This window comes from Hylobates moloch, unplaced genomic scaffold (genome assembly GCF_009828535.3).
Source record: "Hylobates moloch isolate HMO894 unplaced genomic scaffold, HMol_V3 SCAFFOLD_14, whole genome shotgun sequence".
Taxonomy (NCBI): domain Eukaryota; kingdom Metazoa; phylum Chordata; class Mammalia; order Primates; family Hylobatidae; genus Hylobates; species Hylobates moloch.
In genome coordinates this window covers 94,621,815-94,897,185 of record NW_026652289.1, presented here as the reverse complement: position 1 = coordinate 94,897,185, position 275,371 = coordinate 94,621,815, and the positions used below count along the sequence as shown (strand labels likewise).

At 40.3% G+C, this 275,371-nt stretch overlaps 3 protein-coding genes and 3 pseudogenes across 10 annotated transcripts; 3 read left to right on the top strand and 3 right to left on the bottom strand.

Annotated features, from left to right (window-relative positions):
• Positions 1–1,750: 1,750 nt before the first annotated feature.
• Positions 1,751–132,118, top strand: TRPM7 (transient receptor potential cation channel subfamily M member 7). 6 transcript variants are annotated; one of them, XM_058427145.1, is made up of 40 exons: positions 1,751–1,866; positions 26,272–26,351; positions 31,523–31,561; positions 40,063–40,261; positions 45,689–45,902; positions 49,715–49,839; positions 51,326–51,497; positions 54,622–54,796; positions 56,183–56,306; positions 57,696–57,768; positions 60,943–61,043; positions 64,886–65,020; positions 69,402–69,455; positions 75,168–75,308; positions 75,588–75,722; positions 76,593–76,873; positions 78,395–78,623; positions 79,759–79,914; positions 79,992–80,135; positions 82,378–82,506; positions 84,571–84,849; positions 91,624–91,798; positions 94,519–94,645; positions 96,581–96,765; positions 97,446–97,578; positions 98,560–99,275; positions 101,512–101,579; positions 103,209–103,268; positions 104,981–105,077; positions 108,140–108,207; positions 110,774–110,808; positions 113,022–113,047; positions 115,781–115,831; positions 115,911–115,976; positions 116,565–116,848; positions 116,981–117,063; positions 117,219–117,424; positions 121,517–121,568; positions 121,688–121,794; positions 130,610–132,118. In XM_058427145.1, exons 1-40 carry the CDS (start codon positions 1,864–1,866, stop codon positions 130,738–130,740), a joined length of 5,658 nt encoding a protein of 1,885 aa, XP_058283128.1. In that variant the 5' UTR covers positions 1,751–1,863; the 3' UTR covers positions 130,741–132,118. The 6 variants fall into 6 exon arrangements, with proteins under 6 accessions (XP_058283128.1, XP_058283127.1, XP_032029985.1 ...); XM_058427144.1 differs by having other exon boundaries at positions 108,137–108,207; XM_032174094.2 differs by lacking the exon at positions 103,209–103,268.
• Positions 127,613–130,600, top strand: LOC116481438 (protein FAM210B, mitochondrial-like; annotated as a pseudogene).
• Positions 132,119–146,457: 14,339 nt separating the features above from the next.
• Positions 146,458–189,942, top strand: USP50 (ubiquitin specific peptidase 50). The gene is made up of 7 exons (XM_058427208.1): positions 146,458–146,510; positions 148,209–148,403; positions 149,182–149,377; positions 157,376–157,436; positions 157,902–157,992; positions 159,524–159,656; positions 189,532–189,942. The coding sequence occupies exons 1-7, from the start codon at positions 146,458–146,460 to the stop codon at positions 189,715–189,717; spliced, it is 915 nt and encodes a 304-aa protein (XP_058283191.1). The 3' UTR covers positions 189,718–189,942.
• A 657-nt stretch (positions 189,943–190,599) lies between these two features.
• USP8 (ubiquitin specific peptidase 8) lies at positions 190,600–265,385 on the bottom strand. Of its 3 annotated transcripts, XM_032174091.2 has the most exons (21): positions 265,272–265,385; positions 257,284–257,445; positions 250,313–250,481; positions 248,018–248,162; positions 240,062–240,147; positions 230,761–230,923; positions 227,352–227,394; positions 224,484–224,628; positions 218,312–218,474; positions 213,152–213,296; positions 212,648–212,868; positions 208,094–208,678; positions 205,794–205,880; positions 200,313–200,393; positions 199,673–199,935; positions 197,301–197,513; positions 195,939–196,149; positions 194,289–194,525; positions 193,154–193,296; positions 191,648–191,780; positions 190,600–191,468 (listed from the first exon to the last, which is right to left on the bottom strand). In XM_032174091.2, exons 3-21 carry the CDS (start codon positions 250,414–250,416, stop codon positions 191,283–191,285), a joined length of 3,354 nt encoding a protein of 1,117 aa, XP_032029982.1. In that variant the 5' UTR covers positions 250,417–250,481; positions 257,284–257,445; positions 265,272–265,385; the 3' UTR covers positions 190,600–191,282. The 3 variants fall into 3 exon arrangements, with proteins under 3 accessions (XP_032029982.1, XP_032029981.1, XP_032029983.1); XM_032174090.2 differs by lacking the exon at positions 257,284–257,445; XM_032174092.2 differs by lacking the exons at positions 205,794–205,880; positions 257,284–257,445.
• LOC116482370 (small ribosomal subunit protein uS10-like) lies at positions 222,155–223,041 on the bottom strand (annotated as a pseudogene).
• Positions 265,386–271,109: 5,724 nt separating the features above from the next.
• On the bottom strand, positions 271,110–272,412 carry LOC116482331 (adenosylhomocysteinase-like; annotated as a pseudogene).
• Positions 272,413–275,371: the final 2,959 nt, after the last annotated feature.

Genomic DNA, 275,371 nt, shown 5'->3' with positions numbered 1-275,371 from the left:
TGTGCTCCAAGACACCCTATACTTTTTTTTTTTTTTTTTTTTTTTTTGGAGACAGAATCTGGCTCTGTCCCCCAGGCTGGAGTGCAGTGGCACCATCTCGGCTCACTGCAAGCTCCGCCTCCCGGGTTCACGCCATTCTCTTGCCTCAGCCTCCCGAGTAGCTGGGACTACAGGCGCCCGCCGCTAATTTTTTTTGTATTTTTAGTAGAGGCAGGGTTTCACTATGTTGGCCAGGATGGTCTCGAACTCCTGACGTCGTGATCCGCCCACCTCGGCCTCCCAAAGTGCTAGGATTACAGGCTTGAGCCACCGCGCCCGGCCAAAACAAGACAAGTCTTGGTTCTGCTGGACCTGCCAGATGGGGAAGAAATACACAATACCTGAAGATTGTTCACAAGCTGGGAGAACCAGTGGGTGGATTAGTTTTTTTATGAGAGAAGATCCTACTTCAGTGAATTGTGGGTCATAATGTTTGAGAGGCAATAATTATGCTGAATGAAAGAAGTTAGACCGAAAAAAAGGTGCGTGCTGTATGATTCCCGTATATAAAACTTTAGCATGTGCAAACTTATCTGTACTGAAAGTAGATCTGTAGCTGATAAGGGATGTGATGGAGAGGGACGAGACGAAGGGATTATGAAAGGGGGGAGGAAACTTAGACGTGAATATGTTCATTTGATTTTGGTGATTTCATGGGTGCATAGGTATGTCAAAACTTGTCAAATTGGACATTTAAATACGTGCAGTTTGTCATGTCAATTATTTTAAAATAAAGTCGTTTTTAAAAAAGAGGTAAGATAGAGTCAGATCCCTGAGGGTCAGATTGAGGAACTCTCGAAGTCTTCAGGAGCAGAAAGATGTTAAAGCAGTTTTAAGAAAATTAAACTGATTGTGGTCTTCCCAGTAGACAAGGAATAACATTTAGTAAACCGTTGCTAATAGCCAAACCTTGGCATGTGTGACAGCAAAATAAATGGAAAGGTGGATAGGTACACATTACATCCAGGGAACAACCCAGTTTTTGGTCCAGAAGGTGTGGCGTATGCGTGTATGTGGGTATCTCTGCACAGAAAAAGACAGTCCCATAGTTAAACCAAGAAGAATATTTACCGGCAGCAACAGGAGAGGATAGAGAAAGAACATGATTGGGGTAAGAAGATGATTTTGCATTTTGGACGAGGAGAGAGTAACATTTAAAGCCTCTACTCGCTCTGAAGCAGAGTGTGTTGCGACACTCGAGTTTGCTGGAGCGGGTCGGCACAGGCCAGGCCTAGTTAGCGGAATGAGCCCACACAGCAACTCCAGACTGGATCCCGAAGCCTGGAACCTTAACCCTCAACCTCTGATTCCCCAAGTTCCACTCTCGTAGCTGAGGCTGAAGTTTGTCTAAGTCCCGCCTAGGTATCCAACGGAGATAAGGCGTGAGCACCCCACCACTTTCTGGGAACCCGGAGGCGGTCGGCGTGGGGGCGCGAACCCGCCGGGCGCGTGCGCGCGGCGCTCAGGGAGGGGGCCTGGAAGTGAGGGAGCGCGCGCCCTTCACGTGACCCGACCCGCGGGCGGCGACGCACGCGCCGCGCCGCGCCGCTCACGTGGTCCGTTCCCAGCCCCGTCGCCGGCGGAGGCGGGCGCGGGCGCGTGCCTGTGGCCAGTCACCCGGAGGAGTTGGTCGCACAATTATGAAAGACTCGGCTTCTGCTGCTAGCGCCGGAGCTGAGTTAGTTCTGAGAAGGTTTCCCTGGGCGTTCCTTGTCCGGCGGCCTCTGCTGCCGCCTCCGGAGACGCTTCCCGATAGATGGCTACAGGCCGCGGAGGAGGAGGAGGTGGAGTTGCTGCCCTTCCGGAGTCCGCCCCGTGAGGAGAATGGTACTGGACCCACGCAGGCCCGGGCGGGGAATGGTCCTGGGGTTGCGGGCGGTAAAGGAGAGACTTGGCAGGCAAGTGTGTGGGGAGCCGCGTTCCATGCGGCGAAGGACCCCCAAATTGCCTGGAGGCTTCCGGATTTGTCCTCGCGGGACGGGTGTGCAGTTCGTTCGGGGGTGAGGGGCGGGAGCAGGTAGCAAGTTCGACGCGACACCTCTTCGCGGGAATCCCGAGCCGAGACTCGGCTCCCAGCGAGGGCCTCTGGAGGCGGCAGAGGCGCCAGCCGGGGACTACCTGGCTGGGCTCAACTGAGCGGCCGCAGCGCGCCCGACGCAGGGCTCAGCCTTCAAACTCGGCATCTCCTGGGAGCACGGTCCTCCTGGCGCCAGTTGCTGGCAGATAAGGGAACCAAATGCTCTGCTCAAGTTCTACATGGAAAAAGGGAGGGAGGGAGGGCTGGAAGGGTGCAAAAAGGGGGCAGAGGACACGCGTTTGGAGCAGTGCCTTGTTTGCTGTGCAGCGGAGACTCTACAGGTACATTTCCTTTTTGGAACCAAAAGGGAGGGATTTGACGATATTGATGGTAGATCTTTTTTCTTTATCAAGAATTAAGGATTTGGGTGGGTGGGGGAAGGCTTCTGTGGGGACCAAGACGATGTACTGTCAGTCAGGATTTAAGTCGAACTACCTCATCCATTGCCCCAGAGAACAGCTGATCGTGTTTTAAACCAAAAGGTGTGGAATGGAGAGAGGGAGGCGGTGCATTGCAGCTTCCAATAGAGCTTTTTATTTTTGAATATCAGGAACCGATTTTGAAGATTTCTTAAAAAGAAAAGTCATTTACATCAGGGACATGAAAAGCAGAGTAGGTATTTTTGGTCAGTACTTGAATTTGATAGGCTTTATGCAAACAACTCTCCCTCTGCTCGAGTCTGGCAAGTTTGCTTTTCATTGGACGCTAATTCAAGTGCCATACAAAACTAAAATAAGAGTTTTACTTATACCACAAATGTAGTAATACTTTGAATAAATAATGTGTCTTCCACTATTTTCCACCTTATTCTTTTTTGTTTGTTTTGAGACAGGGTCTCACTCTGTCTGTCGCCCAGGCTGGAGTGAAGTGGCGCGATCTCCGCTCACTGCAACCTCCGTCTCCCGGGTTCAAGGGATTCTCCTGCCTCAGGCTCCCGAGTAGCTGGGACTGTAGCCACCATGCCCGGCTAATTTTTGCATTTTTAGTAGAGACGGGGTTTCACCACGTTTGGCAGGCTGGTCTCTTAATTCCTGACCTCAGGTGATCCGCCCTCCTCAGCCTCCCAAAGTGCTGGGATTACAGGCGTGAGCCACCGCGCCAGGCCAACATGGGAGATTTCAAACACGCAAAGATATATTGTAGAATGAACTACCATATACCCATTGGCCAGTTTCAACAGCTTCAACCATGTGAATTTTATTTCTTCTATCATTCCTCATGTTCTTCCTCAATGGGATAATTTTAAAGCAAATCCCAGACAAATGTCATTTATGGATACTTTATTATGTTTATGTCTAAAAAGACAAGGACTTTTTAACATAACCACAATATTATTATCACACCTAAAAATTAATAATTGCTTAATATCATTAAATATTCAGCATATTTCCCTGATTGTCTCATATTTTAGTCAGTTGATTTGTTAGAATCAGGTTACAAAGAATTCTGCACATAGCATTTGGTTGGTAACTCAGTCGCTAGTACCTTCTTTTCTTGGGGTGTGGGGGTGTCGTTTACCATTTATTTGTTGAAAAAAACCCATCATTTGCGTTGTAGAATTTCCATCAGTTTGGATTTTGTTGAATGCATCCCTGTAGTGTCATGTAACATGTTTCTTTCTCCTCTGTATTTTTTTCTTTTTTCTTTTTGTTTGAGACGGATCTCGCTCTGTTGCCCAGGCTGAGTGCAGTGTAGTGAGCTCGGCTGATGTAGCCTCCGCCTCCTGGGTTCAAGTGATTCTCCTGCCTCAGCCTCCCAAGTAGCTGGGACTACAAGTGTGAGCCACCACACCCGGCTAATTTTTGTGTTTTTAGTGGAAACGGGGTTTCGCCATACTGGCCAGGGTGGTTTTGAACTCCTGATGTCCAGTGATCTGCCTGTCTCACCTCCCAAAGTGTTGGGATTACAGGCATGCCCCACTTTGCCCAGCCTCTACTCTTTATTTCCTGTCAACTAGTTAGTAGTTAATCTAAAGGCTTGATCAGTAGTCGGGAGTGATGGGGCTCGCCTGTAATCCCAGCTACTCGGGAGGCTAAGGCAGGAGAATCGCTTGAACCTGGGAGGCGGAGGTTGCAGTGAGCGGAGATCGTGCCACTGCACTCCAGCCTGGGCGACAGAGTGAGACTCCTTGATCAGGTGGGGCACAGTAATCCCCGCACTTTGGGAGGCGGTGACAGACTGATCCCAGATCACTTGAGGTCAGGAGTTCAAAACTAGCCTGGCCAACATGGTGAAACCCCGTCTCTACTAAAAATACAAAAGTTAGCTGGGCATCGTGATGGGCACCTGTAATCCCAGCTACTCGTGAGGCTGAGGCGGAGAATCGCTTGAACTTGGAGGGGGAGGTTGCAGTGAGCCAAGATGGCACCATCCACTCCAGCCTGGGTGAGAGTCTGTCTCAAAAAAAAAAGAGACTTGATCAGATTCTAGTTTCATACTTTGACAATACTCATAGATAGTACTATGTACTTTCTGTTGCATTACATTAAGAGGGACATACTGTCTTTGTTTTTTGAGAAGGAGTCTTGCACTTGTTTTTTTTGTTGTTGTTGTTTTATTTTGTTTTTTGGGGGGGACAGAGTCTTGCTCTTGTTGCCCAGGCTGGAGTGCCTGGCTTACTGCAACCTCTGCCTCCCTAGTTCAAGCGATTCTGCTGCCCCAGCCTCCCGAAGCTGGGATTACAGGCGTCCGCCGCCACGCCCGACTAATTTTTGTATTTTTAGTAGAGACAGGGTTTGCCATGTTGGCCAGGCTGGTCTCAAACTCCTGACCCCAGGTGATCCACCCGCCTCGGCCTCCCAAAGTGTTGGGATTACAGGCATGAGCCACTGCGCCCGACTTCTTCTTCTTTTTTTTTTTTTAATGTTAAGATTGTCCAGTGGATTCGTGTTGTCTGATGCCTGATCTCTCAGTTGTGAAGTTCCCCATAAGTTATTCATGTAGTAGTTTTTGTAGTAACCATTTAGTTTTTGTCATTGATCTATTATTTCATTCTGTGTTTCCTTTTCTCCGTTCTTTTTGGGAAATCTTTCAACATATAAGTAAATTGCAGTTTTTTTTTTTTTGAGACGGAGTCTCGCTCTGTCGCCCAGGCTGGAGTGCAGTGGCGCAATCTCGGCTCACTGCAAGCTCCGCCTCCCGGGTTCACGCCATTCTCCTGCCTCAGCCTCTCCGAGTAGCTGGGACTACAGGCGCCCGCCACCACGCCCGGCTAATTTTTTGTATTTTTAGTAGAGACGGGGTTTCACCGTGGTCTCGATCTCCTGACCTCGTGATCCGCCCGCCTCGGCCTCCCAAAGTGCTGGGATTACAAGCGTGAGCCACCGCGCCCGGCCGCAGTTTTTTGTTTTTCTTTTTAAGTGACTGCCTGTTAAATGTCAAATGCTTTAAGTTTGGTACCTGGGTCAGGGTGCAGTGGCTCACGCTTGTAATCCTAGCACTTTGAGAGACTGAGGCGGGTGGATCCCTTGAGCCCAGGAGTACAAGACTAGCCTGGGCAAGATGGCGAAACCCAGTCTCTACCAAAAAAAATAAAAAAAGATTAGCTGGGCATGGTGATGCGCACCTGTGGTCCCAGCTACTTGGGAGGCTGAGGTGGGAGGATGGCTTGAGGTTGCAGTGAGCTGAGATCATGCCACTGCACTCCAGCCTGGGTAACAGAACCAGACCCTGTTTCAAAAAAAAAAAAAAAAAGTTTGGTACCGGGAAGCAAAATTCAGTGGTTGAGGTTAGTTTAGGACATAAGCATTGCTTGACTATGAGGATTTTAACAGAGTCATTTATGTGAATCAATAAAAAGAACTTAAGATGGGTATCACTTTCAGATGATGCTTTGCAATTATTAGATTAGTTGAATGTGAATGCAGTGTTTGACTTGGAGAATTGGACCTCTTGTACTTTATAAAAATATGATTAGTTCTAGTTTAAATTGTTCGTTCTTTTAGAGATTTTGTTGACTTTTTGGTACAGTTAATTTTGGATTTAGGAAATTGCCCTGGATTTTTTTTTTTTTTTTTTGAGACGGAGTTTCCATCTTGTCGCCCAGGCTGGAGTGCAATGGTACGATCTTGGCTCACTGCAACCTCCGCCTCCAGGGTTCAAGTGATTCTCCTGCCTCAGCCTCCCAAGTAGCTGAGATTACAGGCACGCGCCACAACGCCCATCTAATTTTTATATTTTTAGTAGAGATGGGGTTTCACCATGTGGGCCAGGCTGTTCTCGATCTCCTGACCTCATGCTCTGTATTTTTTTAACCTGTTTTTCTGGGAGTGTGTATTTAGTTTTCTGACCATGTAGAGGTTTTAGAACCCTGTTAAAGGAATTTTGGTGTGTGGAGGTAAGCAGTTTTTTGAAGTTGATAAGTCAAGACTTGACTCTTGACATATTTTTGCCAGGTCACAGTCTTTTTTTTGAGACTGAGTTTTGCTCTTTCGCCCAGGCTGGAGTGTGGTGGCGTGCTGTTGGCTCACTGCAATCTCTGCCTTCCAGTTTAAAGTGATTCTCCTGCCTCAGCCTCTCGAGTAGCTGGGATTACAGGTGCCTGCCACCATGCCCGACTAATTTTTGTACTTTTAGTAGAGACGGAGTTTCCAAGTGATCCATCCACCTCAGCCTCCCAAAGTGCTGGGATTACAGGCGTGAGCCACCTCGGAGTCTTTTATGAGCATCACTGTTATCTTCTCAATCTGTAAAAGGCAGATGATAATCTTTTCCCTACTTGACCTAAGGAGCAATATTAGGATTAAAGTCTGTGAAACACTATTTACCCCTCTTACCATCATATAAACATGTCAATAACATAACACCTTAACTATCCTTAACTATCCAATTGCCAGACTTCTGGAAATCTTAACTTTGGAAACCAAGCTCCTTGTGGAAAGTGAGTAAAAAGCTTTTGAGCTAAGTCATCAGTAATATAGCAACCTTGAGACAGAGTTCACTGATTGAAAAATGTGTGCAAAGTGAAATTTAACAGGCTTAGTTTTCTGCTTTCTGCTGGCAGTTTGGTAGTACACTGGAGATAACAGGAGGAAAGTTACCTGAGAAGCAGACTATTACTGTTAGGAGGACACTGGAGAAACATAATTAGATTAGAAAGATAGGGCTATACATTACACTTTACTATATGAACTGATAGTCTTCCTAGTCTAATTTATCATACCCAATACCCGAAAGATACTCTGGACTAAGAGAAGTACGTAATAGGCTTTAGGCCCTTTTTTGCATTAGCTAACGTGTCGGCATTTAGCTGTGGCCATTGCTCTGAATGCTGTGTGTGTGTGTGTGTGTGTGTGTGTGTGTATGTTTATTTTTGAGACGAAGTCTTGCTCGGTCACCCAGGCTGAAGTGCAGTGGCGTGATCTCAGCTCACTGCAACCGCTGTCTCCCGGTTTCAAGTGATTCTCCTGCCTCAGCCTCCTGAGTAGCTGGGATTACAGGCATGTGCCACTACACCTGGCTAATTTTTGTATTTTTAGTAGAGACGGAGTTTCACCATGTTGGTCAGGCTGGTCTCGAGCTCCTGAGCTTGTGATCTGCCTGCCTCGGCCTCCCAAAGTGCTGGGATTACAGGCATGAGCCACCTCGCCTGGCACTGTACATATATTAATCCTGCAGGAAAACTCTGTGAAGTCAATACTGTTTTTTCCATTATTTATGATAAAGAGCAGAGAATCAAAAATCACTTGCCAACGGTCACAAGGCTAATAAGTGGTAGAGTAGGTGTTGACCTGCCAAACTATAGAAACTTGGAGAAGGCTTTTGATATTCAGGGACATGTATATTTATAAGACCTCAGATGACAGGTGTTATGTCAAGTTAAAAAAGTTAAGGTTTTTTAAAAAAAAGTTATAACTTTAAAAGTTTGCTGTACTTGATTTTCTTCAAATGATAATGAAATCTAATAGAATTTCCTTTACTATCAAATTTCTGTGTATTAACCTTAGGACAGATAATTTACAACTCAGTTGTCTGGTTTTTTTTTTTTTTTTGAGACAAGTGTCTTGCTCTATCAATTAGGCTAGAGTTCAGTGGTGTGATCTTGGCTCACTGCAGCCTTCGCCTCCTGGGTTCAAGCCATTCTCCTGCTGCAGTTTCCCAAGTAGCTGAGGTTACAGGTTGTACTACCACATCGGGCTACTTTTTGTGTTTTTATTTTTATTTTTTAAAAATTTGTGTTTTTAGTGGAGACAGGGTTTTGGCATGTTGCTCAGGCTGGCCTTGAACTCCTGGTCTCAAGTGATCTACCTGCCTTGGCCTCCTAAAGTACTGGGATTACACGCATTAGTCTGTATGCATTTTGTTTCATTTTTATTTTTATATTTTTTGAGAAGGAGTCTTGCTCTGTCACCCATGCTGGAGTGCAGTGGCACAATCTCCGCTCCCTGTAGCCTCTGCCTCCCGGGTTCAAGTGATTCTCCTCTCTCAGCCTCCCAAGTAGCTAGCATTACAGGCACCCACCACCATGCCCAGCTAATATTTGTATTTTTAGCAGAGACAGGGTTTCACCATGTTGGCCAGGCTGGTCTCGAACTCCTGACCTCAAGTGATCCACCCACCTCGGCCTCCCAAAGTGCTAGGATTACAGACGTGAGCCACCGCCCGGTCGTGCATTTTATTTTGACAAGTGCAGAGACACATACTCTGGGGCAATCCTTAGTAGATTAGAAAAGTCATTAAGTAGATTTCTGGATGGGTGTAACTCTTTGTTAAAAGCAGCAGGAAAAGACTGGACATGGTGGCTCTTGTCTGTAATCCCAGTACTTTGGGAGGCTGAGGCGGGAGGATTGCTTGAAGCCAGGAGTTTGAGACCAGCCTGGCCAATGTGGATAACCCCATCTCTACTAAAAATATAAAAATCAGCTGGACGTGGTGGTGTGCGCCTGTAATCCCAGCTTATTGCGAGACTGAGGCATGAGAATTGGTTGAACCCAGGAGATGGAGGTTGCAGTGACTCCAGATTGCGCCACTGCACCCCAGCCTGGGTGACAAAACAAGAAAAAAAAAAAAATATATATATATATATATATATATATATATAAAAAATGAATGTATCAAGAAAAGTATCAACACACTACTCACTGATAGATAATGGGTTGATATGGCTTACTCGCAGTGTGAATGTCCAAGTTTTCTTTTTTTGGATAGTGTCTTGCTCTGTTGCCCATGTCAGAGTGCAGTGGCGTCATCATGGCTTACTGTATTCCCGACCTCCTAGGCTCAAGTGATCCTGCCACTTCAGCCTCCCAAGTACCTAAAATGGCAGGCCCATACCACCAACCTGGCTACTTAAAAATTTTTTTTGACTGGGTGCGGTGGTTAATACCTGTAATCCCAGCACTTTGGAAGGCTGAGGCAGGTGGATCACCAGGTCAGGAGATTGAGACCATCCTGGCCAACATGGTGAAACCCCATCTCTACTAAAAATACAAAAATTAGTTGGGCGTGGTGGCACGCACCTGTAGTCCCAGCTACTCGGGAGGCTGAGGCAGGAGAATCGCTTGAACCCAGGAGGTAGAGGTTGCAGTGAGCTGAGATCGTGCCGTTGCACTCCAGCCTGGGCGACAGAGCGAGACTTCATCTCAAAAAAAATTTTTTTTGTTTTTGCAAAGGTGGGTTTCTCACTCTGTTGCCCAGGTTGATCTTGAACTCTTGGGCTTAAGTGGTCCTCCTGCCTTGGCCTCCCAAAGTGTTGGGGTTACAGGCATAAACCACTGCACCTGGCCTTAAGTTTTTAAATAAATAGAACTTTTCTACCAATTGTTACAGAATTATAGATGCTTTTCAATAATATCTTTAAAACTCTCTCATAGGGTTTGCATCTAAAATGTCAGTAATATCTAATTACTGACATTAATATCTAATTATTAATTAGTTGAGTAGTTGTCAGCCAGTTTAGAGTAAGAGTGGAACTCTATGACATAATAAAATTATGTACATGTATATATATGTATGTATATATACGTATGTATATATATGTACTTAAAAAAAGTAGAACTTGAGAGTAGGGTCCGTAAGAGTGTCAGAAAGTCAAATGTATTGGACTCTGGTAGGGGAAGTCAGAGAGTGCCAGCTTATTTCAACATTTTGCTTTAGGCTAGTCTTATTTGTCATTGTCTGTGTCACCCTTGGCAGGCATGTTGACCCATGTACAAATTTATCACATAACTCTGAATTTCTAGGTTTTTTTTTTGAGACAGAGTCTCACTCTGTCGCCTAGACTGGAGTGCAGTGGCACATCTTGGCTCACTGCAAGCTCCGCCTCCTGGGTTCATGCCATTCTCCTGCCTCAGCCTCCCGAGTAGCTGGGACTACAGGCGCCCATCACCACGCCTGGCTGATTTTTTGTATTTTTTTAGTAGAGACGTGGTTTCACCATATTGATCAGACTGGTCTCAATCTCCTGACCTCGTGATCCGCCTGCCTCGGCCTCCCAAAATGCTGGGATTACAGGCATGAGCCACTGCGCCCAGCCAATTTCTAGGTCTTTAGTGTCATTTAACTTTCTTTTCTTGAGCACATGAACTTTATTAGTAGGCAATTTCTTTTAATTTGATTGCCATTCTTTTGAATATGGGTCACATTTTCCTGTCCATTACCATATCTAGTCATTTTGGAGTGTATATTGGGCATTGGGATTGTTACTTAGTAGAGGCTCTGGGTTATCTTTTTTTTTTTTTTTTTTTGGTACGGAGTCTTGTGTCACCCAGGCTGGAGTGCAATGGCGTGATCTCAGCTCACTGCAGGTTCAAGCAATTCTCCTGCCTCCTGCCTCAGCCTCCCAAGTAGCTGGGATTACAGGTGCGTGACACCACACCCAGCTAATTTTTGTGTTTTTGGTAGAGATGGGGTTTCACCGTGTTGGTCAGGCTGGTCTCAAACTTCTGACCTTGTGATCTGCCTGCCTTGGCCTCCCAAAGTGCTGGGATTACAGGTGTGAGCCACCGCGCCCAGCCTCTGGGTTCTCTTTTAATCCTGTGCTCTGTGTGTGTGTGTGTTGTTGTTGTTATGTACTGAATGTCTGTAATCTCCCTCGCTCCCCAAGAATTCGTATCTTGAAGCCCTAACCTCCAGTGTGATGGTATTTGGAGATGAGAACTTTGGGAGATGGAGGTAATCAGGGATAGATGAGGTCATGAAGGTGGGGCCCTGGGTCTGATAGGATTTATGTGCTTAGAAGAGATACTAGAGAGCTTATTCACTCCCTCTTCACTGTGTGAAGACACAGTGAGGAGGCAGCTGTCTGAGAGCCCTCATCAGACACTGGCCCTCCTGGAATCTTGATCCTGAACTTTCAGTCTCCAGAACTTTGAGAAAATTTATTTCAGTTGTTATCCCACCAAGTCTGTGTGGTATTTGTTGTGGCATCCCAAGCTGACTAAGACAGTTGTTGATTAACTTTATTGTACTCAAACTCCAAACTGTCTCTCCTTCAGTGGGCAGCAGGAATATCTGCTCAGTTATTTTATTTAGCTGGGCTGCCTGGAGGCTGCCCCATGTGTACAATCTTCGTGGGTCAGCGAGAGATTTGTGTAGAGTTAATATGAAGTATTTAGGATTCCTTTTCTCGACTCTTGTGGAAACTTTCCCATCACTTTCCAGCTGCTATTTTCACCTTGAACTGGGTATTCTGGTTCTATAAGTCAGTAAGACTGTGGGATTTCTATTGATATTTAGCTGTTCACTAGACATAGGATGGGGACCGTTTTCAGGCAAAAAGCCTTAAAAATCGGGAAACTCACTCAATACTGTTCCTATATTCTAAGTATAGACTCCGTCTAGTTCTGCTTGCTTTTGGTTGCTCTTCAGTGTCCTCAAGTCTTTTTTAATCTTTTTATTTAAAAAAATTTTTTTAATGATAGAGGTGAGGTCTCGCTGTGTTGACCAGGCTGGTCTCAAACCCCTGGCCTCAAGCAATCCTCCCATCTTGGCCTCCCAAAGTGCTAGGATTACAGGTGTGAGCCACTGTGCCTGGCGTCTTTTTTATCTTTTGTCCAGAATTTATGGTGGTTATCTGAGGGATGGTTAGCCTAATAAGACCTGCTTCTCCATAGCTAGAATTTTCTTTCTAATTTTAACATATATAATCATAGAATATATTTATTTGTTAAAAATTTTTTGATTTCCACATGTTACCTTAACAGCAGAATTTTTTAGGAATCTTTAATTTTTTCCCCAAATTTTTGCTAGCAGCATCTAGGCAGGAAGGATGTGCTGGTAGTGATTTGTTTAGAGAGTAAGATGTGCTTAGGTTTATTTGTAATACGTGTCCCTTATTGCTGGTAGACTGGTATAAGAATTTATAATTTAAGGAGTTTTGAAGTGATCACCATCATAGTTGAAATTTGACTATGTGCCATGCATTGTGCTAAAACAACTTACATGGATCATTTTTTTTAATCATCAGAGTAACATTGTGAGGTTAAGTACTGTTGTTATCCTATTTTACAGGTAAGGAAGCAAAAAGAGGTTCTGAAACTTGCACAAGGTTGCACACATAGTAAACAGCAGAGCTGGGATCCTAACTCAGATCAGTCTGATTCCAGAATCTGTGCTATTTAACCACTGAAGATCACCAACTGATATTTAAGATACCCTGCTTTACTAGCATTCTGTGGATATAGTTACTTTTTACATTACTTGGAACATACAAATTTAGGAATTTTCAGATTTGTGTTTGTAGCTTGCCACCTCTTGGTAAAATTTGGTAGTGCAACCTAGCAAAAGAAAAAAGCAAAGTGTATAAAACTAGGAATTTTTATATGTATTTATAACCAGGGCACATTTGATTGGGTAATTGATGGCAGAGCAGAAACTTAGAATTTCAAAAACTATAAAAACTTTTTTTTATCATTAGGTGATATTTACAACTTTCAGCTGGGGTATGTGAATGTTGGGTTTGTGAAGCCAATTCCTGTGTAACAAGTGAAGGCCGTAAATGATGAGAATGCTATATGTGGGAAGAATATATTTACATTTGGCTGTTACATAAACAGAATGAGAGGTAGTAAGTTTTTGAAATAAACAAAATTGGTGAGTGAGGTAGGGAAAGCTGTAGGAGATTTTCTTTTCTTTCTTTTTCTTTTTTTTGAAATGGAGTTTTGCTCTTGTCGCCTAGGCTGGAATGCAATGGCGTGATCTTGGCTCACTGCGATCTCTGTGTCCTGGGTTCAATCGATTTTCCTGCCTCAGCCTTCTGAGTAGCTGAGGTTACAGGTGCCCACCACCATGCCCAGCTAATTTTTATATTTTTAGTAGAGACTGGGTTTCACCATGTTGGCCAGGCTGGTCTCAAACTCCTGACCTCAGGTGATCCACCTGCCTCGGCTTCGCAAAGTGTTGGGCTTACAGGCATGAGCCACCATGCCCGCCCAGGAGATTTTCTTGAAACATGCTAATGTCATTATGTGTCCCTGTAGGCATAGAATTTAGTAAAAATCTGTGAGTATGGGAGTGACACAATTTAAGTGACTTTTAGCAAATTGTTTGCTAAAGTTTTGGGTGGATTTGCCAATGAGAAACAACTCTGGTTTCCAGCTCTTGGAAAAAACCCAAAACTATGGGATGTAGTAGAGGGGATGATATATTCGAAGTGTTGAAGAAAAAAAAAAACAAAAACAAACCCATCAGCCAAGAATACTGTACCTGGCATAGCTCTCCTTCAGAAATGAAGGAGAGAGGAAGATTTTCCCAGACAAAAGCTCAGAGACTAGACCTGTGTTACAAGAAATGCTAACAGAATTTCTTCAAGCTGAAAGACAAGGTTGCTAATTAGTAACAAAAAGAATATGAAAAGTATAAAACTTACTGGTAAATGTAAGTAGAGTTAATTTAGAATACTCTAATACCATAATGGTGTTATGCAAATCATTTGTATTTTTAGTATGAAGGTTAAAAGACAAAAACCATTAAAAATAATAATAGCAACAATAATTTGTTAAGGGATACATAGTACAAAAACATGTACATTGTGACATCAAAAATTTATTAGAAACCAGGCACTTCGGCTCACCCCTGTAATCCCAGCACTTTGGGAGGCTGAGGCGGGTGGATCACCTGAGATCAGGAGTTCAAGAAAAGCCTGACCAACATGGTGAAACCCCGTCTCTACTAAAAATACAAAAATTAGCTGGGCTTCTGGGCATGGTGGCTCACGCCTGTAATCCCGGCACTTTGGGAGGCTAAGGCGGGTGGATCACTTGAGGTCAGCGGTTTGAAACCAGCCTAGTCAACATGGTGAAACCCCATCTCTACTAAAAATACAAAAATTAGCCGGTCATAGTGGCAGGTGCCTGTTATCCCAGCTACTCGAGAGACTGAGGCAGGAGAATCGCTTGAACCTGGGAGGCAGAGGTTGCAGTGAGCCGAGATCGTGCCATTGCCCTCCAGCCTGGGCGACAGAGTAAAACTCCATCTCAAAAAACAAAACAGAAAACCACAATGCAATACCACCTTATTCCAGCAAGAATGGCCATAATAAAAAAAAATAATAATAATAATAGATGTTTATGTGGATGTGGTAAACAGGGAACACTTCTACACTGCTGGTAGGAATGTAAACTAGTACAACCACTATGGGAAACAATGTGGAGATTCCTTAGGATACCATTTGATACAGCAATCCCACTACTGGGTATCTACCAGAGGAAAATAAGTCATTATAAGAAAAAGATACTTGCATACGCATGTTTATAGCAGCATAATTCATAATTGCAAAAACGTGGAACCAACTCAAATGCCCATCAAGTCAACGAGTGGATAAAGAAACTGTGGTATATATATATACGATGGAATACTTCTCAGCCATAAAAAGGAATGACTTAATGGCATTCACAGTGACCTGGATGAGATTGGAGACTCTTAATTCTAAGTGAAGTAACTCAGGAATGGAAAACCAAACATCATATGTTCCCACTTGTAAGTGGGAGCTGAGCTATGAGGACGCAAAGGCATAAGAATAACACAATGGACTTTGGGGACTCAGGGAGACGGTGGGAAGGGGGTCAGGGATAAAAGACTACAAATAAGGTGCAGTGTGTACCGGTCAGGCAATGGGTGCACCATAATCTCACAAATCACCACTAAAGAACTTACTTATGTAAGTAAACACTACCTGTTTCCAATAACCTATGGAAATAAAAAAGTAAAAAGTAATAAAAATAAAAAATGGTATAGGTGTATAGGGCATTTACTTTGAATGGAGCTTGTGGACCTGGAAGTTGTTCTGGGCGAGTCAGTGAGTGAGTGGTGAGTGAATGTGAAGGCCTAGGGCATTACACTTATGTAGACTTGATAAACACTGTACACCTAGGCTACACTAAGTTTACAAAAAGTTTTTTTATTCATTAATAAATTAACCCTAGCTTACTATAACTTTTTAATTTAACAGACTTGTAAAAATTTTAAAACTTTTTGACTCTTTTGTAATAACACTTCGTATAAAACACATCGTACAGCTACACAAAAACATTTTCTTTATATCCTGATTCTGTAAGCTTTTTTTTTTTTTGAGACAGAGTCTCACTCTGTCACCTTGGCTAGAGTGCAGTGGCGCGATCTTGGCTCACTGCAACCTCTGCTTCCCTGGTTCAAGCGATTCTCCTGCCTCAGCCTCTTGAGTAGCTGGGATGACAGGCATCTGCCACCACACCTGGCTAATTTTTATATTTTTAGTAGAGACGGGGTTTCACCACATTAGTCAGACTGGTCTCGAACTCCTGACCTCAGAGGATCCGCCTGCCTCAGCCTCCCAAAGTGCTGGGGTTACAGGCGTGAGCCACCGCACCTGGCTACGTTTTTCTATTTCAGCATTTTAAAATTATTATTTTACTTTTTAAACTTTTTGTTCAAACCTAAGACACAAATATACAGGTTAGCCTAGGCATACACGGGGTCAGGATCATCAGTAGAATTGTCTTCCACCTCTCATCTTGTCTCACTGGAAGGTTTTGAGGGACAATAACATGCATGGAGTTGTCATTTTCTGTGATAATGTGATAACAATACCTTCTGGAATACTTCCTGAAGGATCTGCCTGAGGCTGTTTTACAGTTAACTTAAAAAAAAAATAGGTAGGAGTGGTCGGGCGAGGTGGCTCACGCCTGTAATCCTAGCACTTTGGGAGGCCGAGGTGGGCGGATCACGAGGTCAGGAGATCAAGACCATCCTGGCTAACACGGTGAAACCCAGTCTCTACTAAAAATACAAAAAATTAGCTGGGCGTGGTGGTGGTTGCCTGTAGTCCCAGCTGCTCAGGAGGCTGAGGCAGGAGAATGGCGTGAACCTGGGAGGTGAGCTTGCAGTGAGCCGAGACTGCGCCACTGCACTCCAGCCTGGGCAACAGAGCGAGACTCCGTCTCAAAAAAAAAAAAAAAACCAAAAACCTACCAAACAAACAAATAGGTAGGAGTACACTCTAACCATAAAAAGCGTAGTCTAGTAAATACATAAATCAGTAACATAGTAATTTATTATCATTACAAAGTATGTACTGTACACAATTGTATATGCTATGCTTCTATGCAACTGGCAGTGCAGGTTTGTTTACACCAGTATCAAAACAAATACCCAAGTAGTCCTGGTGCTATGAACTTATAATGGCTACGATGTTAGTAGGCCATAGGAATTTTTTTTTTTTTTCGAGACAAGTTCTCTCACCCAGAGGTGTGATCGTAGCTTACTTTAACCTCAAACTCCTGGGCGCAGATGAACCTTCCTCAAACTCCTGGGCTAAATGATCCTCCCACCTCAGCCTCCCAGGTAGCTGGGACTATAGGCCGGCACCAACATGCCTGGCTAATTAAAAAAAACTTTTTTGTAGAGACAGGATCTCATTATGCTGCCCAGGTTGGTCTTGAACTCCTGGCCTCAAGCAGTCCTCTCATCTCCTCCCACGGCAAGGTGCTGGGATTACAGGTGTGAGCCACTGCACCCAGCCTGCAATAGGAATTTTTCAGCTCCATTATAAACTTATGGGACCACTGTTAAATATGTGGTCCATCATTGACCTCAGTGTTGTTATGTGGCACATGACAGTATGCACAAAGGAATATCATTCAGTCTTAAAGAAAGAAATTCTGTTTTTCGTGACCTGAATGGGCCTGGAGGAGATGATGTTAAGTGAAATAAGCCAGGAACAGAAAGACATATACCACATGGTCTCACTTCTGTGTAGAATCTAAAAAATTGAACTGATAAAAGTTCAATTTCTGGGTGGAGAGTAGAATGGTGGTTATCAGGGACTTGAGGGGGGATTACTGGGGAAATGTTGTTCAAAGGATACAAAATTTCAGTTAGGAAGAATAATTTCAAGAAATCTTTTGTGCAACGTGGTGACTATAGTAAATAACAATGTATTGGCCGGGCGTGGTGGCTCAGGCTTGTAATCCCAGCACTTTGGGAGGCCGAGGCAGGCGGATCACGAGGTCAGGAGATCAAGACCACAGTGAAACCCCGTCTCTACTAAAAATACAAAAAATTAGCCGGGCGTGGGGGCGGGCGCCTGTAGTCCCAGCTACTCGGAGAGGCTGATGCGGGAGAATGGCGTGAACCTCGGAGGCGGAGCTTGCAGTGAGCCGAGACTGCACCACTGCACTCCAGCCTGGGCAACAGAGCCAGACTCCGTCTCAAAAAAAAAAAAAAAATTTTTTTGAAAAATACTAAGTATATTTTAAGTGGTCTCACCACAAAAAAATAGTATGTGAGGCAATGCATATGATAATTAGCCCCCTTTTATCTGGTCTCAAATTCCTGAGCTCCAGCAGACTGCCCCCATTGGCCTCCCAAACTGCTAAGATTACAGGCAAGAGCTATTGCACCTGGCCTACTTAATATGTTTTGACATGTTTTGGCACAGAGTTGTTGATAGTATCCTCTTACTATTTTCTTGCTTTTTTTTCCTTTTTTTTTTTTTTACAGTAAAGTGAAGGCAAGTTTGTTAGGAAAATAAATAAACAGAAGAGTGGTTACCCCATAGGTTGAGCAGTCCTGAGGGCTGCTGGTTGCCCACTTTTATGGTTATTTCCTGATTATATGCTAAGCAAGGAGTGGATTATTAATGAATTTTCTGGGAAAGGGGTGGGCAGTTCCCAGAACTGGGGGTTCCTCCTCTTTTTAGACTATATAGGGTAACTTCTGGATGTTGCCATGGCATCTGTAAACTGTCATGATGCTGGTTAGCGTGTCTTTTAGTATGGTGATACATTATAATTAGCATATAATGAGCAGTGAGGAAGAGGTCTACTCCGATGCCATCTTGGTTTTGGTGGGTTTTGGCTAGCTTTTTTACTGCAACCTGTTTTATCAGCAAAGTCTTTTTTTTTTTTGAGACGGAGTCTCGCTGTCGCCCAGGCTGGAGTGCAGTGGCACGATCTTGGCTCACTGCAGGCTCCGCTCCTGGGGTTCATGCCATTCTCCTGCCGCAGCCTCCTGAGTAGCTGGGACTACAGGCGCCCACCACCTCGCCCAGCTAATTTTTTGTATTTTTAGTAGAGACGGGGTTTCACTGTGTTAGCCAGGATGGTCTCGATCTTCTGACCTCGTGATCCGCCCGCCTCAGCCTCCCAAAGTGCTGGGATTACAGGTGTGAGCCACCGCGCCCGGCATCAGCAAAGTCTTTATGGCCTATATCTTATGTTGAACTCCCATCTCATCCTGTGACTTAGAATGCCTAACCTACTAGGAATGCAGCCCAGCGGGTCTCAGCCTTATTTTACTCAGCCCCTATTCACGATGGAGTCACTCTGGTTTAAACACCTCTGACGTTTCCCCCCTTCTTTTATAGGAGAATCCTTCATCCTAAGGGTTGTAGAGGGATGAAGATCCATGTTTTGTAACCTCTTCTTGCTGAATGGGGTGATGATATTCCTGCGTAACTATTAAGGTCTCTTGTGTCCGTGGTAGAGAGGCGCTCATTCAGAACACATCAGTTTGCTGAGGGCCATCCATAACTCTGAGTTCTGACAAAACATGATATCTGAAAGATTAATAAGTGTTTAATAAAACATTCAGTAAGCTTATCCTGCATTCCTATACAAAGAGTACAACAGCAATATATTCCATAACAGTAAAGCAAAATAAGTAAAACTGTCCCAAGTAAACTGAATTAGAAGGCTTTCCATGAACTGACAACTGTTGGAACCACGCTGATAAGGGATCACTGATTGCATTATGTGCCCAGAATTAGAATATTGATCCAGATTTTTTTTTCTTTTTTTTTTTTATTATACTTTAGGTTTTAGGGTACATGTGCACAATGTGCAGGCTTGTTACATATGTATCCATGTGCCATGTTGATTTCCTGCACCCATTAACTCGTCATTTAGCATTAGGTATATCTCCTAATGCTGTCCCTCCCCCCTCCCCCAACCCCACAACAGTCCCCGTGATCCAGATTTTTACATTAGCTATCCCTCTTTTTTTTCCTGCACTTCAGTCGGAGATCACTGGTTCATAGGAGAAAGTAAGGTCAGCCTAAATTGCAGGAAAAAAAACTCAAAAACAACTGATGAGACTAGAATCTACTGACAGGTATACCATAGTCCTTGAAACACAATTTTTTCTCACTCCAGTGTCCCATTTTTACTAAAGACAAATTATAGTATGACCGATTTGCTTTGTTCTACTTGGCCAGATTATTTGTATAAAGTGCAGCAAGAATAATTATATAGGCTTTTGAAATTGGCTTTGATGGAACTCTGTTCCATAAGGAATCTCCAGTAAGACTTTTAAAGCCGAGCCCAGCATGGATTTTTTTTTTTCCCTTTTCTTTTTGAGACAGAGTCTCACTCTGTTGGCCAGACTGGAGTGCACTGGCATGACCTCGGCTAACTGCAGCCTCCATCTCCTGAGTTCAAGTGGTTCTCCTGCCTCAGCTTCCTGTGTAGTTGGAATTACAGGCACACACCACCACGCCTGGATAATTTTTTGTATTTTTAGTAGAAATGAGGTGTTGGCCAGGCTGGTCTCGAACTCCAGATCTCAGGTGATCCACCCACCTCGACCTCCCAATGTGCTGTGATTACAGGTGTGAGCCACTGCGCCTGACCTCAGCTGTGGGTTTGTACCCTCAAATACCTTTATGTGTTGGGTAAATTTCTCTCTTCTTGAGGTCCCAAGATAACTTGGGGCCCCTGGGCTTGTCAAAAAGTGACATTCTTTACTTACCACAGGTCAGAAGCCCTGTACAGGGACTGCATAGACAAGATGTGAGGCCAGTTTTCCCAAGCGGCTTTTAATTGACTCCACAAGTCAAGTTTGATTCCTTTAAGGAGAGCACATCATTCCAGTCAAAGCCTTGGTAAAATAACCAGTTTCTCCAGTTGTGTCCTGTCACAAGAGAAAACCGATTCTTACTGCACTTATACAAGTATCTATTGTAGGCCAGGCATGGTGGCTCATGCCTGTAATCCCAGCACTTTGGGAGGCTGGGGCGGGTGGATCACTTGATGTCAGGAGTTTGAGACCAGCCTGGCCAACATAGTGAAACCCTGTCTCTACTAAAAATACAAAAAGTAGCTTGGTGTGGTGGGCACCTGTAATCCCAGCTAATTGGGAGGCTGAGGCAGGAGAATTACTTGGACCCAGGAGGCGGAGTTAGCAGTGAGCTGAGATCGTGCCACTGCCCTCCAGCCTGGGCAACAGAGCAAAACTCTGTCTCAAAAAACAAAAACAAAAACAAATCTATTGCCATAAGTTAAGAGTACTCATAAATAGTCTCCAAATTGAGAAATGGGGTAGAGAGAAACAAATATGCTCCAAATTTTGTCCACAGGAGTATACTTTACTCAATTGTTAATAGCTGTCAATAGCTCAAATCCTTGACTCTGAAAAACAAAGTAAAGGATCAGTCACGTTTTAAGCAAAAAAGTAAAAAAGATGAGTCTTACGTTAATTCAGTCCATGAAGTTAACTCCTGTTCTGTTTGATACACATGAACATTCCAGCCCTCCATGACAGTCCTGAATGTTTTCTTCTTTATTCTAATGTTAGAGTCTCCAAAGTTATCAGAAACCTGCATTTAAGAGCACTTGTGAAAGTCCTATAGCTGATTATAAACCACCTTTTGAAGAGGATCAAAACATGACAACAGTTGTATGTTGATGACAAAAAGTCTTAGGACAGCCATAGTCAAAGACACGATTGACAAAGAATTTTGGTTACCTTTGTGGCACATAATAACTTAATCATAATTATTGCTGATAAGTTACATTAAATCATATCAGAATTATAGGAGCTTTTCGTAATTTTGGAACACATACCAATAACATATTTATACAAATGCAACCCAAAGAAAGCCAAACACCAGTTCATATTTGGCAATGCTTCCTGTATGATTTTTATGTCAATAAGCCAAATTTCACTGTTGGATTAGTGCATTATTGATATGTGAAACTCAGTTCTTAATAAAACCTTATAGACAAATTGATCCAATTTTATTTTGTTACTCTTATTTAAATATTTTTTTTTGGAGAGGGACGGAGTCTCCTTCCGTTGCCCAGGCCGGGAGTGCAGTGGCACAATCTTGGCTCACTGTTACCTCCGCCTCCTGGGCTCAAGCGATTCTCCTGCCTCAGCTTCCCTAGCAGCTGGGATTACAGGTGCAAGGCACCACTCCCAGCTAATTTTTTGTATTTTTAGTAGAGGTAGGGTTTCACCATGTTGGCCAGGCTGGTCTCAAAACTCCTGGCCTCAAGTGATCCGCCCACCTTGGCCTCCCAAAGTGCTGGGATTACAGGCGTGAACCACTGTGCCCAGCCAAAAGCTCTTATTTTTAAACCAATTAATCAAAGCTCTTTCATATCACACACACACAACACATGCAAATACATAGACGAGAGATCCATCAGTTGTAAGGTCTTTCATTTGCCAATTTCTTAACTGGATTACTGGCTTCAAGGTAGAGCCCTTGGAGGAACAGGGCAAGGAAAGCGTTCAGTTTCTAGGGTCTAGTAATCAGGCACAGCTTCTAGGGGGCCAAGAGCATGTTTCTCTGATCCAGACATGCAGAGAGCTGTGTGTTTCCCCGTAACTGCCATTAGACACCCCCAGAGTCGGCCAGTCGGTGCTACAGTCTATTTCCTTTGGGTTGGGGGTCTCCTCAGTATCATCCCTTTATGGTTTGCCAGAAAGATGTTACCAGAAAGGGGTCCTGATCCAGACCCCAGGAAAGGGTTCCTGGATCTTGTGCAAGACAGAATTTGAGGCGAATCCGTACAGTAAAGTAAAAGCAAGTTTATTAGGAAAGTAAAGAAACAGAAGAATGGCTACTCCAGAGGCAGAACAGCCTGTTATTTTCTATTTTATCTTTAAATTACCTTGTATCTTTTCAGTCTTACTATTACTTGTGCTGCCACCTCCACTGCCTCTTTTTTTTTTTTTTTTTTTTTTTTTGAGACAGTTTCGCTCTTGTTGCCCAGGCTGGAGTGCAATGGCACGATCTCGGCTCACCATAACTTCTGCCTGCCAGGTTCAAGCAATTCTCCTGCCTCAGCCTTCCAAGAAGCTGGGATTACAGACAGGCATGCGCCACCATGCCTGGCTAATTTTGTATTTTTAGTAGAGACGGGGTTTCTCCATGTTGGTCAGGCTGGTCTCACTCCCAACATCAGGTGATCTGCCCGCCTCAGCCTCCCAAAGTGCTGGGATTACAGGTATAAGCCACTGCATCCGGCCTCTTCTTTTTCCTCTTCCTCTTCATTTTCTTCTTCCTCTTGTTCCTCTTCCTCTTCTTTTTCTTTCTCCCTTCTTCTGCCTTCTTCTCTCTCCCTTCTTGCTTCTCTCATTCTGTCACCCAGGCTGGAGTACAGTGGCATGATCACAGCTCGCTGCAGCCTCGAGCTCCCTGGGTTCAGATGATCCTCCGGCTTCAACCTCCTAAGCAGCTGGGTCTACAGGCACGTGCCATCACATGCCTGGCTAATTTTTTGTATTTTTTGTAGAGATGGGGTTTTGCCATGTTGCCCAGGCTGGTCTCTAACTCCTGGACTCAAGTGATCTGCCTGGCTTCTTGTTCAGTCTTGATAAAGGTTTAGCAATTTTGTTAACCCAAGAACCAACTTTTAACTTTTGCTTATCTTGCTGTTTTATTAAAAGCTGTTTTACTGATTTTTTTCGTTAATTTTATCTCTTTCCTTTGACTTTATTCTTTCAATATATTTTTAAAGTCCGAGAGTTAGCTCATTAATTTTCAGCCTTTTTAAAAAATTATTATTTTTTGAGAGAGAGTCTCGCTCTGTTGCCCAGGCTGGAGTGCAGTAGCACGATCTGGGCTCACTGCAAGCTCTGCCTTCCACGTTCAAGCGATTCTCCTGCCTCAGTCTCTCGAGTAGCTGGGATTACAGGTGCCCGCCACAACACTCTGCTAATTTTTGTGTTTTAGTAGAGACGGGTTTCACCATGCTGGTCAGGCTGATCCTCAAGCTCCTGACATCAAGTGATCTGCCCACCTTGGCTTCCCAAAGTGCTGGGATTACAGGCATGATCCACCGTGCCTGGCCCAGCCTTCATTTTCAAATGTAATCACTTAAGCCTATACATTTTCCTATACGTGCACCATTTAGACTGCATTGTACAGGTTTTCAAATGCACAGAATTTTCACTATTATTTACTTCTAAGAATTTAAAATTTTTAATTATGAATTTTTCTTGGATCCTCAAGTTATATAAAGTGTTGAATGTTGGTGGTTTGAAAATTTTATTTACATTACGTTAATTGCATTGTGATCAGTGAGTATAATCTGCCAGATACTCAGTGTCTGAAATTTGTTGAATCTTATTTTATGGTTAAGTACATGATCAATTTTTTTTTTTTTTTAAGCAGAGCTTTACTGTTTTTACCCAGGCTGGAGTGCAGTGGCGTGATCTTGGCTCACTGCAATCTCTGCCTCCCAGGTTCAAGCAGTTCTGCCTTAGTCACCTGAGTAGTTGGGATTACAGATGTGTGCCACCACACATGACTAATTTTGTACTTTTAGTAGAGACGGGTTTCACCATGTTGGTTAGGCTGGTCTCGAACTCCTGGCCTCAGGTGATCCATGAGGCCTCCCTAAGTACTGGTACTGCAGGTACGAGCCACTGTGCCTGGCCCATGATTAATTTTTATAAATGCCCCATGTATGCTTGAGAAGAATGAATGGATCTTCTGTTTCTAATATACAGAAACATGCATATATTTATTAAATGAAGCTTGTTAACATGTTGTTAAAATCTTCTAAATATTTCTGCTGATTATTTATTTATTTATTTTTAAGACAGGGTCTTGCTCTGTCAATGAGGCTGGATTGCAGTGGTGTCATCTTGGCTTACTACCGCCTTGACCTCCCAGGCTCAAGTGATCCTCTCACCTCAGCCCCCTCAGTAGCTGGGACTATAGGTGTGCACCACCACACCCGGCTGACTTTTTAATTTTTTTGTAGAGATGGAGTCTCACTGTGTTACCCAGCTGATCTTGAACTCACAGACTCAAGCCATCTTCCTGCCTCCCAAAGTGCTGGGATTACAGGCGTGAGCCACCATGCCTGGCTTCTACTGTTAGCTTTTGTTTGATTGATTTTTAATATTGAGGGAAATGTGTTAATCTTCTGTGAGCCTAGATTTGTCTAATGCTATTAATATTTTCCCTTTATGTATTTTGAAACTGTTTTATTTGGTTAATCATATTTAAGATTGTCATAGCAATCTGGCAGAATTAACGTTTATAATAACCAATTCTATCGCTATTGATGTGTTGCACCCATTTTTCTGACACGATCTTTCTTCTAATTAGAATTTGTTTTATGTCTTTTTATTCCTGTATCATTAGCCATTCCATGCCCTTATGCTTTAGGTGTTTATATTAGAAATGGAATGTAGCTGGGTTTTATTTTTTTATAAATCTATCACTTTTTTTTTTTTTTTTGAGACGGAGTCCTGCTCTGTTGCCAGGCTGGAGTGCAGTGGCGCGATCTCGGCTCACTGCAACCTCGGGCTCCCTGGTTCACTCCCTGGTTCAAGCGATTCTCCTGCCTTGGCCTCCAGAGTAGCTGGGATTACAGGCACACGCCACCACACCCAGCTAATTTTTGTATTTTCAGTAGAGACGGGGTTTTACCATGTTGGCCAGGATGGTCTCGGTCTCCTGACTTGTGATCCGCCCACCTCAGCCTCCCAAAGTGTTGGGATTATAGGTGTGCGCCACCGCACCCGGCCAAATCTGTCAATTCCAATTGTCTTTTTTTCAGTTTTTTTTGTTTTGTTTTTTGAGACGGTGTCTCTCAGTCTCTCACTCAGGCTGGAGTGCAGTGGCCTGATCATGGCTTACTGCATCCTCAGCCTCCTCGGCTTAGGTGATCCTCCTGCCTCAGACTTCCAAGTAGCTGAGACTACAGGAGCATGTCACCACACCTGGCTAATTTTTTAGCTTTTGGTAGAGATGGCATTTCACCATGTTTTCCAGGGTAGCCTTGAATTCTGTCTAAAAGGATCCTCTCACCTTGGCTCCCAAAATGTTGAGATTACAGGTGTGAGCTACTGTGCCCAGCTAGTTGTCTTTTAAATGGCTCATATCCCAGAATAATACCAGCCCCTTTTAAGGTTTTTGATTCATAGTGGGAATCTCAAACTTGGCTTCCCTCCTGTTTGACTATTTGAAGCAATAGTATCTACACAGTACTGTTGATTTAATAACCTCGGTCACTTGGGATTTAAATGGAATTATTCTGACGTTTTGGGGTGCCATCCTCAGACTATACTATGTAGTGAAAAGTAAATAAAAAATTATGTAGTATAGAAGTGTTTATGGGCCAGGCACAGTGGCTCACGCCTGTAATCCCAGCCCTTTGGGAGGCCGAGGCAGGCAGATCACCTGAGGTCGGGAGTTCAAGACTAGCCTGACCAACATGGAGAAACCCCATCTCTGCTAAAAAACTACAAAATTATCTGGTCATAGTGGCGCATGCCTGTAATCCCAGCTACCCAGGAGGCTGAGGCAGGAGAATCACTTGAACCTGGGAGGTGGAGGTTGTGGTGAGCCAAGATCACACCATTGTACTGCGGTCTGGGCAACAAGAGCAAAACTCTGTCTCAAAAAAAAAAAAAAAAAAAACTGTTTATCATGAAGTTGTTTTCTTCTTATTTAGTGGGTTAACTTATAAACAATTCTTTAAAACATTTTGTTTTAGTCCCAGAAATCCTGGATAGAAAGCACTTTGACCAAGAGGGAATGTGTGTATATTATACCAAGTTCCAAGGACCCTCACAGGTAAGCATACCTTTGTTACTTCTGGGGTCTTCTAGAAATTTTAGTGTAAATTATATTGTTATTTATTTATTGGAAACAAAAACTAAATAAATTATTTGTAGTTACTGTTACTTTTTATAGTTACTTTTAATTATTTAATTTGGGAGGGATTGGGAGGAGGAAACAGCATTGAAATCAGTATTTTGGAGTTCTTAATGCCATTTACAGCATACAGTCTCTTCCTTGAAGTGTTCCTCGATCTCTAAACTCCCTCAGATTATAGTGTAGTGTTTTACAAAGGTAAGGCAGTTAAGACTCTCTCTCTTTTTTTTTTTTAACGGATTCACTGATATTGGGAACTTAAATTTGTGTATCTACTGGGCATCTGCTGAGTATCCAACACTGTGGTTCATGTCGAAGAAAGCAATATGAACCTAATAGTTATTCTTTTTGTTTGCCAATATATAGATACAGATCATTATTTACTGGAAAATCTATTATCAGAGTCTATAGGTGTCTGTGTCTTTGGTCTCTAAAATGACGTTGATAATAGAAAAAAATTAAAGGATATTAACGTAGTAACTGAAGAAAAAGTTGAGCTCCTGAAATGTTTACTTAAACATTTTTGCCAAAATTATTCTTTTTACTTTTTTTGTTTGTTTGTTTTTGTTTTTGAAACAGAGTCTTGCTCTGTTGTCCAGGCTGGAGTGCAGTGGCTCATTCCCACTGCAAGCTCCGCCTCCTGGGTTCAGTCCATTCTCTTGCCTCAGCCTCCCGAGTAGCTGGGACTGCAGGCATGTGCCACCACACCTGGCTAATTTCTTGTATTTTTAGTAGAGATGGAGTTTCACCATGTTAGCCAGAATGGTTCAATCTCCTGACCTGGTGATCTGCCTGCCTCGGCCTCCCAAAGTGCTGGGATTACAGGTGTGAGCCACCACGCCCAGCCCTAGTTTTTGTATTTTTAGTAGAGACAGGGTTTTACTATGTTGGCCAGGCTGGTCTTGAACTCCCGACCTGAGGTCATCCACCTGCCTTGGCCTCTCAAAGTGCTGGGATTACAGGTGTGAGCCACTGCACCCAGCAAATTTTTCTTTTTTCTGAGGCCTAAAGATAGAAAAAAACTTAAACAAGGAAATCTAAGATACAGTTATTTCCTAACCTATAGAGCACTTTTCTTCATGGGCACTTAGAAAAAATGAAAATTAATTGACAAAAGTATTTGCAAGATTTTTGAATCTTCCTTCCTTTTCCGTCTCCTGTCACTCTATGTTCTCTACCCATTTACCTTCTCTGCAACTTTCATTTCTGTTAGATATATAGCTCTTAGAAAAACATAGCTAAATAGACAGTTTTTATTAACTGATACCTCTTTGTATTATAGAATATGTCACTATTCTTGTTTATAGTGGATACGTAGTAAATATTTGTTGAATAGCATTTCCAAAAATTTCTCTTTAACATTTAAAAAAATTCTTAACTTTGTACGGATCTCTCACATTTCCATTGAAAGTGTAATGTGCGTGATACATTTTAAAAACTTTTGAGAAACAGAAAGTTGGATCAATACTTAGAGTTTCAATACATTAAGACTGTCATTATTAATAACATTTGGTGGCTTTATTTTTAACTTTTTCTCAGTGTATTGCTTTTGTTTTAAAGTATTGTTACATTCAGTCTATATGCAAAATGTTGTACCTGCTTTTCATACTACAGATATTTTATAACAATGGTGGTTAATAGGCCTGATGCAGTGGCTGACACCTGTAATCCCAGCACTTTGGGAGGCCGAGGTGGGCGGATCATGAGGTCAGGAGTTTGAGACCAGCCTGGCCAACATGGTGAAACACGGTCTCTACTAAAAATACAAAAATTAGCCAAGCGTGATAGTGGGCACCTGTCATCCCAGCTACTTGGGAGGCTAAGGCAGCAGAATTGCTTGACACCGGAAGGCAGAGGTTGTAGTGAGCTGAGATCCACACTGCTGCACTCCAGCCTGGATAACAAGAGCGAAACTCCATCTCAAAAAAAAAAAAAAAAAAAAAGAATGGTAGTTAATATTCTGTTACTGTGTATACCACAATTTATATACCTATTCTACTATTAGTCAATTTAATTGTTTTCAGTTTTTAGCCATTTAAAATTTAATTAGGCCACAATGAAGATCTTTGTGGATAAAACCTTTTTGTATTTAAGATTTCCCCCCCTTAGGTTATGTAATGCCAAAATCTTTTTCAAAAGTATTAAATCAGTATAAATGATCACCTAGTAGTGAATGAGATTGTCTCCTTTACTGAGTAATGACTAGAGTAACATTTTCCATCACCATCAAGAAAACGTGATAAGTAAAAAATAGTATGTTAGAAATAAATATATTTTTAGGCTGGTCATGGTGGCTCATGCCTGTAATTTCAGCACTTTGGGAGACTGAGGTGAGCAAAGTCTGCCTTCTGGGTTCAAGCGATTCTCCTGCCTCAGCTACCTGAGTAGCTGGGACTATAGGCATGTGCTACCACGCCCACTTAATTTTTTTTATTTTTAGTAGAGACGTGGGTTTCACCATGTTGGTCAGGCTGGTCTCGAACTCCTGACCTCAGATAATCTGCCCGCCTCAGCCTCCCAAAGTGAGCCACTGTGCCTGGCATACATTTATTTATTTTTAGTTGACAGTAATTATAATAGTATATATTTTAAATTGGCATTTATTTATTATTGAGAAAATATTTTATGTTTTTTAAATACCCCTCAATTTTTTAGTAAATTCTGTAAATGTTTTTGATTAGTTCTTTTTGGATCATTAAAATAGATAACCTTAACATCTCTTCCAATCATTAGAGTCTATAATTCTGATTTCTTACTACTTATTAATGTTTTATTACAACATCATATCACATTTCTCAACAAGAGGATAAATGACATTTCCCAAGTCACATGGCTATTCATAAAGATGGGATTAGTATTTAAGCCTCCTTAGTTCAGTGTGCCAGTTCTAAAATAAAATACCATTTTTCTTCCAGATAAATTGTTGTTTTGCTTTATTAAAAAAGTAGATTTTGTTGGTCGGGTGCGGTGGCTCATGCCTGTAATCCCAGCACTTTGGGAGGCTGTGGGTGGATCACCTGAGGTCAGGAGTTCGAGACCAGCCTGGCCAACATGGTGAAACCCCGTCTCTACTAAAAATATAAAAAGTAGCTGGGCGTGGTGATGGGCGCCTGTAATCCCAGCTACTTGGGAGGCTGAGGCAAGAGAGTTGCTTGAACCCAGGAGACGGAGGTTGCAGTGAGCCGACAAGGTGCCACTGCACTCCAACCTCAGTGACAGAGTGAGACTCCGTCTCAAAAAAATAAATAAATAAATTTTATCATTAAGGAGTTTATTTTCTATAGTTTTATTAATTCCGCTTTGCAATAGAAATAATTAAAAGCACTCAAGGTATTAAAGAAATCCAAAGCTGTTACTAAGTATCCCCACCTTTAACCATTCATGAGAGACATAATTTACAAACAGCTGGTCACTTCTTTCTACACTAGTTGAACTCTTAATTTTATATGAATAGGTAATTCACACTTGGTTCATAACTTAAAATGTACCAAATGCTATAAGTGAAAATCTCCTTTCCAGTACTGTGCTTTAGCTATAAGTTTACCTTGCTAATAAAGAATCTGATGTTATCCATTCCTTGGAATGTCTTCCAGAAAGTTAGATATAGTCTTTGCATGTCCAAGCAGATGATTATCCCCCTTCCCCCTTTAAAATATGTAGTGTAACCCACTGTGACTGTAACTTATCTTGGCAATCACTAGTTTGTTCTTTTTTTTTTTTTGAGACGGAGTCTTGCTCTGTCGTCCAGGCTGGTGTGCAGTGGCATAGTCTCATTGCAAGCTCTGCCTCATGGGTTCAGGCCATTCTCTTGCCTCAGCCTCCCGAGTAGCTGGGATTACAGGCGTGTGCCACCACACCCGGCTAATTTTTTGTATTTTTAGGAGAGACGGGGTTTCACCGTGGTCTCGATCTCCTGACCTTGTGATCAGCCCACCTTGGCCTCCCAAAGTGCTGGGATTACAGTCATGAGCCACCGCGCCTGGCTACTAGTTTGTTCTTAATTGTTGCAGCCTATTTAATTATGTCTGAATTGTAATTTGTTTTAGTAATTCCTTATTGAACATTTTAGCTATTTTCACTTTTTCTTTTGGCTGTTAGGAAAAAAATTCTGCAGTCAGTAACCTTGTACAATTTTCATTTTATACGCATATTACAGATGTGTTTTAGCCTGTGCTTTTAGAACTGGAATTAGTGTGTGAGAGTCAGCGTTTTTTATTTTGATGGATATTGCCAAGTGGCCTTCCATAGGGATTATATAAATATATACTCTTACCCACAGATACGAGACTCTCTCTGTATTCTTGCCAAGATAATGTCTTCTTTTTTTTTTTTGAGACAGTTTCTCACTCTTTCGCCCAGGCTGGAGTGCGGTGGGGCATGATCATGGCTCACTTTAGCCTTGACCTCCCATGCTCAAGGAGTCCTCCCATGTCAGCCTCCCTAGTAGCTAGGACTATAGGCCTGTACCACTACCCCTAGCTAATTTTTTTTTTTGTAGAGACGGAGTTTCGCCTTGTTGCCCAGGCTGGTCTTAAACTCTTGGACTCAAGCAATTCACCTGCACCTCCCAGAGTGTTGCAATTATAGGTGTGGACTGTCTCCTGGGCGCAGTGGCTCACACCTGTAATCCTAGCACTTTGGGAGTCCGAGGCGGGTGGATCACAAGGTCAGGAGATCGAAACCATCCTGGCTAACACAGTGAAATCCCGTCTCTACTAAAAGTGCAAAAAAATTAGCTGGGCATGGTGGCGGGTGCCTGTAGTCCCAGCTACTCGGAGAGGCTGAGGCAGGAGAATGGCGTGAACCCAGGAGGCGGAGCTTGCAGTGAGCCGAGATCGCGCCACTGCACTCCAGCCTGGGTGACAGAGCGAGACTCCGTCTCAAAAAAAAAAAAAAAAAAAAAAATTGAAACTGTCAGTTAAAAAATAGTTATTTGAATTATAAAGCAAGGTATATGTGATCTATGATATCTACTGAAAAACTAGGTATATAATTTTTTTTGTTTTGTATTTTATGTATTTTATATACTTTAGTTTAAAATTAGAAAGTTTTTCCCCTGAAATAATTGATTCATTTTTTGTGTTCAATAGATGCCTTCCAGGATGTCAAATTTGTCAGCAACTCGTCAGGTAAGTTTAACATAACTGTACTGCACAAATTTCGAAAAATAAATAAAACTAATCTATTAGAAATATGAGTTAGAACACAGTGGCATGAAACTCACATGCTATTATATTTGATGGGTACTTTACCTACACTTGGGAGGTGAAGGGTCAGTCAAGGCTGTTTGAAACTCAGGTGAAGCTACTTAAGAGTTGTAAAGTTGTGTCCGTTGAGCAGAAGTTGAAGGACAGGAATTTTAGGCAGCGAGAGCAGTGTATGGGAAGGTCTGATAGTGAAAGACATCATGGTTCTGTCAGGAAACTGCAGAATGTAAGATGGAGATTTGAGAGATTTGGGCCTGGAAAAATGAGAGTTTCAGTTACTGTACAAGGCTTTTTGTTGCACATGCTTTTGATTTCATATTAAAAAGATATTGTACAGGCAATTAGTAACATGTTATATTAGTGTTATTATTATTTTGAGACGGAGTCTTGCTCTGTTACCCAGGCTGGAGTGCAGTGGCGCAATCTCAGCGCACTGCAACCTCCGCCTCATGGGTTCAAGCAATTCTCCTGCCTCAGCGTCCCGAGTAGCTGGGATTACAGGCATGCGCCACCATGCCCATCTAATTTTTGTATATTTAGTAGAGATGGGGTTTCACCATGTTGGCCAGGCTGGTCTTGAATTCCTGACCTCAGGTGATCCACCCGCCTCGGCCTCCCAAAGTGCCAGGATTACAGGTGTGAGCCGCCAGGCCCTGCTGATTTTATTTTTTGTAAGAGCAGTTTGCATTTTTAGATTGGATTGGAAGAAAATAGACCAGTTGCTAAAGTTTTAGAGTGATTCTGGCAAAAAGATGAGAACCTGAAGTAAGATGTTTTTGACAATGAAGAGAAGTAGGCATATTTGAAGGGATAAATGAGATAAATGTAATAGGATTTGGTGAATGTGAAGAAAAGGGAAGATTTGAGCATGGTAACTACATTTCCTTCTTAGGCAACTGAGTAAATTGTAATATGCTTTAGGGTCTGATGAGGAAGTATAAGAGGAAGAAGAGAAGGTCTCTGGGTGGTAGGCTAGGAATAAAAGTATATAGAATGGGTTTATTTTAGATATATTGAAGAGGTTTTCAAGGAAGTCTGTACAAACAAAAACAAAAAACCTGACAGGCTGGATGTGATGGTTCACGCCTGTAATCCCAGCACTTGGGGAGGTTGAGGCAGGAGGATGGTTTGAGCCTAGGAGTTTGAGACCAGCCCGGGTAGCATAGTGAGACCCTGTGTCTACAAAAAAAAAAAAACCACACACAAAAATCTTGGCATGGTAGCATGTACCTGTAGTCCTAGCTACTTAAGAGGCTGAAGCAGGAAGATCACTGGAGCCAGGAAGATCGTTTGGGCCTGGGAAGTTGAGGCTGCAGTAAGCCCTGATCACACCACTGCACTCCTGCCTGGGCAACAGAGCAAGACCCTGTCTCCAGAAAAAAAAATAAAAAAATAAAAAAAAAAGACCTGACAGTCTTTCATATTTGCTCCTGTACTTAACCATCTCCAGTCCTATTCATTTCTTCTCATTGATGGTGAGGTTCCATCTGGTGTCTCTTGTTTGACGAGGCCCAAAGAGTTTCTTTTATTTAGCATTTCATATAGTGCACCTACACTGAACGTGAATTTTCTCAGTTTGTTCTATCTGAAAATATGTTTCTTTTATTTTCATATTTCAAGAATGTTTTCACTGGATATAGAATTCTGGGTTGTGTTATTTTATTGCAGCAGGTGGGTTTTTTTGTTTTTGTTTTTGAGATGGAGTCTTGCCCTGTTGCCCAGGCTAGATGGCGTACAGTGGCACGATCTCAGCTCCCAGCAACCTCTGCCTCCTGGGTTCAAGTGATTCTCCTGCCTCAGCCTCCCCAGAAGCTGGGATTACAGGCACACACCACCATGCCTGGCTAATTTTTGTATTTTTAGTAGAGATGGGGTTTCACCTTGCTGGCCGGGCTGGTCTCCTGACCTTATGATCTGCCTGCCTTGGCCTCCCAAAGTGCTGGGATTCCAGGCGTGAGCTGTTGCACCCAGTCCATTGCAGCACTTTAAAGGTGTCATCATTTTATCTTGTAGCTTTTGTTTCTAATGAGAAGGCAGCTGTCATACAGTAGTTGTCTTCCTGTGTGGAATGGGTCTTTTTTTTCTCTAGCTACTTTAAATATTTTTTTTTTTCTGTTCCTTTGGTTTTCAGCAGCATGTCTATAATATGCTTGAGAGTGATTCTCTTTGTACTTATTCTGCTTGCGTAAATATTTGCATGTTCAAATTTTTTACCTGATTGAGAAGGTTTTTTTTTTTTTTTCCTTTGAGATGGAGTCTTGCTCTGTTGTCCAGGCTGGAGTGCAATGGTGCGATCTTGGCTCACTGCAACCTCTGCCTCCCAGGTTCAAGCAATTCTCCTGCCTCAGCCATCCGAGTAGCTGGGATTACAGGCGCATGCCACCATGCCCAGCTTATTTTGTATTATTAGTAGAGATGGGATTTTACCTTGATGGTCAGGGGTGGTCTCGAACTCCTGACCTCGTGATTCGCCCACCTCGGCCACCCAAAGTGCTGGGATTACAGGCATGAGCCACTGCGTTCGGCCAGGAAGGTTTTTTTTTTTTTTTAATTAGCTTTTTTTTCTTTAGCTGATGTATTGAATAATTTCTGTTGATCTCTTCAGGTTCACTCACTCTTATTTCTACAGTCTCCATTTTGCTGTTTTGTCCATCCAATGAATTTTCTTTCCTTTTTTTTTTTTTTTTTTTTTTTTGAGACGGAGTCTTACTCTGTCGCCCACCCTGGAGTGCAGTGGCACAATCTCAGCTCACTGCAATTTCTGCATCCTGGGTTTACGCCATTCTCCTGCCTCAGCCTCCCGAGTAGCTGGGACTAAAGGTGCCCGCTGCCACACCCGGGTAATTTTTTGTGTTTTTTTTAGGAGAGATGGGGTTTCACCATATTAGCCAGGATGGTCTTGATCTCCTGACCTCGTGATCTGCCCGCCTGTAATCCCAAGGTGCTGAGATTACAGGCGTGAGCCACCACGCCCAGCCCATCCAGTGAATTTTCATTTCACACATTACATTTTTCAGTGCTAGGATTGCTATTTGATTGTTTGTTATAGTTTCCATTTTACTGCTGAGATGCACCATGTGCACTCTCATTATGACTGTCTATTCCTGTATGTCCTTCAACATATTTATAACACCTGCATTAGAGTCTTTGTCTACTGATTCCAACATTTGCATCATTTAGGGTCTGTTTCTGGTGACTGCTTTTTTTCCTTCATCTTTTTTATATATCTAGTATTTTTTTTTTTTTTTGAGATGGTGTCTTGCTCTGTTGCCCAGGCTGGAGTGCAGTGCTGCGATCTCAGCTCACTGCACCCTCTGCCTCCCGGTTCAAGCAATTCTCCTGCCTTAGCCTCCCGAGTAGCTGGGATTACAAGCGTGCACCACCACGCCTGGCTAATTTTTTATATATTTAGTAGAGATGGAGTTTCACTATGTTGGCCAGACTGGTCTGGAACTCCTGACCTCAGGTGATCCGCCCACCTTGGCCTCCCAAAGTGCTGGGATGGTGTGAGCCACCACACCCGGCCAGTAATTTTTTATTATATATTGTTGTTCTGGAGTAAATAATTTTCCTGTAAGGAGTGTTTGGTTTCTTTCTGACAGGTGATTAAATTAATTATTGGTAGATTCTTTTGTCCATTCAGGTTTGATTTTCTTCTTTGTTAGGGCAGTTCTACTTCTATTTTGAACTTAGTCCTAGGATGTGGACCTTCCTCTTAAGGTATGGCTTTTTGTGGTCTCAATTGTGTGTTCAGGGGGTTCAGTGATGTCTTTTCACGCTGAACTAAAACTGCTATGTCTTCCAGACCTTTAAGACCCCGTTCTCAGACCAACACATGGCAAGTGATTGCTGCTAGGCATCACAGAATCTCTCACAGATACACCTTAGACTGTGGCCAAAGACCCATGGTGAATCCCCATGTGAGATTTTTTTCCTTCTTGTCTTTATAGCTCCCTTTTCTCTGGTACTCTGCTACAAATTCCAACTGTTTCAACAGCCTAGAATTCTGTTCTCTACTTCCTTGCTTGGCTCAGTGACTACCGTTTTCTGCCTAGGTGTCATCTCTATGATTGAGAAATTGCCCCCAAGCTGGTGCAATCATGGGGGTTTACCTCATGTATTTCCTTCATTTCAAGGATCACAGCTTCGTGTTTCTTCTTGTTTAATGCCTGAAACAGTTATCTCATATATTTTGTTCACGTTTATGTCAGGAATCTCCGAGACCACACCTTGATTCCATGATTAGCTAGAATGAATCACAAGACTTAGCATGTGGTACTCTTGATAAGATTTAATAAGTATTATGTTATCTCTGTTGAGGAAGTTTCCTCCTTTCCTAGTTTGCTGACAATGCTTATAATGAATAGACATTCAGTTTTGTCCAACGCTTGTTTTCCTTTTTGTGGAGAACGGGGTCTCGCTATATTGCTGAGGCAAGTTTTGAACTCCTCAGCTCAAGCTGTGTTCCCACTTAAGCCTCCTTAAGAGCTGGGATTGCAGGTGTGAGCCACCACGTCCGTTTCTTTTTTCTTTTTGGGGGGAGTGTGGAAACAGGGTCTCACTCTGTGGCCCAGACTGGAGTGCAGTGGCACAGTCACTGCAGACTTGACCTTCTGGGCTCAGGTGATCTTTTCCCTGTAGCTTCCCAAGTAGCTGTGACCACAGGTGCATGCCACCATGCCTGGCTAATTTTTGTAGAGAAGGAGTTTTGCCATGTTGTCAGGCTGGTCTTGACTCCTGAGCTCAAGTGATCCTCCCACCTTGGCCTCTCAAAGTGCTGGGATTACAGGCACGAGCCACTGTGCCTGGCCTAGTCTTCTCTTGTAATGCTAATGCGTTGCCTTTTTTTCTCTTTTTGAGATGGAGTTCCTTTTGTTACCCAAGCTGATCTAGAATTCTTGTTCTCAAGCAGTCTTCCCACCTCAGCCTTCTAAGTAGTTGGAATTACAGGCTGGTTTTATTTTGTTTTTGTTTTTTTCCAAAGCAGAATGAGTCTCACCTCATGAAATGAATTGGGAAATGTACCCACTTATGATTTTTTTGGAAGAATGTATGTAGAATTGATATTTCCTCCTAAATGTTTGATGAAATTCACCAGTGAAGGCATCTGGCCTCGAATTTTCTTTGTGGGAAGGTGTATTAATGATTTTTTTTTTGAGACAGAGTCTTGCTGTATTGTCCAGGCTGGAGTGTTAATTTATTTTCCTGTTCAGTTTTTCTCATTATTCTGACTTCAGTTTATCAATTTATCTTTTCAGTGACAAGCTTTTTGTTTTCTTGCTTTCCCTCACTGTTTTTTCTGTTTCATTGTGGTTTTTTTTTTTTTTTTTTTTGGAGATGGAATCTCGCTCTGTCAGCCAGGCTGCAGTGCAATGGCATGATCTTGGCTCACTGCAACCTCCGCCTCCCGGGTTCAGGCAATTTTCATGCCTCAGCCTCCTCAGAAGCTGGAATTACAGGCGCCCACCACCACACACAGTGAAGTTTTGTATTTTTAGTAGAGATAGGATTTCACCATGTTGGCCAGGCTGGTCTCGAACTCCTGACCTCAAGTGGTCCACCTGCCTTGGCCCCCTGAAGTGCTGGGATTACAGGCATGAGCCACCGCGCCCAGCCCATTCTGTTTTCTTTATCGTATCTTTTCTTCTGCTTACTTTGAGTTTAATTTGCTCTTATTTTTAGTTTTTAAGGTAGAAGTTTAGGTTATTTTTTAAATGAAATTTTTTAAAACTTTATTTAGAAAATTACTGTTTTATTTATTTATGTATTTATTTATTTTGAGAAGGAATCTTGCTCCGTCACCAGGCTGGATGTGCAGTGGCGCGATTTCAGCTCCCTGCAACCTCCACCTCCCAGGTTCAAGTAGTTCTGCCTCAGCCTCCCGAGTAGCTGGGATTACAGGCGCGTGCCACGACGCCTGGCTTATTTTTTATTTTTTATTTTTAGTAGAGACGGGGTTTCACCGTGGGTGGTCTCGATGTCCTGACCTCGTGATCCGCCCGCCTCGGTCTCCCAAAGTGCTGGGATTACAGGTGTGAGCCACCACACCCGGCGTCAAGCATGGTCTTAATAGTTGGAGCTCATTTATAATACTTGTTTTTGTGTCATTTTCTGATAATTCCATCATCTTGTTCTTTTCTGGTCTTCATTTAGTGATTTTATTTTATCGATAGCTTTCTGCTTCTTTGCATGCCTCGGTATTCTTTGAAATTTTTATTTATTAACTTTTTTGAGACAGGGTCTCTCTGTGTCACCCAGGTTGGAGTGCAGTGACACCATATCAGTTGACTGCAACCTCTGCCTCCTGGGCTCAAGCAATCCTCCTATCTCAGCTTCCCAAGTAGCTTGGACTACAGGCATGCATCACCACGCCCGACTAACGTTTCTATGTTTTATAGAGATGGGGTTCACCATGTTGCCCGGACTGGTCTAAACTCCTGGGCTCAAGCAAACTGCTGGTCTCCATTTCCAAAAGTACTAGGATTACATGTGTGAGCTACCACGCCCAGCCAATGTCTGGGAATTTTTCATGCATGCTGACAGTAGTGAATTTTATGTTTTTGGGTACTGGCATTTGCTGTATACCACTAGCGAGTTTTAGACTTACTATAGCATGCAATTAGATTACTTTGGATCAGTTGGATCCTTTCAGGTCTTGCTCTTAAACTTTGTCAGGGCATGGGCTGTCTAGGTCTGTTTTTTTTGTGTTTTTCTTTTGAGACCCAGTCTTGCTGTGTTGCCCAGCCTGGAGTGCAATGGCACGATCTCGGCTCACCGCAACCTCTGCCTCCCAGGTTCAAGCGATTCTCTTGCCTCAGCCTCCTGAGAAGCTGGGACTACAAGCACATGCCAACCATGCCTGGCTAATTTTTATATTTTTAGGAGAGACAGGGTTTCACCATATTGGTCAGGCTGGTCTAGAACTCCTGACTTCAGGTGATCCTTGGCTTCCCAAGGTGCTGGGATTACAGGCATGAGCCACCGTGCCTGGCCTGTCTAGGTCTAATTTAGTCTTTCTAATTTAATGATACTTTTTTTGAGGACCCCATCATAAGCCTTGTGTGTTATGAGATCTCTACTCTGGCTGGTAGGAACATAAACTGTTCCCTGCCCTTTATGAGCTTCAGAAATTGTTTCGGCTATTGCTGTCTAGTAGCTCTTAACTTTGCCTGGAGTGCAGTGGCCCAATCTCTGCTCACTGTGGTCTCCGCCTCCCAGGTTGAAGTGATTCTCCTGCCTCAGCCTCCTGAGTAGCTGGGATTACAGGCACGCGCCACCATGTCCAGCTAATTTTTTGTATTTTTAGTAGAGACAGGGTTTCACCATGTTGGCCAGGATGGTATCGAACTCCCGACCTCAAGTAATCTGCCTGTCTCGGCCTCCCAAAGTGCTGGGATTACAGGTGTGAGCCACTGTGCCTGGCCAAGTAGTTATTCTTCCACATGCTTAAGGAGACCCTTCTGTAGATATTTGGAACTTTCTCATTGTAGCTCCCTCCTATTTTTGTTTTCTACCTCACAAACTCTAGCTGCCTTGGCTTCCTCAAACTCTGATCTGATTTTAAGATTGTATCAAATCAGTGAGACTGCCCAGCTCCATTAGGTTCCTACTTATGGTGTTATAGTCCAGTATGTGCTTCTGGGTAAAATGCCATCTGTCTTTGTACCGCACCCTCAGACACCATTGATCACCCTTTTGTCACTATATAGATTAGTTCACGGTTTCTTGAATTTTGTATATGTGGAATCATACAAATATATAATCTTTGGTGTCTAGGTTCTTTCACTCAGTATGATGATTTTGAGATTTATCCATTCTGTAGTATCATTAGTGGTTCATTCATTTCTCTTTATTATTGGATAGTATTTCTTTTTCTTCCTTTTTTTTTTTTTTTTTTTTTTTTGAGTTGGGGTCTTGCTTGCTCTGTCATCCAGGATGGAGTACAGTGGTGTGACCAAGGCTAACTGCAGCCTTGCTGGGCTCAACCAAGTCTCCCACCTTAGTCTCCTGTGTAGCTGGGACTACAGGTGTATGCCACCACACTTGCCTAATTTTTTAAAATTTTTTGTCAAGTCACGGTCTTGCTGTGTTTCTTAGGATGGTCTTGAACTTTTGACCTTGAGGTCCTCCAGCCTTGGCCTCCCACAGTGTTGGGATTACCCGCATGAGCCACACCCGGTGTAAATACTATTTCTGTTATATGTCTATACCATGTTTTGTAGATGCCTCATGTTAAATTTAGATGATGAATTCATCTTAGACTAATTATACTATTTCAGTGCTATGATGAAGGTATTAATATATAGATATCCTAAAATCAAAAAGCTTATTTTTATACTATTTGTCAGTTCATTCACTTTTAATTCCATTTTTTCATTAACTAATTTTTTGAAGGGTCTTTTAATCTCACCTTTTTCTTTTAGGTGTTTTTGTGGTCGCTTGGTCAAGCAGCATGCTTGTTTTACTGCAAGTCTTGCCATGAAATACTCAGACGTGAAACTGGGTGACCATTTTAATCAGGCAATAGAAGAATGGTCTGTGGAAAAGCATACAGAACAGAGCCCAACGGATGCTTATGGAGTCATAAATTTTCAAGGGGGTTCTCATTCCTACAGAGCTAAGGTATGTCACATATTGGATTTTTCTTCATTTATGTTGTTATTTAAATAATAAACATCACAATTTGTGTAGCGACATTGACAAAAAGTTGGTCTCAGTAATTTATTTGTATATTTTAAAGTACAAAGGTGCATACACATATAGAATTGTATCTTTCTGGTGGATTGAACCTTTCATCATTATAAAATGTATTTTGTTATCAGTTTTCTTGACATGGTTTGCTTTTTCTGGAATCAGTGTAGTTAAGCCATCTTTCTTCCTTTTCGGTTTTAACCTTTTATGTTTAAGAGATATCTTTTAATTGTTTTTAAAAATGTTGTCTGCTGTGTATTTAAGTTTAAATTTACCATTATGTTATTAGTTATCTATTTGTCTCACTTTTTTCTTTGTTCTGTTTTTTTCTTATGTTATTTTGGATTAAATATTTTTTATTATTTTCTTACTCCTTTATTAGCATATTATTTATACAGTCATCCTTCAGGGGGCTTGGTTCCAGGACTTCTCTCAGATACCAAAGTCTACAGACATCATAGTATTTGGATGTAATCTATGCACACCCTCTTGTATACTTTAAATCATCTCTAGATTCCTTATAATATCTAATATAGGCCAGGGACAGTGGCTTACGCCTATAATCCCAACACTTTTGAGAGGGTGGAAGGATGGCTTGAGGCTAAGAGTTAGAGACCAGCCTGGGCAAAATAGTGAGACTCTGTCTCTACTTAAAATAAAAATATTAAAAAATGCCCGATACAATGTAAATAGTTGTTAAATTGCATTGTTAAGGAATAATGACAGGTGAATAAAGTCTACACATGTTTAGTATAGGCTCAATTTTTTTTCTTGAATATATTTGATTCACTGTTGGTTGAAACCATAAACGTGGATCCCACAGATACAAAAGGTCTACTATACGTTCTTTTTCTGTTCTTTTTTTTTTTTTTTTTGAGATGGTGTCTCTGTTCCCCAGGCTGGAGTGCGGTGGCGCAATCTCGGCTCACTGCAACCTCCGGCGTCCTGGGTTCAAGCAGTTCTCCTGCCTCAGCCTTCAGAGGAGCTGGGACTACAGGTGTGTGCCACCATGCCCAGCTAATTTTTTGTATTTTTAGTAGGGACGGGGTTTCATTGTGTTAGCCAGGATGGTCTCCATCTCCTGACCTCGTGATCCGCCCGCCTCGGCCTCCTAAAGTGCTGGGATTACAGGCCTGAGCCACCATGCCCAGCCTGTTTTTCTGTTCTTTAGAAAAAGAATATTATAGGTCAGGCACGGTGGCTCACGCCTGTAATCCCAGCACTTTGGGAAGCCAAGGCGGGTGGATCACCTGAGATCAGGAGTTCGAGATCAGCCTGGCCAACATAGTGAAACCCTGTCTCTACTAAAAATACAAAAATTAGTCGGGCGTGGTGGCACGAGCCTGTAGTCCCAGCTACTTGGGAGGCTGAAGCAGGATAATCACCTAAACTTGGGAGGTGAAGGTTGCAGTGAGCTGAGATTGCGCCACTGCACTCCAGCTTGGGCGACAGAGCGAGACTCTGTCTCAAAAAAAGAAACAAGAAAAAGAATACTATAATAAATGTGATAATGTGATAAAATGCATTTTTAACTTGTTATATGCAGTCATGCATCACTTAAAAATGGGGATATGTTCTCAGAGATGTGTTAGGCAATTTCATCATGCTAACACCATGGAGTGTATTCAGACCTAGATGGTATAGCCTATTGCTTTTAGGCTGTAAACTTCTATGGCATGTTATTGTACTAAATATGGTAGGCAGGTTTAACAGTGTAACACAGTGGGAAATATGTGTCTAAATATATCTAAACAAGAAAAAGGTACAGAAGTATGGTATTATAATATTAGGGAACCACCCTAATATTATATGCAGTTTGTCATTAATCAAAATGTGTGGCACATTACTGTAAATTAGTCGTTTACCACTTTTTCAACAGTGCAAGAACCTTTGGAATATTTGAAACTGCACTTATTTCTCTTAAGACTTACGTGCTCTTGTCAGCATAAATTTTAATTTTCTGTTATAAACCCCTAAAACATGGTTATTATTTATTTAGATTTGAACATTTTATTTTATTTATTTATTTTTTTTGGAGACAGTGTTTTGCTCTTGTTGCCCAGACTGGAGTGCAATGGCACAGTCTCGGCTCACTGCAGCCTCCACCTCCTAGGTTCAAGTGATTCTCCTGCCTCAGCCTGCGGAGTAGCTGGGATTACAGGCACGCACCACCACACCCGGCTAATTTTGTATTTTTAGTAGAGACCGGGTTTCTCCATGTTGGTCAGGCTGGTCTCGAACTCCTGACCTCAAGTCATCCGCCTGCCTCGGCCTCCCAAAGTGCTGGGATTACAGGCGTGAGCCACCGCACCGGGCCAGATTTGAACATTTTAACCTTGGCATGGTAGCTCATGCCTGTAATCTCAGCACTTTTGGAGGCCTAGGCAGGAGGATCACTTGAGTTCAGGAGTTTGAGACCAGCCTGGGCAACATAGTGAGACCTTGTCTGTACTAAAATTCAAAAATATTAGCTGGGCATGCTGATACACGCCTGTAGTCCCAGCTACTTGGGAGGCTGAAGCAGGAGGATCAGTTGAGCCTGAGAAGTTGAGGCTGCAGTGAGCCCTGGACCATGATGTCACCAAAGTCTAGCCTAGGCAACAGAGCCAGACCTTGCCTGAAAAACAAATAACGACAGCAAAAACCATTTTAACCTCTGCATTGTTCTGCCTGCCTCCGTGTTCTGATGAGGAAAACGTTGCCAAACAGTGAGCTCATCATCTCTCCAAGTTTTTCTTTTCTCCTGGATCCCGATCTTACAAATTCTCACTGCCTTTGTACCCTGCTAATGTCTTTTTTTCTTTTTGAGTCTCGCTCTGTTGCCCAGGCTGGAGTGCAGTGGCGCGATCTCAGCTCACTGCAACCTCCGCCTCCTGGGTTCAAGCAATTCTCCTGCTTCAGCCTCCCGAGTAGCTGGGATTACAGACAGGGTTTCACCGTGTTGGCCAGGCTGGTCTGGAACTCTTGACCTCAAGTGATCCACCTGTCACCGCCTCCGCCTCCCAAAGTGCTGGGATTACAGGCGTGAGCCACCATGCCCGGCCACCTGCTAATGTCTTCAAGCAGGTGTTACTGTTCTTCTTTCTAGTTTTTCTAGTTCCCAGGGGCAGAGTATGTCCAAACCAACCTAGCCCATCATTGTAGGAAGTGGAATTTCTCATTTATTTCTAATATAGTATTAAAAACATTAACTTTAGACTGCTTATCTAATACTACTTTATGTGCCCAAATATAATAATGAGTTAAACAAAACGGATACAGAAAGACTTATTATAGAACAAATCCGGCTGGGCGTGGTGGCTCATGCCTGTAATCCCAGAACTTTGGGAAGCCAAGGCAGATGGATCACCTGAGGTCAGGAGTTCAAGACCAGCCTGACCAACATGGCAAAACCCTGTCTCTACTAAAAATACAAAAAGTAGCTGGGCCTGGTGGTGCGTACCTATAATCCCAGCTACTCTGCTTAGGAGGCTGAGGCAGGAGAATCTCTTGAACCCGGGAGACATTCCAGCCTGGGCGACAGAGCGGGACTTTTCAGAAAAAAAAAAAAAAAGAAGAACAAATCCTATTTACAAAGCATTCTTGGTCTGGTGTGGTAGCTCATGCCTGTAATCCCAGCACTTTGGGAGGCTGAGGCAGGCAGATCACTTGAGCCCAGGAGTTCAAGACCAGCCTGGGCAACATGGTGAAACCTTGTATCTACAAAAAATACAAAAAAAATTAGCCATGCTGGGTGCCGTGTGTCTGTAATCCCAGCACTTTGGGAGGCTGAGGTGAGCAGAGCACTTGAGCCCAAGAGTTCAAGACCAGCCTGGGCAACATGATGAAACCTTGTGTCTACAAAAAATATTTAAAAAATTAGCTATGCAGGGTGCCGTGTGTCTGTAGTCCCAGCTGCTTGGGAGGCTGAGTTAGGGGGATGGCTTGAGCCTGGGAGGCAGAGGCTGCAGTGAGCCGAGGTGGTGCCACTGCACTCCAGCCTGGGCAACAGAGCCTGACCGTGGCTCAAAAAAACAAAACCAAAAACCAAAGTATTCTTAAGGGACTCCAGAGTCTTCTACTCAGTTTTACGGAATTCTGGGGTTTTTTTGGCTTCATTTCTTTTGCTTTTTTTTTTGTTTTGAGACACAGTTTCGCTCTTGTTGCCCAGGCTGGAGTGCAATGGCGCAGCCTCAGCTCCCTGGAACCTCTGCCTCCTGGGTTCAAGTGATTCTCTTGCCTCAGCCTCCCAAGTAGCTGGAATTACAAGCACTCACGCGTAGCTAATTTTTTTGTATTTAGTAGAGACGGGGTTTCACCATGTTGGTCAGGCTGGTCTCGAACGCTTGACCTCAGGTGATCCACCTGCCTCGGCCTCCCACAGTGCTGGGATTACAGGCATGAGCCACTGTGCCTGGCCTTTTGGCTTCATTTGTTTGTCAGTACTGAGATTTTCAGTGGTGTTTGATCTTTGTAAAGGAATGGGAAATACATCATTTTGCAAATAAGGTTTCTTAGAGATGATTTTTAAATGTCTCAATGTCTGAATATTTGAAGTTTCTTGTGAGCTACTTCATATATATGCTTTAGGCCAAGAGAATGAATTAATATGAGTATAGCAAGTAGTCTTATGATATCACTTAAACAGGAACTTAATTTTTAAAATCAAACCAGAAGAAGTTATTTCACACACGATAGCTTTTTTTTCTATTTTTCTATAGAAAGATGTTTTCAAAAATTAAACTGGAGAATCCATCCGAACACCATGAAATGTTGATTACAATTTTCTGATTATTTCTCAGTCTGATCAAATCCAGTTACTTACAGCGAAGAAAATAATCATCTATATTAAATATCTTTTTAAATTTTACTCCATAGTCACAATTCGTTTATAAATGGACTAGATCATTGCCAAACTTTCAAACAGATAATTCAGTATTTGCCTCTCTTCATAGCAAGAGCCTGAGAAGCATCCATTTTTTTCTCCCATAATTCCCTTTTTTTCCTTTTCCGATCCTCTTCAGCCAGTCTTAATGCTTCTAACTCACTGTGTAGTCATCGTTAAAGAAGGCAATAAATACTGCAGGTACCTTGGTAAATTGGGTCAATGGTAATTGAGTTTAAACAGAAAGAGTAACATTTGTGTCTAAATGTTTAAAAGTTAGTTTCGCTATTTCTGTAGATCTCACAGAATGATTTTTTCAACTTTAAAATCATTTGCTATTGCTTATTCCTTGGAGTATAAATATATTGAAAATAGCCTATGAAACTCTTTTTACATAATCTGATTCATATAAAATTTTCCAAAGTCATATAATGTCGCATTATGAAACCTGTGTACATGTTCAATTATTTTGTCCTTTTACAATCTTTTTCTAGTATGTGAGGCTATCATATGACACCAAACCTGAAGTCATTCTGCAACTTCTGCTTAAAGAATGGCAAATGGAATTACCCAAACTTGTTATCTCTGTACATGGGGGCATGCAGAAATTTGAGCTTCACCCACGAATCAAGCAGTTGCTTGGAAAAGGTCTTATTAAAGCTGCAGTTACGACCGGAGCCTGGATTTTAACTGGAGGAGTAAACACAGGTAATGTGATGATTATACCAATTTTATTTAGTGTGTTTTAATTTTTTTTTTTTTTTTTTTAGACGGACTCTCAATCTGTTGCCAGGCTGGCGTGCAGTGGCACAATCTTGGCTCACTGCAACCTCTGCCTCCCGGGCTCAAGCAGTTCTCCTGCCTCAGCCTCCTGAGTAGCTGGGATTACAGGCATGCGCCACCATGCCTGGCTAATTTTTGTATTTTTAGTAGAGATGGGGTTTCACCATGTTGGTCAGGCTGGTCTTGAACTCCTGACCTCGTGATCTGCCCACCTTGGCCTCCCAAAATGCTGGGATTACAGGCATTAGCCACCACGTCCGGCCCTTAAATTTTTTTATAATAGCAATTAGATATTTGAAATAAAGATCGACACTGAATATAGATATACTTAACTCTTGTTTAGTAATCTACAGTTTGAAGGTAAAAATGATAATCTAACCTTTTTGGTTATTATTTTGTCTTTTAAAAAAAAAACGCAACACTTTAGAGCAGGATTTGGCAAACTATAGCCTGTGTGCCAAATCCAGCCCAAACCTTGAATAAAGATTTACTGGAACACTGACTTATTTACTGTATTAGTCTGTTTTCATACTGCTATAAAGAATTGCCCGAGACTTGGTAATTTATAAAGGAAAGAGATTTAATTGACCCACAGTTCAGCATGACTGGGAAGCCTCAGGAAATTTATAATCATGGTGGAAAGTGAAGGGGAAGCAAGGTACCTTCTTAACACAAAGCGGCAGGAAGGAGAAGTGCCAAGCGAAAAGGGAAGAGCCCCTTATAAAACCATCAGATCTTGGGAGAACTCAGTCACTATCACCAGAACAGCACTGAGGAAACCGCCCCCATGATTCAGTTACTTCCACCTGGTCTCTCCCGTAAAACCCGGGGATTATGGGGATAACAATTCAAGATCAGATTTGAGTGGGGATGCAAAGCTTAACCATATCAGTTTATATATTGTCTATGGCTATTTTTGTGCTGTAACAGCAGAGGTGAATAGTTGTGACAGAGATGGTATACCCTATAAAGCTTACTATACTGTTTAGTCTTTTAGAAAAAGGTTTTTTGACCCCACTGTGGAGCAAAGCATTATTTCCATCACTTTCCGGCTAGTGGTAAATTGATACAATAATGGCAATCCATTGCCTCAGCAGCAGTAAGAAGTAGCTTTCAAAAATTAATTTGTAACATACTACTGCCTTTTACTCTATATCTTCCCTATCACATATACAGGTTGAATATAAAGAGGGCAGATTACTTTCAGTGTCTAAAATAAAACATTTAAGTCAGCTTGTAAACATCTAATTCATTATCAGCAACTTTTTTTTTTTTTTTTTTTTTTTGAGACAGGAGTCTTGCTGTCACCCAGGCTGGAGTGCAGTGGTGCCATCTCAGCTCACTGCAACCTCCACCTCCCAGATTCAAGTGATTCTCATGCGTCAGCCTCCCAAGTAGCTGGGATTACAGGTGCCCGTCACCACACGCGGCTAAGTTTTGTATTTTTACTAGAGATGTGGTTTCACTGTGTTGGTCAGGCTGGTCTTGAACTTCTGACCTCAGGTGATCCGCCCGCCTCGGCCTCCCAAAGTACTGGGATTACAGGTTTGAGCCACTGCACCCAGCCAGCGACTATTTTTTGAACCTCATTGTGTCAGACGTTTTTCAGGCTGCTAAGAATTTATTCCATAAACAGTAAAAATATCTACCTTCATGGAACTTCTAGTGGGGGAGATACAGATAAGAAACAGATAACTCAGTAATGTATAACATGTTAGATGCTGATAAGTGTTATGCAGACACATGAAGTCAAGAAGAGGGATAGTGAGGGATGATGGGAGGGCTGCTATTTTGTTACATGGTCAAGGAGAGCTGATAAGGTGACATTTGAGGAGAGAGGGAAATGAAGCAAGATATAAGAAAAACATAAGGCAAAGCATGTAAAGGGGAGGAGAGGGCTCATGTGTTGGAAGAATAGTAAGAACAGTCTAATATAGCTTGAGTGGAATAAGCAGAGAGTGCTAGGTGATGAAGTCAGAAGTTCGGTGTATGGTGGTAGAGAAGCATGGTGACTAGTAGAGGCAGTAGGCAGTTCATCACATGAGGCCTTGTGGACCATTATAAGCATTTTGGCTTCTGCTGTGAATGAGAAGAGGAGGTTTTAAGTAGAGAGTCAACAGTTGCAAAGATCACTCGGATGATGTTTTCAAAATGGAGTATAATGGCAAGGCAGCAGTTGAAAGATCTACAAAGATGCTATTTTCATAATTTGGGTGAGGGATGAGATCTGATGCATTATGGAGATCAAACTGAGTGATGCATTAGTTTGCCAGGGCTGCTGTAACCAAATATCACAGACTGGGTGGCTTAAAAACAGAAATTTATTTTCTCATAGTTTCGGAGATTAAAAGTCTAAGAGTAAGTGTCAGCAGATTTGGTTTATCTTGGGGCCTCTCTCTTTGGCTTGCACGTAGTCATCTTCATGCTGTGTCCTCCCTCTCATGGCCTCCTGTGTATAGGTATCCCTGGTGTTTCCTTTTGTATTCAAATTTCTGTATAAGAACACCAGTTGGATTCGGGGCCACTCCAAAGGCCTTATTTTAAATTAATCGTCACCTATTTAAAGGCCCTGCCTCCAAGTACAGTAATGTTTTAAGGTATTATCACATATATAAAGGCCCTGTCTCCAACTACATTCATATTTTGTGGTATTGGGAGTTAGGGGACACAATTCAGCCCATAAGAAGTAATAATGGTCCAGGCATGATGGTTCATGCCTGTAATCCCAGCACTTTGGGAGGCTGAGGTGGGAGGATCACTTGAGCCCAGGAGTTCAAAACTAGCCTGGGCAACATGGTAAGACACTTTCTACAAAAAAAAAAAGAAAAAGAAAAAGAAAAAAAAATTACCCTAGCATGGTGATATGTGCCTACTGTAGCTACTTGGGAGGCTGAGGTGGGAGGATCACTTGAGCCCGGCAGGTCAAGGCTGCAGTGAGCCAAGCCATGATCATACCACTGCACTCCAGCCTGGGCAATAGAGTGAGACCCTGACTCCCTCCCTCAAAAAAAATAAATGATAATGAGGAGTTATATGCTCTTTGGAACTGCCTTTTATACTTTTCTCTCTCATTTTTGACTGAAATAGACTTTTGTCATTATTTATTGTATGTGTGTTTGTTTTGCATATGGTCCTGTGCCACCGAGCTGTATTCTTAATTTTTTCTAAATGACGTGTAGAGCAATAATAAAAAACTACAGTTACTTAGAGGAGAAATGCAAAAACGGACTAGACCAAATAACATGGTAAAATTTAGTGTTATATGTGTTTCTGGCATTTGTAGTGATTTGATATTGTGGGGTTTAGTGGTTTTTGTTCCTTTTTGGTCCTTGTGTATTCTTCTGTAGGTTTGGCTATGACCTTGTTTTAAGTTTGTTATGACCTTGTTGCCTTATATCTTGTATGTGTAGAGAAATATATCACATGTTATAGTGTTACAGATTGAGCACAGCATTGTTCTGAACACAATAATGACTGTAATCCCAGAACTTTGGGAGGCTGAGGCATGAGCCCAAGAGTTCAAGACCCACCTGTCTCTACTAAAAAAAAAAAAAATTAGCCAGCTGTCTTAGCACCCACCTGTAGTCCCACCTACTGGGGAGGCTCACAAGGGAGGATCGCTTGAGTCCAGGAGTTTGAGGCTACAGTGAGCTGTCATTGCGCCACTGCTCTCTTTCCTGGATGACCCTGTCTTTAAGAAAATTTAAAAAAACAAAATAAACTTTTTTTATGAGCAGGTGTGGCAAAACATGTTGGAGACGCCCTCAAAGAACATGCTTCCAGATCGTCTCGAAAGATTTGCACTATCGGAATAGCTCCATGGGGAGTGATTGAAAACAGAAATGATCTTGTTGGGAGAGATGTAAGAATTATTTTTAAAATGTCTTATGTTTGAAATTATATATAAACAAAATTATAGTAAGAATAGTGCCAGTTTAAAATATTTATGATTATATTATACTTTTCAAATTAAGTTTAAAAGGTATTTTCCTGAGGTTTACTTCTCAATTTTTGGAAATGCATAAATAGAAATAATTCATAACTGTAAATAATTAAGTTCATAAATATAAATGCTGTTAATAGTGTTGGCACATTTTGCTTTCAGTCTTTTATGTATAAAATTATTTCCCATTTTCCATATAAGCTAGTCTTTGTAATTAAATTTTTGATGACTACATGACATGAGAATTTTATTCTAAGAATAGGGAATAGGAGTTAAATGCTAGTGTTTTGTTTGAATAGGTTAAAGACATGTGAATTGGTTATAGATATTTATCAACACTGTTAAAAAGAATTACTGGCTGGGCGCAGTGGCTCACGCCTGTAATCCCAGCACTTTGGAGGCCGAGGCGGGCTGATCACTGGAGATCAGGAGTTCAAGACCAGCCTGGCCAACATGGTGAAACCCCTTCTCTACTAAAAATACAAAAATTAACTAGGAGTAGTGGCCTGTGCCACCTAGCTACTTGGGAGGCTGAGGCGGGAGAATTGCTTGAAACCGGAAGGCAGAGGTTGCAGTGAGCCGAGATTGAGCCACTGCGTTCCAGCCTAGGTGACAAAGCAAAACTCCATCTCATACATACATACATACATACAATTACTGAATTATAATGATCACTTTCAAGTGTTATTAAATTTCTAATGTCAGTTTTAAAGAGTCTACTCGTGGCTGGAAAAATAGCAATATTACATTTTATCGTTTTTTACAGTGTCTTTTTTTTTTTGAGATGGAATTTCACTCTTGTTGCCCAGGCTGGAGTGCAGTAGTGCAATCTGGGTTCACTGCAACCACCACTTCCCAGGTTCAAGTGATTCTCCCGCCTCAGCCTCCTGAGTAGCTAGGATTACAGGCACCCACCACTACACCCATCTAATTTTTGTAATTTTAGTAGAGATGGGGTTTCACCACGTTGGCCAGGCTGGTCTTGAACTCCTGACCTCAGGTAATCCACCCGCGTCGGCCTCCCAAAGTGACGGGATCACAGTCATGAGCCACTGTGCCTGGCCACAATATCTTTTATATATTGTAGTTTATTCACTTAATAATCTGATAATAGTTTATTTGCACTATTTACTTATTTATTGCTTCTCTCTTTGCATGTGATGATGAAATATATAATTCCACAGTATGGGTCAAGATATAATCATGTGTTTCAACCCATTATTGATTAATCTTCAGCTGCTTAAAAGCTTATGCTTTTTGACACATTCTTTGTCATTTCGTATTTATTTCTGTATGTAAAATAGAATTTTACTTCTTACTTGTCTTTACGGATTATTTCAAAATTTATTTTACATCATATTGTATTTAATCCTGCTCACTAACTCTTTTGTTTGCTATTGTTTAGGTGGTTGCTCCTTATCAAACCTTATTGAACCCCCTGAGCAAATTGAATGTTTTGAATAATCTGCATTCCCATTTCATATTGGTGGATGATGGCACTGTTGGAAAGTATGGGGCAGAAGTCAGACTGAGAAGAGAACTTGAAAAAACTATTAATCAGCAAAGAATTCATGCTAGTAAGTGAATTCACAAATTTGTTATTGTTGAAATTGTCCTGGGCTGTACTAATAGCCAAATTCAAAGAAGGTAGAATGTTCTTTGAAGTGCTCTTTCTTACATAGCAAGATAACATAAGAAACAACCAACAGTAGTTGATCTTAGACAAAATGATAAGACCAAGGAAAAGAAGTGAAAATTGGGTACTCAGTTATCAAGGCTAAAACCAAAAAAAGTTCATTGGAAGTTCTGTTGTTATTGCAATTCCATTTCAGCCCAAGGAATTCATAAATATTCTTTTTTTTTTTCTTTGAGGTGGAGTCTCGCCCTGTCACCCAGGCTAGAGTGCAGTGGCATGATCTTGGCTCACTGCAAGCTCTGCCTCCCGGGTTCACACCGTTCTCCTGCCTCAGCCTCCTGAGTAGCTGGGACTACAGGTGCCCGCCACCATGCCCGGCTAATTTGTATTTTTAGTAGAGATGGGGTTTCACCATGTTAGCCAGGATGGTCTCAATCTCCTGACTTCATGATCCGCCCGTCTCGGCCTCCCAAAGGGCTGGGATTACAGGCGTCAGCCACTGTGCCTGGCCCATAAATATTCTTAATGTGTGATTTATTCCAATACATGGCTGTGAAATTCAAGATTAAAAACTAAAAAGGGAAGAAAATCACTGAAAGAAATAAATCAACTTAAAATTTATGAAATGAGTATCACTGTTTGGCTAAATGTGTCTTAAAAATTATATTCCTGGGACTGATTTTTCTTTCCAACCATGCCTGAATTTTCTGGTTCAACATCTAAATTTTTATTTCAAATAAAGGAAAATTTGTAACCTAAGGACCCAAGAAGTTGAGCTCTGTGATGAAGTGAAATAGAAATAAAAAAACTACAGAACAGTGTTTACAGATTATGGTGGAGTCAGAGCTTTTACTAAAAGTTAAGAATGTGCTGGGCGTGGTGGCTTACGCCTGTAATCGCAGCACTTTGGGATGCCGAGGTGGGTGGATCACCTGAGGTCAGGAATTCTAGACCAGACTGACCAGTATGGTGAAACCCTGTGTCTCCTAAAAATACAAAAATTAGCCGAGCATGCTGGCATGTGCTTGTTGTCCCAGCTTCTCGGGAGGCTGAGACAGAATTGTTTGAACCCAGGAGGCGGAGGCTGCAGTGAGCCGAGATCGCGTCACTGCCTTCCAGCCTGGGTGACAGAGCAAGACTCCATCACCAAAAAAAAAAAAAAAAAAAAAAAAAAAAAGTTTAGAATTGTTTGTAGTCCTACAGATACCTTTTTTTTTTTTTCCATTTTCTCAGTGCACCGGAAGTTATTGTAAAAGCAAAAATTCATATTCTTCACTAATTTTTTTCTGTTGCTTTTCTAGAGGTCTTGGAATTTTATTGATCAGTTCCAGTTATGTAATTCTGTCACCAATTTCTTCTTTAATTTTTAATTTTTTTTTCTTTTTTTGAGATGGAGTCTCACACTGTCGCCCTGGCTGTTGTGCAGTGGCCCGATCTCACCTCGCTGCAACCTCTGCCTCCTGGGTTCAAGCGATTCTCGTCCCTCAGCCTCCCGAGTAGCTGGGACTACAGGCACTCGCCACCACGTCCTGGTTAATTTTTTGTATTTTGGTAGAGAGGAGGTTTCACTATGTTGGCGAGGCTGCTTTTGATCTCCTGACCTCGTGAGCGCTGGCCTCGGCCTCCTGAAGTACTGCAATTACAGGCATGAGCCACTGCACCTAGCCGTCCTTTTTTTTTTTTTTTTTTGAGATGGAGTCTTTCTCTGTCTCCTAGGCTGGAGTGCAGTGGCGCGATCTCGGCTCACTGCAACCTCCACCTCCTGGGTTCACACCATTCTCCTGCCTCAGCCTCCCAAGTAGCTGGGACTACAGGCGCCCGCCAACACACCCGGCTAATTTTTTGTATTTTTAGTAGAGACGAGGTTTCACCGTGTTAGCCAGGATGGTCTCGATCTCCTGACCTCGTGATCCGCCCGCCTCGGCCTCCCAAAGTGCTGGGATTACAGGCTTGAGCCACCGCGCCCAGCTGAGACGGAATCTTGCTCTGTTGCCCAGGCTGGAGTGCAGTGGCACGATGTCGGCTCACTGCAACTTTTGCCTCCTGGGTTCAAGCAATTCTCCTGCCTCAGCCTCCTGAGTAGCTGGGACTACAGGCACATGCCACCATGCCCGGCTACTTTTTTGTATTTTTAGTAGAGACGGGGTTTCACTGTGTTAGCCAGGAAGGTCTCGATCTCCTGACCTTGTGATCTGCCCGACTTGACCTCCCAAAGTGCTGGGATTACGGGCGTGAGCCATTTCTTTTTTCTTCCTTCCATGTGGTGTTTGAGACATTCGTTCATTTTTTTTTTTTTTGTGTGTGTGTGTGTGTGTGTGTGTGTGTGAGTCTTGCTCTGTCACCAGGCTGGAGTGCAGTGGCATGATCTTGGCTCACTGCAACCTCTGCCTCCTGGGTTCAGGTGATTCTCCTGCCTCAGCCCTCCCGAGTAGCTGGGACTACAGGCGCATGCCACCACACCTGTTTAATTTTTTGTATTTTTAGTAGAAACAGGGTTTCACTGTGTTAGCCAGGATGGTCTTGATCTCCTGACCTTGTGATCCATCCATCTCAGCCTCCAAAAGTGCTGGGATTACAGGCATGAGCCACCGTGCCCATCCAAGACTGTCATTAATTTCTATTTTAATGTCTCATTTGGAATCAGAAATATATATTTTAAAAACGAATAAAAATCGATGTTAGAAGTTCAACTAATGTATTAAAAAGCAAACTAAAAAGTTAGTATCTTACATTTCACGTCAAGAGCTCAGTAAAATATGGAAAACATAGTGAATATATAAATTATTTGCTGTCTATTATATATTGGCTTTTCTAATTTTGTCACTTAGAGAACAGCCTTTAAGATAGTGACAAAGTATTCATTATTTAATTTACTTATGTGAACTGATATCAGGTGGAGTGCTTAAAGTCAAGTCAACATAGTCTTAGAAATTATGTTTTTACTTTTTAATTTTTTTTTTCAGTAAAATCTAAACTTAGAATACTGAATTTTGCCTAATTTTTTTTCTTGGAGAGAAACTTGCTTAGGATGAAATAATTTTTTAATTTAACTTTGCTCTTTTTAGGGATTGGCCAAGGTGTCCCTGTGGTGGCACTTATATTTGAGGGTGGGCCAAATGTTATCCTCACAGTTCTTGAATACCTTCAGGAAAGCCCCCCTGTTCCAGTAGTTGTATGTGAAGGAACAGGCAGAGCTGCAGATCTGCTAGCATATATTCATAAACAAACAGAAGAAGGAGGGTAAGTGTATGACAGCATTTTAATTAATTTTATTTATTTATTTATTTATTTTTGATACGGAGTCTTGCTCTGTCTCCCAGCCTGGATAGAGTGCAGTGGTGCAATCTTGGCTTACTACAACCTCCACCTCCCAGGTTCAAGCGATTTTCCTGCCTCAGCCTCCCAAGTAGCTGGGATTACATGCATGAGCCACCACGTCTGGCTAATTTTTGTATTTTTTTAGTAGAGATGGGGTTTCACTGTGTTGGCCCGGCTAGTCTTGAACTCCTGACCTCAAGTGATCCACCTACCTCGGCCTCCCAAAGTGCTGGGATTACAGGCATGAGCCACCGTGCCTGGCCCATTTTAATGAATTTATTAAAGTGGCTTGTGGTTTTTAGAACACAGTGTTGGATTCCTCCCTGTGTTTTATGAACATGAAAATTTTAAGTTTAATACAATACTTTGTTAAGGGTTGAGGAAATAGCCTGACTCACATGTTATGGGAACAAATTAAAATAAAACCATCTTCATGGAACACAGTTTTGTAAGATCTGTCAAACGTAGAGGCACTTATGTTTTAACGTAGTAGTTTCATTTCTGGGAATTGTTCCTACAGATGTACATCTGTGAAATAATATATGTTTAAAGCTACTCATTACAGGGTTCTTCATAAGCGTAAAAGATTGGAACAAAGTAAAACATGAGAAGACTAGATAAGTTATGGTGTATCTATACAAAGAAATGGTTTATAGCTGAGTAAGAATGGTTTTGAGAAGATTACCACAATATGTACATGCAAAAAGGAAGGTGTAGAGAAGCATATATATTGTGCCACTTTTTATATAGAATAAAAGGAGAGGGGATAGTTTGTATATGCAGAAAGACATCTTGGAAAGTTACGTAAGTAAATGATTCCTAAAAATAGTTGTGATAGAACTGGGCAGATGAAAGACAGTGGGAAGGAGACTTTCACTATTAATTTTAATATTTTAACATTTTATATTTTCTACTATTTTTGAGCCATGAAAATGTATTAAGTATTCAGAAAAGAAAAATATGAGTTCCTGTGTTTAAGAACATCGTGGTGAAATACTAGTTTATACCTCATAATATCTTCAAATTATTTTTATACAATATCTTATGTGAGTACTGATATTGCCACACACATACTGTTTGATGAAATTCACAAAGTAATTCAAAAAGAAAAATCACTCCATTTCATTTATTTTCCTTCTAACATTTGTGTTGGGAGTCTCATGAAGGAAGAAATAATCCCACCCAAGGTGAATTATGTAGTATTAATACATTATTTTCAAAGGTCTTACATGGATCTACCTGTACTTCATATTGATCCTACAAATAATGGAAGATGAAATCAGTGAATTATGTTTCCTTTTATTCCAGGAATCTTCCTGATGCAGCAGAGCCCGATATTATTTCCACTATCAAAAAAACATTTAACTTTGGCCAGAATGAAGCAGTTCATTTATTTCAAACACTGATGGAGTGCATGAAAAGAAAGGAGCTTGTAAGTAGATTTCAGCAGAAATTTAAAAAGCTGATAGGCCTTTTTTCTTTCATTCAAAACACATTCTAAATTGGTGAAATACTTTTGTTTTTATTTGGATTTTAAACTTTGAAATCTTTATTAACCATAAAAAATATGTCATTTATTGGTCTGTTCAAGTTGAGAGGTATCATAGAAGGAGGCCTGTAGTTTTTTATATGGTATTGAGACTGTGTATTTGTGCTTCTGTTTTAGGAAAAGTTTTATGAAAAGTAACTATGTCTGAACAGATAATGTTGAGTACCAAGAAAGAACTGTAAAGAGTTGTTAATGGTTTCTCTAATAAAATGTTTGGAAAAAAATTTTTACTGTACTTAAAGCCTATTAAATTAAAGATCAGTGCTGCTTTGTTTCAATCATGTAAATGTGGGCATAAGTTTTCAGAGATAAAATTTTTTAGCAAGCCTATAAATACATAACATGATTTGATTTGCTGTCTTTTTCATTGCAAGTTTTTGTAAACTATGAAATAAAGTTGCCCCAAAATTTTGTATTGGGGTTATAATAATGTTTCACATTCTTTTCTTTATTTTTATTTATTTATTTTTTTGGAGACAGAGTCTCGCTCCATTGCTCAAGCTGGAGTGCCGTGGTGCAATCTCAGCTCACTGCAACCTCTGTCTCCTGGGTGCAAGCGATTCTCCCACATCAGTCTCCTGACTACAGGCGTACGCCACCATGCCTGGCTAATTTTTGTATTTTCACTAGAGACGGTGTTTCACCGTGTTGGCCAGGCTGGTCTCGAACTCCTAACCTCACGTGATCCGCCCACCTTGGCCTCCCAAATTGCTGGGATTACAAGCATGAGCCATGGGCCTGGCCATCTTTCACTTTATGAAAAATGTTATTAAATTACAGTTTCTGAAATGGTGCTATGTTTCAAGTAATTTAAAGACATTTGCAATAAAAATATTGACCAAACATTTGTCTTTCAAGAATATATACATTATGTGAACATGTAAATGTTCATTCTGTGGAAGGAACTGTAGGATTTATTTACCCTGATAAGGAATCTATAGCCTCAGCCCCTAAATTTCTTACTCTTGTAAGGGACATAAGATAGGTCAAAATATGAATATAATATGAAACCAAATATTCTTAGTATATTTGCCATTTTATTTAGTAAATGATAGTTTTTTAAATTTTTTTGGTTTTTTGGTTGAAATAAAGTTACTGACTATATACATAAATATATTATGTGTACGTATGTTTATATATACATCATACATAGATTCCTAGATACATACATATATATTTTGCCCCCCATATAGTTTGAAATTACTGAGTTTTATGATGCCCCTTTGTTTTAAAAATATAAAGGCATAATGTTATGAATTTATCTTTAAATAGATCACTGTTTTCCATATTGGGTCAGATGAACATCAAGATATAGATGTAGCAATACTTACTGCACTGCTAAAAGGTAAGCCTCTAAGAACTTTTTTATTTGTAAGACCTTTTATTTTATATATGTATATGTGTGTGTATGTGTGTATATGTGTATGTATATAAAATATAGAACCTTTTAACATGGCTAAATGCTTGCAAAGTGAATTTTCAGTCATTTTTCTTTGTGAAAGACACAATGTTGGTTTCCTTGGCGGTAAGGTAACTTTTGATTTAATCTTGTAGAACTTAAAAAATAAAAGTTTTTAGCAAGATTTATGCCACCAAACCTATTTAATAGTCCTATTAAGAACGTCTAACATCCTGGGCCAGGCATGGTGGCTCACACCTGTAATCCCAACACTTTGGGAGCCAAAGCAGGAGGATCACTTGAGGCCAGGGGTTCAAGACCAGCCTGGACAAGATAGACCCATCTCTACAAAAAATTTAAAAATTACCTGGACATGGTGGCATGTGCCTGTAGTCTCAGCTACTTGGGAGGCTGAGGTGGAATCACTTGAGCCTGGAAGGTTGAGGCTGCAGTGAGCTGTGATCATACCGCTGTATTCCAGTTTGGGCAACAGAGCAAGACCCTATCTCACAACAGACAAAAATTAGCTGGGCATGGTGGTGTGCACTCTGTAGTCCCAGCTGTTCAGGAGGCTGAGGCAGGAGGATTGCTTGAGCCCAGGGTTTGAGCTTGCAGTGAGCCATTATCATACCGCTACACTCCAGCCTGGGTGACAGCAAGACCCTGTCTCTAAGAATAAATAAAAATGTGTCACTTTCTTAATCAGCTGAAAAATAAGTGTTTAAAGGTTATAAGGCATTAGTTGATAGAATTTAAAGATAGGATTTTAAAACATGTCATCTTCATTATGAAAGGGAAAATTTGAAAACTAGTGGTATCTTTTAGGACTAAAGGATTGAAGCACACACACACTGATCCTCTCATTATCTCCCCAAAGACATCCAACAGATATAACAACATTATAGCGAAAAATCTCTGTGAATAAACTATGACGGTATCCCATCCGTCTACCTGAAAGTTAGTGTAGAGTGATGTGCCAGGAGCCCAGCACATTAAGAGGATACTGTCCTTTTATTTACAAGAATTTTCTTGCATATTAGACCATAATAAATTGCCAATACATTAAGCATTTTTAAAATACTGTGATAAAATATATTTATATCATCTGGGATCATGGTATCAAGAGATCACAAGTGATAAGAAACCTAGAAACCAAAAAGGAAAAAAAATAAATGGGATTGCATAAAAATAAAAAATAAGGCTGTGTGCACTGGCCCACACCTGTAATCCCAGCAATTTGGGAGGCTGAGGCGGATGGATCACTTGAGGTCAGGAATTCAAGATCAGCCTGGCCAACATGGCGAAACCTCATCTCTACTAACAATACAAAAATTAGCTGGGGTTGGTGGTGGACGCCTGTAGTCTCTGTAGTCTCAGCTACTCTGGAGGCTGAGGCACAAGAATTGCCTGAACCTGGAAGGCAGAGGTTGCAGTGAGCCAGGATCACACCACTGCACTACAGCCTGGATGACAGAGTGAAACTGTCTCCCCCCCCCCCCCAAAAAAAAAAAAAAAGGTTAAAAAGAAAGTACCATATTCATGAATTATTTACCATGTACTTTTCTGTGTATTAACCACTGTGTTTAAGTGGTTTACATTATTATCTCATTTTATTCCTACGAGTCAGATTTCCTATGGTTTTACTCATTTTATAGATGAGGAAACTAAGGAATAGAAATGTTAAAGTGGAGGGATCAAAAAGAGCTGTTAAAAATTAATAAGAAAAAGATGACTACCTCGTGGAAGAATGGGTCAGAACTTATGTAATAGATAATTAGTGGAGGAATCCAAATGCTTAGAGAAAATATGGAAGGATGGCCAATGTTACAGTAATAAATTTTGGGAGGCTGAGGCAAGCAGATCGCTTGAGCCCAGGAGTTTGAGATCAGTCTGGGCAACCTGGCAAAACCCTGTCTCTACAAAAAATACAAAACTTATCCTGGTGTGGTGCCATGCACCAGTGGTCCCAGCTACTTGAGAGGCTGAGGTGGGAGGATCACTTGAGCCCAGGAGGCAGAGGTTGCAGTGAACCAAGACCACGCCACTGCACTCCAGCCTGGACAACAGCGAGAGACCTGGTCTCAGAAAAGAGAAGAAGGAAACTCCCCTCTCCTTGGCACATGGAGAAATGGTTATGGTTATACCCCTCCCCTGGTGGATGGTAGAAGCAATCTAAAGTATTGTGGAGTATATCAAAAACCTTAAAGTATATATCTTTGTACCTAGCAATTTGATTTCTAGAATGTCATCCTATTTGAATAATCAAGTGTGTGCACAAAAACATACTCAGCAAAAAATTCAAAATAACCTGAATATCTACCATTTGAAGTATTTGTTAAATAAATTGTGGCTCACCTAAGTATATATAATGGAGATTTATATATAATTTTAAGAAGAACCAAGGTACGATATCAAGGTACATAAAGCAAGCTACTGAACACTTTTGTAGTATGAACCCATTTTTGAATAAAAAATGGAAAGTATATGTATGAACTTGTATGTGCACAGAAAAGTACCTGACAGCTATTTTCAGAATCCTAATAGCACTATCTCTGATAGAAACAGTTCATCTTTGTTTTCTTCTCATTTCTCTGCATTTCTAAATGTTTGCAATGAATGGGAATATGTCATTTATAGTTGGAAAGGTAAAGTTCTTAACCCTGGGGCTAATCTTATCTCTCTGAGGCAGGCTACTTCTGAATGGTGGCTGACACCAGCTGTGTAAGTTAACTAAAGAATGGTGGGGAGATGTCATAAGTGTTCGTGCTGGGCACTGTGGCTCACACTTGTAATCCTAGCACACTGGGAGGCCGAAGTGGCAGGATCACTTGAGGCCGGGAGTTTGAGACCAGTCTGGTCAACAGAGTGAGACTCTGTCTCTACAAAAAAATTAAAAAATTAGCTGGGTGTGGTGGTGCTCATCTGTAGTCTCGGCTACTTGGAGGCTAAGGCGGGAGGTACACTTGAACCCAGGAATTCAAGGCTGCAGTGAGCCATGATCACCTTTGCACTTTAGCCTGAGCAACAGACCAAGACCCCATCTCTTAAAAAAAAAAAGTGTTCACCTTTTAATGGAGATAAATTAATTGAACCTGTCAACTATTTTCTTTATTCGATTAGGTACTAATGCATCTGCATTTGACCAGCTTATCCTTACATTGGCATGGGATAGAGTTGACATTGCCAAAAATCATGTATTTGTTTATGGACAGCAGTGGCTGGTATGTAAATAATCTACATACACAATACAATTAAATTACACTAAGTAATAAAGTATTTGCGGGAACTGTGACCTGACTTGACATTTTACCTTTCTGCCAATAGTTCAAAAATAGTTTAGCTAAGTATTTCTACACCATTCCGATCCAGTTTAGGATTTAACATATGCCTCTAGATAAAACCTTATTTTTTTATAGAGTGTATAGATCTCTAAGAATCTTAGAACTGAAAGAAGCTTTAGAACTCATGCTCTGTATACCAGAGAGTCCATTCTAGCATTCCCCCTGATGTTTAGACCTATTCCTTTTTTAATCTTCCTCATCCTAGTAAATGGGAACAACTTCTTCCTAGTTTCTAAGATGAGACTCTTTAGTGTTATCCTTTACTTTTCTCTTTCTCATGTATTCCAATCCAATTCCATCTGTAAATCTTGTCAGATCTAGTTTCAAAATACCTAATTTTATCATCCTGGTCTAGTCTGTCATCCTTCTTTTGTGTTATTTCGGTAGCATACTTTTTGGTTTCACTACTCTCATACTTGCTCTCCTTTTATGGACAGGAGATGAATCACATTCCATTTACTCAGAGCATAATCCAGAGCCTTACATGCTACTACTATCCTCTTTGCTCTTTTTTATCCAACTTTGTTGATGTTCTTGCCCTTCTTTGAACATATCAAGCATGCTCCTATCTCTAGGCTTTGTACTTGCCTGTCTCTCTATCTTAACATTCTTCCCTACATACCCATGTGGGCTTAATTCCTCCTATCTTTCTGGCCTCTAACCAAATTCCTCCTATCTTTCTGGCCTCTCTCCTCTTTGGACTTCCTCTGTCCATCCCATTTTAATAGCATCCCCCTAAACCAGCATTCTTCCCTGCTATTTTTTTCTAACTTTTGTCACCATCTGACAAACCATATAATGTAGCTATTATTTATTGTTTGTCTTTCTCCTAGAAAGTAAACTTTCTGAGGGCAAGAATATTTTTCAGTTTTGTTTACTACTGCATTGACAGCTTGGTAGGTAGTAATCACTTAAAATTTTGTTACATGTCTGAATCAATAGGAGGCTGGACAGATTAAATGTTCATCTGTACCTTGAAGTATTACCAGCCTTTACGGGGGACGAACTAGATCCTTTTTGTCCACATAGTAAATATAAACAGCAAATTGCAGAAAAGTATGCACAGTATGATCTTACTTGTGGCAAATTCTTATGAATGTACAAACATTCATGTATATCTACATGTACTGTGTAGTTAATAGTACCTTTCTAAAACTGTTAACATGGGATTCATCTTGGAGAGTTGGGGGCTGGAGGAAAGTTTTATTTTATACCATTTTGTAGTGTTTGATTTTTTTTTTTAAACCATGGGAATGTATTTCCTATATAGCAATAAAAAACAGTTTGTTTAGTCACTTCTCCTCTTGCAGGACTACAGAGGAAAAAAATTAATGTTAATCATCTATGGTGATGACTATAACCAACCTTATTTTTCCCTTGAATAATTTAACTGGATTTTGTTCTCCTCAGATGTAAAGGCTTGGATGAAGCATTTGTCTTCTGTGTATATGTGGTTTGTCTGATGGATTTCTTCTGCGTAATGTTACCTATTTGATTTTGTGCTTCTTGCTAAACTTAGAATTTGCAGGACAGTTGTTTTTCTTCTTTCTTCTTGCTTGCCAGGAGTTCAGTATGCATTGAGTGATTGAGGAAATGCTCCTTACAAAGCAGACACATTTTTTTTAAATGGTCTCTTTTTTCCCCTCAGATATGAAAATTAAGTTTTTGTTCTAGGGCAGTGGTTATAAACACAGATAGAATGTTCTTGTTTTAAAAACAATATTTTGTTATATCCCCTTTTATTCTACTAAAGTGAAATTTCATAAGTAATTACATAAATTAAGAATATATGTATAATGCCCTAATTGTAATAAGAAAAAATGATTTATAATAAAAAATAAATATTTCAGTATATAAATGTTCAAGAGTGGCAATATAAAACACATAATAAGTCAGATGCCTGCAGTTATAATAAGAATCAGTGTAAATGCTGCAGTTATACATACTAATACAAGTATGTTGTTGGTAACTTAAATATCCTGGGGAACAGATAAACACTCTTTGCAAGTGTAGGACAAAGAAAGACCAAGTGGGCACTAGAATAATGTTAGAATATTACTGTCAGAGTCAGTAATAACATCAGGATTATTTGTATGTGATAAGAGAAAAGGAAATAATCTGAAGTAAAATAGTAACATGCCATGATAAACTACAGCCTAATGTAGAGAAAACTAATAAGTATTATTTTCTTGGAAATCAGGCCTTATTTTTAAGCATGTGAAAATATTTTCCTTGTTGTGACAGAACTGAGTATTGAAAAATGTCACAGAAAACATACCTTTCATCTTTAAATTCCATCATGTAAAAGGCATACATTTCATCAGTATATACTTAAAATAGGCCTGGGTGTGGTGGCTCATGCCTCTAATTCCAGTACTGTGGGAGGCTGAGGTAGGAAGATCACTTGAGGCCAGGAGTTTGAGACCTGTCCCTATTTTAAAAAGAAAAAGAAAAAAAAGCAGGTACAGGCGTGCACACCTGTAGTTCTTAGCCACGTGGGAGGCTGAGATGGGAGCATCCCTTGAACCCCTGAGTTTGAGTCTGCAGTGAGCTATGATTGTGCCACTGGGTGACAGAATGAGACCCCGTCTCAAAAACAGAAAGTGTATGCTTAAAATATCATGAAAACTATATCCTTGCTAGGTGATGTAAATTGAAGATAGATTGGAGAAAGAAATGGTAATACAAGTTGCTCTAGAGAAGTTGTGTAGTTGTGTGTTAAATCTCTGAAGATAGAATAAGATTGAAAAATAATGGGTAAAAAAGCCAGTGGTTTTGTATTGATTTTTGCCACAAAGATGTTTTTAATAATGTGGTACTAAAATATTTAAAATACACAGAAATATACAAAATATTAAATATACAGACTATATTAAAACAACCTTTATTAATAAAACTCAGTGAAATACCTATATTTCATGTCTCTACTAATTTACCAATATTTGATTTCAAGTCTGTTGAAGTTTATAAAATAGGCTTTAATATATAAAGTACAGCTACAAATGCTGAATGATACAGATGTGTTATATTAAGCACAAAGGACATAAGTTGTATTGCTGTCAAGTGATTTCTTTTCCCTAATGATGAATTATTTCTTTTAAAGTTCTGAAGAAAACTAAGTACAATCTTGCCTGACTTACCTGGTGGTTGTATTTTTGGAAAATTCATTGTAGAACAAAAACTATGATGAAATACTTTGTGTTCATTTGTAAGGCAGAATTACTGGTTTTTCACTCAAGAACATCTAACAGGATAATAAAAAGTTGTGTGGGATGCAGGATAGTTTCTTTCTGAGTAGAATTCTCCAGCATATTGCATGATTTCTGATATCCCTTGACCCTACCCATTAAATGTTAGTAACAGCACTCAATTATTGAAATAATCCTTCCCACAAAACCTTCCCTAAACACTGAGAGCATTGCTTTAAGATATTCTTTCCCAAGATTTAATTGATGATGGATTCTGTTTTTTCCCCCATGTAACACTTATTCTACAGAAGTAGTGTTTGTGGAATATTCTTTAAGAAATGTTGTTCTAGAGAGGTCTTTTAATCTATTCCCCAAACACCTTAAGTCTTAGTTTTTTACTGTGTTGCATCTTTCTAATTTTGTTCTAAAACTGTTGGGAACAAATTAAATGTAAATCCTAAGGACTTAACATTTAAACGTGTTTGTATAATTAGAATATGTGAAATATGTATTTATTAAGTTTGATACTCCTAGGTTGGATCCTTGGAACAAGCTATGCTTGATGCTCTTGTAATGGATAGAGTTGCATTTGTAAAACTTCTTATTGAAAATGGAGTAAGCATGCATAAATTCCTAACCATTCCGAGACTGGAAGAACTTTACAACACTGTAAGTCTACATTAAAATTCTTTATTGACTACATTTTATCTTTTGGGAAATGTTACTTTACCTGAATATAGCCATTCCTATTGATAAAACCCTTAATGTCTTCCTTGGTTATATGAAAAAATTATAGCCAGTTTTAGTATGGATTGGTTGTATTACAGTCTGAAACCCTTTCCTTGTTTTTAGAACCCATTCCCTGTCACGATACCCCCATAGGGCTATTAAGCCTACTTCTCTTTCCTATGTCTCTCCCTTTCCCTCCCCTTACCAAAACTGTAGGATCAACTTCTTAATTATAGGGTGATTATGTTTCTTTTGACTCCGTTGTCTAATGGAGGAATTATGCATTGCTGTTTCCTCTTTTTTTTTTCTTTTTTTACATTCATTGTTTGACCTCATGGTATAGCCCTTTTAGCTTACATACTGTTTTCATTTTTTTTTGTAAAGGACTCCTGAAAACTTACTATTCTTGTCACAAAGACTTTCACATTTTATTCCAAATTTTTATTATATTAGCATTGAAGATATACTACCCTTCTTAGTGGTTTTCTGTGTTATGAGTATCAGTTTACTACCCAAATCCTTAACTTGATTTTCAAAGATCTTCATATATTGCCCCAGCTACTATTCTCACTTGGCCTTTTTATTGCCCCCCAAATGCTGGGCGGGGGGGGGTGGGGGGCAGCAATAAGGTGGCAAATGTCTACCTGCTATTTACTAAAAATACAAACTTTTTTCTTTTTTCTTTTTTTTTTTTTTTTAGACGGAGTCTCTCTCTGTCGCCAGGCTGGAGTGCAGTGGTGCCATCTTGGCTCACTGCAACCTCCCCCTCCCTGGTTGAAGTGATTCTCCTGCCTCAGCCTCCCAGGTAGCTGGACTACAGGCATGTGCCACCGCACCCAGCTAATTTTTGTGTTTTTAGTAGAGTTGGGGTTTCACCATGTTGGCCAGGATGGTCTTGATCTCTTGACCTCGTGATCTGCCCGCCTCAGCCTCCCAAAGCACTGGGATTACAGGCGTGAGCCACTGCACCCGGCCAAAAATGCAAACTTTTTTTAAAAAAGCATTTGCTATTTTACAGTGCTGGTCTGTTTTGCTCCCAACTAATAATCCATTTATTGAAATTTTATTCATTGCTTAGAACTTAGCTTAAATTCCATGCCACTGGTTCCATGAAGCTTGGTGGCATAGTTAAGTACAATTATTATGTCTTTCCCTTTGGATTGTAAATTTCTTTAGGTATTATATCTCATTTTCTCCGTTTTTTTTCTTTTTTTGAGACAGAATCTCACTCTGTCGCCCAAGGTGGAGCACAGTGGCACGATCTGGGCTCACTGCAACCTCTGCCTCCCGGGTTCAAGCGATTTTCCTGCCTCAGCCTCCTGAGTAGCTGGGATTACAGGTGCATGCCACCATGCCCAGCTAGTTTTTGTATTTTTAGTAGAGATGGGGTTTTGCCATGTTGGCCAGGCCGGTCTTGAACCCCCGACTTCAAATGATCCGCCTGCCTCAGCCTCCCAAAGTTCTGGGATTACAGGTGTGATCCACCGGGCCCAGCTTCCATTATTTTCTTTTAGTAGTGCACAGCACATTTGCATTGAACTTTGTTGGCATTTTACTGTCCTTGACAGATGTAAAAATTAAAAGGATTATTCATTATGCTGTAGTAAGGTTTATACCTGAACTATAAAGCAGTGTAAAACAATAAAAATAAAAATTGATCCCATTAGCAAGGCAAGTAATTTTTTAAATTGTATAACTCAAAGGTGTTAAGATAATACTGTAGTTACTTTCAGCATCAATTATTGATGAAGTTTTAAAACATTTAAGGGCTTGCAGCATGATAAAGCAGTGGTTCTCAAACTTCTTGATTTCAGGGTTCCTTTACATTAAAATTATTGAGAACTTCAAAGAGCTTTTCTAAAGAGGTTTTGTTTATGTATGTTGGTATTTTAGAATATAAAAATGAGAGTTTTAAAAAATGTTTTTATTAAAGTAGCAATTATATTTACTTAAAATTTCTAAACTTATCCCATGTTAACATAAATATTTGTTCTTATTTCTTTTTTCTTAAATTAGCACCCTTCTGCCTGATATGTTTTTATTTATTTTTATTTTTTTGAGACGGAGTTTTGCTCTTGTCATCCAGGCTGGAGAGCAGTGGAACAATCTCGGCTCACTGCAACCTCCACGTCCCAGGTTCAAGCGATTCTCCTGCCTCAGCCTCCCAAATAGCTGGGATTATAGATAACCACCATCACGCCCAGCTAATTTTTGTATTTTTAGTAGTGATGAGGTTTCACCATGTTGGCCAGGTTGGTCTTGAACTCCTGATCTAAGGTGATCCACCCACCTCAACCTCCCAAAGTGCTGGGATTACAGGCATGTGCCACCGCACCCAGCCTGCTATATTTTTATTTTTAAAGAAAACAGAAAAATTGGTGAGGAGAGGAAAACATTTTTGCAAATGTCTTCAAAGTCTAGCCTTATAAAAGCAGCTGGATTCTCATATTTGCTTCTGAATTTAATCTCACAATATCACACATCAGAAAGCCTCTGGAAAACTCCACCAAACACTGAGAGAATAAGAATGAAATAATACAAATACAATTTTAATATGATTAGGAAAAAAGTCTTGATCTTACGGAACTCCTGAAGGAATCATGGGGGCCTCAGGTGTCCCCAGGTCACACTTTGAGAATTACTATGTTAAAGTACATTTATTATTTATTAACAATTTATTTTTAATGGATAAACATTTAATAGAGTAGGATAAAATAGAATTTAAAAAATTTTAAGTGCCTTTCCATGTGATTATATACTGTTAGAGAAAAATGCAATGAAATTCCCCAATACCCCCAAAATATGAGATACTTCTTATTAACTTAGAAGAAACTTTTATTTTAAAAAGTTAACCTGTAGGGGAGAATTGGCAGAGAGAACTTAGCCCCTGAGTGGATTGACTAAATAAATATTGTTGGGTTTTTTTTGTTTTTTTTTTGAGTTTTTAAAAAATTTTTTTTTCTTTTGAGACGGAGTCTCGCTGTCGCCCAGGCTGGAGTGCAGTGGCGCGATCTTGGCTCACTGCAGGCTGCGCCCCCAGGGGTTCACACCATTCTCCTGCCTCAGCCTCCCGAGTAGCTGGGACTACAGGCGCCCGCCACCATGCCCGGCTAATTTTTTGTATTTTTAGTAGAGACGGGGTTTCACCGTGTTAGCCAGGATGGAATTTTTTTAATTTTTTATTTTTTGGGGGATGGAGTTTTGCTCTTGTTGCCCAGGCTGGAGTGCAATGACACGATCTCGGCTCACCGCAACCTCTGCCTCCCAGATTCAAGCGATTCTTCTGCCTCAGCCTCCCGAGTACCTGGAATTAAAGGCATGCGCCACCACACCAGGCTAATTTTGTGTTTTTTTAGTAGAGACGGGGTTTCTCCGTGTTGGTCAGGCTGGTCTCGAACTCCCGACCTCAGGTGAGCCGCCCGCCTCGGCCTCCCAAAGTGCTGGGATTACAGGCTTGAGCCACCTCACCCAGCCCTAAATAAATATTGTAAAAAGAAGACAGAGCAAAGTAAAGTAAAATATAATTCATATGCAATATCAATTGTAGTCATCTCAAATATTATATAGAATTTGAAAGCCAAGAATATCAAAGAAAATAACTTTTTCTCCAAAGAAATAATGGTAGGTGGCCGGGCATGGTGGCCCACTCTTAACAGTATATATAAAGAGAAGTAAGATAATGGCAAAATTATGGCATATATAAATGTTAAATCAGGGATGTCCAATCTTTTGGCTTTCCTGGGCCACATTGGAAGAAAAATTGTCTTGGGCCACACATAAAATGCACTAACATTAATGTTAGCTGATGAGCTAAAAAAAAAAAAAAAAAAGGAGAAAAACTCAATGTTTTAAGAAAGTTTACAAATTTGTGTTGGGCCACATTCAAAGCCATCTTGGGCTGCATGCAGCCCGTGGGCTACAGGTTGAACAAGCTTGTGTTAAAGCCTTATTACCCAAAATATTTAAAGTCTCAATATGACTTTATTAGTGACAGAAACAGAGGAACAGACATTTTAACAAGAAGAAAGGTATTGTACAGCGCCGTTATCAATGAAAGAAATGTAAATTTAAGATACATTTGTAAAGTTGCAGTGTTGACTTTTATGAAACAAAAACTTATGTATCATTTTAGTGATACTCTAAGATTATTTGGTTTTTGGCAGTAAATGTGAAAATCTTTGTTGTTCTACTTTATGAATAGAACTTAAGGAAATAAGTCCAAAACAATGTAATTTGTATAAGAAGGTTCATAAAAATCCTGTAAGGTTTAAATTATTTTAGAAGAAAAATAATAGTTTGCTGTAACTTTTTCTCCCTAAAGAAACAAGGTCCAACTAATCCAATGCTGTTTCATCTTGTTCGAGACGTCAAACAAGTAAGAGATTATTTTTTGCTTTTGAAAAATGTTATTTTAAAAAATCATTTATATTTCATCCCTTTTTTAAAAAAAGCATTTAAATACATTTTAGAAATACCAATAAAATTACAGTTTACAGAACAAGATAAAGTATGGGCTGAATTCGTGGTAAGAGAGGAGTAAAGAGCATAATGTATCAGAAAACAAGAAAAAAAGAGAGTTTATGAAATTAAGACCAAGGCTGGGCATGGGTGGCTGAAACCTGTAATCCCAGCATTTCGGCAGGTTGAGGCTGGCGGATTGCTTGAGCCCAGGAGTTCAAGACCAGCCTGGGCAGCATGCTGAAATCCCATCTCTGTGAAAAGTTAAAAAAATTACCTGGGCATGGTGGTGCACACCTGTAGTACCAGCTACTCAGGAGGCTGAGGTGGGAAGGATTGCTTGAGGCTAGGAGGTAGAGGCTGCCGTGATCCATGATCTTACCACTGCATTCCAGCCTGGGTGACTTTTAGAGTGAGACTCTGTCTCAAAACAAAAAAAAACTATTGAGCTTCTGGTCATCCAAGATAGAATATGATGTATAAAGCTCATTGGTTCATAAAAGAAAGACTGTTGATAGAATGTATCTTTTTTCCTCTATCTTCAGCAGAAATTTATTCCTTAGAAAATTGTCCCAATGTATCACGCCTGTAATCCCAGCACTTTGGGAGGCCGAGGTGGGCAGATCACGAGGTCAGGAGATCGAGACCACGGTGAAACCCCGTCTCTACTAAAAATACAAAAAATTAGCTGGGCGCAGTGGCGGGCGCCTGTAGTCCCAGCTACTCGGGAGGCTGAGGCAGGAGAATCGCATGAACCCGGGAGGCGGAGCTTGCAGTGAGCAGAGATCACGCCACTGCACTCCAGCCTGAGCGACAGAGCAAGACTCCATCTCAAAAAAAAAAAAAAAAGAAAAAAGAGAAAATTGTCCCAATGTAAAGGGTGTTGAATAAGGAAATTGAGGACTGGGTCATGATCTTAATGGCAGACTTTGCCAGTAAAAATGCTGAAAAGCTCTTCCCCCTTTAAAAAAAAAATCAAGTATTTCTACTTAGCCATACAAAAGAATGAAATCATGTCCTTTACTGCAGTGTGAATGGAACTGGAGGTTCATTATCCTAAGTGAAATAACTTAGTCAAATACCACGTTTTCACTTACAAGTTGGAGCTAAACAATGGGTACCTGTGGACATAGAGTGGAATGATAGACATTGGAGACTTTACAAAAGGTGGGAGGTTGGGTGGGGGTGGTGAGGGTTGAACAACTACCTGTGGGTACACTATTCACTATTCAGGTAATAGGTACACTAAAAGCCTAGTCTTCACCACTACATAACATATGCATGTAAGAAATCTATACTTGTACCCCCTAAATACATATAAATCATTTTAACATTTATTTGTTTTTTGAGACGGAATCTTGCTGTCGCCCAGGCTGGAGTGCAGTGGCACGATCTCGGCTCACTGCAAGCTCCACCTCCCAGGTTCACGCCATTCTCTTGCCTCAGCCTCCCGAGTAGCTGGGACTACAGGAGCCCGCCACCACGCCCAGCTAATTTTTTGTATTTTTAGTAGAGACGGCGTTTCACCATGTTAGCCAGGATGGTCTCGATCTCCTGACCTTGTGATCCACCCTCCTTGGCCTCCCAAAGTGCTGGGATTACAGGCGTGAGCATTTTAACATTTTAAAAAGTAAAACAAATCTAGTATTGGTAGTGATGAACGCATAACACTGTCATGATCTCAGGCTATTCTGTGGCCACTAAATTGATGCACTGTTATTCCTGTTCTATCAGGATTGTTTGTGAACTAAAAGTTTTAAACGTTTATCACCAGTTTTATACCCATTTATATTATTGGTATTCAATACAGTTTTGTTTTCCTTGATAAAATAGTATTTATATTTATTTGGTTAAAATACTTTCTAAGTTTCTAAACTTAAATTTTGTTTAGAATTCTTTATTTATTTCAGCTTTTACTTGCTACTAAGTATGAGTGCATTATTAAAAACTTAGAAGGCCAGGGCTGGTGGCTCATACCCATAATACCAGCACTTTAGTAGTCCGAGGTGAGTGGATCGCCAGAGAGAAGGGGTTTGAGACCAGCCTGGGCAAACAAAGCGAGACCTTGTCTCTACAAAAAAATTTAAAAATTAGCCCGGCATGTTGTCACGTGCCTGTAGTCCAACTGATTGGTGGGGGTGTGGGGGGCACTGAGGGAGGATCACTTGAGCCCAGGAATTGAGGCTGCAGTGAGCTGTCATCGAGCCACTGTACTCCAGTCTGGGTACACATCAAGACCCTTCTTAAGAAAAAAGAATGACATTAGAAATGTCATTTTAACAGCCTTGAGGATGTTTTTAAAAAATGTCATTTTCTGTTTTCATTTTCTTTATTTTGTAACTGATTTAATACTAAACTACTATCCCATAGGAAGAAGCGAGACATTTTATACTTAAAAAATTTTTTTTTGAAATGAAGTTTTGCCCTTTCTTGCCCAGGCTGGAGTGTGGTGACATGATCTCGGCTCACTGCAACCTCCGCCTCCCGGGTTCAAGTGATTCTCCTGCCTCAGCCTCCCGAGTAGCTGGGATTGCAGGTGCCTGCCACCACGCCTGGCTGATTTGTTTTTTTTCGAAATGGAGTCTTGGTCTGTTGCCCAGGTTGTAGTGCAATGGCGCGATTTTGGCTAACTGCACCCACTGCCTCTCAGGTTCAAGCAATTCTCCTATCAGCCTCCCGAGTAGCTGGGACTACAGGCACACGCCACCACGCCTGGCTAATTTATTTATTTATTTGTTTGTTTGTTTGTTTATTATTTTTTTTTTGGTAGAGATGAGGTTTCATCATGTTGGCCAGGCTGGTCTCAAACCCCTGACCTCAGGTGATCCACCCACTTCAGCCTCCCAAATTGCTAGGATTACAGGCGTGAGCCATTACACCCAGCCTGCATGTGCTTTTCTTTATAGCTTTATTGAAATATATTTCACAGATTACAAAATTCATTCATTTAAAGTGTATATTGGCCAGACACAGTGGCTTGAGGTCAGTAGCTCAAGAACAGCCTAGCCAAAATAGTGAAACCCTGTCTCTACTAAAAATACAAAAATTAGCCAGGTGTGGTGGCATATGCCTGTAGTCCCAGCTACACAGGAAGCTGAGGCAGAAGAATTGCTTGGACCTGGGAAGCGGAGGTTGCAGCAAGCTGAGATTGTGCCATTGCACTCCAGCCTGGACAACAGAGCAAGACCTCTTGTCTCAAAAAAAAAAAGCAGCATACATTTTTTGACTTTACTATATTCACAGAGTTGTGCAACCATTGCCACAGTCTGACTTTAGAGCATTTATAATACTTCAAAAAGTTATCCTGTACCCTTTAGCAGTCACTCCTAATTTCTTCTCTTTCTCTACTCCCCACTTTTGTCGCCGACCTATGGTAACTATTAATCTAATGATTTGCCTATTCTGGTCATTTCACATCAATTTGATTTGGTCTTTTTAAATAATTAAAATTCCCTCTCCTTCCCCTAGAAATCTTAAGTAATGGGGGAGACCTTAAGACCATGTTTCTAAGAAAGAATTATGGTAGTTAAAATTTTGGAAATAAATGTGAGAATTTGTATACATTGTTGTTACATTGGTGGCTATAATAATAAGCCCTATTTTTTTATTTCTATAAGTGATAAATCTTGAAATAAAGGCAGTAATTGAATATTTTTATTCAGATTGGTAACTTGAGTTTTATGACTTAGTATAGTTTGAGAACTTGATCGTCATGACATTTGTTAGATAATTCACATTATTTTACCTAATTTAAATATTTCTTACTCAAGTGGGTTTATATAATGGCATTTGTGGTTTTTAATAAATAATGTTGAAGAATATCATAGGTGACATTCTCAATCATTCTGCATATTTTGAGATTGCTTGAGTTAAAACCAAAAATCTTGTATTCAAGATGGAAATATATATTTTAATTTATTTTCAAATTAGAGATTTAAAGGATATAGTTATCTAGAAATTAGAAATTTCACAGATGAAACCAAGATTTTTTTTTTTTTTTTTTTTTTTGACGGAGTTTCGCCTTTGTTGCCCATGCTAGAGTGCAATGGTGTGATCTTGGCTCACTGCAACCTCCGCATCCTGGGTTCAAGCGATTCTTCTGCCTCAGCCTCCTGAGTAGCTGGGATTACAGGTGCCCTCCACCACACGCAGCTAATTTTTGTATTTTTAGTAGAGATGGGGATTCACCATGTTGGCTAGGATAGTCTCAAACTCCTGGCCTCAGGTGAGCCACCATGCCCAGTGAAACCAAGATAGTAAAAATACAGACATTAAAAAAAAAAAAAAAAAAGTTCATGACATAATCAGGGAAATAAAAAAATGGTGATGGTAGGAGGGCAGAATTAGTTAATAAATACAAATTATCTGATGATTAAATCCCTTTAAGATTATTTAATAAAATTAGCCAGTTTTTAAATTTTATAACAGGCAATCTTTCCAAACTCACAAATGGTGTATGTTCCAAAAGTGCATTTGTAAATTGCCATGGGAAAATGAAGTCTTATCTTTAAACAATGTTGCAAGTGGTAGTTAATTCCTAGACAACACTATAAAAACCTATAATATCACCAGTATAATTTTGGTTATAAAAATACTTACACGTATTCCTGGGCCAGTCTGGAAACATAATACAGCATTATTTTTGCAGAAAAATGCAATTTTTTATATGTATCACAATGAAAATGGAATATTTGGCTGATTCGCGTTTCCATTGTCTCTTTTTTTTTTTTTTTTTTTTTTGAGACAAAGTCTCGCTCTTGTTGCTCAGGCTGGAATGCGATGGCACGATCTCGGCTCACTGCAACCTCTGCCTCCCGGGTTCAAGTCATTTTCCTAACTCAGCCTCCCAAGTAGCTGGGCACCACGCCCGGCTAATTTTATATTTTTTTAGTAGAGACGGGGTTTCTCCATGTTGGCCAGGCTGGTCTCGAACTTCCGACCTCAGGTGATCCGCCTGCCTTGGCCTCCCAAAGTGCTGGGATTACAGGCCTGAGCCACAGCGCCCAGCCTGCTTTGTCTCTTATGTGTGAAGTATTGGGGCAATAGATAGATGAAATTGTTATCTTCCTGCTTTAGGCCATACTCCTGTCTCAGGGTACACCTTTGAGACCTCAGAACTTCAGAATCCCATATTTTTACAGAGGAAATAGAGAAACAAGCATTTCCTTCTGTAAAGATAGCTTAGCTGCTGGCAACCCTTGCTGCTGCTTTTTTTTTTTTTTTTTTTTGAGACCAAGTCTCGCTCTGTCTCCCAGGCTGGAGTGCAGTGGCACGATCTTGGCTCACTGCAACTTCCGCCTCCCGGGTTCAAGTGATTCTCCTGCCTCAGCCTCCTGAGTAGCTGGGACTACAGGCATGTGCTAGCTTGCCTGGCTAATTTTTTTGTATTTTTAGTAGAGACGGGGTTTCATCATGTTGGTCAGGCTGATCTTGAACTCGACCTCAGGTGATCCACCCGCCTTGGCCTCCCAAAATGTTGGGATTACAGGCGTGAGCCACTGCACCTGGCCCTTGCTTCTTATAAGAAGTAAACATTTGTCATTTTGGAGAGTAGGCCTGTTCCTAGGCAGGGCATGGCAATATTGAGAAATAGTATCTGATCTATTTAAAACAAATGTTTTGTTTCTAGGGAAATCTTCCTCCAGGATATAAGATCACTCTAATTGATATAGGACTTGTTATTGAATATCTCATGGGAGGAACCTACAGATGCACCTATACTAGGAAACGTTTTCGATTAATATATAATAGTCTTGGTGGAAATAATCGGGTATGTAAAATTTGGGGGGCAATGTGTATATATGCTTTAACATTAACACATGCACTTTAATTGTTAAGAATTAACATTGGAATGGAGAAAGTAACACTCATAAAGTTGAAGATTTTCAACTAAGAGTAATTAGAAATATTATGTCATCAAAATCTTAAATCAGTCATATTTTGTGTGTATACACTAACACATTTGCACACATATATAAATTGATTCTTGAATTTTTATAACGTGCCAGCATGTTTAAATCTATAAAAGCTAATAAGATCTCATTTTCAGAGGTCTGGCCGAAATACCTCCAGCAGCACTCCTCAGTTGCGAAAGAGTCATGAATCTTTTGGCAACAGGGCAGATAAAAAGGAAAAAATGAGGCATAACCATTTCATTAAGACAGCACAGCCCTACCGACCAAAGGTAAATTTATTTAAATATTATTCTTTCTGGGTTTTTCTTTTCTTCTTTCTAAATTACTTAGTATTATTAAACAAAAAAACCTAATTGATTTAGTAAGAATTACCTTTCATTTTTGGATATGTCTTAGAATTGTCATTTTCTCATACACAGAGATATTAATTATAAGTTAATGATTTTGTTACTTTTTTTTTTTTTTTTTTGAGATGGGAGTCTTGCTCTGTCACCAGGCTGGAGTGCAGTGGTGCAATTTTGGCTCACTGCACCCTCCGCCTCCCGGGTTCGAGTGATTCTCCTGCCTCCGCCTTCCGAGTAGCTGAGACTACAGGCACCTGCCACCACACTGGCTAATTTTTTGTATTTTTAGTAGAGACGGGGTTTCACCATGTTGGCCAGGATGGTCTTGATCTCTTGACCTCATGATCCATCCGCCTCAGCCTCCCAAAGTGCTGGGATTACAGGCGTGAGCCACTGCGCCCAGCGTACATTTTCATATTTTGGTATGATAATAACCAAGTTAAAATATTTTAATAAATGTTTACCTGACTTCTTTCATTCCAGTTTTACTTAAGAACATGTATGACAAAAATCTTACCTAACCCTTTATTAAAATTATGTTCTATTAGAATATTAGTTGAAATATTTAGGCCCTTAAATTTTGGAAAATGTTTATTGCAAAGACATTTTTGTTGAAATAGCATTTTCATAAAATGAATTATGAGCTATAATAAAAATCAGGTTTATAAAATTTATGCTATTATGTGCAGTTTTATGGAGCTGAATAATGTAAAGATATTTTACTAAAATTTTCACTGACATAAATTTCATATGGCCTTATTATAATGAGCTTTATAACTTTATTTTCCCTGGAAGATTGATACAGTTATGGAAGAAGGAAAGAAGAAAAGAACCAAAGATGAAATTGTAGACATTGATGATCCAGAAACCAAGCGCTTTCCTTATCCACTTAATGAACTGTTAATTTGGGCTTGCCTTATGAAGAGGCAGGTCATGGCCCGTTTTTTATGGCAACATGGTGAAGAATCAATGGCTAAAGCATTAGTTGCCTGTAAGATCTATCGTTCAATGGCATATGAAGCAAAGCAGAGTGACCTGGTAGATGATACTTCAGAAGAACTGAAACAGTATTCCAAGTAAGTGATATTTTATTATTTGAAAACATTTAAAAAATTCAAAGTAGGTATTGTTTGAGTGGCTGTTACAGTGCCATATACTTAATGGTGATGTGTTTATATGTATAATCTTATTGGTACAATTGACAGAAAATTATATAAGTATTTTTTTTTAATTAAAAGAAACTTTCTGCCTCTGTGAAAAACAGGTTATTATATTTGCAACTCAAGAATTAAATATCTCAGCAAGAAAGAAGAAATGCAGCCTGGGCAACATAGGCAGACCCCGTCTCTACATGAAATTTAAAAATTAGCTGGGTGTGGTGGCACTTGTCTGTGGTCCCAGCTACTCAGGAGGCTGAGGTGGGAGGATCACTTGAGCCTGGGAGGTTGAGGCCGCAGTGAGCTGTGATCATGCCATTGCACTCCAGCCTGGGTGACAGCAGTAGACCCTGTCTCGAAACAAAGAAGAAATGCCAGAATTCATTTTAATTTTTGCAAATAATAGCAATTGGATTAGAAAGTTCCATTTGAATTGGTAAGGAAAGGGCGGAAGTGAGGTTGGAACTGTGTTACAAGAAAATAAACTGAATTCAACTGGGAGGGCACTTCAGAAGCTAGAACTACATACATAGAATAACGACATAGTTCGTAAAAGTTTACAATTTACTTAGAGGGGCAGTGTTGGAATATTAAACTGGAAAAGTAGTTTGTAGAAGTTTTCTGGCCGGGCGCGGTGGCTCACGCTTGTAATCCCAGCACTTTGGGAGGCCGAGGCGGGCGGATCACGAGGTCAAGAGATCGAGACCACGGTGAAACCCCGTCTCTACTAAAAATATTAGCCGGGCGTGGTGGCGGGCGCCTGTAGTCCCAGCTACTCGGAGAGGCTGAGGCAGGAGAACGGCGTGAACCCGGGAGGCGGAGCTTGCAGTGAGCCGAGATCGCGCCACTGCACTCCAGCCTGGGCGACAGGGCGAGACTCTGTCTCAGAGAACAAAAAAAAAAAAAAAAAGAAGTTTTCTAATATATACTAAGACCTCCGGCTCCCCAAGTGGGGTCTTTAGAGGGCAGTGACAATTGTTACTGAAAATAACTCTTAACAGGGATCCTATGGTTACTTAGTGGGACTTCAAGATTCAGATGTTTTTCATAATTAGGTTAGTCCCTAGTCACATTGTTCTTCCTCTCTTCCAGGTACCAACTGTTTTCTGTGTTTGAAATACTGCATAAACTTTTTTGAACAGAGCATTGTAGCGTTGTGAGTTTTGATTCCCTTTGAGATTATAGTTTGATTTCTAGGACCGGGAGAAAGTGCTCTGGATTCACCTTTTCAATCTTGTACATAATGCGACATATTTTAATATTTTGTGATTTCCACATAGATGTAGATGTCTGAAAACAGAATTATGGTTTTAATGCCTCATAATTCTATAAGTGTGTGTGAGCATATTAAAAAGTAGAAAGTATTAATGTATATAAGAATAGTGGTTTAAAATTGCAGTTTGTTAATCTGAGTATATTTTGGCTTTTATCTTTTTATAGTGATTTTGGTCAGTTGGCCGTTGAATTATTAGAACAGTCCTTCAGACAAGATGAAACCATGGCTATGAAATTGCTCACTTATGAACTGAAGAACTGGAGTAATTCAACCTGCCTTAAGTTAGCAGTTTCTTCAAGACTTAGACCTTTTGTAGCCCACACGTGTACACAAATGTTGTTATCTGATATGTGGATGGGAAGGCTGAATATGAGAAAAAATTCCTGGTACAAGGTATACTTTAGAAATAATTTGACATAAAGCATGTGATTAGATAAAAAGAACAGAAAAATTAGTCTAAATGTGTAGTAAAATGCCTTGATGTGTGAGTGTAATGGTGGGGGGTAAAGAGGGAGCAAGAAGGATGATTGGCGTTTCATCCCAAGTGGTATAATGGGCTTCTTTTTTCCTCTTCTTTACTTTTGAATCCTTTTTAGGTGTCTATAATGATTATGGCCTCTCTTTGAGCTAGAAGGGGAACAAATGGGAAATATCGGAGATTATGGCCCTGAGCAGCCTTGAAAAAAGTTACTACTTTATGAAAGGATTATTCCCAAATTCTGAAATTCAAGACCTATCTACTAATTTAATAATCTGTTACTTTTAAGTTACTTAAAGTATATTGGATGAGTATATTGATATACCCATTATAGATAAGTATATCCATGTGGCCTGTTTTTATGATTAAAAATTTGGGTAAAATGGCATGTACTTTTGGTTTTGTCATGGTGATAGATACTGCTTTGAACTTTGCTTTTTGTTCTCTTATATCTTTTAAAATAAGGTGCAGAAATGTAGGAGTCAGAAATCAGGCAAATAGTTAAACCGTAGGCCACTGAATAACCAACAGAAACCCTGTTACACAATTACAATTTCTTCATGCTTTGGGATTTTGCAAGTAATAAGTAAAATTTTAGAAGTAAACCTTTTTGTTTATAGAGGCACAAGCTGAGTAATCACGTTGTGACATGGAACACTTGCAAAGAGATTTAGGATAAAATTAAGGACATAGCACCTTTATAAGGCTTAAATTTTGTTTAAACAAAATATATTTTCTGAACAAATTGTAATCTGATTTTATTTAAGGACAAGTCTATAATAATTATTAAATCTATCCTATAACCTTATTATCATAATAATCAAATGTTTTGTTACTCTTTAAAACAATTAAACTTGGGCCTCTTTAAATACAATATATAAGTAAAAAAATCAATTTTTTGTTTTTTTCCCTCCACTACTAGGGGCAAAATGGCTAATCACAAGATATTTACTATCTTTTATTGTTTTTATTATATTCTTTGTTTTGTTTTTATTATATTCTTGAAGGTCATTAATTTTAAAATGCAAAATTATGTTTCTAAAAATTTAGGTCATACTAAGCATTTTAGTTCCACCTGCCATATTACTGTTAGAATATAAAACTAAGGCTGAAATGTCCCATATCCCACAATCTCAAGATGCTCATCAGATGACAATGGATGACAGCGAAAACAACTTTCAGAACATAACAGAAGAGATCCCCATGGTAAGCAGGAAAACATTTTAAAGTAAATATAAGTTTGTTCTGAATAATTGTACAAAAGAATTTTTTTTTAATTTTAGGAAGTGTTTAAAGAAGTACGGATTTTGGATAGTAATGAAGGAAAGAATGAGATGGAGATACAAATAAAATCAAAAAAGCTTCCAATCACACGAAAGTTTTATGCCTTTTATCATGCACCAATTGTAAAATTCTGGTTTAACACGGTATGTTTTTAAATTACACGAGCATAATGTTTTTAAGAGTTAGGCTTTGGGGGACCATTGGTTCAGAATCCATACTAATGTTGATATAACTTAGATCACTGAGAAGGCATTTCACATTTAAAAGAGTGATACATTTGCCTTAGTTTCATTTAAATTGTCATCATCTAGAGTGATAAACACTAATAAATTTTAGTTCTAATTGGAACCAAAAATGTACTTAACAAATATATGATACCCTGGGCCTTTGTAAGTTGGTAGCAAATACTAATCAACTAGTAAAAATAATGATAAAAGATGGACCAAAAGAGATTCTGATACACGCTTAACAATTTTTTTGCTTTAGGATTTTGCAGATAATACATAAAAGTCTAGAAATCTGTTTGCAGTGTTAATTGATGATGATAAAAAGTAATCCAGATTGTTTGTGTGATTTTATTTATCTGTGGCTTATTTCTTTAATCGTATTAAAGTGTATGCTTGATTACCTTCCATATAATTGGCTTTTCTCTTGCTTTATGGAAAAATTGATTTTACTAGCAGGTTAAAGAGCATATGTCCATACAAGGATGGACTCACCTGTTATTTTGGTTGAAATGTAGGTGTTTATGTGTTGGTTTGGTTGTTTTGTGTGGAGAATGAGCACTAGGAAATATTAGTTGGCTATGTTGCTGGTGCTACTTTCCCTAGCAATGGACCAACCTGAAGGAACAGGTGATACAGCAAATGAGATTAGCCCCTACTTTTAACCAGGGACTGAGTAGATGAGTTCTTAATTCCCCTTCATAGGAAAACCCTTAATTAAGATGTTTTTAACTTTGTTGTTGTGGAGATTTTTTCATTTTCATCAGTAAGAATTTGTTTCTTTGGTGATTGCTTTTTCACCCACATATGTGACCATTAACCTGAGACTAACATTTCCTTATATCTCTATATGAAAATGTTCTTGTTCCTTCCTATTCAGAGGCTGAAATTGCAAATATCAATTATCTGATCTAATCTCCAAATTCTGTCTCCACTAATGAAAATAGGGCAGTTTTCTTACATTTGCATTCATGTGAATGGCTACGTTAAAATAGCCAACGTGGGTGACTACAGGAATTTCTCTTTTCTTCTTTACTGCAGTTTACTCCCTAGCCTGCCATAGATAATCAAATAAAGGATGTGACTTACTCTAGGACTGGTGGAGACAAGATAGAGATGAGAGGATTCTTACTCATAATTTTTCAAGGGTCAATAAGTGTGGGTTTTCCTCTGAAATGAAATAAATACTCACATGTATTTATACATAAACTTTAGCACCTCTCTGTAACCTGTTTTGTAAAGAGTATCAAAGGTGGGCTGTTTCCTTACCTGGGGCAAAGCCTCTTCACATTTTTTCCACTTTTTGGGGTTCAACTTTAGTGACTGGGAGCTAAGAAAATACCAGTTGTCTGTCTGTCTTGTCTTGTCTTTTTTTTTTCTTTTCTTTCTTCTTCTTTTTTTTTTTTTTTTTTTTTTTTTTTTTTTTTTTTTTTTTTTTTTTTGACAGAGTCTCGTTCTGTTGCCCAGGCTAGGGTACAATGGCATGATCTCAGCTCACTGCAACCTGCACCTCCCAGGTTCGAGCAATTCTTGTGCCTCAGCCTCCTGAGTGGCTGAGACTGCAGGCATGCACCACCACCACCACGTCTGGCTAATTTTTTTTTTTTTTTTTTTTTTCAGTAGAGATGGAGTTTCACCCTGTTGGCCAGGCTAGTTTCAAACCCCTGACCTCAGGTGATCCGCCTGCACTGGCTTCCCAAAGTTCTGGAATTATAGGCGTGAGTCACTGCGGCCTGCCCCAGTTGTCTTTCTTAGGAATACTGTTTGACTGGGGGAGGAAGGAGGCAGGAAACATGTGTTCCTTGATGATTATGGTGGTGAAATTCTGCAGTAATTTTAATATATTATGATACTGTAGGTATGAGATAAGCAGAATTGTGTGGCATATGCTAAGAACGTAAACATGATTATAAAATCCCTTCTGTGGGACGTTCTAAAGGTAGAACAACACGTTTATACTCTGGGGACCATTTATATTCCAGTAAATGCAATGTCTGTGCTGAAGAAGAGATATTTCTAAAATTGTTTTAATAAAGGAAACTAGGGGATAATTCACAAAGGTTCATTTAATGTCTATTTTTGTGTGTGCTTGAAAATGTTGATAATTAAAAGATTTATTTTGTAACCAATGTTATTTATGTAACCTTTACTTTTTCATTAGTTGGCATATTTAGGATTTCTGATGCTTTATACATTTGTGGTTCTTGTACAAATGGAACAATTACCTTCAGTTCAAGAATGGATTGTTATTGCTTATATTTTTACTTATGCCATTGAGAAAGTCCGTGAGGTAGGTCTTTAGTTTTTTCTGCCAATAATTTACTGTATACATGGAAGATTTTCTGTTTTGTTTTGTTTTGTTTTGGGTATATACGTGGGTGTGTGTGGGTGTGTCTGTGTGATGACATTGTAGAAGTGTAGAACCTGCGTAATTTTGCTGTTCCCAAAATAATGGCAAAAGAATAGAGATTAGAGAGTATGCTGTATACTTTGTTGCCATTACAAATAAAATGATTTGTGTCAGAAATGTAGCCTATAAAAATGTAACCTGTATTTTGTTTGTTTGTTTTATTTCCTGAACATTCACATTTTTGCTTTCTGTCACTCTTCAAAAAGTATTAAATATACTTGGCTAAATGGCTTTTAATTTACCTACCTGATGTAGCCAATTAGTTAGGTAAGTTATAAATAGGTCTTTAGGCCAGGCGCTGTGGCTCACACCTGTAATCTCAGCACCTTCGGAGGCTGAGGCGGGCAGATCACTCGAGGTCAGGAGTTCGAGACCAGTCTGGCCAACAGGGTAAAACCCCATCTCTACTAAAAATACAAAAATTAGCTGGGCATGGTGGCGGCCACCTGTAGTCTCAGCTACTCAGAAGACTGAGGCAGGAGAATCACTTGAACCCAGGAGGCAGAGGTTGCAGTGAACTGAGATTGCACCACTGCACTCCAGCCTGGGCAAAAGAGTGATACTCTATCTCAAAATAAAAATAAATTAAATAGGTCTTTTTTAATATCCTGATTTTGAAGAAAATCTTTTTCTTAATATTTATACTTTGTTTTTGAAGTAGTAGCTACATGAATATTGGTTTTTGTTTTGTTTTGTTTTGTTTTGTTTTTTTTGAGACGGAGTCTCCCTCTGTGATCCAGGCTGGAGTGCAGTGGCACGATCTCAGCTCACTGCAACCTCTGCCTCCCGGGTTCAAGCGATTCTCCTGCCTCAGCTTCCCTGGTAGCTGGGATAACAGGTGCATGCCACCAAACCTGGCTAATTTTTGTATTTTTAGTAGAGATGTGGTTTCGCCATGTTGGTCAGGCTGGTCTCGAACTCCTGACCTCGTGATCCACCCACCTTGGCCTCCCAAAGTGCTAGGATTATAGGCGTGAGCCACTGCACCTGGCCATGAATATTGTTTTATTACATATTTGCATAAGTACCTCTGAATTATTTCATGTCTCTACCTTACATTTAGAGAATACAAGAAATGGCAAAAATAATTAGAAGACGTTGTACTTCTCTCTCACTTAGATATCAGAAGCATTTCTTTTTTTTTCTTTTCCAAACACCAACTCGAACCAGAAGGAATTTCTTATTAAATAGCTTATTTTGCATTTTAAATTCCTCTGAGTGTTATGGTCCATATGTTTATTAAATCTGTTGTTTTATCTGCATGTTTGAAGAAATTGATTTGTTAAATGATAAAAGCAAGTTGCAAAGCATTTTAAAATATGTATATTCATAAAATAGCTCTGCAAGTGTTCATGAGACAGTAATAGTAGTGGTTGCCTCTAGTGGGAAGAGTAATTAATTGGCCAAGGGAGAAGAGTGAAACGGATACTTTGCAGTATTTATGATACACCATGAATTTTGAAGTTGTGAATGTTACCATTCCTCCCAAAAGATAATTCTTAAAATTCATATATTCAGGAGAAGAGGCATATGTTTTAAATAAGTTAGGTAAATACAGCTACTTAAACCATTGAGTTATTTACTTTCTACAAAGAAGGCATGTTTGGCAGCTACTACCAGGATATCCAGGTGCTGCTTTAATTTGAAATAAAACAATTTTTCAAAAGTATTTTACAATCCAGGTCTAGAGAACTGGATTGTAATCTGAATTTTCAGCTTCTTATTTGGATGAATCTCTTGAACCTGGGAGACGGAGGTTGCAGTGAGCCGAGATTGCGCCACTGCACTCCACCCTGGGCAATAGAGCGAGACTCTGTCTCAAAATAAATAAATTAATAAATAAAAGCTATGTGAAATTCTACTGTAATGTTATAGTTGAATGCTGTATGTGTTTTAATAGGAATAAATTGATTACACTTTTTTTTGTTGTTGTTAAACCTTTAGATCTTTATGTCTGAAGCTGGGAAAGTAAACCAGAAGATAAAAGTATGGTTTAGTGATTACTTCAACATCAGTGATACAATTGCCATAGTTTCTTTCTTCATTGGATTTGGACTGAGATTTGGAGCAAAATGGAACTTTGCAAATGCATATGATAATCATGTTTTTGTGGCTGGAAGATTAATTTACTGTCTTAACATAATATTTTGGTATGTGCGTTTGCTAGATTTTCTAGCTGTAAATCAACAGGCAGGACCTTATGTAATGATGATTGGAAAAATGGTAAGTTGAGAGATGTTTGATAATACTCATGGGTTCGTTGATTTTTTAAAAAATCACAAAAATGTTATTAACATAGTTTTGAGCCAGTGAATGTCCTTTATTTTGTGTTTGTTTGCCTCATACTTCAAATCTGCCATTCCTTAAGAGTTTCTCATGCTCAATCCCAATCCCCTACACCCATCTTGTGCTTTGCAAGATAATGTTAGCTATACCATCTATGGTTTATGTCTGTAGGTAACTCCTTTTTCCTGTCTTCACTGATCCAGGCTTTTTTTTTTTTTTTTTTTTTGAGACGGAGTTTCGCTCTGTCGCCCAGGCTGGAGTGCAGTGGCACTATCTTGGCTCACTGCAACCTCTGCCTCTCAGGTTCAAGTGATTCTCCTGCCTTAGCCACCCGAGGAGCTGGGATTACAGGCATGCACCACCATGCCCAGCTAATTTGTATTTTTAGTAGAGACAGGGTTTCACCATGTTGGTCAGGCTGGTCTCAAACTCCTGACCTCAGATGATCTGCCCGCCTCAGCCTCCCAAAGTGCTGGGATTACAGGCGTGAGCCACCACACCCTGCTTGATCCAGGCTATTTTTTAAAAGTTAAATCCAGAATACCTAGTCTTTTCCTAATACAGTATGCCCAGTATTTTGCTCTTTTCCTTAGTCTTACCTGAGTGGCAGGTTTTATTTTTTAAAATCTAGATGTCAAATTGAATGTGTAATTTTTTTATACACTGAATCTAAAATATATTGGGTCTACTCCTTGCCATAATTCCTTTTAGTTTTCAGTGGTGAAAAAGGCAAAATTTGTAATATAGCTATTGCTATTCCTTATTCTGAAATTCCTGTTCATCCTAGGAAATTTCAGCAAATGCAGACAAATCACTATTCAGAGACATTCACTATTAACAGTTTAACGTACATCCTTCCATCTCTCAAGACATGTGTGAACGCATGTGTTTGTTTCAAACTTCTCGTAAATAAATATATACAGTAGTTTTATCAAAATATGCTTTAAAAATATATGCTGTTTCTCAATTATTTTAAAATATTTGTCTCATTTTAATAAATATAAAAAGCTATTCTTAGAGTTTCTTATACTCCCTTAATCTTAGAAAATCAGTCTTCTCTTGGAACCAACCCAAATGTCCATCAATGATAGACTGGATTAAGAAAATGTGGCACATATACACCATGTAAAACTATGCAGCCACAAAAAAGGATGAGTTCATGTCCTTTGTAGGGACATGGATGAAGCTGGAAACCATCATTCTGAGCAAACTATTGCAAGGACAGAAAACCAAACACCGCATGTTCTCACTCATAGGTGGGAATTGAACAATGAGAACACTTGGACACAGGGTAGGGAATGGGGAACATCACACACTGGGGCCTGTCATGGGGTGGAGGGCAGGGGGAGGGATAGCATTAGGAGATATACCTAATGTAAATGACAAGTGCGGCACACCAACATGGCACATGTATGCATATGTAACAAACCTGCACATTATGCACATGTACCCTAGAACTTTAATAATTTAAAAAAAAATCAGTCTTCTAAATTAAATATTTCTTTTTTTTTTGAGATGGCGTCTCGCTGTCGCCCAGGCTGCAGTGCAGTGGCATGATCTCGGCTCACTGCAGGCTCTGCCCCCCAGGGTTCACGCCATTCTCCTGCCTCAGCCTCCTGAGTAGCTGGGACTACAGGTGCCCGCCACCTCGCCCGGCTAATTTTTTGTGTGTTTTTAGTAGAGACGGGGTTTCACCGTGTTAGCCGGGATGGTCTTGATCTCCTGACCTCATGATCCGCCCACCTCAGCCTCCCAAAGTGCTGGGATTACAGGCATGAGCCACTGTGCCTGGCCTAAATTAAATATTTCTTTTTTTTTTTTTTGAGATGGAGTCTTGCTGTGTTACCCAGGCTGGAGTGCAGTGGTGCGATCTCGGCTCACTGCAAGCTCCGCCTCCCAGTTTCACGCCATTCTCCTGCCTCAGCCTCCTGAGTAGCTGGGACTACAGGTGTGCACCACCTGCGCCTGGCTAATTTTTTTTTGTATTTTAGTAGAGACAGGTTTCACCGTGTTAGCCAGGATGGTCTCGATCTCCTGACCTTGTGATCCGTCTGCCTTAGCCTCTCAAAGTGCGGGGATTACAGGCGTGAGCCACCGCGCCCGGCCTAAATTAAATATTTCTTGAGTAACCCTGCTAAGCTCACAAGATTATCTTTGCATCTTGAAAGCAAGAGTTTTAGGTTTTCTAAATATAAATTATTATATTTGCAGTTTTATGCTGCACTGTTCCCCTCCAAGAGAATGTGTCTTCCCCCCCCCTTAATTGAGAGTAACTGGTGTACTGTGTTTCACATCAAAGTATTACTCATTATTCACACATTTTGGCATTCTTATGGTATTTCAAGGAAAAATAGGGCAGTTAAGGTTTTTTGGGAAGAATTGGTTTTAGCCTAACATTTTAGCATGCAAAAAAGGTGTTGTAGCTCTTATGCTTACCAGGTTATTTAGTGACTTAGTGGTGTCTAGTTACTTTAATGGTAATGTAAATGGAAGAGTTCGGAAGTACAGAGAAGCCTTTATTTGTGATCTTCTCTGGAACCACCCTCTGTTAGGATGTCTTTCTCGTTGTCAACTAGTCATTTGTTCCATCATTGTCTGTTTTCCCCTAGTGTCAGCTTCCCTTTACATCCCCTTCGGAAGTTTCATAATGGTTACTGTTGTAGTTCTAACATTCATTTCATCATTGTGTATCTATTACATGTTAAGAGTTAAACTAAGCTGGGGCTACAAAGATGAATAAGACATGATCCAGATCCTCATGGAACTCAACAACTGAGCCTCTAAATATAGACATGCGAACAGATAGGTAGCTGTTGAAAAATATGATAAATTATTATGTGAAGATAGAAGAGCTAGTAACCAATTCTGTCATGAAGGCTTTCACAAAGATTATGGCATTTCAAAGGAGTTTAGAAAATGCGTAGGATTTACATAGGTATACATGCACCATGTTGGTTTGCTGCACCCATTAACTCATCATTTACATTAGGTATTTATCCTAATGCTATCTATCCCTCCCCCTGCGCCCTACCCCATGGCAGGCCCCGGTGTGTGATGTTCCCCACCCTGTGTCCAAGTGTTCTCGTTGTTCAATTCCCACCTATGGGTGAGAACATGCGGTGTTTGGTTTTCTGTCCTTGCAATAGTTTGCTCAGAATGATGGTTTCCAGGCCGGGCGTGGTGGCTCACGCTTGTAATCCCAGCACTTTGGGAGGCCGAGGCGGGCGGATCACGAGATCAGGCGATCGAGACCACGATGAAACCCCGTCTCTACTAAAAATACAAAAAATTACCCGGGCGTGGTGGCGGGCGCCTGTAGTCCCAGCTACTTGGAGAGGCTGAGGTAGGAGAATGGCGTGAGCCCGGGAGACGGAGCTTGCAGTGAGCCAAGATTGCGCCACTGCACTCCAGCCTGGGCGACAGAGTGAGACTCTGTCTCAAAAAAAAAAAAAAAAAAAGAATGATGGTTTCCAGCTGCATCCATGTCCCTGCAAAGAACATGAACTCATCCTTTTTTATGGCTGCATAGTATTCCATGGTGTATATGTGCCACATTTTCTTAATCCAGTCTATCATTGATGGACATTTGGGTTGGTTCCAAGTCTTTGCTATTGTGAATAGTGCCACAATAAACATACGTGTGCATGTGTCTTTATAGTAGCATGATGTATAATCCTTTGGGTATATACCCAGTAATGGGATGGCTGGGTCAAATGGTATTTCTGTACCCTAGAACTTAAAGTATAATCATTTAAAAAAAAAAAATGTGGGATTTTTCTTCTGAGCAGGGAGTTTCTAACCAGAGGAAACAGCTTTGAAAAGCTTGAAGACAATAAAAGATTAAAAAGAAGAAACTCCCTCACACTTTATAGGCTAGTGCAAAAGTAATTGCAGTTTTTGCCATTAAAAGTAATTACAAAAACTGCGATTACTTTTGCATCAACCTAATACATCTTTTAATAGCAGACTAATGAAAATTATATGGTAAATGCTAAACTTCTCACACTCATTCTGTATACATTATAAGAATCCTCATTTTTAAAAATTTTGCTTTATTTTATTTTGTTCTAATTTTTAAGATGGAGTCTCGCTGTGTCACGCAGGCTGGAGTGCAGTGGCGCGATCTGTGCTCACTGCAACCTCCACCTCCTGGATTCAAGCGATTCTTCTGCCTCAGCCTCCCGAGTAGCTGGGACTACAGGCGTGCGCCACCATGCCCAGCTAATTTTTGTATTTTTAGTAGAGACAGGGTTTCACTATATTGGCCAGGCTGGTCTTGGCACTCCTGACCTTGTGATCTGCCTGCCTCGGCCTCCCAAAGTGCTGGGATTACAGGCGTAAGCCACCATGCCCAGCAAAATTTTACTTTAAGAATCCTCATTTTAATGAGAAAGCTGATACATATTTTTAAGTAATTAAATTCGTGTTAAGCACAAGGAAAGTGGTTGTCGTTTAGGCTTTATGTGAAAAGGTGTGTGAAATGCAGAGACGACTATGAATCATCAACCATAGACCTTGAATAATTTTAGTTTACGTCAATACAGATTTGGGTTTCATTTGGAATATTTGACTTGGCTTTTCCTTTAGTTACAAACATTCATATTCCAAAATATGTCAAATAGTATGAATAATATTTTAATACATTTTTTGCCTTTTAAAATCTTTTAATATATTTTTTGTTTTGCAGTATTTTATTTGAAAACATTCATTCTCTCAGTAATGTTCTCAAATGCTCAATGAAGGCATTATTTGTCCATTTTGCAAATAAGAACACCCAATTAAGAATGTTGGAGCATGTTAGGCCTCTGCAAGTTGCAAAGACCCAGCTCTTAATTTAAAAAGAAAATTTATTTGTTCATCTAACAAAATATTAAAGATGAAGCCTCAAGTCTCATCTCTTCATTTGAATTGACATTTTAAGACTCTCAGCTATCTACACAACTTTTCTTCCTAATCTTAAGCCCCTATAAAATTACTTTATCCGGCCTTGACTACTTATTGTCCCCTTTACCTTTCACATCTTTCCATTTCTACTGTCACTGTATATTCATTTTAAAAATATATGAAAATGTCATAATTTATTTTAAGTTGTCATTACAATTAAGTTTACAGTACGTTAATGTACAGATTTATTGTAAATGTATTCTCTTTTGCATGAGGCCTTTCTCAGTTAGATGATTATTTATGAATGAATATTACATATTGCTAGAGTGAGAAAGCATTCACTTTTTTGTATGTATATTCCCTTTTTTTTTTTTTTTAAGATGGAGTCTCGCTCTGTCGCCCAGACTGGAGTGCAGTGGCGTGATCTTGGCTCACTGCAACCTCCACCTCCCAGGTTCAAGTGATTCTCCTGCCTCAGCCTCTTGAGTAGCTGGGATTACAGGAGTGCGCCACCATGCCTGGCTAAGTTTTATATTTTTAGTAGACACAGGGTTTCACCCTGTTGGCCAGGCTAGTCTCGAACTCCTGACCTCAAGTGATCCACCTGCCTCGGCCTCCCAAAGTGCTGGGATTACAGGCTTGAGTCACTGTTCCTGGTCATATATTCACTTTTTTATATTGTCTAGGCCAGACAATAAGTAGTGCAGGCTGGAGAACTTACATACCTAAATAAGTAGATGGCAGGTAAAGTTTTGTTATAGCATTCTGCTTAATTCTTTGAATCCTTACATAATTATGTCAAAATGTACATTGTGATTTAACAATGAAAATAATTTTTCAATGAATTACTAGGTTTTAGCTCAATTAGGCCCTTTTTGAATTTTATTGAAATTAAAGAATTACAGGCCGGGCGTGGTGGCTCACGCCTGTAATCCCAGCACCTTGGGAGGCCAAGGCGGGCGGATCACGAGGTCAGGAGATCGAGACCATCCTGGCTAACACGGTGAAACCCCATCTCAACTAAAAATACAAAAAATTAGTCAGGCGCGGTGGTGGGCGCCTGTAGTCTCAGCTACTCGGGAGGCTGAGGCAAGAGAATGGTGTGAACCCAAGAGGCGGAGCTTGCAGTGAGCCGAGATAGCGCCACTGCACTCCAGCCTGAGTGACAGAGCGAGACTCTGTCTCAAAAAAAAAAAAAAAGAAATTAAAGAATTACAAACTACGTGACTTACAAAAGTATTTGTTTCTCAGACATTGGTATCTTTTAGTTTTTCAACACCCGTGCTAATAATTCAGATTGTTTTGTTTGGCTCCTAGGAAGTTTTCGTATCTCTGGACAAGGCACCCATGGATTCAGGGTGGGTGGGAACTATTCTTTTTTTGTGTGAAGTGGGCAAAGTACAATTATCAGAGGCACCATGGAAATGAGAGAGTCTGTGCTTCCGTTATAAAAACAGAGAAGCTTTAGGAAAGGGCAGTTGTGGAAATTGATGCCCTAAATCTGTCCGTGTCTCTGTACTTCTTGAAAATCTTCACATACCATAGAGATAGGCACACCAGTTTGAACCAGTGATACAATTCATTATGTAAATAAAGATGCCCATGACTTGCTTAGCTTAATAGATTTTTTTTACATCATCTCCTAGATGTTAAGATTTATACAGTAATGAAATTCTTCTGAAAGCTATCACTAGGAACAAAAAGAATCTCAAAGATTTTTTGTGTTTAATGGATTTTTTTGGTCTATTAGAACATTAGAATCTTTTAAAAAGATTTGTCACAGTGTTTAAACTTCCTTGTATTTTAACAGTGTTCATTTTTTAACAGGTGGCCAATATGTTCTACATTGTAGTGATTATGGCTCTTGTATTACTTAGTTTTGGTGTTCCCAGAAAGGCAATACTTTATCCTCATGAAGCACCATCTTGGACTCTTGCTAAAGATATAGTTTTTCACCCATACTGGATGATTTTTGGTGAAGTTTATGCATACGAAATTGATGGTAAGAATTGTATATTTACCGATTTATCTTTTGGTTATTTTGTGTTTTAAAACCAGTATTGAATTATAGTAATATTGCATATTTTCAGAAGTCAAACTATTACCAACCTAAGCCCCACACAAAGGCGTTAGTGAACTCAGAAGAAACATACAAATTAACTGGAAGAAAAAGTATTTTAGAATTTTTTTAGTGGCAGGTATTAGAAATCTAGTCTAAACTGTCCTAGGACACAATAAGGACATTTATTAACTCACATAACGATATTGAGCTAGGTCCAGTGGTCTTTAGGGTTGGTTAATTCATAGCTAAGGACACTTGCTCCTTTTCATCCAGCTGCCAGCTCTGTAAGTTTCCCTTACGATCATAAGACCGTCATTAGCAACAGGAGGAAAGAGACACTGTTTATCGATGGTTCTCTTTAGAGGAAAATGTCCCTTTCGTAGAAATTCCCTTTTGAACCTGTCCTTTCATTTCATTAGCTTGAGTTGGCTTCAGCCTGCCTATCTCTAAAATGGTTACAGACAAGAGGGATGGGATTACCATGATTAGCGTAGATCATTCAGGGTAGATTCGATATTGAGAAGTCAAGCACAATGTTAATTACAAAAATAATGATCCTGTGTAATACTGAAAGCTTACAGCATGTTGAGTTTTACAGATGACAGATACTCAAGGTTTTTGTTGCAGCTTGTGAGTACATTCTCTGGATAATCAGTGACATAACTCCCACTGATTCAACGCTATTCTTAGAGAGAATATTAAGTTTATTGTTCAATTTTGTTACTATTCACATTTTGACTCTTACATTGTCTTAGTCAATTAGACTAGATAACCTGTGAACATAAGTGATGCTGTCAGCTTTTAGTGATACTCTGCTGACTTCTACATTTGAGATACAGAATCTTTATTTTGTTAATTCTCTCTCACTCTTGTTCTTTCTTCTTCCTTCACTCTTCCCTCCCCCAATATCTGTGTTACTCCCTTCCTACGTATTTATGGGTGATTAGGTCAAGGGTTGGCCATGTAGTGAGAGGATTGTGGTTAGGTCCAAGGATGGCCACATAGAAAATTTGTGGTCATTATTTGTTCTTGGGCAGTAGTTAAACTAATGTCGTTTTACCAGCCTGGTCAAATTTTGTGTTTAATGGCTTCTGTTTGATGTTATTTCCAGGTTTTCATTGTCTGCTACTTTTTTTCTTTTTTCTTTTTGAGACAGAGTCTCACCCTGTCACCCAGGCTGGAGTGCAATGGTTCAAGTGATTCCCATGCCTCAGCCTCTGGAGTAGCTGGGATTACAGCTGCATGCCATCATGCCTGGCTAGTTTTTTGTTTTTGTTTTTGTTTTTTTAAGTAAAGACAAAGTTTCACCATGTTGGCCAGGCTGGTCTTGAACTCCTTACCTCAAGTGATCGGCCTGCTTTGGCCTCCCAAAGTTCTGGGATTACAAACGTGAGCCATCATGCCTGGCTGTCTGCTGTTTTTCTAATGATATGGCTCTAATTGTGTAGTTATTATAAAGCATTGAGTATAGTTTTTTAGTTTCCTGCATTCTCTTTCTTGGGTATTTGCTTCCACACACTAATCTGAATAGAATGGAAATAGATTCATAAAATTATTTAAGAGTGAAAAGACCTTACCATTAATTTGCCTGTAAAACCATTTAAAGGAATGATAGAACCATTATGAATGTCATTGATGCGTATACTTTTAAAAAATTACCAAATACTAAATGCTAAGTGTACTATATTTAGCTAGAACTTATCACTAATTCATCATTATTTAATTCTAATCCTTGCCCTGCCTAATTTACTTTATTCCTTGTAATGCTGTGGGGGGTGTTAAAGCTCTTCCTTTCCTTGTTTGTAATTAGCTATGTTCTGGCTTCAGAAATTTTTCAGATGGGGTAATGAAAAACAAGGAATTCAAATCTGATCACTGTATAATTGAGAAGCACTTTTAGCTATTTCTTCAGCCCCATTTTTGTGACATAATAAGATAAACTCAATACTCTTTATGTTTGTAAATGTACAGGTTTTGCTATGAGTCAACCATACTCTTAAAGTTGAGTCATGCGTATAATCCCAGCACTTTGGGAGGCCGAGGCGGGCAGATCACGAGGTCAGGAGTTCGAGACCAGCCTGGCCAACATGATGAAATCCAGTGTCTGTTAAAAATGCAGAATTAGCTGGGCATGGTGGCGCATGCCTGTAGTCCCAGCTACTCAGGAGGCTGAGGCAGGAGAATTGCTTGAACCCGGGAGCCGGAGGCTGCAGTGAGCCAAGATCGTGCCACTGCACTCCAGCCTGGGTGACAGAGCAAGACTCCGTCTCAGGGGAAAAAAAAAAATGTTCAGACATTTTTCTTACAGAAATATTATCATATGGTTGATCCAGGAATTTTACCCTCTTTAATGCTCCTCAGGTTAAACCCTGCCTCAAAGGGTAAATATAACACCTAAATATACTTTCTTTTCTGGAATAGAGTTATAAAACAGATAGCAGCCGCGTTTCTCACAAAATCTTTTTGTGTTTGAACACGCTTAAGCTGGGGTTCCTATGGCTCCCTGCCCAGAGGCTTTTGCTGGAATCTGTGAAACAGATTTGTACATAATTGAAACTTACTTTAAGTAAATAAATAACCAGAAACACTCATGAATAGCAGTTACTGATGACTTAATATATTTAAGTTGTTTTTGTTTTTTTCTTTTTTTCTCTCTAAAGTGTGTGCAAATGATTCTGTTATCCCTCAAATCTGTGGTCCTGGGACGTGGTTGACTCCATTTCTTCAAGCAGTCTACCTCTTTGTACAGTATATCATTATGGTTAATCTTCTTATTGCATTTTTCAAGTAAGAATTTTGTTCAATTGCTTGTTATAAAATGATTTAATATGCAATTCTACATATTTTGAAGGAAATTTATAGAACTTAAAATCTAAAAATTGTATTGAGGCATAAACTACTAAAATTATATTTGAAAACTTACAAATAGGAGATGCTTTTTCTAATCAAATGAGTTCTAAATTTTAAGTTTGATTATCTTTCAACATGCAGTTTTCTTTATAAATTTAATCATTATCTGGGATTTTTCCTCGGTTGCCAACAAATACGCATTCAATATAGAAAATTCATCAGTAATTCCACTGTTAATATTTGGGTGTACACCTTTCTATCTTTTTTTTTTGCAAATATATATAAACCATTTTTCTTTTCAGAAATAGTATTTTTATTTAATTTATTTATTTTTGAGACACAGTCTCCCTCTGTCGCCCAGGTTGGAGTGGCACAATCTTGGCTTACTGCAACCTTAGTTTTCTGGGTTCAAGGGATTCTCGTGCCTCAGCCTCTCGAGTAGCTGGGATTACAGGTGTGCACCACAATGCCTGGCTGATTTTTTTTGTATTTTTAGTAGAGATGAGGTTTCACCATGTGGGCCAGACTGGACTTGAACTTCTGGCCTCATGTGATCCATCCACTTCAGCCTCCCCAAGTACTGGGATTACAGGCATAAGCTACAGTGCCTAGCCTATTTTTATATTTTATGTACTGTTTTATAACTAAGCAAAGCATCATGAACATTATTTCAGATAAACAAATCTTCTCCAGTCTATTTTTTTTTTTTTTTTTTGAGACAGAGTCTCGCTCTGTGGCCCAGGCTGGAGTGCAATGGCGCAGTCTCGGCTCACTGCAAGCTCCGCCTCCCGGGTTCAAGCAATTCTCCTGCCTGAGCCTCTCCGAGTAGCTGGGACTACAGGCGCCTGCCACCACACCCGGCTAATTTTTTTGTATTTTTAGTAGAGACGGGGTTTCACCTTGGTCTCGATCTCCTGACCTCGTGATCCACCCGCCTCGGCCTCCCAAAGTGTTGGGATTACAAGCGTGAGCCACCGCGCCCGGCCTTCCAGTCTATTTTTAATGGCTACCTGATACTCCATGATATAGACCATAATTTTTCAATCTAGTATGTTATATTGGTCAGTTAGATTGTTTGTAATTCTTGCTCCTAAACACCACATTGTAGTTAAATCTGTGAGCAATACTTGCTTGTTTAGAATATTCTAAAAGCAGGGCTGTTCAGTGTGTGTACTTTAGGGCTTTTTGCATTTAAGTCTAAATAGGCCTGTTTCCTCAACTCTGTGCCCACACTGAGTATTTTTTTTTTAATGGTTGCCAATTTGATAGTAAATAAAAGAATTTATTTTATTTTTTGAGACAGCCTGTTGCCCAGGCTGGAGTGCAGTGGCACTATCACAGCTCACTGTAGCCTCTTCCATCTGGGCTCAAGTAGTCCCTCCTGTGTCAGCCTCCAGAGTAGCTGGGACTACAGGCATACGCTATCACGCCTGGCTAACTTTTTTGTTTTTAAATAGACAGGGTCTCACTATGGTGCCCAGGCTCGTCTTGAACTCCAGGCCTCAAGCACTCCTCCTGCCTCTTGGCCTTCCAAAGTGCTAAGATTATAGACATGAACCACCATGCCCAGCCAGGATTTTGTTTTTTAAAATTTGCACTTATTTGATTACTAGTAAGTCTGAGTATTTTCTTATGTCTTACCCATTTACATACAATATTTTAAATTTTTTAAATTATATTTTTCTGCTGAATGTTAATCTTTGCCTTGTACTTACTGCCTGTATCTTTTCCAGTTTCTCATTTGCTATTAGTTTTGTTTACAGAAGGATATTTTTTGAATTCTTATTTAGTACAGAATTACAATGAAATCATCAGTATTTAAAACTTTAAGAGATGATTAGCAAAGTTTATTTTTATTCATTGTTTCTCTAGCAATGTGTATTTACAAGTGAAGGCAATTTCCAATATTGTATGGAAGTACCAGCGTTATCATTTTATTATGGCTTATCATGAGAAACCAGTTCTGCCTCCTCCACTTATCATTCTTAGCCATATAGTTTCTCTGTTTTGCTGCATATGTAAGAGAAGAAAGAAAGATAAGACTTCCGATGGACCAAGTAAGTAAACTATATTAAGGCAAATGTTTTCATTTTATCACTTCTCATTTTTACACCGAAGGCTATATATTGATTTTATTAAAAAATGACTTAGTGGGTTAATGTTATGGTAAAGATTTTTGTTAAATTTGCCTATACATAAAGGAATTTTTAAGTTCAATATGATATGTATAAAAATGGATTTAGCTTTAAACTTCATTATGAGAATGGCATCTCTGTTTCTGTTAAAATGGTAATGTAAACCTAACTTCTCTGCTGTTCTACAAACCATTTTTACAGCTCTGTAAACAATAACAATTTTAGTACATTCTGTGTACATGAGACTAATCATACTGTGTCAAATTATGCTTAAAATTTTACAGGGACTTTCAAATTAGTTCTGAAGTTTCTCTGAGTAGATACGTGAGGGAGAGGTATGAGAGAGATAGGGGAGGGATGTTGGATAGGAAAAGGAAATCAGAAGAGAAGGAGGAAGTACCTGATTGTATTCTGCTGACATCACACTGGTAGCAAAAAAAGAAAGATAATTGTCTAGTGCTTTAGAAGCATAGTAGTAAAAGTTTAAAAAGTGCAGATGATGGACGTAGTCTTAGAAACCCTGAATAATTCGTAAGAATTATGAGCTAAAGTTGATACCTTGATAGGTCTTCATTGATTTTCTTCTACTTTTCCTCCCGTAGAACTTTTCTTAACAGAAGAAGATCAAAAGAAACTTCATGATTTTGAAGAGCAGTGTGTTGAGATGTACTTCAATGAAAAAGATGACAAATTTCATTCTGGGAGTGAAGAGAGAATTCGTGTCACTTTTGAAAGGTTCAGAAGCCCTTTAGTTAAAATCGGTTATATGTCAAAATGGGATCTATTCGTTATATCTCTTATACATGGTCATTGTTAAATTTATTTTGTCAAACAGTAAGCTTAGTTATAGTTTTACATTATATATTGGAAAGATCGTTCAGTTCTATTAATACTTCATATAAGTCAGTTGGTCAGTCTCTTATTTTTTTACCCTAGTTACAGAAGATAGAAGAGTTTACTGTTCTTTACTGTTTGGAGGGAGAAAAGTAAAACTATCCTCACTATTTTACAGCATTTCTTTTATTATCATTATTTATTTATTTATTTATTTTTTTGAGACAGAGTCTCCTCTTTTGCCCCGGCTGGAGTACAGTGGCACAATCTCGGCTCACTGCAACTTCTGCCTCCCAGGTTCAAGTGATTCTCGTGCCTCAGTTTCCTGAGTAGCTAGGATTACCGGCATGCACCACCACACCGGCTGATTTTTATATTTTTAGTAGAGACACAGTTTTACCATGTTGGCCAAGCTGGTCTCAAACTCCTGACCTCGTGATCTGCCTGCCTCAGCCTCCCAAAGTGCTGGGATTACAGATGTGAGCCACTGCGCCGGGCCAGCATTTCTTTTTTTTCTGTTGGCTTCACTACATTCTGGAAGCAGATGGTGTTTGGTACAGTTACAGTAACAGTAATGGTAGTTCTGTGTATATGTAGCTGTATATACATTATTTTGTGTTACTTTGATGCGGGGTGATTGGAGTTCCAGAGCCTGTGGAACAAAAACGTTTTTTGAAATCTTGCATTTTAATATAAGATTAGCACTGGATCCTTCTTAAACATAAGGTAGGCCTTGTATAATTAAATAACCATACCTTATTTTATATCTTGTTTAAATGCATGTAAAATTTTTCTGTTTTTATCATTATTATTTGAGGCTACAAAATAAAATTCTACATTATTTTTTCACATTTGTAAAAAAAGCTGATTTCTCTCCTACAGAGTGGAACAGATGTGCATTCAGATTAAAGAAGTTGGAGATCGTGTCAACTACATAAAAAGATCATTACAATCATTAGATTCTCAAATTGGCCATTTGCAAGATCTTTCAGCCCTGACGGTAGATACATTAAAAACACTCACTGCCCAGAAAGCGTCGGAAGCTAGCAAAGTTCATAATGAAATCACACGAGAACTGAGCATTTCCAAACACTTGGCTCAAAACCTTATTGATGATGGTCCTGTAAGACCTTCTGTATGGAAAAAACATAGTGTTGTAAATACGCTTAGCTCCTCTCTTCCTCAAGGTGATCTTGAAAGTAATAATCCTTTTCATTGTCATATTTTAATGAAAGATGACAAAGATCCCCAGTGTAATATATTTGGTCAAGACTTACCTGCAATACCCCAGAGAAAAGAATTTAGTTTTCCAGAGGCTGGTTCCTCTTCTGGTGCCTTATTCCCAAGTGCTGTTTCCCCTCCAGAACTGCGACAGAGACTACATGGGATAGAACTCTTAAAAATATTTAATAAAAATAAAAAATTAGGCAGTTCATCTACTAGCATACCACATCTGTCATCCCCACCAACCAAATTTTTTGTTAGTACACCATCTCAGCCAAGTTGCAAAAGCCACTTGGAAACTGGAACCAAAGATCAAGAAACTGTTTGCTCTAAAGCTACAGAAGGAGATAATATAGAATTTGGAGCATTTGTAGGTAAGTTTGGCAAATTCATACTTGTATATCAATATTATTTACTTTTCACCTTAGAAATAATAGAAACATACTGTGTTACAAGTCATTATCTTTTCATAGAGTATAATTATAAAATTTTTAAAAAGAATCAGACACCTGTGATTCTGGTACTTTGGGAGGCTGAGTGGGGAGGATTGCTTGAGCCCAGGAGTTGAGGACTAGCCTGAGCAACATAGCAAGACCCCATCTCTACAAAAAATTTTTGAAAGTAGCAAGGCGCAGTGGCATGTGCCTGAAGTCCCAACTACTCAGGAGGCTGAGGCAGGTGAACTGCTTGCATCCAGAAGCTCAAAGCTGCAGTGGCTTATGATCACACAACTGCCCTATAGCCTGTGTGACAGAATGAGACCCTGTCTCTAGAAATGAAATGAAAAAAAAAAAAAAAATCAGAAGTAGGGGAAATAGACTAAATTAGGCTATAAGAGTTATATTGGCACATAACCTCTTTGATGGAATTTTAGATTCTGTCTTTTGAATTTGAATATCTTCAGTTGGGTTTCGTCAACTGTTGTTGAAAACTTAAGTGATTCTTAAGTGTTAAGTACTTGGAGAACCTCCTAGAGGAGGTTAGAATCAACCAGAGCAGTGCCCCGTAAATAGATGACCATACAATTTTTTTACCCAAACCAAGACACTTTAAAAGTGAAAGGGTGCACTATTAATAATTATATCAGAACAACAATGGAAATCTATGAATCTACTGGGAAAATTAGTACTTATGGTCTCCCTATTTATATATTCACAGAAGAGAACATTTCAAAAAGGAATGACTTATTCTTATACCTATGATAGCTTAAATAAGATAAGAACAGAAAAAAATGTTTATTTTGGCAGTAACACATTAAAGACTTTAGTGAAAACTTTACTGCATAGAGATTGTTGAGACAGTATGTTAATAAGCCCATGGAAAATTGCCACATTAAGGCCAGCCTAGGAAGTTATCTAGGCACTAAACGTGTTGATATTACTTCTAGGCTATATGGGATTCACTCTAGATACATAGATATATAACTTTTTTTTTTTTTTTTTTAAAGACGGAGTCTCCCTCTGTTGCCCAGGCTGGAGTGCAGTGGCACGATCTCGGCTCACTGCAACCTCTGCCTCCCAGATTCAAGCGATTCCCCTGCCTCAGCCTCCTGAGTAGCTGAGATTACAGGCACACGCCACCACACCCGGCTAATTTCCAATTTATTTTTAAAAATGCATTTTAGCCTATTTGTTAATGTATTACCAGTGGGGTATATGTATATATCATATATATTTTCTCTATGTGTATATTATATAGGAAAAGTTATGTATCTGTATATCTAGAGTGAATTCCATATAGCCTAGCAGTAAATATCAGCATGTTCAGTGCCTAAATAACTTGCTAGGCTGGCCTTAATGTGGAAATTATACATGGGCTTATTAACATGTTGTCTGAACAATCTCTATGTGTGAAACAGTTTTCATTAAGGTCATTAAAGTGTTATTGCCGAAATATTTTGGTTCTGTTTTTGTTTAAGTTATAGGCATAAGAATAAATCATTCCTTTTTGAGTGATTATCCATATATATGTAATGCATTTATTTTTTTTATTAATGGTAAAAATGCTTGGTCCCCTTTTTTCTTTTAAATTTTGAGCTATTTATTCATATCACATGTTGGTTTCTTTTATAAGGACTTTGGCCTTTAACGTTACTGTAAACTTAACTATAATCTTGGCCAGGTGCGGTGGCTTAGGCCTGGAATCCCAGCACTTTGGGAGGCCAAGGCAGGCGGATCACGAGGTCAGGAGTTCAAGACCAGCCTGACTAACATGGTGAAACCCTGTCTTTACTAAAAATACAAAAGTTAGTCAGGCGTGGTGGCGCGTGCCTGTAGTCCCAGCTACTCAGGAGGCTGAGGCAGGAGAATTGCTTGAACCCGGGAGGCAGAGGTTGCAGTGAGCCGAGATCATGCCACTGCACTCCAGCCTGGGCAACAGAGTGAGACTTGTTCTCAAATTTAAAAACAAAACGAACAAAAACTATAACCTTCAGCAGCTTCTTGGCAGTTTTCAAGTTTATTTGTCAAAAGAGCTAAAGGAGACTGCAGAGCCATCAAATGTACTTGAAAAACAGCATAAACCTATTGTTTTTATAAACTTTAAGCAGTGCCATTATTTTGGTGAAGAAAAATAAAAATTTCTCATTGCAATATCTTTTTTCTATTAAAGGACACAGAGATAGCATGGATTTACAGAGGTTCAAAGAAACATCAAACAAGATAAAAGAAATACTATCCGTAAGTAAATCCTTGTTAAAACACCCACAGTTCTATTTATTTTACTATGTTGATGTTTAGTTCAAAATTTAATTAAACATTTTTTCAGCAAAAATACAGTTTTAGCAGATATCATTAACATGCTGATACCAAATATTTGAAGCTATCCTCAATTTGAAAAAATGAACAGTTGAGGAATATGAAAAGGTATAAATAGCTTGCATAATTATACTCACTGAATAAAAAACATCACCTGTTTAACATTTCTCTTTTTTTTTTTTTTTTTGAGACGGAGTCTCGCTCTCACCCAGGCTATAGTGCAGTGGTGTGATCTTGGCTCACTGAAACCTCCACCTCCCAGGTTCAAGTGATTCTCCTGCCTCAGCCTCTTGAGTAGCTGGGATTACAGGTGTGCATCACCATGCCTGGCTAATTTCTGTATTTTTAGTAGAGATGAGGTTTTACCATGTTGTCCAGGCTGGTCTCGAATTCCTGACCTCAAGCGATCCGCCTGCCTCGGCCTCCCAAGGTGCTGGGGTTATAGGCGTGAGCCACTGTACCCGGCCTACATTTCTTTTTTTTTAAATTTCTTCTCCCCATACGTTTTCCACTGATTAAATAGTTAATGAGCTCACTCTTCCCAGATCCAAAAGTTTTATTAGAACATGACCCTGACTCTTAGAAACCTATTGTCTAGCAGTAAGGAGCTGTATATTTTGTACAAGTGCAAGATAATTCGATAAATGTTTGTTAAATAAGTTTCAAAATATGTAGAACAGCTGGCAAAAAAGGTGTATTCTTGCCTACAAGTTAGTTTTATTTCTTAAATGTTGCTCTCGTATATTACTTGTGGCTATTTAGAGCCTTGAAAGTAGTAACGTGGCTACAGCAAGATAATTAAAAACACTTAGAAAGGCCGGGCGCGGTGGCTCACGCTTGTAATCCCAGCACTTTGGGAGGCCGAGGCGGGTGGATCACGAGGTCAGGAGATCGAGACCACGGTGAAACCCGGTCTCTACTAAAAATACAAAAAATTAGCTGGGCGTGGTGGCGGGTGCCTGTAGTCCCAGCTACTCAGAGAGGCTGAGGCAGGAGAATGGCGTGAACCGGGGACGCGGAGCTTGCAGTGAGCTGAGATTGTGCCACTGCACTCCAGCCTGGGCGACAGAGCGAGACTCCGTCTCAAAAAAAAAAAAAAAAACCACCTAGAAAGGTGTTAAGCTTCTCTAGCCCTTAAAGAACTTACATTATAGAAATGTTAAGTGACATACACAGTGAAAACAGGACCTTTCCTAAAGCTAGAACCAAGGAAATGATAATGACATAGGAGTTTCTATGAATGATTACTTTTTATGTGATTCAAGTTAATAATGTAATTGCTGTCAGGCCATATTACTTACTACCCTACATATAAAAAGTAGACTCAAATGCATTTTTATATTGTAACATTTTGTATTTTTATTATCATCTATTTTGATTAAAGTATTGTACTAAATCGATTAATTTAATATCTATTAACTAGATATTGATAACTTGGAATTTAATTGGTTATTATATGTAAATTGAGGTGTAATGATTACCTGGGTTTTTTCCTTTCTGTATTTGCCTTTAAGTTTGAGAATAGTTGCATAATTTTCTTACCTCGAATAGGAGCAGCAGAATGATGTAAGAAATGTGATTATGGAGTATACAGAGATGCCTAAATATGAGGTAAAGTCTCTTTAGTATATGCAGAAGTCAGAAAGTCAGCTTAAAATATACCCATGTGCTTTTAGATGGAGGAAGTAGGTGTAGGTTCAGCGGACCTATCATAAGACTATAATTTGCAGTGTTTTCTTACCATTTTAATAATGGCATATTTAGACTGAGAGAGCTAAATAAATGGATCAAGTTCACTTAGGTAGCTGACACATGATAAAAAGAGATAGAAGAAAAGCAGGAATGAGAAAAAGTGCTAGGAAGTAGAAAGAACATACTGCTGTCTACCAAATTGATTTTATAATTATTGCTATATGACATATGGAATATCTGTATTCCGTATAGGGTTGAAGTGGATTTTATAGGTAAATGAAATGTTTTACGGACTTTCGTAAGTTTTAGTAAAGCTATTTATAATGTAGAATTATTTAAACCTAAGTTCATCACATTTTCTTTTTCCTTACAAAAATTATTGTCATATTGCCACACTCTGGTGGCATCATTTTGCTGTTGTGAAGCACTTGATATAAATAAGACATAAAATTTAGGATAAATGGACATTTCTTAATGGGAAAAGGTAAAGCATCAGAGTTTTCCCACAGATTTCACCTTTTTAATAATGAACTTAAAGAAAAAACGTGCTGAAAAATTTTAAGTGGCAGGTACTCCTTGATAAAAACAAGACATTGCAAGTTTCTGTGAGTTAGCAGAAAAGCAGTAGCTGTGTTTTGATTTAAACAACTTTTTTTTTTGAGACAGAGCAAGACTCCGTCTCAAAAAAAAAAAAAAAGAATAGCGGTATTTATTGAGCCAGTAAAGCCGTCAGGGCTTTCCAAACACATAAATAATAGAAAAATATTAAGGGAAAAGGTAGAGATTTAAGTACCTAAAAAACATAGTCAAAAGAAATTTGAAAAACAAATTGAAATTTGACAAATAGTGAGCATATAGATAACCTTGTTGTATAAATAGCTCATACAAAGCAATAAGAAAGTTACCAAGATCCCCAAAAGGAAATAGTTCCCCCACGATTAATGTTATCAGTGTGTCAAGATACGTGTAAGATAATAGCTTCTTTGGGGGTGAGGTGAATTCATAATGATTGCATTTTTTCTCCACAGTTTTGTATAGTTTTCCAACTTTTTTGTGAGGTTTTTTGTTTTCTTTTGTTTTTGTTTTTGTTTTTGTTTTTTTCTTGAGACGGAGTCTCGTTCTGCCAGCAGGCTGGAGTGCAGTGGCTTGATCTTGGCTCACTGCACCCTCTGCCTCCCGGGTTCAAGCGATTCTCCTGCCTCAGACTCCCGAGTAGCTGGGACTACAGGCGTGCGCCACCACACCCAGCTGATTTTTGTATTTTTAGTAGAGATGGGGTTTCACCATGTTGGCCAAGATGGTCTCGATCTCTTGACCTCGTGATCCACCTGCCTCGACCTCCTAAAGTGCTGGGATTACAGGTGTGAGTCACCACACCCACTCTGAGTTTTTATTACTATAAAAAATTCATTTGGATGGATTTATGCACAGTAGGCAAATAAGGTGTTTTGGTGCAGTTTTTGAAATTGGCAGTGAAGAAAATAACCATAATCTATAATATACCTGTTGGTGTCCAAGTAGAATAAAGCATATTGAGCTAAATAGATCAAGGGACTCTTATACTACTTAGAGTAATGGGTTGAAATTTAGTTCAATTATTTTCAAATTATATGTATGCACAATATTTGCAGAATAACAATACTTCTGAAAACACTTTGAAACGAGTGAGTTCTCTTGCTGGATTTACTGACTGTCACAGAACTTCCATTCCTCTTCATTCAAAACAAGGTGAGTATTTTGACTATATGAATAGTGTCAGAAAACATACTCATTTACACTTTAAATGTATTTTATGTTTGTCAAACACGTGAGCAGTGAATGGTGCAGGAGTCAGAAGATGAAAATTCTAGTCTGCCATAGTTACTGTAACCTTGAATAAGTCGTAGTCCTAGCATTCATTAGAATGTTTTATTAGAATATGTTTTACAAATTGTTTATTCTGTAAAGATGGAATAGAAAAACTTTTTATAAATCTGCTGCTTTTAGCTTTTACAGACGTATCTGTTCATGTGTATCATGTTTTAATCTGTATCATCACTTATTTAACATATTTTTCTAGTTTAACTTTTAAAAATCATACATTTTTGGTTCAAAATCAAAATACAAACACTGAAAATTTTCCCTCTCACTCTATTCCCACATGTAACCACTGTTTGTCTACCCTTTAGAGTTTCATGCTTATACAATCATGTATGACAGTACAATCTTATACCTCTCATTTTTTACACAAAAGGTCACAGACGATACACGTTACCTTGTACCATTAATTTTTCATTTACTATATTGTGATTTTCCATATGATAATTTTTTATAAGTCAAAATTATATATGCACATCATTGAAAAGTTGAATAATTATAAAGTTTCCTTAAGAAAAACAGTACTACATTGTCCACCTCACCATCACTTCTTTCATTTTCCTTTGGCATACTGAATTCAGCAACGCATATTATGACCAAATTGGGTTTATTCCAGGAATGAAAGTTGTCTTAACATTCAAAAATATAATTGTGATAATGCACGATAGTAGCAGATTAAAGGAGAAAAATCATGGGATCATCTTAACAGCTGCAGAGAAGGTATTTCATTAACATTCAGTATTCATTCTTAATCTCAAAAAGGATATCAACAAAAAATTATCACAAAGCATCAAACTTCATAGTGAACTATTGAAAGCCCAAGATGGGGAGCAAGACAAGGATTTTGACTGTTACTGTTTCTGTTTTACATTCTAGCCAGAGCAGTAAAGCAAGTAAAATAAATGGTAGAGGGGGCCAGGTGGCTTACGCCTGTAATCCTAGCACTTTGGGAGGCCGAGGCAGGTAGATCACCTGAGGTCAGGAGTTCAAGACCAACTTGGTCAACCTGGCGAAATTCCATCTCTAGTAAAAATACAAAAATTAGCTAGGTGTGGTGGCGCACGTGTGTAATCCCAGCTGCTCGGGAGGCTGAGGAAGAAGAATCGCTTGAGCCCAGGAGATGGAGGTTGCAGTGAGCCAAGATCGCACGACTGCATTCCAGCCTGTGCAATGGGAGCGAGACTCCATCTCAAAAAAAAAAAAAAGAAAAAAAGAAATGGTAGAAGGATTAGGAGGGAAGAAAAAGAATTCTCAGTATTTAAGATAACATAGATGTTATTTCTAAGTTAGTATGCTTATATGGGTTGAACATCCTGAAATCTAAAATGCTCCAAAGTCCAAAATTTTTGAGTACTGACTGAAAGGAAATGCTCATTGGAGCATTTCAGATTTCAGATTTTCAGATGCTCACCTGGGTGAGTATAATGCAAATATTCCAAAATTAAAAAAAAAAAAAAACAAAAATCTGAATCACTTCTGATCCCAAGCATTTCTGGTAAGTGATACTCAAACCTACCTGTATTGCAGCATCCTCGTATTTCAGTTTTAGGCCGTATCTGTTGACCTTCCACTAAAAAAGACAAGAATTGAACTCTCTTTTCTCACTCTGTATTCCCAGAACGAACACACACACACACACCCGTTCACCCTTTTCCACCAAGTATAGTTACAGTTTTGGTTAAATCAACACTCTAGGTTCTCTGGTATTTAACCAAATTTCTTCCTGATATTCAGAATATAATGTATTCTGTCAGTTTCATCATATTGAAAACATTTTGCCCAGAGTCTTCTAATGTATCTCCGTCTGGTCTTTTTGTCCTCTACACGTGGAATACAAATTTTGTTCTGAGGTTTTCCTTTCTTCATTCTGAGGTTATCCTTTGTTGTGCTGTAAAATTGTAAGCTTTCTCTAAGTTGATTTGTAACTTACTATCCTGACTTTTTTTGGAAGTAGGCTTAATTCTAAAGTTCATAAATAAATATGATATGACATAAATATGGATAAATAAGATATGACAACAAAGGTATTATCATAAGTTGGGGAAAGGGATTATTCATTGCAGCATTGTTTATCATAGGAAGAGATTGGAAACAGATCCAATTTCCATCAGTAGGAGTTTGTTTAAATACATTACTGTATATCCAGTACGAAATAAAGAGAGCATCAAAAGATAATTGGGAAAATCTTCTCTGTTCTTCTGTAGAAAATCTCTAAGCTGGCTAGGCGTGGTGGCTCACGCCTGTAATCCCAGCACTTTGGGAGGCTGAGGCGGGTGGATCACCTGAGGTCAGGAGTTTGATACCAGCCTGAACAACATGGAGAAACCCAGTCTCTACTGAAAACAAAATTAGCCGGGCATGGTGGCACATGCCTATAATCCCAGCTACTAGGGAGGCTGAGGCAGGAGAATCGCTTGAACCCGGGAGGCAGAGGTTGTGGTGAGCTGAGATTGCGCCACTGCTCTCCAGCCTGGGCAACAAGAGTGAAACTCTGTCTCAAAAAAAAAAAAAAAAAAAATCTCTAAGCTTAAAGTTTAAAAAAACAAAAACCTCAAGGCATATATGTTTCCCTACCATTTATGTTAAATATTGGCAGGGGTATGTGTATACACATACAAATATCCCAGGAAGAATATACAAGAAATGAATTACCTTTACTGTCCCCAGTCAGGGTGATTGGGAACAGGAGGGAGAGAAATTTTTTTTTACTTCATACTCTCATTTATTGTTGCCTTTTCACAATAAATTGAATAGTTTACTCAAAATAAGTTGAACAATTTATGGGCCTCCTGTAATTCTTGTGTTCAGCGTGTTGAGGAAAGGTTATCTTATGAAGGTTATACTGTGCCTGGAATACTTTGTGTTTGGTTAGTTGGTATTCATAAAACTTCAGTTGTGTAGCCTTTTTATATTTTTTAATTTTCTTTTAGCAGAAAAAATCAGTAGAAGGCCATCTACCGAAGACACTCATGAAGTAGATTCCAAAGCAGCTTTAATACCGGTTTGTAGATTTCAACTAAACAGATATATATTATTAAATACATTAAACTTTTTTAGATAAGATCTACAAAGTGTTACTTGGGACTGTATCAAAAATTCAAACAAATTTTTCTTAAGAAAACTGACTTTAGCATAGTAGCAGTTATAGAAAAGTTTCTTCTTACAGTGACTAGTCAGGAATTTTAAAGAAAAATATGCAGAATAAAGGCAGAAATCTCTTTTTGTTTGAATTGAAGCTAATTATATGAACTCATTTCCAGCTAACTGCGATAATAATTGATTTTGCAAACTGCCTTTAAAAGCACACACTGACAAGACAAAAAGCTCAGGAAAAGGCAGAAAAATTACTCCTTTATAATCAAGTATTATATATAAGTCAGTGCTCATAATTTTGCTCAAGAAAATATTGACTTACATTCAAAATATATCTGTTCTGGCATAGAGAGATTATGTTGTTAAAATCATGTTACTGAAAAAAGTTATTTCAGTGGGGAAAGAGGTTAGTTAACAAAGATATTCACAGTAACAAATCCTTCTTTCTGGAGGGACTCTTCCTGACCCTGAGCTGCACAACTTTGCAACAAATTAAAGCCTTACCGCAGATGACCTCACAATGGCAATTTAGAACTCATGGGAGTCAACTTACATAAACGGTGTTTGATTTCTGATAACTTAAGATAGTGGAATTATTGGTTACAGATGACAAAATAAGTACGTTTAAAGTGATTATGGACATAAAAAAGTTTTAAATATAAAACATGAGAAAAGAAGGAGATACTATTCAAAAAGACTGGCAAATTTGAAAAACTAGAAATTAAAAAAAAAAACTCAGTGGGGACTGGGTGCGGTGGGTCATGCCTGTAATCCCAGCACTTTGGGAGGCCGAAGCCGGTGGATCACTTGAGATCAGGAGTTCAAGACCAGCCTGGCCAACATGACACAACCCTGTCTCTACTAAAAATCAAAACTTATCTGGGTGTGGTGGCACATGCCTGTAATTCAGCTACTCGGGAGGCTGAGGCAGGAGAGTCTCCTGAACCGGGGAGGTGGAGGTTGCAGTGAGCCGAGATTGCACCACTGCACTCCAGCCTGGGCTTCAGAGTGAAACTCCATCTCAAAAAAACCCCACTCAGTGGGAGTTAATTAACAGATTAGGCACATCTGAAGGGAGAATTACTAAACTGGATTAGAATGCAACACAGAACTATAATTAAATGGATTAAAGTAATAATAAAAAATTGTCCACAAGATGATTAAAGTAAAAAAAAAGATAAACTACATAATAAGATGGAAAATATGTTAAAGGTAAAGAGACGTGGAAGACATATCTAACTGGGCTTGAGAGAGTAGACAAAATCTGAAGAGATTAGAAATGGTTTAGAATTCTACAAAATGATAAAATATGTGAAGATTCAAATTCAGGCAGAATGAGTCTCAAACTGGGGAAGTAAAAATAAACCCACACCTAGGAACATTATAAAACTGCAGAACAAAAACCATATGCACATATACACAACAAAGGCTGCAGTGAAATATGCCTAAATGTCATGAGCATTCGCAGCTTATGTGATTTTAATTTTTCTGTATTTTGATGTTTATATGTATATGTGTATATACACATATACGTATATGTGTATATACACATACGTATATATATATATTTCTTTTTCGAGATGGAGTCTCGCTCTGTTGCCTACGCTGGAGTGCAATGGCACGATCTTGGCTTACTGCAACCTCCACTTCCCAGATTGAAGTGATTCTCCTGCCTCAGCCTCCCAAGTAGCTGGGATTATAGGCGCCCACCACCATGCCCAGCTAATTTTTGTGTTTTTAGTAGAGACGAGGTTTCACCAGGTTGACCAGGCTGGTTTCGAACTCCTGACCTCAGGTGATCCACCCACCTCGGCCTCCCAAAGTGCTGGGATTACAGGTGTGAGCCACCGCACCCGGCCACAAATATATATTTTAAGAGAATAGAATTGGCTGGGCGTGGTGGCTCACGCCTGTAATCCCAGCACTTTGGGAGGCCGAGGTGGGCGGATCACGAGGTCAGGAGATCGAGACCATCCTGGCTAAAAAACAGTGAAACCCCGTCTCTACTAAAAATACAAAAAATTAGCCGGGCGTGGTGGCGGGCGGCTGTAGTCCCAGCTACTCAGGAGGCTGAGGCAGGAGAATGGCGTGAACCCGGGAAGCGGAGCTTGCAGTGAGCCGAGATTGCGCCACTGCACTCCAGCCTGGGCCACAGAGTGAGACTCCGTCTCAAAAAAAAAAAAAAAAAAAAAAGAGAATAGAATTGTCTTCAAACAATATAAAAATTCATAAAGAATAGAAAGACTGTGTTGTGGGAAATAAAATTTTTTATTCCACCTTGTTGAATAGCCTTATGGTAGTTACATTTACAGTAAATACAGTTACAATAAATAAATTTATTGTTTTATGAAACAACTATGTTAATTTTTTAGCCTTTCGTTCTTAAAATATAAGAAAAAAGACAGTTATGCTTCATCTAGAGATTTTTGTCTTTAAAGTTTTTGTGTGTGTTTTTTTTTTTTTTTTTACTGAAGGATTGGTTACAAGATAGACCATCAAACAGAGAAATGTAAGTAAGCTTTTTCTCACCATTAGCTTGCAAAGTATCATAGTTATTGAATGTTGTCTTTTTTCCTGCTCTTTGCATCATCTCTTTAACATTTCTTTATAAGTGATTATTATTTATTCTAGCATCTCCTCTCTTCGCATAGATGAGATTAGGGGAACAAGTTTATTGTGAGTTAATATATAAGTTAAAATTTATTATTTTCATATAGTTGTACTATAATTACAACTCTACTAAGGTCTTCCTAATAGTGATACAATTCTGATTTTATTATTTAGTGCTGTTTCTGACTTACTCCTGAATAAATTTGTTGAGAGACCTAGTTTGAGACTTTAGTTTTGTACTTGCTTGATTTCTCTATCCATCATTCTGGTCAAACCTTGCATCTGCTTTTGGAAAGCACTTTGATGATTAGAGCAGTAATGCACAGTATACATTAGAAAGCCTGCGTACAGGAAGATCCACTAGAAAGCTGATGTGGTAATCCAAAACCAAAAGTGGAAACTATAGGCAATCTGACGGTTATTGTCCCCAGAAAGTAAAACTTTTTAGTACATATTAGACATAAGGATAAAGACAAATCTAAGATAATCTCTGTGTTTCTGTCCTAGGAATTAGTATTGTAGAATTCCAAAGGATACGCAAAAAAAAAAAAAAAAAAAAAAAAAAAAGTCTTGTTTTGACTCCCACCTGATACTGGAAGCATGGTAGAGTTATTCTCTCATATGGATTACTTGAGCAGAGAAGTCAATTTGGGGGAAATTATTATTCTGTAGTGTTTTTCCCCTTCTGTGAATCAGAAATAAATCTGGGCCAGGCATGGTGCTTCACACCTATGATCCCAAGCACTTTGGGAGGCCAAGGTGGGTGGATCGCTTGAGCCAGGTGTTGGGGACCAGCCTGAGAAACATAGTGAGACCCCATCTCTATATTAGCTGGGTATAGTGGTGTGCACTTTTGGTCCCAGCTACTCAGGAGGCTTGAGGCAGAAGGATTGTTTGAGCGCAGGAGTAGTGAGCCGTGATTGCACCACTTCACTCCAGCCTGGGCAACAGCGAGACCTAGTCTCAAAACAAATAATTTTTTTAAAAAAGAAAATAAATAAATAAATCTGAATATATAGAGAAGAAAATAAACCTGGGCCACAGGATAAGCATCTGCTCAAATTGAGTTTCCTGACCCTGGAATGGTATTTGGAAGACCCACCTATAGTCAGACCTCTTCAAGGAATATTTTCTTTTATAACCAAAGCCATAGGATGTATGTACAGAATAGGTACTTCAAGTTGGTGTTAATTCTGATGTCTAACAACAGAACATTGTCTTGCAGAATGCTGACCCTGAGAATTACCCATAAAGGTGGAGCTGATTGGCAACCCTTTGAGTGCTGAGAAAAGAGTGATTGATTAGCAGCAGGCAAAGGAATGATATTAGGTTCAAAATACTTTCTGTAAGAAAATGTTTCTATTGAGGTGAAAATCAACAGGAAACAACAGGGTCAGATAGAATGTAGGAGCTGGAAAGAGACAAGGTTATCTACTCCCAAGGTCCTTTCTGGATCTGGTCCTTTCATTCCTGAGCAAGGCTACATAGCTGTGTAATGAAAGTGCTAAGCCTCTAATGCGTTTTCCTTTATTCTCATTCTGTTCTCTTTTCCACTCTGTGTGTCTAATTGACACTGGAATCCTTGGAAGTAAAAGAACCTCCATTTGGTGCCAGTATATGTTGTTATAAATAAATACAGTGAACATTGGGAGAAATATTTTTCAACATTAGAAACTAAGAGGCAAAATGACATCTACTTAACTTTTCTCTCAGTTCTTTGTCCATCAATTCTATTGAAATATTTTTAGCATCCTGCAAAGTTGTCTCAATGTATTGTTACAGTACTGGAATGAACCTCCACAAATACAGAAGTTATGAAATAGTTTATTAGTATAGAGCCTTCAATTTGGCACCAAACTACTAATAATATTTAGGCATAAATTGGAGATACAAGTTATTAATAAGTAGATACATATGGATATATATGTAGATATATGTATCTATATATGGATTGGGATTGGCTTAAGGGAAATGGCAAATATTCAAAGGGAATCAATATCAGAATTTCCTTAATATTTTTTATATAATAATTGTATAAAATCAAAAAATTAAATGGTAGCCAAAACTTAAATCATAGCATAGCTTATACTATATTTTTTGGTGTTTCTTTAGGCCATCTGAAGAAGGAACATTAAATGGTGAGTCTGTGTGGTAGACTTAATGTGAAAAAAATGAGAATCTTACATGATCTGTTATAGCAAACACCACATTATTCTAGGTAAGACGTTTTAGACTTCAAGCTAGAAAAAGCCAAGGTATTAAAGAGTTCTTCCCTCATATATTTTCTCCTTACTATAGATGTTTCACAAACACACGAACCACCCTGTGAATGATGATCTCTTTACTGTCACACTTCCTCCCTGCTACTTGGTCTGTGCTATACAGCCTGCTCCTTTTCTAATATTCCATCTGTTTTAACAAATGAAACTTTTAGTCAGCTGAGTTATTCTTGACCACCTTGACTTTGTACTCACAAAGTTCTATTGCATTTACTTCCTACATGTCTCTAAAATCCATCCTCCACTATACATCCCACTGCTCCTTTCAGCTTAGACCATTGCTTTGTCAAACTTTTATCGAAGTGTATAGTGCATACAGAATAGTGCAGAATTCAGTGAATTCTTACAAAGTAAGTATAGCCATGTAATCAGCACCTAAAAACAATTTTGCCTATATCCCCGTTCCTTTGTTTCTACTTCTTACAGTCCCTGCCCCTAAATAGTTTCACCTATTTTGGGGTGTATGTGCGTGTGTGAGTGAGTGCATGTATGTGCATATTGGCTATATAAATGAAATTGTACAGTATATACTGTTTTGTGTCTTGCTTCTTCCTCTTAACATATTGTTATAAAATTCATCAATATTACTGTGGATAGTGGTAATTTGTGCATTCTCACTACTATATAAAATTTCCTTATGTAAATATATTGAATTTACTTATCCATCCTGCTATTTGGTGGTCATTTCAGTGGCTTCCGCTGTATGGCTATTATGACTTGCTGCTATAAGCATTCTTGTTCATGTTGTTTGATAAACATATATATTTATTTATTATTGGCATATGTCTAAGAGTGGAATTGCTGAGTCAGAGTTAGCATGTGTTCACATTTGGTAATTACTACCAAATAGGTTTTCAAAGTGGTTATACCAGTTTGGGGTCCCTGCCTGTAGTTTTGCTTCTCATCAGTGTTCTATTCTGCCACGCTTCCCCGCCCCCAGCTGAGAAGGAGTCTTACTCTGTCACTCAGGCTGGAGTAGGGAGTACAGTGGTGTGATCTTGGCTCACTGCAACCTCCGCCTCCCAGGTTCAAGCAATTCTCCTGCCTCAGTCTCCCGAGTAGCTGGGATTACAGGCATGCACCACCACACCCGGCTAATTTCTGTCTTTCTGTAGAGACCGAATTTCACCATGTTGGCCAGGCTGGTCTCTAACTCCTGACCTCATGATCTGCCCACCTCCGCCTCCCAAAGTGCTGAGACTACAGGCGAGAGCCACTGCACCCGGCCTGATTTTTCTAAAAGATCTGATCTGGTCACTCGTCCACTTTACATTTTTCCCCATTGTTGTTTAGTAAAATCCAGTGCTCTTCCTTAACATGACATATTCGGCTTTTAATCCCCGCCCCCCCACTTTAGGCTCTTAATTCCACGCCCCCTCCCCCCCCCAAAGACAAGATCTCTCTGTCACTAGGTTGGACTGCAGTGGCACAGTCGTTGCTCACTGCAGCCTCAACCTCCTAGGCTCAAGCGATCCTCCCACCTCTGCCTTCTGCGTAGCTAGGACCGTAGGTGGGTGCCACCTTGCCCAGCTAATTTTAAAAATCTTTTTTGTTGATAATGGGGCCTTGCCATGTTATCCAGGCTGGTTTTGAACTCCTGGCCCCAAAGCAGTCTTTCCACCTCAGCCTCCCAAAGTTTTAATGATTACAGGTGTGAGCCACTGTGCCTGGCCTCCTCTTAACAATTTGATATTCCCTGTTTCTGTAGCTTCACCTCCTGCAGTTATCCCTGTACTCTTGCCCATTAATTTGTAGTCTTAGCTGCATATTCAGATCATTTGTAGAGAATCATTTCTATGATGACACATACTTACAGAATTAGAATATTTTGGAGTGACATCTGGGTGGGTCTATGTCCAAAAAGCATTATAGGTCCATCTTCCCCCTTCTCTTACTCTGAGATAGCCTTTGACGTCTCCTCAACCAGAAGGCATTAGGTACTCCTTCTATACAGTCGTACAATGTGTGCACACATGTATGTGTATATACACATTTTTAAAGTATATTTTTATATTATACAGTATTAAAACTGTTGGCTAACTTCCTTTTCCTGCAAGACAGTAGGTTTCTTTTTATTTGTGTTCTAGAAACTTAGCACATAGCAGATTTGACTTGTCTTTGTCTTCTTGCAACATTTAAAGGTCAATTCCACACACACACACACACACAAAAAGATGGGGGAAGGGTTTTGATGGGTATGTTTCACATTCCAGAAGTTCGTCTTCTCATGGTAGACCTGCCAAAATAGTTACATGGCTACAGTCCCCAACCCCCAAACATCAGAATCAAAGAGAGATTTTTCTTTTTGAGTGGGAGGTATGGGAGGAGTGAGTTTATGGCAGGAGTTAGGATAGTGTGCAGCATAATATGCTCTTCACTTGTAGGTGTCTAAATGCACAGCTCTCACTACAGTGGCATAATGAAATAGGGTAATATAGCACAGTGGACATATTTTATCCCTAATTTTTTCTGTTTTTGTGAGGAACAGTTACACGATGGAAATTCAAAATGATTTTATGAGAATATCCGGGTTAAAATTTTTGCTGTACTAGTACTTTTTAAATGGTCTCATTTGTTTATTTGCCATTCTAGGTCTCACTTCTCCATTTAAGCCAGCTATGGATACAAATTACTATTATTCAGGTCAGTAATATTAAAAACAAAATTTAATAGTATTTTGAACCTTTACGGATTTCATTATTTCTCTCTCATTTTTATGCAGCTGTGGAAAGAAATAACTTGATGAGGTTATCACAGAGCATTCCATTTACACCTGTGCCTCCAAGAGGTAAATCCAAAAATTAAATAAATAAAAGTGAAAATTAGCTGTTTAATGATTTTTAGCTACAATATAGAATGTGGGTGGGATTACATTAAGAAGTATCAATTTCAAATAAATTCTTGATTAATCTGACTACTACAAGGGTGAGGTATGTTTGAATAGAAGGGAAGCGTCAGAAGTATTGAATTTCTCTATTACTGGCATATTCAGAAGCAACAATACATTCTAATTCTAAAAAGTTCTTGATCCACTATCTAGTAGTGTATATAAATTGACATCACAGTGTCCATGAAACAGATAGCTCTAACTTCTAAGTTTAATTCAGAAGCGTGTAGAATTTTAGTTGCTTTTTTAAAGGTTTTCTATAAAATGCTCAGAATTTCAAAAATGCCTAACATTACACATGAATTCAAAGATATTATGAAAGTATCCTTGATTTCTTACCTATTCCTATTAAATTTCTTTTTATAAAACTACATCTTGGTCCATTTTATCTTCTGTTCCTTACTTAAAGATGCCTACTAATTTTTATTTTACTTTGTCGTTTTTAAAAAGTCACAATTTAATCTTAAACTGTTTCCATTCGTGTTGCAGGGGAGCCTGTCACAGTGTATCGTTTGGAAGAGAGTTCACCCAACATACTAAATAACAGCATGTCTTCTTGGTCACAACTGGGCCTCTGTGCCAAAATAGAGTTTTTAAGCAAAGAGGAGATGGGAGGAGGTTTACGAAGAGCTGTCAAAGTACAGTGTACCTGGTCAGAACATCATATCCTCAAATCAGGGCATCTTTATATTATCAAATCTTTTCTTCCAGAGGTGGTTAATACATGGTCAAGTATTTATAAAGAAGATACAGTTCTGCATCTCTGTCTGAGAGTAAGTGTCAGTGAATGTTTAATAGTGGAACATAATTTAAGCTTTATATTTTAACTTTTGAAATATCAATAAGCCAAATATAATCTTAGTTTAAATATTAAACAAGGGTTCTCCCCACCCTCCCTTTTATAGGAAATTCAACAACAGAGAGCAGCACAAAAGCTTACATTTGCCTTTAATCAAATGAAACCCAAATCCATACCATATTCTCCAAGGTAAATCTTTAATTTTTTTCTGGGATCTTTTATTATATGGATAGCAGTCCCTTTTGACCTTCATTTTTGATGTTGAATATTTAATTATCCATTTTGTGGATCATTTAGAATTTTATTAACAAAACTGCTAGTAATATTTATAACTTTTTTATAAGGTTCCTTGAAGTTTTCCTGCTGTATTGCCATTCAGCAGGACAATGGTTTGCTGTGGAAGAATGTATGACTGGAGAATTTAGAAAATACAACAATAATAATGGAGATGAGATTATTCCAACTAATACTCTGGAAGAGATCATGCTAGCCTTTAGCCACTGGACTTACGAATATACAAGAGGGGAGTTACTGGTACTTGATTTGCAAGGTAAATTTATTAAAATATTGCTAAGGTGAAATTCTGCAGTAGGTTCTCACCTATTCATATGTTATACAGAATCTGCTAATTTATAGATAAATAAAATCTTAGGCCAATAGAAGCTATAAAAAAGCAAGTTAATCACAGTCATAGCATATAGCCATCAGGGCCTTGACTAATAGAATCTGGCTATCTTTTTTTCGTTCCCCCACCCCCTACCCCACCCCTAGACGGAGTCTTGCTCAGTCACCCAGGCTGGAGTGTAGTGGTGCAATCTCAGCTCACTGCAACTTCCGCCTCCCGGATTCAAGCAATTCTCTTGCCTCAGCCTCCCGAGTAGTTGGGATTACAGGCACCTGCCACCACGCCCAGCTAATTTTTGTATTTTTAGTAGACAAGGTTTCGCCATGTTGGCCAGGCTAGTCTTGAACTTCTGACCTTGTGATCTGCCCACCTCAGCCTCCCAAAGTTCTGGGATTATAGGCGTGAGCCACCACACCCGGCCTGGCTATCTAAATTATTCTTAAGATAATACAGATGTTTTGATAAGCAAAAACATGTAAGAATTCCCTATTCTAAGATAGGCAGTCTAGTATTTCAAAAGTACAAAGACCGTTTCTTTAAAAATAACAAATACCTCTATTATTCCTGGTGTTTATGTTACCTGTTATTGTGAACTAAACTACCTAAAAATTTAGTGGATTTAAAACAACTGCCATTTTATTTCCTTATAGTTCTTTTATTCAGAAATTTGGATGGGGCATAGTGGGAATGTCTCTCTCTGCTGTCACCTCAAAAGACTGGAATGGCTGGAGACATTGAACAGCTGGACTGGAGTCAAATGTCTGAGGTCTCTGTTCACTGTCAACTAAATTCCTCAATTCTTCAGTGTTCTCTGTCTACATGGCTAGCTAGCTTGGGCTTGCTCACAGCATGGTAGTTTCAGGTATTTAGACTTCTTACGTAGCAGCTGGCTTCTTGTAGAGAGAAGGCAGAAACTCTTAAGGCTAGGCCCAGGACTGAGATTCCTTCTGCCACGTTTTACTGATCAAGGCAACTTGCAAGGGTAGCCCACATTCAAGGGGAGGCAAAGTAGATTCAGCAGTTGATGGGTAGAACGACATGCATCTTTAGAGGGAAAAATTGCTCATAGCCGTCTTAGCAGATAGACTGTTTCATACATATGAAAGAACAAAAAGAAATGGTGACTGCAAGAGGGCAGGTTTGCTTGGAGTAATGTCTGCTGAGCTTCACAGTGAGTCAAACGAAAGTTAAATTGAGCAAGTTGCCAGCTCTTCTCTTCATTATGGCTTCCATAATTTTTCTCCCTGAAGAGCAGACTTAATTTCAAATGTAAACACAGACCAGATTTTAAATCACATGAGAACAATTGTTTAGAATGTTTATTACTCAGTGACTCTTTAGTGTACAGGTATAAATATAAAAGATTTGTTGAAAAGCAAACAGGTATTGATTCAGCTCAAGAATGAAAATCTATGTAAAAACAACTATACTTTTTTCAGTAGTTCACACCTTTATAAAAATGATTATGGTGGTGTATGTAGTGAAAAACTCTCTGATGTCCATTATGAGTTAGGCCAATCCAATTAATTTTAAAAATTACAAGCATACATTAGAGATACTGTAGGCTCAGTTCCAGACAACTGCAACGAAGCAAATATTGCAATAAAGCATATCACATGAATTCTTTGGATTTGCAGTACATATAAAAGTTATATTTACACTATAGTCTAAAGTGTGTGATAGCATTGTGTATGAAGAACAGTGGATATACCTTAATTTAAAAATACCTTATTGTTAAAAAATAGTAAGAATCATCTAAGCCTTCATCAAGTTACAGTCTTTTTCCTGGTGAAGGGTCTGGCCTCCATGTTGGTGACTGCTAACTGGTAGTTGCCGAAGTTTGCGATGACTGCATGACTGCAGCAATTTCTTTTTCTTTCTTTTTTAAAAAATAGAGGCGGGGTCTCTTTCTGTCGCCCAGGCTGGAGTGCAGTAGCTCAATCACAACTCACTGCAACCTCAAACTCTTAGGGCTCAAGCCATCCTCCTGCCTCAGCCTCCTGCATAGCTGGGACTACAGGCTCACATCACTGCACGCAGCTAATTTTCAAAAATTTTTGTAGAGATGGGTGTCTAACTAGGTAGGTCAGGCTAGTCTTGAACTCCTGGCCTCAAGCAGTCCTCCCATAGTGCTAGGATTACGGGCATGAGCCACTCTCTGGCCACAGTGAAGTTTGCCACATTGATTGATTGATTCTTCCTTTCATGAAAGACTTTTCTGTAGCACGCAGTGCCATTTGATAGCATTTTACCCACAGTGGAACTTCTTTCAAAATTGGAGTGAACCCTCTCAAACCCTGCTACTTTATCAACAAAGTTCATGTGGTATTCCAAATCCCTTGTTGTGATTTGAACAGTGTTCACGGTATCTTCACCGAGTAGATTCCATCTCAACATAATGTTTATTGAACAATTTTTACATAGGAATATCTTAGATGATTACAAGTTAAACAATGTAGCAATATATAAAGAACAAAGTGTTCCCATCTTTTTTATTTCTCTACTTCTGTGAAGACATATACACAGAGACTTTTTTCCCTCTTTTTTATTATTTTGTTTTGTTGTGTTGGTTTTACCCCATCTGGGATCATGAGTTTTTTTTTTTTCCACTTTTTTTTTCTGCCTAACGATATATCATGGGCATTTTCTAGAGTTATTTCTTTAGTAAGCTGCGTGATAGTCTATAGTGTAGCAGCTATAGCATGATTTACATCTATGTTGATAGACATTCACTCTACTTTTAGTTTTTTGCTTCTACAAACAGTGCTTGCAGGAAACCAATGCACTGCTACTTTTATTTCCATAAATTCCTAAATTGGCTTAGAAAAGAGATCAGTACAATTTTAATTTTAATAACAACTGCCAGATTACTTTCCCAAAAGCTTATCAGAAATCATACTCAGCATTCTATGGAAGTTTCCGCTTCTCTGCAGTCTTTCCAGTATTGAATATTCTTAATGTTTGCCATTCTATTGGATGGAAAATAGTGTCGTGTTTTAATTCTGGTTTTTCCTTTTGTGAAATTGAACCATTTTATTAGATTTTGCTCTAATGGGTTAAATATTTGTGATTATTCAAAATATCAGTAGGTGTTAAGTGTGTGTGTGTGTGTGTGTGTGTGTTTATATATACACACATGAATATATAAGAGACTGGAAGAATTTAATCATAATACTTCTGGAGAGGGCTGGAGGTGAAGAAAGATTTTCACAATCTTACTCTTTGTGTTACATGAATGTTTTGCAAGAAAATGTGGTATGTGTTAATGTGTGTGGTTTTTTTCCCTTAAATCCCAAACACTTGTTTGCTTGTTTTTTTTTTTTTGAGACGAATTTCACTCCGTTGCCCAGGCTAGAGTGCAGTAGTACGATTTTGGCTCACTGCAACCTCCGCCTCCCGGGTTCGAGCGATTCTCCCGTCTCAGCCTCCCAAAAGTAGCTGGGACTATAGGCACCCCCCACCACGCCTGGCTAACTTTTTTTTTGTATTTTTATTAGGGATGAAGTTTCACCATTTTGGTCAGGCTGGTCTTGAACTCCTGACCTCAGGTGATCCATCCGCCTTGGCTACACAAAGTGCTGGGATTACAGGCATGAGCCACTGCGCCTGGCCAATCCCAAACGCTTTTAAAATCCTATGGATTATTCCTTCATGTACCAAATTGTTCTTTGCTAACTAAGGTGAAACAAGGGCAGATTGACCAGACCTTTTACAAGTAAGGAGGTATTTGCATCCTTGGTGCTGTAGGATAAGGAACTTAATGCCTACCTACCAACTCTGATGTTTAACTCTTGTTCACATTACAAGGAGATACGCCTCTCCCTGGTAGAATGCCAGGGTCATAAATCAAGTTATGAAATATCAAAAGAGAAGAACTACACTCCTTTGAATAGTTTAACATTGTAATGATTGATGATACTATAACATCTCTTAAGATGATTTTTATTATGCAGATGTCAGTATTTATGTCAGTTATATAATATAAATTATTTGTCTTTTTTATATACACATACAAAGGTGTTGGTGAAAATTTGACTGACCCATCTGTGATAAAAGCAGAAGAAAAGAGGTAATAAGTTTTAACTATTTCATTAAGGCATAATTTCACATTTTATATTTGTACCTCATAAACTGCCACTTTTTTTTGTTGGTTTTTTTTTTTGTTTTTTTTGATTACCAATTCTACAGATCCTGTGATATGGTTTTTGGCCCAGCAAATCTAGGAGAAGATGCAATTAAAAACTTCAGAGCAAAACATCACTGTAATTCTTGCTGTAGAAAGCTTAAACTTCCAGGTAAAAAATTTCTTAATCAGTATAGTATATAAATTGTTATGAAACTTGGTTACCACAATACCTCATAAGGCCAGAGGTACAAATGTTTAATGTAATGGTCTCTAATTGTGCCAGCTTCAGCAGCTTCTTTGCGAATACATATTGTTGGTTATAAATGAATCTGTGTTTTCTTTCTTTCTTTATACAAAGTTCATTAATATATTATGTGTCTGCAGAATGCCAGGAATTGTGTTCAGTGTTGAAAGTAGAATATCGAACCAGACAGCTATGTCTCTGCCCTCATGGAGTTTAGCCTCATGTTGACTGTTGACAAGATTAGCAGGGAGTTACAGGACTGATAAATGCCAAGAGAGAGGAAAAAACAGAACAGAGTGCTGTAGAACATGTAAGCAGGTCCCTTAACTCAAACCCAGGTCAGGGAATGATCCTGGGAAACTAACATATTTGCCTTTACTTGGAGAATGAATAGGCCTTCAAGTTAGCCTTGCAGAAGAATTGAGAAAAGGCTATTTGATCAAGCAGGAACAGGAACTGTAAATATATTGTCTCATGATATTAACATCATCTTTGTATGCAGAGAATTACAAGTTTTTGTTAATTAAAGCACAAACCCGTGGTTGTCTCTCTTTGATGTGCATCATAGTCCCCTGTGGAACTTTAGAAAAAAATTACCTTACCAGGAGCAGTGACACACGCCTGTAGTCCCAGCGACTCGGGAGGCTGATACCAGAGGATCACTTGAGCTCAGGAGTTCAAAGCTGTAGCGCCTACTTCAGCCTGGGCAACATAGTGAGACCCTGTCTCTTTTAAAAATTAAATTTAAAAAAACAATTACACATGTCTGGGGCCCACCCTTGAGCTGTTTGTTTGTTTGTTTGTTTGTTTGTTTGTTTGTTTGTTTTTGAGACAGGGTCTCACTCTGTTGCTCAGGCTGGAGTGCAGTGATGCGATCTCAGCTCACTGCAGCTTCCACCTCCCAGGCTCAAGTGATCCTCCCACTTCAGCCTCCCAAGTAGCTGGGACTACAGGCACGTGCCACAACACCTGGCTAATTTATGTATTTTTTTTTTTTTTTTTTTTGCAGAGATGGGGTTTTGCCATGGCACCCAGGCTGGTCTCAAATTCCTAGGCTCAAGTGATCCACCTGCCTCAGCCTCCCAAAGTGCTAGGATTACAGGCGTGAGCCACCACACCCAGCCTTTGTGTATTTTTGAAAGTCCCACTTCATATGCCCAATATTGTAGTAGTTAAGAGCTTAGACTTGAGAGCCAGGATGCATGGCTCCAGAGAATACCTACATCACCAAGGAGTTTTTGAGGACTTAATGAGTTGGTTTTGTGAGATACTTAGTACCAGCCATATAATAAGCATTATTAGGTATGTAAATGGTACTCTTTTTTTAAATTTGTTTTTTATTTATTGCTAGTATACAGAAATGCCATTGATTTTTTTGAGCATATGTCCCTGCAACCTTGCTTAACTTTTTTAGGAGCTTTTTGTAATAGACTTCTCGGGATTTTTTTTGTGTAGACAATAAAGACAGTTTCTTTCCTTTCAACCTGTGTATCTTTTTTTTTTTTTCCTTGACTTTTTGCACTGGCAAGGATTTCCAGCACAGTATAGAATGGGTGTAGTGAGAGTAAACATATTTGCTTTGTTTCTGATGTTAAGGGGAAGGCAATCTGTCTTTTGACCATTAAGATGATGTTAACTGTAAGGATTTTGTAGATGCACTTTATGAGGCTGAAGAAATTTCCTTCTACTCCTTGTTTCTTTTTTTTTTTGGAGGCGGAGTCTTGCTCTGTCGCCCCGGCTGGAGTGCAATGGTGCGGTCTCTGCTCACTGCAAGCTCCGCCTCCCGGTTTCATGCCATTCTCCGGCCTCAGCCTCCCAAGTAGCTGGGACTACAGGCACCCGCCACCGCGCCTGGCTAATTTTTTTTTTTTTCTTTTTAGTAGAGGCAGAGTTTCACCGTGGTCTCGATCTCCTGACCTTGTGATCCGCCCACCTTGGCCTCCCAAAGTGCTGGGATTACAGGCGTGAGCCACGCGCCCAGCCTACTCCTTGTTTCTGAAGAATGTTTATCTTGAATGGATATTGAATTTTGTCAGATGGTTTTTTTCTGCATCTTTTGGTATGATCATGTGGTTTTTCTCCTTTAATAGGTTAATATAGTGTATTACATCGATTGATTTTTTTTAATGTTGAGCCAGTATTGCATTCCTAGGACAAACCACACTTTGTTGTGATACATATCTTTTTTATTTATTGTTAGATTCAGTTTTCAATAATATGTTGAGGATTTTGCATCTGTGTTCATGAAGAATATTGGTCTGTGGTAGGTTTGTTTTATGGGGCACTATGTTTGTTTTCTTTTAGTATTAGGATAATACTTATAAAATAAGTTTTATTTTCGGGAATAGATTGTATAGAATTGATATTCTCCCTACCATGAATGTTTGATAGGATTTTCCAGTCAAACCATCTTGGCCTGAAGTTTTCTTTGTCACAGGGTTTTAAACTAAGCATTTAGTGGGGAGGGGGAAGGGATAGCATTGGGAGATATACCTAATGCTAAATGACGAGTTGATGGGTGCAGCACACCAACATGGCATATGTATACATATGTAACAAACCTGCACATCGTGCACATGTACCCTAAAACTTAAAGTATAATAATAATAATAAATAATAAATAAAATAAGCATTTAATTTCTTTAATAGAGATAGGACTGTTGATTATCAAATTCTTCTTGTGTGAGTTTTGGTAGTTTGTGTCTTTTAAGGAATTGGTCCTTTTTTTTAAATTGTCAAATTTGGGGGCATAAGGTTATTTATGCTGTTACCTTACTATCTTTTTAATATCTGTTAGTTCTGTGGTAAATCCCCTTTTTCCTTATGGCAGTTTGTGTCTGTGCTCTTTGTTTCTTGATCAGCGTGGCTAGAGGTTTATCAGTTTTATCGATACCTTCAAAGAATCAGTTTTCGTTGTCATTGTTTTACTCTATTGCTTTTCTGTTTTCAATTTATTTGATTTATTCTTTTTATTATTTCCATGTTTATACTCGCTTTAGGTTTAGTTTGTTCTTTTTCTAGTTTATTAAAGTAGAAACTTAGATTATTGATTCTCAGATCTTTATTTTATTTATTTATTTTGAGTTGGAGTCTCGCTGTGTCACCAGGCTGGAGTGCAGTGGCGTAATCTCTGCTCACTGCTCCCTCCTCCTCCCAGGTTCAAACGATTCTCCTGCCTCAGCCTCTTGAGTAGCTGGCACTACAGGTACGTACCACCACACCCAGCTAATTTTGTATTTTTAGTAGAGTCAGGGTTTCACTATGTTGGCCAGGATGGTCTTGATCTCTTTACCCTGTGATCCACCCGACTTGGCCTCCCAAAGTGCTGGGATTACAGGCATGAGCCACTGCACCTGGCCTCAGATCTTTATTTCTAACAAGAGATTTAGTGCTATAATTTTCCCTCTAAGCATTGTTTTAGCTCCATCCCTCAAATTTGGGTATATTTTATTTTCATTTTTATTTACTTGAAAATAGTTATAATTTCAGTTGTTATTCCTCTTTGATGTATGGATTGTTTAGAAGTATCTTGTTTAGTTCTTAAATACTGTAAAATTTTCCAAATGTCTTTTATTGATTTCTTGCTTAATTCTATTATAAAAGAAACATACTTTGTACTATTTCAATTAATTTTTTTTTTAACCTTACAAGTTGATGGAGCTGGGTTCGGTGGCTCACACCTGTAATCCCAGCACTTTGGGAGGCCAAGGCAGGTGGATCACCTGAAGTCAGGAGGTCGATACCAACCTGGCCAACATAGTGAAACCCCGTCTCTACCGAAAAATACAAAAATTAGCTGGGTGTGGTGGTGGGCGCCTGTAATCCCAGCTACTCAGTAAGCCAAGGCAGGAAAATCACTGGGACCTGGGAGGCAGAGGTTGCAATGAGCCAAGATCGCGCCACTGCACTCTGGCCTGGGCGACACAGCGAGACTCAGTCTCAAAAAAAAAAAAAGAGTTTATGGTCTCTGAGCATTCCATGTGCTTTGGAAGGTAATATATATTCTGCTGTTGTTGGATGGAGTATTCTGTAAATATTAATTAAGGAAAGTTTGTTGCTAGTGTTCAGATTTCTTATATCCTTGCTGGTTTTCTGTGTATTAGTTCTATTGATTAACTAGAAAGAAAGTCTCCAAATATAATTGGATTTGTCTGTCGTGCTTTTCAGTTCTATCAGTTTTTCCTTCATGTGTTTTGAGGCATTGTTCTTAAATGCATACACATATACTATTGTTAATGTCTTCTTGGCGAATTGATTGTTTTATCATTGTGTATTAATAATATCATGGTAATTTTCCTTATTTTGATGTATACTTTTTCTAATATTAACATAACCACTCCAGCTATCTTTTGATTAATGTTTTCATCATACACCTTTTGCCAATCTTTTTTTCAAAACATACACACACGTATATATAATTATATTTAAGGTGGGTTTCTTGTAGACAGCATATACTTAGGTTCTTGATTTTGTTTTAAATCTAAACAGTTTCCATTTTTTAAGCCAGCACGGTACCCCTGTAATCCCAGCACTTTGGGAGGCTGAGGAGGGCAGATCATTTGAGGTCAGGAGTTCGAGACCAGCCTGGCCAACATGGTGAAACCCTCTCTCTACTAAAAATACAAAAATTAGCTGGGCGTGGTGGTGGGTGCCTGTAATCCCAGCTACTTGGGAGGCTGAGGCAGGCGAATTGCTTGAACCCGAAAGGCACAGGTTGCAGTGAGGAGAGGCTGCACCACTGTGAGACAGAGTGAGACTCCATCTCAAAAAAAAAAAAGCAATCTGGCCCAGATCCTTCATTTTCTAGATTATATAATTAAAGTTGAGATGATTTGCTCATTGATACACTTACTAGTTAACAATATAATTAAGATGAGCTATAATTGTGTTTCTCTCCACTGTTCTTTGTATAATAATTGCAGATTAGCTTGTATCCCTAAAGCCATACTGATAGTCTTGAATTTAAAATTTATCAAAAATAATTAATATAGTTGCAAATATGTTTGGATTATTTAATATAGGCTGTTTCTGAGATTAAAATTAACAGTTTATGATTCAGTGAGGTCAAATATTTTTATTTTAAAAAAATAAAAAATTAGTTCATATTCTGAGTATCAGTTATATTTTATATGGAGATAAAAATATAAGGGTTTACACCATGGCACACATATACCTCTGCAACAAACCTGCGTGTTCTGCACATTTCCTTTTTTTTTTTGGAAATAAAAAACATACATATATATGTTTATGCATGACTTGGTTAGTTTATAATGTTGATATTACTGCATTGTTTCCAGTTCTGCAACTATTTTCATATATGTCTGTAACTTCTTAAGTGATTTCTTCTTGTCCCATACCTATAAATATGTTTATATACTGATCATAGCAAATCTATCTGAAGACTTAACATATTTCCCAAGCTCCTGTTTCTGTTCAGCTACCTATATTTCTACTTGGATACTATTTTATGTTATGTTATGTTATGTTATTTATTTTATTTTTTGAGACAGTCTCACTCTGTCACCCAGGCTGAAGCAGAGGGGTCCATCCTTTTGGCTTCCCTGGGTCACATTGGAAGAAAAATTGTTGGGCAGGCACCATAGCTCATGCCTGTAATCTCAGCACTTTGGGAGGCCGAAGTGGGCAGATCACTTGAGGCCAGGAGTTCAAGACCAGCTTTGCCAGTTATGGCAAAAACCAGTCTCTACTAAAAATATAAAAATTGGGCACCTAGCTGCGCGCCATGGCCGGGTTGCTGGTGTTGCTGGGCCCACAGGCAGGGTGGGCGCCCGGGTCCGGCCTCGTGCCACCTGGCTCCTGGGCGCCACCGCCCCCTGCGCCCCGCCACCCCTGGCCCTGGCCCTGCTCCTGCTCCCACCCAGGCCAGAAGCCCGGCTGCTCCGCACGGCGCGCGGGGACTGCTGCGGCCACCAGGACCCCAGCCAGGCCACGGAGACAACAGGCAGCAGCGTCAGCTGCACAGAGGAGAAAAAGCAAAGCAAGTCATGGCAACTAAAAAAGATTTTTCAAGAGTATGGCACTGTTGGCGTGTCATTGCACATTGGAATCTCATTAATCTCCTTGGGCATATTTTACATGGTTGTGTCAAGTGGTGTGGACATGTCTGCAATCCTGCTGAAACTCGGATTTAAAGAGTCCCTGGTACAGTCAAAAATGGCAGCAGGCACAAGTACCTTCATGGTGGCCTATGCAATCCACAAGCTGTTTGTGCCAGTGAGAATCAGCATTACGCTAGTCTCTGTGCCCTTGTTTGTCAGATATTTTCGAAAAGTGGGATTTTTTAAACCTTCAGCTGCAAAACGTTAATGAACTCTTCAGTCGTACACACTGAAAACCTACTTCTTCTAAATTACACAATTTGGATTGGTTTTAGGGTTTAGGGTTGTAGGGTTTCTTTTGGAGAGGTAGGGGCCTAATTGCTATGTTCTCATGGATAAACTTTGCCAGCAAAAATCAGGCTTTTGAACAATTTTAATTTTTTGCCTCATTAAAAAAAATACATATATATATATAAATTGGCCATGTGTGGTGTCACATGCCTGTAATTCCAGCTACTTGGGGAGGCTGAGGCACAAGAATCACTTGAACCCCAGAGGTAGAGGCTTCAGTGAGCCGAGATCGTGCCACTGCACTTCAGCCTGGGCAACAAGACCTTGTCTCAAAAAAAAGAATTGTCTTGGGATACACATAAAATACACTATCACTACCATAGCTGATGAGCTTAAAAAAAATTGCAAAAAAATGCCATCATGTTTTAAGAAAGTTTATGAATTTGTGTTGGGCTGCATGTGGCCTGTGGGCCGAGGGTGGGGCAGGCTTGCTATAAACCATCTTTAGTAATGTGTCCAATCCAAAATTCTTGATTTACATCTCCCACCCTACATAGGACTCTGTTTCCCCATCTTATTAATGGTTACCCAGTTGCTCAAGTCCAAAACCTAAAACTATGCAATTCTTCTTTTCCCTTGCCCTTCATAGCCAATTCATCAAATTCTGTCTGTTCTAATTTTGAAATCTCCCTAGAATTCATCTGCTCTTCTCTGTCTTCGTGGCTACCACCTTGTTTCCTGGACTGCTGCCACCCATCCTCTCACGAGAGTTTTCATAGTCATCAGAATAGTTCTTGAAACAAATCTGATGATGTTTCTCTCTTGAGACTGCTGAAAACCTTCCAGTGGATTTGTATTGTATCTGTACTTCTCATCATAGCTTGTATCTTCTAAATCAAGATCAGCAAACTTTTGTAAAGGGCAAGGTAGCAAATATTTTAGGCTTTGTAGGCCATGTGGTCTGTCCCAGCTACACAATTCTACCCTCTTGGTGCGGAAATAACCGCAGACTGTGAACAAATGAGTGTGACTGCATTCCAGTAAAACTACTTACAAAAACAGGCAGCAGACCAGATTTGGCCCACAATCTGTAGTTGACAATCTTGGGCCATTAACTGCTGCTTGAGCTCAATTTCTACTAGGTTTCCTCTCATTAACTATGTAGAAGCCACACTGTCTTCTTACCATTCTCAAAGCACACTAAGTCCATTTCCTTCTGACAGTCTTTGCAGTTAACCCTCCCTCTGCCTAGAACACTGCTCCTAGAGCTTTGATAGTTCACTTCTCAGTATTCAGGTATTTACTCAAATCTCTTCCTCTGGCTTTCCTGCCCAGACCTGTTTGAAACAATCACCCTATACCATCTTCCATCTGTCCCTCATTATAATTCACTACACTGTTTTCTTCAAAGCACTTTTTTTTTTTTTGAGACAGGATCTCACTCTGTCACCCAGGTTGAAGTACAGTGGCATGATCTTGGGTTATTGCAGTCTCTGCCTACTGGGGCTCAAACAATCCTCCCACCTCAGCCTTCCGAGTAGCTGGGACTACAGGCACACACCACCACACCTGGCTAATTTTTGTATTTTTTGTAGAGACAAGAGACTTCACCATGTTGGCCAGGCTGCTCTTGAACTCCTGACCTCAAATGATTCTCCCACCTCGGCCTTTCAAAGTGCTGGGATTACAGGCGTGAGCCACTGCACCCTGCCTTCAAGGCACTTTTTACTGCTTATAATTCTGTCATTTTACTGTTTGCTTATTTTTTGTCACCCACTAGAATATCAGCTCACTGAGACCAGGGACCTTGTTTGGTTTGTTCACTGCTACATTCCCATGCCTACATGAGTTTCTGACTCATGGTCAATATGTAATTATTTGTTGAATGAATGAATGACTTCATTTTTATGTGTATAAATTTGGTGGTTACCGAATTTATAACAACCTGATGGAAAACAAGTCTGACATGTTTGGAGAAAAATTGATTAGAAATGTTCCTAATTCAGCCGGGCATGATGGCTCACACCTATAATCCCAGCACTTTGGGAGGCCAAGGCAGGTGGATCATCTGAGGACTGTAGTTCGGGACCAGCCTGACCAACATGGTGAAACTCTGTCTCTACTAAAAATACAAAAAATTAGCCGGGCATGGTGGTGCATGCCTGTAATCCCAGCTATTCAGGAGGCTGAGGTACGAGAATCGCTTGAACCCGGGAGGTGGAGGTTGCAGTGAACCGAGATCATGCCATTACACTCCAGCTTGGGCAACAAGAGTGAAACTCCATCTCGAAAGGAAAAGAAAATTTTCCTAATTCTCCATTTCTAAGAAATACTAACTTTTTTCTTTTCTCTCTCTCTTTTTTTTTAATTGTTTTGGGTGTTCAATGTAGATCTGAAGAGGAATGATTATACGCCTGATAAAATTATATTTCATCAGGATGAGCCTTCAGATTTGAATCTTCAGCCTGGAAATTCCACCAAAGAATCAGAATCAACTAATTCTGTTCGTCTGATGTTATAATATTAATATTACTGAATCATTGGTTTTGCCTGCACCTCACAGAAATGTTACTGTGTCACTTTTCCCTCAGGAGGAAATTGTTTGGTAATACAGAAAGGTGTATGCAAGTTGAATTTGCTGACTCCAGCACAGTTAAAAGGTCAATATTCTTTTGACCTGATTAAGCAGTCAGAAAGTCCCTATAGAATAGAGCTGGCAGCTGAGAAATTTTAAAGGTAATTGATAATTAGTATTTATAACTTTTTAAAGGGCTCTTTGTATAGCAGAGGATCTCATTTGACTTTGTTTTGATGAGGGTGATGCCCTCTCTTATGTGGTACAATACCATTAACCAAAGGTAGGTGTCCATGCAGATTTTGTTGTCAGCTGGTTTATTGCCATTCAACTAGGGAAATGAAGAAATCACACAGCCTTTTGGTTAAATGGCAGTCAAAATTTTCCTCAGTGTATTTATTGTGTTCAGTGATGATATCACTGGTTCCCAACTAGATGCTTGTTGGTCACGGGAAGGGAAATGACTTGTTCTAATTCTAGGTTCACAGAGGTATAAGAAGCCTGAACTGAAGACCATTTTCAAGAGGGACGATATTTATGAATCAGGGTTAGGCTCCATATTTAAAGATAGAGCCAGTTTTTTTTTTAAATAGAACCCAAATTGTGTAAAAATGTTAATTGGGTTTTTTAAACATTGTTTTATCAAGTCACTGTTAAGTAGAAGAAAGCCATGGTAAACTGATATATAACCTAAATTATAAAAGCAGAAACCTAACTCACTCGTCAAGGGAAGTTACCTTTTGAGGAAAGTTGAAGTACTTTTTCCCTATCTGTATCTGTAGCAACAACCCAGAACTTACATACTTCTCCAAAGATTTTATTGATTGTTATATCAAATCAGAATGTAAACATGAACTCTTGCATATATTTAAAATTGTGTTGGAACAGTTGAACATGAATGCTGTTTGTGGTACTTAAGAAATTAATTCAGTTGGATTATCATTATGTGATACTGGCAGATTGCAGTGCAACCTTATGCCAATAAAATGTAATTTAACAGCCCCAGTTATTGTTGAATATTCAACAATAACAAGAAAAGCTTTTCATCTAAGTTTTATGTTTTAATTTTTTTTCTTTTTTTTTCTTTTTCTTTTGTTTCCTTGGTACTAATTTTAATTTTTATTTGGAAGGGAGCAGTATAAAGCTTATTTGTATTTAGTAGTGTATCTCATAGATACAGACAAGGCAAGAGATGATAAGCTGTTTAAATAGTGTTTAATATTGATTGGGGTGGGGAGAAAGAAAAAGTGTATTAAAGATATTATATACGTTTTGTATATCATTAAATCTTTAAAAGAAATGAAATAAATTTATTGTTTACAGATGTTTAGTGAGTTTAATCATTCTGAAAAATTATCTGACATTTTCAGGGTGTCAATTTGAGTATCAGTTTTTTTAAATGAACCATTTGTATACCTATGCTTTTGATCTATCCTGTACAGTATTTAAATTAATACTGATTTCTTACTGTCTTCTTAGAAATCTGTTTTTTGTTAGGCCAAAAAAGGGCAATATGGGCTGTCTATTGATTTTTAATTTTATGTTGATTATTTTCACAGGATTATAACAGTAGCTACACTTTTTTTTTTTTTTTTTTTTTTTTTGAGACGGAGTCTCACTCTGTTGCTTAGGCTGGAGTGCAGTGGTGCAATCTCAGCTCACCACAACCACCGCCTTCCGGGTTTAAGTGATTCTCCTGCATCAGTCGCCCGAGTAGTTGGGACCACAGGCACACGCCACCATGCCCGGCTAATTTTTATATTTTTAGTAGAGACGGGGTTTCACTATGTTGGCCAGCGTGGTCACAAACTCCTGACCTCGTGATCCACCCATCTCGGCCTCCCAGAGTGCTGGGATTACAGGTGTGAGCCACCATGCCTGGCTGCTAACACTTATTTAGTGCCTACTGTGTACCAGACATTACTCAAGTATTTCACATATATTAACCTACTTAATCCTTATAACAATGTTATAAAGAAATAGGTGTTATTATCCTGTTTTGCAGATTTGAAAATCAAGGTGCTAGAGAGGTAAAGTAACATTCCTAAGATTCTTACGTTTATTTAATAATAAGTAGCAACGATAGGATTTGAACCCAGGCTGGCTGCCTTTCATCTATACTGTTTTTGTTTTGTTTTGTTTGTCTTGGTGGGGTGTGGTGGCTCATGCCTGTAATCCCAGCACTTCGGGAGGCCAAGGCAGGTGGATCACTTGGGCTCAGGAGTTTGAGACTAGCCTGGGCAACATGGCAAAATCCTATCTCTGCTAAAAAAATACAAAAATTAGGCCGGGTGCAGTGGCTCACGCCTGTAATCCCAGCACTTTGGGAGGCCAAGGAGGGTGGATCACCAGAGGTCAGGGGTTTGAGACCAGCCTGGCCAACATGATGAAACCCTGTCTCTACTAAAAATACAAAAAATTAGCCTGGCGTGGTGGTGAGTGCCTGTAATCCCAGCTACTTGGGAGTCTGAGGCAGGAGAATCGCTTGAACCCGGGAGGTGGAGGTTGCAGTGAGCCGAGATCCTGCCATTGTGCTCCAGCCTGGGCAACAGTGCGAGATTCTGTCAAAAAACAAAAAAAATAAGCTGGATGTGATGGTGTGCACCTGTAGTTCCAGCTACTTGGGAGACTGAGGTGGGAGGATCACTTGAGCCTAGGAGATCGAGGCAGCAGTGAGCTGAGATCATGCCACTGCTTTCCAACCTGGGCAACAGAGTGAGATCCTGTCTCAGAAAGAAAAAAAAAAGAGACAAGCTCTTGCTCTGTTGCCCAGGCAGGAGTGTAGTAGCGTGATCATAGCTCACTGCAGCTGTAAACTCCTGGGCTCAAGCGATTCTGCTGCCACTGCCTCTTGATTAGGTGGGACCACAGGCATGCACCACCACACGTAGCTAATTTTATTTATTTATTTTTTTATTTTTCATTTTTATTTATTTTTGTTTTTTTGAGTTGAAGTCTCACTCTGTTGCCCAGGCCGGAGTACAGTGGCACAGTCTTGGCTCACTGCAACGTCTGCTTCCAGGATCAAGCAATTCTCATGCCTCAGCCTCCAAAGTAGCTGAGATTACAGGTACCCACCATAATGCCTGGCTAATTTTTGTATTTTTAGTAGAGACAAGGTTTCACCTTGTTGGCCAGGCTGGTCTCAAACTCCTGACCTCAAGTGATCCGCCTCCCCCAGCTACCCAAAGTGCTGGGATTATAGGTGTGAGCCACCATGCCTGGGTAACACCCAACTAATTTTAAATATATATTTTGTAGAGATGGGGTCTTGCTGTGTTGCCCAGGCTGGTCTCAAATTCCTGGGCTCAAGTGATCCTCTGGCCTGAGCCTCCCAAAGTGCTGGAATTGCAGGCATGAACTGCTGCACCCAACCTCATCTGTGCTCTAAATTATGTGCTGTATTGACTCTCAAGCATGATGACCATTGGTGGTTTCTGTACCATTTCCTGTTACTTTACTGAAACACACCTATTCCATTAACTTCTTGGGTTAAGTCTAGAAAGTAAGTTTACTTGTAAACCACATTTCTTATCCCCAATAAGTATTTTTTTTAAGATTATTGAAGTTTATTATTACTACCCTATGATGTGAAAGTGTCATTTGCTTAATCTTTTTAATTTTTTATTCTCAACCTCATCTTACTGAAGAGGATAAAACTCTTTTACCATAGTCTTAAAACGTGGAATTCTCGGCCAGGTGCAATGGCTCACGCCTGTAATCCCATCAGTTTGGGAGGCCAAGGCAGGTGGATCATATGAGGTCAGGAGTTCAAGACCAGCCTGGCCAACATGGTGAAACCCCATCTCTACTAAAAATACAAAAATTATCCGGGTATGGTGGTGCGTGCCTGTAGGCCCAGCTACTCAGGAGGCTGAGGCAGGAGAATTGCTTGAACCCAAGAGGCAGAGGTTGCAGTGAGCCGAGATCGCTGCCACTGCGCTCCAGCCTGGGTGACAGCAAAACTCCGTCTGAAAAAAAAAATGTGGAATTCTTTTCTGCAAATGTTCTCTAATAGTATACCTTCTTCAGCCTGTCGATATATGTATGCTTTTATTTTATAAGTAATACACATTGATTGTATTGGAAATTATAGAAAAGATTATATTGGATTGTTTAGAAAATATTTTTAAATGTGAAGAAAAATATAAAAATTACTCCCTTGTTCCACTTTCCCCACTTTCAAGTCAGACTATGTTGTTTTCATAGTTAGTAGCTAGCAGTCTACCCCACTAGATTATATGCTTCACAGAGGGAAGGGACCCTCAAGACTTCACTGGATGAGTAGCACCCAGTACCTTGCTTGCTGCCTGGTTTGTGATGGGCATACTGTAAGAAAAAAAAAATCTGAATGACAAAATGTTTTTCCATAATACCAGACTTCCTCTTGAAAAGATGGGTCATAATGTTGTAGTCTTACATGCTTACGTAGACAGTCAAAGCAAGAATACTCAATAAATGGCTATTTACCACTTGAAAGAAAGATCAAGTAATTATTTACAGAAAATGATGTGTCTACACAACAGGGATTTTTGAATTTCTCCTTATTTACCATATCTGATCTTATTGCTTCCTAGCTGAGTTTCAACAGGGCATCTGTATTTAAAGTCCCAAATGGTCTGTGAGCTTTTTCTCAGGAAAATTCCAGGCTAAGGCTCTGGTCCTTTCTAGAGTATCATTTTCTAACTTCTTTGGAAACTCCTTAAAGCAGATTTCCATTCCTGGGGCCCATGATTCCACATTGGTGGGCACGGAGATGGGAGAGGATGTGGTTATTCTTCAGAAAAGCCACACACTTCAGGCTAACAGTAAATAGCACCAGTGAACAGAGCAGTTTCTTCATGCGCTGTCCAAACCAACATTAGGCTCTCTCCTTGTATTTCCCTTGGATTTTCTGTGTAATCCTGCATTACAGAATTTTTCTTTCATTTTAATTATAAATGTCAGTATATGTTTCTTAAATATTAAGAATTATAACATTATTACACCTGAAAGTTTAACCAAAAATATTGTCAAATATGTAATCATTGCTCTAAAAAAATTTGTTTTAAGTAATTTGAATTAGGACACAGAAGGTCCATACATTGCATTTCCTTGCTCGTTTTGTTTTGTTTTTATTGGAGGCAGAGTCTTGCTCTGTTGCCCAGGCTGAAGTACAGTGGAGTGATAACCTTTGCTTCCCGGGTTCAAGTGATTCTCCTGCCTCAGCCTCCCAAGTAGCTGGGACTACAGGCACACGCTGCCACACCAGGCTAATTTTTGTATTTTTAGTAGGGACGATGTTTCACCATGTTGGCCAGGCTGGTCTCAAACTCCTGACCTCAAGTGATCCTCCTGCCTCCGCCTTCACCTCCCAAAGTGCTGGGATTATAGGTGTGAGCCATTGCACCCGGCCAACAATTGCTTATTTTTAAAGTCTCTTAGTATGTAGGTTTTCTGTCTCATCTTTGCCCCCAGCTTATATTTTGAAGAACCAACTTACTTGTCCTGAAAAGTTTAGATTTTGCTGATTGTTTCCTGCATATGTCATAAACTAGTTGTTAGTTGGCCGGGCGCGGTGTCTCACGCTTGTAATCCCAGCACTTTGGGAGGCCGAAGCGGGCAGATCGCGAGGTCAGGAGATCGAGACCACAGTGAAACCCCCCGTCTCTACTAAAAGTGCAAAAAATTAGCCGGGCGAGCCTGTAGTCCCAGCTACTCGGAGAGGCTGAGGCAGGAGAATGGCGTGAACCTGGGAGGCGGAGCTTGCAGTGAGCCGAGATTGCACCACTGCACTCCAGCCTGGGCGACAGAGCGAGACTCCGTCTCAAAAAAAAAAAAAATAGTTGTTAGGTCTAAAGGCTTGATCAGATTCCGTATTGAATTTTTGGTAAGAATGCTTCATTGGTGGGGGTATGTAATTCTGTTAGGAAACACATGCCTGCTTGTCTTTTTGATAGTCATTGCCCAGGTCTATTATTAATTAGGTCAGTGGTGCTCATGGTGGGTCACAGACCCCTGAGAGTCTCCCCAGGACAATTTCAAGGGGTACATAACATAAGGTCAAAGCTTATAATACTAAGATATTTGCCTTTTTCACTGTATTGAGAGTTTTATTGATGGAGTAAAAGCAGTGATGGGTAAAACTGCCAGAACCTTACCATGAATCAAGTGAAAATTGGAATTTTGGAAAACTTGCCTTTAACACCAGTAGCACTACAGCTTCCTGATACTTTCCTAATGAAATCAATAGTGTTGATATTAAAATTTTTTTTTTTTTTTGAGACGGAGTTTTGCTCTTGTTGCCCAGGCTAGAGTGCAGTGGCGTGATCTCCACTCACTGCAACCCCCACCTCCCAGGTTCAAGTGATTCTCCTGCCTTAGCCTCCCAAGTAGCTAGGAGTACAGGCATGAGCCACCACACCCAGCTAATTTTTGTGCTTTTGGTAGAGACAGGGTTTCACCATGTTGACCAGGCTGGTCATGAACTCCTGACCTCAGGTGATCCACCCGCCTCGGCCTCCCAAAGTGCTGGGATTACAGGCATGAGCCACTGTGCCAGGCCAAAAGTGATTTTATTTAGACAGTGTATAATGAGATGTGTCAGTGTTTCGAAGATCTGCATAACCTGTATTTTTGGAATGACCAATGCATAGTATTACAAAATAATGCATGAATGAAAGATCTAACATGGTAGAAAAGGTTTGTTTATGAGGTTTCAGAGTCTACATTACAGTTAACCTTTAGGAAACTACTTCTCATCCAATTTTTGTGTCCTCATCCTCAAGAATGTCCGCAGTTATCTAAAAGGCTATTAAAATACTCCTTCCCATAAAGAACTACAATAATCAAGACAGTGTATGATACCATGATAGACATATTAATCAATAAAATTGAAATAAGAGGCCAGGCACAGTGGCTCATGCCTGTAATTCCAGCACTTTGGGAGGCAGAGGTGGGTGGAACACTTGAGGTCAGGAGTTTGAGACCAGCCTGGACAACATGGTGAAACTCCATCTCTACTAAAAACACAAAAATTAGCTGGGCGTGATGGCTCATGCCTGTAATCCCAGCTACTTGGGAGGCTGAGGCAGAATTGCAGACTGTGTCTCAAAAAAAAAAAAAACCTAATTTTAAAATGGCCTGAGGATCTGAATAGATAATTCTCCATGTATACACTGGATATGTATATATCCATCCAATGGAATATTGTTTAACAAAAAAGAATGAAGTACTGATATTAAGAGTCTTTCAATTCTGTAGCTACTACATTATAATACGCTGCAATGCAAAATGGATCTAAATAGACTTGGACTGTCATTCTTACCCTGCCACTTACTCCATGAGTGACTGGCTTACTGAGCAACTGTTTCTGACAATACTTAATGGTGGTCTTGTGAAAGCGGAATGAGTTAAATATTGGGCACGTGGAGGTCTCAAGTATTGGGTCCCTCCTTGCTACCTTTTTAATTTGGGAATTCCAACGAAGACAGGAGGACATGATGGGAAATAGAAAACATTCTGAGAGTGATTTTTTTTTCTATGAAGGAATTTTTCTTGTAGCTTCTTCCATTAGTACTCTAATTAAAGTATGACCACACGCTTAAGATCTTTGTAGATGTGTGTAATGTGCATCAGAGCGCCTAAGTCTGACCCATCTCAACATTTGAAGGCACTTTTGGGTTACTCTTTAAGAGTGAGACTAGGGCCGGGCGCGGTGGCTCACGCCTGTAATCCCAGCACCTTGGGAGGCCGAGACGGGCGGATCACGAGGTCAGGAGATCGAGACCACCCTGGCTAACACGGTGAAACCCCGTCTCTACTAAAAATACAAAAAATTAGCCGGGCGTGTTGGCGGGCGCCTGTAGTCCCAGCTACTCGGGAGGCTGAGGCAGGAGAATGGCGTGAACCCGGGAGGCGGAGCTTGCAGTGAGCCGAGATTGCGCCACTGCACTCCAGCCTGGGTGACAGAGCGAGACTCTGTCTCAAAAAAAAAAAAAAAAGAGTGAGACTAGGGGAAAAAGGCTGAAAGTTGGGGCAGGATGGTACAAGGTATTAATAAAAAGTGGCCACAAGCACCAAATGTAAAACTAAAGTAATCATACAAGTGTTCAACTACATACAAATGCAAATGTAAGAAGACTAATGAGGCCAGGCATGTTGGCTCATGCCTGTAACCCCAGCATTTAGGGGGACTGAGGCTGGAGGATCGCTTGAGACCAGGAGTTCCAGATCAGCCTGGGCAACATTGAGGCCTCATCTCAACAAAAAAGTTAAAAAAAAAAAAAAAAAGTCAAAGTGATGGAAAACGTGGGAAGAGTTGCAAGTACAGAGAATAATCCAAGTTGTCAATAAATTGTCAATAGTTTGTAAGCTATATGAGAGTGAATACTTGTATTTTATTCAGTATTATACACCTAGCGTGATGACTGGCACAAAGTAAATGCATGTTTTCTGGATTAATGAGATACCATAGCTTTTTGTGTTTTGGGGGTTTTTGTTTTGTTTTGAGACAGGGTCTCACTCTCGCCCAGGCTGGAGTGCAGTGGTGTGATCTTGGCTCACTGCAATCTGTGCTTCCCAGGCTCAAATGATCCTCCCACTTGAGCCTCCCAAATAGCTGGGACCACAGGCGCCCACCACCACACCCAGCTGATATTTTTCTATTTTTCTGTAGTGATGGGGTTTCATTTTGTTGCCCAGGCTGGACTTAAAACTCCTGGGCTCAAGCAGTATACCCACCTTGGCCTCCCAAAGTGTTGAGATTGCAGGTGTGAGCCACCATGACCGGCCACAGTAACTGTTTAATAAAGGTTCTAGAATAAAAACGCTAGAAGGAAGGAAATAACCCACTAAATGCCACATTTTTGTGATTCTTCAAGTAAAGAAAGAAAAGGTTTACAGGGAACAGATTGACATCAAAATTCTCATATAGTAGGCCAGGCACGGCGGCTCACACCTGTAATTCCAGCACTTTGGGAGGCTGAGGTGGGAGGTTCGCTTAAGCCCAGGAGTTCGAGACCAGCCTGGGCAACAGTGACACCTTGTCTCTACCAAAAAAAAAAAAAAATTAGCCAGGCGTGGTGGCACACACCTGTATTCCCAGCTACTCTGGAGTCTGAGGTAGGAGGATTGGTTCAGCCTGGGAGGCAGAGTTTGCAGTAAGCCGTGTTTGTGCCACTGCACTCCACCCTGGGCGACAGAGTGAGACCCTGTCTCAAAAAAAAAAAAAATTATTATCTCCTGTATCTAAGAGGCAGCAAAACAATATTGTTAGAGGAAAGAGGGAGAAAGTAGAATCCAGTCATGTGCTGACATTCACAGAAAGTCTACTTCCCATGCTTTTTCTTGGAAAATGTTAAGGATATCTTCAAAGAAAAAGAATCTAAGAAGACACAAGGTAAAAACAGGCACAGAAGTAAACAATGGTGTATGAAATACACAAATTTAAATGCTTAGTGACAAATGTTTTTATTTTTTTGTTTGTTTGTTTGTTATTTTATAGATGAGGTCTCACTGTGTTACCCAGGCTGGTCTTGAACTGACTTCAAGCAATCCTCAGTGCCTCAGCCTCACAAAGTGCTGGGATTACCAGTGCGAGCCACTGCACCTGGTCACAAATGTTTTTTGAAAAATGTAAACTAAAATAAGATTTTTAAAAATATTGAAAGGGATTCAGGGGAAGAGAGTAAAAGCACATTAAAGGTTTCATTTCTATTTGGGAAAAATTATTGATATTTTTGACATTGAAAGGTAATTCTAAATATGGGTAACACTTGCTATCCTCGCTTTCACCATGTGAGCTCAGGAACTACATAGATTAACGTACATTTTCACACAGACTCGTGGCATCCAGAGTTTAGAAACCAAATAGGTTGGGATAATACAGTATTCTTTGCTATTCAAACCTTAGACCCAAGTAGATTATGGTAACAGGTTACTTTTTTTTAATATTTAAAGGAAATAAATAGAATATAAAAACAATACACTTCTTGGCCATTAGAAGGAAATAAAGTTTGAGGGGAAGGAGAGGATTTTTACAAAGTAATCCACTAGGGCCAGGAGTGGTGGCTCACGCCTGTAATCCCAGCTACTTGGGAGGCTGAGGCAGTAGGATAATTTGAGCATGGGAGTTCAGGAGGTGCCTAACAACATGGCAAGATGCTGTCTCAAACACACACACACACACACACACACACACACTAACAAGAAGACCAGGCCCCAGGTCCCTTTCATCTTCATTCATTCATAATTTAGTCTAAAATCCATTAGGTTTCAGACCAAATCATAGGTGTTCATGTTGGGAGGCAACAGTGACCTGGTGGGGAGTGTCAGCAAAACAGGGTGAGGATAGTGCTTGTGTGTTGCGTAAAGAGGGGAGTGGGGTTGATGTCAGCAGCGACAGGAGATTAGTTATATGCAGAGGGGTTGATCAAATAAGGAAATATATTGAGGACAATGGAAGTGCCTCTCTGTTGGAGATGGGGTTGTAAATATGTAAAAGGGAGGAAACTAGAATAAATCCTGAAATGTAGGTTTGGAATTGGAATTACTGGCATGAATTCATGGTTCCCAAAATATCAAAATGTATTCAGTATGGTAGTAATACTGAAAAAAAAATGTAGAGAGATATACCTATGGCTGTGGATGTATGTATGCATAGAGGACCTGGAAGCAGCAACGCTGTAATAACATGAGTATACCCAGCTCCCAGATCTTGGTTTCTAAATACCATTCTTCACTAAAAGGAACCAGGACTCGGAGAAACACCTGACTCCAGGACTGGGGCAGGAATGGTACTCTAGAAGCTCTTGCTGTGCCAAAAAAAAAAGAAGTGCTCAAAGAACAATGAGGACATGTCAAATGGATCCAGAAGACATCTTGAAGGGCTTCCTGCAGGCTAACCTTGTGACAATTTGAACATCTAAAATAAATCATGGCCAGGCGCGGTGGCTCACACCTATAATCCCAGCACTTTAAGAGGGTAAAGTGGTTGAGCTTTAGACCAAGAGCTCAGGACTAGCCTGGGCAACATAGTGAAACCCGCGTCTCTACAACAAAATTAAAAAATAGCTGGGCATGTCATGTAGTCCCAACTACTCAGGAGGCTGAGGCAGAAGGATTGCTGGAGCCCAAGAAATTGAGGCTGCAGTGAGCCGAGATCACGCCACTGCGCTCCAGTGAGCAACAAAGCGAGACCCTGTCTCAAAAAAACACACACACAAAAACATGAAAATATCAGATGTGCACCCATAAAAAAGGATGAGTTCACGTCCTTTGCAGGGACATGGATGAAGCTGGAAACCATCATTCTCAGCAAACACAAGAACAGAAAACCAAACACCACATGTTCTCACTCATAAGCGGGAGTTGAACAATGAGAACACATGGACACAGGGAGGGGAACATCACACACCAGGGCCTGTCAGGGAGTTGGGGGCTAGAGGAAGGATAGCATGAGTGAAGCAAACCACCATGGCACACGTATAACTATGTAACCTGCACGTTCTGCACATGTATCCCAGAACTTAAAGTGTAATTTAAAAATAAATAAATAAAATGTCAGATGTAATCCATTGAACAAAACGGGAATTTGTGAGTCCATGCTGATTAAAATAAAAGAATAAACAGAGACAGCCAGGTGCGGTGGCTCACTCCTGTAATCCCAACACTTTGGGAGGCCAAGGTGGATCGCTTCGAGCTCAGGAGTTCAAGACCAGCGTGGGCAGCATGGCAAAACCCTGTCTCTACAAAAATTACAAAAATTATCCAGGCATTGGTGGCGTGCGCCTGTAGTCCTAGCTACACAGGAGGCTGAAGCTGAAGAATCGCTTAAGCCTGGGAAGCGGAGGTTGCAGGGAGCTGAGATTGTGCCACTGCACTCCAGCCTGGGGGATAGTGAGACCCTGTCTCAAAAAAAAAAAAAAAAAGAAATGGAGAAACTTCTCTTTATAGTCGAGTACCAACAGATGAATGTAGTCAGAATAATTATATTAGAAAATCACCACTTGGCAATCACCATAGCAAAAATCCAGCCAAGAAACATCAATTGCTAAAACTAGTGTATGAAAGTTTGATGAGGAACAGACCATTTACATAGTCTTAAAGTCCTCCCTGCAAAATGCTTCCTGATGATTACAAAAGGAAAAACTACATTGGAGAAACCTGGGAGACACTACCTCATTCAAGTTACCACAGTTAATCACAGTTCACATAACCAGTGCTGGGACAAATCAAAATTGTATAACATTTGATACAATGCAATAAGAACATAGCTTCGCTTCTGTGATATTCTTCATAAAAATGCATAATGTGAATCTAATCATGAGGAAACATCAGACAACATAGTTCCCATAATGTTCTTTTATGGCAATTTTTTTTTTCTGATCTAGGATTCAGTCCGGATGGATGTAGCTCCTGAATAGAAATTAAGGGATATTCTTCACAATAATTGGTCAGTAATCTTCAAAAGTCAAGTTCGTGAAAATCAAGGAAATACATAGAGCCGTTTCAGGTTGAAGGAGCCTAAAAGAGACATGACAACTAAATGCAATGTGAGATCTTAGCTAAACTATATCTGGTTTTCCTTTTTGAGTTTTGTTTTGTTTTGAGACAGAGTCTTGTTGTATTGCCCAGGCTAGAGGGCGGTGGCATTATCTTGACTCACTGCAATTTCCGCCTCCCAGGTTCAAGGGATTCTCTTGCCTCAGCCTCCAGAGTAGCTGGGATTACAGGCCCACGCCACTATGCCCAGCTATTCTTTTTGTATTTTTAGTAGAGACAGGATTTCGCCATGTTGGCCAGGTTGGTCTCTAACTCCTGGCCTCAAGTGATCTGCCTGCCTCGGCCTCCCAAAGTGCTGGGATTGCAAGTGTGAGCCACCATTCCCGGCTTTTGGGATTCTTTTTGAGACAGGGTCTCACTCTGTCACCCAGGCTGGAGTGCAATGGCACAATCACAGCTCGCTGCAAACGTGACCTCCTGGGCTCAAGTGATCCTTCCACCTTGGCCTCCTGAGTAGCTGGAGCTACAGTCATACACCACCATGCCCAGCTAATTATTACTTTTTTTTTTTGGTAGAGGGAGGGTGGGGTGTGGGGTCAGGGGGAATGGGGATGGGGTTGGGGGATATTCTCACTGTGTTGCCCAAACTGGTCTTGAATTCCTGAACTCAAGCGATCCTCCTACCTCGGCCTCCCCAAGTGCTGGGATTACAGACATGAGCCACCACACCCAGCCCCATGTCTGGTTTTAAACTAAGCTTAGTAGTTTGTTATAGAGCACAGAGCATTAACACGTAGATAATCTAACTCATGAACATAGATACGAAACCCTTGAACAAAAAGATTAACAACTAGAACCCAACAATTCATGAAAATAATAACTACATCACAAACAAAATATACCTGAGGAATAGAAGGTTAGTTTAATATGTGACCATCATTGATAATGAACAGCAATAACAGAATAAGGAAGAAAATCTCATGATTACCTCAGTAAATACAGAGAAATCTGGTCACACTCTCCACTCATGATTACAACTCTTCAGTACTATGACTGCAAACATCATACTTAATGGTGAATTATCCAAAGCTTTCTCTCTGAGTTAAGGAATTAGCTATCTCCACTTCTATTCACTATTTTACTATGTTCACTATTTTTCACTATATTCACTATTTTTCACTATTTTCACTATTTTACTGGTAGTCCTCACTAGTAAAGAAGGTAAGAAGACTCAGAAAAAAATTAAACTAATTTTGTTGCAGACAACTTGAATGTGTTTATAGAAAATCCAAAGAACCTATGTAAAAATTAGACTTAAGTAAGTCAAGTTAGGCCATATGCAGGGGCTCACACCTGTAATCTTAGCACTTTGGAAGGGCGAGGTGGAAGGATTGCTCGAGCCCATGAGTTCGAGACTAGCCTGGGCAACATAGCGATACCCTGTCTCTATTTAAATAAAAGTTAAAAAATTAAAGAGTAAGTCAGGTTAGAAAGGTTCCTGGATAGACAACCAATATATGACAAATAACTGTATTTTTACTTACCAGCATCAAATACAAAATGAAACTTTTAAAAGACCCTATTGATTAGGAGAAAGTGAAGGACTTGGGAGAGCCTCACTGACAAATAGAGCAAGTTTACAGGATTTAAGTCCTGCAGAACCACCACTGAGGTGACTTGGAGAGATACCTCTGTAAATACATCACAAATATCAAATACCTGCAAGAGAGGACGTCTCTGCTTGCCAGGATTCCTTATCCAGGTGTCAAAGAATGAATATTCTTAGTATCTTTGTGTAGCCTGAGAATATATGTGGGTTTTTTTTTTAACCATTTAGACATAAGTTGGGGTGCATACTATGGATTCTTCAACACCTTGGTTTTTTTGACTTACCAGTCATATATCTGGAGAGAAATCCATTTTAGCAAAAAGTATATCTACTATATTCTTTCTTTTTAATTTTTTTTTCTTTTTTCGAGACGTTGTCTTCGCTCTGTTGCCCAGGCTGGAGTGCAGTGGCGCGATCTCGGCTCACTGCAAGCTCCGCCTCCCGGGTTCACGCCATTCTTCTGCCTCAGTTTCCCGAGTAGCTGGGACTATAGGCGCCCGCCACCACGCCCGGCTAATTGTATTTTTAGCAGAGATGGGGTTTCACCATGTTAGCCAGGATGGTCTCGATCTCCTGACCTCGTGATCCGCCCGCCTCAGCCTCCCAAAGTGCTGGGATTACAGGGGTGAGCCGACGCGCCCGGCCTCTTTTTAATTTTTTAAACTTGCAGAAGAGTTGCAAGAATAGTGCTCTTTAGTGGGCCTTCACTCAGATTCACCAACTGCTGGCGTGTGGGTGCACTGGCTTTATAGTATGTGCTTTATCACTCCCCTTCCTCTCCGTTCTCCGGTCCCTGTGTGCTTCCTGAACCGTTTGAAAATAGGTTGCATATATCATGCCCCTGTGCCCCGAAAAACTTCAGTGTGTATTTTCTAAGAACAAGGGCATGCCCTTGCATAAACACAGTACAGTCTTATCAAATTCAGAAGATTCAACATTAATAGAAAAAACTATCTGCATATTATCCATATTCATATTTCATCAATTGTTCCCATAATGTTCTTTTATGGCAGTTTTTTTTTCTGATCTGGTATTCAGTCCGGATAGATCTAGCTCCTGAATAGAAGTGGAAGTCCTCGAAATTCCCTCAGGGCTCCTAGGTGTGGTGTAGTCGCTGGGAAGGGGGAATGAGTGCCCAGAGCAGGCAGGGTTGCCGCAGTGTCCACTAACTCAGTGGTGGTAAATCTTTTGTGCACGTGTGTGTGTGTGTGTGTGTGTAATATATATATACACAAGAGAAACTGAGTGATGGAAGAAGGAAGAGAGGTTATATGTGTAGTTCATTCTCTGGAGCCTAATCTTTCTAAAACATTTCAGACAACCCAGTAACAGTGTCTCATGGCAACATGATAGAATCTTGAAGGTGAATGTTAAGGATTATGATGTATGGAAAATCCAAGCTGGAGTGGTGCCTGATACAGGTGAAAATAAATTTGCAGCTACTGGAAGAGAGAGGAGCATATCAATTGTTTAAAACAAAAAGCCAGCGTTAACAGGCTCAGAGAAATGAAGTTGAAAGGAATAGATGTAGCTCCTGAATAGAAGCGAAAGTCCAACGTGGTTCCATTAAAATGGCTTCTCAGCGGTCTCTCCCTGCAGATGACTTCGGTATCTACTACGTCCTGTGAGCCTTGATCTACTACAGCTTTCTAGATAAGCCCAGTGATGGGAAGGTCAAGCTCAGGGGAGTCAGAGGACACACGCTGCATTCAGGAGGGTTCTCCCAGGTGTGACCCATGGGAGGTCCCCCGAAAGGAAGGAAGATTGTACCTAATATCTTGGCAATAAATACATGTCCTTCCTAAAGGGTGACAGTCTAGAACCTCCTGTGGTATCAGTGAGTAAAAGTGAAAATGACCATTCTTATAACAGTGAACACTTTTCAAACTGGCATAACCGTACTTCAAAGTATGTATGAGGTGAGGTCACTGTCTCATGGATCCCCAACTTTAGATACAATATATGGAAAGAAAAATCTGAGAGGACATAGATACCAGGCTGCCTGGCACAATACAAAAAATTATAAGAGGAAGCTCTGTGCAGGGAGAGGAGATCCCCTTCGGAACCCTCAGTGTTCTCTCTGTGCAGGCAGGTCTGGCCAATTCACATGAACACTCTAATCCTGTAGCTTACTGGGAAGGACATCCTAGACCAGTCACTTAAAAAAATTTTTAAAGTGTCATTTATTGATGAACCTGTGTCAAGTACCTTGCATGATACCTGCATAATCCTCACAACCATCCTATAAGGCAGATGATATTATTCCTCTTTTATAGATGAGAAACAGACCTAGAATCCCAGATCCTATAACTAGTAAATGGCATAGTTGGGATTTAAACTAAGGTCTATATTTTTACAAAGTCTGTGCTCTTTCTCCTCTCCGTGTATATATGTGTGTGTGTGTGTTTATATGTATATAGCTATATACATACACATATACACATATGTGTGCTCTTAAGATATATATATTCATTCTCTTAATGTGTATATATTATGCCTTCAATATATATGCCATACATACATATATACACAAATATATACATATATACATCACATATATATAGACAATCTTAATATATATAGACAATCTTAATATTTATAAATCCAAGTATCTTAATGGATAGATATGTTGGGAGAGAGGGAGGGAATTAAACAGACAGGTGGATATTCCTTTTTTTACATATACCACCACACACCCCATGATTAAATGACTAAATCATTTAAACCTGACATCTCACCTGTAAAATGGGATGTAAAAATAATTGTTCCTACCTTACACAATTGTTGAAAGATTTAATGGGAAAATGCATGTTAAGTATTTAAATAGTGCCAGGCTCACTACCTGATAGCTATTGTTTTATTAACTATTAATAATCATAATAATTTAATTGCTTGCCCAGCAAGTTGTCAGTTGTCTTGCTTTAATTTTAGAAAGAAATTTTTATCTGTCTTATTTGGCTTCAGGTACTTGTTCACAATTCTGGTCTACGTAATGTAATTTTGTTTTTAATTTAATTTAATTTATTTATGTAATAGTGACAAGATCTCACTATGTTACCCTGGCTGGTCTCAAACTCCTGGCCTCAAGCAATCCTCCCACCTCGGCCTCCCAAAGGGCTGGGATTACAGGTGTGAGCCACTGTGCTCCGCCATAATACAATTTTAGACTCCAAGTTCCAATACTTCCTGTCCTTGTTAGGGAATGTGTTTGGAGGAAGTCTTATTAAGAACTCTTCTTTATTTCATATTAAGAGAGGCTTATTGTCATTTTTACATATTTTGTTCTCTCAAAACCCTTTCTTCCTATGTGGCACCAACACAGTGCAGAGTGCACAGATTACTATGATACCCTTCCAGTTAAGGAGGCTGATGGGAACCAGCCCCGTTTTCAGGGCGTCACTGGCTTGCGGAACTTGGGCAACACATGCTACATGAATGCCATCTTACAGTGTCTCTGCAGCGTCTTGCCGCTGGTGGAATACTTTCTCTCCGGGAAGTATATCACCGCTCTTCAAAAGTAAGACCATTTGCATTCCCTGCAGCCCAGCCCCCACCCCCACTTCCCCACAGGTGATGTCAGAGAGGGAACTCTGGAATCCCTATTAAGAGATAAACAAACAAGTCAGTAGAGGTTGTAGCTTCCCAGATAACGTGCTAGAGTAAGTAAAAGTGGGAAGGGCAACCAAGAAATGAATGCAGCTCCTTTTTTGTTTTATTGTCGTTGTTGAGACAGGGTCTCGTTCTGTTGCCCAGGCTGGAGTGCAGTGGTGCGATCTTGGCTCCCTGCAACCTCTATTCTCCGGTGCAAGTGACTCTCCTGCCTCAGCCTCCTGAGTAGCTGGGATTACAGGCATGTGCCACCGTGCCTGGCTAATTTTTTTTGTATTTTTGTGTTTTTTTGTATTTTTAGTAGAGACGGGGTTTCACCGTGTTGGCCAGGCTGGTCTCAAGCTCCTGACCTCAAGTGATCCACCCCTCCCAACCTACCACCTCGGCCCCGCAAAGTGCCGGAATTATAGGTGTGAGCCACTGAGCCTGGCCTCCTTTTTTTTCTTTTAGACAGAGTCTTGTTCTGTCACTCAAGTTGGGGTGAAGTAGTGGTATGATCACAGCTCACTGCAGCCTCAACCTTCTGGGGGCTCAAGCTATCCTCCTGCATTGGCCTCCCAAAGTGCTGGGGTTACAGGCATGAGACACCACGCTCTTCCATTTTGAGACTAATTTCCCAGGCTTGGGTGATTAGGTGGCTTCTTTTCATTAAATCAGCCAGAAACATATCCGTTTCTTCTTCCAAGTGATTGCAGTGAAGTTGCCACTGCTTTTGCCTACCTGATGACAGACATGTGGCTGGGAGACTCAGACTGTGTCTCACCAGAAATATTCCGGTCAGCTCTTGGCAACCTCTACCCAGCATTTACGAAAAAGACGCAACAAGATGCTCAGGAATTCTTGATTTATGTCCTAAATGAACTTCATGAAGCTCTAAAAAAGGTAAGTAGAATTAATGACCTTGAAATGGGATAGTCCTGCACCTTTATCAGCAACTTCATTTTTCATTCTTTTACTTGTTCAATTAATATTGTCTACTTTGTGCCAAGCACTGTGCTAGGTGTCCCATGGAGGACATCCTAGTTAGTATTTGAATGTAGCTGTATTTACCAAACTTACTTGTCATCAGAATCATCTGGGAAGATTTTACGACACAGATTTTAAGGCACATACTCCAAGGGTAATGAATTAGAATGTCTTTTGGGAAAGCTTACTTGGCATTTCCAGTGGTCAGCCAGGCGTGGGAAACACTAATCTAGTTTTCTTTGTAAATAAAGGCTGAATGGACTAGTTTTTAAAAGTGCAAAATATCTTCCTCATGAGAAATAACATATAGAACTTTATAGCTTAAATTTTCTTGGGACCTACAAATCCATGAAAATATTAAGCTTGATATTAGATTAAGCAACAGATCTACGCACTACAAAGTTTCATCCTCATACCAAACATGCCTAACCCGAGTTCATCACCGAATTAGGACATACATTTCATTAAACATGTTGGGTATGGTGGTGCATGCCTATAATCCCAGCTACTCAGGAGGCTGAGACTGGAGAATCACTTGAACCTGGGAGGCAGAGACTGCAGATGAGCCGAGATCGTGCCACTGCATTCCAGCCTGGGCAACAGAGCAAGACTCCGTCTCAAAAAAAAAAAAAAAAATTTAATTTAATTTAAAATAAATTAAAAAAAACACAATACCATTCACATCAGCACCCTCAAAAATGAAATACTTAGTTATAAAATTAACAAAATATGTACAAGACCTATAGAAGGAAAACTAGAAAATTCTCATGAAAGAAATCCAAGAAGAACCTAAATAAACAGAGAGATATATTCTATATTCATGGATAAGAAGCTTCAATATTGTCAAGATGTCAGTTTTTCCCAACTTGATCTGTAAATACAATGCAATCCCAATCAAAATCCCAGCAACTTATTTTGTGGATATTGACAAAATGATTCTTTTTTTTTTTTTTGAGACGGAGTCTCGCTCTGTCGCCCAGGCTGGAGTGCAGTGGCACAATCTCGGCTCACTGCAAGCTCCGCCTCCCGGGTTCACGCCATTCTCCTGCCTCAGCCTCTCCGAGTAGCTGGGACTACAGGCGCCCGCCACCACGCCAGGCTAATTTTTTTTTTTTTGTATTTTTAGTAGAGACGGGGTTTCAACGTGGTCTCGATCTCCTGACCTCGTGATCCGCCCGCCTCGGCCCCCCAAAGTGCTGGGATTACAAGCGTGAGCCACAGCGCCCGGCCAGATATTGACAAAATGATTCCAAAGTTTATGGGGTGAGGTAAAAGATCCAGAGTAGCCAAAACTATACTGAAGGAAAACATAATTGGACTGACATTACCAAACTTCAAAACTTATTTTAAAACCAGAATAATCAAGACAATGTGGTATTGGTGAAAAAAAAAAATAGAAAAATAATGGTATAGACAAGAGAGCTCAGAAATGGACCCACAAAGATATAATCAACTGATCATTGACAAAGGAACAAAGGTAATACAATGGAGAAAAGATAACCTTTTTCAACAAATGGTGCTGGGACAACTGGATATCTACATGAAAAAAAAAAAAAAGAAGAATCCACACACAAACCTTACACCCTTCACAAAAATTAACTCAAAATGGATCACAGACCAAAATGTAAAACAGAAAATTACAAAACTCCTGGAAGATAACACTGGAGAAAATCTAGATAATCTTGTGTTTGGCAATGACTATTTAGCTACAACATCAAAGGCCTACTTTACAAAAGAATTGATAAGCTGGACTCCATTAAAGTCAAAATTTTCTGCTCTACAAACCACTGTCAAGAGAATAAAAAACAAGCCATGGAGGCCGGGCGTGGTGGCTCACGCTTGTAATCCCAGCACTTTGGGAGGCCGAGGCGGGCGGATCACGAGGTCAGGAGATCGAGACCACGTTGAAACCCCGTCTCTACTAAAAATACAAAAAAATTAGCCAGGCGTGGTGGCGGGCGCCTGTAGTCCCAGCTACTCGGAGAGGCTGAGGCAGGAGAATGGCGTGAACCCGGGAGGCGGAGCTTGCAGTGAGCCGAGATTGTGCCACTGCACTCCAGCCTGGGCGACAGAGTGAGACTCCGTCTCAAAAAAAAAAAAAAAAAAAAAAAAAGAAAAAAACAAGCCATGGAAAAAAAAAAAAAAAAAGACATCTGGTAAATAACTGCTATTGAAAATATACAAGAAATTTTGCCAGGCACAGTGGCTCATGCCTATAATCCAAGCACTTTGGGAGACTGAGGTGGGCAGATCACCTGAGCTCAGGAGTTCAAGACCAGCCTGGGCAACATGGTGAAAACCTGTCTCTACCAAAAAAAATAAGAATTAGCTGGGCGTGGTGGTGGGTGCCTGTAGTCTCAGCTACTCTGGAGGCTGAGGCAGGAGAATGGCTTGAACCAGGGAAGTGGAGGCTGCAAGAACCGAGATTTCACCACTGCACTCCAGCCTGGGTGACAAAGCAAGAGACTGAAGAAAAGAAGGGAGGGGAGGGGAGGGGGAGGGGAGGGGAGGGGAGGGGAGGGGAGGGGAGGGGAGGGGAGGAAGGGAAGGGAAGGGAAGGGAAGGGAAGGGAAGGGAAGGGAAGGGAAGGGAAGGGAAGGGAAGGGAAGGGAAGGGAAGGGAAGGGAAGGGAAGGGAAGGGAAGGGAAGTCAAGTCTTAAAACTCAACAATTAGAAAACCAACAACCTGGCCGGGCTCACGCCTGTAATCCCAAAACTTTGGGACACCGAGGCGGGTGGATCACAAGGTCAAGAGATCAGACCGTCCTGACCAACATGGTGAAACCCCATGTTTACTAAAAATCCAAAAAAAATTAGCTGGGCGTGGTGGCATGCACCTGTAGTCCCAGCTACTTGGGAGGCTGAGGCAGGAGAATTGCTTGAACCCGGGAGGTGGAGGTTGCAGTGAGCTGAGATCACATCACTGCACTCCAGCCTGGCAACAGAGTGAGACTCTGTCTCAAAAAAAAAAAAACAAAAAAAAAAAGAAAAAGAAAAGAAAAGAAAACCAACAACCCAATTTTTAAAATATGCCAAAGACCTTAACAGACCTTCACTGAAGTATCTTAGCACGGACTAGGGGGAGCAGGAATGTGGAGTTACTAAAGGTTATGGAGTTTCTGTTTGGATGATGAAGACGTTTTAGAAATAATGATGACTGTTGCACAACATTGTGAATAATTAATGCCAATGAATTGTATAATTAGAATTGCTAAAATGGCAAAGTTTTGTTATGCTGTATATATTTTATCAGAATTTAAAAACAATAACATAATATACCAAATATCATTGAATTGTATACTCTAAATGGGTGAATTATTGGCATGGGCATGTGAATTATATCTCTGTAAGGCCGTTCGAAAATATGTGCCCACAAAATGTAAAGATCCATACCTTTTTAGGTGAAAAATAATTATTTTTGGTGCTTTGGAAATACTGGCATTGTATTTACAGATTAAGTTGGGAAAAACTGACATCTTGACAATATTGAAGCTTCTTATCCATGAATATAGAATATATCTCTCTGTTTATTTAGGTTCTTCTTGGATTTCTTTCATGAGAATTTTCTAGTTTTCCTTCTATAGGTCTTGTACATATTTTGTTAATTTTATAACTAAGTATTTCATTTTTGAGGGTGCTGATGTGAATGGTATTGTGTTTTTTTAAATTTATTTTAAATTAAATTAAATTTTTTTTTTTTTTTTTGAGACGGAGTCTTGCTCTGTTGCCCAGGCTGGAATGCAGTGGCACAATCTCGGCTCACTGCAGTCTCTGCCTCCCAGGTTCAAGTGATTGTCCAGTCTCAGCCTCCTGAGTAGCTGGGATTATAGGCATGCACCACCATACCCAACTAGATTTGCATTTTCAGTAGAGACAGGGTTTCGTCATGTTGGCCAGGCTCGTCTTGAACTCCTGACCTCAGGTGATCCACCCGCCTTGGCCTCCCAAAGTGCTGGGATTACAGGCATGAGCCACCATGCCCAGCCATGTTTTTAATTTCGAATTCCATTTGTTCAAAGCTGATGTGTAAAATACTTTTTGTATATTAATCTTGTATCCTACAATCTTGCTATAATTGTTTATTATTTCTGAGAGTTTTTTTGTTGATTCCTTCAGATTTTCAACATACACAATCATGTCATCTGTAGACAAAGACAGTTTTATTTCTTACTTCCCTGTCTCTATAACTGTTATTTTCTTGTCTTTCTTATTGCATTAGCTAGCACTTCTAATACAATGTTGAAAAGTAGTGATGAGAGGGGACATCCTTGCCTTGCTCCTGACTGTAGTGGGAAAGCTTCTAGTTACTCACCATTAAGTATGATGTTACTGTAGATTATTTGTAGACATTCTTTATTAAGTTGAAGAAGTTCTCCTCTATTCTTAGTTTACTGAGAGTTTTTATCATGATGGGTATTGGATGTTGTCAGACACTTTTTCTGTGTCTGTTGATTTGGTTGTGTGTGTGATTTTTTTCCTTTAACCTAATTATGTGATAGATTTCTTTTTTTCTTTTTCTTTTTCTTTTTTTTTGAGACGGAGTCTCAGTCTGTCGCCTAGGCTGGAGTGCAGTGGTGTGATCTCGGCTCACTGCAGGCTCTGACTCTCGGGCTCACGCCATTCTCCTGCCTCAGCCTCCCATGTAGCTGGGACTACAGGCACCCACCAGCACGCCCAGCTAATTTTTTCTAATTTTAGTAGAGACGGGTTTCACTGTGTTAGCCAGGATGGTCTCGATCTCCTGACCTTGTGATCCGCCCTCCTCAGCCTCCCAAAGTGCTGGGATTACAGGCGTGAGCCACCGCGCCCGGCCTATGTGATAGATTTCATTAATTTTTCCAATGTAGGACAAGCTTTGCATACCTGGGATAAAGGTATGTAGCCAGGACCATGCCCAGCTAATTTTTAAAATTTTTTTATAGAGATGATGCCTCACTATGTTGCCTAGGCTGGTCTTGAACTCCTGGGCTCAAGAGATTCTCCCACCTTGGCTTCCCAAAGTGCTGGAATTACAGGCGTGAGCCACTGTCCCCAGCCCATTTTGAAATTTCTTTCAAGATATCTTCTTTGACTTGTGTTATTTAGAAGTGTGTTGTTTACTCTCCATGTATTTGGGGATTTCCTAATTATCTTTCTGTTATTTCTTTCTAGTTTAATTCCACTGTGGTCTGAGAGCAGACATTGTATGATTTCTATTATTTTAAATTTGTTAAAGTGTGTTTTAACGAGCATACCTTAGGCCAGAAGGTCTAACTTATTCTTATTTAGCCTAGCTAGAAGCTTGGTGAATGTTCCATGTGAGCTTGAGAATAATATATATTCTGCTGTTGTTGGGTGAAAGAGTCTACAGATGTCAATTACATCTATGGACAGATGGTGTCGTTGAGTTTAACTATGTCCTTACTAATTTTTTGCCTACTGGATCTGTCCATTTCTGACAGAGGTGTGTTGATATCTCCAACTATAAAAGTGATTCATCTATTTCTCCTTGCAGTTCTATCAGTTTTTCCTTTGTGTCTGTGTGTATGTGTGAGACAGAGTTTCGCTCTGTGGCCCAGGCTGGAGTGCAGTGGTGCAGTCTTGGCTCACTGCAAACTCTGTCTCCTGGGTTTAAGCAATTCTTGTGTCTCAGCCTTGAGTATCTGGGATTACAGGTGCGTGCCACCACACCTAGCTGGTTTTTGTATTTTTAGTAGAGACAGGGTTTAGCCATGTTGGCCAGGCTGGGCTCGAACTCCTGACCCCAAGTGGCCCACCTGCCTCGGCCTCCCAGTGTGCTGGGATTACAGGCATGAGCCACGGTGCCCAGCCAGTTTTTCCTCATGTATTTTGACCCTTTGTTGTTGGGTGCATATATGTTAATAATTTCTATTTCTTCTTGAAAAATTCATCCCTTTATCATTATGTATGGCCCTTTTTATCCTTAGTCACTTTCTTTGCTTTGAAGGCTGCTCTGTCTGAAATTAATATAGCTACTCCCGCTTTCTTAGTGGTAGGATGGTATGCTTTCCTCTGTTTACTTTTAGGCTCTACGTGTGTTTATATTTCAAGTATGTTTCTTGTACACAGTGTATAGTTGAATTTTGTTTTTGATTCACAGATTAAAACAATCTGTGTTTTAATTAATGTATATAGACCACTGACGTTCAAAGTGATGGTTGATGCCATTGGGTTAAATATCTGTTTTATTTGTTACTGCTTTCTATTTGTTGCCTTTGTTCTTTGTATTCCTGTTTTTATCTACCACTCTTTTCCTGCTTTTTGTGGTTTTAATTGAGCATCTTATATGGGTCCATTTTCTCTCCTTTATTACCACATCAGTTATACTTTTTAAAACATTTGTTAGTGGTTGCCCTAGAGTTTGCAATATACATTTACAACTAATCCAGGTCCACTTTCAAATTACACCATACTGCTTTCCTTGTATCATTGCTGTCATTCATTTCACTTATATATAAAGATACACAAGAATATATATGATATATACATAAGCATACATAATTGAATATATTGTACCTATTATTGTTTTGAATAAACTGTTATGTTAGGTCAATTAATAATAAGAAAAATAAAAGTTTTCATTTTACCCTCACTTATTCCTTCTTCAGTGCTCTTTATGTAGATTCAAGTGTTTGACCTATATCATTTTCCTTCTCTGTAAAGGATTTCTTTTAACATTTCTTTTTTTTGAGATGGAGTCTCACTCTGTTGCTCAGCCTGCAGGGCAGTAGCATGATCTTGGCTCACTGCAATCTCTGCCTCCCAGGTTCAAGCGATTCTCCTGCCTCAGCCTCCCGAGTAGCTGGGACTACACGCCCACACCACCATGCCAGGCTAATTTTGTATTTTTGGTAGAGATGGGGTTTCACCATGTTGGCCAGGGTGGTTTTGAACTCCTGACCTCAAGTGATCCACCTGCCTTGGGCTCCCAATGTAGCTGGGATTACAGGCATGAGCCACTGTGCCTGGCGCAGTCTTTTTTCTTTCTTCTTGTCAGTTTTAAAGGTTTCTGCTGAGGTTCCTGAAGCTCAGCGATTCTTTCTTCAGCTGTGTCCAGTCTACTAATGAGCCCATCAGAGGCATTCTTCACATGTTAGAAGATGCAGTTTTTTCCTCTAGTAGTTAAAAAAAAAAAAAAGAAAAGAAAAGAAACTAACCACTATACTAACAAGGATACCTCTAGCATTTCTTTTGGTTCATTCGTTCATTCTTAGGATTTCCATTGACCGTCTGTTCTTGCATGCAGTCTACTTTATTCATTAGAACCCTTAGTGCGTTCATCAGTTTTAAATTCTTAGTCTGATAATTCCCACACCCCTGCCCTATCTGGTTCTGATGCTTACTGTCTCTTCAAACTGTGTTTTTTGCCTTTTAGTATGCCTTGTAACTTTTTCCTGATAGCCAGATAGGATGAACTGGGTAAGAGAAACGGACGTAAATAGACCTTAATGATGGGGTGGTGAGGTGGAGGGGGAGGGGGAGTGTTCCATAATCCTATGAGTGGGTCTCGGTCTTTTAATGAACTTAAGCCTCCAGACTACGAACTTCACAAGTGCTCCTCAGTCCCTCTACACCCCCTTTGGTGGAACAGGATAGTTAGAGTGGGCTGGAGTTGGGTGTTTTCCTTCCCCCAGGTTAGGTAAGCTCTGATAAGACCCCAGCAGGTGAGGCTCTGGTTAATGAGTTTCTCCTGTGGGCAGGCGTTACGAACAGGGTGCTCTAGCCTATTTCAGAATGGTTTCTTTCCCTTCTTCCTGCCAGAAGCATGAGGAGATTTGTCTCTAATGTTTACCGTGAGAGTGTGGTTGGGCTCCTGGGGGGAAAATTCACAAAGTGGGCGCCCCCCGTGACTGGATTCTTTGGAGTTTTTGACTCTCAGACTGCACTGAGCCTCTAGCAATTCGTCAATTACAGTTCAGGTTTTCCTACACAGACCTGTTCCCTCAGAGGTTTCTGCTCGGCAGTTTTGACTCTGGTAAGTCTGTGATTCTCTATGTTTGCTGGTCTGTTTTTCCAATTTTGGGGGCAGTGGTTCGTCCTGTGACCTCACTGCTCTTTCAGCTCTAAGACGAGCTGTTTATTTTCCTTTCGGTTAATTCTTTCCTTCCTGAGGGAAGGAAAATAACCAAAAGCTTTATTTAGCTTTTAACTTGTTAGGACAGAATGGTGATTTCTAAGTCTCCTTATGTGTAGAACTGAAAACTAGACGTCTCTCATCATTGCTTTTGGTGTTCAAACTGTTCAAAATTGGCCACTGGGAGCCCCTTCAAGTCAGCTCCTGGGGCCCCATTAGTTTATTAGGGTATGCTTACATAAAATGTATCATTTTTAGGTGCACAGTTCTATGAATTCTGACAAATGCATGCAGTCATGTAACTATTACAACCAACATATAAACCTTTTCCATCACCTCAAAAAGTTCTCTCATGCTCCTTTCTAGTCATTCTCCTCCCCGACTCTAAGCCTATAGAAATTGCTCATCTGATTTCCATCCCTATACTTTTGTGTTTTCCAGAACATGCTGTCAGACTGTATGTAGCTTTTAGAGTTTTTCTTTCATTTAGCATGATTCTTTTGGTTTGTGTTGTTGTGTGCATTCGTAGTTCTTTTTTTTATTGCTGTGTGCTATTCCTTTTTGTGAGCTTACCACAGTTGCTTATGTCTCCACCAGTTGATGGACGTTTGGGTTGTGTACAGTTTTGAGTAGTTAGGAATACAGCTTCTACGAACACTAGCAGATAGCTTGTTATGTGGGCCTAAGGCTTCATTTCTCTTGGGATGATACCTAGGTATGGAATTGCTGGATCACATGGCATTCCCTTAGTTTTTTGAAAACAGGGTATCTTGCTTTCTGGTACAAGAATGTCTCGGTCTCGGTAATTTCCCGGCCTCAGACCTCCAGCCATTTTTCCAAAATGAACATAATTATTTTTTTAAAAGCTTCTGAGTAACTCTGATGTGAGCCCAGATTTACAAACTTAGGAGCCATGTAGCAATACAGAATGTGAAAGATTTTCACAAAATGTTCTTATTAAAACATTAAAAAAAAAAACAACAAAAAACTCAGAGCTTGGAAACAGGACATTGCCAAGACTACCTGTGCTGAAATCAAGATAAGGAAAAGCTGAGCCAGCTTGGTTAGAATAAATAGGCTCAGCTGGAGCAAAAGCCTCAGGAATTTTCAATGGGGTTTCCACTCCCCGCAGTGCTGAGCCTTGGTTATCCCTTTTTTTTTGCCCTACTAGGTTCAAGTTTAGCTTGAATCTTTACTATCTCACTCCCTGATTCAAATTCCAGTCTCATTTTGGTGAGGCTTATGGATGCAGTATTTAAATAGATAAGAAAAAAGTAATTTATAAGTCTGTACCAAATAATCTTTCCAGGAAATTACTTTTCTTTTTTTTTTGAAATGGAGTCTCACTCTGTCGCCCAGGCTGGAGTGCAGTGGTATGATCTCAGCTCACTGTAACCTTCGCCTCCCAGTTTCAAGCAATTCTCCGGCCTCAGCCTCCCAAGTAGCTGGGATTACAGGCATCCACTACCATGCCCGGCTAATTTTTTTGCATTTTTAGTAGAGACGAGGTTTCGCCATGTTGGCCAAGCTGGTTCTAACTCATGACCTCAAGTGATCCACCCGCCTCAGCCTCCCAAAGTGCTAGGATTACAGGCGTGAGCCACCTTGCTAGGCCAGAAATTACTTTTTTTTTTAGAGACAGGGTCTCACTCTGTCACCCAGGCTGGAGTGCAGTGGTGCGATCACAACTCACTGCAGCCTCAGCCTCCCTATGCTCAGGTGATCCTACTACCTTAGCCTGCTGAGTAGCTGGGACTACAGGTGAGAATTCTATGTAGAGACGGGGTTTTGCCATGTTACTCAGGCTGGTCTCAAACTCCTAGGCTCAAGGGATATGCCCACCTTGGCCTCCCAAAGTTGTGGGATTACAGGCATGAGCCACTGTGCGCAGCCAAGACATTACTTTTTAAATACTTGGAATTTGTCATGTAGACAAATGAGCGGTTCCCAAGCTTACTTTGTATTTTACACATTTATTATCCCTGCAGGTTTGACATTCAGGGTACAACGAAAAGGAAGCTGAGAACGGATATTCATTACCCCCTCACTAACTTGGACCTCACTCCTTATACTTGCTCAATTTTCCGGAAATATCCTAAATACGACCTCTCTGCAGTGGTGGTAAGTAAAAACAAACTGTTAAAAATAACCAAATTTTAAAGAAAACTCTACAATTATCTGCTTGAATCCCTATTTCTCCTGTCTCTCCCTGACTTATGCCCTACTTTTAAAAAACATAGACCAGGAAACTCTCCACTTTGACCTAGACAGTAGAGGAACAAAGAAATAAAATATACTGTTCACTGCCTCTTTATTTTCTCTCCACTCAGTGGCTATTTCAGATCTAAGATCTAAGGATACTGCAAATTGTGCTCCTAGAAGCAGCAGCAGCAGTTGGTTCCAATAGCTTAAAATTGTTTCTGAGACAGGGCCTTGCCCTATTGCCCAGGCTGGAGCCATCACTGGTGCAATCACAGCTCGCTGCAGCCTCCAGCTCAACTGATCCTCCCCAAGTAGCTGAGACTACAGGCATGTGCCACCAATTTTTTTTTTTTTTTTTTTTTTTTAAGTAGAGATGAGGTCTCAGTATGCTGCCTATGCTAGTCTTGAACTCCTGGGCTCAAGGGACCCTCCCACCCTGGCCCCTTAAAGTGCTGGATTACAAGCATCAGCCACCATGCTCAGCCTCTGATAGCTTTATGTTGAATACCCATGAACCACTTTGTGGCCAAAGTCCCAAAACAGTAGGTACATACCGGCCACAAGATTCAATTCCTGTATACAGCCAGGCCTAGAAAAACTCTGGGGTCCCTATGGTTCTAAGTCAACTATGATCAATGAAGATTTCCTGAAGGAAAGAAAGCATGGAGTATAATTTAGACCAAATCACCGGAACTCATATCAACTATCCCCAAGTAGCAAGCCATTCTGTGGGTTTCTGTTCTGGGTCACGGTGTTAACGATCTGTCTCAGAACATACTCATATTTCAAATTGTACCTGGAGGTCCAGTTATGTCACATCAAATGGTCCAGACTCCCACCGGAGCCCAGTATGATTCACCAGAGTCCACCGAAGTCTAATTTGCCTCTTCAGCTTATTGTTGAATTAATGTATTCTAAGATGTGAATCCCACTGGTCTTCCTCATTAGCAGCTCTCAGAACCATACCTCCACACTTTAACAAAATGATCAGTTCTGTATTTGGTGTTTTCACTTCGAGTCTCGACATTCTCCTTTCCAATTTATTCTGCTCCCAAACATGGTTTTTCTTCTCTCACTTCCTTGCTTGGGAATCTAGAGTGGCATCCTCTTCTCTATTATATCAAATGCAGACTCTAATGTAGATTCCCAAACAGTGCAGGAACTGCCTCCCTTATATTTTGCTATTTTTATTTCTCATATAGATGTTTCTGCTTTAAGAATATCCAAATGACAAAAATCTGAATTGAATATACAAATTATAATTATCGCTGAGCTCAGTGGCTCCCTCTTGTATTAATAATTCCAGCAATTGTGGAGGCTGAGGTGGAAGGATCGCTTGGGGCCAGGAGTTAGAGACTATAGTGAGCTATGATTGCTCCTCTGCACTCCAACCTGGGTGACAGGGCAAGACTCCATCTCTTAAAAAAAAAAAAAAAAGTAATTATGTGCATTATGGAAATAGATATGTTTATATAAAACATCACTCCAAACCTCCTATAAATTCTTACTCCCAGGCCAGGCGCGGTGGCTCACGCCTGTAATCCCAGCACTTTGGGAGGCTGAGGTAGGAGGATTGCTTGAGTCTCGGAGTTCAAGCCAGCAGCCCTGGAAACATGGCAAAACCCCATCTCTTAAAAAAAAAACAAAACAAAAAAAAACAAACTTAGTTCTTTTAGTAATCAAACTATTATTGGTTAATTAAGGGGCGAAAAGTTGGTTTTGAAGGGCACTGTATTTAGAATTTGCTGCAAATTGATGATTCATCAGAGATAAGAACTAAGCATCTGTGAGGCTGAGCACGGTGGCTCACATCTGTAATCCCAGCACTTTGGGAGGCCGAGGTGGGCAGATCACCTGAGGTCAGGAGTTTGAGACCAGCCTGGCAAACATGGTGAAACCCCGTCTCTATTAAAAATACAAAAAAATTAGCTGGATGTGGTGGCACGCACCTGTAATCTCAGCTACTCGGGAGGCTGAGGCAGGAGAATTGCTTGAACCCAGGAGGCAGAGGTTGCAGTGAGTGTTATTGGGCCACTGCACTCTAGCCTGAGCGAGTGAGACTTGGTCTCAAAATAAATAAATAAATAAATAAAAAACTAAGCATCTTTGAAATTGTGATGTATGACAGTAGGAATAAAACCATGTAGAGCTTTGCTACTTAAGGTGTGGTCCTCAGGAGAACCGTAGCATTGGCACCACTTGTTAGAAACAAAGAATCTCAGGCCGGGCATGGTGACTTACACCTGTAATCCCAGTACTTTGGGAGGCTGAGGTGGGTGATCATGAGGTCAGGAGATTGAGACCATCCTGGCCAACATGGTGAAACCCCATCTCTACTAAAAATACACACAAAAAAATTAGCCAGGCGTGGTGGCATGGGCCTGTAGTCCCAGCTACCCAGGAGGCTGAGGCAGGAGAATCACTTGAACCTGGGAGGCGGAGGTTGCAGTGAGCTGAGATCGCACCACTGCACTCCAGCCTGGATGACAGAGAGAGACTCCTTCTCAGAAAAAAGAGAAAAAAGAATCTCAGGGCCCACCTCAGGCTCATTGACTTAGAATCTGCATTTTAATATCCCTCTGTGGTTTCTGTGCATAATGAAGTTTAAGAAGCATACATCTCTAGACTAGAAGGGAAGGATATCCCTGCACCATCCTTAAAAGAGATTTATCTAGCCTTTGCATGAGCCCTTGAAGAGTTTACTGCTTTACAAGGCAGGCTCTTCATTTGCTAGATTCTTTGTTAGATTTATTTTACGAACACTTACATAGTGTTTGTTATGTATCAGGCACTGTTCTAAGCACTTTACAAATAACCATTTAATCCTTATTCTAGCCTACGAGGTAGGCACTCTGTATTATTCCCATTTTACAGAATAGGAAACAGGCACAGAGAGGTTAAATAATTTGCCCCAAATCATACTGCCTACAAAGAGCAGAGCCAAGACCTGAACCCAGGCAGGCTGACTCCAAACTGTCTTGCTCCCATCTCTGACATCGTGCTGCCTCCGATTGTTAAACATGTCTATGTTGAGCCCAAATCTACCTGCCACCTCGTAGTGTCTTCCCATTTGTCCTAAATCTGTCCTCTGAAGCAGTGATAGCAATATATGTGTGGCTTACAGTTAACAAATGCTTGTACATATGCATTAGCAAAGCAGAGTACCTTTTTTTCTTATACATTTTCCTTCAAATATTTGGAAATGGCAACCATATGCTAACAATATCTAACTCCTTCAACCCTCCTCAAATCATTGGTTTCTAGAAAGAGTGTTTTTTAAAATGATGAAATACTTCAAGCACAGAAATCTGAACAGAATAAGTATTCACGCTATTTGCCACCTAGGTAAAGAAATAAAATACAGGCCAGGAGCAGTGGCTCACGCCTGTAGTCCCAGCACTTTGGGAGGCTGAGGCAGGAGGATTGCTTGAGCTCAAGAGTTGGAGACCAGCCTGGGCAACATGGCAAAACCCCGTCTCTACAAAAAAATACAGAAGTTAGCTGAGCACTGTGGTGCATACCTGTGGTCCCAGCTACTCGGGGGGCTGAGGTGGGAGGATTGCTTGAGCCTGGGAGGTTGAGGCTGCAGCGAGCTGAGATAGTGCCACTGCGCTCCAGCCTGAGCAACAGAGGGAAACCCTTCCTAAAATAAAATAATAATATAAAATAATGCTGTAGATAAAAGCCCCCTCTGTATCTTTAATGATCCCACTCCCTTCTGTTTCTTGATGTAACCATTACCCGAATTCGGTGTCTATTCTTCCCGTGTATTCTTCTCCACAAATGTTTGCATTTTCTGTTTCGTGTGTTCTCTAAATGTAGTATCATACTGAACATATTCTACAGCTGCTTTTTCTCTTCAATGTTATCTTTTTTCTTTTTTTATTAATTTTTTTCTTTTTTTGCACACAAAACAATACACATTTTCTAAAAATACATACAAACAAAAAGATGCATATCAAACATATTAGGAAGGTTGCACATGGGAAGACTGGGAATAGAAATGGGGGGTGGGAATGAAAGAAAATAAATGAGAGAGGGACTTTGTATGGATCAATGATAATAACTCAATCCTCTATGTCTTTGACAAAGAAGGAGAAGGAAGGGGAAGAAAAAGAAAGTGGGATAAAGGATCAGAAAGGGAGGAAAATAGAAAAAATTAGAGTATGACTCCAGGGTAGACCTGTTTTGTTGTTGCTGGGTTGGTTGGTTGGTTGGTTGGTTGTATTTTTCATATGTTTCGCCATGTTGGCCAGGCTGGTCTCGAACTCCTAGCCTCAAGTGATCAACCCGCCTTGGCCTCCCAGAGTGCTGGGACTACAGGCGTGAGCCACCACGTCCAGCCCCGACACTGCGTCTGGCCTCTGTGGTAGACCTCCCAGACGCGGCGGCCGGGCAGAGGCGCTCCCCACATCCCAGACGGGGCGGCCGGGCAGAGGCGCTCCCTACATCCCAGACGGGGCGGCCGGGCAGAGGCGCTCCTCACCTGCCAGATCGGGTGGCCGGGCAGAGGGGCTCCTCACCTCCCAGACGATGGGCGGCGGCCGGGCAGAGGCTGCAATCCTAACACCCTGGGAGGCCAAGGCAGGCGGCTGGGAGCCGAGACCACGCCACCGCACTCCAGCCGGGGCAACACCGAGCACCGAGTGAGCGAGACTCCGTCTGCAGTCCCAGCACCTCGGGAGGCCGAGGCGGGTACACCACTCGAGGCCAGGAGTTGGAGACCAGCCTGGCCAACATGGCGAAACCCCGCCTCCACCAAAAATACGAAAACCAGCCAGGCGTGGTGGCGCGCGCCCGCAATCCCAGGCACCCGGCAGGCCGAGGCAGGAGAATCACCGGAGCCCCAGGGAGAGAGTCTACAGCGAGCCGAGACCATGCCGCTTCACTGCAGCGTGGGCAACAGAGGGAGACCATGCGAAAGAAAGGGGGGGGGGAGAGAGAGGAGAGAGAGAGAGCGCGCTTCAGTGTTATCTTTAATGATATTAATCCATCAATACATTAGCTTTTTAACTTATTAATATTTTTAATTGATAAATCAAAATTTTTTACGTTAATGGGGTACAATGTGATGTTTTGAGAGATTATACACACACACACACACACAATGTGGAATGATTAAATCAAGCTAACATATTCCTCACCTCACTTGTTTTTTGTGGTGAGGCATTTGAAATTTGCTCAGCTATTTTGAAATACACAATACCTTTCATTTACGATAGCCACTCTGCCATGCAATAGATCTCAAACTTCCTCACTGAAACTTTATACCCTTTGACCAAAAACTCCTGATTCCTCACTCCCCTCCCCAGCCTGTGGTCACCACCATTCTACTCTCTACTTCAAGGAGTTCAATAGATTCCACATATAAGTGAAATCGTTCAGTATTTGTCTTTCTGTGCCTGGCTTATTTCACTTAGCATAATGTCCTCCAGTTCCACCCATGCTGTTGCAAATGGCAGAATTTCCTTTTTAAAGGCTGAATAGTATTCCAAATATATCACATTTTCTTTATTTATCCACTGACAGTCTGATTCCATATCTTGACTATTGTGAACAATACTGCAATGAGTATGGGCATGTAGATCTCCCTTCAATGTATTGATTTCCATTCCTTTGGACGTATATCCAGAAGTCAGACTGGTGGTGGTAGGGTTTTTTTTTGTTGTTGATGTTGTTGTTTTTAAAGACTGGGTTTTGCTCTGTCACCCAGGCTGGAGTACAGTGGCACAATCACAGCTCACTGCAGCCTTGAACTCCCAGGCTCAAGCGATCCTCCCACTTCAGCCTCCCAAGTATCTGAGACTACAGGCATGTGTTACCACACCTGGCTTAGTTTTAGTTTTTTAAATCTTTACAGCATTTTCCATAATGACAGTACTAATTTACATTCCCACCAACAAAGTACAGGATTCCTTTATCTCCACGTCTTTGCCAACACTTGTTATCTTTCAGCTTTTTGATAATAGCCATTCTAACAGGTGTGAGGTGATATAGCTCATTGTGGTTTTAATTTCTCTTTCCTTAATGCTTAATGATGTTGAACGTTTTTGTCATGAACCCACGGGACATTTGTATGTCTTGAGAAATATCTGTTCTGGTTCTTTGCCCATTTTAAAATCACCTTATTTGTTTTCTTGCTAATGAGTTGAGTTCCTTATATATTTTAGATATTAACTGCTTATCAGATGTATGGTTTGCAAATATTTTCACCTTTTCTTTGTTTTATCTCTTCCCTTTGTTAATTGTTTCCTTTGCTGTGCAGAAACTTTTACATTGGATGCAATTCCCTTTGTCTATTTTTGCTTTCATTGCCTGTGCTTTTAGGGTCACATCCGAAATAATCATTGTCTAGGTCAACGTTGTGCAGCTCCTCCATGTTTACTTCTAGTTGTTTTATAGTTTCAGGTCTTACATTGAAGTCTTTAATCCATTTTGAGCCGGGTTTTGTTTATGATATGAGATAAGGATCTACTTTCATTCTTCTGCCTGTGAATATCCAGTTTTCCTGACATCATTTCTTTACTGTCCGTGCCCTGTTGTATGTTCTTGGCACCTTTGTGGAAAATCATTTGACCATAAATGCATGGGTTTATTTCTGAGCCTTCCATCCTTTTCCACTGGTCTACAGGTCGGCTTTTATGCCAGAACGTGCTGTTTTCATTATAATAGCTTTATGTAATAACATATTTTGAAATCAGGGAGTGCGATGCCTCCAGCTTTCTTCTTTTGGCCTGATTGTTTTGGCAATTTGAGGTCTTTTGTCATTCCATATAAATTTAAGGATTTTTTTCTATTTCTGTAAAAAATTTCATTGGAATTTTGATAGGGATTGCATTGAATCTGTAGATTGCTTTACGTAGTATGGACATTTTAGCAATGTTAATTTTTCAAATCCAAGAACACAGGATATCTTTCCATATATTTGCATTTTCTTCAGTTTCTTTCTTCAATATGTATAGTTTTCAGTATCTTTCACCTCCTTGGTTAAATTTACACCTAAGTAGTTTTTGTTGTTTTTGCTATTGCAAATGGGATTACTTTCTTAATTTATTTTTTGGATAGTTTGTCAGTAATGTATAGAAATGCCACTGTGGCCGGATGCAGTGGCTTATACCTGTAATCCCAGCGCTTTGGGAGGCTGATGTGGGAGGATTGCTTGAGTCCGGGAGTTCAAGACCAGCCTGGACAACATAGGGAGACCCTGTCTCTACATAAAATTAAAAAAAAAAAATAGTCAAGTATAGTGGTGCACACCTGCTACTCCAGAGGCTGATGTGGGAGGATCGCTTGAGCCCAGGAGGTTGAGGCTGCAGTCAGCTGTGATTGTGCCACTGCACTCCAGCCTGGGTGACAGAGCAAGACCCTGTCTTACCAAAAAAAAAAAAAAAGAAGAAATGCTACTGATTTTTATATGTTGATTTTGTATCCTGCAACTTTATGGAATTCATTTCAGTTCTAACAGTTTTTTGGTGGAGTTTTTAGGGGTCTCTCTATATAAGATCATGTCCTCAGCAAACAGAGAATTTCACTTTTTCTTTCTCTAGTGGCATGCCTTTTATTTCTTTCTCTTGCCTAATTGCTCTGGCTAGGAATTCCAGTACTGTGCTGAAAAGAAGTGGTGAGTGGCTGGATGTGGTGGCTCATTCCTGTAATCCCAGCACTTTGGGAGGCTGGGGCAAGTGGATCACTTGAGGTTAGGAGTTTGAGACCAGCCTGGACAACATGGTGAAAACTTGTCTTTACTAAAAATACAAAATAATTAGCCTGGCATGGTGGCACACACCTGTAGTCCCAGCTATTCAGGAGGCTGAGGCAGGAGAATCACTTGAACCCGGGAGGTGGAGGTCTGCACCATAGTATTCCAGCCTGGGTGACAGAGTGAGACTCCATCTCAAAAAATAAAATAAAGTAAAATAAAAAATATGATGTTGAACTTGATTTGCTACTATTTCGTGGAGGATTTTTGCATCTATGTTCATCAGGGCTCTTGCCTTGTAATTTTCTTTTCTTGTACTGTCCTTGTCTGGCTTTAGTATCAGGGTATTGTTGGCCTCATAAAATAAGTTTAGAGGTATTCTCTCTGGTTCAATTTATTGGAAGGGTTTGAGAAGGATTGGGTACTAGTTCTTCTTTAAATGTGGGGTAGAATTCAGCTGTGAAGTAGTCTGGTCCTGAGCTTTTCTTTGATGGGAGACTTTATTACTAATTCAGTTTTGTTGTTATTGATCTATTCTGCAACCTTCTCCTGGGCTCAACTGATCCTCCCACCTCAGCTTCCCTAGTAGCTGGGACTACAGGCACATGCCACCATGCCTGGCTAATTTTTGTATCTTTTGTAGAGATGGGGTCTCACTATATTGCCCAGGCTGGTCTTAAACTCCTGGGCTAAATCAAGCCTCCCACTTGGCCTCCCAGAGTGTTGGGATTACAGGCAGGAGCCACCGCGCCTGGCCTTTTCAGGTTTCCTATTTCTCCATAATTCAGTCTTAGTAGGTTGTATGTACCTAGGAGTTTATACATTTCTTCTAGGCTATCCAATTTGTTGGTGTATAATTGTTTATAGTAGTTTCTTAGGATCCTTTATATTTGTGTTATCTATTATAATGTGTCCCCTTTTGTTTCTGCTGTTTTTTGAGACAGAGTCTCATTCTATTGCCCAGGCTGGAGTGCAGTGGTACGATCTTGGCTCACTGCAATCTCCGCCTCCTGGATTCAAGCGATTCTCCTGCCTCGGCCTCCCAAGTAGCTAGAACTACAGGTGTGTGCCACTATGGCCAGCTAATGTTTTTGTTTTTAATAGAGATGAGGGTTTCCCTGTGTTGGCCAGGCTGGTCTCAAACTCCTGACCTCAGGTGATCCACCTGCCTCGGCCTCCCAAAGTGCTGGGATTACAGACATGAATCGTTGTACCTGGCTTCATTTCTGATTTTGAGTTGTCTTTTTTTCTTAGTCTAGCTAATAGTTTGTCAATTTTGTTTATCTTTTTAAAAAACAGCTTAGTTTCACTGATTTTGTTGTTGTTGCTTTTCTAGTCCTTGTTGATTTCTGATTTGATCTTTGTTATTTCCCTCCTTCTGCTAATTTTGAGCTTTGTCTGTTGTTCTTTCTCTAGCGCCTTGGGGTGTAATGTTAGATTGTTGAGATCTTCTTTTTCTGAAATTGTTTTTAAAATTAATACGTAATAATTGTACATACAAGGTACATGTGGTATTTTGATACATGTATACAATATGTACTGATCAAATTGGGGTATTTTGGCTGGGCATGGTGGCTCACACCTGTAATCCCAGCACTTTGAGAGGTCAAGGCTAGTGATCACCTGAGGTCAAGAGTTCAAGACTAGCCTGGCCAACGTGGTGAAACCCCGTCTCTACTAAAAGTACAAAAATTTGCCGAGCTTGGTGGCGGGCGCCTGTAATCCCAGCTACTCGGGAGGCTGAGGCAGGAGAATCGCTTGCACCAGGGAGGTGGAGGTTGCAGTGAGCCAAGATCCCGCCATTGTGCTCCAGCCTGGGCGACAGAGTGAGACTCCATCTCAAAACAAACAAACAAAAGAACCAAACTGGGGTATTTAAGGTTTCCATCACCTCAAACCTTTATCATTTCTTTGAGTTGGAAATATTTCCAATCTTCTAGCTATTTTGAAATATACAAATAATATGTAGTTATTGTTAACTATAGTCACTTCATTATGCCGTCAAACACTAGAACTTATTCCTTCTATCCACGTTTGTATCTATTAACCAGCTTCTCTCTTTATCCTCCCCAAGTCGTTCCCAGTCTCTGATAACTATGTCTTTACCTCCATAAGATGAACTTTTTCTATCCCTCACATGTGAGTGAGAACATGCAACATTTGTCTTTCTGTGCCTGGCTTCTTTCACTTAACATAACAACCTTCAGTTCCATCCACGTTCCTGCAAATGATGAGATTTCATTCTTTTTAGGAATGAAGAATATTCCTTTTTTTTTTTTTTTTGTGGGAAGAGACAGAGTCGGCCAGGTGTGGTGGGTCAACCTGTAATTCCAGCACTTTGTGAGGCCAAGGCAGGCAGATCACTTGAGCACAGGAGTTTGAGACCAGCCTGAGCAACATAGTGATGCTCCATCTCTACAAAAAATACAAACATTAGCTGGGTGTTGTGGCGTGTGCCTGTAGTCCCAGCCACTCAGGAGGCTGAGGTAGGAGGATCGCTTGAGCCCAGAAAGGTCGAGGCTGCAGTGAGCCAAGATCATGCCACTGCACTCCAGTCTGGGTGACAGAGGGAAACCCTATCTCAAAAAAAAAAAAAAAAAAAAAAAAAAAGACAGGGTCTCTCTCTGTTGCCCAAGGCTAGAGTGCAGTGGTGAAATCATGGCTCATTACAACCTCAAATTCCTGGGCTTAAGAGATCCTCCCACCTCAGCTTCCCGAGTAGCTAGGACTACAGGCATGGGGCACCATGCCCAGCTAAGTTTTTAATTCTGTTTTGTAGAGACAGAATCTCACTATGTTGCCCAAGCTGGTCTCCAATTACTGGCCTCAAGTGATCCTCCTGTCTTGACCTTCCAAAAATGTTGGGATTACAGGCACAAGCAGCTACTATGGCCAGCTCATATCTTGGCTGTCGTGAATAGTGCTGCAATAAACATGGGGGTGCAGGTATCCTTTGGATATGATTTTCTTTCCCTTGGATAAATGCCCAGTAGTGGATTGCTGGATCATATAATAGTTCTATTTTTAGTTCTCTGAGGAATCTCCATGCTGGTTTTCCATAACGGTTGTACTAATTGACATTCCCACCAACAGCATATAAGAGTTCCCTTTTCCCTGTATCCTTGCCAGTATTTATTATTTTTTATCTTTATGCATTCTAACTGAGGTGAGATGATATTTCAGGGTGGCTTTGATTTGCATTTGTCAGATGATTAGTGATGTTGAACATTTTTTCATATAGCTGTTGGCTATTTGTCATCTTTTGAGAAATGTGTATTCGTGTCCTTTGCACACTTTTTTTTATTGTATTGTACTGTACTGTATTTTTTTGAGACGGAGTCTCACTCTGTTGCCCAGGCTGGAGTGCAGTCATGTGATCTCAGCTCACTGCAGCCTCTGCTTCCCAGGTTCAAGCGATTCTCCCACCTCAGCCTCCCGAGTAGCTGGGACTACAGGGGTGTGCCACCATGCTTGGCTACTTTTTGCATTTTTAGTAGAGATGAGATTTCACCATGCTGCCCAGGCTGGTCTCAAACTTCTGACCTCAAGTGATTCGCCCGCCTCTGCTTTCCAAAGCACGGGGATTACAGGTGTGAGTCTCCGCGCCTGGCCCGTTGCCCACTTTTTAATGGGATTATTTCTTTTTTGTTGTTGTTGAGTTGTTTGAGTTCCTTGTATATTCTGGATATTAGTACCTTATCAAATGAATAGTTTGCAAGTATTTTTTCCCCATTTTACAGGTTGTCTCTTCGTTCTGTTGAATGCTTTCTTTGCTATGCAGAAGCTTTTTAGTTTAATATAGTCCCATTTATCTATTTTTCAATTTGTTGCCTGTGCTTTTAAGGCCTTAGCCATGAAATCTTTGCTTAGACCAATATCCTGAAGCATTTTCTTTGTGTTATCTTCTAGTAGTTTTATAGTTTCAGGTCTTATGTTAAAGTCATTAATCCAGTTTGAGTTGATTTTTTTTTTAATGTGGTGAGAAATGGGGGTCTGGTTTTATTCTTCTGCATATGGATATCCAGTTTTTCCAGTACAATTTATTGAAGCAGGTGTCCTTTCCCCACGGTATGTTCTTGGCACCTTTTGAAAAATCAGTTGGCTGGGCCGGGCGCAGTGGCTCATGCCTGTAATCCCAGCACTTTGGGAGGCTGAGGTAGGTGGATCACAAGGTCAGGAGATCAAGACCATGGTGAAACCCCGTCTCTACTAAAAATACAAAAAAAAATTAGCCAGGCATGGTGGTGGGCACCTGTAGCCCCAGCTACTCGGGAGGCTGAGGCAGGAGAATGGCATAAACCCAGGAGGCAGAACTTGCAGTGAGCTAAGATCACGCCACTGCACTCCAGCCTGGGCAACAGAGTGAGACTCTGTCTCAAAAAAACGAAAAAAGAAAAATCAGTAGGCTGTAAATACATGTATTTATTTCTGGGTTCTCTATTCTGTTCCATTGGCCTATGTGTCTGTTTTTATACCAATAACATACTGTTTTGGTTACTATAGTTTTATAGTATATTTTAAAGTCAGGTAATGTGATGCCTTTCTTTTCTGATATAGGTGTTTATTGCTATAAATTTCCCTCTTAGAACTGCTTTTGTCGGTTGTGTGTGATGACTCACGCCAGTAATCCCAGCATTTTGAGGGGCCAAGGCTTGAGCCCAGTAGTTAGAGACCAGCCATGGTGAAACCCTGTCTCTATAAAAATTGAAAAAATTATCTAGACATAGTGGCACATGCCTGTAGTTGCAGCTACTTGGGAGGATGAGATGAGAGGATTACTTGAACCCAGGAGGTTGAGGCTGCAGTGAGCCACGATCATGCCACTGTACTCCAGCCTGGGTGACAGTGAGACCAGGTCTCAAAAGAAAAAACAAACAAACAAAAAAAACTGCTTTTGCTGCATTTCATGAGTTCTTGTATGTTGTGTCTCCATTTTCATGTGTCTCAAGGTATTTTACGATTTCCTTTTTATTTTTGGACCCATTGGTGATTCAGGAGATACTGTTTAATTTCTACATATTTATGAATTTTCCATGATTTCCCCTGTTATTGATTTCTGGTTTAATGCCATTGTGATTGGAAAAGGTACCTAATATGATTTCAATCCTCCTATTTTTTTTTTTGAGATGGAGTTTTGCTCTTGTTGCCTAGGCTGGCGTCCAGTGGTGTGATCTCTGCTAACCGTAACTTCTGCCTCCCAGGTTCAAGTGATTCTCCTGCCTCAGCCTCCCGAGTGGCTGGGATTGCAGGCGCCCACCATCACACCTGGCTAATTTTTTGTATTTTTAGTAAAGATGGGGTTTCACCACGTTAGCCGAGCTGGTCTCGAACTTCTGACCTCAAGTGATCCCCCCCGCCTCAGCCTCCCAAAGTGCTGGGATTACAGGCATGAGCCACCACACCTGGCCTCCGCTTACATTTTTAAAGTCTTATTATATGACCTCTAACATATGATCCTGGAGAATGTTCTGCATGTGCTTGAGAATAATGTTTATTCTGTTGCTATTGGATGGAATGTTCTGTATATGCCAGATCTGCTTGGTCTAAAGTATAATTCAAGTCCAATGTTTCTGTATTTTCTGTCTAGATAATGTGTTCATCGTTGCAAGTCCCCTACTGTTACTGCATTTCAGTCTCTCCCCTCATATTAATTAGTAATTGCTTTATATGTTTAGGTGCTCTAACATTAGGTGCATATATATTTATAATAGTTATATCCCCTTGATGAATTGACCATTTTATCATTATATAATGACCTTCTTTGTCTCAGTTTACAGTTTTTGACTTAGTCTCTTTTGTCTAGTTATAGCTACCACTCTAGCTTTCTTTTAGTGTCCATTTACCTGGAATATCTCTTTCCATTTCTTCACTTTCAGTCTATATGTATCCCTACTGCCTCTCGTAGCTAGTATATAGTTGAGTCTGTTTTTTGTTTGTTTTTGATTCGGAGTCTCACTCTGTCGCCCAGGCTGGAGTGCAATGGTGTAATCTTGGCTCACTGCAACCTCCGCCTCCTGGTTTTAAGCAGTTCTGCCTCAGCTTCCCGAGTAGCTGGGATTAGAGGTGCCCGCCACCACGTCCGGCTAATTTTTGTATTTTTAGTGGAGATGGTGGTTCACCATGTTGGCCAGGCTGGTCTCGAACTCCTGACCTCATGATCCACCTGCCTCAGCCTCCCAAAATGCTGGGATTACAGGCGTGAGCCACCACGTCAGGCATGTTTGTTTGTTTGTTTGTTTGTTTTATCCATTTACACTTAAGGTAACGATTGATGTTTGCTACTGCCATTTGTAGTTAGTTTTCTGGTTATTTTGTAGAGCTTTTGTTTCTTCCTCTCTTGCTGTCTTTTGTGATTTGATGGTTTTCTGTGGTATGATTTGAATCCTTTCTTCTTAGGTTTTTGCTTTGTGGTTACCATGGGGATAACATAAAACATCTTTTACTTATTACAGGCTATTTTAAGCTGATAACAACTTAACATTTTAATAGCAATCAAAAACTATACTTTTACTCCCCCTCAACATTTTATGATTTTGATGTCAAAATTTACATCTTTTTGTAATTTGATTGATACATTAGCTTTAGTACATCCATTTGAACTGCTTTTATTAATCCATTGTGTAACTATCTATCATTTCTCCTGTTGCTGGGCAGTTAGGTTGTATCAAATATTTTGCTTTTAGAAACAGTACTGTAGAATGCATCGACAGACACACACTTAACATGTGAAATTTGTTTTTGTATATGTGTATGCATATGTATGTTTTACCAGACAAGAGAACTACAGTCCTAAATTTCTCCTTTAATCTATTAATGCAGTAAATTACATCAACTGATTTATTCCTTAATTTTGTTTTTGCTAAAGGTGTTTTAAAAAAAAAAAAATATATATATATATATGTATATATATATACACATACATATTTTACATCTATTATCACAATTGAGAAAGTAACCTATAATTTTCTTTCTTAAACTGTCCTTTTCTGTTTTGGGGGTCAATCTTATTAGAATAAGCCTCATAGTCTGGGCACAGTGGCTCACGCCTGTAATCCCAGCACTCTGGGAGGCTGAGGCAGGCAGATCATCTGAGATCAGGAGTTTGAGACCAGCCTGGCCAACATAGTGAAACCCCGCCTCTACCAAAAATACAAAAATTAGCCGGGCGTGGTGGCACATGCCTATAATCTCAGCTACTTGGGAGGCTGAGGCAGGAGAATGGCGTGAACCCGGGAGGCAGAGGTTGCAGTGAGCCGAGATCGCGCCACTGCACTCCAGCCTGGGCAACAGAGTGAGACTCCGTCTCAAAAACAACAACAACAACAACAACAACAACAAAACACAAGCCTCATAAAGTGAGTTTGTCACTCTTTTCTCTGGCACAGATTGTATAAAATAAAAATCTGTTTCTTGAAAATCTGGTAGAATTAAACAGGAAAACCATCTGGTCTTGGAGTTTTGTTTTTCTTGGTGGGTAGATTTAAAAATACTGACTCAGGCTGTTTTAGCCATTATAGGTCTAGTCAGGATTTCTATTTCTTCATGTTTTTTAAAAAATACTTTTTTTTTTTTTTAGACTGTGTCTCTCTCTTTTTCCCAGGCTGAAGTAGTGGTGCACAATCTCGGCTCATTGCAACCTCCGCCTCCTGAGCTCAAGTGATTCTCCCATCTCAGCCTCCTGAGTGGTTGGGACCACAGGCCCAGCTAATTTTTTAAAAAAATTTGTAGGCCAGGGATGGTGGCTCACGCCTGTAATCCCAGCACTTTGGGAGGCTGAGGCAGGTGGATCACGAGGTCAGGAGATGGAGACCATCCTGGCCAACATGGTAAAACCCTATCTCTACTAAAAATAAAAAAAAATTAGCTGAGTGTGGTGGCATGCGCCTGTAATCCCAGCTACTTGGGAGGCTGAGGCAGGAGAATCACTTGAACCCAGGAGGCGGAGGTTGCAGTGAGCCGAGATCACGCCGCTGCACTCCAGCCTCGTGACACAGCGAGACTCCCATTTCAAAAAGAAAAAAAATTGTATAGACAGGGTTTCTCCATGTTCCTCAGGCTGCTGTGGAACTCCTGGGCTTAAGCAGTCGGCCTGCTTTGGCCTCTCAAAGTGCTGGGAATACAGGTATGAGACACTGCCCTTGACCAAAAATAAACTTTATTGAAGTGAAACATATATACAGAAAAGTACACAAACCATGAGGATAAAACTTGATGAATTTTCAAGTGAACATACCCATGTAACCAGCAGAAGAGAGTTTAAACAGAATGTTGCCAGCACCCTAACTGCACTTGTACTGCCTTCGAGTCTGGAAAACCACTGACTTCTGGCAGGACAGATTTATAGATTTTTGCCTGATTTTATGCTTCGTATAAATGGAATTGTACAGTATATCCTTTTTTGTGTCTGGCTCCTTTCATTCAAAATTATGTAATGTTCATCCATATTGTTGTTTGTATTGTAATTTATTCATTCTCATTGCCGTATAGTATTCCATTGTATGAAAATACTACAATTTAGTAATTCATTCTACCATTCAAGAACTTTTGGGTAATTACTAGCTTTTGACTAATGCAGAGAGGGTTGCTATAAACATTCTTGTTTTTTGGTGAACATAGTGTACACAATTCTTTTGCGTACATACCCAGGAGCGAAACTCCTGGTTCAAAAATATGCATATGTCTGGCTTTAGTATGTACTGCTCAGTAGCTTTCCAAAGCGACTGTACCAATTCATTCCCCCACTAGCAATGACTGGAAGTTTCAGTTGCCTTAAATCCTTGTTAACACTTGCTAGTCTTTTGTTCGTTTTGTTTTGGCCTTTCTGGTTACCCATATAGTAGAATGGCATTGTGGTTTAAATATGTACTTAAATTTGTATATTTTCTTTTGTGAAATGCCTAAACAAGTCTTTTGTTCTTTTTCCTATTCTGTGGCCTGCCTTTTTCTTATGGAATTATAGTTCTTTTTAAATCTTGAGTGTACATTTTTAACTTACCTTCTGTGGCTTGATTCTTCATTCTTTTTTTTGAGATAGAGTTTCGCTCTTGTCTTGAACTCATGACCTCAGGTGATCCACCTCCCTCAGCCTCCCAAAGTGCTGGGATTACAGGTGTGAGCTACTGCGCCCGGCCTACTTTTTCATTAAATATTTTAAAGATATATCCATATCGTTGCATGTGGTTATAATTTCACTAGCCCATGATGTATATTTTGTGAATATATCATAAATTATCCATTTTCCTGTTGATTGACATTTCATTGTTTCCAGATTTTTGCTGGCGTGAACAACATTATACGGACATTCCTGCATATATACGTGCATAAGAGTTTCTCTCATGTATATACTGAGGAGTGAGGTCACTTAGATCATAAAGTATGTGCATGTTTAACTTTCTACAAGTGATTATACCAATACATACCCCTACCAGGATCATCAGACTTCTTAATTTTTGCCATCTAATGGATATAACATTATCTCATTTTAGTCTTTCCTATTCTATGAAATATTTGTCTTTTGCACATTTTCTACAAACTGGCTTATTTTTCTTCGTATCGATTGGAAAGAGTCATTTCCATGTTCTAGATCCTTGTTATATGTTACGTGGGTTAGAAATAACTTTTCTGTTTTTGGTTTGTTGTACATGATCTTTTTGTTTCCCAACTTAAAAGAAGTTCTTAGAGATAGTTCACATACCACAAAATTCACCTTAAATGTGTTCAGTTGTGTTTTTTGTTGTTTTTGTTTTGTTTGTTTTTGAGACAGAGTCTCACTCTGTCGCCCAGGCTGGAGTGCAGTGGTGCGATCTCGGCTCACTGCAACCTCCGCCTCCTGGTTTCAAATGATTCTCATGCCCCAGCCTCCCGAGTAGCTGGGATTACAGGTGCACCACCATGCCTGGCTAATTTTTAAAAATATTTTTAGTAGAGATGTGGTTTCACCATGTTGGCCAGACTGGTCTGGAACTCCTGACCTCAAGTGATCTGCCCATCTCGGCCTCCCAAAGTGCTGGGATTACAGATGTGAGCCACTGTGCCTGGCCAGCTCGGTGGTTTTTAGTACATTCACAGAGTTGTGCAGTTATCACCACAGTCCAGTTTTAGAACATTTTCGTTATCCCCAAGAGAAACCCTGTAACCCGTTCCTTCTCCCCCAGTCCTTGGCAACTACTAGTTTTCTTGTGGGTGCTCTCTCTCGCTCTCTCACTCTATTTTTTTTTTTTTTTTTTTTTTTAGTCTTTTTTTGTTTTCCACCCTGGGGTGTGGTGCCTCGGTTTCTTTTCACTGCATCTTACGTCCCCCAGGTTCGAGGGATGGTCCTCCCTCCGCCTCTTTTTTTTTTTTTTTTTTTTTTACAGAGTCTTGCTCTGTTGCCCAGGCTGGAGTGCAGTGGCATGATTTCAGCTCACTGCAACTTCCGCCTCCCAGGTTCAAGGGATTCTCCTACCTCAGCCTCCCAAGTAGCTGGGACTACAGGTGTATTTTTGTATGTTTAGTAGAGGTGGGGTTTCACCATGTTGGCCAGGCTGGTCTTGAACTCCTGACCTCAAGTGGTGCACCCACCTCGACCTCCCAAAGTGCTGGGATTACAGGCATGAACCACTGCTCCTGGCCTCTACTTTATATTTCTATAGATGTGCCTATTCTGCATATTTTTAAAATTTTATTTATTTTATTTTTTGACACAATATCTCACTCTTGCTCAGGCTGGAGTGCAATGGTGCAATCTCAGCTCACTGCAGCCTCAACCTCCCAGGCTCAAGTGATCTTCCCTCCTCCCTCCCTCGAGTAGCTGGGACCACAGGTGCGCACCACCATGCCCCAGTAATTTTTGTGTATTTTGGTTGAGATGGGGTTTTGCCATATTGCCCAGGCTGGTCTCAAACTCCAGACGTCAAGTGGTCCACCTGCCTCAGCTCTCCCAGGTGCTGGGATTACAGGCGTGAGCCACAGTGCCTGGCCTATTCTGGGTATTTTAATAAACAGAATCATAGAATGTATGACCTTCTGTTTTTATTTTCTTTTATTCAGTGTAATGTTTTCAAGTTTCATTCATGTCATAGCATGTATCTGTACTTCATTCCTTTTTATTGCAAAATAATATTCCATTGTATAGGATATACCACATTTCCTTTATCCATCCAGTGATGGACATTTGGCTTGTTTCCACTTTTGGCTGTCATCAGTAATGCTGCTATGAACATTTATGTACAGAATTTTCTGTAAACATGTTTTCATTTCTCTTGGGTATATACCTATGCGTGAAATTTCTGGGTCATATGGTAACTGGTTAATCTTTTGAGGAACTGCCAAATTGTTTTCCAAAGTGGCAGCAGCATTTTACGTTCCCACCAGCAATGTATGAGGTTCCAGTTTCCCCACATCCTCAACCAAACTTGTTACTGTCTCTCATTTTTTATTCTATCCCGTACAAAGTAGGTATGAAGTGGTATATCATGGTTTTGAGTTGCATTTTCCTAATGACTAATGATGTTGAGCATCTTTTCAAGTGCTCTCTCTCAAGTTTTTAAAATAACACTTTGCAAACATTCAGAAAATCTGAAAGAATTGTACAGAGAACATTGATGTACATTGGCTGGGCACGGTGGCTCACGCCTGTAATCCCAGCACTTTGGGAGGCCAAGGCAGGCGGATCACAAGGTCAGGAGATCGAGACCATCCTAGCTAACACGGTGAAACCCGTCTCTACTAAAAATACAAAAAAAATTAGCCTGGCATGGTGGTGGGCGCCTGTAGTCCCAGTTACTCGGGAGGCCGAGGCAGGAGAATGGCATGAACCCGGGAGGCGGAGCTTGCAGTGAACCGAAATGGCACCACTGCACTCCAGCCTGGGAGACAGAGCAAGACTCCATCTCAAAAAAACAAAAAAACAAAACATTGGTGTACATTGGTGTACATTTCAGCTAGATTCAGTTATTAACATTTAGCAGTGTATACACTTGTATTACTTTCACTTTCTCTGTATATATATGTGCACATCTATACACATGTATATCTAACTTTTTTTTTTTTTTTGAGACAGAGTCTCGCTCTGTCGCCCAGGCTGGAGTGCAGTGGCGCAATGTCGGCTCACTGCAAGCTCCACCTCCCGAGTTCACGCCATTCTCCTGCCTCAGCCTCTCCGAGTAGCTGGGACTACAGGCGCCCGCCACCACGCCTGGCTAATTTTTTTGTATTTTTAGTAGAGACAGGGTTTCACCGTGGTCTCGATCTCCTGACCTTGTGATCCGCCCACCTCGGCCTCCCAAAGTGCTGGGATTACAAGCATGAGCCACCGCGCCCGGCCGTATATCTAACTTTTTGCTGAATTATTTGAATCTTGTATCATGACACTTCATAGATCAAAATACATTTCTTAACCACATTCTTCTACATACCCACAATAGCAGAATTATATGTAAGAAAATTTAAAATTCTATCACTCATATTCATAGATTCATATTAAAATGTCAATTGTCACAAGGTTTTTTTTTAGTAGCATTTTTTTTCTAAGACCAGAATCCATCCAAAATTTACAAACTGCATTTGGTTGTTGTATTTTATAGTAATTGCTGACAATCAAGTTTTAATTTGGTTGGAACATCAATCTTTTCTAGTTAGTCCTTTTCTGTGTCTCATTTAAGAAATCCTTTCCAACCCTGCAATTATAAAGATATTTACCTATATGTCTTCCAAAAATTTAAATTGTTTTACACTTCTGACAAAAATGTAGTATAAATTAGGGATTCAATTTCATTTTTCTCCATATGAATAACCAAATGTCTCAGCCTCCTCTTTTCCTCAGTAGCATATAATGCTGGTTTTCCTATGCTGTGTGTGTCTGTTGGTCAATTTGTTCACATTTGGGCTAATTCCATACTGTATTAATTATAGCTATAAAATATTAAATTAATATTAATTGAATTAATTCTTAATTTAGTTTATGAATATTAATTATAGCTATAGCTTTGAAATAAATATTGATATCTGGCAGAGCAAGAACCATCATTATTTCCTAAGTCATTACCATCACTTTATTCTTATTCTTCAGGAGTATTTTGATTATTCCTGGCCCTTGTCAATTTCTGTAAAAAATATAGGTGTGAGTCATGTATTTCTCTTCAGTCATTTTGGTAACTTATTCTCCAGATATTTGTCTATTTCATCTAAGGTCTCAGTTGGCTGCCATAAAGTTTTTAGGGTATTAACAATAAATTTATTCTGGATCTGTAGCTATTACATGTTTTTTCATTTTTAATTTTATCATTGACTTGTCTCTTTCTTTTTTTTTTTTGAGACGCAGTCTCGCTCTGTCGCCCAGGCTGGAGTGCAATGGCGCGATCTGAGCTCACTGCAAGCTCTGCCTCCTGGGTTCAGGCCATTCTCCTGTCTCAGCCTCCTGAGTAGCTTAGGACTACAGGCGCCCGCCACCACGCCCGGCTATTTTTTTGTATTTTTAGTAGAGATGGGATTTCACCGTGTTAGCCAGGATAGTCTCTCGGTCTCCTGACCTGGTGATCCGCCCGCCTCAGCCTTCCGAAGTGCTGGGATTACAGGTGTGAGCCACCGCGCCCGGCCGCCTTATCTCTTATTCTCTTAATCTTATTATTGACGTCCAAGTTACTATTTTTGAGAGAGTCTCACTCTGTCTCCCAGGCTGGAGTGCAGTGGTGTGATCTTGGCTCACTGCAACCTCTGCCTCCCAGGCTTGAGCCATCCTGCCGCTTCAGCCTCCCGAGTAGCTGGAACTACAGGCACAACACCACGTCCAGCTAATTTTGTACTTTTTTTTTTTTTTTTTTTTTTGAGACGGAGTCTCACTCTCACCCAGGCTGGAGCACAGTGGCGCGATCTCGGCTCACTGCAAGCTCCGCCTCCCGGATTCACGCCATTCTCCCGCCTCAGCCTCTCCGAGTAGCTGGGACCACAGGCACTCGCCACCGTGCCCAGCTAATTTTTTGTATTTTTAATAGAGACGGGGTTTCACCGTGTTAGCCAGGATGGTCTCAATCTCCTGACCTCGTGATCCGCCTGCCTCGGCCTTCCAAAGTGCTGGGATTACAGGCGTGAGCCACAGCGCCTGGCCTGTACTTTTTTATTTATTTATTTATTTTAATAGAGACGGGGCTTTGCCATGTTGCCCAAGCTGGTTTCAAACTCCCGGACTCAGGCGATCCATCTGCCTTGGCCTATCAAAGTGCAGGTATTATAGGCATGAACCACTGCAGCAGGCTAACATCCAAATTATTTTGTCTTAAAAGACAAACTTTTACCTTTTTTTTAAATCTTCTGTATTACATCTTTGTTTTCTGCTTTATGGGTTATTCCTCTTACAGTGTTATCTCTTCCCTCTACTCTCTTAGGGTTTATTCTGTTATATTTTAATGTTTTAAACTGAGTGTCCAGTGTATTAACACTCAGTCTATCCTTTAAGATATAAGCATTTAAAACTACAAGTGTCTATCTGCCACTTTCTCTGCCTGTCTTTTTTTATTATAGAGTATTTCAAACATATACAAAATTGGACAGCGTAACAAACCTCCATGCATCCATCAACTAGCTTGCTGAAGCAAGATATTTGAATATAAAATAAATGATCATCTTAATACTGACCCACTCTCTTCTTGGCACCATATTATTTTTAAGACATTCTCAGACATCAGTGCATCCCATGTTTTGATACAGTATTTTCATTACTATTTACTTCTAAGTGTTTTACTTTTATAATTTATAAAGTTACTTAGGAGTGTTTTTTTTAATTTCCAAAAGTATTGATTTTTTGTGGGGGTATCATTTTGTATTGACTGCTAATTGTATTGTGTTCAAAGACTAAGTTCTATATTAAACTAACTCTTTTTTTTTTTTTTTAATACAGAGTCTTGCACTGTTGCCGGGGCTAGAGTGCAGTGGCGCCATCTCGGCTCACTGCAACCTCTGCCGCCCGGGTTCAAGCCATTTTCTTGCCTCAGCCTCCTGAGTAGCTGGGATTACAGGCACCCGACACCACACCCAGCTAATTTTTTGTATTTTTAGTAGAGACGGGGTTTCACCATGTTGGCCAGGCTGGTCTCGAACTCCTGACCTCGTGATTCGCCTGCCTTGGCCTCCCAAAGTGCTGGGATTACAGGCATGAGCCACCGTGCCCGGCCTAAACTAACTCTTTTACATTTGTTGAGACAGTGCACTTCTATTTCAGGAGTCAGATACTTTATGTCATCTAAGTATGTATTATAAAAGCTGTATCTACACTAATATTTTTGTCTGCTTGATCAATAGTTGAAATCTTCCATTATGATGGTAGACTTGTCAAAACTTCCCTATAGTTCTGTCATTTGTTTTTAACAAATCTGTTCTGTTAGGTAGGTAGCAGTTTCAGATTATACAATTTGGGTGATTTAAACCTTTTTTCATTATAAAGTCACTCATTTACAATGCATTCTATCTTAGGGACCATTTTAGCTGATGTATAGCTACTTCAGCTTTCTCTTGGTCCTATCTACCTATGACAAGTTGAGCGTCCCTAATCTGAAAATCCAAAATGCTCCAAAATCTGAAACGTTTTAAGCACCAGCATGATGCTCAAAGGAAATACATTTTTTCTGAGTTCTAAATGTTATCTAGTGCATAGAACTGGATTTTTGTTGTTGTTGTTGTTGTTGTTTTGTTTTTGAGACAGAGTCTCACTGTGTCACCCAGGCTAGAGTGCAGTGGCATGATCTTGGCTCACTGCAGCCTCCACCTCCCAGGTTCAAGCAGTTCTCCTGCCTCAGCCTCCCAAGTAGTTGGGATTACAGGTGCGTGCCACCAGGCCCAGCTAATTTTTGTATTTTTAGTAGAGACGAGGTTTTGCCATGTTGGCCAGGGTGGTCTCGAACTCCTGATCTCAGGTGATCCGCCTACCTTGGCCTCCCAAAGTGTTGGAATTACAGGCATGAGCCACCACACCTGGCTTAGAATTGGATTTTTTTTTTTTTTTTTTTTGAGATGAAGTCTCTCTCTGTCGCCCAGGCTGGAGTGCAGTGGCATGATCTCGGCTCACTGCAAGCTCCACCTCCTGGGTTCATGCCATTCTCCTGCCTCAGCCTCCGGAGTAGCTGGGACTATAGGCGCCTGCCACCATGCTTGGCTAATTTTTTGTATTTTTGTAGAGACGAGGTTTCACCTTGTTGGCCAGGATAGTCTTGATCTCCTGACCTCGTGATCCGCCCCCCTCGGCCTCCCAAAGTGCTGAGATTACAGGCGTGAGCCACCGCGCCTGGCTAGAACTGGATTTTTAAAATCCAGTAAATGTTTGGTAAATGTAGTACATCCCATATATCTCAACTAGTAATAAATTCGGATTTACTTGTCATCATCTTCTTTTGTGTTTATGTTAGCCTTGTTTTTCTAATCCGGCAGTCCCCGACCTTGTTGGCACCAGGGACTGATTTTTGTGGAAGACAAATTTTTCCACGGACACGGTTTTTTTTTCCATGGATGGTGGCCGGGGCGGGCATGGTTTTGGGATTAAACTGTTCCACCTCAGAAAATCAGGCAGTAGATTTCCATAAGGAGCACGCAACCTAGATCCCTCACATGCGCAGTTCACAATAGAGTGCTGCTGTGAGAATCTAATGCAGCAGCTGATCTGACAGGAGGCGGTGCTCAGGCAGGTTTGCCGCTGGCTTCCTGCTGTGCAGCCAGGTCCTGAACAGGTCAGGGACTGGCAGCCTGGGGGGTTGGGGACCTCTGCTGTGTTGTTTTCCCCTGTTGTTCTTGCTGCTACTAAATTGATAAAGCTTTCTTTATTTTCCCTCTACAACTTTGGAAGCTACACATTTTGATTAGTAATTACACTAAAAACTACAGCTTCCATACTTAAAGCCTAAAGTTAATTAAGATCCTTACACTCTGCTCCCAAAGAAATGCAAGGCTCTTAGAACACTGTAATTCTGATCACTGAACTATTGTTTTCAGCATTTTTTGTTTTTGAGACAGGGTCTCACTCTGTTGCCCAGACTGGAGTGCACTAGTGCAATCAATCATAGCTCACTACAGTTTTGAACTCTTGGCTTAAGTGATCCTCCTGCCTCTGCCTGCCAAGTAGCTGGGACTACAGGCATGTCACTGTGCATGGCTAACTTTTTAATTTTTTTTAGAGACCAGGTCTCACTATGTTGCCCAGGCTGGTCTCAAACTCCTGGGCTCAAACGATCCTCCTGCCTTGGCCTCCCAAAGTGCTGGGATTACAGGCGTGAGCCACCATGCCCAGCCGGTTTTTATTCATTTTTTAATATGCCTCCAAAGGAGGCATTATTTATCATGGTTTTCTATGGTTCATATTGAGTTATATTTGCCCGGATCTTCATCAGTCTTTTTAGTTAATCGCTGTCTATTATGTATCACTTCTTCCTTCTTTATTGAATTTTTAAAATTCATGTGGCATATATTTCAGTAGGCTTTTCAGTGAGGGTCTGTTATCCTAAAGTCTCTCAGTCTTTGAAAAGTCTTTAGTTCACTTTCATCTTTGGGTGATAACTAGAAATCAAATTCTAGATTGACAGTTATTTTTCTCTATTATTTTGAAGCTACTGTATTGGCTCTGATTTCTATGGCTGTATGGAGAACTTCTACCAGCAGATTAGATTCTTGTGGGTAAACTCTTTTTCTTTTTGGTTGCTTTTAAGCTTTTTCTCTTTATCTATGTTGTTCCGCAGTATTATTTTTATTTATCCCTGGCTCGCTGCATTTCCTAAATGTGAAGATTCGTGTCTCATTAATCATTTTCAGCCATTAATAATATTGCCTTGCTCCTCTACTCTTGATTCTCTCCTCCTAGAACTTCTACAGGACATGTGCTGAATATTCTCTTTCCATTTTTCATGCCTCTTACGCCGTATTTTCCATCACTACTCAATTCTTGCTAATTTCCCCAACTTCATTTTATAGTTTATTTTTTTATTTTTATTTTTATTTTTGACATGGAGTCTCACTCTGTCACCCACGCTGGAGTGCAGTGGCACGATCTCGGCTCACTGCAACCTCCACCTCCCGGGTACAAGCGATTCTCCTGCTTCAGCCTCCCAAGTAGCTGGGATTACAGGTGCACGCCACCAGGCCCAGCTGATTTTTTTGTATTTTTTAGTAGAGACGGGGTTTCAACATGTGTGCCAGGTTGGTCTCGAACTCCTGACCTCATGGTCCACCCACCTCGGTCTCCCAAAGTGCTAGGATTACAGGCACGAGCCACCGCGCCAAGCCCAGTTTATTCATTCTCTAATTCTGTGTCCTAATATCTTCATTAAGTTAATTTCCAGTACGGTTGTACCTCGGTATCTGCAGGGAGTTGGTTCCAGGATTCCTTTGACTACCAAAATCCACAGATGCTCAAGGGCCCTATATAAAATGGTGTCTTTTATGGTGTTTTTTTGTTTTGTTTTTGTTTTTTGAGACAAGGTCTCATTCTGTTGCCAGGCTGGAGAGCAGTGGCTCAGTCACGGCTCACTGTAGCCTCGACCTCCTGGGCTCAGGTGATTCTCCCACCTCAACTTACCAAGTAGCTGGGACTATAGGCACGTGCCACTGTGCCTGGTCAGTTTTTGTATTTTGTGTAGACAGGGTTTTGCCATGTTGCCCAGGCTGGTCTACAACTCCTGGGCTCAAGCAGTCTGCCCACCTCCATCCCCAAAAATGTTGGGATTACACGTGTGAGCCACCATGCCAGGCCTGTAGTAGTATTTGCATGTAAACTGTGCACATCCTCCCATATACTTTAAATCATCTCTGGATTACTTATAATACCTAATACAATATAAATACTATGTAAATAGTTGTTACATTGTATTTTAAAATATGTATATTTTCATTGTATTTTTTCAAATCTTTCCCATCACATTAGTTGATTCTGAAGATGCAGAGCCCGTAAATATGGACAGCCAACTATGTTGTATTTCTCATTTCTGAAAATTCGATTTAGTTTCTAAAGTTTGTTTCCTTCTTCTAAATATATTTAAATATACTTTATTTGTAGCCTCTGCTTAATAATTCTATTATCTAAGTCCTTGGGGGTTTAAATCTTACTGCCTTCTGACTCTTATGATAAACCGTCCCCTTGCATGTTCTGTTTTTTTGAATTGTGATCTCAACTTCATTGGGGTTCATATGTGGATATCCTGCTAGGTCTGAGTTAACATGCAACAATCTAGAAATTCTGTTTCCTTCTGGCAACTGCCCTAGAAATACTTTTCATATTAAGTTCACAGGATTCTCAGACCACACGAGTAGTATAAATTTGAATCCCAAACTGGTGAGAAGGTAGGTCTATGGTGACAAATTCCCAGGAATGACTTTTATTCTCTGTACCATGAGTCCAAGCTAACACAAGCACTAGAGGGTGGATTTTTTTTTTTTTAATCCTTCCATTGAGGGTGAATGTCTTTAAAGGTCCTGGCTTTGTATGTGGATCTCAATCCAACTTCTCATCTTGTAGGGGGGCCTAAGACTTTACCTTGAGTGTCCTTGTGTGACCTTTAAAACCCGAGCATACTGGTTACAGAGACTAGGGACTGTCTTTACGCCCAGGCAGTCACAAAGCATAAACCACACACCATACTGTTGTTAAATTTCCTGTTTAGGACTCCGCCCACGCTGGAATGCAGTGGCACAATCTCAGCTCACTGCAACCTCCATCTCCCAGGTTCAAGTGATTCTCCTGCCTCAGCCTCCCAAGTAGCTGGGATTACAGGCACACGCCACCATGCCCAGCTAATTTTTATATTTTTACAAGAGATGGATTTTCACCATGTTGGCCAGGCTAGTCTCAAACTCCTGACCTCAAGTGATCCGCCTGCCTCAGCCTCCCAAAGTGCTGGGATTACAGGCGTGAGCCACCATGCCCGGCGGAACCTTGATCTTTTAAATGTGAATTTCGGATATTTCTATTACCTGTAAGGAGAGAGGTGGGAAAGATGAAGGTTGAAGGGAATACTGAATAAGTAACTCCTGCGTACTAGCTCTCAATACATGAGATGTTTGATAACAGCTATACAAAACAAGCCATGTTAATAGATGAGAAATTAAAGCTCAGAAAGGTTAAGTAATTTCGCTAAGGTCACAATGTACTATATTACATCTGAATTCACAGTTGAAATTAACTAGACAGATCCATTTTCATTCTGGACATGGTGGTGTATGCCTGTAGTCCTAGCTATTCGGGGGGCTGAGGTGAGAGGATTGCTTGCGCTTAGGAATTCATGTACAGCCTGGGCAACATAGCAAGAAACTGTTTCTAAAAATAAATAGGCTAGGTGCAGTGGCTCACGCCTGTAATCCCAGCACTTTGGGAGGTGGAGGCAGGTGGATCACTTGAGGTCAGGAGTTCAAGACCAGCCTGGCCAACATGGTGAAACCCCCTCTCTACTAAAAATAGGAAAAATTAGCTGGGTGTGGTGGTGCGTGCCTGTAATCCCAGTTACTTTTGGGAGGCCGAGGCAGGAGAAGAGCTTTAACCCAGGAAGCAGAGGTTGTGGTGAGCTGAGATCATGTCACTGCACTCCAGCCTGGGCAACAGAGCGAGACTTTGTCTCAAATAAAAATAAATAATGTTGGGAGGCCGAAGTGGGGGGATCACGAGGTCGGGAGATCGAGACCATCCTGGCTAACATGGTGAAACCCTATCTCTACTAAAAATACAAAAAATTAGCTGGGCGTGGTGGCGGGCACCTGTAGTCCCAGCTGCTCGGAAGGCTGAGGCAGGAGAATCGCTTGAACCCGGGAGGCGGAGGTTGCAGTGAGCCGAGATCGTGCCACTGCATTCCAGCCTGGGCGATAGAGAGAGACTCCATCTCAAAAAATAAAAAATAAGTTAACAAATAATCAATTTTCTTCCTCTACAGCAGAGGGTCAGCAAACTTATTCTGTTAAAGGCCAAATAATAAATATTTTAGGCCTCATAAGCCATATGGTATTGACTGCAACTATTCAATTTTACTGTTGTATCATTAAAGCAGCCACTGAAAAGTGTAAACAAATAAGCATGACTATGCTCCCATAAAACTTTAAGGACATTGACATTTGAATTTCATATAATTTTCACATATAACAATACTATTATTACTTGGATCTTTTCCCCAACCATATAAAAATATAAAATCCATTGCTAATGCATGGGTCTTGCAAAAACAGCCTGGAGTTGACCCACGGGCCGTGGTTTGCTGACCCTTATCATACACCATAACACCTCCTTGGAAGTACACCTCTCTAATGCCTTTGTTCCAAACAATACTGGGTTAGGAAAGACATGGAAAAAGGAAAATGAGACACATTATTTTTTGTACCCTATGGGTGATTGAGGGGTTGTTGCTACATAGCCCCCTCAATTTGTGCTGTAACAATATGCAGTTAAGATCCTTGTTCTAATGTTAAATGTCTCTTCTGTGGCTTATCCTAACTTAAAAAAAAAAAAAAAAAGCCATCTTACTTAAATGAACTTACAATTTTAAGACAGGGTCTCACTCTGTCACCCAGGCTGGAGTGCAGTGGTACAATCACGGCTCATTGCAGCCTTGACCTCCTGGGCTCAAGAGATCCTCCCACCCCAACCTCCCAAGTAGCTGGGACTACAGGTGTGCACCACTATGCCTAGCTCATCTTTTTTTGTTTTTTAAAAAGATATGGAGTCTTGCTGTTTTGCCCCGGCTGGTCTTGAACTCCTGGACTCAAGCAATCCACCTGCCTCAGCCTCCCAGTGTTGGGATTACAGGTGTGAGCCACTGTGCCCGGCCTGAATTATCTTCTTGTAAAATTTCCTTTAATGCTTAATAGTTGATGTATAGTATGTGCTAACTAAATATTCACTGATAAACATTAATCAGATGCTGCTAAATATTGTCTTTCTTTATTCACAGATGATAGTCAATGGGCACAACATATAAGTAGTTACAATGAAATGAGAAGCAATATAGCAGTCAGGCTATATGCATGATTTAACAACAAAATTATCACTTCCTTTCAATTTAGTATAAGGGACAATTTAAAAAGCATTTCTTGGCCCTATCATTTCTGTTCCAGTAGTTAGTGTTCATACGTGAATACTAAGTTTGACATTCCTTTCTCCTATAGAACCATTTTGGTGATCTGGATGGTGGCCACTATACTGCTTTCTGCAAGAATTCAGTCACCCAGGCCTGGTATAGCTTTGATGACACACGAGTCAGTGAGATTCCAGATACTTCTGTTCAAAATGCTACGGTGTATCTCCTGTTCTATAGCTGCCAGCCCTTTTCCATACCAATACAAAAGCGTTAAGAGCCAGGAAAATGGTGTTTCCTGAACACTGCAAAACAAGCAATCAGCATCTGGTGGTAGAGTTTTGCTTGGTCATTAAACTCTTAGAACTTACTTGCATCATTAACATTTTCATGCCTTGTGGGCATGTTATACAACCTTTTATCTTAAGATAAATCTGTCGTTCAGAAGATGGGTCTTGGTTCACTGAAAGAGGCAGTGTGAATATAATGCAATGCTAATGGATGGAGGCCTTCAAAACACTGCAATTATATAGTGAGTTCAGGTTTCAAAATCCAGTGTTTATCAGAAAATTTCCCATAATCATATATATTCAACAAATTATTTTCCAGATACTCATGAAGCTAAACAAAAATAATTTTTGTTCAAATGGCTCTGAGTTTAAGAATATGATTTGAATATATTTGATACAATAATTTAGCCAAGAAGTGGTCTCTTAGACTAATTGTAAAACATGAAAAGTTGTCAGCTTCACAATTTGAACCCCATCCTTTCATCTTCTCCCTGAGAGCCTGCTAAGGGTGGTCTCTTTCTGAAACACTTTTGGAATCTTATTTTTATATGGAGTGTTTTACTGACTACATATATAGCAACTGAGTCCCTCGGTTAAGTAAGTAAGTAAGTTATAAGCTCCTTTAACCCTCTTAATACATCACTCTGTAAAGATGTAGTTTATAATGCAGTTCACTTTGCAATCATGCCTGACTCCCGGCATTTTTACTTTAATATTTAGAATGAATATTCTCAATATGTGAGAATACTAGTCTTGAAAGAATGACTCTGGGTGTTATTATATAGCACGTGTGTGTATAAAATCTATGGTTTTATTGTCCTATATTTGATAATACAATATTAAAGACAGAACATCCACAGGGTTATAAATTATTTTTCTCATTAAGATTTTAATGTAGCTGTAAATGAAATTCTTGTTTTAAAAAAATTAGTTTCCATTTATTTTTTTAGAATAAAGATTTAGTGCACAAATACAGCCCAAAGCCAACAGAAAAATCGCTTTGCCCTGTCATTTCCCTAAGAAAGCACTGAAGTTACTCAAAATAGGCTGAAAGAAAAAAAGCAATCCTCTGAGTTCTAGGTTTCACAAAAGGACCACGTGTTAAACTATGTACATTGATCTGATGTGCAAGTATGCAATAAATATGTACACGTACATTCCTATCTGCTTTACATCATTCTAGAGTATTCATAGTATATCAAGATGGGATTTAGAAATGTGAAAAGGCTGTAACAGTGAAAAGGAAAAAAAAAGATACAATGGTTTTTAGACCAGTCGAATAATAATGCTTAGCTAGTTAATTATTTTAACTTTGGAGCAGACTAAAAAAGTTGTTTTGAAATAAATGGTACCTGTAAGTGATGCTTACTGCAATACTTGTTAAATGTTATTTGTCAGCACTGACCGGAATTATATAGTGCTAGTAACACAGCTCCCACTGTCCTGGAATTCCTCTAAACGGCCAGCTATAGCTACCATTATCTTGATAAGCATTTCAAGAGTTGTGTTGCTGAGCCTTTTAAAAGATAACTAGTTTATAACCTATGTCTCCTTATGTGGCTACATCAGTTACTCGTGGTCCCAGTGAAGTATAAAAGAGGATATAAGCTGCTGAAGATTTCACAGAAGAAACGGAGATATCAGAAACTTCATGATCATCAAACTTAAACCACCGTTGTCTTGCTGCATTTTTACAATAGGCTGTGTAGTGGCCTCCATCCAGCCCGCCGTAGTGATTCTGTGCCAAACAAGATAGAAAAATCAATTCAATTAAAATTGTTATTTAAAATATGCCAACAGTTTCAAAGCTTTATGTTGTTCTTACTCTTCCACGAGGTAGGAAACCACTTAAAACTTTTTGTTTCAAAGCAAGTTTAAAAAAAAAAAAAAAAGTCTTCAGTTCAAAGAGATACTTACTGAAACAGAAAACAAATTATATTTCTTCAAATTGTTCTTTGGACCAATAACATACTGTGACAAGTCAAGATTTTCTAACGGGAAGTCCACAGATGTCTGTAATTTTTGTTTCCACCTGCCATCGTAGGAAAAACTGCAGAACAAAACATTACAATTACACCGACAGAGGAAGATACCAGGATGAATCCTCATTCATTAACATCTAGATTTTTGGCCAGGACCGTAAAATCCATTTCAAATACAAAGACTTGGAATTTTAGTAGTAGAGGAACCTGTTAAAGACATTTGGCTTCATTTCCATTTTACAAACGAGAAAACTGAGGCACACAGATATTTAATGATGTGCCTAAGGTCAAACAGCCAGAATGGTAGAGGTAGGACTATACTCTGGTCCAGCTACAACTGCTACATGAGTCTTCTAGGAAGGTAAGACCCACATATTTATAATGCTGATCACCACAAAAGAAAGAATGACAGCTGCTCTCGAGTCAAGCTTGTACTTCAGAGGAAACTAGAGCCAGAAATTGAAAGTAGGGAGACTACTGACTAAAATAATGCCATTCATTCCATTATTCCGGCATATTCTGCTCCTTTAAACATCAAAACAATGATATCTTGGTTGGTGTAATATGGTTATTTCATAATTTTTAAAATATTCAGCATTAAAAATTTTAACAAATGTGTAATCACTTATAGAATGTTTAAAATGTGTAATCACTTATAGAATGTTTATACTTCCAGAATCCTCAACTAGGACAATGGAAAAAACTAGCTTAGAAAAATTTACACAAGAGAAATCTGAACATGTCAATTTGGAAATTAACATAAGGAACTAAGAATCTCAATACAAGATAAAACATTTTTAACAGAAATGCTTTTTTTGACAAAAATTACAGTTCTCAATAAAAAAGTACAACTTCCTTTAAAAAGTTTTTCAAATAATCAACTCAAAGTTCTTGAGTTACATGGATTATGTGAAGACCAAAGAATAAGCAAAAGATTTGGTTCGTGTTTTATAACTTGTCATTATTCTTTCTATTATAGGACTAGATCTTTTCCATCAATTGGACAAATCTGGACGAAATTATTTCTGTACCTAATGGTATCATTAACATATTTTATCATTAAAATACTTTAAAAATTATAAATTCCATTTAACACATAACTAAGTCTGTTATATTTTAGTGTGCTGTTTGAATGTTACATTTCATGTGCTAATTTGTTTGAATTATACTGTAACATTTTTATACATTTTCACTTGATGCTTTGTAATTATTTAAAATTATAAGGAATTACATGAAATAGTGGTATTGTCATTTTGCTCTGGTATTGAAAACAGTGAGGTGAACTAACAGTCTCATTTCTGCTTTATTTCCCTAGATCTACTGTAACCAGATAATTGTCCTTTGTTATGTACCCATGGCAGGAAGTACAAGTATAAATACACAGAACTTAAAATTCCCTCATTTAATTTCACTGAACAGGAGGACAAACTTTCCCCTTTACCGTTTCAGATGCACTAAAAGCACAGGTGGTAACTTCCAGATTTCTATCTTTTTTAGAGAATCCCGTCGAGCTCTGCAATGACTGCAGTAAAATCTGTTGTTATCTGTGAGTTTTTCTTCTTTGGAAAATAATCTAAGGCAATCCTGGCAGAAAAAAATAAGCAGCAGATACTCGTTAATTCGTTTCTTCAATAATGTCAGAGAGCACCTATTTAGTCAGTCACTCTGCAGGCACCAGTGATTCAACAGCAATCTACACAAAAGAGTTCCTGCCTTCCCAAAGCTTGTGATCTAGTGAGAAGCACAGACAAGCGAACAGTGACAGCACAGGGTGTGGTGAGTGCTACCTACAGTGTGTTGTGACAGGACACAGGAAAGCCCCTGACCTGGTCAATCAGGGAAAACCTGTTGGAGGAAATGACATTCTGGAGGTACTTTAAGACTAAAGGTATCAACAAGCTTTTATATAAGAAACATTGTTGATACATGGAAAACAGGATATTTATTTGATATCCCCATGTAAAGCAAATGCTTATGAAAAGTAGGCCTAAGTTAGTCAACAGACAACTTTCCAAATTATAAAACTTTTTAAAAACATACTAACAAACAATTCTGAAAGAATATTTAATAAAGGTATCTTTAAAAAAGAAATTTCTAATTCTTTCTAATCTACATAGGCCTAATTATAAAACAGAATTTATATTGAGTTTTACCGATAAAAATTTTTTTTTTTTTTTTTTAAGAAGGAGTCTTGCTCTGTCCCCTAGGCTGGAGTGCAGTGGCGAGATCTCAGCTCACTGTAAGCTCCGCCTCCCGGGTTCATGCCATTCTCCTGCCTCAGCCTCCTAAGTAGCTGGGACTACAGGTGCCCACCACCACGCCCGGCTAATTTTTTCTATTTTTAGTAGAGATGGGGTTTCACTGTGTTAACCAGGATGGTCTCGATCTCCTGACCTCGTGATCTGCCCACCTCGGCCTCCCAAAGTGCTGGGAGTACAAGGCGTGAGCCACCGGGCCCGGCTCAGTTTTAATGATAAAATGTTTATAAGGGTAAAGACCAGAAATTTACATCTCTATATCCATAAAAACAGCATTTTTATCCAATAAATCATTTTCTCTTTACATCTTAAACTTACCTGTAATGTACATTTACTTGTGGATGCTAGCGGTAGAGACAAATACATGAAGGCCTCAAATGTCCTAGACTTTTTGTGACATGTGAGGCACTGTACTGTAGATTTGAATTGACCCTGAAAAAGTGCAACAATAATAGACTCATTGAGCTGCTTGTGTTTCTGCCAGGCATGTTCTGCAGCTTTAAAGTCATCGAGATGATCATTATTTTCTTCTTTATGTCTCTTCCGATTATCAGCCTGGAAATAAGATGATTTAAGCTCTATATTAATATCTCAAAGGCAACACTTAAATATAAATTGAAAGAATAAAAGTGAATACAAATACTTGGCAGATTTAGAAACACCTGTAGTTCTCATAAAGGAGTTCTGATCTCCTTGAGTGTGGCAAAAAATAATTCTAGCCAAAAATATAAAAAAAAACCAATTTATTGAAGGAATGTGACTTGTTGAAATTTCCCAAATTTTTATTTAAAAAGCTGAAAAGGGCCAGATGTGGTGGTTCATGCTTGTAATCCCAGCATTCTGGGAGGCCAAGGCAGGAGGACTGCTTGGGGGCAGGAGTTCGAGACCAACTTGTGCAACACAGTGAGATCCCCCCCCATCTCTACTAAAAAAAGAAAAAGCTAAAAAGTTTGGTTTTGAGAAAAGATATCCCACATATAGCTGGGAATTAGGGCTACAACTGGACAGATATGATTTTGTTGCCCTAGCCTCTCTCTCTCTATATATATATGTGTATATATATATATCTGTTTAGTGGTTAAGAATAGTGACCCCAAAAGTATGTGAGACAAAAAGTGCTAAAAAGTTGTAGTATATAAATGGAGGGTGGTCATTTATGTATACATACATGCCTTTATAATAACTAGTCACATGAGTCATTTGGTTACATGTAATAATTTTTTTTTTTTTTTTTTTTTGAGAAAGAGTCTCACTCTGTTGCCCAGGCTGGAGTGCAGTGGTCACTGCAATTTCGGCTCACTGCAACTTCTGCCTCCCAGGTTCAAGCGATTCTCCTGCTTCAGCCTCCTGGGTAGCTGTGATTACAGGCACATGCCACTGCACCCAGCCAATTTTTGTATTTTTAGTAGAGATGAGGTTTTGCCCTATTGGCCAGGCTGGTCTCAAACTCCTGACCTCAGGTGATCCACCAGCCTTGGCCTCCCAAAGTGCTGGGATTACAGGCATGAGCCACTGTGCCCAGCCAAGTAATTCTTATTTTAGAAGGATGTATAAGAATAAAGGCATGTTCCACTTTAAGGGACTGGGAAAAAGAAAAGAATAAGGGTATGTACAATAACATATACATATTATATAAACATAGCATACAATAAAAATGCTCAAACTGTCTATAATCTTTTATAAGATAATTTATGATTTTACTTTCACATACATGTGGGTCACAAACTCCAATAACTATTTTAACATTTGCGAATTTCTCAGCAATACTGCTTGTTAATTAGTAAATACCAACTGTATATGCTTCAAATATTACACTTACCAGATGTTTTATAATTCTCTTATACAGTCACTATTTGAATAAACAAGCACTGAACTATCACCAACTAGAATTTTAAACTGCTATAAAAATACAGTGCTACTGAGCAACCCTAAAGAGTCTCTGCAACTTAGAAAAATCAAATTTCTTACTTTATTTAGATCTTCATGGAGACCATCCATTAGGAATAGAAGCAATTCTTGTGAATCTTGCTGACTGTATCCTGCAAACTGGTCATTGATCTTCCCAATGGTGATTTTAAAGTCTTTTGGACTGATATATCTATACTGTCCTGTCCACAGGGCTTTCATGATTATACCAAATTCTTCTGCCACTTCACCTTTATGCCCCAACAAATTTGACCTGTGCAAATAAAAGTTACAAAAAACAATAAAGGAAATTTAAAAGTTAAGCAAGGTACAGTGGATTCTTGATGTCAACATGAAATTGTTCACATACTGTAGCACTACATTAAACTACTTATTTGCAGGCTTACCACCAGATTCTCATCTGAGTCTGACTTGCTTACATCCCTTCAGCTTCCTTCTTTTGGCTGCAAGCCCTGCATCGTCTCCTCATCATCAACAGGCTCCAGTTCACGACAGCGAGGTTCTGCCTTCTGGCACTGCTCTCATCCTGTCTGTCCTTTACTAATCAGAGAAGGCTTTACTCTTTTTTGAGATAGAGTCTCATTCTGTCACCCAAGCTGGTGGAGTATAGTGGCACAATCACGGCTCACTGCAGCCTTGACCTTCTGGGCTCAGGTGATCCTCCCACCTCAGCCTCCCAAGTAGCAGGAACTAGAGGCATGTGTCACCACACCTAGCTAATTTTTGTACAGACAGTTTTGCCTTGTTGCCCAGGCTGGTCTCAAACTCCTGGGCTCCAAGTGATCTGCCCACGTCAGCCTCCCAAAGTGCTAGGATTACCAGTGTGAGCCACCATGCCCAGCCTTCATTATTCCTAAGGATAAAGATATTTTCCTCTTTCCTAATTTGACTTCTCTGGAGCTGAGTGGTAAGTACCATGGTTTGAAAGGTAAAATGGGTTCTTGATGTCAACATGAAATTATTCACGTACTGTAGCCCTACACCAAAATGCTTACTTATTCATAGGTTACCACCAGATTCACTTCAAAGATTCCAAAATTCAGGTGTTGCCAATGTGACAGGATTAACAGATGGGGCCTTTAAAGAGGTGATAAGGCCATGAGGGCTCCCTTCCCTGGTGAATAGGATTAGGTGCCGTTATTAAAGGGCTTGACAGGAGGAGTTTGTCCTCTTGCCCTTCTACCTTCTACCATGTGAGGATACAGCAAAAAAGCTCACCAGATGCCGGCACCTAGATGATGGCCTTCCCAGTCAAGAACTAAGAGAAAATAAATTTCCATTCTTTACAAATTACCTAGTCTCAGGTATTTTGTTATAGCAGCAGAAAACTAATGGACTAAGACAGGAAATATGGTTAGATCATCCTTTTAGCATTATAATGCAAAAAGTATGACATTTATTTACCTGTTAATATCATCCTGATAACAGTTTCGGTTGAAATAATCAGCCAAATGTGGAGCATTACATAGGCACTGCAATATTGAGTTCATATAACAAGTATTTCCTAAGTTACGAAGTCCAGTAAGAGCTGGTCCAGAACCTCCAAAAACAGGATTGAGGTTCCGAATCTGAGAAGCAGAAAGCCTTGAGATCTCAGCTTTAGGATAACATGTTGGCCTGAGGAAGAAAAAGGATACAAGATGTCTTAAAATGCTGAGCATATGAAATTAAGGTTCTATACTATAAATGGCAGCAAACTGTAGCACCTGTACCACAGACATCTTGTAAACAGTTAATATGTTAACTCATAAGATGCTGGGCCTTCCAGGACATTTAATATTTAGGTTAACATTAGTCATACGACTAAGGTCTGAGACCTTCCCATGAAACACATAACCTCTTAATGTGGGTCATGGTTCTTAGAGACACCTTGAGATAGATAGATTATCTCACTTCTCATGAACTAGGAGCTCTAGTAGAGAAGCCTCTTTTAAACTCCTTTAAATGATCCCTGGAAGTTTGGCATTATCAAATGTTTGAACTCACCCAGAATGCCAAATGAGGAATAATAAAAAAACAAAAAACCATACTGTGGAGTAGATATCAAGGGAAGCAGAGGTTATTTGGGTACTATTACTTTAGAGTGTATTGACTATCCACGGATGGATACACAATTACAGTCGAAAAATACAGTTCCAGCTGGGCACAATGGCTCATGTCTATAATCCCACCACTTCGGGAGGCCGAGGCAGGCAGATCATCTGAGGTCAGGAATTTGAGACCACCCTGGCCAACGTGGTGAAACCCCGTCTCTACTAAAAATACAAAAAGTAGCCGGGCATGGTAGTGGATGCCTATAGTCCCAGCTACTCAGGAGGCTGAGGCAGAAGAATCGCTTGAGGAGGCAGACGTTGCAGTGAACTGAGATCATGCCACTGCACTTCAGCCTGGGTGACAGGGTGAGATTCTGTCTCAAAAAAAAAAAAAAAAAAAAAAATTCCTTAGTTGCACTAATCACGTTTCAAAGTAGACACAAACCATACCGGACAGCACAGATATAGTACATTTCTATCACTACGGAAAGATCTGCTGGACAGTGCTGGGGCAGAGAATGCCTTCTAGACTTCTGTAATATGGTGTATTTGATTTATATGTGGAACTACTAGAACTGCTCAAGCATAAGGAAAATCTTAACTGATAGGTCTTTTTTCTGTTTTAATTAATCCTTAACATTCTTCTACCCCTAAAAGTCACACTGAGAACAGATTAAACTATATTTCCATCAGCTTTTCTTTACGTGTTCTCAGGTGCATACTTGCGTGCTTTTTCTGTTCAATATATAAAAAAATACACGAACAGCATATAGTCCTTAAAACATTATCAAATTAACACTTTACTAAGAATGATGATTCAAGAAGAAATTAAATCTCACTAGTTATTATAATGAACCCTAAAAGATTAACTGAATTTTTAAAAGCTCCTTTGAATAAGTCTGCACCTGGCAGGGTAAGTTCTCAGAAAAAATTTCAACTTTCTTAGGATGTGTTCAACTTACTTAGGATTAGGCTTAAAAGACAGCCTAATTAAAATTCCTTAGCAAATACAAGTATACAATAAATGGGAAAAAAAAACCATTTATTTATACTTCCAACTATTGCCCCCCTCCTCCCAAAAAAGTAAAGATTAGAAGTGGTAAACAGACTTAAATCATCTCCTCATAGCCCTATCAGTCGTAAGCTAAGAGGATTCCAAAAGGGACGAAGCCAGAAGTATAGCTAAATGAAACTATTTTGGGAAACCTAACCTATTGGTCACTATTTGTAAACAGAATAGCAAAAATACAATGAAGGAAAAAGGAACAGAATAAGGATTAGAGGATGATATAATACTAAAGTGCTTGTTATTTTAATACTATAGGAAAACTTCGCTTACATTATTGGCTAAGGGAAAAAAAAGTTTGGAACTTGAGTGCTGTAATAAGGCAAGCTCAATATTCCTGAAAATTATGGTCCTCAAAGGGAGATTCCGGGACCACAGGAGGTCTATGAAAAACCTGAGGGTACTATGGCATGAAACTGTAAAACATAACAATGATTTTATATCTACATTAACACTTAAAATAATCCTCTCTGGGATGATATTAAGTGAGCACTTGGGAGAAAAACCAACAACATTTTCTCTATTCATTCGTTTTGTTCTCTGTGGTAAATAATAACGGCTGGTATAGCCATCCACAGAAATTTCCAACTCCCTGACACTAACATGCTGATAGATTCAGAGTAGAAATTTTGAAATACAGCACATTATTTTAGTTCTAGGAGTTAAGATAAACATACTTGTTTTCCCGATTAACCGTTGGAGTTACTGTTGGCTTCCTCTTCTCTTCCTCTTGAATAGCCTGGGTTATATCTGGGGAGGAGTAGGAGCGCTTCAGTTTGGAAGGTTCCCTATCCCGCTCAGCAGGAATCTGTGGCTTGGCTTTATGAGTTGGAGGGGTGGAAGGAGGTGCAGATGAAGGAGCCATTTCCGGTGGGTACATATGAACAGTGTTGGTGGGTGAATGATAATAACGAAAGGTTCCAGTGATTGGGTCAAGAAACTTAGATGGAAAAGAAAAAAAAAAAAACAGGTCAAAAAACAAAAATAAGCATTATATAAACAAAGAAAACACTCCAAAGTATTCTGCTAAATTTACTTTTGGATTAAAATAATTCGAATAAAATGGTGATAAACTTCAAACGAAATTTAGTTTTAAAGTAATACACCATTTCTAAATGATAAATGCCAGAATGCTCATATATTGTAGCCAGCATCTCAGGTTGGGTATTGAGAAATCTCATCCTGTTATAATTAGGGGAATAAGCTATGTTCTCTATAATGGAGAAATGGAATTGACTCTGCATTACAGAAGGTGTAAAATAAACAAACATTTTTTAGGAACACAGTGGCTATTTTACTGCTAATTCTGACTTTTACCTTGGCCCAGCCTGAAGGCAGTCCTGGTACGATCCTCCCCATTTCTTCACTTCGTGCTCTTGTCAAAGGTTCTCGTTGAGCCTAATTAAAATAAAATAAAAATTAAAAAAAATTTTTAAAAAATCTGATTTTTCAATTAAATTTTGTCATATAAAAACTTAAGCTACTTGTACCAAAGAATCAAAAAACCTTGCCTTGGCTGCCCTTCATATTTTAAAAAACAGATTCAGAGATGAAAAAAATTATCTTTTTCTCAAAGTCCAAATATTACTATACCAAGGTGTAAAGAGGTATGTCTAAGCCTGTAATGATAGCAGGTGGCAAGGTGGAGGTAGATGGCCTTCTGTGGTAGTTCACGGGGAGGAAGACAGTGGATCCAAGCAAATAAAGGCCACATTCTTTTTTTTAATTTTGCATCTCAAGGTGTTTTAGTCAAAATTTTTTGTTTTAGTTTTCCACAGCAAACGATTACATAAAATATAAACCTAATGTATTCTTTAGGACTAAGTGTGCCCTTTCTCTGTATGCTAAGAGGTGTAAGTAGAGAATAGACGTTACAGCATCCTAGCAAATGAATATTCACAAGAAAGGCTACAAAATTTCATTATCATGGCTTATTCTAAATCTACCTAAAGTCATCTTGCTCTCCTAACATTTCTTTTTCTATATTCATTCATCCCACAAAATACTGATGAAATGTTATATAAGTAAAAACAAACCAATATATTGAGGCATCAACTTCAATGTAATTGAATGTGATACTTCCACTTCCTTTAAAAAATTATTAATAGAAAACAAAAACGCCTGATGAACCACCCATTTCTATTTTTATATTCTTCATGTCTTAAGATACATACATTCTAGGCCAGGCAGGTTGGCTCACGCCTGTAATTCAGCACTTTGGGAGGCCAAGGCAGGAGGATCTCTTGAGCCCAGGAGTTTTTGAGATCAGCCTGGGCAACACAGACCCCATCTCTATGAAAAAATTTTAAAAATTAGCCAGGTTCGGCCGGGCGCAGTGGCTCACGCCTGTAATCCCAGCACTTTGGGAGGCCAAGGCAGGTGGATCACCTGAGGTCAGGAGTTTGAGACCAGCCTGGGCAACATGATGAAACCCCATCTCTGCTAAAAAAAAAATACAAAAATTAGCCAGCCATGGTGGTATGCACCTATAATTCCAGCTACTCGGGAGACTGAGGCAGAATTGCTTGAACCTGGGAGGTGGAGGTTGCAGTGAGCTGAGTTTGTGCCACTGCACTCCTGCCTGGGTGGCAGAGCAAGACTCCATCTCCCAAAAAAAAAGCCAACCTTGGTGGCATGCACCTGTGGTCCTAGCTACTCAGGAAGCCGAGGTGGGAGGATCGCTTGAGCCAAGTGGTCAAGGCTTGAGCCCAGGTGGTCAGGTGAGCTATGATCACGCCACTGTACTCCTGCCTGGTGACAAATTCTGTTGAATACAAACATGTAATAAATAGAATATGTGTGCTGGAAAAAAATTCTGCCAAAATGAAGGCAAATGGCACAACTAAATATCCACATGCAAAAAGATGGATTTAGATCCTTACCACACTATATATAAAAATTAACTTGAAATGGATCATAGATCTAAGGAACAAAACTAAAACCTTAAGAAGAAAATATCTTTATTACTTTATGACTTTGGGTCAAAAAAATGTTCCTTAGATACAATACCAAGCGCACAATCCACATGTGAAAAATATGACAGAATGGACTTCCACAAAAACTTTTGTGCTTCAAGAAACTCCATCAAGAAAACGAAAAGATAAGCCACATATTGGGAGAAAATGTTTGCAAATATCATTTAAAAAAATTTTAGAGATGGGGTTTCACTACATTGCTGAGGCTGTTCTTGAACCCTTGGCACAAATGATTCTCTTGCCTCACTCTCATAAGTAGCTGGGTCTGCAGGCGTGTGCCACCACACCTAGGCTTATACTTACACTGATTATGACTTTATGGATTTTAAAAACACTGCCCTCAAGCATTTAGCACAGTGCTAGAGACATAGTAGTTGCTCAGCAAATACAGTAAGTTTTATTGAGCCTTCTTAATACGTGAGAATTACTTTAAAATGCTATTTAATCAATACTTAGTTGTCTGTGGCATTTTACACAGAATGAGTGTAGAGTGGATCATACAGTATGAGATTTAAGACAGCCAGAAGATATACTGAATACCCTTGCTTCCTGAAGGGCAGAGATGGGGCAAGATGGTGGGTGGCCAACAAAGACAACTTTTGCTTTCCTTTCAATGTTGCCAAAGACCTTGGCTGTAGCTGGTGTGAAGCCCTGCTTAGAAGAACGTCAGGACCAGTGGGAGTAACTGCAAACCTCAATTTTCACTTTCTATTTTTTAGTCTTCACTTTGTGGTTCTGGTCATCTAATCCCTACTCTTTCTCTTTAAAAGGAACAGAAGGATGTCAGGAGAAGAGAAGGCATGTGTATATATACATCTCTCTCTCTTCATTTTCTCTTATTGTTAACTCATTTTCAGCTCCTTTGGGTTTCACTTTTGGAGCACTGCTGTTTGACTAAGGCTTAAGTTCTTAATTTTTGTCAGGTTTACACATCTTAAGAAATTTTATTTTTGGTTCTTAGAAGAACTTTAATAAAACGTGTTTTTTTCTGTTTTTATTTTTCCATAGGTTATTGGGGTACAGGTGGTATTTGGTTACATTAGTAAGTTCTTTTTTTTTTTTTTTTCCCAGAGAGAGTCTCGCTCTGTTGCCCAGGCTGGAGTGCAGTGGCGTGATCTCAGCTCACTGCAACCTCTGCCTCCTGGGTTCAAGCAGTTCTCCTGCCTCAGCCTCCCAAGTAGCTGGGACTAGAGGCACGTGCCACCACGCCCGGCTACTTTTTGTTGAGACAGAGTTTCATCATGTTGGCCAGGCTGGTCTCAAACTCCTGGCCTTAAATGATCCTCCCACCTCGGCCTCCCAAAGTGTTGGGATTACAGGTGTGAGCCATTGCACCCGGCCATTAGTAAGTTCTTTAGTGGTGATTTGTGAGATTTTAGTGCACCCATCACCTGAGCAGTATACACTGCATCCTATTTGTAGTCTTTTATCCCTTGCCCCCAAGTCCCCAAAGTCCATTGTATCATTCTTACATAACATGGTTTTAATGGGTTATGTGTTATATTTAGTTAATCTTAGATCTAAACAAATAAATTATATAAATTATTTGACTTCTGTAGTTAATGAACTTTTTTTGTATAAATATCAATGGGTTTGTTGTTGCTGTGGCTCTTTAACTGTTGCAGTCAAAAATAAGAAAACTGTGAATTCTGTCAGTCATTCTAGCCTTAATATATTTTATGTCATTTTTTCCGCTTTTGTTTGAGACAGGGTCTCACCCTTGTTGCCTAGGCCGGAATGCAGTAGCATGATCACGGCTCACTGTATCCTTGACCTTCCCAGGATCAGGTGATCCTCCCACCTCAGCCTATCAACTAGCTGGGACTACAGGCAGGCACCACCAAACCCGGCTAATTTTTTAATATTTTTTTCTAGAGACAGGGTTTTGCCATGTTGCCCAGGCTGGTCTTGAACTCCTGGGGCTCAAGCGATCCACCTGCCTCAGCCTCCCAAAGTGCCGGAATTACAGGCAGGAGCAACCATACCCTTTTTTTCCCCCTTTCTGTGGAGAAATGGGGTCTTGCTATGTTGCCAAGGCTGGTCTCAGATTTTTTAAATGGCAAAATACAGCAGAATGACTTAAAAAAACTTTAACATGTTAAATTCACATAGATTTAGATTGGATATGGAGTCGGTCCTCTGTATTCATCGGTTCTGCATCTGTGAATTCAACCATCTACAAATTGAAAATACTTGAAAAAAAAATCCTGGGTGTACTGAACATGTGCAGGCTTTTATTATTCCCTAAACAATACAGGATAACATCTACTTTCATAGCATTTACATTGTGTTAGGTATATAATCTAGAGATGATTTAAAGTATATAGGAGGATATGTATAGGTTATATGCAAACACTGTACCATTTTATATAAGGGACTTGAGCATCCTCAGATTTTGGTATGACAGGGAGGTTGTGGAACCAGTCATCTACAGATACCAAGGGAAGACTGTATATATATCCCAGAGAAGGCAGATTTATGGAAACAGAGAGTAGACTCAGTGTTGCCTGGGCTTTAGGGTAGACTAAATTGGGCATGGGGTCTTTTTGGTGTGACGGCAATGTTCTAAAATTGGATTGTATTAATGGTTTCACAACACTAAATTACTAAAAAAAAAAAAAATCCTGAACTGCATGCTAAAATTGGGTGAATTTTATGGTATGCAAATTGTATCTCAAGTTCTGAAGGAAAAACAAAGGCAAAGATGCCATTTTTTTTTTTTTTTTTTTGAGATAGAGTCTTGCTCTGTCACCCAGTCTGGAGTGCAGTGGCCCAATCTCGACTCACTGCAAGCTCCACCTCCTTGGTTCATGCCATTCTCCTGCCTCAGCCTCCCGAGTAGCTGGGACTACAGGTGCCTGCCACCACGCCCAGCTAATTTTTTTTTGTATTTTTAGTAGAGACGGGGTTTCACCATGTTAGCCAAGATGGTCTCGATCTCCTGACCTCGTGATCCGCCTGCCTCGGCCTCCCAAAGTGCTGGGATTACAAGCGTGAGCCACCGTGCCCGGCAAAGATGTCTTATACAAAGCCTATGTATTTAAAAAACTGTGATGAAATACACATAACATAAAATTTACCATCTTAACCATTTTTAGGTGCACTGGTTAGTGATATTAAGTATATTGCTGTGCCAACAATCTCCAGAACTCTTTTCATCTTGTAAAACTGAAACTCTGTACCTACTGAACAATAACTCCCCATTTCCCCTTTCTCCAGCTCTAACAACCACCATTCTACTTTCTGTCTCTATAAATCTGCCTACTTTACAAACCTCATAGAAATTGAATCATTCAGTATTTATCCTGCAACTGGCTTATTTAACTCAGCAAATGACCTCAAGGTTCATCCATGTTGTAACGTGTCAGAATTTCTTTCCTTTTTAAGGCTGAATAATATTCCATTATATGTACATACCATATTTGTTTATGCATTCACCTGCTGATGGACATTTGGGTTGCTTCCATTTTTCGGCTATTATGAATAATACATGGGTGTACAAACTTCTTGTTTGCAATTCTTTTGGGTATATACCCTGCAGTAGAATTGCCGCATCATAGGGTAATGCCTAAACATTTTTTACTTTCATAAAATAAATAGAATATGCTGTCACACTTTAAACAGGAAGACAAACTCTATTTCCTTTAGCATATAAATGGATTGATCACGCAAAAACAAGCAAAACACCAGCTACCAAAGATGGCAACGATCCCCTTACACTGTAGATCTCATGATAAAAGATGACAGTGTGGTAAGATAATCACATAGTTATAATCCATGTTTGTTTGTTTTTTCCAGTTTTTTCCTGCAATAAACTACTTACTTTATTTCTTTCGGTATCGTCTGTATCCTCTCTAAAAGTTCCTGTCCTTAGAATTCCACTTTCTGGTTGTCCTTTAATCTTAAATGGCTGTAAAATTATTAAAATTACAGAAGTGAAAGAAAACTTTAACTCTCCTCCCAACATAAAGCTACTAGCTAACACAACCAAATCTATGAGAATGAAAATGTAAAAGGAGAAAAAAAAAGGCCTCTGAAAATTTTATTATATTTTACTGTCACATTCAAAATACTTAAAAAACTAAAGAACTGTGATGAATCAGTGAAGAAAAAAAAAAGATGAAAATCAAAGTGGATTGTGGAGCACTGGTTCACACTACATGGCCAAGTATAAAATGCTGATCATTAATGTATATTCACCATGACCTAACTTGAACATTATTCTTTTATTTAAATACTAATACGATTTTGGTTACCTTGAAAGGAGTTGTGCTTCAAAAAATTTAAAAGTATTCAAGAGAACGAAGAAATTAAGATACAGACCAATAGTAAAAAATGCAAAAATCTATATTCATATCTTCTTATAACATCACAGATTCTTTTTTTTTTTTGGAGACCGAGTCTCGCTCTGTCACCCAGGCTGGAGTGCAGTGGCACAATCTTGGCTCACTGCAACCTCTGCCACATGGGTTCAAGCGATTCTCCTGCCTCAGCCTCCCGAGTAGCTGGGACTACAGGCGCCCGCCACCACACCTGGCTAATTTTTTGTATTTTTAGTAGAGACAGGGTTTTACCATGTTAGCCAGGATCATCTTGATCTCCTGACCAAGTGATCCGCTCATCTAGGCCTCCCAAAGTGCTGGGATTATAGGCGTGGGCCAACGCGCCCAGCCCGTAGATTCTTTTTAAAAACTCATTTTAGTTTTATATCTTATTTTAAAATAACTCTACTAAGAACTTTTTAAAATTAAAAGTAAAATTGATAATTTTAACAAAATTTATTCTAGAATAAATTACATATTTCTCCTACTTTTAAAAGGAGCACACAAGGAATGCAATCTTAGATGTGTAGGAATATTTGGCACCTATATACTAAATGACCACAAATATGAATGATTTAAGTTCTAAAGACTGCATGCCTCTAGTATAGCAAGATGGAAAAGAACTGGCTTTGGAATCTCACTGTCTATATGATCTTACGCAAATACTTAACCTCTAAACTTCAGGTTCACTTGCAAATTGAATACCTTATGGGGTTATCATTAGGGGTAAATAAGATAATGCAGTGAAAATACTTGGCATATAGTAGCCACTCAATGAATAACACTTAAATTGTATCTTGGAGTGCACATGTTTTGCTCCTCCTGTGAGTAAAATTAGAGAGTTTTAGTACATGGGCTTCATATCCCCAATTTGGGGTGTTTAGAAGTTTTGCATGGAAGCTATCTTTTTTAATAGCAGAGGTTACCAGATAAGTGTTCCCTGGATAAGAGCAGCTTGACTATGAATTGATTTTGGTAACATGCCTGAATTGTGTTTGAGAAGTATAGAAATTGACATTCTGTAAAGATGGTATCCCACCTTCCATTAGAAGTCATTTCCACACTGCTAAAAATGTTTTTTCCATTTGTACATACGTAAAAAGGACTATAACTGTTCTTGGTATTATAAACATATACTTGGTGTTCAAAAGGAAAAGGCATTGTTAATGACATAATGAAGAAAAAAAAGAAAAGCATGGCATTATTAGAGATTGAAAAAGAATAACAAAAAAAGTCCCCTAAAATTACGGCTATCAATTTTGGGTGTGTAGCCAAGGGCAAAATTAATTGGGTTATTTGCCAGTATTATTTGAATAGACAAAGCAAGGAACAAAATGACACCGATCTGACCAAAAAATCATTATATGCAAAGATAAATGTTAGGCCATTTAGATGTCACTGATTTTGGATATATTCTAAACAGACATAAATTCTATCATACAAATATTGGCATCTAGTTCCCCCATACTGAGGAGATTATATTTCACTCTAGTCTTTCCATGATCATACATCAAACATAAAAATGAAGAATGTAGCTATTTATCTCAATTATTTGAAATATATTGCATTTTATAGATGTAATATACAAAAAGCAATTTCATTCCCAACCTATCATTTCATAAATGTATGGCACTGGCCTCAAAGGAGAATAGGTGAGCAAATGTGGATAGATCAGTACATTCTATCACCCCTGAAAAGACTATTTGAAATGCCTGCCCTTTTATGGAATGCCACTGGTGTTTTCACATTTTCATATACATTTTCTTTCACTTCGTTGGCAATTTGTACTGTTTCTGCTTACCTTGCCTGAACCTGAATCCCCTGTCGCAGATGTATGGGGCACATCTCCTGTTGACTTTTTCTGTACTTCTGGGGTTGGACACCTTTTCCCCCTATCTTCTACAGATTTCTTGGCATCAGAAGTTTCATGTTCACTTTTACTTTGTCTTTTTACTCCTGTTATTTCTTTGCCCCTCTTTGCTGAGGTTTCTTTATCTTCTTTCTTGGCCTGTTCACTTTCTTTCTTCTCCATTTCTTCTTTTGCTTTTTGTTGCTTCTCTGTAATTTCATTTTCTTCAGCTTCTTGTTTCTTTTTGGCTTTTTGTTCTTGTTCTTCCTTCCTCAGTTTCTCTTTCTGTTCCTCTTGCTGCCTTTCCCGAAGTTCTTTTTCTTGTTTGTTTTTTTCCATTAGAAGAGCAGTTTCTGCATGAATACGAGCCTTTTCTTCATCTGTTAACATGAGAGTTGAAGAAAAAACTACTGGCTTGGTGGAACGATCAGGAATAACTTTTCCATTCTGAGGAGATTGTTGCTCATGGTTTGTACTTTCAGATTTTATTCTATGCTCTTCAGGCAATTTGACTGCTGGTTTTTTAGTACGATCAATCTAGAGCAACAAAACCAGAGCAAAACATTTTTGTCAAAAATCAGGAAATAACCTCAGTTCTTGAGATCAAGTTGTGATAAAAGAAGTGTCACTCTGTGGAGACAACATCTATCAGGACATCTATTTGTTAATTACTCAGTGTCAAGATTTCTCATAAAACAGAACTTGAATGGGAGATATTCAAACATCACTGGAACTTACATCCTCTTGATTCAACACTTTCAATTCTTCCTGAGTGTTTTGTATACAAAAGAGTTAAAAATGTCTTTATTCTAAAACATAAAACCTAGACCTGGGCATACCTAGACATAAGTTCCACTTCCAGGTATCCAAATGCCTACCCAATATTTCCATTTGAGTGTCAACACATATATCTCAAACCTCATATAGCCAAAATGGATTCACGATTCCCCCCACCCCCACAAACATGGTCCTAATCTCATGGTTGTAACCACTCTCACTCTCCCAATAGTTGCACAAATCAAAAACCTGAGTCCCATGATATGTTCTTCCCATATCCTTCTGCACACTGTTAATTTTCCTCCTATATCTGTCCCTCCATCTCTTCTACCACAGGCCAACACCATGCCAACCTCCTCTCTCACCAGGACTACAGCATAGCTTTCAACTAGTTGCCCATCTCTTCTCTTGCCCCCGCCCCCCAATCTGTTTCTCCACATTATAGCCAGAGTACTCATTTTAACACAAATTTGATACCCACTATGCTCTCAGTACACCTAAAATCTTTACCATAGCCTGTAATGCCCTGTATGGTCTTACATCTGCCTACCTCTCCAGTCATATGGCTGTGTATACCAGCTATACTTACCTTAAAAAAAAATTATTCCAAGATGCCATGCTCCTTCCCAACTTAGGTCTATCAGCTGTTCATCTAGATAATGCCCACATTAGGTCTTGGCTTACACATCTCTCCCTCTGAAAAGACTTCCCTGGTTCCTAGAACTAGCCAAGTCCCCTGATACATGCTCTTATAATACTTTATTCTTCTCCCTCTATCGGAATTCTGATCAAATAGCTATAATTACTTATTTAAAATTTTTCTTCCCTCCTAGAATATAAGCTCTGAAAGGATGGAGACTGTGCCTGGCACAGTTAATAACTATGTTACTGAGGGAACAAATGCAATCTTCCCTAACAACTTTTACAGGAGGTAAAATACTAACTGGTTTCCTTCAAGTTGTGTAATAAACTACCTAAGTTCCTGATTTAATGAGTTAAATGTTTATTACCTCAATTTAACAGCATATTAACACTAGAGAAGTGACCCTAACATCATTTCTTGAGAATACTGTGTACTGAAACAAAAATAAAAACTTGTAAGAACATGTGCCAATAACAATCTATATAGTGTTCTTACAAAACGAATTTATGCTTTTCTACTAGAAAACAAGTTGCCAGGCGCAGTGACTCACGCCTGTAATACCAGCACTTTGGGAGGCCGAGCCGGGTAGATCACTTGAGGCCAGGAGTTCGAGACCAGCCTGGGCAACATGGCAAAACCCCATCTCTACAAAAAAATATGAAAATTAGCCAGGTGTGGTGGCATGTGCCTATAATCCCAGCTACTCAGGAGGCTGAGGTGGGAGGATTGCTTGAACCCAGGAAGTCGAGGCTGCAGTGAGCTGTGATCATGCCACTGCACTCCAGCCTCCAGCCTGGATGAGAGGGCAAGATGGTTTTCAAAAAAAAAAAAAAAAAAAGAAAAGAAAAAGAAAACGAAGTTAGTGTAGAAAAAATAAATTTTTTCCTGTTCACTTCTCTTTCTGCCTCTTAACAAAAATCCTCTTTTTTTCTGAATGTATTTGAGAATAAAGTAGGAAGAACCACTATAGGGATGAGGTTAACAATAAGAGGTGGAACAGAAACAAAAATAAATGTTGTTTCCATTTACATTTTGGTGGCTTGATCTATTTTTCCCTAATCTTAAAAGTATAGTTATGATCATGTTACTCTCAAGTTTAAAATTCTTTAATGGTTCCTTGTGCCTACAGGACAAAATTCAAATTTGATCCAAGTCTCTCTTGATGACTCTTGTCCATCCTTCTAATCTTATCTACTATCATAACTTCCTCTCCCCAACAAGGACTAGTGCCCACATATGCCGAAACTGTTCACTGGCCCCAGAGCATGCCCTATGCCTTTGGTCATACAATTTTCTACTTGTTTCTTCCATCCTCCAATCCTATTCTTCAAGCCCAGATAAAATACTGTCTCCATGAAGACGTCCTTGATCTTCTCAGCTAGAATATTCTCCTTGCTCTGTGCTCCAGTGCCTTGTAGAGCAATTATGATATTCTGCCTTATGCTGTGGCTGATTTTATACAGATCTCTCCTTCTAAACATCAGAAGAATCCATCTCTTGTATTTACAAACTTTCATGCTTATTTTTATTTTTATTTATTTTTTTTGAGACAGAGTCTCACTCTCACCCAGGCTGGAGTGCAGTGGCCCGATCTCGGCTCACTACAACTCTGCTTCCTGGGTTCATGTGATTCTCCTGCCTCAGCCTCCTGAGTAGCTGGGACTGCAGGCATGCACCACCACACCTGGCTAATTTTGGTATTTTCAGTAGAGATGGGGTTTCACCATGTTGACCAGGCTGGTCTGGAACTCCTGACCTCAGGTGACCCACCTGCCTCCGCCTCCTAAAGTGTTGGGATTACAGGCATGAGCCATGGCACCCAGCCCTCATGCTTTTTATATAGAAGATCTTCAAATTATGTCTGAAAATTGTATGTATCTCATAAAGTTATGTTCGGACACAAAAGGATTAGCGTTTAAATAGATTAAGTTGAAAGGAAATGCAATAACGTAAGTTCTTTTTAGAATTTCCTAAATTTACCCTTTAAGTTGTTTAATCACATCTATTTAGTCTGCACTTTATTCTGCAATACTAAAAGACCTTAAAAAATGAACAAATGAACCACTTCAGTTTATAACAAAAAATTACCAGATTTCCTATTCAATACCTGCTCCACAAATCAAACGTCATCCACTTTAAATGTGAAATACTGTTTTAAATATATCTGGGGAAAAAAATTAAAAATGAATGCTAAAAAATGTTATTGGGAAATGCATGGAGGGGGAACATTAGTTAACCTTTCTTTAAATAAACCCAAATGAAGGCTGTAAAACTAAAAATTTTTTATTTGTAATGTCTTGGTTATTTAAAAACTTTTAAATGATTATTGTTAAACATGCCTGTTATTTGCGTGTCAAATTCTAAGGAAATGGAACTAAAGCATTGTTTTAAAACCAAAATACTGACATCACATACCTATCATATATAAGCCAAGCTATTTATGAAAATACTATGGGTCAAATTATAATACAAAAAAATCCCAAAAGGGCTATTCTAATTTCCTGTGATAATGCAATCTTTTATTGGCATTGTTTGTAGCAAATGGATCGCCAACTGGCTTGGAAATCCCTTAATTATCTACTCTAATATAGGCGTGGCGGTAACACTGAATTATGATGAAAAATTTTTAAACAAAAAATTTATCAAAACATACAGATTCTTCTCATTGATACTTTTTTCTAAGATGTTAAAGGTTATATATTAAACTTTGTTTCTTTACTATATATTTAATACTTTTTTTTTTTTTTCTTTTGAGACAGAGTCTTGCTGTCACCCAGGCTGGGGTGCAGTGGTGCAATCTCGACTCACTGCAACCTCCGCTTCCTGGGTTCAAACAATTCTCATGCCTCAGCCTCCCAAACAGCTGGATTTATAGGCACCCACCACCATGCCCAGCTAATTTTTGTATTATTAGTAGAGAGGGGGGTTTTACCATGTTGGCCAGGTTGGTCTCAAACTCCTGACCTCAGGTGATCCGCCCCTCTCAGCCTCCCAAAGTGCTGGGATTACAGGCGTGAGGCACTGTGCCCAGCTATACATTTAGTATTAAAACAAAAGCGAGAATAAAGTTAAAATCAAGAACATACCTGTGGAACATTCTTTATACTAGGCACTGGCTGAATTATGGGTGAAACATCAGATTTAGCAGCAACTGGTTCAACTGGATTTGATATATTCAGTGGTCCTATTCTCTCATTTTGATCACTTATCAATTCTATATTTTCATCTACTTCTATAGATGCAGGTGGCATCTGGGCAGCAGGTTTAGAAGGAATTGATTCTTCCAATGAGGGATAAGTAAAATCCACTAAAATTCCAAAAATAAAAATGTTTTTTAGAACAGCAAACCCCATACACAGTACTTACATTTCTCATGCATGTTCATGTAATAATTAAATGTAAACTAAGTGGAAAAAACAATTACAACAGTCTTAAAGAAAATGCGAACTTCCAGGCTTATATTTTTATGCCTGAAAACAAACTGCTCTCTAATAGGACAAATGCACACACAACCAAGAATGTCACCAGGAAAACAATTTTAAACTATATTTTACCAAAGCAATTTTAAACAAAAATTTTCACATACATACATGAGATAGACACCTCTTCATTCTGGCGTTGTGGGGGTGGAGTGACCTTAGCATTTGTTGTATACTGGGGATAACAAAGGAGCCAGTTTTCATAGCCTCCCTCTAAAACCAAAGGCTCATTGCGCAGGACAGTTTTACTTTCCCACTATAAATAAGGAAATCATATTTTTAATAGGGCAGCAATCTTTCAACAGCTAAAAACACAACAAATCTAAATTTTAAAGTTGTTCCCTTAAGGACAAGATTTATCTTCTAAATAATGACAAAATGAGAACTGAATTCAAAATTCAACATTAAATGAAACGGTTATACAGGTGAGGTTTTAAAAACCATACAAATAATCAATGATCTTAGAAGAAAAATTAGAAAATAGATTTCTAAATATAAAACAAAAATGACCCATAACCTCACCACCCCCATACCACTTTACATTCTGGAGTTTACTCTTATAGAGAGTTTTCAATAAAACCTTTATGATGTTGCTTTTCTATGAACATCTTTCATCAATATAGAGCTATATCATCATTTGCAATGCTAGGTAATATTCGACTACTGGTTGACTGATTGACAAGGTCTTGCTCTATCACCCAAGTTGGAATGCAACGGCATAATCACGACTCACTGCAGCCTTGACCTCTTGGGCTCTATTGATCCTCCCACCTCAGCCTTCCCAGTAGCTGGTACTACAAGCATGCGCCAACACGGCCAGCTAATTTTTGTACTTTTTGTGAGGTGGCACGCTGCCCAGGCTGGTCTCGAACTCCTGGGCTTAAGTGATTGACCTGGCTCAGCCCAAAGTGCTGGGATTTATAGGCGTGAGCCGCTGCGCATGGCCTATTCTACTTTATACACAGACCCCAAAACTGAGTCAATCATTTGAACATTTGGGTTTTTTTCCCCATTTAATTATAAGCAATGCTGAAATAAACACAAAAGATCCTTATACATGCACATACCTAGTCACCTCCTTAAGGAAAACTCCCAGAAAGGGAGTTGCTTAAGCTAAGGTACATGAACATTATAAGGTTTTCAATATATTGCTAATCTTAGAAATGATCACTTAAAAAAATGTATAAATATATTGGCCGGGCACGGTGGCTCACGCCTGTAATCCCAGCACTTTGGGAGGCTGAGGAGGGAGGATCACCTGAGGTCAGGAGTTCGAGACCAGCCTGACCAACATGGGGAAACCCCGTCTCTACTAAACATACAAAAATTAGCCGGGCGTGGTGGCAGGTGCCTATAATCCCAGCTACTTGGGAGGCTGAGGCAAGAGAATCGCTTGAACCCGAGAGGCGGAGGTTGCAGTGAGCCGAGATCGCGCCATTGCACTCCAGCCTGGGGGATAAGAGTGAGACTTCATCTCGAAAAAAAAAAATAATAATTTCATATATATATATATATCTTTAGGATAATTACCTAGGAGTAGAATTGCTGGTTTAATATGATGCCCAGCTGCCCTTCAGAAAGGCTATACCAATTTACACACTTAACCAACAGGATATGAGAATGCCCATTATACATCTTTATAATTTTTACAAAACTGATGAACATAAAATGGTATCTTGTTTTAATGAGCATTTCTTTATTAGTGAAGTTGGACATTTTTTCATTTATTTACTATGCATTTATATTGTTCTATGACAACTATTTAATAATTGCATCCTTTGCCCCTTTTTCTATAGTTATTTGCAATTTTTTTAGTAAACAGTGAATGTACTCTGAATATTAGGGAAAACAGGTCTTTGTCATATATATTGTAAACATTATTCCTGATTTTTACTTTATGTTTTTGTTTTTTAAACATGGTTAAATGTTTTTTCTTTTTGAGATGGAGTTTCGTTCTTTTGCACAGGCTGGAGTGAAGTGGCGCGATCTCGGCTCATTGCAACCTCCGCCCACTGGGTTCAAGCGATTCTCCTGCCTCAGCCTCCTCCGTAGCTGGGATCACAGGCACCCGCCATCATGTCCGGCAAATTTTTGTACTTTTAGTAGAGATGGGGTTTCGCCATGTTGGCCAGGCTGGTCTCCAACTTCTGACCTCAAGTGATCCACCTGCCTCGGCCTCCCAAAGTGCTGGGATTACAGGCGTGAGCCACCAAGGCCAGCCATAAACACAGTCTTCATTTTCCTTGATGACATCTTGGTTTAACATCAAGGTAATAAAACATACCAATGCTTTCTCCTAATAGTTCGCTGTTTCAATCTATACATTTATATCTTCTATTCATTTGAGATGTCGCTTGGTCTAAGAAATAAGGTAGAGATCCATTCTCTTTTATTTACTGGCTAGGCAGTTGTCCCCAAACCATTCATTTCAATCCATCTTTTCCTCATTGATTTATGTCACCTTTATCATACACTAATCATTCACATATCTTAGTTTGAACTTTATGAAATTGCCAAACTGCCATTTGTAGGTCAATGCCAGTTGAATACTGGCAGTTTCATATAATTGTCCCATACTTAGATATATTTCTGGGTTCCCTATGTCATAGCATGAATTGTTCTAAGGCTTTTAAGACTGCCTTTCTGAAGGGCAATCAACTGACCCTCCTACCAGCAGAATGAGTTTTCTTCTCACCACATGCTCACCAGCATTCAGTGCTATCATTGTTAATAATTTAACAAACTGACTGGGTGTGGTGGCTCACACCTGTAATACCAGCACTGTGGGAGGCTGAGGCAGGAGATTGTTTGAGCCCAGGAGTTTTGAGACCAGCCTGGGCAACATAGTGAAATCTCATATCTACAAAAATAAAATAAAATAAAATTAGCTAAGATGGTGTCGCACGCCTCAGCTACTCAGGAGGCTGAGTTGGGAGGACTTGCCTGAGCCCAGGATGTCAAGGCTGCAGTGAGCTGAGAAGGCACCACGGCACTTTGGCCTGGGCAACAGAATAGGATATGTCTTCAAAAAACAGTAAGTAGAAAATTAGCTGGGCGTGATGGTGGGCGCCTGTAATCCCAGCTACTTTGAAAGGATGAGGCAGGAGAATCGCTTGAACCTGGGAGGCAGAGGTTGCAGTGGGCCAAGACTGCACCACTGCACTCCAGCCTGGGTGACAGAGTGAGACTCCATCTCAAAATAAATAAAATAAAATAAAATAAAATAAAATAAAATAAAATTAAATTAAATTAAATTAAAAATATATATATATACTTAGATGCCCAACACAGTGGTGCACGCCTGTAATCCCAACACTTTGGGTGGCCAAGGTGGGAGGAATGCTGGAGGCCAGGAGTTTGAGACTAGCCTGGGCAACATAGCAATACCTTGTCTCTACTAGAAAATTTTAAAGAATTAGCCAGGCATGGTGCACACCTGTAGTCCCAGCTACTCAGGAGGCTGAGGCAGTGGGATCACTTGAGCCAGGAGTTCAATGCTGCAGTGAGCTATGATTGTGCCACGGCACTCAAGTCTAGGTGACTGAGAAAAACCTTGTCTCTTAAAAAAATAAAAATAAAAATTAAACAAATAAATTTAAAAAATATATAGTTAGGCTATGATGGTTATGTCTGTACTGAGCATGTACAGACTTTTTTCTTGTCACTATTCTCCAAACAATATGGTATAACAACTATTTACAAAGCACTTACTTTTTATTAGTTATTATAAGGAATCTACAGAGGATTTAAAGTATATGAGAGAATATGTGTAGTTTATATGCAAATACTATACCATTTTATGTAAGAAACTTGAATATCCATGGATTTTGGTATTTGTGGGGGGTCCTAGCATCAATCCCCCACAAATACTGAGGACAGCCGTATTATTTTTTAAACCTTTGTTAACTTCATCAGTGAAAATGGCACTCATTTTAATATGCATTTATCTGATACTAGTAAAGTTGCCATTTTTATGGTTACATCCACTTGCATTTCACTTTCTGTTCACGGCTATCTGTGCCTACAACTTATGTTACTATTTTATCTTAAGTATTTTTCTTATTTGTAGAAGCTCTTTGGATTTTAGGTATTTTAAACCACTGCCATATGTGTTGTAAATATTTCTGCCTGTCTTCTGCCTTGTAATCTTTTTGTGTGTGTGTGTGAGACAGAGTTTCGCTCTTGTTGCCCAGGCTGGAGTGCAATGGTGTGATCTTGGCTGACCGCAACCTCCACCTCCTGGGTTCAAGCGATTCTCCTACCTCAGCCTCCTGAGTAGCTGGGATTACAGGCGCACACCACCACGCCCGACTAATTTTTTGTTTTTAGTAGAGACGAGGTTTCTCCATGTTGGTCAAGCTGGTCTTGAACTCCTGACCTCAAGTGATCTGCCGGCCTCAGCTTCCCAAAGTGCTGGGATTACAGGCGTGAGCCACCACACCTGGCCCTGCCTTGTAATCTTTTTTTTGAGACAGAGTCTCGCTCTGTCTCCCAGGCTAGAGTGGAGTGGCGCGATCTCTGCTCACTGCAAACTCCGCCTCCCGGGTTCCTGCCATTCTCCTGCCACAGCCTCCTGAGTAGCTGGGACTACAGGCCCCCACCACCGCGCCCGGCTAATTTTTTTGTATTTTTTAGTAGGATGGGGTTTCACCATGTTAGCCAGGATGGTCTCCATCTCCTGACCTCGTGATCCACCCGCCTCGCCTCCCAAAGTGCTGGGATTACAGGCGTGAACCACCACGCCCGGCCGTCTTGAAATCTTATAAGATCTTTTCCTACCTAACTTTTAATTTTACCACGCCCAGCCAAAACAAATCTTTTAAATCTGAATTTATAAAAAATTCTACAATCAAAGCATGATGGGCTGGGCGCAGATGCTCAAGCCTGTAATCCCAGCACTTTAGGAGGCCAAGGCAGGTGGATCACCTGAGGTCAGGAGTTTGAGACCAGCCTGGCCAACATGGTGAAACCCCCTCTCTTCTAAAAATACAAAAATTAGCCTGGTGTGGTGGCTCATGCCTGTAGTCCCAGCTACTCAGGAGGCTGAGGCAGGAGAATCGCCTGAACCTGGGAGGTGGAGGTTGCAGTGAGCTGAGATCACGCCACTGTACTCCAGCTTGGGCAACAGAGTGAGACTCAGTCTCAAAAAAAAAAAAAAAAAAGAAAAAGGCATGATGAATCTTTTAGTATTTAAGATAAACAACTAGTTAACATGCCTTTCTAACAACCAGAGGTGCCCTGCAATTACAATAAACAATGAAACTTGCAAACCTTGAAAAGTGCATCTTTCAGACTCCGGAGAGTTGTTCCAATCTGTAAATCTTTGGCAGAACTAAACCAGTCAAGAAGTACCACATAATCCACATTCCCCCTCTTCTTCCATGTGTCTTTAGAATCATCTGGGAGGTGTGCTTCAATCCAACTAGCAGTGACTCTGAAATGTATTAACATTTAAATTGGGGCAAAAGTCAACAAGAGTTCCTAATATACTAACAGAAGACACTCAGTTTTGTTCCACAGTCTTTACCACACCATAGCAAATTTTAAGTAGATTCTTTTCTCAGGTGAGGTTATAAATTAAACAGCCTAACATGTTTAACCCCTTCACTACTGTATAATATTGGAAACATAGTTTTAGTAGTTATTAGAGACTAAAAGACGACTGAATTCTTTTCATTCTGACCTCTTAAAAGAAAGTCGGGGGGGGAGCAAAACTGAAAACAGACAAAATTATCTGAGCTCCTCTTTCAGCCCAATATAAACTAGGGAATCACCTGGGTAATATTATTCATATTTCAGTTCTCTTATATTAATAGTCCACCATATACCAGGATGTTTATTCAACAAACACATATAGCATTTACCATGTGCCAGATACCATTCTAAATGCTTTATTCTGATTGAACCCATTGAGTCTTCACAACAATCCTGTAAGATGAACGTTATTATTTCTATTTTGGGGAAACTGAGGCATGAACAGGTTAAGTGACTCGCTCAAGGTAAGTGGAGCCAGAATTAAAATTCAGGCAATCTGGCTATGTACATGTTCTTTGCTATGCTGCCTCTTAAAACCATCAACTGTGAATAACACCAACTCTACATTAAAGCACAATGTTCACATCATCGTTTGCTCACATAAAAGCTAAAGTCCAGCTGGGCGTGGTGGCTCATGCCTGTAATCCCAGCACTTTGGGAGGCTGAGGCTGGTGGATCACCTGAGGTCAGGAGTTCAAGACCAGCCTGGCCAACATGGTAAAACCCTGTCTCTACTAAATACAAAAATTTGCCGGGCATGGTGGCAGGCACCTGTAATCCCAGCTACTGAGGAGGCTGAGGCAGGAGAATTGCTTGAACCTGAGAGGTGGAGGTTGCAGTGAGCCAATATCATGCCACTGCACTCCAGCCTGGGCGACAAAGCAAGACTCTGTCTCAAAAAAAAAAAAAAAAAAAAAAAAAGCTAAAGTCCTTACAATGGCCTGCCACAAACATACACCCTCAAGCCTCAAAGTCCTCATCCCTAACTACTGGCCCCCTTTACTCGCTCCAGCCACTGGCTTCCTTGTTATTCCTGGTTCATCCAGGCATGCTCTTCCCTAAGGGCCGCTGCTCTTGCTTTTTCCCTGTCTGGAATCTGCTTCCCTCAGATAGCTGCATCACTCATTTCCCTTATTTCTTCAAGATTTACTAGTAACTTCTCTGTGAGGCCTTTCTAAACACACACACATGCACACGCACACATGACATTCCCATTTCCAAGGCACTCAACGTAAGACAAACTAAACATTTCAAGCTTTTATTGTACGTCTTACCTATCTCACCTCTCTGTTAAAAGCTCCAAAGACAATTTTTTGTTTGTTCAATGGCTTGGCCCAGCACTTAGAACATAGTAACCCAGCCCAGAGAAAGTGTTCAGTGAATATTGGTTTAATCAGCTGGACGCGGTGGCTCACACCTGTAATCCCAGCCCTTTGGGAGGCCAACGCTGGCTAATCTCCTGAGGTCAGGAGTTTGAGACCAGCCTGGCCAACATGGCGAAACCCTGTCTCTAACTAAAAATACAAAAATTAGCTGGAAGTGGTGGTGCATGACTGGAGTCTCAGCTACTCAGGAGGCTGAGGCAGGAGAATAGCTTGAACCCAGGAGATGGAGGTTGCAGTGAGCCGAGATCACGCCACTGCACTCCAGCCTGGGCAACAGAGCGAGACTCTGTCTCAAAAAAAAAAAAATTGATTTAATAATTGAATGAGTGAATAATACAGATTTACACCTCTGGGTAAGGAGCTCCATATTATTCTTAGCAAAGCACTTAGTATATAGTGACATTTCAATATTTAACTGACGATACTGGCAAGCTGGGCCGGACTGGTACAACTTTTATCCACAAGTAAAACCAAGTAAGATCATTTTAATTTTAAAATCCAGTTCCTATATAATAATGTTGGTTACTGTATCTTCTAGGAAGTAAAGAAGCAGAAGAAATATATTGTCTAATAATATCTTCTCCTGATGTACACAGATCAGAAGGATGCTTGGTCAATAAAGAAGGAAAAAAAATAAAATGTGTTATTCTTAAAGACTATTTCCAACCCTAGGCATGTATTTACCTAAATACTGTTTTCAGGATTAGTATTCTACAGAAAACACTTTGGGAAACGACAGTATCAGCCAACATTTCTCAAACTTCTGTCTTTTATGTACCATCTTCACAATTTGCTCCAACTCTGCTCTACTTGTCTTTTATTAAATTTAATTAATTTAATTAAAAACAATTTTTTAAATAAATTTAATAGGAAATTGTATAGCCCAAAATACATGAAAAAACAGCATCATATCCAATAAGTAAAAGGTATGTCTGAAGATAAAATATTTAAGTAAATTGTGGTATTCACACAGCAGAACATCTTATGGCAATGAGAATGAACAAACTACAACTACACACAATAACAGAGATGACTGTCACAAACATAGGTTGAGTACAGAAGACAGATATAAAAGATTACATATTGTAAATTTCATTTATATAAAGTACAAAAGCAGACAAAAAGAATATATTCTGTTAGAAGTTGGTGGTTTCCTTGGGCAGTGGGATACGGGTAGTAACTCACAGGGGGCATATCGGGTTCAGGAGGGATGATAACGTTATGTTTCTTGGTCTGGATGCTAATTAAGTGGGTACATTCAGTTAATGAAAATTCATTGGGCTAGACACTTAGGACAGGAGTACTTCGGTATATAATACTATAATGTATTAAAACTTAAGAATATGGGAGCTAAATGGTAAGAACTTATGAACACAAAAAAAGAAACAACAGACACTGGGGTCTACTTGAGGGGGGAGTGTAAGAGGAGGGAGAAGAGCAGAAAAGGTAACTATTGGGTACTGAGCTTAATACCCTGGTGATAAAATATGTATGTACAACAAACCCCCGTGACACGTTTACCTATGTAACAAACCTTCACATGTACCACCAAACCTAACAGATAGGCCGGGTGCAATGGCTCACATCTATAATCCAAGCACTCTGGGAGGCTACGGTGGGAGGATCGTTTGAGCCCAGGAGTTTGAGACCTGTCTGGGCAATGTGGCAAAACCCCATTTCTACAAAAAAATACAAAACTCAGCTGGGCATGGTGGCGTGTGCCTGTAGTCCCAGCTACCCAGGAGGCTGAGGTGAGAGGATCACCTAAGCCCAGGAGGTCAAGGCTGTGGTGAGCTGTAATCATGCCACTGCACTCCAACCCAGGCACAGAGTGAGACCCTGTCTCAAAAATAAATAAATAAAAATAGATAATGAAAAAATACAGTAATCACTATCAGCTAGTTGTAGGTACTGTTACCTACAGAAAGCTCTGAGACCTGTTCCCTTCAGTTGAGAGATTAGCAAGTATTTAAAAGATATACTAGCACCAAAGTGAAACTCCTTTAAACTAACTCAAAAGGACTGTAACATTAATTAAAAGAGAATTTTCTCAGATGCATTTCATTGTTCTTTCACCTTCAACCTAAAATCATCTTGAGTTTCATAGGAGTCCAAATCTCACATTTTGGGAAACTTCCATGTAAACTCAGTAATAAAGACCACCAGCTCTCTATTAATACAGATTAGACTACCCAAGACTAATTATAACTTCGTCTGTTCAAATCCTGGGAATATATTCACATGTTTAATTAGACTGAGCACTCTAATACATATTTTTTTAACAACCAGTAATCAATTTATTAAAATAGTTGACCGAAGCATCTCCAATGGTGATTTCCACCTCAACTCCTGGCTCAATACTGATGGAAGTAATCTTATTAACAATTTCGGAAAGGATGTGCAAGTCAATGAGTTGTTTGTGGATTCTCATCTGGAAATGATCCCATGTCTTAGAACCGTCCCCAAAAGGAGGTTTTCTTGTAGTGATTCTCGAAGTCTTAGTAGGCATCTGAACTGGTCCTTTCACTTTGAGATTCTTTTTCTTTGCTCCTCTGATGAAGTCAGTACACACCTTCTCCAGGGATTTTATGCTGTGGCTCAGAGTGATTCGAATTCAGTGAATCGCTATCTCCAGCTCCACGGGTGTTTTTCCAGTATCTTTTTTTTTTTTTTTTTTGAGACGGAGTCTCGCCCTGTTGCCCAGGCTGGAGTGCAGTGGCGCAATCTCGGCTCACAGCAAGCTCCGCCTCCCAGGTTCACGCCATTCTCCTGCTTCAGCCTCTCCGAGTAGCTGGGACTACAGGCGCCCGCCACCACGCCCGGCTAATTTTTTTTTTGTATTTTTAGTAGAGACGGGGTTTCACCGTGGTCTCCATCTCCTGACCTCGTGATCCGCCCGCCTCGGCCTCCCAAAGTGCTGGGATTACAAGCGTGAGCCACCGCGCCCGGCCCTTTCCAGTATCTTTAAAAGCCACGGCTGCTGTGCGGCTTCCTGACCGACCGGTTCCTCCGCGAGAGCAACAGTAGTACACCAGGAGCAGGGGCGGGCTGACCACAGCTCAGCACTACCTTCGACAGCATCTTCCTCAAAGAGCTCTAATTTTTTTTTTTGAGACGGAGTCTCCCTCTGTAGCCCAGGCTGGAGTGCAGTGGCGTGATCTCAGCTCACTGCAACCTCCGCCTCCTGGGTTCATGCCACTCTCCAGCCTCAGCCTCCCGAGTAGCTGGGATTATAGGCATGCGCCACCTCACCTGGCTGAAGTATTTTTAGTAAAGATGGGGTTTCACCATCTTGGCCAGGCTGGTCTGGAACTCCGGACCTCAAGTGATCCGCCTGCCTCGGCTTCCCCAAGTGCTGGGATTACAGGTGTGAGCCACTGCGCCCAGCCTAAGAGCTGTAATTTTTAAATAGCTTATTTACAAAGCACTCTACGCTTCAGGTCAAACATTTATCAAGCATCTGCAATATGCCAAGAACTATACAGATTTTATTACCTAATTTAAAAAATATATAATTTTAGACCAAGACCAAGAGAGGTAATAGGATCTATATAAGAATGCTCAAAATAGTGAAAATAGCCCTTTATCTGGAGGTTTAGCTCTGCCACTATGCCATGATTTCCAATACACAATATACCCATGCAAGTCACTTTAAATTATTTCATAGGTTAAAGGCCTACTTACCAAAAGAGAAAGAAAAAATTTTAAATTAAGTCCTTACTTGTGCCAGGACCTGTGCTAAAGTGTGTGTGTGTATACAATGTTTCTCATTTAAATCTCCTGAAACATCTGTAAGATATGTTCCACTATTATCCCCATTTTACAGATGGAAACATGAGCTTAGAAATGTTAGGTCACTACCTAGTAATAATGCAACTAGTAAGTGACAGTTATTTGAATAGAGTCTGGCGTCAGAGACTATACTCTAAAGCACACACACACACACACACACACAAAGTATTTGTATAGTGTGTATCACAGAAAATATAGGGAATTTCAGTATGTAAAACAATTCAATTAGTTCACAATTTTAATCAATTTGGCACATACAATTCACATGCTTATAAACAGAAAATAATAGGAAAAATCAGTTAACAAACACCTGGGGAGAGAGGGAAAAGGCAACTTCATTTCTTTTTTGATGAGATTCTAAATACCACAAATAGGAGAAAACAGCCAAATCAAAAGTTAGCAAATCCATAACTTCAACCTTCAAAAAGGGTCAAGGGTGTCTTTAAGAAGCAAAGATTTAGGGAAATCCCACTTGGGCACCCCTCAATCTCAAAAGTGAGAGAGCTGTCCTTCTTTCTCTTTCTTTTGCCTATTAAACCTCTGCTCCTAAAATGTACCTCCCCCTCCCCTCCCCCCCCACCCACACACACAAAAAGAGACAAAGATTTAAAAGGTTACGAGGAAAAGACTACTTTATCATATTTAGCTTGGATGCTAAGTAGTAACATTTACTAAGGTCCACAGTTTACTACTTACTACACAGTTTACTACTTTACTACACAATAACCCACCCTGGACTGATGGCTTCTTCAGGAACACTGAGAGAATGTAAAATACAGGAATCCTGATAATCCTGCATTCTTCGAGCATCCATTATAATCAAGCTGATGTTTTTATCCGTCATCATTGTGTATAGTTCCTTTGCTGTGATTGCTCCTTGGAATTGAGAGAGACAGTATAAGTGACAAGAAACGGCACAAGATGTGCTGACATCACAAAACATAGGACAAACAGCTTTTTCTAGAAGAGCAAAGTATACTGAATATATATGGATGCCACATATTTACTACTCCATCATACCATTTATTATCTTGGAAACTAACATTAAATATAACTTGTTTTTTTTCTTGAGACAGGGTCTCGTTCTGTAACCCAGGCTGGAGTGCAGTAGCACCATCTCAGCTCACTGCAACCTCCACCTCCCAAGTTCAAGTGATTCTCCTGTCTCAGCCTCCCAAGTAGCTGAGAACACAGGCTGTTACCATGCCTGGCTAATTTTTGTATTTTTAGTAGAGATGGGGTTTCACCATGTTGACTAGGCTGGTCTGGAACTCCTGACCTCAAGTGATCTGCCCACCTCGGCCTCCCAAAGTGTTGGGATTACAGACATGAGCCACCACATACCTGGCCTTGTGTTTTTAACATTTATCAAGAAACCAGTTCAATGCTCTGTTTACAAAGACTTAAAAATCAAAACTTTCTGTTGAGTTTACAGCTACACCTGGTATTGACTCTGTTACCACTATAAAATAAAGAACATTAATATATGTGTCTTAGGAAAATAGTATGTTTTCAAAAATTAAGACATTAGAAAAATGCTAACTGGAAGAAAGAAACATCTATGGTTCTAAAATTCTGGAAAAGTTCTAAATTCAAAAGGTCTCTGATGGCAGTCTTACGGTAGCTATTTGAAAAACTTAGATATCCAAGTATTCTTAGAATAACAAGTCAAAAGCTTGCTATTCTACATCAGAGGTTGAAAAACTATGGCCATCTGTTTTTACTGGATCACTGCCACACTAGTTTGTTTACACATTTTTTCATACTGCAACAGCAGAGATCTATAGTTGTGTCAGAGACCACAGGACTCTCCAAGCCCATAAGGTTCCCCAAGCCTAAAATGTTTACCATCTATCTATCCCTTTAAGAAAAATTTGCCAATTCTCATTCTACTTGATGTTGTTCATTTGTTAGCTCCCAGCCAGAAGGAAAAAAGATTATTTTATTTTCTAAGAAGACTAAGAAAAAGGAAACTAAGTAAAGCTAATGCAATATTTAATTTATTTACTTTTGGGGGAGGGCAGCAATCTGTCAAAATAAATATTCCCTATGTTACTATGTTTCCTTAGCTCTACTGAAGTGAAAGATTAAAAGGCACTACAAGAGAGTTGAGATTATATAAAAAGCTGTTTCAGCAGTGAGCTGTGAGAAAAGTAGTCTCAGTAGCTCCTATGCTAAAAGACATATAGCTGCTAATAATCGTCCTCCTTCCATCTCTAGCCATCAAGTGTATGCTAACAAAACAGACCAAAAAAGTTGATAACAAACCACTGAGAAGGACAACATTTAAGCAGGATGACATACAAAGGAACAAATGCATAAAAACTAATCTTGGAATGAATCAGTAATAGCTTTTAGGGAAGTACTTATAGCACACTCAGTTTATTTTTATAATTGTTGTATGGCAATATTTTAAGTAGAGAATTTATTTTACTGTTACCTATAATTATGTTTAAGTTCAACCTTTTCTCTGATCCAAGTACTAACCAGGCCTGACCCTGCTTAGCTCCGGAGATCGGGTGCATTAGGTGGTATGGCTGTAGACAAGGTAAACCTTTTCTGAGAGAGGAAAATGTCTCTAGTAGATGAAGAGAATTTCCAAAGTCTTGTTTAGGTCACATATTTGTCACTAGAGCATCAACAACACCTATGGATAATTTCCATATTACTGGTTTGGATTTGAGACAGGGTCTCACTGTCATACGCTGCAGTACAGTGGTGTGATCATGGCTCACTGCGGCCTCAACCTCCCAGGCTCAAGCAATTCTCCCACCTCAACCTCCTGAGTAGATGGGACTACAGGCGTCCACCACCATACCCAGCTAATTTTTGTATTTTTTTGTAGAGACAGGGGTTTCACCATGTTACCTAGGCTGGTCTTGAACTCCTGGGCTCAAGCGATCCTCCTGCCTGAGCCTCCCAAGGTGCTGGGATTACAGGCATGAGCCACTGTGCCTGGCCTGGATTTTTTTTTTATGGGGGAAGTAAATGACTCTTAAGTAATTTAGTCCTTGACCACAGGATGGATGTGGGGAGAAAAAATTAAATCTACAACCTAGTCATAAATGATAACAAGTCCTACTTAAAGTTTCCCATGTATTCTAAGAATTTACATATATTAGCTCATTCAACCCTGACAACAACCCTATGAAATAAGTACTATTATTATCTTCACTTTACAGACAGGGAAACAAAGGTAGAATGTCTAAGCAACATTCTGAAAACCAGGCAGAAAGGGAGAGAAGGAACCAGTATTCAAACTCAGGCAGTTTGCCTTCTGAGAGTCCATGTTCTTAACCATTATTGCTAAACTGCATCTTGAAAAGAAAACAAGTACAAGCTTTGGTTTTGACATTTTTCAACTGCATATTACCAGTTTAACTTGTAAGGTTAAAATTATTCATAAAATATCCCCCATGATAAATACAAAAAAATAACCTCAGACATTTTCAATATAATTGTACAGACTAGGAAAAATGATAAAGCTTACATAGAGATTAGACAACAATGCTAAGAATCTCATTGTATAAAACCTGATGCTTATTCTGATTAAAAGATCTCAGAACCTAAAACAACTTCCTCTTTCTGTACACACTTACCTTTCTCTTTGGTCTCACATTTTTCATTCTTTTCACCATTGCTCTATTGCATAGGGAAAAAAAAAGTTTCAACTTTCATAGACACAAAAAATTCAACTTTAATACTTCATTTACTTCTCTTAAATGGAAACTCTAGGAAACGAAGTGTGCAGAGTACTGGCCTTTTATAATGATATTAAAAGGTTTCTTTGGCAGTAGACAACAGCTAAAATAACTAGCAACCTTTCAGAATCATAGAACATTTCCTCAAAATTTACTTCAATTAAAGACCAAATATAATTTAACAGCACAAACTGCTACAGAAATTTTGTATTTAATTTGATTAGAAAGTACTTCTTACAATCAAACTAAAATTCTGGCTATCCCATTCAGTGTCCTCCACCACATAATTAAAGCAAAATGAACTAATACAAAGTATTGCTTATGTAGTTTACATTTTTTTTTTTTTTTTGAGACGGAGTCTCTCTCCGTTGCCAGGCTGGATTGCAATGGTGCGATCTTGGCACACTGCAACCTCTGCCTCTCAGGTTCAAGCAATTCTCCTGCCTCAGCCTCCCGAGTAGCTGGGATTACAGGCGTGTGCTACTACGCCCAGCTAATTTTTGTATTTTTAGTAGAGATGGGGCCAGGCTAGTCTTGATCTCTTGACCTTGTGATCTGCCTGCCTCAGCCTCCCAAAGTGCTGGGATTATAGGCGTGAGCCACTGTGCCCGGCCTATGTAGTTTATATTTTTTAACCAAGACAACATGGGATAATCCTGTATGGTACTAACTCATTTTATAGATGGGGAAACAAAGGACCCAGTTAGACCTTTTTTTTTTTTTTTTTTGACATAGGGTCTCACTCTTAACACTCAAGCTGGAGTGCAGTTGCATGATCACTGCAGCCCGGACTTCCTGGGCTCAAGTGATCCTCCCACCTCGGCCTCCTGAGTAGCTGGGACTACAGGTGTGCACTATCATGACTGGCTAATTTTTAAAAAAATGTTTGTAGAGGCCAGGCATGGTGGCTCACGCCTCTAATCCCAGCACTCTGGGAGGCCAAGGTGGGTGGGTCACCTGACGTTGGAAGTTCAAGACCAGCCTGATCAACATGGAGAAACCTTGTCTCTACTAAAAATATAAAATTAGCCGGGCGTGGTGGTGCATGCCTATAATTCCAGTTACTTGGAAGGCTGAGGGAGGAGAATTGCTTCAACCCAGGAGGTGGAGGTTGCAGTGAGCTGAGATCACGCCACTGCACTCCAGCCTGGGCAACAAGAGTGAAACTCCATCTCAAAAAAAAAAAAAAAGTTTGTGGAGACGGGGTTTTTCCATGTTGCCCAGGCTGGTCTCAAATTCCTGGACTCAAAGGACCTGCCCACCTTGGCCTCCCAAAGTGCTGGGATTACAGGTGTGAGCCACTACACCCAGCCAACAACGACTTTTTAATGAAAGGGATGATGATCCACACGGAATGATAACTGAAAAATGCCTAAGAAAAAAGTCAAAGCAGAAATTTTCCCATGGATTTCAACTTATATTTTAGGAAGAATAGTTTCTGAGGAGGTAAAGGAAGGGAGGTACAGTGATAGCTGGCAGCTACAGACTAAGTCAGTGATGGCTTTTAGCAAAGAGATGATGTAGCTGAAAAGACCACAAGTAGTCACTAAATAGATGTGAAAAAATGGGAGAGAAGCCAGGCATGGTGGCTCACTCCTGTAATCCCAACACTTTGGGAGGCCAAGGTGGGTAGATCGCTTGAGGTCAGGAGTTCAAGAACAGCCTGGCCAATGTGGTGAAACCCCATCTCTACTAAAAATACGAAAATTAGCTGGGCATGGTGGTGGGTGCCTGTAATCCTAGCTACTCAGAAGGCTAAAGCCTAGGAGAATTAGTTGAACTCGGGAAGCAGAGGTTGCAGTGAGCTGAGATTGCACCACTGCATTCCAGCCTGAGCGATAGAGTGAAACTCTGTCTCAAAAAAAAAAAAAAAAAAAAAAGAAGAGCCAGGCGCAGTGGCTCATGCCTGTAATTCCAGCACTTTGGAAGGCTGAGGCAGGCAGATCACTGGAGGTCACGAGTTCGAGACCAGCCTGGCCAACATGGTGAAACCCCATCTCTACTAAAAATACAAAAATTAGGCAGGTGTGGTGGCGGGTGCCTGTAATCCCAGCTGCTTGGGAAGCTGAGGCAGGACAATCACTTGAACCTGGGAGGCGGAGGTTGCAATGAGCCGAGATCACGCCATTGCATTCCAGCCTCGGCGACAAGAATGAGACTCTGTCTCAAAAAAAAAAAAAGGGAAAACTGGGGGAGAAAAAGAAGGAGAAAGCAAAGGAAAAAGAATGAGACCTCAGAAACAGATAAAAGGCTTGGTACCAAACAAAGTAGTATACTAAACCTTTTAATGTAAATTACATGATTAGAAAGAAGCAACTTAAAAATTGTCTATTTCAAGACTATAATTTGGGCAACAAGAAAACTGAGTCCCAGAGTGGTTAAAAAAGTTTTGACATAGGACCAGAATGCAGATATGATAAATCACAGCTCAGCTCAAATGATTTTTCTATTGCTCTAATTAAGTTTATAATATCTGCTAAAAAACGAATTAATGCATAGAAAATATTGCCATAGAAATTCATAGAAAAATCTGAAGTCAACTGAGGCTAGAATATTTAATTCAAATTCTTTTCTTTTTTTTTGAGAGTGTTGCTCTGTTGCCCAGGCTGGAGTAGAGTGGTACGATCTCAGCTCACTGTAGCCTCTGCCTCCTGGGTTCAAGCAATTCTCCCACTTCAGCCTCTTGAGTAGCTGGGACTACAGGCGTGTGCCACCACATCCAGCTAACTTTTGTATTTTTAGTAGAGTCGGGGTTTCACTACGTTGGCCAGGCTGGTTTCGAGCTCCTGGCCTCAAGTGATCTGCCCACCTTGGCCTCCCAAAGTGCTGGGATTACAGGCGTGAGCCACCATGCCTAGCCTTAAATAAATTTCTAATCAAAACATTAAATTTCGGCCGGGCGTGGTGGCTCACGCTTGTAATCCCAGCACTTTGGGAGGCCGAGGCGGGCGGATCACGAGGTCAGGAGATCGAGACCACGGTGAAACCCCGTCTCTACTAAAAAATACAAAAAATTAGCCAGGCGTGGTGGCGGGCGCCTGTAGTCCCAGCTACTCGGAGAGGCTGAGGCAGGAGAATGACGTGAACCCGGGAGGCGGAGCTTGCCATGAGCCGAGATTGCGCCACTGCACTCCAGCCTGGGTGACAGAGCGAGACTCCGTCTCACAAAAAACAAACAAACAAAAAAAAACATTAAATTTCATCCTTGTTGCCTAAAAGAACTTTATAGTGGTATCTCAACTCTTTTTAAGCAAGTCATCTAACAAGCAGAAACGGTCTTTTAACTCACACATTAAATTTGAAATACCTTTTGGGTTTTGTCTTTGGAATCCAATACATTCTCCAAAGAACCTTTAGCCAATGTGCCACCATCCTCTCTTCCTGTTTCCTGCCTTTTTTGTTGTAGCCGCTGTGCTTCCTCCTGCCTGTCTTTTTCCTCAAGTTTTTTCCGGACTTCAGCTTCTTCATATCTAGTTGAAAAAATAAGTTAAGATTGTCTTTTATTGGCGTTAATCGTGGAAATTAAAGGAGTTTCAGTTCTGTAAAATTAGTATCCTGCCTTGAGGTATTTCATGGCTATATGCTTTCTCCCTCCACCACAATTCACACATTTGCCGCCTGAGGCCATCTGTAGATTTACTTCAAATTGCCCAGAACTATTAAAAAGAAACTGTATGTTCTCAAGTTGAAGTTATTTAGTGCTTTTTGCTCTTTCTCTCCTACTAATTTCAACCTTTTATATTGATTCAAATCTGCTGCAATTTGCGTTTCAAAGGAAAAATCCTAATTCTTTCTGCAAAAGAAACAGCCCAAATATAACACTTATGTTTATAATTTAGAATAAAAATGTAAAAACGAGCATTCAAAAAGCTGTGGAAAGTCTTACCAAGGTCCCAAGTTACACTTTTTTAAAAGATGACTTCACTGAAATTTCCAACTTGTTGGCACTTAAACAGCTATCTGAACTACAGTTAGCAGATATCTGAGGAATTTAGAACTTCCCTACTAAATTATAGGTGGCTGGGTGCAGTGGCTCACATCTGTAATGCAGGACTTTGGGAGGCCAAGGCAGGCGGATCACGTGAGGTCAGGAGTTCGAGACCAGCCTGACCAACATGGTGAAATCCTATCTCTACTAAAAATACAAAATTAGCTGGGCGTGGTGGTGCATGTCTGTAATCCCAGCTACTTGGGAGGCTGAGGCAGGAGAATCACTTGAACTGGGAAGGCGGAGGATGCAGTGAGCCGAGATCATGTGACTGCACTCCAGCCTAGGTAACAGAGTGAGACTCCATCTCTAAATAAATAAAAAAATGAATGAATGGCAATGTTTGTTATTATTGCCAGGACAGACTGTACGTTATCATAGACCTGCAATCTCGTTTGCCCTAATTATCAATGTTTGGCAATGCCTGTGAGCTTCAAATTTAAAGACAGAGAGAGAGAAGATAGAACAGATGTAAAGGAAAAAAATAAATAATTGACTAGGGTCAATAATTAGTAAAAGATGAATAGTTTCCATTTTATTATTCTCTTTATTGTATCTTTACATTTTATATGCTTTTTTCTTTTTTTTTTTTTTGAGACAGAGTCTCGCTCTGTCCCCCAGGCTGGAGTGCATTGGCACAATCTCGGTTCACTGCAACCTCCATTTCCCAGGTTCAAGTAATTCTGACTCAGCCTCCTGAGTAGCTGGGACTACAGGCACACACCACCATGCCTGGCTAATTTGTGTATTTTTAGTAGAGACAGGGTTTCACCATGTGGCCAGGCTTGTCTCAAACTCCTAACCTCAGGTGACCCACCTGCCTTGGCCTCCCAAAGTGCTGGGATTACAGGTGTGAGCCACCGTGGCTGGCTGTTTTTTTTTTTTTTTTTTTTTTCTTTTTTGAGACAGAGTCTGACTCTGTCACCCAGGCTGGGGTACAGTCGCATGATCTCGGCTCACTGCAACCTCTGCCTCCTGGGTTCAAGCGATTCTCCTGCCTCAACCTCCCAAGTAGCTGGGACTACAGGTGTGTGCCACAATACCCACCTAATTTTTGTATTTTTAGTAGAGATGGGGTTTTCACTATGTTGACCAGGCTGGTCTCGAACTCCTGACCTCAGGTGATCCACCCGCCTCGGCCTCCCAAAGGGCTGAGATTACAGGTGTGAGCCACCGCACCTGACCTTATATGCTCCTTTGAGTGAATATTCCAAAATGAAAAATTTCTAAATAAACAGATTATACAATAGAAATGGTGACTATTCAAATAACTGTGCCAGCTTCACATATTTGAAATTTTAAGTTTACTTTAAAAATGACTCTGAACTCAAAATTATTTCGTACCACACATTTTCAACATCATGTTAATAGTGACCAAAAACGTGCCATTTATCAATAAGATCATTCATGCACTTAGCAAGAATTACATCTTTAGCTCTTGGAGAAGAAATTAGCATGTCACACAAAGCTGTGCTATTCCTCGAGTGGAAGAAATATAAGGAAAACAGTGCTTCTCCTCTAAATATTTGAGCAGTTAATTTATTTTTTCTTTTCTTTTTTTTTTCCACAGAGTCTCGCTCTGCTGCCCAGGCGGGAGTGCAGAGGCATGATCTCAGCTCACTGCAACCTCCGCCTTCCAGGTTCAAGCAATTCTCCTGCCTCAGCCTCCTGAGTAGCTGGGATTACAGGCGCATGCCACTGTGCCCAGCTAATTTTTGCATTTTTAGTAGAAAAGGGGTCTCACCATGTTGGCCAGGCTGGTCTCAAACTCTTGGCCTAAGGCGATCCACCATCATCGGCCTCCCAAACTGCTAGGATTACAGGGGTGAGCCACCACGCCCAGCCATTAAGCAGTTAATTTTTGTTTTGTTTTGTTTTTTGAGACAGAGTCTCACACTGCCGCCCGGGCTGGAGTGCAGTGGCGGGAGCTCGGCTCACTGAAACCTCTGCATCTCAGGTTCAAGGGTTTCTCCTTGCCTCCGCCTCCTGAGTGGCTGGGATGACAAGCTCCCACCACCACGGCCAGCTAATTATTTTTGTATTTTTAGTAGAGACGGGGTTTCACTATGTTGGCTAGGCTGGTCTTGAACTCCTGACCTTGTGATCCACCTGCCTCGGCCTCCCAAAGTGCTGGGATTACAGGCATGAGCCACCCTGCCTGGCTTAAGCAGTTTCTATCTTCATGCTTAGCAATTCCTTCTGAATTATTTATTCCATTGACTGAAATGATCACTAATATTGATAGGAACATGGTGATCATGACACACTACTTTAAAAATGCTATCCTTTCGTCTTAAAAAATAAAGGTACGAAAAAGAATTCTAATTTTGGTAATGACTTAGTAGTTTCCATTTTTCTGAACCTCTCACAGACAACTATAAACTCTGGATAACCTATAACTACCTGAAGGCATTGGAAAACTGCCATAATCTGGAAGAAAGTAGATGGGGGTTGACACTTGAAAGAAAGGAAGGGCATTAGTAAGATTCCGATTTTTTATGGTTTCACACCTAAGGCAGGCCTTACTGCTGAAAACAGCTAAAATTCCAACAAAAACCCCAATCCCAGAGAACCAGAGTTCCAAATTCTTTGTATAGTCTTGCCCAAATTGCCAGCTGACACCTGAATTAAGCATACCTGGGGCAGATACTAAGGAGCCCAGCTAAGTTTAAAAGAATTGAAAAGAATGTCAGTTGCCACCTACCATAGGCAAGACAGAAAACTTAACGTTTGAGTATAGCCAAGTTAACTGCCTACTGGGACAAAACAACAACAACAACAACAAAACTATTCAGAGGACTAAAGAAGAATGCAGAGCCTATAATTTTATCATTCACAATGTCCAAAGTTACTAGTACAAAAAAAGAAAAATAGGACAACAATAAAAGAGAAAAGGTGCTGCATACTGACTCCAAGATGATGCATTTAGCATATAAAGATTTTAGAGCAGCTGTTATAACTATGCTCAAGGGCATAAATGAAAATGTGCTTGTCATAAATGAACAGATAGGAAATCTCTGTAAAAAAATAATAGACGCTATAAAAAAGAACCACACAGAAATTTTAGAATTGGGCTGGGCACAGTGGCTCATGCCTATAATCCTAACACTTTGGGAGGCCCTGGTAGGAGAACTGCTTGAGCCCAGAGCTTGAGACCAGCTTGGGCAACATGGTGAAACCCTGTCTCTACAAAAAAACACAAAAAAACTAACTGGGCATGGTGGTGTGCATCTGTAGTTCCAGCTGTTCAGGAGGTGAAGGTGGGTGAATCACTTGAGGCCAGGAGGCTGAGGTTGCAGTGAGCTGTGATCACGCCACTGTACTCCAACCTCGACAACAGAGACTGTCTCAAGAAAAAAAAAAAAGGGAAGAAATTCTAGAATTGAAACGTAACTGAAAAAAGTTCACTCAACAGAAAACTGGAAATGACAAAGTAAAGAGTCAGTATTTAAAGGGAGAACCGTCCTGGGCAACATAGTAAGACCCCATCTCTATAAAAAATAAAATTAGCCAGGAGCAGAGGTGTGTGCCTGTAGTCCTACCTACTCAGGAGGCTGAGGTGGGATTGCTTGAGCCCAGGAGTTTGAGGATGCGGTGAGATAGGATCATGCCACTGCACTTCAGCCTGGGCAACACAGTGAGACCTTGTCTCAAAAGAAAAAAAGGATGAAAGAGCGACAAAAATTATTCAATCCAGGCTGGGCGTGGTGGCTCACGTCTGTAATCCCAGCACTCTGGGAGGTCGAGGTGTGGTGGATCACCTGAGGTCAGGAGTTTGAGACCAGCCTGGCCAACATGATGAACCCCTATCTCTAGTAAAAATACAAAATTAGCCAGGTGTGGTGGCACACACTTGTAGTACCAGCTACTTGGGAGGCTAAGATAGGAGAATTGCTTGAACCCAGGAGGTGGAGGCTGCAGTGAGCCAAGATCGTGTGCCACTGCACTCCAGCCTGGGTGAGACAGAGTGAGACTCCGTCTGAAAAAAAAAAGAAAATGATCTAATCTGAAAAACAAAGAGAAAATGATTAAAACAAAACGAAACAAAATAAAAAGAACAAAGCCTTAGGGATTCATTAGACAAAATCAAAAAATCTATCGTATGTAAAGCTGGAGTTCCAGCAAGAAAAGGAAAATGAGGCAGAAAAAATGCTTAATATCAGAAACAATGGAAGCCAGAAGACAGTGGAATAGCAGCTCTGAAGTGACAAAAGGGAAAATTAAAACCTGCCAACCTAGAATCCTGTATATAGTTAAAATCCCTTAAGAATGAAAGGCGGGGTGTGGTAGCTCACGCCTGTAATCCCAGCACTTTGGGAGGCCAAGGCAGGCAGATCACCTGAAGTCAGGAATTCAAGACCAGCCTGGCCAACATGGTAAAACCCCATCTCTACCAAAAAATACAAAAATTAGCCAGGTGTGGTGGTGTGTGCCTGTAGTCCCAGCTACTTGGGGAGGCTGAGGTGGGAGGATTGCTTGAACCTGGGGGTGGAAGTTGCAGTGAGCCAAGATCATGCCACTGCACTCCAGCCTTCAGGACACAGTGAGACCCTGTCTCAAAAAAAAAAAAAAAAAAAAAAAGAATATTCCCAGAGGTAAAGAGGGACATAATGATAAAAAGGTCAATTCATCAAGAAACTATAACTATGTGCCTAAAAATAGAATTTCAAAATAAATGAAACAAAAGCTGAGAGAACTAAAGTCCTAAATAGATACAGTTAAATATTTTAACATGACTCTCTCAGTAATTGTTACAACTTGAACCCCCACCCCAGTCAGTAAAGACAAAGAAGATCTGAACATTATCAGCCATTCTGACCTAAATGACATATACAGAACAGTATATTCAACAACCACATTCTCTTTGCAAGTACACATGGTACATTCACCAAGAGACCATATGCTGAGCCATAAAACAATACATTTAAAAGGACTGAACATCTTTAGTCACAATGAAATTAAATTAGAAATCAATAAGATATAAGAAGAATCCCACATATTTGGAAATTAAGCAACATATTTCTAAATGATCCATGGGTCAAGGGAGAAAGGGAAATTAGAAAATATTTCAAAATAAATTATAAAGTTCTACTGGGAAAACAACAGATTTATGAAAATCAGTGTGTTAAAATAAAATAAATGGAACAAAAGTGAATGATGAACCCATCAATAGATGTGAGAGGAGAAAAGAAAAACGGAATAACTTCAGATAGAATTTTACAAAAACAGATGTTTCATCATATTCCATCTGCTTAGGCAATAACCAGGGATAATGGATTCTCAAATCTCCAGCAGGACCTTGCTTATTGGTATGCTCACTTCCCCCACTTGTCTATTGCACTGTGTTAAGAACTTGGTCACTGAATAGCAAGCATGTATCCCTATTATCTCTATGGAAACATCAACACCACTTTCCTGCCTATCTCATATGCTAGCATCATTTCACTGTTAGAAACAGAAGTGAAAGATTTGGAACAAGAGCAAAATTATGCAACTGTTTTACCTTGCCTCCTCAATGCAAATCACTAGAGTGCCAGGACAAAAGGTGTTACAGAACAAGGATGCTTCCACTGTTAATAACAACAAAAATAATAGCACAAACACTTATTGAGTATTTGATATGTGCCAGATACCATCTAAGTGTTTGTAAATGTTAATTTTCTTAATGCACTATGAGGTAGGTTTTATGATTATCCTAGTTACAGATGAGGAAACTGAGGCAGAGGGAGGCTAAGTAATTTGCCCAAGCTCACACAATTAATAAGAAAAAAACTGGGATCCATAACCAGGGAGTCTAGCTCCGTACACTTACCTACTGCTCTATATTTCTTCTCTAGTAGTGTTCTATGCTGGAACAGTATGTGAACTGTCTGCCCTAAGAAGTAAGCACAGTCAGCCTAAATCCAATTTGAGGGCAGAAATGAAAAAACTTTAATATTCTCTTTTTTTCTATTTTCTTCTCTTATCCACATCTTAGCCCCTACCTTGGATTTGTTCTATAGTCTCCATAAATCTAATTAAATAGAGCTGACGTCTCTCCTACTTTGCAGCTTCAGTTGGTAAGTTGAAGTGAGAGCCAGGCATGCTCTCTGAAACTGACTTCTGATTGTTTTACCCACTTAATCCCTTTTACTAGGATTCTGATACTTCTAGACTTGGTCAAAATTACCTCTAAGACCTCCCCTAACATGAATGTAACAGAAATGGATTAAGTCTATGGTATGAGAGGTGTCCATGAAAAAAGATAATAATAAGAAACGGGACAGGCAAATAAATGTTTAACAAGTACTCCTTGGCAGGTGATACTGAAATCTATTTTCTAGCCACTCACTAGGTCTTTTTGCTAAAGCGTTTTTTCAGAATCTGGGGCTATGTCTACAGTGGTCGCACCTGGGCCCATGCGGCCACCCCTGGGACAGGGGCCAGCGGGCCACGGACCCCACTCGGCACACAAGCCTCCGTGGTCATAGACCATGACGTCAGATGATTGGGCAGAATTTAGCAGAAAATCTTCCCCAAGATGTTAAGGGCTTTCACTTTAAAGTTATAATCTATTCTCCAAACCTAGAGAGCATATACCCTCCCTCATGCCCGTTCTCAAGACTGCTGGCCTGACAAGAGAGAAATTCTAGTCATGCAGATTTCAGAGACTTAAAGGAGGAAAAGAGCTTTGTGGTTGACTTATTACAGAATTAGGACAGGACAGATATGAAGATATGTTCACACAGAGTTGCTCTAAATGTCCATGAAAGACACCAACATGGGGCAGGAGGCAGGGAGAGGACAGACAGGGAGAAAAACAGTGAAAAGGTTCTCCACATCTAGCTGCAAAATAACCTATACACAGGAAAAATTCAAAGTACACTTAAAAAGGCTTAGAACTGGAAAGGACCCAGAGGTTATTTAGCAACAGGGACCTCATTACACTGAAAGATGGGCCATTCTATCAGGCCATAAGAAGTAAATATTTAAATAATGAATCATTTTCTCAATGATTTCCTTTATAAGTTGAGAGTTATTTTCTTTTTTTGAGACAGAGTCTCACTCTGTCGCCCAGGTTAGAGTGCAGTGGCAAGATCTCAGTTCACTGCAACCTCTGCCTCCCGGGCTGAAGCGATTCTCTTGCCTCAGCCTCCTGAGTAGCTGGGACTACAGCTGCCTGCCACCCACCCGGCTAACTTTTTTTGCATTTTCAGTAGAGACGGGGTTTTACCATGTTGGCCAGGCTGGTCACAAACTCCTGGCCTCAAGTAATCCAACCACCTGGGCCTCCCAAAGTGCAGGCATTACAGGCCTGAGCCATTGCTCCTGGTCAGAATATTTTTAAATACAAGTAACATATGATACATTCTTAGTGAAAAAAAAAATTCAAGCCAGTAAAGAAATATGTCAACCTGGTTAAATCTTTCAGTTTCCTCCTTCTATTTATTATTTGCATCAAACAGCTCTCAGTTTGCCGTTTTTCACTAACCAGGCTTTGGCAGCTTTTATCACTTAAAACCAGTTCCATTGTTCTCTCCTTCTGTATCATATTGCTGAGAATGTTTTTGGTTTTATCCATTAACATTTTTTATGCTACAGATACAGGCAGAAATTTATCTACTAGGATCTACATAACAGCATTATGTTGTTATTAAGGGAAACAATTTAAATTTTAAAGAATGACTAATGGCCGGGTGCAGTGGCTCACGGCTATAATCCCAGCACTTTGGGAGGCTGAGGCAGGCAGATCACCGGAGGTTAGGAGTTCGAGACCAGCCTGACCAATATAGAGAAACTCCGTCTCTACTAAAAATACAAAATTAGCCAGGCATGGTGGCACATGCCTGTAATCCCAGCTACTCAGGAGGCTGAGGCAGGAGAATCACTTGAACCTGAGAGGTCAATGTTGCAGTGAGCTGAGATCAGGCCATTGTACTCCAGCCTGGGCAAAAGAGCGAAACTCCGCCTCAAAAAAAAAAAAATGACTAATGACTAAAAACTGAAACAGACTGTTTTTGTTTTGTAATTATTTTTATAAACTTGGTAAGCAAGTCATGGCAAATACCAGAATCAGTTTTTTTTCTAAATTTAAATAACTTCTGTAACTAAGGAGATCAAAAGTAACAGTAAATACTTCATTCCTATACGCATATATCCAGGAGCAGAATCCACCAAAGAACATATGAAGAATCAAATTTTTCTAAAGAATAATGCCAGAAACTTACAAATATTATAACTTAGAAATATTGGGGCCAGGCACGGTGGCCCACACCTGTAATCCCAGCACTTTGGGAGGCCGAGGCAGGCGGATCACAACGTCAGGAGATCGAGACCATCCTGGCTAACATGGTGAAACCCCATCTCTACTAAAAGTACAAAAAATTAGCCGGGTGTGGTGGTGGGTGCCTGTAGTCCCAGCTACTTGGGAGGTTGACGCAGGAGAATGGCGTGAACCCGGAAGGCGGAGCTTGCAGTGAGCCGAGATTGCGCCACTGCACTCCAGCCTGGGCGACAGCGCGAGACTTTGTCTCAAAAAAAAAATTGGAATATTATATGAATCGTCAGATATAAATAGGTAAATCTTAAATATTATTATCTTCTAATTTACATTATTTTAAATATTTCATAATATCTGTACCTTAGTTTAAGGCTTTCAGAGAGTCTTTCAGCTTCTTCAACAGCTTTTTTGATGTTTCCAGGTCCAAGTATTGAATGGAAATATTCCTAAAATTATAGGAAAACCATCCCATATTGTTAGTACTGGGCACCGCATGTGACACTAGTGCTAAAATCATTAAAATCATGATGCTTATATAAACGGAAGTTTGTTTTATTAAAATGGAAGATTTTAAAAAACTTTTAACTTACATAAATGTATAATTTATTCTCCAAATGTCTCAAAAGTATGTCTTCATACCATCAGTAAGTTAAAAAGATCCACTAGTTCATAAATTTGACTTATTTGTAAGTCTCCATTAAAAAGTATAAATAACATTGTTATTTATGAGTAAGCGCCAAAGAGCAAAGCTTTCAAGAATAAAGTATATTTTCTTATTAAAAATACGTACCTAGTTTTTTTCTCCAGTCTCACAATAAAGCAAACTGCGTATAGACACAACATGGAATGTGTTTTGTTTACTTGTTCTAAACAGATATTTTTGCTTCCACCTGTACTTTACAATAGCTACTCACATCCCAACCGGAGTCAAAACACTTTTGATACATAAAACGAGTTTTACACATTAGGAAACTCTAAGCAACTAAAAACCAAATGATAGAAAATAAATAATTAATAGTATAATCTAGGCCATGCGCAGTGGCTCAAACCTGTAATCTCAGAACTTTGGGAGGCCAAGGCAGGCACATCACTTGAGGACACGAGTTCAAGACCAGCCTGGCCAACATGGTGAAACCCCACGTCTACCAAAAATAGAAAAACCATTTGTGTGTGGTGGTATGTGCCTGTAATCCCAGTTACTCGGGAAGCTGACGCAGGAGAATCACTTGAACCCAGGAGGCGGAGGTTGCAGTGAGGCGAGACTGCGCCACTGCACTCCAGCCTGGGCGACAGAACGAAACTCTGTCTAAAAAAAAAAAAAAAAAAAAAAGTATAATCCACCTTTAAAAAATGCAAAAGGTAAAAGGTTTGGCATATAATTTACTAACAAGTACAATGAAGTCGTTGTTGTTTTTTAAATCACTACTCCAAGAGGCCAATCATTAGATACTACAATCAGATATTTTCAAATCAAGGTTGGTATGATGCTGCAGTAGCTAGTTAAGTCAGTTAAATGATTACTGGATCCAATTTGCCACAACATGTCAATATGACTTTGCAAATAGAGCGTACTAGCACAGTTCATTACAAATTATAATAATCATAATTTGTAAAAAGAAGGGTTGTAGCTCAGAAGTACCCATCTTTGGCTCTCAGGAAGAGCTGCAATGGTGGAGCCATATAAACATATTTAACAGCCCATATAAATATATATAACTTCTAGATTACTTATGATACAAATAAACAAACATAACTTCTGTAACTAGGCAGATCAAAACTAACAGTAGGCCGTGTGCGGTGGCTCACGTCTGTAATCCCAGCACTTTGGGAGGCCGGGGCGGGTGGATCATCTGATGTCAGGAGTTTGACACCAGCCTGAGCAACATGGTGAAACCCCGCCTCTACTAAAAATGCAAAAATTAGGCCGGGTGCGGTGGCTCACGCCTGTAATCCCAGCTCTCAGGGAGGCAGAAGCGGGAGGATAGCTTGAGCTCAGGAGTTCGAGACCTGCCTGGGCATATAGCAAGACCCCGTTCCCCACAGAAAGGAAGAAAAAAAAAGACCAAAAAAAAAAGCATAAAAATGCAAAAATTAGCCAGGCATGGTGGCGTGCGCCTGTAATCCCAGCTACTCGGGAGGCTGAGGCAGGACAATCGCCTGAACCCGGGAGGCAGAGGTTGCAGTGAGCTGAGATCGCGCCATTGTACTCCACCCCGGGCAACAAGAGTCAAACTCAGTCTCAGGGGAAAAAAAAGAAAAAAAAAACTAGCAGTAGGCTGGGTACAGTGGCTCACACATGTAATCCTAGCACATTGGGAGGCGGAGGTGGGTGGATCACCTGAGGTCAGGAGTTCAAGACCAGCCTGGCCAACATGGCAAACCCCCGTTTCCACTAAAAATATGAAAATTAGCCAGGCGTGGAGGCACATGCCTGTAGTCCCAGCAACTTGGAAGGCTGAGGCAGGAGAATTGCTTGAACCCAATAAGTGGAGGTTGCAGTGAGCAGAGATAGTGCCACTGAACTCCAGTCTGGGCAACAGAGCAAGACTCCGTTTGAAAACAACAACAAAAACTAACAGTAAATAATTCATTCCCATAAGACCAGCGTCCAGTAGCACAATACAACCTGGAGCATATGAAGAATTAAATTTTTCTAAAGAAAACTGCCAGACATGTACAAATATTATTATAAACAACTTAGAAAAACTGGACCTGAGCTCTAATTCAATATACCAGTGCTCAACAATCTATCATTCGAAACACTTTTTAATTTCAAAAGAAATTTTCAAAAGAAAAAAAAAACCACAAGAACAGAGTATGAGTGATATAGCAAAAGATTTAATTTTTGTGTCCCAGTTAACATAAGACTTATTTTTAAGAAGAAAAATCTGTTGATGGCCAGGCCGGGTGGCTCATGCTTGTAATCCCAGCACTCTGGGAGGCCAAAGCAGGTGGATAGCTTGTACCCAGGAGGTCAAGGCTTTAGGGAGCCATGACAGTGCCACTGTACTTCAGCCTGAGCAACACAGTGAGACCCTGTCTCAAAAAAAGTCTGTTGATAACAGTTATCATATGTCTATCTAGTCTAAAAGTAGATCATGCTTTGTTTGGCTGATTCTTCTAAAGCCTAAATATACTAGAAGGACCCTTCACTATGTAATTCCAATAAAAGTGTACAGTTTGTTCAATATCGTATCAATTGAACATTACAATAATTTCAGTTAGCACACCAAGTCCTGACTACTGATGCAATTCTCTCAACAGAAAATACAATGTAATCATTACATTAACAGAACCATTTAACAGAAATCATAATGTAATCATTCTGAATACAAAATACAAAGTAAAACCACAAAAGCTGACTTGTTTTATTCATTTTTACACATGAACTCACTAAAAAGCCAGGCTGTAAGCCCAGCTTAAACCTATCTAAACACAAAAAAATTGTTTATGTTTGGGCATGTCTGTTACACATTACCAGACATTCCCCTAATATTAGTGAGACTTCCTGTCAATTATTTAACGCTGTGCTCTTAAAGGAGCACAGTTAAAGTAAATATAAGTACTTTCAAAATTTCAATAGTATGATAATTGGCAGAAGAAAAAGATAACATCCAAGTATTACATTAACTAAAAATGTTTGCTTCTCAGGTTTACCAGAACTTTCCTGACTCCTGAACATATGAATTCAAACAACTTTCATGATTTCCTAAACAAAAATAGATTTACCAATGAATATTAAGAATTATCAAGAATACCATAAAAATTTTAAAATACAATTCTATCTAGAATTTGCTACACTAATATTTTCAATGCATTTTCTTTCCCCGCTTTTTCAGATAACCCTGAAAAAATTATTCATATGCTGACTTTTTGATAATAAAATGTAGTGTCCTTCTCTACTATTGAGAGAGCTTGCTAAATTAATGTTTTATCTAAATCTCAATTTTTTTTTTTTGAGACGGAGTCTTGCTCTGTTGCCCAGGCTGGAGTGCAGTGGTGCGATCTGAGCTCACTGCAACCTCCACCTCCCAGGTTCAAGCAATTCTCCTGCCTCTGCCTTCCAAGTAGCTGGGATTACAGGCGCCTGCCACCACACCTGGCTAATTTTTTTAACTTATTTTTAGTAGAGATGGGGTTTCACCATGTTGGCCAGGCTGGTCTTGAACTCCCGACCCCTTGTGATCCATCTGCCTCTGCCTCCCAAAGTGCTGGGATTACAGGTGTGAGCCACTGTGCCCAGGCTTGTTTTTTTTTTTTTTTTTTTTTTTTTTTTTGAGACAGACTCTTGCTCTGTCGCCCAGGCTGGAGTGCAGTGGTGCAATCTTGGCTCACTGCAACCTCCGCCTCCCAGGTTCAAGCGATTCCCCTGCCTCAGCCTCCTGAGTAGCTGGAACTACAGATGCATACCACCACGCCCTGCTAATTTTTGTATTTTTAGTAGAGATGGGGTTTCACCATGTTGGCCAGGCTGGTCTCAAACTCCTGACCACAAGTGACCCACCTGCCTCAGCCTCCCAAAGTGCTGGGATTACAGGGGTGAGCCACTGTGCCCAGCCTAAATCTCAAACATTTTCTAGTATAAAATAAGAGTGAAAATACAAGTTTCTAAGGAAGTTCAATGACATATATTCAGTCCCTAACTCATCTAAAGGGTAAAAAACAGAAAATATCTTGTTAGTAAATTTAGCACCTCACATAGCTGAAGTACACTAGAAAGGCTGGGCTACAGAAAAATATAACAAAAAACAGAAAACAGTTAGTTCTGCAACTGGGCAAGGTGGCTCACACCTATAATCTCAGCACTTTGGGAGGCCAAGGCAGGCAGACCACTTGAGCCCAGGAGTTCGAGACTAACCTGGGCAACAGGGTAAGACCTTGTTTCTACCAAAAATTAAAAAATTAGCCAGGTATGGTGGTGCATGTCTGTACTCCCAGCTACTCTGGAGGCTGAGGTGGGAGAATCAGCTGAGCCCAGGAAGTCGAGGATGCAGTGAGCCATGACTGTGCCCACTGCATTCCAACCTGGGTGACGGAAGTGAGATTCTGTCTCAGAACAAACAAAAAACAGTTCTAAGACAGAAGCAGAAGAGATGCTCTGGACAGAGCAAATGAAAATGATCCTTTTACTGAAAAACAGGAACTGAACTACTGAATCATATGAAATAATGGCCCAAGTTACCTGAGCCTTTGCAGGGAGCTTCTCAACCTGAACTTCTCTGCCTAGATACTCCCTTCGGAAATGCAATAGAGACTCTGGAAATGGAAAAATCTCATCTATTTAAATGTACTCACTACCTTCTCAAGAATAGAAAAAAAAAAAAGGTAGCTACAAAAATATTCCCAATCTTGTCATAGAAAAAAAAATAACTACTAACTTCCAAAATAAAGCAAAAAGTAAACAAGACCATTAAAAAAAAAAAGAACTGGTTGGGCATGGTGGGTCATGCCTGTAATCCCAGCACTTTGGGAGGCCAAGGCAGGTGGATCACCGAGGGTCAGGAGTTCGAGACCAGCCTGACCAACATGGTGAAACCCCTTCTCTACCAAAAATACAAAAATTAGGCCTGGCGTGGTGGCGGGTGCCTGTAATCCCAGCTACTCGGGAGGCTGAGGCAAGAGAATCACTTGAACTCGGGAGGCAGAAGTTGCAGTGAGCCAAGGTCGTGCCATTGCGCTCCAGCCTGGGCGACAGAACGAGACTGTCACCCCCCCACCAAAAAAAACCTACCACACAAACAAAACAGCAAACAACAAAACTACCAAAGTTATCCAAATTTTAAGACTTTCAAAAATATTTACTTTAGTGAGCACCACTTACACTGCGTTTTAAGCAACTGCACTTTAACATATTTCACAGAGTGTGCAAAAACTTGTTTGAATTTAGGAAGGCCTCTGTCTCTTATCTGCAGATAAGTATGCCCAAAAATATTAAACTATTTTTCCCAGGGCAGGACTAATTCAACCATTGTGGACAGATGAATGAACCTCCAAATGCAAGGGGCCCCCTTTTCAAAGACAGATCTAAAAACCTAGTAATTGGCCAGGCATGATGGCTCAAGCCTGGAATCCCAGCACTTTGGAAGGCAGAGGCAGGCGGATCACGAGGTCAGGAGTTCGAGACCAGCCTGGCCAATATGGTGAAACCTCATTTCTACTAAAAATACAAAAATTAGCTGGGCGTGGTGGGGCACACCTGCAGTCCTAGCTACTCGGGAGGCTGAGGCAGGAGAACCGCTTGAACCTGGGAAACAGAGGTTGCAGTGAGCCGAGATTGAGCCACTGCACTCCAGCCTGGGCGACAGAGCGAGACTTCGTCTTAAAAAAACCAAAAAACAAAAAAAACCTAGTAACTTATTAGAATAACTTTGCTAATGAGAAGAAATACCAGCAATGATTTATCACCATTAAGTAAAATATAAAAGTCATTCCTCAACAACCAAAAGTCACACTTCTATAAAAATAAAAATAAGTGGCCGGGCACAGTGGCTCACAGGATCATGCCTGTAATCCCAGGACTTTGGGAGAATAAGAGGGGCGGATCACAAGGTCAGGAGTTCGAGACCAGCCGGGCCAACATGGTGAAATTCTGTCTCTACTAGATACAAAAAAATTAGCTAGGCATGGTGGCAAGAGCCTGTAATCCCACCTACTCAGGAGGCTGAGGTAGGAGAATCGCTTGAACCCAAGAAGTGGAGGTTGCAGTGAGCTAAGATCACGCCACTGCACTCCAGCCTGGGTGACAGGGCGAGACTCCGTCTCAAAGTAAATAAATAAAAAAAATTAAAAAAGATCATCAAAGAACAAAAGAAATTTTGTTATTTCAATAAGTCAATTTAAATAATAGAAGCCAATTCTACCACCAGAGAACAAAATAAAATCTCTTTATTAATTGAGGGTGGCTTCTCTACCAGGTGAAAATTCTATAGGCAGTACTTTGTTACTACTGACAGGTAATAGATTGTTTCTAAGTAAAGGTAAACCCAGCAACACAACATTCTTCACATTTGTTTAATGAGCCTCTACATTCTTCACATTCTTCTTTTGCTAGTTTGTTTTTGTTTGTTTTTTGAGATGGAGTCTCTATCGCCTGCCTGGGCTGGAGCTGGAGTGCAGTGGTGTGATCTCGGCTCACTGCAACCTCTACCTCCCAGATTCAAGTGGTTCTCCTGTCTCAGCCTCCCAAGTAGCTTGGATTACAGGCGCCCGCCACTACGCACAGCTAGTTTTTTTTACTTTTAGTAGAGATGGGGTTTCACCATGTTGGCCAGGCTGGTCTCGAACTCCTGACCTCAGGTGACCCACCCACCTTGGCCTCCCAAAGTGCTGGGATTACAGGTGTGAACCACTGCGCCCAGCATTCTTTTGCTAGTTTCTAATACAATTGAAATACATCTACTCTATCAACACGTATCCTAGTCATCAGTTTTTTCTATTCATTTATATTGCCTCTGCCCTCCCTATCCATGGCTTCAATCAAATGGACGACAAGCACCTGTTCAAAGGATTAAAAGCAAAAAGAAGTTTAAAGATTTGGGGAGTGGGCTGGACGCAGAGGCTCATGCCTCTAATCCCAGCACTTTGGGAGGCCGAGACAGGCAGATCAACTGAGGTTGGGAGTTCGAGACCAGCCTGACCAGCATGGAAAAACCCCATCTCTACCAAAAATACAAAATTAGCCGGGCATGGTGGCACATGCCTGTAATCCCAGTTACTCGGGAGGCTGAGGCAGGAGAATCGCTTGAACCCAGGAGACAGAGGTTGCAGTGAGCCGACATCACGCCATTGCACTCCAGCATGGACAACAAGAGTGAAACTCCATCTCAAAAAAAAAAAAAAAAAAAGATTTAGGGAGTAATTAGTATCAATTTTGCAAACTGAGGTTTTTAATATGGGTATAATGTCAGTCATATAAAAAGCTGTCACATAAAAACAAGAGACTAAACCTTGAATCTTAAGGAAGTACAATAAAAGTACTATAAAAAAAGTCATATTTTCTTACTTAATGAGCAAATTCAATCCTTCTACTTGACCTTGCAATTATTAATTACCTCAGAAAAAAATTATGAATCTGTATGTTGCTATAAACTTGTAGTAATCCATGGCAAATCCAAGAATGTGTACGAGTTCACACATTACACACATTTGTAAATAATAACATTGTATCTTTAGTTTCCTTTTTCTAGCTACATGAGAGAGATCATGCTGCATACAATTTGAGCTACATTTCATTATTACTTAAAATTTTTAGAAAAAAATCAATAGCTCCATTATGCAAAATAACTTAGGAAATAACAATGCAAAAATAAAAGGTACCTGCTGTTGCTTGAAATCAGGTCTTTTTTTGATAAGATTATAAACAGTCACGTATTTCATATATAGTACATAGGCCCTTTCCTCATCACGATCTAATCTGCATTCTTCTGCTGTCTTAAAGATCTTCAGGGCACTGTGCACATAACTTAAAATTAGAGAAAAAATAATAATTAAAGCAATTGACATCTGGGAAAAAAGTACAGGTCATATACAAAGTCCACAGATAATCTTTATCAGGGATCCCCAACCCCAGGGCCACAGATTGGTACTGGTTCACGGCCTGTTATGAACCAGGACGCAAGCAGAAGATGAGTGGTGGGTTAGCCAGCAAAGTGTCATCTGTATTTACAGTCACTCCCCATTGCTCGCATTACCACCTGAGCTCCGCCTCCTGTCAGATCATGGTGGCATTAGATTCCCATAGGAACACGAACCCTATTGTGAACTGCACATGTGAGGGATCTAGGTTGTGCACTCCTTTTTTTTTTTTTTTGAGACGGGGTCTAGCTCTTGTTGCCCAGGCTGGAGTGCAATGGCGCCATCTTGGCTCACTGCAACCTCTGCCTCCCGGATTCAAGTGATTCTCCTGCCTCAGTCTCCCAAGTAGCTGGGATTGCAGGGGTGTACCACCATGCCTGGCTAATTTTTGTAGTTTTAGTAGAGACGAGGTTTCACCATGTTAGTCAGGCTGGTCTTGAACTCCTGACCTCAAGTGATCCTCCCATCTCAGCCTCCAAAAGTGCTGGGATTACAGGCATGAGCCACTGCGCCTAGCCAAGGTTGTGCATTCTTTATGAGAATCTAAGGCCTGATGATCTGTCACTGTCGACCATCACCCCCAGATGTGATGGTCCAGTTGCAGGAAAACAAGCTCAGGGATACCACTGGTTCTACATTATGGTGAGTTATATAATTATTTCATTATACAGTGTAATAGTAATAGAAATAAAGTGCACAATAAATGTAGTGCACTTGACTCATCCCAAAACTATCCTCCCTAACCCTGGTCCATTGAAAAACTGTCTTCCACAAAACCAGTCCCTGATGCCAAAAAGGCTGGGGACCACTGATCTTGATAAAGCAAATTTCATTATTTAGGTTCCACTACTTCAGAACTGATACAAAGTTAGATGCAAGTTTGGATACAACCAACTTACATACACCACTTCCTCTGGGATAAGGGTAGTGCTAGAGGTAAACCAGACATTGCTAGAAAGGAATAAACTGTCTTAGGCCTGACCTTGTCCTATCTAAAGGTGGCTTTATCTTTCCCAGTGTTTCCCGTTTGAAAATCATTCAACAGGAGTTAGAGTTGTTTTCTGTCACCCCATCAACTTACCAACTTAGCAAGATAAATAGCCCAATCCCTCTCTTACTTTCTGCCCTTCAAAAGATCTTTTTATTTTTATTTTATTTTGAGGCAGAGACTCACTCTGTCACCCAGGCTGGAGTGCAATGGCGCAATCTCCACTCACTGCAACCTCCACTTCCTGGGCTCAGGGATCCCTCAGCCTCCCATTAGCTGGGATTACAGGCCTATGCCACCATGCCAAGTAAATTTTTGTATTTTTAGTAGAGATGGGGTTTCACCATGTTGCCCAGGCTGGTATCGAACTCCAGACCTCAGGTGATCCGCCACCTTGGCCTCCCAAAGTGAAAAAAAAAAAATTATTATTATTATTATTGAGACAGAGTTTCGCTCTTATTGCCCAACCTGGAGTGCAACGGCACAATCTCGGCTCACCGAAACCTCCGCCTCCCGGGTTCAAGCAATTCTCTTGCTTCAGCCTCCCGAGTAGCTGGGATTACAGATGTGCACCACCACGCCCGGCTAATTTTTTGTATTTTTAGTAGAAATGGGGTTTCACCATGTTAGCCAGGCTTCTCTCAAACTCCTGACCTCAGGTGATCCGCCCACCTTGGCCTCCCAAAGTGCTGGGATTACAAGCGTGAGCCACCGCACCCGGCAAAAAAGGAATTATTTTTGTATCGTAAGACAATGACTTCTGGCTGAATTTTTTTTTAGAAGCCTCATAATCTTTGCCTCTTAAACTTTATGACCTAGAGATCACATCTGTATGATCTGTCTGGAGAGTAGATAATATGCATATGAGCAGAATATATATGTATTGTGCTACAATTACATTAAGACTTTCTCTAAGGAGGTCTTATTTTATTCGTGTGATGGTGTTATTTTTCAAATAAACTTTAAATTAACATTCATCTAACTTTAATATGGAAATGAACTAAAAATTAATATTTGATTCAATCAAACTAGCAAAGGATACATCATACCTCTTAGTGCTTATTTTCTCTGGTTTAACTTCTGTCTTCTTATTGAGGTCTTTTAGTGAAGAACTGAGGTAGAGTTCTTTAGGAACTGAAGCCACAGCAGGCATGATAAATTATCTTTACTTTTCCACTTTCACAATGGATGCTGTATTTCCTTAAAAGTAGTTCTTTCCTGAAACAAATACAAATAATTATACTAATTTTCCTCATTCACAATAAAACAAGCAAGCAGTTTAAAAAAATAAAATTCCTAAACCATATCCTTTGCTAACAAGGTTAATTTTAAATTGTTTAGAATATCTGTTTCAGGAGTTTAAGATATGCAGACTATGAGTGAAGAATGCAATAATTTTTTTCAAATTTTCATTAACCAAATAAATTACTTTTTGTATCATTTTGCCTTAAGAGTTGGGAATCTTACCTGTCAAAGGAACTAGCAGTAAGAATAATCAACGCTTTTACATGTTTCTTTTGTTAAAATAGCATTAATGTTTAGATCATAAGTAGATGGAATTTTTATCTAGAAATATTTCTCTTTTCTCACTGATGATATCCATTTATTTTTTTAAGTGATTTCTTCCTCTTATTTATTTATTTGAGATAGGGTCTCACTCTGTCACCCTGGCTGTAGTGCAATGGCACAATCTCAGCATACTGTAACCTCCACCTCCCGAGCTCAAGCAATCCTCCTACCTAAGCCTCCGAGTAGCTGGAATTCCAGGCATTCGCCACCATGCCCCCAGCTAGTTTTTGTGTTTTCAGTAGATACGGGGTTTCGTCATATTGGCCAGGCTGGTCTCAAACTCCCGGCCTTAAGTGATCCACCCGCCTTGGCCTTCCAAGGTGCTGGGATTACAGGTGTAAGCCACCACGTCTGGCTACTTCTTTCCAATCTCTTAATAATCTTCATTCTACCAGTTCACTATCGTTAAACAAATGGACATCAATGAACATCTAATCCTAAAAAGCTAAGTAAAGTACAACTTGGAGCAGGGGATGGGAAGGCCTCTGCTCACCTACGAAAATTCCAAAAGCACCCCAATTTGCTTTAATTCTAGTAACATTTTATATTAAATATTAATACTTTGTGATTTATTGGTACTCATCCCTTCCAACCCTGTGCACATTAGTCCACTGTCTTAGTCACCAAACCATTTTGTTCTCTGAGTATTGCATTTTTATCTTTTCACTTTTTTTCTATGTATACTTGCTCCGGGTATCTATAAACACATGTTGAACCAAACATTTTAATTTGTACTTTCAGATCTATGCATTTAGAAACAACGATCTAATATACAAACATTTTCTACACTGTATCATCCCCCCTGGGTCCTGTGTCTAAAGCTGTAGTGATAGGGGAGAAAAGGTCTCTGGACCACACTATCACTCCCAAATGGATCCACTGATATCAAATATGTCCTTCTAGCGAGGTATCTAATTCATCAACAATTCATCAAACCTGCTAAAAACATCCATTGAGGAAAAAGTATGACAGGGTTCCCCTGGGTTTCCTCACACTTATAGAGACCACAGCATTGTTTCAATGTCAGTGTAAATCATCAGGAGACTTAGCTTGCAACAGTAGGCCTCGTTTTAAAGAGAGATATTAAAGGGGTATATAAGATATGGTCTCTGATTCTCCAAGAATAAATAGTTTAACCAGAAAACATACCCTGCCCGCCTTCTCACCTCATCATCTTCTGCCCATCCCCCGCAATGTTGAATGAAAAACCAAGAATATGTGTAATATGATACTCTATATAAAGTTTAAAAATCAAACTGAATTGAACAATATATTGCTTAATGATATAAATGAGGTAAAACTATAAAAAAAGAAAATGTTAAACACAACATTATATTTCTTGAGAGAGGGAGAGGTGTAATCAGGGAGACACATATAAGGAGCTTCAGGGGTACAGCAAGGTTCTATTTCTCAAATTGGGTAGTATGTGCACAGGTGATCATTTTAGTATCATGCTTTATAACATATAAAAGAATATAGGTAATGTACTTAAAGTTTTAAGGAAAGAAATAATATGAGCAAAACAACGCAAACTGAGTAAAGCAATGCAACATACATAAACATGAAGAGAGTATCCAGAGAGATGTAAAAGTTAGGAAGTTATGGGTTAAACAAGCAACTAACAAAAAATATACATTTAACAAAACATACTGATTAAAAAAAAAAAAAGACTTGGAACAATGGGGCTGGGCACAGTGGCTCACACCTGTAATCCCAGCACTTTGGGAGGCCAAAGCAGACAGATCACTTGAGGTCATGAGTTCAAGTCCAGCCTGGCCAACATGATGAAACCCTATCTCTACTAAAAATACAAAAATTAGCCAGGCATGATAGTGCATGCCTGTAATCCCAGCTATTTGGGAGGCTAAGGCAGGAGAATCGCTTGAACCCAGTGGGTGGAGGTTGCAGTGAGCTGAGATCACACCCTGCACTCCAGCCTGGGTGACAGAACAAGACTCTGTCTCAAAAAACAAAATACAAACAGAAAAAAAATAGCTGGGCATGATGTCAGGCACCTGTAATCCCAGCTACTCAGAAGGCTGAAGCAGGAGACTCACTTGAACCCGGGAGGGGAGGTTGCAGTGAGCTGAGATCATGCCACTGCACTCCAGCCTGGGCAACAAAATGAGACTCTGTCTCAAAAACAAAACAAAAAAACCAACAAAGTTTAAAAAACTAACGTGGAAGAGAAAGTTGTAAGCAGTAGTAATACAACATAGTATGATATCAAACTATAGAGTTACAAATATTACAGTATGAGAAAAATTAAGAAGATTAGGTATGACTCGAAGGATCTTGGAAGTCATCATCAAAGAGACAATATTTGATTTGAGTCTTGGTGGGGGAAGGTTTTTCAAAGAGATGAAAAGCAGGATGAAGAAAAGAAAGTAAAGAACATCTTTAGGAATTAGCCACTACATAGAATGAACAAAGATCTACAAGGCAGTGGCAAAAAAAATAGACTTGGAACAGGTAACGGGGAAGGCCTTGAATGTTACTAAAGCATTTACTTTGTTTTCTAAAGGTAGCAGGGTTCTGAAGTAGGGAGGTAAGTGAGTGAAACTAAGAAGAATATAAAGTTAGGCGGTAAGTGACAAACTAGCTAGGGAAAACACTAGTTATCTATTATAATGATCCTAGGGAAAGATGACGAAGGTCAGAACTAGGGCAGCAGAGATGGAATAGAGGAAGCAGATATAATAAGAGACACTGCAAAGGTAGAATGACAGGACTTGGCAAATGATTAGACACAAGGAGGGAAAGTACAGGGATAAGATTACGATGTCACCAAAGATTTTAGGAAGGGTTTCTAGGAGAAAGACTGTACTTTTTAAAAGCTTCCTTTTCTGTCCCCATTTGATTTTTGGAAACAGTTCAAATAAGTAACAATCTTCTCTGACAATGTCTAAAGTCCATTAAAAACCCATAGTTGTTTCTATTTTTATTAACAAAATCATGTAAGTTATACCGTCACTTAATGATGCCTAGTGTTAAAAATACTTTCAGTATTGTTTTAATTGCTATTTGAGCCTCTACAATCACACACATTTCTGCAGAAGTCAAACAGAAGGTAAAGAGTATTTTCCGCTCATCAAGTGAGAAAGCAAAACATATATAGTAATTCCTCAGTATCTGTAGGAGAGCAGTTCCAGGACTTTTCCCACAAGTACCAAAAATCTGCAGATGCTCAAATCCCTGATATAAAATGGTGTAAGATTTGCATATAACCCTACTTTAAATAATCTCAAGATTACTTGTAATACCTAATACAATGTAAATGTTATATAAACAGTTGTTATATTGTATTGGTTAGGGAATAATGACAAGAAAAAACTCTGTACATAGTTCAGCACAGATGCAATTATTTTTTAAAAATATTTCCAATCAGCCATTGGTTGAATTCACAGATACAGAAGGCTGACTGTGTATCCAACCTAAATCTATGTGAATTTAACATGTTACATTTTTGATAAGTCATTCTGCTGCATTTTGCCATTAAAGAAATCTGAAAATAGACTGACATAAAATATATTAAGACTAGAATGACTGAATGAACTCAATTTCCTTATTTTGGCTGCAATCGTTTAAAAAAAATAAGAGCAGCAGCAACAACAAACCCACTGATACTTATACAGAAGTGTTCATTAACTACAGAAGTCAAATAATTTGCAGAATTTATTTGTTTATATCTAGGACAAACCATAACATAAAACACATTAAAATTATCTTATGTGGCCGGGTGCAGTGGCTCACACCTGTAATCCTAGCACTTTGGGAGGCCAAGGCAGGTGGATTGCTTGAGGTCGGGAGTTTGAGACCAGCCTGGCCAATGTGGTGAAACCTCATCTCTATTAAAAACACAAAAATTAGCTGGGCATGGTAGCACATGCCTGTAATTCCAGCCATTCAGGAGGCTGAGGCAGAAAAATCGCTTGAACCTGGGAGGTGGAGGTTGCAGTGAGTGGAGATTGCATCACTACACTCCAACCTGGGCGACCGAGCAAGGCTCTGTCTTTTAAAACAAAACAAAACAAAACAAAACTTATGCTTCAAAAAGGATTGCAAGTGAAAAAAAAAACAACTAAGTATATGTAAGAAAAATTAACACGCTTCTAACAACAAAAAATAAAAATTCTTAAGATGTGTAAACCTGACAAAGATAAAGAACTTCAGCCTTAGTCAAACAGCAGTGCTCCAAAAGTGAAACCCAAAAGTGATGAAAATGAGTTAACAGAGAAAATGTGGCCAGGTGCGGTGGCTCACGCCTGTAATCCTAGCACTTTGGGAGGCCGAGGTAGGTGGATCGCTTGAGGTTGGGAGTTTGAGATCAGCCTGGCCAACATGGTGAAACCCCAACTCTACTAAAAATACAAAAATTAGCCAGACGTGGTGGCACACATCTGTAATCCCAGCTATTCAGGAGGCTGAGGCAGAAAAATCGCTTGAACCCGGGAGGTGAAGGTTGCAGTGAGTGGAGTCTGGGTGACACAGCAAGACTCTGTCTTTTAAAACGAAACAAAACAAAACAAAACAAAAACCTTATGCTTCAAAAAGGAATGCAAATGAAAAAAAAAAACTAAGTATATGTAAGAAAAATTAACATGCTTCTAACAATAAAAAATAAAAATTCTTAAGATGTGTAAACCTGACAAAGATAAAGAACTTCAGCCTTAGTCAAACAGCAGCGCTCCAAAAGTGAAACCCAAAAGTGTTGAAAATGAGTTAACAAAGAGAAAATGCAGCTGAGCGCGGTGGCTCATGCCTGTAATCCCAGCACTTTGGGAGGCCGAGGTGGGCGGATCACGAGGTCAGGAGATCGAGACCACCCTGGCTAACACAGTGAAACCCTGTCTCTACTAAAAATACAAAAAATTAGCTGGGCGCGGTGGTGGGCACCCGTAGTCCCAGCTACTCGGGAGGCTGAGGTAGGAGAATGGTGCGAATCTGGGAGGCGGAGCTTGCTGTGAGCTGAGATCGCGCCAGTGCACTGCAGCCTGGGCAACAGAGTGAGACTCCATCTCAAAAAAAAAAAAAAAAGGAGAAAATGTTCTTTCTCTGACATCCTTCTGCTCCTTTCTAAGAGAAAGAGTAGGGATTAGATGACTGGAACCACAAAGTGAAGACTAAAAGGGTAAAAAGTGAAAGTTGAGGTTTGTAGTCATTCAAACTGGTCCTGATTTTAAGCAGGGCTTCACACCAGCCACTCCTAAGGTCTTTGGCAATATTGAAAGGAAAGCAAAAGTTGTCTTTGTTGGTCACCCACCATCTCTCCCTATTTCTGCCCTTAGGCAGCAACAATACTCAACATAAGTATCTTCTCACTGTCTTAAATCTCATAATCCACTCTACACTCATTCTATGTAAGGTGCCACAAAACTAAGTTTTTTTTTTTTTTTTTTTGAGGCAGAGTCTCGCTGTCGCCCAGGCTGGAGTGTAGTGGCGCAATCTCGGCTCACTGCAGGCTCCGCCCCCCGGGATTCACGCCATTCTCCTGCCTCAGCCTCCTGAGTAGCTGGGACTACAGGCGCCCGCCATCTCGCCTGGCTAATTTTTTGTATTTTTAGTAGAGACGGGGTTTCACTGTGTTAGCCAGGATGGTCTCAATCTCCTGACCTCGTGATCCGCCCACCTCGGCCTCCCAAAGTGCTGGGATTACAGGCGTGAGCCACCGCGCCCGGCCTCACAAAACTAAGTATTGATTAAATAACTTTTTTTTTTTTTTTTTTGGAGACGGAGTCTCACTCTGTCACCCAAGCTGGAGTGCAGTGGCATGAACTTGGCTCACTGCAACCTCCACCTCCCAGATTCAAGCAGCCTCAGCCTCCCGAGTAACAGAGATTACAGGCGCCCCGCCACCATGCCCCGCTAATTTTTGTATTTTAGTAGAGACGGGGTTTCTCCATGTTGGCCAGGCTGGTCTCGAACTCCTGACCTCAGGTGATCTGCCCGCCTCGGCCTCCCAAAGTGCTGGGATTACAGGCGTGAGCCATCGCGCCCAGCCGATGAAATAACATTTTAAAGTAATCCTCAAGTATTAAGGCTCAACCCTTTCAAGATTTAATCACTGCTAAAATGTATGGTATTTTCTGAGCAACTACTATGTTTCTAGCACTGTGCTAAATGCTTGAGGGCAGTGTTTTTAAAATCCATTAGAAAGTCATGATCAGCATTAAAAAAATAGCAAACATCAGACTATGTCACACATAGTAAGGTTAGGTACTGTTTCATAAAATTGTTTCAGTTATGTACATGTGTATATAACACTGGATGAAAATGTAAAATGTATTTCTTAATATAGGTGACAATTTAAAAAAATGTATGAAAGTCTCACACTACAGCAATGTAACTCCAAGTATGGTCCAATGACCAGTGCTGATTGGGGAACTGTTTGTTATCAGTTTGATAAAATAAGAAGTTTGTGACAGAATGTAGATCAATTAAGCACACTGACCTTTTTACAGTAGTAGCAAGACTTTCTCCATGCAAAAAGCAGTGCACTGACTGGGTGTGGTGCCTCACAGCTGTAATCCCAACACTCTGGGAGGCCAAGGTGGGAGGACTGCTTGAGCCCAGGAGTTCAAGAACAGATATTTATGTTGAGTATTGTTGTTGCCTAAAGGGCAGAGATAGGGAGAGATGGTGGGTGGCCAACAAAGTGGGCAACAAAGTAAAGACAAAAAATTTTACAAAAAATTTAAAAATTAGCTGGGCATAGTGGCGCACATCTGAGGTCTCAGCTACAAAAAGAAACAAACTTAAGTTCCATCTCTTCAATCCTTTACGGTCCCAGTTCTTGGAATTTGTTTCTTCATGTGAATCCTATAATGCTTGTGATCTATATCATTCCTTAAATACAGTAATGGGATCAACAGACAATTACTATAAGGCTTTAAAATCCTCATACACATGCAGTGCTCATGATGATGTGATGAGACAGAGAGAAACTGGCCTTGAGGACAGAATTTAGCTAAGAACTGGGTAAGAAAGGAGGAAATCTGGCTGGGCATGGTGGCTCACACCTGTAATCCCAGCACTTTGGGAGGCTAAGGCAGGCAGCCTGAGGTCAGGAGTTCAAGACTAGCCTGACCAGTATGGAGAAACCTCGTCTCTACTAAAAATACAAAATTAGCTGGGCGTGGTGGTGGACGCCTGTAATTCCACCTACTCAGGAGGCTGAGGCAAGAGAATCTCTTGAACCCAGGAGGCGGAGGTTGCAGTGAGCCAAGATCGCGCCACTGCACTCCAGCCTGGGCAACAAGAGCGAAACTCCATCTCGAAAAAAATAATAATAATAAGGAATATTACAGAAGTTATTGAGAAATAATCATTTGGATAGAGGGAAAATGTTGACATGTCTTTGGATCCCTGGCACCTATCTCAGTAGTCCTCAGATAGTCATCACTTTAATAAATGTTTCTCCCTGTCAGCTGAATTTAACTAAAAGAAAAAAAAATGTTGACTAACAAGAATAACTAAATTATATTATGTAGGAGATGGAGTCACATTATAGAAGACTTTTGAAGCCATCTAGAATTCTTTATATTTGATTCAGCAGGCAATAAAAGCCAGTTCTTGATGGGAAAAATAGTATCTCAAGATGGTCAAATTAGGTATATGTAAGTAAGATTGAAAGGGGAGGAGAACAAGGGAATGATACTATGGAAAAGAGTAACTACAAAGTGACTGCAGAAAAGAACACAAAATGGTAGAAATATGCTTTGGTAACTGATCGAAACAGTATTTTCTCTTGCTTACACACACACACACACACACACACACACACAGAGGCACACACACTGTACCCTGCAAAATATGAAGAGCAGTGGTGCCATTAACAAAAAAATTAATACTGCAGTTTAAAACTGATCAGTTTACAGCAGCATTTCTCAACCTTGCCATCACTCACATTTTGGACCAGATAAACATTTGTTGTGAGAGGCTGCTCTGTGCAAAGTGCACTGGAGGATGTTTAGCAGCATCCCTAACCTCTACCCACTAGAAGCCAGTTTACTATCATCCTTCCCTTCCAGTTGTAACAACCAAAACTGTCTACAGTCATTGCCGAATGTGTCCTGGAAGGCAAAATTACCCCCCAATAAGAACCACTGGTTTACAGCAAACTGGGTAATTTGATGTGGAAAATGTTGAGTGTATGCTAAAGGAACATCTTAAGATGTAAATATTAACTAGAAATCAGTTATATGTGAGAGCAGACAGATATTAAATCTGTTTATCAACTAATAAGGCATCAATGTTGACTTTGATAATCCCTATTGTTTTGGAAGATAATTAAGTATTGACACCAAAATTATATGTTATCTAGGATTTGGTGAACTGCTGGGCAACACAGTGAGACCTCATCACTACAAAAAAAAAAAATTAGCAGGGCATGGTGGCATGTGCCTGTGGTCCCAGCTTCTTGGAAGGCTGAGGCCTTCTTTAAGCCTGGGAGGTTGAGCTTGCAATGAACCATGATTACACCACTGCACTCCAGCCTGAGCAACAGAGAGAGACCCTGTCTAATTGGGGGAGTGTTAGAATGCCATGAGAAAAAAAAAAAAAGAATAAACTAGCCTTAGTTCTTTTTTTTTTTTTGAGATGATGTCTCACTCTGCTGTCCAGTCGGGAGTGCAGTGGCGCAATCTCGGCTCACCACAACCTCCACCTCCCAGGTTCAAGCGATTCTCTTGCTTCAGCCTCCCAAGGAGCTGAACTAGCCTTAGTTCTAAAGAGTGACTGTCTAAACTGGCTTCAATTAGGTAAACAATAGATACCTACTATACACAAGGTGCAGTGTTGTGATACAGGGGATACTAAAAAAATACAACTCTTAATAAAGTTTCTGCCTCTTAAAATGAAAGATAAGTACATACTAGTAACAAAGTAAAGTACGGCTTAATGCTGTGATACGGGCACTTAGCAAACCAGGCCAATGTCTGTTTGTTTTATTAAGGACCATTCCCAGAAACTAACAAAAGGGTAATTGTTTTCCAGAATAGATGTCTATCTACATTTATAACTTTAATCCATTTCTTTTGTCTTCTCCCTCATTAATTTTTTAACAGATGCAAAATCGTTAAGCAGGGAGTCCGATCGTACTTAACATGCACCAAAAACAGTTCTCAATCCCAGCTGTATGTTAGAATCAGTTACCTAGAGAACTTTAAAAAAATATTGATGCTCAGATCTCACTCCTAAACAATTAAATCAGGATCTCTACGGATGAGACATACACACAGGTATTTATTTATTTATTTTATTTATATATTAAAAAAAATAAAGACAGTGTCTCACTATGTTGTCCAGGCTAGTCTCAAACTCTTGGGCTCAAGGGATCCTCCTGCCTAGGTCTCCCAAAGTGCTGGGATTACAGGCATGAGCCAACCTCGCCTTGCCCACACAGATATTTTTAAAAAGCTTCCCAAAAGAATTCTAATACCAGTCAAGACTGGGAACCATCAATGTAAGAATGAATATAAACATGCTGCTAGAAGCAACAAAATTATATGAGGCACCAATTTGTTTCCAGGTGAAATTAGCATCTTAAATCATTCAACCTACCAAAATTTTAAAAAATCATTTTCATTTTTAAAACTCTGTAATTGAGAAATTAAAATAACACGTCCAGGATGCTTATGCCCATAATTTTTGTTCTGAAATTGGTATTATAATGTGTAATTATTTCATTTTACTCTATTAAAAACACATGTGGGTTCACATCATTATTGATGTTCCAGAATTTAGTGCAGTAGTCCCCCCTTATCCACAGTTTCACTTTCCGTGGTTTCAGCTACTTGCAGTCAACCACAGTCCAAGAATATTAAATAAAAAATTCCAGAAATAAACAATTCATAAGTTTTAAATTGTGCACCACCTCACTTCGCCCAGTCTGTGACATGAATCATTCCTTTGTCCAGTGTATCCACACTGTAGATGCTACCTGCCTGTTAATCACTAAGTGGCTGTCTCAGTTACCAGACTGACTATAGCAGTATTACAGTGCTTGTGTTCAAGTAACCCTCATTTTACTTAATCACGGCTTCAAAGTGTAAGAGCAGAGATTCACATATGCCAAAGAGAAGCTGTAAACTGCTTCCTTTAAGCGAAAAGGTAAAAGTTCTCAACTTAATAAGAAAAAAAAAAAAAAAAAAAAAACTCATGCTGAGGTTGCTAAGATCTAAGGTAAGATCTTTTATCTGCAAAATTATGAAGGAAAAAGAAATTTGTGCTAGTTTTGCTGTCACACCTCAAGTTGCACAAGTTATGGCCACAGGGCATAACTTTTATTATACTATATTGTTGTAATTATTCTATTTTATTATTAGTTATTGTTAATCCCTTGTTTCTAATTTTTAAGTTAAACTTTATCATAAAAATGTATATATAGGGAAAATATAGTATATATAGGGTTCAGTACTATCTGTGGTTTCAGGCATTCATTGGAGGTCTCGAAACATATCCCGTGCGGATAAGGGGAAGACTGCTGTATTATTAAAAACTAAATTGTAGGCCGGGCGTGGTGGCTAACGCCTGTAATCCCAGCACTTTGGGAGGCTGAGGTAGGCGGATAGCCTGAGCTCAGGAGTTCGCAACCAGCCTGGGCAACACAGTGAAACCCCGTCTCTACTAAAACACAAAAAATTAGCTGGGCATGGCGGCATGTGCCTGTGGTCCCAGCTACTTGGGAGGCTGAGGCAGGAGAATTGCTTGAACCCGTGAGACGGAGGGTGCAGTGAGCCGAGATCATGCCACTGCATCCAGCCTGGGTGACAGAGCAAGACTCTGTCTCAAAAGCAAACAAACAAAAAACTAAATTGTAATGTGTTAGTCAAAAGAGACAAGGCTTAGTTAAGCCTTATTCACTATACATGAGAACTGTTTTACTTGAATTAGTATGGTATTAGTCAGGTATGGTGGCGTGTGCCTGCAGTCCTAGCTACTTGGGAGGCTGAGGCGGGAGGATCACTTGAGCCCAGGAAGCAGAGGTTACAGTGAGCCAAGGTCATGCCACTGCACTCCAGCCTGGGTGACAGAGCAAGACCTTGTCTCAGTTTAAAAAAAAAAAAAAAAAAAAAAAGGGCTGGGTGCGGTGGCTCACAGCTGTAATCCCAGCACTTTGGGAGGCTGAGGCCGGCAGATCACCTGAGGTCAGGAGTTCAAGACCAGCCTGGCCAACATGGCAAAACCCCATCTCTACCGAAATACAAAAATTAGCCAGGCATGGTGGCAGGTGCCTATAGTCCCAGCTACTCAGGAGGCTGAAGCGGAATTGCTTAAACCCAGGAGGAGGACATCGCAGTGAGCCGAGAACACACCGCTGCACACCAGCCTAGAAGACAGAGCAAGACTCCGTCTCAAAAAAAAAAAAAAAAAAAAAAATTAGTACGGCTATAAATGTAGAATTCCAAATAAGTTTAATATAATATTTCATCATTCAGTACTAATAAATTTAATATTATGGAACTGTTGCAGGCCTTACTTTCCACTTATTAATCATATGACTTTGAACAAATTCCATAAATCGCTCCCAATACCACCACCACCGCTCTTCAGTTTACTTTCATCTGCAAAATGAAATAGGAATGATTTGTCTGCTTCTATAGGGTGATCACAGGTATCAAGTGAAAAAATATACAAAAACATGCTTTGAAAACTGTAATATGCCATTAAAACATAAAGCATTATGGCTAAAGAAATTGGAAATGGGTCGGGCGCGGTGGCTCACACCTGTAATCCCAGCACTTTGGGAGGTTGAGGCAGGTGGGTCACAGGTCAAGAGATCGAGACCATCCTAGCCAACATGGTGAAACCCTGCCTCTACTAAAAATACAAAAATTAGCTGGGCGTGGTGACATGCTACTCGGGAGGCTGAGGCAGGAGAATGGCGTGAACCCAGGAGGCAGAGGTTGCAGTGAGCTGAGACCGTACACTGCACTCCAGGCTGGCAACAGAGCAAGACTCCATCTCAAAAAAAAAAAAAAGAAAGAAAGAAAAGAAATTGGAAATTGGAAATGTACCTGATTCTTCATCTGCTATATAAATGCAAACAAGAGTCCAATACAACTTTGTCATCAAAATTATAGTAGGCAAAGCATGGCCACAAATTCTTTGACATTTTTCCCTTCAAAGGTGAGGGTTGTACGCTGGTCTTTGCTCTAACCAACAGAGTATGTTGCAAGTAATGTTGTGACAATTTCTGGGCTCAGGTTTTTTGGGAGACTGGCAGCTTCTACTTCCTGACTCCTCAAACATGTATTCTTGGAACCTAGCCGCCATACTGTTCAAGTCAAAAGTTCAAGTCACGTGAAGAGGCTATGTGTGGGCATTCCAGTTGACATTTCCAGCTGAACACCTAGCCAACATCAAATGCCTTCACATGAATTAGCCATTTTGGATGTCCAGACCAGCTGAGCTCTCGGTTGACTCCAAACTCAGCTGCTGATCTGAATATGAACGCATTAAACTCTAGGTGAAAACCACTTAGCTAAGTCCAGGCAGGCTAGAGAAACAGGAGATACTAAATTATAGTTTTAAGCCACTGTGTTTTGGAGTGATTTGTTATGCAGCAATAGGTAACTGGGACAACAACAAGGTATTTTTTAAATGTTTCCTTAATTATATCTAATTTTATTAGCAACACATACTTGAAGACATTTTTTACTTTCACTTCCATAAATATAAGTGCATTTTCGTGTAGAAAAGTTCATAATATAGTGCTAGACTTATGAAAAAATTTAATGTACTGGCTTTATTTTCCAACTGTCTTACCCAAAAGTCATTTTGATTATTTTCCATTATGTCCACGCTTTTTTTTATTTTTTGAGACGGAGTTTTGCTCTTGTCACCCAGGCTGGAGTGCAATGGCGCAATCTCGGCTCACTGCAACCTCCGCCTTCCAGGTTCAAGCGATTCTCCTGCCTCAGCCTCCAGAATAGCTGGGATTACAGGCGTACGCCACCACGCCCAGCTAATTTTGTATTTTTAGTAGAGACCGGGTTTCGCCATGTTGGCCAGGCTGATCTCGAACTCCTGACCTCAGTGATCCGCCCACCTAGGCCTCCCAAAGTGCTGGGATTACAGACGTGAGCCACTGCGCCCAGCCACGTCCACATTAATAAACAAATGCCCATAAAGATTAAAGTCCAAGTAAATATATTAAAAAATGAAATGCTAAAAAAGGCACCTATAAAACATTTTTGTTAGTTTTTCTTATACATTGTTTTCTAAAAAAAAACAGATGTCCATGTGCAAAATTTCATTAATGACAGGTGCATTTTTTTTTTTTTTTTTACTACTGCAGGGTCTTCACTATCTAATATTAAAGATGCATCCAATGTGTCACAAGAAAAGGAATACATATTTCAAGGCAGCCATATCAACATGATAAAGACATAACACAACCGATATCACCTTCCAGATATGCTTAATGGTCCAGGGATATGTTGTAAGGAGAAACTACCCAAATCCATCATGAATGACATTCACCAACGAATCTTAAACAGAATCGGCTGAAATGCAAAATCTGCTTACATAGCAAAGCCGCAGCAGAGCAAGCCTAAAACAGGAATACTTCCTTAACAAATACCACTTGGCATTTTTAATGGCTGCAGCAAGATATTTACAAAACTAAGGATGCTTTGCAGATTCAGAAAAGGTAACATCCTTTAGTTATAAATCCCTTTCATCTGAAACCCTCAGGTCTCTTAACAAATACTAAATTCTCTGCAACACCTCCATGTCAGGTAAATTTTTTGTTAGTGATTAAGTGACTTGTTCAAGGTCACAGAACGAACTGGAGGCAAGAAATAAACCCAGGAGGGTGGTCTGCAGCTTTATATATAAATGCACATCACTGCAAGTAAGGATTCTGATAATTTCCAAGGTGGAGTGGCGGTGAAATTAACTTGTCCCACAACTCTAGGATGGAAGGCACTTTTTAGGAAAAAAAAAAAAAAAGCTTCTATTCGAGGAAGTCATAGTTTTAACTCTGACAAGCTTATAGGGTCTTTAAACTCAAACTTCACTAAAATCAAGTGTGACTGGGGAAGACAAGAAACTGGGAAACGGTTTTAGGAGCTGTAGTAAGGCCTGGGATTGTAGGCAGATTGCAGAGAATTAAAAAAAAAAAAAAAACCGGAAGCAAGAGGAAAGAGGTCAAAGTCAGGTATAAGTGTCCAAGAGAACGGAAGAATGGTCAAAGCCACCTTTTAAAACCAAAAAACCACACGAAACTCGCTTGGCAATCCTAGGTGGGTGGCGTAAAAGACTCAAGGTTGGGCCCTTCCTCTCCACAAGCTGATTCTACCTTTCGGAGTTGTCCCACCCCTCTCCGCGGACAGGGCTTGTCTCCTGGGTGACCAGCAGCTGGTGGAAGGAGAGGGGGTTCACAGCGGTCGACTTCCCAGAGAACAGGTGCCAGGGCCCAGGACCCACACTCACCGTGACGCCGGGCGCACTTCACTAACGCCAGCCTTCTCGCCAAATGCCCATCTCCCAAGAACTCGAGGGAGAATTAGCCTTGGCTACCAGGACGGAAGCCAGCCCAGCACATCCCCTTTTCCCGATTTGCATTGCGAGGCGACGCGTCGCGTCTCCAGACGTCACGGTAGGGGCGGGGCTTCGCGTGCGCTCCCTTGACTCCTCTCTCTTCCACCGCCCTCCCCCTTTCGGTGAGGGCCGCGCGGCGAGACGAGGGAGGGTCGAGGAGGACGTTATGGGTGGGCGGTGGCGGCAAGGGCGGGGTTTCTCTGAGCCGGATCAACATAGTTGGCCGGTCCCTTACCCCCCGCACTGCACCGTGCATTTCCGGGTTGCAACCCGGCGCCTGGGCCTTGTTGTGGAAGAAGCAAGGTTGCTCTTGCGTCCCTATACTGCATTATTTTCCTCCTCTGATTGGAAATGAGAAAAAACCTAAAAGGGAATTTGACGCCCCTCTATTTCTGGCCATACATTCTCTGAAGCCAAGTCTTTGGTCAACGAAAAACAAGTATTATCCTAAAACATATTTTATGTACAATTTTCAACGTCACTTAAAAGGCTCCGGCTAGACTGGGCACGGTGGCTCACGCCTGTAATCCCAGCGCTTTGGGAGGCCGAGGCGGGCAAATCATGAGGTCAGGAGTGCGAGACCAGCCTGTCCAACAGGGTGAAACCCCCGTCTCTATTAATACAAAAAATTAGCTTGGCGTGGTGGCGTGCGCCTGTAATCCCCGCAACACCAGTGGCTGAGGCAGGAGAATTGCTTAAACCCGGGGAGCGAAGGTTGCGATGAGCTGAGATCGCGCTACTGCACTCCAGCCTGGGAAGCAGAGCAAGACTCCATCTGGTTGGGCAAAGGCCCCGTCTAACAGAAACAAAATGAGAGGTCTGAACTTTCTCGCGAGCTGATCTTTGTACTCTCTTAGAGAAAGGTGATTGGATGCTCCGGTTACCTGTAAACATAAAATTGACTTGGGTGGAGCTTTAGGCAGTAGTCACTAAGTCCTCAGGAACACTCCAGGTGTCTCAAGGATGGGAAATCTGGCTAGCGAGGTCTAGTAAATGCTTTAAGTGAAAGTGTGTGCCACATTAGGTACAGTGTACACTGTTCGGGTGATGGGTGCACCAAAATCTCAGACATGACCACTAAAGAACTTTTCCATGCAACCTGTTCCTCCAAAACTACTGAAATAAAATTTTTTAAAAATAAAAAAGGATAAAATAAAGAAAGTGTGTTCAATGAATTTGTAATGAAGGCGAGTTGCAGTGGCCCAGGCCTGTAATCCCAGCACTTTGGGAGGCTGAGGCAGGAGGATCCCTTGATCCCAAGAGACAGAGACCAGCTTGAGCAACAAAGGGAGACCCTCATCTCTACAAAATAAAAATTTAAAAATTAGGCCGGGCGCGGTGGCTCATGCCTGTAATCCCGGCACTTTGGGAGGCCAAGGTGGGCAGATCACTTGAGGTCAGGAGTTTGAGACCAGCCTGCCTAAAATGGTGAAACCTCGTCTCTACTAAAAATATAAACATTAGCTGGGCGTGGTGGCGCGTGCCTGTAATCCCAGCTACTGAGGAGGCTGAGGCAGGTGAATCGCTTGAACCTGGAAGGTTGAGGTTGCAGTAAGCTGAGATCGTGCCACTGCACTCCAGCTTGGGCAACAGATCGAGACTCCTTCTCCAAAAAAAAAAATCTAAGTTACAAATAGCATTTCCATTTTCCATAGAATCTAAAACTCCCCAAATTGCTGTGAACTACAGCAGTATTTTCTCCATTTGGTAAGAGACATAAGGACAGCTTAACTACCCTTCTTTATCCAAACTAAGTCAAAAACAGAACCCAGGTTTCCTGATTCCCACTCCCAAGTTAAAACTAAATAGGTTTTATGTATGTTGCGGCTGTTGCACCCTTTTCCTCTTTGAAATAAAACTTTTCTATTTCATTGGGGAAAGAAAACGTGACTGAAAGTCCAAAGTGTGGCCAAGCATGGTGGCTCACGCCTGTAATCCTAGCACTTTGGGAGGCCAAGGCGGGCGGATCACGAGGTCAGGAGATGGATACTATCCTGGCTAACATGGTGAAACCCCATCTCTACTAAAAATACAAAAAATTAGCCAGGCGTGGTGGAGGGCGCCTGTAGTCCCAGCTACTCAGGAGGCTGAGGCAAGAGAATGGCATGAACCCAGGAGGCGGAGCTTGCAGTGAGCCGAGATGGTGCCACTGCACTCCAGACTGGGTGACAGAGCAAGACTCCATCTCAAAAAAGAAAGTCCAAAGTGTTAGCTTAGAGCTCAAAACACTAGCTGCTGTTTCAAGGTCCAGGACATTAAATCCAGATGAGGGCCTTCACCTTTGACACCTGCCCTCAAGTCCTTCAGACATGTTGAGAGAGACTGAGACAGGGGTCTTCAAGGGTCAGGCAGGAAGGAGAAGCACAGCAATATACATATATAATATGCATACAACTGATTAGGTTTGTTTAAGAGTAGTGGGGATTAGGGCCATGTGGAGAGCTCATGGCCTGTCTACATTGTTGCCATGTGGTAATGGGGCAGAGTGTTGCCAATTTTGTGATTTTCTGTGTGTGGGAAAAATCTCCAAACTGGTTTTTACATTTAGGGAATGTATATATATATATATATAAAATCTCCCATATACATACGGATTATGTTGGTTGACAACAACAGTATACATAAAAAAATTTACAAACACTGCAAAACAAAATCCAAGCCATCTGTTTGTGACCACAGTCATAAGCATTAACTTAGCCAGGGGCTTATAGATAATTCTCTGTTAAAGAGGAATTCTGAGAAAAGACTAAGATAACCAAAATGAACGTAATGTCAAAGAATGAAATCAAGGGAACAATTTGGATTTTGTTTCAAAGTCAAGTGTTTTTTAAAGAATCTTTCCATACTTCATGTTTTGTTCTATAGAGTTCAAACTTTTAACTTCCATGGCCCTTTAGATCTCTTTCGAGCACATTCCATGATTTCTCTCCTGATCATACTCCCTCCACAAAAACCTTTTTCGGCTGGGTGTGGGAGCTCACTCCTGTAATCCCAGCACTACAGGAGGCTGAGGTGCGTGGATTGCTTGAGGTCAGGAGTTTGATATCAGCCTGGGCAACATAGCAAGACCCTATCCCTACAAAATATTAAAAAATTAGCCTGGCACAGTTGGTGCATGCCTGTAGTCCAAGCTACTTGGGAGGCTGAGGCAGGAGGATTGGTTGCGCCTAGGAGTTTGAGGTTTCAGTGAGCTGTAATTCCACCACTGAACTCCATCCTGGGTGACTGAGTGAAGACCCTGTCTCTTTGAAAAAAAAATAATAATAATAATTAATTTTTAAAAACCCCTTTTTCATTTCCCAACATTTTTTGGCTACTATGATCTCTAAGTGTTACTTGAAATAACTTCCAGTGAATCCACACTTGATGTTGCAGAGCCTGAGTTTGCTGCAGAAATATAATTTCCCACACTCTATGCCTAAAGGGGATTCAGAGCTATCACTTAAAACCAAAAGTATTGGTTTTTAAAGGTGCTTAGACAAAACAGTCAGGAAAGGCACTCTAAATGTTTAACAGCAATCATCTTTGGGGTATGGGCATTTTGGTAGGTACAGTGTGGTGGACGTCCGTATTTTATCCACCTGAGAGATTATTTGAGCTTGTTACACTGAATGTGTATTACTTTTATAATCAAAAATAATTAAGATTTAAAACAACATATTTGACTAGTAAAAAGCACATTATATAAATCGGTTTAATAATAATGTTAAGGAGGCCATTTAGCAATGATTTGACCAAATCCATATCAAAGTTTGATTGAATTTTTTGGAAATCAGATATTGTGTTACTCTCTGCTCTGTTCTTCGTGAAGTCTTTCCCTTAAACAACTACAAACTTATACGAACAATAGTTCGCAAAACTTTGTTGTCCTCTTCCTCTGTAGAAATTAAAACCAAATATATATAATTGAGAAATAATTATAATACTCTTCATTCCTATAAAAGTAATTAAGATAGACCTGTAGGATTGTTGAGCATGGCTGCTAAATACAGTAACTAGTAACCACAGCTAGTTGTAAAATTAAAAATTCAGGTCAGTCAAAATATCCATATTTCAGGTGCTCAACAGCCACTGGTAGCTACTGGTTACCTTATCGACCAGCAGATATAGGCTGTTTCCATTATTAGAGAAAGCTCTAATGGACAGCACTGGACTAGGGTATGTATTCTGTATTTTTCCCCTCACCCACCACCCTGTAATGAACAATAGTTCAGAGTAAAAGTGAAAAAAAAATGTGTATTGTAACAAACCAGGCAGCAGTATCTATGGCACCTAGAATCTAAGTGGTCATCAGCTGTTTAGAGGCATGGCCTGTATTTGATCATAGCTTCAAATTACGTGCCATCCAGCATAAGCAGTAGTCGAAAATCGGGTTCATCTTCCATTCATTTAACAAGTACTTGCTGAATGCATGTTCTATGCCAGGCATTGTTTTAGATTCACGATATAAAATTCCTGCTCAACACAGAGCTGACTTACATTCTAGTTGAGGAGACATACAGTAAGCAAATACACATAGATTATGTCAAGTGTTGTTAAGTGCTAGAAGTGTTAGAAGAAAAGTAAAACAGGATAAAGGACTAGCAAGGACAGTGGTTTTTGTTTGTTTGTGGGTTTCGTTGTTGTTGTTGTTGTTTTTGAGACAGGGTCTTGCTCTGTTGCCCAGGCTGGAGTACAGTGGCATGTTCATGGCTCATTGCAGCTTCGATCTCCCAGGCTCAAGTGACCGTCCCACCTCAGCCTCTCTAGTAGCTGGGACTACAGGCATGCACCACTATCCCCAACTAATTTTCGTATTTTTTGTAGAGATGGGGTTTCACCTTGTCATCCAGGCTGGTCTTGAACTCCTGGCTGAAGTGATCCTCCTGCCTCGGCCTCCCAAAGTGCTGGGATTACAGGTGTGAGCCACTGTGCCTGGCCAACAGTGATTGTGTGTGTGTGTGTGTGTGTGTGTGTGTGTGTGTGTTTTGGCACTAAGATTTTTATGTACCCACCTTATTGCTTTCTTTAAACATTATATAAACATAAGCCAAATTATTATCTGGGGTTGCGATAGAAACCATCTTGTTACAAAGTGGTGGCAGATCTATGCTTTTATGTTTTAATGGCCCCTCTCAACCTCTGGCTGTTACTTCTCTGTCTTTCCTCAGTTGTGCCTTAACAGTCTATTCTAACTCCTGTAAAACAAGGACTAAAAGTACCAACCTCGTTGTTACGAGGTTTAAGAGAAGGCCCAGCACTAAGCCAGGCTCTCAGGAAAATTCAAACAGTTCCTCCTTGCCCTTCAATATAGCTCCTTCTCATCTGTCGTGGGCTGAGGAACCACTGAGCCTGTAAACCAGGCACACAGGTATAAGTCCACAGACCAGGTGAAGGCCTAGATGGTAAAGTATTAATACATGGGTTTTGTGACTCCACTACCAACTTCCAGGCTAAGGAAGGACTGACTTAGTGAGCAGTTCCGAGACCACTGAGCTCATGGTTCCCTGTGGCTGCCTCCCTTGTACCTCCATCATGATCAGGGCTTGAGGAGGGTCCTATCAATTCCCTTTGCCACACTTGGAAAAGCACGAGGGATGCAGCACAGGCCGAAAACTGACTGACCAGCCCCAGGGAGTCGATGGGGAACACTGGTAAGCCAATCACAAAGTTGGTGCCATTTGCTCTTAGGGAGGAGAGGCGGGGCCTGGGCAAGGACAACAGCTGGAAGGTGAAGGACAGGCCTGGCTCTCAGTAGTGGTAGTGATCCAGCTTGAAGGGACTATCACAGGACACGCCCAGGTACTGGGCCTGCTTCTCAGTCTGCTTGGTCAGTTTCATGTTCACCTTGCCCAGATGGGCTTCAGCCACTGCCTCATGCAGCTGGAAGTGAATCTCAATGGGGTACTTGTGTGAGTGGGTCCACAGCTCAATCTGCACCATCACATGGTTGGTGAAGGAGTTACTCATCACAAAGCTGGGTTGGTCCATAGCACAACCCAGGTAGACCAGCTGACACTCAGCCAGCAGGATGGTGCCACGCCCATTCTTTAGCCAGTGCTGGTCCATCTGGGGCTTGATGTTCACCTTCTTCATAGCATTCTTGTTGAGCCACCTGACATCGATTTTCACGTCAGAGTGTCCAGTGTTACACACGATGGCATCATCCTTCATCTGTTCAAAGTGCCTGTTGGGCAGCTAGCCAAGGATGATGTCAACACAGCCTGTGGTGGTGACAAAGATGTTGCCCTCCTGACAGGCCTTCTCCATGGTGGTGGTCCCCTCATAGCCCTGCATGGCAGCCTGCAGTGCATTGATGGGGTCGATCTCAGTGATAATGACGTGAGCCCCGAAACCCTGCAGGGCCTGGGCACAGCCCTTGCCCACATCACCATAGCCCGCTACCACAGCTACCTTGCTGGCAATCATCACACCTATGGCCTACTTGATGCCATCTGAGGAGGGACTGGTGGCAGCCATAGAGGTTGTCAAACTTGCTCTTGGTGACAGAATCATTAATACTGATGGCGGACACCTTCAGGATCCCATTGGCCATCATCTTGTATAGGTTGTGGACCTCAGTCATGGTCTTCTCGGAGATGTCTCTGATGCCCAACAGGAGTTGTGGGTACTTAGTGTGGGTGAGGTTGGTGAGGTTCCCAGTGATGTCCAGAATCATGTTGAGGAGCTTGTCCTTGAAGTACAGTGTCTGCTTGGTGCACCAAAGGTACTTTTCCGTTTCTCCCTTCCAGGCGTTCACTGGAATCCCAGCCTTGGTAATGGCAGCTGCTGCATGGTCCTGGGTGGAGAAGATGTTGCAGCTGGACCACTGCACTTCAGCACCCAGGACAAGGAGGGTCTCAGTGAGGACGACTGTCTCCACAGTCATGTGCAGGCAGCCGGTGATGCGGGCACCCTTCAGTGGCTTGGAGGCTGAGTACAGCTCCTATACGTGCATCAGGCATGGCTTCTTGTTCTCCTCAGAGTCCAGGGCCTTGCATCCCCAGGCGGCCAAACCAATGTCAGCAACTTCATAGAGTAGTTAATGAGACATTCTGGCAGTGCTTCTGCACAGAATGATGGACACGGGCAAAGAGGACCAAGCCTCAAACCGGGGACAGGCACAGGGCCGTCAGCACTGGGCAAGGCAACAGTGGTATTTGTAATGGGATAGTCAGGGAAGGACTCCCTGTGAAAGTGACATTTCCATAGAGCCTTTGGTGAAGAGAGGGAACAAACCACGGATACATGTGGGAGAAGAGCAACCAGGCAGTGGGAGCAGCACAGGTGAAGGCAGTGAGGCAGGAAAAGGTGGGTGTGCTGGAGGAACAGCAAGGAGGCCATATGGCTGGCATAGAGTGAATGAGTGGGATCATGATAAGAGATGATCTCAGAGGGGTGGGAAGGGAATGGAGCACAGATTACATAGGGCTTTGTAGGTCACTAAAATATGTGTATCCAGAATAATGCAAGAAGTGAATAATGTTAATAATTTATTTAAAAATCGTAGCTTTTATTCATATGATACAATTAGCAACATTGTATAAAAATTTTCATTCCAATTTTTTTTTTTTAGCCAAAGCATAAGTATCGTGTGGTTTCTTTACTAAGCATTTATTCTTTTCTATCCATCTGTTTTTTATTGCCTAAAGACAATGATTACCACTGGTAAAGGCTTCACATAAAATAAATTTAACAATTTATTTGAGCAATAAAGGATTCGTGAATGAGGCAGCACTCAAAATTGGAATAAGTTCAAGGCTGGGTGCAGTGGCTCATGCCTGTAACTCTAATACTTTAGGAAACTGAGGTGGGAGGATCGCTTGAGCCTAGGAATTCAAAACGAGCCTAGGCAACATGGTGAGACCTTGTCTCTACCAAAAAGTAAAAAAAAAAAAATAGCCCAGCATGGTGGTGCATGCCTGTAGTCCCAGTTACTTGTAGCCTGCAGTGAGGTGTGATCATGCCACTGCCCTCCAGCCTGGGTGACAGCACAAGACTTTGTCTCACAAAAAAAAAAAAAAACAACTTTAGAGAGCTCCACTTTAACAGCATGAGCAGCAGCATGCTTATAGGCTGAATGAACATGGAGGCAAAAGTAAAGAAGTTCCTTCATTGGCTACAGCTAGGCATTTGCCTTTCTTAGGTATGATCCAGTGAAAGTCCCTAGTTATATAACTCACAGCTGGCTGGCTTTTTGGTCATTGGCTGGTAGTTGGCTCTATGATTGGCTGAAGCATGGCTTGGGGTGTGTGTGTGTGTGTGTGTGTGTGTGTGTGTGTGTTTAAATTTAATCAGTTTCCCAGAGGATGAAGAAAAGCTAAGCAGAGCATACATGCTCAAGTATTTACATCTCAAATTTACCCATCAAATAAATGACTTCCCTGGGAAGAGCTAATAAAGAGGTGCAGAAAGGTCAGGAGTTACACTAATTACATTCCCTCCAAAAGGAAGAAACATCAAAAGTGGGAGAGAAAGTTTCTCCCTTGCGATTGTCCAACAATCTAAAAAAAAAAAAAAAAAACTCTAGTTCAGACATGTAAGATATTAGCATTATGAAAAAGAGGAACATTTGCTAGAATTTAGAGACCCAGAGATTTGACAATGCATATGAATAGCTAAAGATAATACACTCATAAGTAATTTTTTTCTTTTTTTTTTTGAGACGGAGTCTCACTCTTTTTGCCTAGGCTGGAGTGCAGTGGTGCGATCTCAGCTCACTGCAACCTCCACCTCCCGGGCTCAAGTGATTCTCCTGTCTCAGCCTCCTAAGTAGCTGGGATTACAGGCTCACCCCATCACACCTGGCTAATTTTTGTATTTTTAGTAGAGATGTGTTGGCCAGGCTGGTCTCGAACTTCTGACCTCAGGTGATCCACCTGCCTTGGCTTCCCAAAGTGCTAGGATTACAGGCGTGAGCCACTGTGCCTGGCCCCACAAGTAATTTTTTTCAATTCTCTTCCAGATTTTCTTTTCCAGAGACTGGGTCTCTCTCTATCACCCAGGCTGTAGTGCAATGGCACAATCAGACCTCACTGCAGCCTTGAACTCTTGGCCTCCAGTGATCCTCCCACCTCGGCCTCCCAAAGCCCTGAGATCACAGGTGTGAGCACTATAGCAGGCCTCTTCCAGCTTTTTTTTTTTTTTTTTTTTTTAAATATTTGGGCTTTACTCCTGACTTCAGGCAATGGTAAACTAAGTTTACATTAGCAAGAAAATGGTGACAGAGGGAAGAGGGGAAAAGTAAGAAAGGTCAGGAAGTAAGGGAATTAGGAAAAAAGAAGAAAAGAGAAAGGAAGATGAGATAATCGTTGTTAGAAAGTAGGTGTAAATAGTCTCAGACTTTTTCTGTGCATCTCCACTGCATTCTACAGAGTTGAGAGAAAGTCGATAAAAAATTTTAATCAGTTACAAGGAATGCCTCTAAATTAAGTTTTGGTTTGCTTGTGTAAGGTTTCTGGGTACAGAAACAACCCCAGGCTAATGGCCTTCTTTTTTTTTTTTTTTTTTTTTTTTTGAGACGGAGTCTTGCTCTGTCGCCCAGGCTGGAGTGCAGTGGCGCAATCTCGGCTCACTGCAAGCTCCGCCTCCCGGGTTCACGCCATTCTCCTGCCTCAGCCTCTCCGAGTAGCTGGGACTACAGGCGCCCAACACCACGCCCGGCTAATTTTTTTTGTATTTTTAGTAGAGACGGGGTTTCACCGTGGTCTCGATTTCCTGACCTCGTGATCCGCCCGCCTCGGCCTCCCAAAGTGCTGGGATTACAAGCGTGAGCCACCACGCCCGGCCGCTAATGGCCTTCTGCTTATTTTGCTTTAACACCGCATCGGACCAGTTGCATAGCCCATTAAACACTTTATCTCTAGAGGATGCGTCACCAGACAAAATGGTGGCAAGTCTGGGCTGTCCTCCTAGATATCAACATCAAAATTTAGGTACTTACCACTCTTTGCACTTCACTAGGACTCTATCAGCAACTGGTTTATCTTAACTTATAAAAAAAAATTGATGGC

Excerpts from the sequence above, each read along its gene's own strand:
- TRPM7 (XM_058427144.1), top strand. Across the intron at positions 101,580-103,208 it reads AGATAAAAGAAATACTATCC|GAGCAGCAGAATGATGTAAG; the intron begins GTAAGTAAATCC and ends TACCTCGAATAG. Across the intron at positions 117,425-121,516 it reads ACTGGTACTTGATTTGCAAG|GTGTTGGTGAAAATTTGACT; the intron begins GTAAATTTATTA and ends ACACATACAAAG.
- USP50 (XM_058427208.1), top strand. The coding sequence starts at position 146,458 with ATGGCTTCTCAGCGGTCTCTCCCTGCAGATGACTTCGGTATCTACTAC. Across the intron at positions 146,511-148,208 it reads TTCGGTATCTACTACGTCCT|TGCAGAGTGCACAGATTACT; the intron begins GTGAGCCTTGAT and ends GCACCAACACAG. Across the intron at positions 157,993-159,523 it reads CCAGAACATGCTGTCAGACT|GTTTGACATTCAGGGTACAA; the intron begins GTATGTAGCTTT and ends TTATCCCTGCAG.
- USP8 (XM_032174091.2), bottom strand. The coding sequence starts at position 250,416 with ATGCCTGCTGTGGCTTCAGTTCCTAAAGAACTCTACCTCAGTTCTTCA. Across the intron at positions 218,475-224,483 it reads GAAGAAGCCATCAGTCCAGG|AGTCACTGCTAGTTGGATTG; the intron begins GTGGGTTATTGT and ends AATACATTTCAG. Across the intron at positions 196,150-197,300 it reads TATCAGGATGATATTAACAG|GTCAAATTTGTTGGGGCATA; the intron begins GTAAATAAATGT and ends TTATTTGCACAG.